The following is a 261,558-nucleotide window of genomic DNA, read 5'->3' on the forward strand; positions in this document are numbered from 1 at the left end:
AGAAAAATACATGCAAGATGCTTCAAAGCAGCCAGAGTTAGCGACTATTATAAAATGTTTAATTCCATATCCTAATGAAGAGGTAGAAAACTAAGGCCTGCAATCACTGGACCTTTTATCTAGGAGCAGGAAAGAGCAATGATAGTTGCATATAATAGCAGTATGGGAAAGATGGCCAACAGTTCTATTAGAACTAAAACCTCTGCAAGGTTTAAAATTTTTTTTTTGATATGGTGCCTCTGGTACAATTCCCTTTACTGTCCCCAGATACTACTTGACCATTCCTATACCATGGATGCTGATGATGTCTTGCTCTTAAGTATTTTGGAGACAATGTTTGGCTTTGAAGTTAAACCTCAAAGCCCAAAAGGATTTATCCCAATACCTCTAAACACTATTCCAGTTTGAACACTGTATAATCTCTCCCCACAGAGGTCCTGGGCATCCTTGGATATCTTACTTAATGTTAGTAAAAGTTTACTGCAAAAATAGAAACTGACAGGCAGTATTTCTAAGTGGAAGAAACTGTCTGCTGCATCTGCACATGCAGGATTGCTGCTGATCTTCAGCCTATCTACAGGGAACTGACTGGCCACTACAACAGTAGGTAAAACTTTTAGAACACTGTCTCCACTATGTTCTGTGACCTAGTGGCTTTTTCACTTATGGTGTTAGTATGTGGCAAAGCAGCATGGCTGTGTAAGTTAACATTAAAGCATGCAAAGTTAAGAGGACTATTTCTGCTGGCATACCACAGAACTTTATCTGAGCCATAAAATATTCATGAGATAGTATAGCTTCAGATTTGCATGCCTTTGGAAAGAAGGCCAGCAACCGTCTTGATGGTTGTGCAATCTTTTATTTAAGCTATTAGATGTACGCGAATCACTTTTCTCAGGCAATATATGGATCCCAAATTGTTCTCATGACTTTATTTAAAGAATAATTTCTTGTTGAGCCACTTGTGGATCCTTTGTCATGCTGAAAATGTATTTGCAAATGTACTGTGACTGGCATGTAAATCCAAATAAATATGGTTTGGACTTCTATCAAGTAGCAATTTTTGTAAATAACTAAGATAAAGCAGCCTAGAAACAGTGAAAGGCATGAAAAAGCTATACAATATTTAACTGAAAGCCCTAATTAAAAATATTGTTTGTAATGACTTGAACTCTACAGTGAACATCCTCCTAAAAATGTAACAAACCAGTATTTCCTTTTTTCTCAGAAAACCTGTCCCCAATGAATCTAAATTACTTGAAAGAGCATATTCATGCTAATTTTTTCCTCACAGCAGAAGGAGTGTTTAATTTAATGATTATGCAGCATTAAAAAACAAAACTCCTTAGTGACTCCACTTAAGTTTTATTCCCAAACTACTTTTCAGAAGGCTAAACTTCTTAGAATGGTGGAGGGAGAAATGAGAAATTGACATTAGCTGACAGAACTGTACCTATATGAAAACACGGATTAAACTAATACAATGCAGGGAGATTCTGAAAGTTTTAGAAGCATTTGTGGCATGTGTACAAGTTTTAACAATACAAAGCATAACATGTTAACTAAAAGTAGGTACAAAAATTCTAGTTTGTCTCAGCAACCAAAAAAATGTATCTTGGATTTTTAAAAAAATCCAATCTAAAGACTGTTCTCATAGTTCATAGTTTCTATAACTTATCTTCTGAATTAGAAACCTCTTAGATAAAAATGGAATGATTACTTTTACAATCATACAGCATTTTGACACTGCTTGTAAACCATGTTAAGCATCAAAGCTACAGCCAAGAAGATGCAGCTATTTCTGGAGATGGAACATATTACTTTGATTTTTAAAGGGAAGCTGAGGGAGACTGGGGAATGTTATACAGGTGAGCCTAGATTTCATTCTGTGGAGCATACCAATATAAATCTAGGCCAGGATAGCACTTTGTATAATCAGTTTATTTATAGTAGGAAATGGATGCTGACCGTCAGCAATGGGTCCCTTTTGCACTGATGATGGAATATAGTGCAATCGGTAAATATTTTGGGATGATATTTTCACCTCTGTAGGCATCCACCTACACAAAGTTTCTAATTTGTTGCTTTATCCTTTCATGTCAGACTCACAGGGCATACTTCAGTTCTATGGAGGCCAAGGCTGGAAAGATTGGGCCTTGTTTTGAAAACCTGGCCACTACTCCCAAAGGGGTGTGTGCGTGCGTGCGTGCGCGCGCAATCAGTAACTGCATGCAAGTCTTATTAAATGTGTTGAAATAAAGTGGGGTCTGCAGGCTACCCTAATTACAACCTCAATTGTTGGAAAACAAATGAAAAACCACAAGTCATAATAACTCCTAATGCATGTTGAGGGAAGGGGTATAAAAAAGAGACAGACTGAATTAGTCCAAACAAAAGAGACATTGATGCCCCTAAAGGACTGCTAGGATTGTGATTAAGAAGTGGGAGATGGAATCAAATCAATGGACCAAGACTGGTGCATTGGAAATCACTCCCGATGGGTGGAGGAACTAATGTAGGGATGGTCTGTTCCACCTCAAACCCCCTTCGGGTGCTTTTAAAAAAGAACTGGGGGGGCCAAAACTGTGGACTGGATCCCCTGGAATTCTTTGTGGAAAAACCCACAGGCCTTTGCTTCGCTCAGCAGACTTTCTGTTAAGTCTGGATCACTGGGACATCCTGACCATCACCTGACCGCCACTGGCCCAGCCAGGGCCCCCGCCTGCTCGCGGTAAGAGCTGCCGTCTCCCCTCCCTGCCGTGGGCCTGTCTCACCGTCTGCCCTCTGCGTGGGGCCGGATCCCGAGACCAAGTGCACGGCATGGCGCAGCACGGAGCGGAGTCGGCCCGCCGAGCCCGTCCCCGCCGGCGCAGGGCGGCTGGACAAGTCCCGAGCAGCCCGCCTGGCAGCTGAGCTACGCAGAAGTGAGCCGGGCTCCACACACCCGCTCTGGGGCTCGCCAGCGGGCCCGTCTCCCGGGAGCCCACGACAGCCGCATTCCCCCGTTACTGCCCGCGCCTCCTGCCGCTCTGCGCGCCCAGCCCAGCCCCGCTCCGCCCACAGCGGCCAGCCGCGCGAGCGGGACCCCACGGAGCAGCGCCTCAGCGCCTCCCCGGCCGGCCTGGGCCCGAGCCTCGGCCCCAGCGCGCTCCCCGCCTCATGGCCGCCGCCGGCCGGCCGGGCCCTGCCTCCGCTCGCTCCGGGCAGGCGGCAGCGCCCCCCCGGGGCCGGGCCGGGGTAGGGCGGACACCGCGAGGCCCCGCCTGAGGGTAAAGCTGTGCAGGCGCGAGGCAGAGGCAGAGGCAGGCCCAGACCGAAACCGGCCCGCGGCAGCCGCCGCCGCTCGCGTTAAATACCTGGCGGGCCGGGCCCGGCTACAGCGCTGCCTGCGCCGGCGGGACTCAGCGCCGCGGCCTGCGCGCCCCCCCCCCCGGTCACCGTCTGCGGCTCGGCCTCGCTGCGCGCGCGCCGTCAACGCAGACGAACGGCCCCGCCCCCACAGGGGCTCTCGGCCTCTGAAGCGCCTCCCATTGGCCACCACGCCTGGCGGCAGGGCGGGGCCAGCCTGGGCGCTGCGCTGGGGGGGCGGGGCCAGCGCTCAGGCCTGGGGCGGGACGCGACGCCTGATTGGTTCCACAGCCCGCGGGACTGGCGCCTGCTGGCGCGAGGGGAGTCTCTCTCTTTCTCTCTCTCACACACACACACACACACACACGGGGGGAGCGGAGCGCGCAGCGCAGGGGGCGACGACGATGGTGCTAGCGGCTGTGGTTGCCTCGCCCGGGGCCCCCGCCCGCCGCGAAGGTGAGCTGTGCACGCCCGACAGCCGTCACGGCGGGGGCAGCGAGCGGCAGAGACAACGCGTCGGTCGGCGTTCGTCTGCCGCTGTCTGCGCCCCCTCCTCGGCGCTCGAGCGCGTGCGGTGGCTCCGAGCGTGACGGTTGCGCTGAGGGGGGCCCGCGCGCTAGCCAGACCGAGGCAGTCGAGTGCCCTGTTCCCGATCAGGGCTTGCGTTCTCTACCGCACCGTGCTCGGCAGGCTGCTGTCTCCATGGTAACGCTCAGGCCGGGAGGGAGCGCTGCGGAGGGTGAGGCTGGGCTGGGCGCTAAGAAGGCGGCGTAGTGGTGCGGGGCTGGGGCTGAAGGTCAGCCGGGCCTGGGCTCCTGAGAGGAGGGGAGAGTGAGACGAGATGGAAGGTGCAGCGGGGGCAGGGCCGGCGCGGGGGGAGGAGGACAGGGGCCGGCGCGGGGGGGCAGCAGTGAGGGGGCAGGGCCGGCGCGGGGGGCAGCAGAGGGGGCAGGGCCGGCGCGGGGGGGGGCAGCAGTGAGGGGGCAGGGCCGGCGCGGGGGGCGCGGGCCGGCGCGGGGGGCAGCAGAGGGGGCAGGGCCGGCGCGGGGGGCAGCAGTGAGGGGGCAGGGCCGGCGCGGGGGGCAGCAGTGAGGGAGCAGGGCCGCTCCCTCCTGGAAAGGCGGTTGTGCGCCGCGGGCGGCTCCGGGCTGGGCTCTGCTCTGCCCCCTCGGGCATGGCTCCGGCGCCAGGTGCCGCCGCCTCGCTGCCCAGCCCGTTCCCCGCGCGGGCAGGTCGCCGCGCACGCTCTCACTGCCTTGTTCGCTTGCAGATCACGGCTCGGTGGGTGGCGGAGGAAGCCGATGGCCTCGCGGGGCAGAGATGCCATATCCTGGTACCAGAAGAAGGTCAGTCTAGGGCCCGGCTCCGCGGGCAGCACTACGAGCCGCCTCTGCCCGCCCAGCGCAGCGCAGCCTAGGAGTCACTGCCTGGGCGAGGCACCTTCCTGAGCGCCGCTGGCCGCCGGAGCTGGGACACATCACTTCCCGCTCCCTGGGCTGCATGCACGCCGTGGGGATACCCTGCCTGCCTGCCTGCAGCCCTTCTGCATAGTAACGTTTGCATTTGCAATAGCACAAAGCATCGCTAGTTATTGGGGTCTGCCCCGTGGGAGTGTGTAAATATTTCCGTCCCCCCATTTTTCCAGCTTCCTCTTGGCTTCTTAGCTTTGACTGAATTGATCAAGTCATTAAAGTGAACTAAAAGAAGAAAATATTCTACCTACCCAAGAGGCTACTATTGCCAAAAACTGGTTTAGCACTTTTACAAGTTAGCCAGTGATTTTCAGCCGTTCAGTGGTTTGACTTTCTTTAAAATTTGGTAGTAAATATGTACCCTTTAATATTATTTTTAAATTAAAGTGATTTTAATAGATTAGGGTAACTTTAGATCTTAACATAGGCTGTTATTATTTACAATTAAATTTGAAATTATTTACCTGTATTAAAATAAATTACAAATCCAATTTTGTTTTGTTAAATCAGATTTTATCCACCCTGTTTATTTTTATTTGGTGCAAACTGAAGGATTTCATCATGTAAAGAAAATTTCTTTTTTCAGATTGGAGCCTATGACCAACAGATATGGGAAAAGTCTATAGAACAGACTGAGATGAAGGTAATAATCTTTTAATTTAAGTTTTCTTTTAATTTGCTGTTTGTCCCATGCCATGTATTGGCTCCCTGTGATGTGGCTGCACCAGTTCTGCTTAATGCAGATCCTGGAAGCCCACACAATGAAAGGCATTGCATGCCATAAATACACTTAATGTACAGTACAGTTTCTCTTAGGAGAAAAATCATGTCTGAACTTTACTATTTTGTACAGTGCCAAAAGTGCTAGATATTTAACAGAACAAATGGAAAGAGCTAGTCGCTGCTATGAAGAGCTGGCAATCTAGTTTCAGATATGACTCAATGAACTATTGGTAACTGATGTTGTTATTGATGCAGGGTATTATCACAACACTAATTTAACCATAAATTCCTTTATTAAATTCAAAGGCTGGATGATATTTATAGAATTTCTCTCAACATGCCTAAAAACCCTAAATAATAAGCAATTACTACAGCTAAACAGTAACAAAACATTTATAAGCATTTGATCAAGATACTTACAAACTGGCTAAACCTAGGCCTGCTTACTCCCATATTGGTTAGCTCCAACTTGGTCAAGCAGATATTAGCAATGAACACTTCAATAGTTTAGTTTTTATACCCTGTAACAAACAAGTGATGTCATTGCCAATTACTGCTAATCTACCCTCCTACAACAACCATCTTGCTTCTGGGCTTGGGTCTTCCTCTTTTTTCTAGAGGTCACTGCCCAAACCTTCTGCTTGTCAGCAGTTCCTAATTTTGGTCCATTCTCACCAGTAGGCCTGTTAGAGCCCCTTCTGAGTTCAGGCCTCTCCACTAGGTCTCCTGAAGCTCTCTCAAGCATCTCCTGCTAGTTGTTCCTTGCTGCTCTGTCCAAGCCTCAGGCAGTTCTTACCCATACCTTCTGTGTCTGGCTTGTCAGATCTCCCCAGAGCCCAGGTGTCCTCTTTTAAGATTAACTGAGGGGCAATTGACCAATCACAAGTGCACTGGCCTCTTTACTCCAGGAAATGGAATTAGTGGTTTTAACTGTGCTTCTTGCAGAGTGCAGCTCTTGTTTTAAAATAAATATTAAGTGAAAGCTAAAATAACCAAATATAAATAGGATCTTTGATTAATAAACTTGTCTCCAGAAGAGCATAAGAAATACTGAATGAGGTTCCTGTTAGAGGCTGGAGATTATCATGGTTTCTGGAGAGATCAGAGTAAAGGAAATGCAGATAGTCTCTTCTGTTCACACCAAAAACTAATAATCCTGTGTTTTTAAATACGTAGGGCTTCAAAACCAAACCCAAAAAAAAAGGCCACATACAGCCTGACCTGATAGATGTTGACTTAATCAGAGGTAGGTAGCCTTTGAATAATAAAGATTGTATCTCATGCTTCCAGTTAAATGTGACATACACTTCTGCTTTATGCAATGGTGAGAGGAGGAATATCTTACCTTGTATGTAGGTCTGATGTAATTTAATATTGCTGTCTGGTTTCTGAAAGATGAGCTATTTAGATAGTGTCAGACATACTAGAAGTTAGCATTAAAGGACACAGAAGACCCAGAATATGACACCTGCACAGGGACTAGAGGCCTGCTGGAACCACCGTATGATCAGCTAAGGGCTAAGGTTGTAGAGAATACCTGTGAGAGGAGGGGTGAAGGTGGTCATTGCTGGCCTGTGTTGTGGGTGACAGTTAAGATACAAAGTAGTTGGAAATGGATCATTGGGCTGAGAGGAGAAGAAGGGTTCCTTAGATCTTTACACTTCTGGTGAGTGTTTGAAGTTTGGGTTCTTTCCCATTTCCAGTCACCTTACATTTTAGAGGGAGCGCGGCCTTGGCTAGGGAAGAAGTTACAAGTAGAGCATTAGCTATAACTCCCATTTGAACTATCGATACATTTTTTTGTATTTTCAAGGCTCCACATTTGCCAAAGCCAAGCCTGAAATCCCGTGGACGTCACTAACTAGGAAGGGGATTGTGCGGGTTGTGTTTTTTCCATTATTCAGCCATTGGTGGATACAGGTTACATCCCAACGTATTTTTATGTGGCTTCTGGTACTTTACCTCATGCAAGGTAAGCACTGAAGGATGCTGTGCCATAATTTTTCATATATAGTTACTGGAAATGAAAAACATGATATTCTTACCATTGCAAATGGCATTAGAGAACAATGTAAGGATGCGAATGCTGAAGTATGTATGTTTGAGCATTATCTGCAGACAGGGCATCGTGTTCTGTGAAGCATGCTTCTTGGGTTCCAACTTCTCATCTACGTAAGGATGCTTAAATTACTTCCTGTGCTACATTTGATTCAGCAAAAGGGAGGAAGGACGTCTTGTGATTGAAGCAGTGGACCAGGGCTCATTTAATTGAGAGAGATTTGGGTTAAATTCTTGACCATTGAATACTTGTTGTATAATCTTGGAGAAGTCATTTAATCAATCCATGCTTCAGTTCACATGTATTAATGAGTTTAACCCCATTTTACAGATGAGGAAGTGCTTATACTAGTGGGGGTCAGCACTGTATAAGCATCTAGCTAAGAAGGGATTAGAGTCTCTAGTACATTTTATTGAAACTGCTGCAGGCACCATAGTTCAGGCAACTTCATTTGTTTATACTAAAATATATGTTGTAGCTCAACCCCAAGGTATAGGATTGATGGAGGAATCGCTGGGTGAAATTCTCTAGCCTGTGTTACCAGGAGGTCAGATTAGATGATGATGATGGTCCCATCTCACCTTAAAATCTATTAATTTAAGCAGCCTTTTACTGTCATCTTGATCATCATGGATTTTTCCATGCACTTCCAGTACTATTTTAGATCTGGTTCTTTATACTGTGATTGCATTCCCTTCTCCTTTTGAGGTGATTTTCTAGGCTAGAAATGAGGCCACAGGGTGGGGGAAACATTTTGCTACGACCCCTGCGCTATACCTGTTCTGTGGAAAAGTTGCCTACCCCACCCCATATAGGCAGCAGAACCTAGTTAGTGAAAGTACTGTCCATCCTGACATGCAGCTCCTCTTTGTATCAGTCCAGCTTCTGTAATAGTCATTCCCTGAAGTAAACAATGTGAATCCTCTGAAGGTTGTGAGTGACTTTCAGAGAGCACATTCTGGAATAGCAAAGTATTTTTTTATCGCTTTTGTGCTTGTTTTCTATTGTTTTAATATACTTACAAATCACATGGCAAACGAAAAAAATTTCAGAGATGGGCCACATACCAAGATGAGAGTGGAGTTAGTATCTGCAAGAGGGTTTAAAGTGAATGAAATAAACCAGTGGGACAAATAAAAACTGAGACATGCCCCTTTCACACTTATGTGGAGAATTCCCATTGTAGCTTTGGCATTTGAAACAACTTCTCCTTTTCAGTTATAGCAGTTGTGTTGTATTTCATGATACCTGTTGTGAGTGCAAGTGAAATCATTGGACCAATGTGCCTTATGCTTCTGATGGGAACTGTTCACTGTCAGATAGTGTCCACCCAGATCAACAAACCCTCAGGAACCAATGGAAGCAGGAGGAGGAGGTGAGATAAACATTAGAGCACTAATTATGTGTTTGTTGGAATCACAGTGATATGGTACAGTGTTTTAAGTTACTAGATAATAGTCCCATTTGTTGCTGTTTTAAGTAAATATATCGTGTCACTGAAAAATGCAGGGGTATGATATGTACCATATGCTTAATCATGGATCGTCCACCTTCTTTCCCCCTTTCACAGGTTTTTCAAGTGCTCTCAACTCTTAGGAAGTCTGTCCATGATACATCCCCTTTTGTCTATAGTTTGCAGTTGCACTGTTCTTCTAATGGAACTTTGATAGTTCAGTTTCTTTCTGTGGCCAGTGGAATGCAAGCCACAAACCATGTCATACTTATGCCCTTGGGAACTTAACCAGTGTCTTTGTCGCAGAGTTGGTACACCCTGTCCCCCTTGAGATGGGGAAGGGGTGTTATAGTCTTGCCGCTGATTCCAATTGTCCACCCCAAGTCTTTGCAGGACTGTGTAGCCTAATGGCCAAGGTCAATAAGGCAGCCCTTCCTTGCGGGGCTGTGTGGCCTGGTGGCCAGAGTCAATAAGGCAGCCCTTCATTATAGACCGCGCAGTCCTGGTGGCGAGAGTCAACAAGGCGGCTGTTCACAGGGCTGCGTGGACTAGTGGCCAGAAAGGGGGAGATTGTGCACCACCCCAAGGTGGTGGCAACCGGGGTAAGAGAACCTGGGCTTTCCCTGCTCACTGGGTCCCAACCCAGGGCCCTGGCAGTGACAAATATGTTTGCACTAGGTCAACAAATACGCTGCCTTTGTCCCGATTCCACAAACGGATCAATGTCTAATTCTCCTGGGTTACTTCCTACCCTGCTCTCCGGCCTCGTTGTCTGTAGATCTCCTGGGCTCTGGGGTCATCAGCTTATGAGGCTCTGGCAACTCCTTCCCTCTTGAGCTTCTGTGGGTAGCTGGGCGTCTGTCTGGGTTTTGGCGCCGTCGGCCTCTGCGATCTGGGGCTCCAGCAGCTCCTGGATGGGAGCCTATAAGATGCATCCTCTCTCCTCGGTGGTCTGCTGTGACTGAGCTGGGCTGTTCCCTTTTGTACTGTGGCTCCAGTTGGAGCATGTACAGCAGAGCAAAGTGGGGCCTGGCCTCCTCAACCTACAGTCGGATTAACCCCTGCCAATCTCAGTCTTACATTTGCATTAACTGAGGTTTCTCCTACACCTTCAGAGGGGCAAAAGGTGACATGTGACTAATGGATGAGTTCCTTGTTTACTTTTTTTTTGGTGTGGGAGGTATTGCAGCTCTTTTATTAAATTTAAATGTGCCAAATGTCAGTCTCAGTGCAGCCTTCCTGCTGAGAGGGGCTGTAACTGCTACCTTTACTACATTTCCACACACAAGACGATCGGTCCATACGTTTATGTTGTATAATTTTCCACTCACATCCTTGGTGGTGCTAGTGTGTTTTCTTCCCTTAGACATATGCATAACTCGTACTGATGCTAGTAAAAATTACCTTTGCATATTGAGAGGGAATGAGCCCAGTATCTGCATCACTCATTTGACATGGCAGCTAGAGTGGTATTTGGCTCTAGTGCATGGTTTTTAGGATGTAAAGATGCTTTGTTGTTAAAACTTAATTCTCTCCTTACTCAATTTTTCTAAACAGAAAATTACGCAAACCTGGGGGTAGTGATGGGAGCAGAGATGCCGGCAGCTGGTCTTCATCTGACAAAGCCAATAAAGGAGACAAGCAATTGGAATCTACATCCATTCTCAACAGTTTCTTTGGGATGTTCTTCCGGAGGAGGTGTGTATGCTGCTCTGGGGGAGGAGGGGGTAAGAAAGAGGGTTAGAGTGTTTGTAATGCTAGTGTGTGAAAAGCTGAGCATTCAGAAAACTTAATGCTCAAGAAACGTGTGATGCGCTGTACCCCATGTACACCCTTATGGTGTGATTTGTGTGTCATTCATGTTCACCTTTATAGTGTAACTGTATTGTTTAATGTAAAGTATGTCATGTAAGGTGTTTTTTGAATGCTCATGACATAGTGAACATTCATGTTATGATGGTATGCTTCTTGCAATGTCACATGCGTAGTTATGAAGCTCTGCTATGTAATATTCCCAAATGTGTGTCTCACATGGCTTGACTAGATCCAGGCAAACACAAAGCAGAGTGAGAGTTCATGCCTCGCTGAGGCATGCACACAGGAACAATGGACTAGCCTGAGCATCTAATAAAGTGATTCACATTTGATTCAAGTGGAGGAAGTCATGCTGGACGTTGCTGGTCACCTGATCCCAGGAGGTGGCAGGGGAATCTGTTAAAATGAGAGGCATTTAGTCTCTGGAGCTCTCCCTTGTAATCCATCTCCAAAGCAACATCAAGCCACTGAAAGACTGACCCCAGGGAGGGAAACTTGGCTGAAGTCAGCCAGCCAGCCAGCCTGTGGTAGGAGAACATCAAAGACTGTAAGGCTACTGAAGAGTTAAGTTTAGTTTAGAATGTGATTTACCTTTTTTTTCCTTTCCTGATCAAATCTGACTTATAATATCCTGGTTTACAATCACTTAAAATCTTTTTGTACTTAATAAACTTGTTTGTTTTATGTAAAGCAGTGCATGTGGTTTGGATGTGTGTAGAGACCTAATTTAGAGTGACAGCTGGTGCATATCAATTTCTTTGATAAATTGACTAATCAGTGAGCTTGCAGAGTCCAGTGGGCAGCACTGAACTCTGTAAAACGGCAGTTCCTAGGGTTGCATCTGGAACTGGGGATAGTGGCTGGGGGTCATTCTATTGGAAAATCCCATGAGTGGCTGGCCAAAAGCATTCACTCACTAAGGTAAGAGCCGCTTGCTTGCAGGAGGCTGAGAGTAAGCTGACCCAGGAGTGGGTAGTTCACACAGCAAAGTAAGTGCAAGACGGGCTCTAGGAGTGAGGGATTGGGGTGACATAGCGATATACCAGTCCAGATTGCAGGGGGGAGCACCACAAAGTGTCAGTCACACATCCCCAAACTGCATGGCTTACAGCTGCTCTTAAGCTAAATCCAAGGAGCACTGGCATTGGAGGATGTCTGTCTTATCAGGAGTCCTTGTATTTGTCCTCATTCTGGATATAGGACAATTTTTGGTAGCCTATTTTAGACACACACAATTGCAGAGAGTACAGAGAGGGTCTCTCTGGTCTCTGTGTTGTGAGTGACCCTCCTAAGCATATGTGCTCAGCTCCCCCTTTGGTCCCATATTTAGTTATGTTGCTTTGCTCAGTTCAAAGAAAATTTACCTTTTGTTTATCTGACCAGATCATTTAAAAAAATATTTTCTAAGACCTAATGAAAACCAGGGGAAAGGAGGATGCATTATTTGCATTAGTTCCTTCTATCTCCTCTCCCAGCTGAGTGTTTTTTAGCTGGATGCTCTTCTGATTGTTAACCTCTCATCATCTAAGCTGTTATTTTTAGGTACATTTTTAAATAGTTTCTCCTTTATTTATAACTACTTTACTTAATTTCTCCTGAATCCTGCCTTCCCCCTGGATTTCAAGTCTGTAGGATAATTGGGCTGGGTAACACAAGAGCTGGCACTGACAATGGAGGAGGTTTATGTTTCCTCTGTAAGACAGGGCAGCGAAGTGCCTGAAATCAAGAGATAATGCTGTAGCTTCTCAGCCATTGCTTAATGCTCCACCAGGCAGGCAAGTGACTGAGTAAATTGACATTATCCTGTCAAGAGCTTTGCTCTGAAGTCAGAACTGTTCTGGTGTATTCCCTAGGTTAAGGACGGTGAAATTGGTAGCTGATAAAGGGACTGAAACAGAAAGTGGTGTGACTTCTGTGAATAGTGCCATTAAGCACAGACTTTCCAGATCTGAATATAGGCTGCTGCATTTCAAAGAGAGAAAGAGACTTTCAGATGGGGAGAAGAGCCATCGGGTAAGATTTGGGGTCATTATTGGAAAATTCTGTATTGATTCTTCAGTCATAGAATCATAGAATATTAGAGTTGGAAGGGACCTCAGGAGGTCATCTAGTCCAACCCCCTGCTCAAAGCAGGACTAACCTCAGCTATATCATCCCAGCCAGCGCTTTGTCAAGCCTCAGCTTAAAAACCTCTAAGGATGGAGATTCCACCATGACTAATTTCATGCTGGCACCTCAATGTCAGATGTAAATATAAACTCCATTCTAATTTACAAGAGAACACAAATATGCTAAACATGGAAACCTGTGGGAAGAATAAAGCAGGCCCCTTTATACTGAAAAGCTTGTTTATTTGGATGATCTTCAGTTCAAGGGTTGGTTGATTATGGAAAGCCATTACTGATTTAAAGACAAATGGAATTCAAAATTCTACCCTGTAAAAACATCTGCCCTGCAAACAAGTCAGTGCATTGTCCTTCTGTTGGGAGATAATTCAAGTTCACATGGAATTTTTGGATGTGATCTTAAAAATCAAAGTAGTTTAATCTGTGCAAGCATTACAATGAAAACTTTGGGATCTGTGAGAGAACTTGTGAAGCAAGCAGCATTGCCCCCAAAGTGTCTAATACGTGAAGGAGGCCTTCAGAGAGGGAATAGACTTGGTTGATAGGGGCACTGCTTTCATGACAACCCAGTCTTATCCTACGTCTGGGGTTATGCAAAGACTTGTGGATATTGCTAGCCTCTGAGGCCTTAGGCTGCTGAAAGTAGGGGGATCAGGAATTGAATTATCTCCCTTTCTGTTTTAGCTGCTGGAGGGGTTGATGTCCTCTCCGCCCACCCCTTTCCATAGCTGCAATGAGACAGGGCTGGCCCATAAATTGCAGAGCTTGTGTGATTCTTGACTCCTTGTTTTGTAGAAGTAATTTCCCTCTTATTGGGTTCTGTATAGCCTAGAATTCACATGGTTGGTAACCACAATATTGCAAAGGGTAGTACTGGCCAAGTACTCATGCTTGATGCAGGTCTGCGCTTGGTTTTATTAGCCCATTTTCTAGTTTGTTTAGATGGTTGCTTTTCTTCCAGGATGGTGGCACACACATGGGTGGCATTTCTGATGAGCTGTCAAGTGAGGAGGACGCTGAAGCCATGGCACAGAGGATTTTATTACGCAGAAGTGTAGAAGGGGCCTCCAGTGACAATAGCTATGAAGAGAAGAATAGGAAACCTCTTATTTCTTCAAACCAGTCAGCTTCACAGGTAGTTCTGTTGGATTACCTTAGGATTCCACAAAGTTTAATGTTACTGCAACTCAACTTACTTTTCTTTTTTGTTTATAGCAGGTCAATCAAGCCATTAAAGATACCAGAGACTCCGATAGCGAGGTAGAATCTGAACTAGACTCAACAGCCTTTAGTCAGGTAGGGGTTCTAAAATACCAGAGACCTTTGCATCATCGGTTAGGGTGGGCAAAGTGGCATGTCTCTTCTATTCAGGTTTTCATACAATGCTCATTACCACAATATCTGACTGCTTCCAGTAGTGCATTGTGTCTAACTACATGTGTCACGTTTTATTCTCTCATCGCTCCCCAGAAGGATAAGCATGTGCAGTAGAATGCCTTGTTTTGGTAGAGTTTTTTGGTTTTATTAAATAAATATGCCTGTTGCTGTTTGTTACATGCGGAGTGCAAAGTGGTGAGGTTTGTGATGGTCCTTAGCTCCTTGAGGAATTAATTTCACACCAGCTTCTGAGAAGGTTGTGTCCCAGACAGACTTACTTTACTTTTATTGTTCACAGTGCCAGTGGAGCAAAGTTGTTGATCAGTCTTTTAGGAATCCTGGGCTGTCACTCTCAATGCTTTCTTGGTTCCCCACTGGTCATTCCCCTCTTGATACTTTTATACAGTCCTGTCGGGTCAAAGATGCAAAAAAACAACTAAGTTCTGTGAGCATTCATGTATGACATGGTTCTCCCTGCTTGTAGTTCGTAATAGACTATAGCACAAACGATGTGTATGAGATTTGTTTCCAGTGCAGAGTGCTTTCATTTGACCTCATTGTCTACTGCACGCATAGTCTGAAAGGCATAGTGGTTTCTGTAGTACCAAGGGAGACAGACTATACACACATTTCTTAGACAACTGGCCAATAACAATTTAGAGTTACCAACAGGCAAGAGACTCCACGGTCCTCAACTGTGTATTTAGGATTATAGTGTTTCCAGGTTGTAAAGCAGGGAAGAATTTAGATGAAGATTCTTTGTCCTCCAGGTAAGACTTGATTTTTTTAGACCTTTAACGGATACCATAAAAAAACTCTCCGTAAATTTCTCTTTTGAGTGCTTTGAATTTTGAACCTATTGACATTCAATTTATTAAATCATTTTACTGACAGCAGCAATGTGCTCGGAGAGGCCTCTAATTAGAATCTACATGAGGCATCATTCTAAAAATCAATTCTATTTTTCATAGAGATCAAGAAACAAGTCTCCTCCTCCAGCTGTATAAAATTCTCACTAAACTCTGTCCCACAATGAAGACGAAGCTATTAAAATGTATTATAAATTCGGGTTCCATTTTCTTGGCCTTCAGAGTTTTCATGAATTTAGTGTAAGTTATTCTGAAGGTGGGAAAACACATTAATAGCTTGTTGCTGTGGGTTCACGTTGCAAAAACATCCCTGTGTAGAAATGCCCTTTCTGTTCTAGCTTGGCGTGATCTTGTGGTTGTGAACATATTACTTTAAGATTGAAATCTGATTTCTGTGAACTGTGTTGAAGGCTTAGTATGGAGAAGTTAATTGCATAAACTTCTTCTTTCTTTAAAGGAATCAAGGTCTTGTTTTAGTGGTGGGTCCCGGAGCTGCAGTGTGTCTCGGAGGGACTCTGAAAGCACCCGCCATGACTCTGAGACAGAAGACATGCTTTGGGATGACCTGCTTCATGGGCCAGAGTGCAGGTCTTCCTACACCAGTGACAGCGAAGAAGGGAATGTAAAAGGAAGTAAACGGGACCTGAAAGAGGATGTTTTCCAACAGGTTTGTTCAACCACTTGGAAGAAATGAGCCTATGAAATATTTTTCTTTTGATGGAACTTGTACCCTCTAAGCCAACACAACACAATGTAGCTGTAACTTTTGCAGACACATTGCTAGAAGTTATCTTGGCCTGGCGAAATTGAATAAAAAAGTCATGGCTTAAATTCTGTTTCCCTGTATCTGGCTGTATGAGGATGGGCATAGTTTAGCAGATGGACATGTCTATAAAATTCAATTTCTGTGCTATGTTAGTTACTTAATAAACATAGATAATTATTTTGCTTAGGATTTATCAAACTATTTGTTACCATCAATCCCTAGACTGGGATTGGCTGTCTTTTAAATATGAATGTAAAAACAAATGAGGGGAGAAGTAAAGTGCAGAAATGATCTGGCAAATAGACTCAAGAAACTCTGTGATTCTATTTAGCAAAAGTATCCTAAGGTAAATAGTGCAGAAGTGCAGGATCCCAGCCACAGCAATTCTTGCTATGAAAGCATCACAATAGCCTCTAAAACTTAGGTGGGAAGATATTATTTATATCGTCTTAGTTCAGGGGAGTATGTATGCACTAATCATAGCTTCTCACTCTTTGGATACAGCATTTCAGTCTTCACTGTTACAGTAAAAAGCCTGTATTATTATATTATATTAGTAGTAGTAGCTGCCAGAGCCACAATCAGGATCACGACCTTATGCTAGATGCTGTTGGATATATATGAAAACACATTGCCTTAAATAGCTTATAGTCTCAGTGTTGAAATAATTTAAAACTATATACAAACATTTTCAATAAAAATGCTGCCTATTTTGAAACCACACAGTTGGGAAATGTTTTCAGTATGTTGTATCAATGTTTGTTTCATTTTCTTCTTCAGAATCATTTGTTCTGGCTTCAGAATACGAGCCCTGCATCTGCAAAAGTAAGTGCTCTGATCTGGGAAGGGAATGAATGCAAGAAGGTGGACATGTCTGTGCTGGAGATCAGTGGGATTATCATGAGCAGAGTAAGAATGGATTTTTTTTCCCTTTCTAAATTGTAATGCATCTTCCAAACTTTGCAAGACAAATACCTTTATTAAAGATGGCAAATTCAGGATGGCCCTAAATACTTTTAACTAGCAGTTGGGAGTGATTTAAGAAAATACATTAATTCAAAGAATAACAGTAAAATAATACCTAGTTCTTACATAGTGCTTTTTGTCAGTAGATCTCAGCATGAAGTAGGCATCATTCCCTGTCCTGAGGGAGAGAGAGTTGGAAGCTTTGAGTGCAATTAAATTAGTGGCTGCTCTATTTTGTTCATAGAATCATAGAAGATTAAGGTTGGAAGGGACCTCAGAAGGTCATCTAGTCCAACCACCTCAAAGCAGGACCAACCCCAACTAAATCATCCCAGCCAGGCTTTGTCTACCTGGGTCTTAAAAACCTGTAAGGATGGAGATTCCACCACCTCCCTAGCGCTTCACCACCCTCCTAGTGAAAAAGTTTTTCCTAATATCCAACCTAGACCTCCCCCACTGCAAGCTGAGACAATTGCTCCTTGTTCTCATCTGCCACCACCAAGAACAGCCTAGCTCCATCTCCTTGAAACCTCCCTTCAGGTAGTTAAAGGCTGCTATCAAATCCCCCCCTCACTCTTCTCTGCAGACTAAATAAGCCCAGTTCCCTCAGCCTTTCATAAGTCATGTGCCCCAGCCCCCTAATCATTTCATTGCCCACCCCTGGATTCTCTCCAATTTGTCCACATCCCTCTCTGTGGTGGGGGGCCCAAAACTAGACAATACTCACCAATGCTGACTAGAGGGGAATAATCACTTCCCTTGATCTGCTGACAGTGCTTCTACTAATGCAGCCCAATATGCCATTAACCTTGGCAACAGGGACACACTGTTGACTCTCATCTAGCTTCTTTCCACTGTAACCTCCAGGTTCTTTTCTGCACAACTGCTGCTTAGCCAGTCGGTCCCCAGTCTGTAGCAGTGCATGGGATTCTTCCTTCTTAAGTGCAGGACTCTGCACTTGTCCCTGTTGAACCTCATCAGATTTCTTTTGGCCCAATCCTCCGATTTGTTTAGGTCAATCATAGCCTCTCTCTACACTCTAGTGTATCTACCATTCCCTCGAGGGCAGCTCAGTGTCATCCACAAACTTGCTGAGGGTGCAATCCACCCCATCATCCAGATCATTAATGAAGATGTTGAACAAACCTGGCCTCAGGACCGACCCCTGGGGCACGCCGCTAGATACTGGCTGCCAACTAGACATCAAGCCATTTATCACTACCCGTTGAGCCAGATGATCTAGCCAGCTTTCTGTCCACCTTATAGTCCATTCATCCAACCAATACTACTTTAACTTGCTGGCAAGAATATTGCTATGCTAATCAAAAGCTCTGCTAAAGTCAAGGTATATCATGTCCACCGCTTTCCCCACATCCACTGAACCCGTCATCTCATCATAGAAGGCAATCAGGCTGATCAGACATGACTAGTCCTTGGAGAATCCATGCTGATGGTTCCTCATCATGTTCCTCTCCAAGTGCTTCAAAAGGGATGTCTTGAAGACCTGCTCTATGATTTTTCCAGGGACTGAGGTAAGGCTGACCAGTCTGTAATTCCCCAGATCATCCTCCTCCCATTTTTTTGGAAGATGGGCATTATATTGGCCGTTTTTCCAATGGTCTGAGACCTCCCCCGATTGCCATGAGTTTTCAAAGATAATGGCTCTGCAATCACATTAGCCAACTCCCTCAGTACCTTCGGATGCATTGCAGCCACCCCATGGACTTGTGCATGTCCAGCTTTTCTAAATAGTCCTGAACCTGTTCTTTCAGCACTGAGGGCTGCTCACCTCCTCCCCATTCTGTGCTGCCCAGTGCAGTAGTCTGGGAGCTGACCTTGTCCGTGAAGACAGAGGCAAAAAAAGCATTGAGTACTTCAGCTTTTTCCACATCATCTGTCCCATTCAGTAAAGGGACCCACACTTTTCCAGACCTTCTTGTTGCTAACATATCTATAGAAACCCTTGATACCCTTCACATCTGTTGCTACCTGCAATTCCAATTGTGCTTTGGCCTTCCTGATTTCACCTCTGCATGCTTGAGCAATATTTCATATGCCTCCCTAGTCATCTGTCCAAGTTTCCACTTCTTGTAAGCTTCCTTTTTTGTGTTTAAACTCACCACAGAGTTCTCTGTTCAGTCTTGCACCTTTCTCAGAAGTGAGATTCTTACTCAGGGTAGGTGAGATGGCCATGGCCCTGGAGTAGGGGAGATGGACTGGTCATTATAAAGGGTGAGGAAGCAATGTCAATCATTTTATGCCACACTTTGGCTTTTCATTTTTCAGTTTCTTTCTTCAGTTGTAGCTTCTTTTTAGTATATTTTCTGCTTAATCTTGCCGATTTGAAGTATAGCGAGTTCAGTGACTGGAGATGAAGTATGAAACATCTGCACTTGAACTTTATCTTCCAGCCACTCCAGAATACTGTTTCTTTTAAATGTGTATCTTGAAGCTGGAGGTTATCTGTGTACTTACACATACAGGTTTCCTAATGGAGTTTTAGAATGAGAGCTTTTTCCCTGTTGGTATTTAACATTGTACTTACAATAATAATTTTTAAAAAATGAGCTGTAGTCCATATAGTGCTAATGATGTTTGCTTATTCTCCAGGTTAATGCCTATCAACAGGGAGTAGGCTATCAGATGCTGGGAAACATGGTCACCATTGGGTTAGCATTTCTTCCTTTCCTTTACCGACTTTTCCATGCAAAGAATCTTGAACAGCTGCGATCCATTTCAGTGAAGGAGCTTTTGACTATCTTTTGTGGTGCTCCTACCATCACCCCCGTCATTGTCTTGGCTGTGATTAACTTCCTTGAGCGTTTCTGCCTGACCTGGATGTTTTTCTTCATGATGTGTGTTGCTGAGAGAACGTACAAACAGGTATGTCTAAATGTGCTGAGTTACCTTCCATGAACATATACATCTCTATTGCAACATTCAAACTGCTCGTCTGCGGAGACAGGTGTTCAGGCGAAGTAAAACTCTAGGTGTAGAGAATGCTGGGATATCTTTCTACCTGAGGTGCTGTGGCAGGTGGCTTCCCTAAGAGAGATGCAGTGACATTAACTTCCACCAAGTTAATGTCATTGTAAGTCTTTAAAGCTTGCTGTTTTTTTCTCTGTACTGCTGAAAGACATTAACTTTTAAGTACTTGATATCTGACAAGTGTGAGGCAAATTGGAGCAATCTAGGAAGAAAAGTTATTTGTCCTAGCTGTACAGTGAAGCCTACGGTTATAAGATTTATTTTAGAGTGAGAAATGTGTCCACCAGGAAATAATGTGACCCCAGGGTGGAAGACTACAGCAGCCTGGCTGGACTTGATGAGCCTAAAGACAAATCCTCTGATGGGTGCAGGTTATAAGGGTGTGTATTTGTATCTAATCTCATTCATCCACAGGGGAATGTGGTCAGCAGTTTTGCCAGATTGCTACTGTTCTGATATAGATGTGGTATACTAGGATGGTTGGTATCCTTTAATAATTGAGAGAGATACTACAGCTGTCATGGTTTTCTCTTTCACCTTGTACCGTCATGTCATTCCTACCAATGGCAAGCACAAATAACTTGTTTAGCAGCTAAGCTACATATTATGTGGTGTAGATATTACTAATGTTAAGCGCCAACCTAATTTCCTTGTAAGTTATAGCTCCAGGAATGGAGTATTGATGCTAACATTGGAAGATATCATGTGTGCATTTTCTTTAGACACTAATTTTTCTTTGCAGCGGTTTTTGTTTGCCAAACTTTTTAGTCACATAACATCTGCCCGGAAAGCCAGGAAGTTTGAAATCCCCCACTTCAGACTCAAGAAGGTGGAGAATATTAAGATTTGGTTATCACTGCGCTCCTATCTAAAGGTGAGTCCTGCTCCGAAGAGTGCAAGCATACGTTTAAATATTAATAGGCTAAAGCAAATGGTGTAAACAAAGTTGGTTGAAGGTGGATCCCAGAAGCTGGAGTTCAGGATATTATACTTTTTTCCTGGGCAGCTGAAAATGATTGCTATCTATGGCTCTCGTTCACTGACATTCAAAAGGTTTCCCAGATCTGATTAAACAGATTTTTGTTTCCACAGAGGAGAGGCCCCCAGCGATCTGTGGATGTAGTTGTGTCTTCAGTCTTTTTACTGGCTCTTTCAATTGCTTTCATATGCTGTGCACAGGTGAGACTCATCTATTTTCTGAGTAAAAAAAAAGCCAGTGGAAGAATTCTTGTTGAGTATAACTGGTAACTGCTTTGCAAATGGATTTTAGTCCTTAGGTATATTTCAGAGGCTTTTTTTTGCTTTTATAAATAAGTACAGTTATTAGCAACAGTTTACAGAATGGTTTCTTTGGGCTGCAGAAGAACGGTCTTGCTTTTGCTAGGTAACTGCCCGTCAACTTTGGCTTTGCAATGAGTAATAATGTTGGGATCCAATTTCATATGTGCTGAGGGGAAAAAAAAACCTCATCCAGCTAGTTCCTCTAACCATCAAAGTGCATTTATAATGTGCAGCACCCATTAAAGTATCTAGCTATCAGGTGGGAGGGATAAAGAGAATGAATATCCTTTTGCACTCTATTTACAGTGATGCCTGGATAAGCCAGCTGCTGTGGCGTACTTTCATTGCTGATCTAGTACCATCTGGCAGCTAGATCTGACGGCACAGTAGCTGTTGAACAGAGCGCTGCTGTGGTCGCTGTTCCTGTTTGTCATGGAGGATGACTTGTGGTATTAATCAGGCTGGTGGCTGACATACTGGTCTCACCTCACTTTAATGGCTGTCCTACCTTAATGCATGTATTTGGGGGTTGTGAATTGCTTTGGCTGACAGAAGGTGTTATGGTGGTCATATAGGCTAGAGCTGCTGCTTTGTTTGTGTTGAATGGAAGAGTTTGTGGTAGGTGAATAGGAACATTTCAGTCTATTTGCCAATTTCATCATTTTGTTTACAACAGGTTTTAAAAGGGCACAAAACATTCCTTAATGCAGCTTACAACTGGGAATTTCTCATCTGGGAAACAGTCCTCCTCCTTTTTCTACTGCGCCTGGCATCACTGGGCTCTGAAACCAACAAGAAATATAGTAATATTTCAATTCTGCTCACTGAACAGGTATCTCAGCTGCAGCTCATCTTCCCTCTCGGTTACTATTTTCCAGTGTGAAAATGATCTTTGCAGTTCAAATGAACTCCTCCCTCATTTCAGCTTCAGTGCCTCTTTTGGTTTTTATTTGTGTGTAATAGAGGAGCAGCTCCTATAGCAGGTTCACAGGGAAAAAAGCCATTTGTTATCCTGGCCCAAATTCTAAGTGTTTTCATTTTTGGTTGATGGTTGTGGGGTGGGGAGAACCCTGTCACTTTGGGGAAAACAGTGCTGCTGCACTTGAAGACAGAAAGTGAGCACCGTTCACTGGGCATAGTAGTGATTTTTGCATAGATCTTCACAACTGCCTGTGGTCCCTGTGCTATAAACATAGCTGTGATGGGGGTGAAGTGCTTGGAAGTAAAATCTGCTCTAAAATACCCATTTCTGTCACAGATAAACTTGTACCTAAAAATGGAAAAGAAGCCAAACAAGAAAGAACAGCTCTCTTTAGTAAACAATGTTTTAAAACTGTCCACAAAGCTACTGAAGGTGAGTTTCTATCCTTAACTCTTTTATGATGCCTATCAAAAAAGACAGTTAGGCCACCGGTGTGCTCTGACCACTGCTTGTCTCATTACTTCCTTGTATTCTCCTCTCTATATGTTGTCTTTGTCTGGGGTAGGGGTGGCTGTCTTTGTACAAGACCTAGCACAATGGGGTTGTTCATGATTAAGGCACTAAGGTGATACAAATAGTACGACAGATAAGAGTAGGAACCAGAGAGGTGGAGAGCTGGCTAGCTGTGACATTCTGGCTGTGATGTTGTTTCCTCATTCTCCTGCAGCAGAATTTTAGATTCCACTGATTTATTTCTAGAAGATAAAAAGGAAAGAGAATGAGCTGGTGTGAGGCAGCTACATGAGGCACCCCAGATTTAAAGTTCTAAACAGTTCAAAGTGTTGCCACAGGGAAGACTCAACCTTTATTGGGGGGTGTGTGGTGTATGTGTGTCGGTCAGTAAAATGCTTCGGCCTGGAGGCAGAGATGCCGATCTAATGTACCCAATGGTTTTTGCAATATAGAGTTGGCGGAAGTCTGTCTGGGGTATAGCAGGCTATCCTCCGTCATTGAAAATGCTGGTGACTACAGCTGGGTCTAGGTGTAACTTCCATCTTCTCATTACAGGAGTTAGATACACCATTTAGACTCTATGGGCTGACTATGAACCCTTTAATCTACAACATCACACGGGTTGTGATCCTGTCTGCTATCTCAGGTGTTATAAGTGATCTTCTTGGATTCAATATCAGAGTAAGTGAAAGTGCAGCTGCCATTTGAGATGGCGAGGAGCGTCTTCTAGTAGATAGGGTCCCAGACAAACTTATGGAGGATCTGGCTCTAATTCTGGTTTTGCCACGAATTTGCTGTGTCGTTAGCCCATTCACTGCATCTCTGTGTTTCTCCCTCTTACCTTTTATCTGTGCATTGGGCTAACCCCACTCATTAAGTTAGGACAGTACAAGTGTAGAACACTGAGGGAATCAACTCAGGTATGGACATGAGCAGGTTTTGAGGCTGTAGTAGACAGTCATATACATTGCAAGCTTTTAGCTGACTCAGAGTTGCAGTGACTGTTTAATAGTGTACTTACAATATTAATTTTACACAAATAATGGTTTCTCAGAGCTTTCAAAGACTACCAGCTGCATTTTTTTAAAATAGCTGTAATTTACTTGAGATATCTTGATTTGCTACTTTCTCAGCTAGATACTAACTCTTAATATGTTTTTTCAGTTATGGAAAATCAAACCATGAACTGGCCAGCCATCATGGCTCAGCCCTCTCAATGCTGTGAGGATTATCAGACCATCAGAAGGGCACACTGGATAGAAGCAAGATATGGCTTGATGCAGAAGTCAGAGATGGTCCTACATTTTGGTATATTTGTTACACACACATTTTGTGTATCAAAAATGTTCTCACATGGCTTAGTTTCAAAGCCTACAGAATAAACTAATTAAACTTGTGAGGGCAGCCTAGGACTTACACACTAAGTAAACAAAACTTGATTTGTCTGTCAGCAGAGTGACACTCTAAGGGCACTTCATTATTAAGCAGGAGCCAAAGAATGCAGCAGCCACGCACATACTTTGGAGGGGCCTCAAAACAGTAGAAAAACAATGCTATAAGGATGTTGTATAAAACAGGCTTTAACAGGACCATAGCCACACAAGCTATTTGCATATGGAGAGATCAGTTACTGCAGCAGGTTGGCTGTTTGCGTTACACAAGTAATTTGCTGGGGGCAGCTTCTCCATTTCCACTCAGTTAACATGAGACCTAATATAACCGCAGTGACTCCCAATTACTGCTTTAAGGCATAAATAAGCTCTTCATTGGTTGAAATAGGAAAGTGAGTCCTCACTGTCAAGTACTTAACATCCTAATAGTCCAGGCTAAATGCATTACAGCTGAGCAGAATGCTTCAGGTTCTGTATGGTTGGGGGTAGATTTTGAGATTCTGCTAGATCAGTGCCTTTTTAGTTCATGTATTAGAGCTGATCCCTGTTCCTCTTTCAGTCAGCCATATCCTCCTCCAGTGCCCTGCTTGATAAACTGCATGTGTGCAGTGGCTTCAAATAAAGAAATACTCAGAAAGTGCCTTTAGAAAATGGCAAAGTCTGCTTTGGACTTTGTCCCTTTTATCCGGTGCTGCTGCAGCCTTTCACTGAAGTCAGTCCACCCAAGCTAAATATTGTCTCCAAAGGCACTTGGCAGTTAAGCCTTCAGTTGCATAGGGACATTAAAGCCACTCTGCAGCACACACCAGGAGAGATGATAGTGTTCAGATAATTGGTATTCTTCAAACAACTCCTCATTCTTGAACAATAAGCTTTAATAGAACAAGCAGAGGGAAAAAGGTAATATTTATTCTCTACAACTGCCCAATGGGTAAAGCACCATCAGCGTGTAAACAACTTTCACCACAGTGGTGGCAGCTAGAAAATTGACGGAAAGGCTAACATTGACATCTTTGGTCATGGCTGGGTTTGAGAGGTGGCTCAATAGGGCTGCTGTTAAAGTGTTATGGAAAATATGAATGCTTTCTCCTCTATTGCCGTACCTTTTAACACCGGTAAGTATTCAGCGAGATCTGGCAAAGGAGGCAGACTCTTAAATATATAGCAACACTGATCCTCTTACCATAGAGGAGCATTTACTCCTTTGGCCAAAGCAGTAAATGCCCATCGGTGGTAAGGACTGATTGTGAAAACCAGGTGAGAGGAAGGGATGTGACACAGACCCCATACTGAAGGGCAGGTTAACACAGACAGCGTTTACAAATGGCACAAGGAAAGAATCTAAAGAAGCCTCCCTCGGAGAAATTGTTCTGATGTAAGTGCAGCTTATTTTCCTAAGGCTGGTGACTTTGCTAGTTTCTACTAAATTAAGAAGAAATAGTAAGTCTTCATAAGATTAATAATATTGTCTGAGAAAAAGAGACCTTTAACGCCATTCTTCTAGCTCACACCATAAAGGGACAAGATGACATAGGTCATTTTTTTATAGTAAATTGTTTATGCAAAGCTATTTTCTGTACAATGAAAAGTAGTAAAAATGTAAAAAGTGACATATTTAAAGTACAAATAAACCCACAGAAGAAAACTCTCATCATAAGCAGCTAGTACTATGATATTTGCAGGACTGCAGCTGAGCATTTTACTTAAAGGGAGGCAAGGTAACTGTCAGATGAGAAATGCAATTTTTCATTGGAAAATATGAATGTTTATGGCTAACGTAGGCTGTATAATTAGCTACAAGATGGTTTTATTGCAGACCACATCCAGGTCAAATGAAAGTCTACGGCTCATGTATTTTACAGGGCAAGAATGAGCAGGCTGTGAATGGGAGTTTCTTTTTAATATATCTATATAAAAAATAATGAGCGATTTACAGGTCTCTCTAGTCAGAACCTCGAAGTATATATAAAGGTGCTGTACAATATACAAACATTTACAGCCAGTACATCCATAGGTTGTTCAGCATTCCAAGGCCACATTGCTAAGTCATCTCACACAGTCAGTACAGATACAAGGTCTCTGGGAAGGAAACTCACAAAGGACACCCAACCATGTCACAATGTTAACAATTAGAGAAAACAGCTTTTGATGGATGGGTACTTGCTGATAGTTAACCATTTCAATGATGCTCATTCATCTTCGTATTAAGTTTCTGAATTTGGTACTGTACTCAATGGTGAAAACAGGATCCAATAGGTTTATCAGTCAAGAATACAGGATTAATATCTACATAGGCTAACTCAGAAATATTTAATATTTTCAGTCATACTCTACAATATTGAGGATTTGTACACTTTATGCTACAGCAAATTGATGGATTCATAAAACGTGAAGCAGCACAGGACAGTTCAGATGTGCTTTAAAATATAATTATTTTAGAACTGTTCATTTATTTAAGCCTGCTGCTGAATAGTTGTCTATTTCTAAAGAGTTTCTAACTCCAAGAAAGAACTGGTTTTTTTAAACTTAGTGAGGCTAATTAACTCAGCAGATGTTCACCTGTTTTTAATGAATAAGTCATATTAGTTTAACACCATAGTCCAGCAACTGATCTTGATTTTGCTTACCTTTTTTCCTGTTTCTGTGAACTAGCCCAATCAGCTCCTTTTACTATTTTTGCAGTCATTTAAAACCTAGCACAGGGCAGGAAATCAAATCTATTAAGAATGCTATTGAGTAAATCAATCCCTGAAATGTCTGCAGACTGCTATTCCTACAGTTAATTACATAACTGATATACAAATATGTTCTGCTGTTAACATTCCTCAACATCATTTAAATACATATTAAAGCCCAAATAATAGACATTAAGTCTCTCGTACCCTGTATGTCATCTATTTCTCACTCAAACAAAATAAATCACACATATATTAAAAATAAAACACAGGAAACTTCTAATAGTAGGCACAGGTAAGGGACTTTTTTAAGAAGCTGATGGTGGGTTCTGTCTTAGTTTGCAAGAGCAGGGTTTGCTGTTGTCAAATATTGCTTTTACGTATCAGTTTTTAGTTTTACAGGCAAAGACAGACATTTCCAGGTGTTTTAAAAACAAACAGCATGTGGCGTTCTGACACACAGCACCAGAGGGAGGCTGGAAGCATAGCAATGAGTACATTGCTTATTTCCAAAGAACTGAAAAAGTAAAAATACTGGCCCGACTGAAAAAAATGAGTGTTTTGCCAGTAACCTAAACAGGGCCAGGATTTCACCACTTCGTTTGCAAAATGACGTTTGCAAAATGTGTTTTATAGATAGTTACTATAAGCACCTTAAATGAATTTAGCAAATTGAAACATGTTTTGTTAATAGAAAGCAAAACTATAACACCCCAGAGGTCTCACCGAAATGCAATTCTCTTTTTAAATAATTTCACATTAGATATTAGGAACCTTAAGAAAATAATCAATTGGGGCAGCGTCAATGGCTCATTTACTGCCCTAGAGTGATAGAACCAGCACACTCAACTTCTTATGGAAGTTGTGAGAACTCAGAAGTATTTCCCTATATAAACATGCAACATGCCTTTGAGAAAATACTTATTTTCTTAAAAAAAAAAAATCTTGGCTTTGCTGTGTCTGTGGAAAACATGAGGATTAAAATTGATTGGTTACAGTAGATAACTTGGCACAAGAACAAGAAGTGAGTCATGATCACATTGGCAATACAAACATTAAGAAATTTTGTTCAGAAACTCACAATACTATCTGAGAAAGCCTTAGCAGTGCAATGTTGAGAGAGCAGCAGGATACCGCCTTCAGAAGGACGAGGAGACAGCAGCTTATGGAAAAGTGTTGCTTATAAGCAATCCAAAAGGTCCTTCATGCAGCTTAGTTAATTTAAGAACAAATAAATGTACTTTCCATCCTCTGTAGTCATAGTTTCTGAAAAATGACAGCTTTGTGGAAAAAAGATGCTTTTATTTGACCATATTAGAAGCCAGATTAAAACATGTTCTAAAAATGTTTCGTCAGTCAAACCTGTTTGTCAATGACACCTGTTGCTTTTGTGACTTTACTTGCACTTGGTACCTTCCAAGGTCCAGGAGTTATTGGTGCTTTCTTGACTGGAGAACTACTTTCAGGTTTTGAAATTCCATCATCTTTGGTTTCATCAACTGGCTCCAAGTCTTTTTCTTTATGGTCTTTGTTCAGAATAACTGGATCTTGTGTTTCAAACCTACTTTTTTTCTCCATGGAAAGCTGTGAAATATCAGTTTTGAAATTGCTAGAACTTGGTTCTCCAGCATTGGCTTTCTTTACTTTTTCCCTAGGCTCAATGGCCTTATTTAATGGAAGAGTCTTTTCATCTGGTCTTGGATGTTTTCTCTCTCGAGACCACTTCTCATTCTTTCCAGAAACATTCTGCTTTTTGTCTTGCTTTGTGACTCCTGATGTTTCATTTCCATCTTTGAACTGCTTAGTAGTCTCAGTATCACCACCACCAGCTATTTTATCTTGATACGCTGGTAACTTGCCTGATTTGTCCCCACTTCCTTCTTTTTTGGGATGCTTTTGGGGACTGGCAGATCTACCTTGGTTTCCTCTGGAAGGCTCTTTTACATAAACCATGTTCACATTGATTTCTGAGTGTATATTCTCACCTCTCCTGGCACTCTCAGACAGGTCTGAGAGACTGCTGTGTTTTTTTTTAGTCTCACCTTTTCTAGGACTGCAGAGCCCTGCTTGCTGTGGTTCCCCAGATGCGTCCATTTTTTTTGGACTCTCAGATCTGCCTCTCCCCATGATGTCATCCGTTACTAATTCTAAATTATTTTTTGTCAGCCTATACCCTAAACTGGTAGGCTGGTCCCATCTCTTCATATCCTTCTGGGTAGAAGTTAGATGCTTCAGCTCAGACTGATTTTCAGTTAAAGTGCTTTTCTTTTCAGGCACAGTTTTCTTTGCTTCTTCCAGTTTCTCACATAGGTGAACATTTGTTAAAGCTTCTTCCAATTCTGGTAAATCACATACCTCAGATATGGGTAATGGTGACTGCTCATCATATATTATATTTGAGGATGATGGAGTAAAACTATCTCGATCACCTGGAAGCAAAGAAGAATGGTTGGACTAAAAATCATTTAACAAAATATTCACCCAAGCATTTATCTACAATGTTTAATAGTAACGAACTGCCAAAATGTGTTCTAAAATAACTTGTTTTTAAAAAAAATGTTAATTATCTAACAAAACATACTACTCTGAACAAAACTGATTTCCTCAATTTTCTGTGAGCTGAAAATTTAAGTTCACAGCTAACAAAAGAACATTTTTTGAAAAATACAGGCTTAGAATGTTGGCATGGTTGTTGCTGAGGCTGGTAAGGGCTTGTGGATTTGCATTCACTGAACATGGAGGTTCAGCAGAGCTTTACGCCTCCTGCTGCAGAATCATGAATTAAAAATCCCTAACCTGCACTTGCAATTGATGCCAAAAGAAAACTGAGAACAGGGAGAAGGTGAGGTGATTATTTATAGCATTGTACTTAAAAAAAAAAAAAAAAAAAAAAAAAAAAAGAGAGAGAGAGAGAGGTGAAACACAACACATGCAGATTTACCAAGTCTTTATGGAAAAACCAAGAAAAGCACTGAAAGCCTTAATGTTGCTCAGGTTTCATGTAGGAGCACAAACTGGAAGGAGCCAGACCTGAATGAGGAAGAGAAAAAGCCCAGGACTACATACCAAATCACAGAGCACAGTAAGCAAAAGATTCACTACAAGTGTGTATGGTTCAAATGCAGAACACACGAGACAACAGTGATAGTATAGAAGAGCTGCCCCCCACCTTCCCCATACAATTGCTGCACTGAGGCCTAGCCGAGCTCTGAGTGAGAAGTGTATTACCACCAATGGTGGCCACTGTTACAAAGGGCAGCACAGAGAATGACCAGATGTCCCAATTTTAGAGAGACGGTCCCAATATTTGGGGCTCTGTCTCATATTGGTGCCTATTACCTCCCACCCCCGTACCAATTTTTCACGCTTGCTATCTGGTCACCCTAGCAGCACACTTCCCTGTGCCAAATATTTATGGCTACATGAAAAAGCAAAACAGCTCTCTTAGGTTTGTTATTGTAGGGTTAAAATACCTACTGTGAATAGAGGGAGCTGGGATTCACGTATAGGTTGGCTCTTTTCTTTTTTGGTTACAGGCACAGATTTGTTTGTTTATTTTTAGCGGAGACCCAAAAGGCATACAAAGGTTTACAACCACACTCTTAGAGAACCTCACCTAAAAATTAATCGGTACTTTAAGAGATCTGTTTTAATTTTTCAAAATATTAATTAATCAAGCCTTATATGCATCAGGACATGTGATCTCCATGTAAACCGACAGGATTGAACACAAAGGGTAAACAAGACAGAACAGGTCTTCCTTTAGTTCAGAGATGGACTTTGCTTTCATTCTTTGTACTACGCTCTGATACAACTGGCAGTGGATTTTAGGACTATGATGTGTTGAAGAGTTGTTATTTTCTAGCTCCTTGGGAGGAGGGTAAATATAGTAAGACATTTTTGAACAAATTTCACCTCTCGTAAGTGGAGGTCAATTCCTGCCTGCATAGAACAGAGTGCTACAGACAAACTTGCATAGGCGACTCTATGCTTGGAAGTTCAAGTTGTCTGATTTTTATTTACTTACAAAAGTCATGGCCTTTTACAGAGGGACAAGGGCTCTGTATCTAATCATTCTAATTTTACTACAGAGCTGTTACGTCAGATCCTTACACGTTCAAATACTTTCCTGTCAAAAGCCTTACAGCAGCTGCAAAGGGTTAAAAGGATATAAGTGGCATTTGGAGGAATCAGTTCTTTTGCTCTCAAAGTGTTCTGCTATGAAATACCCTGAACTCAAACTCAAATTTTATCAGTTCTACACACTGTCTTGCAGTTGAACTCAGTCAAAGCTCTTGCAGGCATTTCTGCCCAAGCAATTTACATATGGGATTTGTGCTTTGCTCTCTTATGCACAAAAAACAACAGTCAATTAAATAAAGTCTTCTATTCTGAGAGCAAAACCTTTACTCGTTTCAGAAGTTTTGTTTTTAAACTATAAAACAATTTTTTCAAAAAAGTCGTAAGAGACAAACAAACTAAGGCCACTGTAGAAATAACTGGCTGTGAATTTTGACAGAAGCCCGATATATGACATTTTTATTCACATTTAAAAGCAAATAGTATCTTTAGTATATGTGTAGAAGAGCACAGAAATCAAGTTGGAGATGGATGGGCAACATCAGAACAAAACATGGCCTGAAGAATACTTGCAAGAACATTGTATTTTGTGTTGTCTTCCCGAGTGTTGCCATGTAATATTTTACTGAAAATATTTGGGTTTTTTCTGGTCACATTCTGTGTGCTTGTATGGACACAGGCTGTCAAAAGTCGGCAGAAATGAAAGGATATTGCTAACTGGTTTTAGTGTACCAGCACAACAGCATCCAATCTCTTTAGATACTAGTTAACAGGCATTTCTTTTACCACCTTCACCTGTTCCCTCCAGACAAACTGTAACTTACCATGATCTGGAATCAAGCCAGTCCCTGGTCTCAGAAGGAGAAGAACTTTATTCCCTCCTGCTTGAATCAGCTCAATGGCTCGTGTATGAGTGATACCCTGGGTGGGCTCACCATTGATTTCAACAATCTGGTCACCAACCTGAGAAGGCAACAGCAGCCCAGTTAAACGTCACGAAGCACTGCTACTGTAACTGGATTCTCATTCGTATAGGAAAAGCCAGAGCTAGAGCCAGGCTTCACCCTGCTACAGCCACTAACACATGTAATTCAACCAGCCGGCTGTTCAGCAGCTTCCTCAGCTAGCTATTCTACTAGGCTGGCTTCCTTGAAAGGTCTCTGGTTATTTGAAATGAATTTTCCATTTGATAAAGATTGAATAGATACGCCCATGTTCCAGAGTACACCTTCACTCTCTAAAAGTAATCAATGCTCTTATAAAGACTTGCAACATGAAGCCACTTAAAGTCGTGTTGAGTGGGTGCTTAAATAAATTATGTTATAAGGGATGTTGTAATTACTCTAAAATTAACCAACAGCCAAACACCAACTTTAATACAGCTGAGTGGGTTGCCCATAGGTTTCCCAGAAGGGAAAAGATTTATTACTCTGAGTGAGAGAAATCACTGTATGACTAGTGAGATATCAGCTTTTTTATGCAAAGTAACGTATCAGATAATGGATATCAGAGTATCAGAAACCATTTGGGTTCTAACCCATGAAAAATCATGAGATCCATCTTGCAATTTAATTGTTTTGCCATTAGGTGTCACTGCTGCATAAACCTTACCATTTAAAGAGCATGCATCTTAGATAAGTTACATAAAATGTTAGTCAGGAAGGTGATTAGTTACTATGACAGGAATGAAAGTCTAACCCACAGAACCCTATCATCATGGGAACTAATACAATAATAAATGAACTAGGTGGTCAAAACCATTTGGAAAAATGTGGGACCAAGGTGCTGTTTTACCATTGAATGGTCAAACCGTCTATAAACTGGGTTATCCTCTCACTAGTCAGGAATAAGCAAATATTGTCATTTTTACTAGCGTCAGTCAGTAAAAAGTCATTTTATGGACAGTAATTACTATGGTGACATTGCCTTCACCCTTCGCATACATGGTTTGCCTAGGGAGACAATATTTTACAATGGGATCCTTAGACATGACACGCAAGAATTAACATTAGGATACCGTGTGGCAGGGAAGGAGCTTGGTTTGGAAATATTTTAAAATGCTACGCTGACCACCGAGAGCTCTGCACACACACACACAAAGGTTTGGGCACTCTCACACATCCACATTTACCTGGACTCTGGGAACCCTCCAATAGACTTGCATTTCATTGTGCTATTTCCAAAAATCATTCATTCTGGCAAACTATGGTTTATACAGAAGAACTGATTGTCAGAAACATCTATCTATTAGTATGTTCTTAGAGTAGACGACATCTGGCTTTCTGGGGGAGGGGCAGTGCCGCACAGAGCAGTTTTCTTTCCCCCTAACCTCCTGCTGGGATTTTTATTTACTGAAACAGCAAAATTAACACCACCATTTGCTACAGCTCGGCAACTACAAGTCTTAGATTGGCAGCAGTGTAAATAACTGCAGTGTGTGCAGTCAGACACTCAGCTCTTACAGGGAAGCAAATTCTTTGACTGTGGGTAATTAACACCCTGAGGAGGCCAACGTCTTTGAATTCATCAGTGATCTGACACTCACGTGAATTCTTCCATCTTTGATGGCAGGCCCATCCTCAGCAAGTCGAAGGATGAATAAGCCCATGTTGTACTCCTTTCCTCCCCGAAGACTGAATCCAAAACCTCGAGGGCCTCTTTCCAGTTCTACTGGATAACAGCCAAGACTCTGCATATGAAATGAGATGAACAAGATGAATTGTGGACTGAGGAATTTTAACTTTTGTTAGTTTCCTACATTTTCAGGAATTTTATTTTATAAAACTAGAGAAATCATTTCAGTTTCACACACCAGCCAGGTTTGAATACAGAGCTATAAAGGGATGTGGTTTTAATTAAGGGCAACATGCAATTTAATCTGACTCATCACAAACTCACATCATATGATTAGGTATGAGGTGGAGTCATATACCAAGCCAAAATCTGCAGAGCCGATTCAGTCTCAGATATGTATGAACTGTTTTTCCATATAGAATGGTCCCAAGGGTTTACAGTAGTTCAGTTTCAAAGGTTTGTTGTTTCTTTTATAACTATAATAATCAGTAATATTAAACTAGACCAAGTCTATAACAACATTAAAATATTAAGTATTAGCAAAATGAACAGTATGGAGGGTGACAAACGCCTACCTGGAACAGTCATAACAAGGAATAAGGCCTCAACATCCTGTCTCCTAGGAGAAGTTTATCCTATAGTATTAGCATACAAATGTCAATGACAGTTGAATTTTAGAGTCTCAGCACGCCAGGATTTTGCAGACTCTTGGCTCCGCAGGATCAGTGCCTACCTGAGAATGATGGCTGCCTGCTGCCGAGGGAACACTGGCGTCCAACTGGGGCAAGTGCTTGTGTTCAGGCCAGGGAAGCCTGTAGCTGCTGGCAAGTTCTCTCCCAGCTTCACCACCTGTGACTCCCCTGCAAACGGATGCAGGAAGTGAAGTTACTCAGCTCATAGCCACATGGACACTGAATGAATCTGCAGCAGCGACTTGCTAATAGTTACTATCGGATGGGCCAGCAAGAAACGTATTTCAGTTGTGCAACATTTAAGAAAGTATTTAAGAATTATTTCTTCATCATCTGTAATTTATAACCTTAACCTACAGCAGCACATCAACAGCAGACCATCAATTATCAGACTTTTGGTTGGCACAGGGAGCTGCATCAACTATTTCATTCACAAGTTAGGGACATCTGACGCTACAGTCTTCTGTGAACCTAAGGATTATAAACAGCCCTGTGTGGACACAAAAATCTGTATCTGCATCCGAGATGCAAAAATGGTCCATGGATTTGTGCAGGGCTCTAATTATAAAGGGTACAAAAACAGTTCAGTCTTACCCTCTGTATTCCAAGCTCAGTCCTCACTTGGGGAGAACCCATCTCTCTTCCCCCACCTCCCTCACAGGTGACACAGTTTCAACATTAAATAATTCTTAGTTTATCCTGAGCATAAAGTGTCCCCAATTCATACACGGGCAGAAAGTGATCAGGTACTTCTGAGTAACGTAACAAACATACAAAATCCAGGAAATGACTCACTGGTCAGGATTTAATTCCAGTCACTGCCACCATCACAATGATAAAAAAATCACTGTGCATCATCCAGAAAAAGGCCACACAACTGCTACAAATGGGTTTAAACTGTGCAGTGACAGCATCAAGACAGCTTTTTAGTTTTACATGTTCCTTTTAATTGATGCGGGTAAGAAAAGATCATCCAGACAGCTACCTGCAGTAGTGCGCAGGGCACCTGCTGAGAGGCAAAAAGAGTATTGCGGAATTATGATGTAATAAAGGCAATGCTAGTATGGGAAAAACTGGTGGAAAAGCCAGCACGTACATCTATTAATTGCTACATAACTGAGAAACTATTTCCATGTTTCACAGCCAAAGCATCCCTAAACATTTTCCCCATTGCCAGCATCTCTCAGGATCTTATGAACCATTTCTTGACTGGGGCTTTATTGGGTGATTTCCACTCCTAAGTAATCACCCCCTGGTCTGAAAACAATATGGAAGGGATGGAATATCATCTCTGATCAGAGAGCTGGTCTTGGATATCTGCCTCCAGATTTATTATGTCACTGAACAATCTAGCCGTACAAGAATGACATTTCCAATTTCTCCTCAACCCCTTCACCAGACATCCTCCTCTTCTGTAACAGATCAGGGATAGTCTTTAGCTATGAGTGAGCATAATCTGTGTATTGATTACAGTTCCCAACAGAATATGGCAAAGACCGTACATAGCGGGAATACTAATATTTACATGAGATTATAAGGGCCAGGCTGATAAAGGTATTACTGAGGCAACCATTCCTCACAATTTAAAGTCTTTGTTAGGTACTCATAATGGAGCATTCGTGCCCTTTTCAGATGCAGTCAAAGGCAATGCCCTGGATAATGCTCCCCTGCACCCAGAGGACGGCTTTCTGTAGGATATGGGGAATGTGACGCTGCCTCTCCTTCCCCTCACTTCTGCAAATTGATTCACCCCCTCATGACTCAGCCTGGAGCTATCACACCAGGCACGCTTGTTCTTTGTTCATTTTTGGTTCCCATTTGTCTGAAAACAAAGGTATCATACCTGTCTGCAGTTGCAGGGTTGGCTTGTGTTGTTCCCATAGGTCTGTGCTGTGGGGCTGGACTTTGTCTGGCAGAGTTTGTTCCTGATGGGGGACCACGGTGTTCTAATACAGTCAAACAAAACTGAGAATTACAGACAGACCCTCTAAAAACACAGTGTGGCATCAGGGGAGTAAACAGCACAAAAGAATTAATTGATGTTCTGAGCATTTCTGACTCTTTTAGGTAAACAGCAGCTCTTGCTGTCAGCTGCCTAGGGTGAGAACACAGGGTTTTTAAGTTAAAATTTCAGGAGAAACAGAATTTCTATTTTCCTTAAGATACGCTATTGGGCAGGCCTATGCTATCCAGGAAAGCACAAACACACTTCTGTGCTGGATGACCGCGTGCAAGGTGTGTGCTGCACTGCAGAGGTTCAAAGAGGAGGAGAGGAGGTTCCAGAAGTCAAAGTATTTGGTGAAGTTCATCCTCCCCGTGGAGGGGCTTTTTGCTAAAATAAACTACTTTCTAGGAATAACAGCACAGATTAAGTTGGTGACTAAAACAAGCGTTTAGATTGTCTGTAACCTAGGTAAAGGCAGGAGCGGTGTCTGAGCTAGCCAGATCCAGAGGGCTGACCATCTGAAGTATTCAATCATTGAATTAACAAATAATCAGAGATATCAGCATGGTGCCTACCCCACCTCTGCTCCAGCTCCACTGTGAACAGGGTTTGAGCCCAACTCAGCAGGATCCATGGAAATGCTACTGACTGCAGAGTGTCTAATGATCACATCTGTTAATCCCTAGTAGAGAAGATCTGTAACGGGCAAATTCTCTGGGAAAGGTTACAAATGGTTCCTGAAACTGCATTACAGGGACTAATCTATTCAATATTTTATCAGAACTGGAACATCAGAATGTTCTCCCTCACCCAAAAGAGCCTTAACTGGCAATGAACCTGTAATGATATTTTAACAAAATCCTTCTTTGTAGCCTTCACAAAGTGATCCTGTCTCCAGCACAGAAAACACATTTACTGAACGTGTCTGATTAAATGACTTACAAAACACCCTACCATGTTTTGAAATACAAGGTGACTGCCACTCAACAGGAGCAAACCATATTCCACCAAAAAGCAAGTTTGAGCCTGGAATGAACTGTTATAGTTCAGTTGCAAACCCGGGGAGGAAGGGCTTATAACGGAAAGCATTCTAGCCCAGTGTTGCTAGCAGTGTGCTAGACTCATGCATTTTTGGGTAATAATTCAAAAAACCCACAAAAGTAACTATACACCTTGACGTAAAGGGGAGCATATTACAGCTTCCCAACAGAGACTATTAAACTAGATGACGTTTCTCAACTATGCCAGACTGTGCAGAGTTCATCCCAGGGCTGCTTGGCTTTAATTCTATGACATGCCTTGAAGGGGTTTCTTCCCCCCAGAGACAGATGTCAACATTGACTCCTGGCTTACACTCAAAGTTTTAATTAAGCATAGGTAAGAACAAGGCCATCTGTCTGTGCATTCTCTCTCTTCTGCTCTCCCATGTTTTGGCTAGTACATGACTACGGCTGACGGACGCCTGATTTGGTGAAACGTGTTCAGTACCTTTTGGAGCATGAAGCGGAATTAACTTATTCTAGAATTGGAGAGACTGTTGGAGCGAAGGATGAAAGTAAAGAATATACGTTTGTGGAAGCTGGAGTAGTAGCAGGGTTACATTATCGCATTTTCACTGCCAATCTGAAAGGCTGGCAGGGCAGATGCGCTTGAGGAACAGCAAAGTCAGTCCAGGTTTGAGCATTATGGTGCTGAATAGCTTCTGGAGAAACCGGGGTCTCTCCCTCTCTGGGATTGTATCACAGTCGCATCCACAATGCAAATATCTGGCGGCAGAAGCAGACGGACAACCAACCCCTATACAGCCCAACCCGCTCCCCAGAGTGTGAAACTGAGAAGTCTGAATGATCTAGTGTCTACACTGACTTTCCCCAGCGTTAGCCTGTTTTAAGGAGGATTGTGTGCGCCTGCTATTTTGTGACCGGGAAACTCGGTGTGCAGCTGTGCCACTAGCTGAACTGCATTCTAAACTAATCACTGGTTTAAGTGTGGGAAACCAGTACTTTACTCTCATTTATGAGCAACATGGATTTCTGTATTTCCCCCAAACATTGCATACAGCTCCTCCAAACCACACGGTTTCTCCAGTTTGTCACTTGGACCTGGTTTTATCATCTGTTATTGACATTTTTTCCCTCCCATCAGTGATGCTCACCCAGCTCCATGTTTTATCTCTGAATTTTATCTGCAAATCCCCTATGACAGGAATGGAGAAAAGCTAAGACCAGTGTTTCTAGAGTCTGAGAGAAGGGGTGTTACATTCAGATATTAACGGCAAAGTCAATTTATCCCAGAGACACAGCTGATTAAAAACCAGATAGAAATGGAGTTCGGTGCAACCCCAACTCAAACTTCAACTGCCTTAAGAGCTGGGTGGGTGCTATGAGGCGTGTCCCTTTGGCCTGAAATGAATTAGATTTGATAAAAATAAAAGCTTCGTTGAAATATAATGGATTTTATCAATATAAAGAGCCTCTCCGTGCAGTACTGAACAGGCAAGTGAAGTCTTTGATATTCTATATTACAGGCCAAGATAGCATGTTAAATTTTTGCAATGAAGGTGAAATAAGAGGGAATAATCTGTTGGCTTTATCCACATGCTGGCTGTAGGTATTTATTATTTAAGAGTGGAGAAAGCCATCTTACTTGCAAAATGATGATAGCAACTTTAATTAAACCTACAAGCAGCAATCCAGAAAAATGCAATGGTAAAGCAGGGCTGGGAAGAAGCTTTTTCTCCTCAAATGATTGGATTTTACATATTTATAGTGAGCTGTTTGCGTCAGGAACAATATAGTATTGAGCTATTGCATGGGCGCTTTCATTAGAAAGTCTGGGCTATGAAGGTTGGACTTCGGTGTCACAAATATTAATTTTGCTGCTTAGAGAATTGGACTGTTTCGTGTGCTGAATTTGCTAGCAGCCTGAGAAGCTTTTCAGAAAAATCTGAATAGGAATTGTATGGTGGGAAGGGAGTTTTCTCCAAATGTATATTTAGAAGAACTAAGAGTCACAAAATGTTTTCATTTTGTCCCAGAAATGCAGCATCAGGCAAATGTGTGCATTTTCACCGAGTAAGAGGAAAACACTGATAATGCCCAGCTGGGGAGGAGGTCTAAGAACTGGATATTCACTAGGCTTTAGGGTGCTTGACTTCTGTCCAACAGGGCCCCCGAGGCACAGCTGCCCCACACTATTGGCAACGCCTCTCTTGGCTTGATTGCACAGGCAATATCATGGTAGGAACTTACCTTTTAGTTCTGGGACAGGCGCTCTCCTGATGTGAACTGCTGCAGAGTAGCAGAACTCTACGATGCCAGGCAAGGTCAGAAAATTCAACCCAGTTTTTCACTGGCATCCTCCACAAAGTGCAGTAATTTCTTCCCCATTCTAAGACGTGAAGGATCAGATCTCTTCAGGCTAATGAGTGTCAGAGCTGGATGGGGAGTGCTTCCTTTCACTCTCTCTCTTTGAGCTCTATGGAGGTGTCTTCACACCACAGCACAGGTTCTCATAATGCCCAAAACTTGTCTTTTCAATAAAACCATCCCTGCAGCTGTCTCGTACCCTCCTCCCCGCCAACACACGTGCCCAACTTGCATCCAGCAAATAAAATGAGCTTCACGTTCTGTCATTCACTAGGTGGATTATTTTCCTAAAACCTCTGACATCATAACACCTCCTTTTAAGTTTGTTAACTTAGACGACATAAAACCAGACTCTGGGGCTTCACAGCTCTTAGTACAGAAATACCTGGTGATCATCTAGCAGGACACTCCGCACTGGGGAGGTGTAGGCAAGCATTCTCCTTACCTTCCTCAGCAACGACAGTCAAGGTGACCTCACGGCCTGCATCTTTAATCAGCTGCACTATGCTGTCATGGGAGAGCTCTGTGATCGACTGTCCGTTCACAGCTGAGATACGGTCTCCCACTTTCAGCTTCCCACATTGATCAGCTGGGCTCCCTTCAATAACACGCCCAATCTTGTGAGGAATCACTGGCGAACCAAGAAAAGGCATGTCAGCTTTTTCAGCATACATTTTACTGTTTAACAGGCAGCCAGTGTTACTGTTCACTTATCTGAGCACCAAAATATACACAATTGCTGCAATTGTCTCAAATAAGTCAGAGTGGCTCTACCATGGAGGGTTTAGAATCTGAGAGGAACTAGCTATTGAGTGTCACTATGATCTGCAGGTTTGAATCTGGCTAACAACAGACAGTCGGTGGGACTGGTATAGAGAATACCGCCTATCACAGCTACTATGCATGTTGAGTATTAAGAACAGGTGGATTTTTTGGTGGCGTTTCATTTTGTTGGCAGTCAAAGTTCATTATCCTTAAATCAGAAAGCAACTTAAAACCAGCACCACAGCTTACCAAAAGAGGGGATCTTGTAACTTCACAAAGCCTGAGAGTTCCCTCTCCACTGCAAACAGTGGAAGGAGGCATTATCAGAGCTAATGACAATACCTCAACCTGTGACATTGATTTACAAGAAGAGAGGAATGCATGCAAGCAGGGAAACGTTTGGAGGAATGGGGGAAAAAAAGACTTCCTCTGATTTGCTCTGTGTGGCTAAACCCGTAACTAGATAAAATGGAGAGAAAGGTGTAAAACACATTGGTTCCACTTCCAAAGCAGTTCCTTGGTGCATCGATCTGGCAGATTATTGAAAACACAGCTCTACTTATGCATATCCTTTTAATATCAATGTTAAAAATTAGATAGACGATTCCCAAGTATCCATGAAAGAGCCACACTCAGGCAGCTGGTGTCTCGCAGACATCGCCATGAAAGCAGGTATTTTAGAAGGTGGCGAGTGAGGAGAAGGCAGTGGCCCTGCAGAACATCTCAGTAAAGGTGGCCCATGCATGAATATTAATCAGACATCAATCATTATCTCTCTAATATACAATAAAATTAATATGGCTACTATTTTATAGCAAAGAAGGGGAAGTTAAACTGTGAAAGGAGCCTGCATTCCTGTGGAGCACCAAGTGTGTACAACATGGAATGATGATACCCAGCTCTTACAGAACGCCTTTTATTAGTAGCTCTGAATGTCCTTCACAAAGGGGCAGGCATCAAGAAGGCATGGGTTAGTAGGTAGCTAAAACCAGCATCCCTGCTGGAGTGGGGAAGAGGGTCATGATGAAAACAGAAAAGAGCAGATGAGTGGGAAGGGACAGCGCTTTACAGGATCCTGAGGGTGACTATGGGAAGCCTACCAATCCACTGGTCTCGAGAAGCATTTGTACCGTTCAGACACCGCTGGAGTCTTGGCCTGAGTGATCTGCTTCTTGGCCATGACCATTCCTAAAACACACTGACCCCGAATGTGCCTCTTTCAGGAGTGACACCATGGTGCCAGGCAGTCCAGCCTGGGATACATGCGGATAAGTGTGTTCCAGTTCTAATTCCCTGGTCTCTCTCGCTTTTGTTGTACTACGTGTATAAACAATCAATCAAAGGTTTACACTGCACACTCTCCTAAGAAATCTCTGTTAAACCAGGCATTTACATTCTGCAAACTTCTATCTACATGGTCATTTTCTCTTCATTACAGCTTACCAGACAACTTTATACATGCACAAGCCAACTAGGACAGATCCACTGGAACAGAAACAAAACAAAACAACGAAAAAACCACACACACAGCATGCATAACAAGCAGAGTGAAAGAAAAATATTAGCCAGGCAAAGCCACTAAGAGCCTTACTGAGGGCACATGAGAACTATTATTATGCCTAAACGAAAACCTCGAAAGGAAGCAGATCACATCTGTACAGAAATGAATAAAATCTTATGCATCAGGTTCTCTGAGACAGTTTGTTCTGCCATATGCAAGATGCTGGTTTCTTTCTTGTTTGCTTAGAAGTACTGAAGCATCGTTTGGAGGGAGGAAGAGATATAAAGCACCAGCTTGATGCAGCAATGGTAAATCTAGGCACAGGGATTGCTTTTTTCCCCTGTGACATGTACAGTACAAATGACTGACAATACTTAAGTACACTAGGGAAGAAAAATAAAACATGCATACTGCATGTTAGCTTTATTATGGGCTCATGACGGTGGTGTGGGCATATTCAGACAGAGAGCAAAGGTAAGCCAGAGAAGTCAAGTTCTTAGACAAAGATTTTTCCTCCCTCTGCATTTCTGGGCTTCAAGATGGATCTGCAGCCATAACCAGCTGGGGTTTTCCTCCAGGTCAGCTGGTCCAAGCTGCTCACCTAACTGCCACTCACTCCTAAAGGGGCCAGAGCAGCAGCGTTGGGAAAGAGATGGGGAAGCAGAAATTAAGGGAATGGGAGAGTTTTTTTAAGGGCCTCATTCATATCAGCCACTTTCCCAGCACCGGACCAGGCAATGGGTGGACAGGGGAAGGAGAAGAACTAAAGAGCCTCCTCTGGGCTGAGAAAGTTCACTGAAAACAAAGCATGAGCATCCTTGTCTATAAATGCAATACTTTTCTTCGGGCTTCTCTTTGGCAGAGATCAGTCAGTGTCTCTACTCCTCCAGCAGCTCCCACTGGCTCCACCAACTAGCAAGACCTGGAGTGATGCTAATGGAAAAACTGTAGGTTGGTGGTTGATCTGTAAGTCAATAGAGCAAATTGCACTCAACAGCTTACGTGAGGCCAGTGACACAGAAGGGAACCTACAGAGACCTCAGCTCATTGTGCTGCCTGAGCTACAATGGTGCCAGAGGAGCTTCCCATTAAATCAAAGCCCATCTGTCAATGTGCTTTCCCCATGCAACCATAGCTGCCTTTAATTCACCTGGATCCCTGAAGGTGTAGCAAAAATGGTTCCCTTCTGCATGGATCCTTACAGCCTCTCCCCATGGCTCTTGGAGCAGCTGCCCATAAAACACTGTACATACAGCCCATCATTTGCAGTGCTTGCATTTCTAACTTAGATTGTCACCAAAGATCTCGACTGGTTACAGCCATCCTTTTCACTGATGCTCTTCCTGTCACACCTGAAATTTCACCTGAAATCCCATATGTGCACCCCAAAGCCCAATGGAGGGAGAATGTCTCTCTGTCCTCCTCCTAACTTCTTTATTGCTATTGCTCTCCCAAGCATGCTTCACTGAAAGGGAACAGATGGTGAATGGAGAAAGAGCTGTGCAGAATTATGTATTTAACTAGATTATCATTTGGCATTCAAACTACGACAACAAATCTCAAACACTTTCTGAAAGTCATCAGCAACCTGTGATTAATTTACCATTCAGGCTTGTAATTAATGAGCTAGCAAACACTTGTTACCTGCTATAAAAGAGCAGACACTGAGGCCTCTCAATATTTACCTCCATTTAAAGATTTTCTTTTCTTTAATTTCCTCTCTCATTTTTAAGCTCTACATGTTTAATTATCTGTGAAGAGGATTGTAGAGTTACAACTACTGCTGAATTATATTGTGTGAAATATCCCAGTTTTACATCAACACAATGGGTTCATTTTAAGACATTCATAAATGATTTGAAAAGGGGGTGAGCAGTGAGATGGCAAAATTTGCAGATGATACAAAATTACTCAAGATAGTTAAGTCCAAAGCAGACAGTGAAGAGTTACAAAGGGATCTCACGAAAGTGGGTAACAAAATGGCAGATGAAATTCAGTGTTGATAATGCAAAGTAATGCGCATTGAAAAACATAATCCCAACTACATATACAAAATGATGGGGCCTAAATTAGCTGTTAGCACTCAAGAAAGATCTTGGAATCATCGTGGATAGTTTTCTGCAAACATCTGCTCAGTGTGCAGAGGCTGTCAAACAGCTAATAATGTTGGGAACCATTAGGAAAAGAATAGTATCTGACCAAAACATATCACTTCACTATGTAAAGTCATAGTACACTCTCACCTTGAATACTGGGGGCAGTTCTGATTGCTCCATCTCAAAAAAGGCACATTGGAATTGGAAGGAGTACAGAGAAGAGCAACAAAAATTATTAGGGGTATGGAACAGCTTCCATCTGAGAACAAATTAAAAAGACTGGGACTGTTCACTTTAGAAAAAAGATGACTAAGGGGGGATAAGATTGTATAGACCTCTATCATTAATTGTGTGGACAAAGTAAATAAGGAAGAATTATTAACTCCTCCAAAAAATAGAAGAATCAGGAGTCACCCAATGAAATTAAGAGGCAGCATGTTTAAAACAAACAAGTATTTCTTCACCCAGTGCACAGTCAGTCTGTCGAACTCGTTGCCAGGGAATGTTGTGAAGGCCAAAACTATAACTGGGTTCAGAAAAGAATTAGCTAAGTTCATAGAGGATACGTCCATCAATGGCTACTAGCTAAAATGGTCAAGGACTCAGCCCCACACTCCATGCTCTAAACCACTGACTGCCAGAAGCTGAGACTGGATGACAGAGGAGGTATCACTTGATAATTGCCCTGTTCTGAAGTACCTGGCACTGGCCACTGTCAGAAGACAGGATACTGGGACAGATGGACGATTGGTCTGACCCAATATCGCCATTCTTATGTCAGATGTGACAAAGAGGTTCCAACATAACGCAGCACACTGACGTATCAATGTTTCGTATTTACAAGCATTAAGAACAGCCTGGGACTGCTACCTTATCACTTCCATGCTGAAATAGGGATTCAATTATCTCCTGTCATTTCCCATAAAAAAACCCTACTTTCATTGCACATCAACAAGATGGGAGAATTTCCAGATGGAGTTCTAACAAGAATGTTCTATACGATACAGTATCAGGATTACACAGTAGACGTCAGCTTATTTATTAATAATTATTTTTCTGTCATCATCCAACTTTGACTAGACAACAGAAAATCAACCTAAAGACGTGCTTTTTCATATTTTTAACACAGGGTACATAGTCACAGGAGCCTCAGAGGGTGACAGCCCCAGTCCCAAGTGTTACTATAGCAAATAATTTTGTAAAACAGAAGTCAGCATCTGAGTACTCATCTCGTACTGTAGCAATATTCAACTCCACAGCTGCTCACCCTTCCACAACCTTCACTGATGCTTTGCACTTTTTTAAAAACTTCATTAAACATGTAATTTTAGCCAAGACTTCAAATAATTCTAAGTCAAAATATGTAAACTCAACAAAATAATCAGACAATGATTTTTTCCCAGAGGCATTGCTTTTGTCTGTATTTCTGCTTTTTTCAATAGCTTAATAAACTTAGAGAAAAAAGGCAGAACTAAATGTCAATGTAAATTGTCTAGGTTGGATTAAAGGATGTCCCTTTACTCACACACAAATGTTCAAGATATGGTGATAGTAAGTGGCTTGGGATCATTAGGGCAGTTACTGGGAAAGTGATCCACAGCAAGAGACATAAAAGATTTAAGTAAGGCGTTTCAGATCCAGGGGGTGCAGACACCTGTCTCTCCACATCTCAGGGAGAAAAAACAAGAAAGTAACTTGCTGTGTCCTGGATAAACCCATTAAGCTGGCTAGCATCCCTTTTGCATTACAAGGCTCATGCCAGGTGTAAGCTCTTCGTTCAATGAACGGAAGGAACCAACAACCATCCCTCCAATTCTCACAAAGGAAAACAATGCCAACCAACTGTGCCAGTCACACACTGACCATCCCTTTTCATTTTAAAGCCGAACTACTCACACTTTAGCCAAAATTATCTGAGAAGAGTGGAAGCCATCCCATAAAGGTCAAGCACAGTTTGTGAAAGGTGGGCGCATCTGAGAAGGTGTTAATAACTGCTACTTGGCAAGGCCTTGGCAATCTGGGAGCCATGATCACACTCAATACAAAAGGTATTTGATTACAAAGAATGAGAATGAGCACGTCTTTTAAATTATTCTAGTGCTAGGGTCAGAGATCTTTCTGTTAAGTAGAGCTGATTTCAGATGCCTCCCCCAACAGCTTGTCTCTTATTGCTGTTTACAATGTACCTTTTATTTTCACTCGGTTCACTCTGCTCTTTATCTTAGCAACTGACCCTTCTGCCAAATCCATAAGTCAGAACCTTAAGAAACATCATGTTCCTTAGGAGAATACCTCTGGTTTGTAACACGTCACATTCTCCTGACAGTAACACTCCTCCATTGCCTTTTTCACAGTACTGAGATCTGAGAAAGCCAGAGGCCTGAGTAATAAGCAACACACCCTAAATGGATGTCACAGAACTAAGTTTGAACCTATACTTCTATTAGAAAGAGATTTATCCATGCACTAATTATCCAATAGCTGATTTTATCTACTGGGCACTGCTGTACAGAGAGTGTAAAATCTCCACACATATACATATATATTCTCTCCATTCCATGGTGTAATGGTAAAAAAGAAGTGGGTAAACTAAACTCCATATTCCCCAAATGAGAAGTGGTTAAACTCAATTTACCTGCATTTAACCTTGACTACCCTGGTGTATCTGTCCCACACTCATCACAGTATGAGCACTTTCACACATTCTGAAAGTTAACAAATCACAAGGATACATTTCTCGCCCCCATACTGGTAAGGAGTAATTTCCCTCCCCGCCTTAAGTTCTTGCACATGCAAAGCTCTCTACAATATCATACAAAGGAGAGAAAGCACATTCCCTTTTGTGAGCAAGACAGACTTAGCCGTTAGCTATCGAAGTTGTGAACAGCACCATGGGTGAAACAAAAGCCTGCACCAACCTAGGTAGTGGGCAAGAAAATAAACACCATCCTACGAAATCAGCCCTTACCGCCAGGAGGAGGTTTGTTTTTTGAGGTGAGGATGACAAAACCAAACCCTTCATTCTCTTTCCGCTGCAGAAGGACATCATAGGCCTCTGGGGACTGTCTGCTTGTGACCTCTCCCCGGTTCAGCCGTGGTGATCCATTTTGCGTGGAAATGGGTGGCTGCGACTCCTCCTCTTCTGGCTGTTTCTCAACTATAAACACCACAAAAATAAAGTGTAAGGATGACTCAGTAAGAGTGCTGTAGAACTGGATAACTACAAGATAACATGATCAAATCAGTAACAGAATGGAGAAGCACCTCCCCTTCCCAGGAAGCTTATTAATAATGTAACTGAAACCAGATGGAATCAGAATATGGAGGAGAACCATTTACATTTTGGGCCCAGGTTGCTACAAAGGTTTAAGAATGTGTAATAGGAGAATTTAATGTTTGCCGACTCTACCCTGCAATACACACTTATAACTCAGACAGGAATGTGCTGGTTGTAGAGCAGCCCAGAGGTAGCAGTTAGCTCAGTTGCTGATGCCCTTAATAATGCTAACCTCATCTTGGCTGTCTCTTCAGTCTTTTTCGGCAATACTATTTTCCTGTATGGTGTAAGCACAAGATCTATAGCAGAGAGCCAACCTAAAACTGGGACTACTGCTGTTTTCATTGCAGAGAACCAACTGTCTATTTCAAAAGGTATACAAATATTTTTAAAGGTTATTCAAATGTTGAAGCCCTGTTTCTTGGATGGAAAACTTATAAAATCCCAGTCCCAAAGCACTGCCTGTGAGGATGGGCCACATTAGGAAATTCAGAGGACAATAAAGCTCTGCAATGAAGAGATTTTTCTTTCTTTCTTTTTTAAAATTAAATAAAGGGAAGTACACAGAGAAGATCAGCACTATGGAACAAGAGCATATCACTACCCCGTGCTTCCTAGAGCAATGGGTGTCCCTTTTTTATCATCCATTTTCTTCCCTCCAAGAACATCTGCTTGTTACAATTTTGTTTTACCCCACTTGTTCAGCAGTGGAGCGGACACCCTGAGTTTAGGAAGTTGCTCATTTCTGTTGTACAAATAGTTCTGTTACTGTACAGCTTTATATCATCTGATTATGGCTACAGAAACATTCCTTTACATTAAGTCCAGGAACAAGGGCTCCAATGGCCTCGCTACCAAACTCTGGCAAACAGAGCAGGACTGGCTTTCGTCTGGGCACCCTGCACATACCGCCAAAGAAGATCTTCCTCCGGACAGTCAGCAGCACCTGGCCATTCCGTGCGGCACTGGTCATTAAGTCCAGGACCTGTTTGTGTGATTTCCCTTTGACAGGGATTCCATCGATGCACATCAGCTCATCAGCAGCTCGGAGTCTGCCATCTTTCTCCGCTGCTCCCAATGGGATGATGGCCCCAATATATATCTGTCAACAGAGCATAATCCATGGTTTTGGGGTGTGGAGAACACAGAATATGCAATGTCTGCATCCCCAGATAAAGAGGGACTTTTTGCAGACTTTCCTTAAAAAAGACTGTTACTTACCTTGTAACTGTTGTTCTTCGAGATGTGTTGCTCACGTCCATTCCATTGTAGGTGTGTGCGTGTCCCATGCATGGTTACCAGAACTATTTTCCCCTTAGCAGATCCCGTAGGGCCGGCTTCGGAGCCCCCTGGAGCTCCGTGCACATGCCGCGGTATATGAGGCACTGCCGGCCCTACACCCCCTCAGTTCCTTCTTTCTGCCAACTTCGGCAGCGGGGACGGAAGGGATGGGTCATAGAATGGACATGAGCAACACATCTCGAAGAACAACAGTTACAAGATAAGTAACTGACTTTTCTTCTTCGAGTGCTTGCTCACGTCCATTCCATTGTAGGTGACTCACAAGCAATACCTTGGATGTGGGCTGGAGTTACGGATGAGCTGCCTGCAGTGCTGCTCTGCCGAAGCCCTCATCTTCCCACGCCTGCTGGATGATGGCATACTGGGACGTGACGGTGTGTACAGACGACCAGGTGGCAGCCCTGCAGATGTCTTGCACAGGCACTCTCGCTAGGAAGGCTGTAGACGAAGCTTGAGCTCTGGTTGAGTGGGCTGTAATTATCCCTGGAAGTGGCACCTTCGCCTGCTTATGGCAGCACTTAATGCAGGAAGTTATGCACGATGAGATTTGCTGGGCAGAAACAGGTGAGCCTGTCATCTGATCAGCCACCGCGACAAAGAGTTGTGTAGATCTCCGGAACAATCTTGTGCGCGCGATGTAGAATGTTAACGCACTTCTAACGTCTAGCATGTGCCACTTCCTCTCCTCCTCCGAACCACGCGGTTTGGGAAAAAAACACAGGGAGAAAAATGTCTTGGTTATAATGAAATTGGGAAACTGCCTTAGGCAGGAAGGCCGAGTGTAGCCGCAACTGAACTTTGTCTTTACAGAACACAATATAAAGAGGCTCCGAGGTCAGCACCCTAATCTTGGAGGCTCTCCTGGCCGAGGTAATGACCACCAGGAAGGCCACCTTCCATGACAGCAGCAATAAAGGGCATGTAGCCATGGGCTCAAAGGGGGGGCCCCCATGAGCCATAAGACCACCAGGTTGAGATCCTAGGGAGGCACCGGGTCACGGACCTGCAGATAGACCCTCTCCACCCCTTTCAGGAACCTAATTGTCAAAGGGTGGGAGAAAACTGATTTCCGCTCCAAGGCTGGTGGAACACTGATATAGCCACTAGGTGGACCTTCAGGAAGGCCATGGCTAGCCCCTGGAGTTTTAGTTGCAACAAGTACTCCAGGATCGCCTGTATTGGCAGCAAGCACTGATATCATCCAGGTCTAGTATAGGTCTTAGACTCCTTTTCGCTTTGGGGATGAGGAAATACCTTGAGTAAAACCCTTTTCCCCTCATGTCCGGTGGAACCCCTTCTACAGCCCCCAATCTGAGAAGGGTCTCTACCTCTTGCATGAAGAGTTGCTTGTGAGAGGGGTCCCTGAAGAGGGACGGGGAGGGAGGGGTAGAAGCAAACTGGAGGGCACAGTCTGCCTTAAGTATGCCAAGGACCCGGCAATCTGAAGTGACCTTGGCCCATTCAGACAGGAAGGGAGCTAGGCGGTTCAAGAAGGGCCAGGAGGGATCCAGAGAACAGACTGGAACGCCGCCCTCAGGCGCACCTTTAAAATGACCTCCTTTGATTACGGGATTGCCTAGGCGACCCTTGCTGGGCAGCTAAGGAGGACCCTGGCATTGGGCGATATCTCCTAGACCCCCTATTTCCGTCCCTCTGTCTGTTGGGAGTGAACCGCTGTGGCTGGTACCTCTGCTGTTGCTGGCCCTGAGGACAGAACTGGCGTCTAGAGTTCTGGGGCATATAAAGACCCAAGGAATGGAGCATGGTCCTCGAGTCTTTCAGGCCATGCAACTTCGTATCCATCTGGTCCGAAAACAAGTCCAACCTGTCGAAGGGGAGGTCCTGGATGGACTGTTGGACCTCCTGGGACAGCCCCGAGATTGCAGCCATGAGCACCTGTGTATGCAGATGGCAGAGGTCAGGGCTCTGTCTGCCAAGTCTGCTGCATCTGAAGACACCTGCAGTGCTGCTCTGGCCACCGTGATACTCTCCTCCAGGATGGTCCTAAAGTCCAGCGCCTGTCCTGGGGCAAAGTGTCCGCAAAGCGCTTTAGCAAGTCCCAGAGATTGAATTTGTACCTGCCCAGGAGAGCCTGCTGATTGGCAATTCGAAACTGCAGGCTTGCCGTTCAATAAACCTCTCTCCCAAACAGATCCCATTTCTTGTTATCTTTATTTTTTGGCGTGGAACCAGGCGGTCCCTGCCTACCCCGCTGGTTGGCCGCATCTACCGCCAGGTTACCAAGAGAGGGGTGGGTGAAAAGATATTTGACTCCTTTGGCCAGGACATAATATAACTTCTCGGCCCCCCTAGAGGTTGGGGCCACTGATGAAGGGGTCTGCCACAGGGCCTTCACTATATTCAATAACCCCTCATGCACAGAGAGCGCAACCGGGGCTTGGGCGGCCGCTGCCAGGACATTAAAGAGACTGTCTGACGCCTCCTTCAGCTCCGCTGCCTCTAACCCCAAGTTGGAAGCCACCTTCTTGAGAAGCTCTTGATGCGCCCTGACATCATCCAGGGGTGCCGAGTATCCCTAGGTGACCACATCGTCTGGGGAAAAGGAGGAGCATCCCTTCACGCTGACAAGCAGCCCCAACAGAGATCTCTTTCTGGGGGGTCCGAATCGTCATCGGAGGCCCAATGATTGCCCTTCTCTGGCACTGGTAGTGCAGACTGTATCCCAGACGACCTGAACGACTGCAGACCTGGCCCGACCGGAAACCCCCAGGGTCCCCAATATGGCCATTGGGGGGGGGGGGGGGGGGCCCTGCTCTTAAAGCCATCCCCGGGCTGCCTGAGCTGAAGGATGCTCTGGCATCTTTTGCCGGTAGCACCGACTCACTGTCAGACGACCATGGTGGCGCTGCCTCAGAGGCTCCCGCTGTACGGTACCAAGTGGCGGGGGAGCGATGACCCCATCTGGGGACGCTCTGGCGAACGGCCTCTCGGCATCGTCGACTGTGATGACGACGAGACCCAGTGCCACGACTGGTGCCTGTGCAGGGAACCATGCTCCAACTGCAAACTGGAGTGACATCTGGGCACCGATGACTTACTGCTTCCCGCTTGGTGCCGAGTCAGCCTCTGGCGACTGGGTTCTGCGCCACATGGGCAAGGCCGCCTGAAACACCTCCAATGCTGGCAATGCCGGCAGGTGCAGAGATGCCCTCCCACGCCCAGGAGTCAGGGTGGCTCTGGCAGTGGCGAGTGAGTCTCCACTGTCTGGCTTTGGTGCGGCCCCATGCTCAACCCCACTTTCTTCGATGATGCAGGGGAGTGTCCCCCCGCTGTATGTACTGCTTTTGCTGCTTCTTCATGGACGGAGAGGAAGAAGTCTGGTACTGGGGCGGGGCCAGTGCCGATGGCGTGCTCTGCACCGATGCCACGCTTGGTACCGAAGTAGAATGGGTTGGTTCGGAGGCCGGTCTGAGTAAGGCTTTCAAGCGGATGTCTCTGTCTTTTTGGGTTCGAGGGCTGAAAGCCTTACAAATTTTGCACTTGTCCTTACGATGAGCTTCTCCTCTAGGCACTTTAGGCAACTATCATGGGGTCGCTCAGCAGAAAGGCCTTCCCCCAGGAGGCACACAGTTTGAAGCCCGGTGACTGGGGCATGCCCCGCTCCCGGCAAAGTCCCAACTGGAACTCTCCTAAGTGACTAATTACAACTATTAACAACACTTAAGGTCTAATCTACCTAAGACAACAAACGATTAAGGAGAACAAAAGGGACTGAGCACTTGCGATGCAAGCCGAAGCAGTTCCAGCAACCATCACAGGCGGAAAGAAGGAACTGAGGGTGCGTAGGGCTGTCAGCGCCTCATATACCATGGCATGTGCTTGGGGCTCCCGGGGGCGCTGGAGCCAGCCCTACGGGTACTGCTAAAGGGAAAAAAGTTCCAATAATTGTGTTCAAGGGCGTGCACACACTTACAATGGAATGTACATGAGCAAGCACTCGAAGAAGAAAAAAGGATTGCCCCATCTAAAATCGAGCAGAAACTCACAGCACAGAAGGCATACATGACCAACCCCATTTGCACATGTAGACATGAGCACACTGTAAGAGTCCCAACTCCCTCATGTTCAAACAATGCTTATCTTAAGGTTTGACTTTATTACTTCCATGTATTATTCATGTATTCCTATCAACCGAAGTGTCACCACCTCATAAATAGGTTAAGCTCTGTATTTGTACACTTATCTGTTTGTCTTGCTGTTTTACTGAATTCACGTGTTATTTATGTATTTGTTCTGTGCCTCAAAAATTACTCAAAATTATTGAAAAGAAATACCTGTGTCATTCAATCAACACAACAAAGACACGAACATCTGAGAGACTGAAAACCTGCTGGGTGACTCCAGTGTAGAATTTAAAGTTCAGCAAAGAGCCTAAGAGAGCTTTGGAAAGCTGCTCAGAAACTGCCAAACTCAAAATCTGCAATGTGCAAGTATTGGTGATCAGAGCATGAATTCAAACAGCTGCAGCCCTCACACCCTTTAGCCTGCACCTTTCTTCCGAAGCAAACACCAGATAAATGATAGGCAGGAGCAAGAAACACGTAATAGTTTTATACGCTAGGAAAAAAATCAGTTTAAGTGAAAGATTAAAAATAATTATGTCCAGGGTTAAGTAGTAGAGAGCATATTCATTCCAAAAACCCATCTTCACATTGCACTCAGGGCATTGCTTTGACTAGTACCAGCACAGCTATAGTTGCTATAGCAACAAAGCAGTAGAATGCAATAAAAAGCACTAAAATTGCTTATTATTTCCTCTAGAAAAAGCTCTCTGTCCTTCCTTTCCTTTAAATGCAAGCAAGAAAACAAACTGGCACCGGATCACAGATGTGAATGGAGTCTGTCATTACAATGCAATCTATTAGTGAATGTCTCTATTCCACAAGCTTTCGCACCTCTGAAGGTTGGCAGGAGAGGGAGCAGTCAGCGCCATATGGTCAGGGACAGAGTTGTACTTTTCTGGGTGAATCTGTGTTTTGGAAAGTGAGAAAGAGCAGAATTTCCTAAACCAGGCATAGCATGAACAGGGGCTCTGGGAATTTCCATTCATGTCTTTGCCAATCTGCCTCCATCCTCACCTTTGCATTCCTTGGCACAATGGCCCTCCGTCAAGCAGAGTCACACTGTATGACCGCTCTCTAGAGTGAAGCAAAGAAACTTTACTAATTGGTGACCTAAAATCATATCTGAACCCCAATCTCCAGAAGCAAAAGGCTTACAAAACTATTTTTAAATATTTATAATAATTTTTTCCTTGCTTCCTTTCCCTTCTGCAGCATAATAATGAAACAAGAGGGTAACAAGGAAAGCTAATTTTTCTGGGGTAGCCGGAAAGCCCTCTCCACGTATTTATTTCCCAGTTATATTGACGTGCATGTTGTACTGAGCTTTACAAGTGTGCATTGATGCCAACTCCATTAATAGGATTAGATGCTATAATGTGCAAAGGTTTGGTGTCAACACCATGTTTTAAAGCATTCTCAGGACAGAACAATTAAAGAAAATGGGGCCTGGTGTATAGGCTCGATGGAAAATTGTTGATGCCAAGAAAGATTCTAGACCAACAGAAAGGGACTGGGAGCCTGGGGGGACTGAAATCAACCATGAAGAGGAAAGGAAAGAAAAGTAACCAACCATTTTATCTCCTTCCATTGCATTTTAATGGGACTGGAGTTAAATCTGTGTGTTTAGACAGAACTGTATCTTTTTTAATCTGGCTTGCACAACATGCACCAAAAAGCTGCACACCCAAATCATTTAATTAACTCTACATGTGTAGATCTCCTCACTGAGGTGACTCATCAGCTTTCTATTGACAACCAGGCCACCTTCAGAGATCTCTGGACAGACAGTGCATGTTTGCTCCATCAGGATGAACATGGGGAAGGTAAGTGCTAAACATGCAGATAAGGGTTTTTTCCTCCAGATCTAATCTAAACCATAACTTTTTAATGTGACTGGCTCTCAGGCCCTTTTCTCGCCATCAAGACACAAGTTTTGCTATGGAGGAGTATCCCAGTGATGCTTCTAGAAATCAAACAATTGTTAACTTGGGCAAAGGAATCAGCTAATCTCTGAATAAATATAAAAGATAGTTAAGCCAGCCTGGCCAATCTGTTTACTCTTTTTACACTGTTGAAGCTTTAGCTCAATGTCTGACTGCTGAACTATTTCTGTTCACTTTCTTTTACTGGTAGAACAGGGGGCTATCTCCCTTTGTCAGTATTTGGAGTACTGTACTTCTCTCTTTCCATATAAAAAGTTAACCTGATTAGCCACCTCAATTTGTGGAAGGCAGCTCCCAAGCTGATGAACTCCCCACTAAATTGAAATAATTTGTATTTGAATACTGAGTGACAGAAGTCCTTCACAGCTTTCATGGTCAGTAAGCAAATGGGATTTTGCCCCAAATTTCCCCTGCCAACTAAATGTCATGAAGGCTTAGCTGAATAAGTCATGTTTGTAGATCCACCCATAACACCAAGCCCCATTTTCGCAGTCTGTCAGTTGCTGTGAACTTGCACTGTGAACATTATTTCTCTAAAGCTTAAAGACAGAGCCAAATGTTTTTGCTTTCCACTCTCAATTATCTACTGCCCACTTGCAGCAATTTAGCTCTGAAGGCATTTTGAGAAAGACAACCCGAATCAGGAATGAAGCAGTGTAAAAAACACACTGCATCTGTTTCAGGTGAATATGGTATCAACATGCAGTACAGCTGTTTATGGCGAAGATGGAAATAAAGCTTATCCACTTAACTGCAGATGGGAAAACAATTAAAATGATGATGTGAAGGAGACTTTACAAGAGCTACAGCATAAGCCCCCAAAGTCCAGGTAAACTGGTAACTTAATTCACTTACTGACTGGTCTGGTCCATCCCCTCCGAGCACCCGGAAGCCAAACCCAGACTCCTGTTTTCGCAGGAAAACATCCAAATCCTTTGTGTTTGGAGCTAATTAAGATAAATTAATATGAAAAGTGCATAAGTTACATTTGATGATTGGAAAGAAGATTTAAATGGGTTTATATTTTTGTTTAATCAGCTCAGTTGTACAACCAGTTCTAAGCTTGTGGTTTTCCATTGACAGAACAGAGTGGTCAGATTGTTTTAGTAAGAAAAATCATCAAGTCCTCAGTGAAGTTATCCTCCTAGCATGTAGAATGAAGAGTATGTCCAGAAACAGCTGCAGATGTCACTCACTCCAACACCATTTCACAGGGACCAAAACACCTTCTACATTGTGTTTATAAGTTGGGTTGCAATTAAGGCGCAGTCTACAATTGCTACAAATAGGGCCAATTTCACAAAGCCGAAAACATTTATGAGCCAAATCAGCAGGGAGGAAGAATTTAATCAGGAAAGTGTGAATAGTAATTGGGAATCAGTTAAGAACGTTTTACTAGAGGCTTCAAGAGCCACAATTCCACAACTCAGGAAGAAAGCAGTGCTGGTTAAAAAACTTGCAGAAGGACCACAAGGATCTATGGCCAGCAGAGCAAAGGACAATAACGAGTGGTCAGAGGAGCACCCAGCAGAGCAGGGTGGCTGGCGGAGCAGACGGAAGGTGCCTTCTTCCCCTCACTGTTCTGTATTTCCTTATGTATGTGACTCCCACCCCTTGTGCTACAGACCATTCCAATAAGAGGTCTGTGTACTTACGCTTGTCTTCAAATATCGTCTTAGACTTCAGATAGACTTCTGAAGGGTCTAGTTTTGGAGAGCCTGACCTCACAGCAGCAGGTGGGAAAGGCATAGGCTGTGGAATGGAATCACTGATAGCCTCTAAGCTTCCTGAATTCTCCTGCTTATCTGCTTTCTGAAACAAAAAAAGCAGAGTAAGAAAAGCATGTTAAGTTCAAAACCGTAAATAAACTGACTTAAATAGGTGAGGAAAAGACAGTAAAATAGTGACCTTGTAATGCATGGCATGTCACTGCATGATTTACTCCAGTTCAATCCAGCATTTTCAGTAATATAAGGGCTTCCTATATAGCACACTTCTGCTCAGCCTGTTCAAGCCTTGAAAAAACTAACACTCTTCTACTGGAGAATGGACCTGGAAGCAATGTGTTTGAAGTGGCTTAGGTCCAGAGTATGAGTAAGTGTATGTCATTTTCCATGTTCACTGCCTCTTCCATAACTCTTCTTGTATGCAAGTGTTAATTGCCACAAACAACCGAATGCAATAAAAAGGACTCAACATATGCAGAGTATAAGTCTTTTATTTTTCTCCCTGTAACTGGTGATAAGGTTGTGGACCTCAGAGATCATCTTTTAGGCTAACATTTCCCAAGCTCTGGTCAAATGAACACTGCAGGTGGGCTGCACAGAGCTGGCTGGTCACATGGCAGTGGTTCCCTCCAATTCCAAGCTGCCAAATTGCACCAGAAAGCCAAAAATACATTGAGTTCTACACTTGTGTCGGTTTTCCATGTAAGCATTTACTGCATTTGTCACAGAAATATTATGCAAGCATGAATTGTAGAAGAGGTCACGCTATGCAATTGTGAATGGGAAAGGAGGTGTCCAAAAGACACTATAAAAATGTGTTCCATGCTATGAAAAAGTTTGAGTCCATGGCCTAAGCTGTCCCATACAGTCGGGTCATATTACTTTTACTATAAACTTTGATAAGTGGGCCTTGAAAATAACTGCTGATTGATTGCTTTCAGAATAAAATGCAGGGAGATAGGGTTATAACACCATGAACTATGTTGATTTCATTTGAAGGTGAAAAACATCAAGTACTCTTTCCCACGTTAATTTGGCAGTTACAGTGAATAATTTGAGCGTCTATCCTGAAATCTTGCACCCTGTCAAGCAGGTGCTGATCTTTGATCAGTGTGCAGATGTACAGCACAGAGATAAGAAGGAATTCTACAGCTATTTCTGATTTTACCTTCCTCAAGATAATGGCAACTGAGCACTTTCTACACTAACTTCGTCACACTAGAAAGTAAGGGCTTAGTGCACATGAAAAAGCATGAATCCTCTCAAAGCTGCTCTCACATTTTCTCTGATGATCTGTGTCAGATTTTCAGAAAGAGGTGGATTTGTTTAACATTTCTAATTTTTGTAATGAATTGGAATCAACCAAACTGCAGCAGTCAAACAAACCCACAGAGTGATAGTTTGAGGCATGTCTTCTGAAATATCTGAGCTATGAAGCACCAGTGCGGAAAACAAATATTTACATATTTTCTAGAATCTGAATCCTGAAAGGACCCTGAGATATAGCAGGAAACCAAGGGATAAGTTCAAAGTTGCAGTATTGATTTTCTGATGTCTTGTCACTAATGGTCTCTGCTCAATTAGTGCTCACCGTTTCATCCATTTGCTGCACCCTAAATCTAGAGTCCTATTCTGGTTTCTAAGCAGAAGCTCAGCATTGGTTAAAGCAGGACTGAGGCTGTGTTTTTGCATGCAAGCCTTGTTCTTCTAGTTTGCTTCTCTAAAAAGTCCTGTAAACAAAACACCTCATCCTCAGAAGGAAATCTCCCTGAATAAGAGGGAAAATATTCAGCAGGAATGAAACAAAGTTAAAAAAACTGAAGCACTTAGGAATTCCTCTCTTACATACTATAGCAAAAAGGACTCCTCAAATCATTACAGGTACAAGGGACACGACAGGCACCTCTGTGGTTTCAAATCCTCATTTCCAAAGGTTGATATAACAAGATGATTTTAAATGTTTGCTCTGGGCTGAAACCCAAGTTGAAAAGTCTCAGCGTGGCAGTGCATGTGTGTGTGTAATATAAACAATATTGGAATAGATTCAGGTCTGCCCTTTTGAGAGCAGAAGAAAATCCCCCGAGGGTTCACTAAGTTTGACACTTTTTACATGTTTATAGACATAAGATCTTGGCCTTTTTAAACTGAATTAGCTCACAATGTGTATTAATGCCACTGAGCATCGGGTTTCGTTTAGGGAAATTGCTACTGCACATGCGCTGTAATGTTATTTTCTAAATATTTTTAGCATGTGCGTACATAGTGCATTGACACATCAGCCACAATGACATGACTGGTAAGTGTTTTTAAACTGCAAAGTTTTATTCATGGAATGGCTTTTTAGCAGCTTTTCTGCTTAGGAAATAATTTTTTTGTAGTATATGCCCTATTTTAAATGTGGAGAGCTGACATACTCACGTTATCTTTACTGTTATCTGTCAGCAAGAGCCTTGGCTTCAGGTTAGAAATAAATTAATATATTTGCACAGTGTGACCATGATTGAGAAAGAATTTATTTCTATACCTTGGAAATGGAGATTTTGTGAAAATGCAGTGAACTGTGATGCACAAGAATTTTTCTATCACAAATGACTCAATTCCTGGAGACTATTCCCCACCGTAGAAAGGCTCTAATGAACCCAGTTTGAAAAGCAATCTCTTCAACATAAAAACACGGATCCCTATTAACAATCTTTATTCTGTAACCTCCAGTGTATTTCATTAAGCCAAAGGATGTAGAATTTTCTTTCCACCAGATCTAATTTAAATCAAAGATATTCTTAGTGGACCATTCTTTTCCAAGAACAATGAGTATCAGAAATACAGACACCCTGAAAACATAGGTTGCCCATTCAAACACAACACGAAAGGGTGGCAAACTAGGCACTTAACAGGGGAACACCGAGAAGTTCATTTCTGGAGGTGTCTCATAAAACAAAACATGATATTCTCCCAGCAAAGTAAAATGCAAGCTTCTAAAGGAAAAACTTTGAATACATCGTGCAGGCAATTACTAAGAGAAAAGTGAAACATTATGTCTTGTTTTTCCTTCAAAAGCCATCCTGATAGCCTTTACATAGGGAAATTAATTTGCGTCAAGCTACAGACAAAGCTTTGATAAAGAATAATCACTGCAGACTCCTACAAAGAGGACCAGATGAGGGGTGTGAAAATGGGATAAAGTAAATGCATGGGAAGATGTTAAACTATGGGTTTACTTTTTAAAAAAAGAAAAATACAGGTTCTCAGGTGTGGTGCAAATGTCAGAGAGTCTGGGAACATGAAGAAAATGGCGTTACAATGCGGTGTTTACTACGGACCACCAATGCTACATGCAGCCTCTCAATCAAGCTCTTTGCACCTTTATTGTTCTTCCCTGCAACACCAATTCTGGAAATTATTCCTACTCTGATACAGCTGGGAGGAATCTCAACAGAATGACCAGCAGAGGTCACGAGAGAGAAGGTGTCAGAGGAGCACCCAGTAGAGCAGGGCAACTGGACAGCAGAGTGAACAAGATGCCTTCTTCCCCTCTCCCCCAATCAGGGTGGGGGTGAACTCTGCAGCTGCATCTTTGAACTCTGGGTCTGCCCTGACTAAGGTCAACACCTGTGAATGAGCGGGGTGCTGTGAAGGGATGGGTGTTTTGCTCATGGTTTTATGCTCATGAATCCTGCTTGTGGCATTTTCCCAAGTTAATGCCAGGTTACTTTTCCCCCTTTGATTAAAAGTCTCTTTTCTACACTCAGTCTCTGTGCTTGCGAGAGGGGAAGTATTGCTCTAGAGGCACCCAAGGGTGGAGTGTAATTGTCCCAAGTGGGGGCTCGAGCCGGTTTTGTGTTGCACTGGTGAAAGGAACCCCTAGATATTGAAGCCAGTTCTTGTTGCTGCTGACTCCAACTGGCAGAAAGGTTACAAAGCGATGTAGGTTCTTTAGAGGAAGCTCACAAATGTGCTCAAGGCTGCTTTGTTTCCTATGTTGTCAATAAGTATAAAAAACTACATATTCTAGGAAAGAAAGCAGAGACCACAATAATCAAATTATCTGAGTTCCTAGACAGGACACAAAGGCAGCATCCCTTTCTGTCCTCACAAACAGTCACCCACCACCAATGAAGTGAGGAGCCGTTCCATGCATCTGATGTGATGTGCATAATAAATTGTGATCCTTAAAAATTGATATCACTTGTTCCCAGGAGGTAGAGGGCAAATACTGAGAATTTCACCAGATACACTGGAGATCTGTTTATGGCTAAATAGCATTTTGAAAAATATCCTTACAGAGAAACAAAACCTCCATCCAAACAAGCAGAAAAATCAACATTCTGTAACTGGATGACTAAAACCCACAGACAGCCTGGCATAGACTATAGCTGCCTCCTGCATCTTGTTTAGATGGTCCAGAGGTCACAGATGTGTGTATTGTAGCATACTCCATGCTTGTTTGGCAGTCAGAGGACACCTGTGCCTGAACATTGTAGAACTCAGGGATCACTAACTTAGTTAACAGACTTCCATGGAGACCTACGAATCTGTCTTGTGACTGAAAATCAAATCTGTCCATCAGCACTGAATGCAATAAATACAATAATGTAGACAACATCACTACTCACCACTTTGGCAGTTTTAGTAGGTGAAGGGGGACCTAAAGAAAACAGAGGAAAATATCTGAATATAAGAAGCAACTTTAATTACTCAAAAACCCACCCTTTTACACTGAACATATCCAATATGCTCAGCTCTTATTCTTGGTTTGAAACAGATCACTGTCCATTCACTCCCCTTGTGAAGGTGTAAGGTTTCCTATATGTTCTATGATTCTTTTAAAATTCTAAGTGAATATTTAGTTGGCCAACAATACTGACTGGCAAAGGTCCCTTAAACTGCTACTAACAGCACTAAAATGAAACAACACACATTTCTCACGTTGCCGGGGCCTGTGCTTTGATGATATACACTCTGATTAATGTGCTGAGTCAAGTTAATGAGTATGGCAGGTGGAACACTATTTACTACCAAGGAAAACGGATTTATTCCTGCATTCCTAGTTCAATTGGAAATGGTGACACTTATATAGTCAAGACTTTGGTGTCTTTGCACGTGCTAGGCATGTATTTCGAGGTGGTTTTCCTGAGGCTGGACAAAGAGCCTGAAAGGGGTTCTGAGGGTCAGATCTCACCTTGCAAACAAGTTTCTATATTGCAGGTGGTCATAAGCAAGGCTCAGTTGTGCTTCCCATGGGGCCAACAACGCTGAACTCCTAATAACTTTCTAAATGGATATACATTAACAAAGGAGATGGCAATATGACAGTCGGCTTTTTCTTACAGGCTCTGACCCAAAAAGTATTGATGTCAACAGGAATCCATCTATTTGTTCAGTGGCCTTTGGATCAGGCCCTTGTCTATTCACCTTTCCCAAGCACATTAATATGAGTGAGGCAACTGTGTTCGTATTTGTCTCCCTACTTTTAGTGATATGTTTGGGAAGTTGGCAGATATGGTTATAATCAATAGCATTCATTGTTTATTCAGGGTGTTGAGAGCAGAGCAGGGCTTCCAGGATTGGTGACTAAAATGACGGCACTGGCACAGTCCACCCTCTTGAAAACCCTCTTGCCCTTTATAAATATGCCATGAGCACTAGTCAACATGGAAGAAGCTACAGCTAAATTGAATTCTGCCCTCCCAGCATGCAAAAATGAACATTTCACTAGATTTCTGCCTCTCAGCAGAAAAGATGTAACTTTACACTGGTCTCCAGCACAATATTCACAGAGTATTAACAGGTGGTCAGTGTACATTTTACAGCAGGTCACTGACAGGAAGTGAATGCTGTATTTGTTGAGTCAGGAAAATCAAATTAAATCAATCAGCACTGAAATCTCTACAACACAGCAAGATGAGCAGAGGCAATGGCATGGGAATATTTTACTATGGTTTATCTGCACTAGACAGCACCACTGAAAGATGCTGTAAGGGTGTCCAGAAAAACAAAAAATATAGCATGAACAAGATAAAAGTCTCTGACAGAAAAGATGCTCCATTTGCATAGAATTTGGGGAATGCTCACATGAAGAACATTCTAGAGTTAATTCCAATAAAATATCAGCTGCTCAGAAACAGAGAATGGAGACATCCATTAGGAGCATGATCCAGAGTTTGGAGAAGAGAACTGGGATGGGGAAATTCTTAGTTCTTTTGCTGACTATGCCAAATTACTATGTGACCCTGGATAAACTGCTAACTTCCAGGTCTCAGTTTGTTCAGAGGCACAAGGGGGCAGAAGGATTAATTTGTTAGTCTGCGTAAACATCATTATTATGAATAATGAAGTGTTCTGAGGTGCTTGGACAAGCTAAATTATATAAATGCAAAGTATTATTATGTTTACTGCATCACATGTCCCCAAAGGGGACAATTATTTTGTGGGCTGAGATTATATAGCGCTCATCAGTGGCAACTCTGTGTGATAAAACAGACTGTGCCCATTTCCTTTTTCTCAGTTGGCAATATAAAGGGTGAGATGATGTCAGCAAGATATCTTATTCCAGTGAAATGCAATATACTACTATGTCATTATCAGTAATACCAATATGAATATTCTCAAGCCTCAAACAACAAATTAGATATAAAAATAGAAGAAAAACAATTTGTAGAGGGCACCAACGAACTCATTAATAATCAGGAAACTGAGGGAAAGATCCTGTCTGGCAGCGATCAGACTGAGCCTTCTGGCAAATGCACACTAATTACAGTTAGTCTATGGGGGGAGGAGATATTCCAATCTGCAACAAAGGGCAATTAAGAGCGATAAATTCATGCAAAAAAGGAGAACTTTCCAGAGTTCCAGGTGGCAAGGCCCATGTTATCTTAAAGACGCTTCCCTCCATGACACTTATGATTAATTTCGTAGTACAAGCTAAAGCCTCTGGAAGACCCTCAAAAGGAAAAAGAAAAAGCCCTATTCCCTGCTATCTTCAGGTCATACTGTAGGATGTGCACCTTTGTCATAACATTCCACAAAGAGCCAGAACGGACCGTGCATTCAGCAACAGCCTACAGTCAAACCTGCAGTAAAACACAGAACTAACAACATATTCAATCTCAGGTGCATGGTTTACACCTAGAGCAGGGTAGAGAACTGAGCTGATAGCCCGTTTTCTACTTTTTAAAGCTTTGTACAAGTGCTTAGATATCACTTTCTGAACACCTCCACATTAACAGGATACATTATAGTAACAATGCATTCCTACCCACCTCCCCTTAAGATAAGCAGTGGGACCTCTGCTCCCACTGGAAACTGCTTCAGCACCTCCACCACCTGCAGATGCGTCAAATTCTGTACGTTCTGATGGTAAATCTCTTTGATTACATCCCCCTTCTGAAGGCCGTGGCACCACTGGCTATCTAAAATCATCTTCACTTTCTGCCCTGTAGGGCTGTCTGCGATTGCAAATCCAAATCCTTTAGGGCCCTTGACCAGAGGAAGAGTGATTAGTTCTGGCTGTGCGCCTGCTGGAGGGGAGGCTGAGATCCTCTCTTCATTTGGGTCCATGGAAGGCCCGTTCAGGCGGCCATTGACCAAAATGTGACCCTGTTTCCCATTTTGGTCTAAAATGACTGTTCCAGGTATTAAATCTTGGCTGGTTATGCAGATCTCCCCTTTGGTCACTGGCTGGCCATTGATAATGGGTGTAGCTGTCACGATGTCTACAGCAGGATCTTCATTGTCATCAGGAAGGGGGTAACCACGACACAAAGTCATATTCACATACTGGTTTACAGGAACTAGCTGAAACATCTGGACAACATCTGCATGGGTATTGCCAAGGACACAGCTGCCATTTATATCTACAATGACGTCACCTGTTATAAAAATGAGTTCAACATCATTAAAGTCAGAAACTGAACCATACCTATTTTTCACATATTTTAAGACTCAGAATGAAACACTGACCATCCCCTTAGTAACTACAAAGTGAAGTTATGGGCAATTATTTAAAGTATTAATGAACAGGGGTTGTGTCATTCCCTTTAGCCATATGCTGCCAGAAGGATAGGATTTTCTCTTAGTAGTCTATATTTCAGCTCAGTTAAAATGTACTGTTCTAAATATATAAAATTTAATCTGCCACAGATTTAGAGAATGACGCTTCAGAAAAGGAAACACTGCACACATTAATACAAGCAGCTGTTTTATACTTTAATGCATGTTATACAACAGTCTAAACTCAATCCACAATGAATCAGATTTTTTTTCTGGTTTCTATTGGACTGGATGAACTGAAACTAAGATTTTAGATACACACATACATTCTTCCCTGAGTGTGCCTCTGCATTTTGTATTTTTCTATTGCTTCTACTGAAAATACATTCTCAACTGTGCATACTAAAACAGCAGCACGTGTTATATCTTGGAAGTCTATTTCACCATGTGGATGTGTACCTTTGAGCATGCAAATACTTCCACTGAGCAAACTGGCCAATCACTTGGGCTTCTCTCTCACTAAAATAACCCACATGTAAGAGTAATTATAGTGTGCATGGACATAGCATTTTTCCTATGAAGTTCTCAAAGCACTATACAATAATGCGAAGGGACTATTCTCATTTTTACATATGGGGAAACGAAACAGACAAGAAAAGGAGCTAGCCAAGGTCAAATCACAAGTCAGCAGCAGAGTTAGGAATTAGTTACTAAAAGTTTTTTTGTTTTTTATTATTTTAATTAGCATTACAGTTATTTTCTTACCAGAACAGTAAGAACCCCAATACACAAGGATATGAGAACACATCTTAGCGAAGGCAGTATAAATTATAGGTTCCTGAGACAATTTAATTGAACCAATGTAACTAATATCCACAGTGTACTTAATTCCTCACACTGCAGGGTTTTCCTCACCTCTCTTGCCTCTTCACTTGCTCATTTTGTGTAACAGTTTGTTTATTCCTGTTATTATTATTATAGTGTTGTTCTGTTGTCAGTTTTAACATTTGGCATTTTGCTTTTGGCAGCAACCACTCACAACACAGACCTGGATCCAAATTCGCTCCCAGGCAGAGAAAATGCACTGTTTTCACTTAGCATGTATACAGGGAGCAGAAACCATTCAACAAATGAGACTGAACAAGTCCTCAATCTTTTGAAGCAGTTAGCGTCAGATGTTTATACAGAAGAGTATATATTTATGTATAGCTTAAAAAACAGAAGTAGAGCTGCAATAAATTATTACTTTCCAGGGAGAAGGCCATATATTCATAAGTGTTAATGGAACAATTAATAATACCTAGCTGTTATAGAGCACTTTTCTTCAGCAGATCTCAAAGTGCTTTACATATGAGATCAGTATAAATTATCCTCATTTTACAGATGGGGAATATGGAGCAGAAAGAGCAAAAGTGATATTCTCAAGGTCACCCAGCAGGCAGTGGCAGAGCCAGGAACAGAATTCAGATCTCCCAAGTCCTAGACCACTGCTCTTATTAAATGAGAGAGACAGAACTTGATAAAAACAGAGCAACAAGCAACATAGCCAAGCTAAGATTTTTTTTAAGTCAAATGTTTCCATAGCTTCAAGGTAAGCAATTCATATATACAAAAATAATATGCTATGCCACATAAGCCTGCTGTTATGTCATGCATGGTTAAGATAAACCAGAATCTAAAATTAGAAAATCCTGCAAGAATGAGGAGCTGCTGTGACTCATCCCAGCCCAAAACTGGAAAAGGAGGGAAAAAATAAAGAACTGAAACAGCAAATGTTATTAGTCTTGAAGTTATTCCCCTCCTTTTAAATGGTGATTAGTGTAGGTGCCTTTGAAAGGGAAATGCTGTTCCTGAATAATTTTTGTGTTGATTTTAAAGGCCACTCGGGGAATTATTTACCGTTTATGACTGTATTATTAATTGTTAAACATGCCTTACACAAGCTGAATGTCAAAACTCACTTGTGATATTTTTCCTTCATTGGGGGGCCTTTGTGGCCAAGGGCTAAGCTGCATGTGCATACATACGTTATTGTAGGGTCATTTGAGAATGCCAAGTTGCTACAACAAATTATGTTTTTCCTAACAGAAAAGTTGAGCATTAAGCATTTATGTGGGAACCAGCCCTCTTCCACCCAATTATTTTTTTATAGATATATATATATATATAGAGAGAGAGAGAGAGAGAGAGAGCACGTCTATAAAATTATGTGAAAATTTGCTAACAGAGACAAAAAGAAGCAGGTCAAAGACTTGGCCTTTGCACTCTGAGATGTCCACTTAAAATCTTAAATATTTATTGCAAAGAAAAAGGAAAGTATAAATCATGAAGTGCTGTCAAAATACCTGACTTTGTGGAGCAAACTAAAAAAGATGTAAATAGGGCGTGTGGCCCCCAGTACAATGTCTGCCTGGCAATGGACCGAAGAGACAAAGTGGACGAGGTAATATCTTTTATTGGACCAGCTTCTGTTGGTGCAAAACAAGCTTCTGACCTACACAGAGCTTTTTCAGTCCTGGCAAAAATACTCAGTGTCGTAAATAAATACAAGGTGGAAAAGGTTGTTTAGCATCAGTCGTTAACACATAGTCTAGGAGACCATTCAAGGTGAAGGGGCCTGTCAACACCCCTCCAGTCAAAGGACAAAAAAAGCGCAGTTATCGGGTTACAGTTTGTTGTAAAAGTCATAAATCCAGTATCTTTATTAAGATTGATTTTTAGTGTCTAGCAAAAATTAAGCTCCCAGGTTTCTCTTTTGAAGACGTTGTACAGGTTTCCTTTGAGGATGAGGACTGAGAGGTCAGATATAGAGTGATTGTTTTGTGAGAAAAGTGATATGGTGTTTTCGGTCTTTTATCATTTTTCTGTGTGAACTCATTGGAGAGCATAGCGACTGTCTGGTTTCACCCCACATAGTAGTTATTGGGGGCAATTAGTGCACTGGATGAGGTACACCACATGCTTTGATAAGCACACGTGGGACTCGTGGATCTTGGAAGGCGTGTTGTGGGGAGGAGATATGTCTGCTGGTTTTTCATCTATCATGGCAGGGTCTGGTGCTGCTTTGAGTTGGTTGTTTCTTCAGTTTTTCTGAAGTCCTTCTGCAGCTTCTGCAGAGCTGCTCAGTATATTTGGAGTTGTGTGTAATGGTCAGTGGGTTATAGATAGTGAGCCCTTGGGGATGAGGTTTTGTTTGTTGCATTTGCTCAGGAAGCAGATGTCAATGTTAAGTTAGCTTCCTTTTTCTTCATGTTGAGGAGCTACCATTTCATGGCAATGAACAAATAATTTTATGATGGCATCAGTATTGCATCATCATAAAGGGGAAAATGTACTTGAAAAACAGAAAAAGAGTAAGCTATTCAAATTCTGTTCCTTTATTAAGCTGGAGAGAGAGTGACAACCTACAGCTGTCTGTTCAAGAAAACTCATAGCACAGTGATGTGTGCATTATAGACAAGTAGGCACAGACATTCCTTACAAACGCCTCCAGCTGATGAGAACAGGTGCTGTCCACAAATGCAGGAAATAGTTGCTAAGTCACTTCACATACAGCAGAGCACAGTGTGTGATTAGCTAGAACCATCAACCTTTATCTTTACCACACATACTGCGCAGGAACCACTCATCACAAGTGTCATCTATTTATGCTGTGAGTGCGCTCTCTACTGGACGCCTTGCCTTACAAGTAAGTGCCTGCTAGGAAAAACTGACAGGTAACACATACTGCAGGTGGATTAGCAGCAATGCATGGAACCATTAGAAGTGTAAAAACTATGAAGTGACATGGATTTTTGAAGAAGCTTTGCTAAAACATAGGCATCACTTCCAAATACCAGCAAAAACCCTCTTTCCCTGATCTTAAAAATGTCGCTCACTGACAGTGTGCGCAATGGAAAAGAAATGTAATGCTGCACTAGATCTTACTTTACGGGCGGCAGCAGCAACAGCGTACAGGAAGTACAGCCCTCTTTTTTTTTTTTTTTTTTATTAAAGGAAAGTTTATTGCCTTTATGGCATCAAAGTAGAGCTGCAAATGATACACGGACTGAAAAATTCCTACTCATTACACATAAGGAATAGCTAGTAGCATCCAATCCCTGCTGGGCTTGCTTCTCCTATGTTCTCCATACAGAAAAATAAGATGTATAGTTCAGACACCTCAAAAACCCAAATGGCTCAGGAGGACAAAAAAATCTCACTAAGTTTCTAACACTTTCTTCATAAGTATATTTTTTATATTTCCTTTTGCCTTGCCTTATTTCATCCTCCCTTCCACACCAATGAGGAGTCAGAGAAGAGAGTGCCCGCTGTTCTGTGCATGAGTATGCTCCCCAAGCTCTGCTCCCTCTGCAAGATAACCTCCACATTCTTAACATACTTTCCAACTATTTTATGTTTTTAAGAGGTTCAATTGTTAGAACAGAAGACTGAATCTATCCTGTCTCTGCCACTGACTCACCTCTGTGCCCCACATGTAAGATGAGGACAAAACTATCTAACAAGGGATTATAAAGCACACAGAGATCCTTGCAAAAATGGTTTTGTAGGAGTGCAAGGAGTTATTATAAAGTTCAATTTTTATATTTTAATTTTAGGAACCATTTTGCATGGCTCTGATTCTCTGGCACACTAACATAGCTGCTAGCAGTGGAGCATCAGCAACTTCTGAAACAAGCCCTTAAATGATCAGTTAGGACAGATGTTGGCTGAATGAGCGGGATGGGTGTAGCAAAATGGCCCACTGCTCCCAAATCGGAGGCATCAAACTACAAGGCCCTTCCATCGGTGGCAGATAAGGGAACCCTGTACATGGTGTGGGCTACTCTGAATATATTGAATAAAGAACATGGACCTGCGATTGTGAGTCAGGCTAATTGCCTGTCCACGTAAAAAAATTACAGTTATAGAAACAATGCAGATACAAGACAACACATTCCATCAGAGATGCTTGCAGAGAAGACTTGGTGTCTGTGGTGGGATCAAATCACTGAAGCTGAGGAGTTGCAAAGGCCTGGCCAACAGGATCATAGAGATAATGATTCAAGGAAGAAGGGTGAAGTGGGTTGGGCATGTTGTGCAGATGTCAAAAACTGCAGTCCTAGACAAGCCCTTGCCTGGACACCATGTGATGGGAGACAGAAAAGAGGCGACCACAGATAACACGTAAGAAAACCATTGAGAAAGATGTTGGTGTCATGGAAGCAAACCACAATGGTGCAAGAAACATGGTGCTAGATGGACAGAGGTGGAAACACTGGGTTGCCTCATCTGTCACAAGGCACTGGAGAAACTAAATTAATGTAAACACACTGCTCCAAGGGAAGGCCAGTTACTCAGTGGCTGGAGTTCCTCGAGTCTCTGTTAGCAAATGTGTTTGAAGCTAAATTATTAAGAAATTTAATCGAGGTTAGAAAATAAAATTACATACTGATACCAACTGAATATTTCACACAAATTATTCCCCTGTAGCAATAATCATTCATTGAAAAGAATAAAAAACCTCAAGAAATTCCAAGAATCCTGAAGAAGAGTGTGGTGGTCTATAAAAATCAACATGCATAATGCAATCTGTACATAGCCTCCATTAACAGAAATCTAACTGATACCAAATACTAAAGCAGTGATACTCAGAATTCTGGTTCAGGAGCCAAATTAGCGATCAACATTACCCAAAAGAGCCACCATAGCGTGAATTATTGTTTCATTTACTATAGTACTATATATAAACATTTAAACAATATGATGGGAAATAATTGGATAGTCACATAGTAGAAGCACCCTGATTGGTTAATAATTTAATCACACAGTGTTTTAATGTCATGTGCTGCAAAGAGTCGCAGAAGACGCATTAAAAAGCCACTTGCAGCTCATGAGCCTCAGTCTGAGTATCACTGTACTAGAGGTAGAATCACAATGGTCTAGCTGTGACTAGGTAACATCCCCACTAGACTGAGAACTATACAAAGCAGGCCAAATCATCAGTAGAAGCCAGCCCCATATCATGTTGCAACTATTTGAGAAAATCACTTTAACACACTTCTCTAGATTCAGTAACTATTTTAACAAAACTAAAGGACAAGTGTGTCTTGGGAATATTATTACATTGCATGCAGCTTCAGCATCAAAACCCTGGAAGCTAATAAGTCTCAAAAGAAATGTTACAGAACAGTATAATTTCATCCTTTTAAATTCTAAGCCAAACAGCTCCAATTTTATTAGTAACAATTAACCAACCAGGCAGAGAAAACGAAGTTCAGGAAACAAACCGTGTAAAAATAACTCATATTACAGCATCACAGTTTATACCCTGACCATAATGTGAGGTTTAACATTCCTACTGCCATCACCTTGAGCTAGCTCACTGAGGAGGACTACAATGTAATAAACATTTATTATCCAAGTATCCCTCCACCACTCTGTTATACTCATTTGTAGAGTCTTGTCTTAAATTAGATCATAAGCTTTTTGAGGGAATGGACTCTGCATATTTGAGAAGTGCCCAGCACAATGTAGCTCCAAACAGGAAGTAAACAAACAAACAAACAAACAATACAATGAACACATGGTAGTTCACGGGCTCCTTCAATCAGTCCATTGGTTGAGCTCAACAATAATCTTTTGTAACATGCAGCAAAGGATTTGCAATAGACAACCAATGAACTCTCAGACATTTTAATGCAAATCCATGTTAAGGAAATATTTGCTTCTTTTCTATTTGAGGGGTCTGAACTCTGCATAATATTTTCCCCACTCTGATGAGGAAGAGCTTTAGGCAAGGGGTGCTTTTGAAATGAATGACTGCAGGTGGAACATCTAATTCTCCACAGCCCATCACTGCTTCCCTCTTTTTTGGCCAAGGAACATCATTTGTAATGGAGAAACACTACATCACCTGGTGCCATTTTCCCATCCTGCGCAGCAGGTCCATCTTTCAGCACATTCTTCACCTGCAGGAACTCATCAGGTCTGTCTCCACCAATAATTGTGAAGCCAAAACCCATAGTGCTTTTCTTCAACGATGTCCGTATTAGGGCTCCTGTAAGCTGGGCTGGATCTCTGGTGAAGAGAGACTTCTCTGGCTCTGAATGTAAAAAGAATTCAACACATTCTATCAGCAACAGCAGTGCTGCAAGGAAATGACCCACAGGTAAACTGAGATAGTTTAATAAGGTAAGAAAAAAGATATGAAGTGCATACGCAACTTGCAATAGTCAGATATTAGTTGAGCTTTGACGAACTAGAGCCTGTTAAGGCTGTAGGTGCATAGTTTACTAATGATGTTGACAGACACAGGCAGACCTATGCTGACTGCTGTCTGCTACAGAACCAGTGATTTGTCCTGAAAGAGCTAGAAAATTAAATACAACGTACTAAATTGGAGAAACATTCAGGTTTCATAGTAAACATTCAAAATCCCAGAAATGTGAAAATGCTAATTAAAACTGATTTTTTCAACTTAACTTCTGGACTCCCCACACTCCGTACAATAAAGCATATTAATTTAGTCCAAGTTTTCATCTCAATAGAAGTCGGAGAAAAACTTATTTAGGATCACAAAAGGCTACAATGAATATTTAAACTCATGGCAAACAGATAAAATGAAGATTTACTTGAACTACGACACTCAGAAAACGTCACTGTTGAGACTGCTCTTCATTCCTAAAGATACTGCAGCTAATAGTGAAGAACAGTCACTTAAAAATGCACCTGCTTTTGAAGGGCCAACATCAGTCTGTCCTCGCTGTTTTTTTCTCTTGGCTTCCACTACTGGATTTTCAAACTGGGTTTTCTGGTTAATGTGACTGCAAAATGTACGAACAGTAGGTTAGCATTTCAGGGTAAAAAGCTTTATTCCAATTTCCAGTTTCACAGGGAAATTAATTACCAGTGGTTTTAGTACAAATACCATTTTGCTTTATCTTAGATAAACACTAAGGAGCCATGAACGCTAAGATGTTATATTACAACAAATACGAATAGCCGTTACTGTTTTTTACACAGACACTTTGATTTACTTTTCAAAGCCATTGCTGCTTTTAGTGCCTGTAAGATGCTTGTAGAAGCAAAGTAAATCATGTTCCGGCACTACAGGAGCCTTAATAATAATTAATTTCAGCCAAGAGACATGCTGTTCAGTAAAGTCCATTCTCTTTTACAAAATTTGTAACTTGGCTCCATTTTAAAATGACGGGCAATGTTATCAGTGAAGAGCTCCAAACATCAAATCGTGGTAAGTGGCTAAGCCAGTGCTAAGGCTTCTCTAAAGCAGAGGGATTTTTTGTCTTAGATAGGCTGAACCCCTGCTCAAACTTGCACATAAAGACCCAAGCAACTTTGGCATCCATTTTGTTCCCCATTGACTATGTGAACATTAAGAGCACCACAGAGTTAAAAAGAGGAAATGTGTATGCAGTCTCAGCATTGCATACCTGTTCTCCCCTTGTGTCAGTTGTGGATTGCAATTCTTGAAAAAATGAAATAAGCTTCAGAGCTCAGATTTTGAGGAGTGTGGTTATGCAGGATATAATTTCATTAACAGTGATTGATTGTTATATTTCCTGCAATTTTTCGTGATGGAACACCCCCTTCCCTTATTTCTCCATTAATTTTACTCTTGAAAAGAATCAAAATGTTTTTCCCAATTAAGATCTGTAATCATAAGTTACGTGTTGCAAAATTATTAATGTAACAATAAGTAAAGTAAATTGTAAAATTAGATGTAAAAATCGGGCAGTTTTATTAAATAACTAAATTTTACGACACAGGAAAATGTCTTAGTTACACTGAAAAAAATGAATATATTTTAAAATGCCACTTTCCCCCCTGTAGTATTGGAACCCCAAGCACTCCAGCTTCATACTAATGCAGAAGCCTAGAAAGTGAGACTACTCTAATCTGTTCAAAGATGAAAGAAATGCAGAAAATAAACAGCATAAATTGAAAAACAAATGAGATTTTTTTTGGATTTTCAAAGGATTTGCAAATTCAATGGGATTTGGGCACCTAACTCCCTTATACTCCTTTGAAAATCCTAGGCTTTATGTACTTTCAGTTTTTATAAATGAGGGCCCACGTTGTCTTTGGTTATGCACAAACTGTTCCCATATGCATTCATCAGTGGACAGAATATGCCCTTTAGGTCTTACTAAAAAAGTACGTACTTTAAAATAAATCTATTTAACAGATTTTTTATTTAAATACTAATATATGTTGGCAAACATCTAAGCTAAATATGGGCTCTTCTTCATCTAGACTAATTGCTATACTGTGGTTTTGGTTTATGTATGTCAGAAAACAGTAAACTAATCCAACATGTTTTGACATCACAGTTTTTATGAGCAGGACATACATTTTACCTTCAAGTCTTCCACTTCATTAGGTAGTCATTATTAATTGCATTACATATGCTCGTCATATATTTCTGCAGAAGGAGTCTCTAATTCCAAATACTCACCTTTTTTCTTGGTTCTGTTATAAGTGATTACATCTTTATACAAGCTATAGCATAAAAAAATAAGGTCTACAGTAATTCAGTAAAAAAAAGCCATCAAAGATGTTATCCCTGAAGTCTCAACTCCCCCTGATGTATGGGTCAATATTATTAAACAATTTTTAAAATGGTTTGTCACATTCAAGGGCGACTGCACCTGTATTCCCCCTTTATGGCCAAATTGTAAGGGCACCAGCTCCCTAGCTGTTGCCTCTCTTGAGCAGAGACATGTGTCTCTCCCCCTCCTGACCTAGGTACTTCAAGGCTGCAGACCTCCATGGCTACATTGTGAATTCCTCTGCAAAGTCATACTGTCTAAGCTGACCTGCTTTACTTTTCTCCTTCGAGAGGATAAACAGCAGAATTGCCGCACGGCTCCTTCTGAGCACAGTGACGTTGCCACTCTGCTCTTTCTAAGGAAGCACATTTATTCTGAAGGTAAAAGCATTACAGAGAAAACATATTAAAAACAATACAAAACCTACATGGCATGCTTATTGCTTACAGAGATCACCCCGACTCCCACAAGCGCTCTGGCCAATGAACAGTCCACAAGTTCATAACTCCTTTTGCTCAGAGCAAGAACACCATGAATGTGAGAGTTAATCCTTTACATTATTTTGGCTTTTTGATCCCAGGAACAGGTAATTTGTAGACAAAAAACACCTCCCAGGGACGTGCTTCAAAAAATCAGGTGTGGAGGTGGGCACTTGCATTCCCTACTCCCCTAGAAAACCGACTCAACTAACAGCTCCTTCTGGTCCTAGCATTGTTAAAAAGAATCCTTTTCAACTCCTTAACACTCATGTTAGCTCATAACACTTTTTCAGGTTTACATTAGTTATATCTCCTAGACAAATGACATACAATTCCACAATAACACAAATATTGGCATTTTTAATATAATGAGCTTTTAGGATACTTAAACTTAATTCAGTAAAGCTTGACCAGGATACTGCAGAAAACTACCATAACTATTACAGTTACAATCTGGAAAAAGTTCTCTGGATATACTGAGACAGGAAGATTATATGACTTGATTGAAGTCACCCAGTCAGGCAGTGGCAGAGTTAGAACACAAGAGTAATCAGTCAGTTCCACTGCAGTGTATTTCCAATGCTAAACACACTGTGTATCCAGTCTCAGACAATGTCTATGTATTTTGTAAACAGGGCTTGAGAGATGAAATAACTGCTATATTCTTGTTCCAATGAAGCAAGGGAGAGGGAAATTCTCTCTTTTGGTCCAATCTTATATTGGTACCTGAAGATCTTATCCTTTGGTAGGTCCCAGCTCCATTCTCCCACACATTATACAAAAGGAGAACAAATACTCCCTCTGTTTTTTCAACTTTTTAAAAGATCTAAAGCCCTTCTGGTTGCAGCTCATGAATAGATAGGTGGATTACCTCTGTGCTAAATGGAGTAATCCAAGTGCTTCTTCTGGCTAATGATTTAAATAAGCTGGAGTTCTTCCAGCAATAAGCCACTGGGAGATTAACCATACAATCGACTTAGCTTCAGTTTTAAAGGGGGAACCAAAAGGCACGCCAATTTCCCATTTCCACTCCAAACACAATAGAAGTAATAAGCAGCGCTTGGGAGCTAAGGAATGTTGGTGGTTGAGTGAGTTGTATTAAGATGAAAGAAAATGGATTTCAGTAGCAGTACAGACATCACAGGTAACTTTACTTCAGAGGACCTCATTAGGATGGTGTACTTTTAAGCAACAGTGGTTTTCCAATTATGCTATAAAGGTTTTAGAGAACCCTTCCATATACATGTTTCTTAAACTATAGATTCTTGAGCAATTATTAAAAGGTTACTTACAGAACCTAGTGCAACGAAGACGCGTTATTTTGGCTGCTTGCTTTGTACATTGTTCAGAATGGACTTTTTTTTTTTTTTTTTTTTTAATTTTCCATCTACATGGAACTCCTCCTATGCAATGCATTTTCTGAAGAAAATCAGAAGCTAGTAAGGAAATTTTTTTCAACTGCTAAGATGCATGTTCAGCCATCTTCAAATAATTTCAAAACAGCATCTGAAGAACAGCATTGGCACTGCAAGATTATTTGTGATTTCATAACTGAAGGGTTACCTGAAAAATACCTTGAGCAGTGCCTGCCTTTAAAAAATATAATAAATTACTCTACCATAAAGCATTCCTGCTTAGGAAATTTCTTATATCATCACAGTTCGTTCCTGCTAACGATCACAGAGCAGTTTCGTGACTTTTCCGCTGGAGGTAGAGCACTGTGGGTACTGTTGCAAGTTGCTCTAGCATGTTTTACTTTGGTTGGGACTGCATATCCCAGGGATTTGCAATAGGGAACAGACCCTTCCCCCTCTGATTCAGTGGTTTGAATACAGACCAAATTACAGTGACTGAAAGCCATTGCCATGCAACGCAGCTTGCTGCTGCTGCGGTGGTGGTATAGACACACTTTTTGTTCAGCTCCAATTTGGTAGATGTCCCCATCACATGTGGCAATAATTGGCAGCCATGTTGGTAATCTCATAAGAGAGCCTAATATGGAGTTCTTCCAACCTGGGGGACATAGGATGGCATGGAGCAGAGGAGAGGATCAAGGCAGGTGGGGCAAGCTGCAGGACCTCAGATCTACCTCTCCACTGTGCTGCTGCATATGCAAAGAATATCACTCACCCCCTCCTTTACCTGCTCCTGTTGTGACTGCTAATATTGCTGGTTGTAGGAGCAGCTCACGTTAGCAATCCAACAGAGCAAGTTTCTCTTCCTGTTCCCTTGACATCCAAATCAACATTGTTTGACACCGATAGATGCCTCCAATCCACTCATTGCAAGCTACAACCTTGTGATGGTGGTGGGGTGAGAAGGAGAATGGTGAGGGGGACTGGGGAGCAAAGAAGAGTCAGTGAAGAACAAACAAACAGACATGAGTAAAATGGAATGAAGAAAGATGGAATCAACAAAGCAAGAGAGAGAAAATACACAGGAGACGGCCTTGACTTTTGAGGCTGCTTTTGGAGTGATAGAATGAACTCTGAGATTAATAAGCATATTATCGATCTCAATACCACTTTGCAAGTTTCAAAAGAGCTGCAGTAGACCAAAATATTTGGCAATAAGAAAACTGCATAGCAAAGCAAACTTTTTTTTCTTCTCCTGACATCAAATGGATGCTGGCTCTATATATCCATGATATTTGTTGCCTTTGTTGCTAAACATTGAAGTATGAAAGCTGAGCTGAAGTATCAAAATGTTTATTAGCTTAGACAATATTAAAATAACAGTGTCAGCTCTGCAGAGATCTCACTAACATTTTTCCAACCAATGTTAATATTTTCAATTCTCAGCTACTTTTTCTCTTCATGACTGAAGATGGTTTTCATTCAGCCTGAGTTGAAGAATGAGCAAGCCAGTAACAGTAGTTGAGGGGTTTCTGCTGCATGATGCTGATTTGGAGACCAATGATGAGGAGAAAGCAATTTCTTGCTGGTTTGTAAATAGCAAATGCTACTGTTTTAATCTAGAGGCTCCGTTTTAAAGGTATTTCAGAACAGAGACATATGGTTTGATCTCTTTAAACATACAGCATTCACTATCTTCATTTATTACTGAAGAATATTAAGAAAGAGATCCAACCACTTGGGCAAAGTCATTAATTCCAGATAAAATTACTGTTGTAATAAACTATCATATTTCTTAGATATAAAAGTATAGTCACATGGACATTTATGGGGAAGAGAAGCAAAGTGAATCCTACTGCTTCACTTGCTGCTCTCTGGCTTCCAGCCCATGGCTGGCTATTAACAACCACCACAGCTGCTACTCACATCCATCTATCTTCAAGAGGGGAGGAAGCATCTCAATTAGTGTGAAGGGAAGCTAGCAGCATTATCATCCTACATATTAATTCCTAGGAATAGTGCACAATTTAGTTACAGCAACCAGAACTGGCCCTCAATTTGCACTGGATACATATAGTCCTTAAATGAGTTGCATTACAATTCCCATTTATTACATATCAACTATTTCATTGTTCTCTACCAAATCTGATGACTATACGAAGTGAGTAATTGGTGTACACACTTACTCGACATAGTACGTTCCATATTGAGGGTCTTCTATTTTCTCCCAGCCATAAGGAAGTTCTGTAATTAGAACAGAAGAATGAACAAAATTCTGCACTATAATGGAAAAAATATTTGAAAGTGTCAAAGTTCATGTGAAAAAATGAGTGGAGACATTATGGACTGACCACTGGAAATATGAAAGCAATTTATATATTCCTGATCTCTTTAAATGTTTGGGGATGGCCTGTCCCATTAATTGAGTGCTGGCATTTCCCAGAGGGAAAGTGGGCCCCCCTGTACTAACTGGTTCATTGAAGGGGGAAACTAATTTTAAACAAAAAATTTAAATTTTAACAAGCTTCAGAGCAAAGCACAGAAATATCTAAAGTAACAATCGGAGGAAGAGAAACAAAGGTCTCATTTTATTAGACTAAGCCAAATATAAATAACTAGTTTAATTTGTGTAGTTTTGCTTTTATTTTAACTCTGCAATATGTAACTATATGATAGCATTGTCTATGGCTGACGCATAGTGTGGAAAGGAGCTATGCAACCTTCCCCCAAAGTAGCACTTTTAATCCACCTCAGTCCTGAATTGTAGGACCATGCTATTCCAGTCATGCTGTCCTTCCAGAAAGCTCTGCCAAGAGGCTTAAATTCTGGCCTGAAACGCCCCTTGCTATTCCAATTCTACACACACATCCCCTTCAATCCAGACCTGCAACATTCCAGTCAGACTCCCATATAGCTCTCCCAAAGCACTGCAACCTGACATGCAGCATCCCTTGCTACTCTACACCTACGCTCCTGAATCAGAATCAAACTGGTGGTAGAGTGGTGACAAGGGCACAAGAGAACTAAGACAACATCATCCTCAAACTCGTATTTCGTGATTGTTATGATTTGAATCCAAGTCTCCAAAGTAACACTTTGCACTATGTCCACCCAAGAGGTAATATCTCTAAATTACAAATCTAGAGGTAAATTTATGATCCCATATTTTGAAAATTGTGTGCGAAGTGAAATGAAATCTTTACAAAATAAACATTCACACTGAAACAGCATAAAAATCAGAAAGCTCCCTCACTTCTGAATTAAATTCTAGAAGCAGAGCTGGTTGCATGCAACAGGCAGTCACCACAGAGGCCTGATTGCTATAGTTTTCCTACTCTAATTTGACCATACAAATATAAATATGGAAAGGCTGTTTGAAAGGAGCTCGATGTGAAAGTTAAGACAAAGTGGAAATATTGTTCCATTTGGAACACAAATTGCCTTTTATTTTTCTTTCAGATGTCTGGATTGTTTTGAAGGGTAGATTTCTGTGTAATTATTTTGTCTGTTGTTTGCGGCTGCCCCAGCTTGAAGGTAACAGGAATTTTCCTAGCACGTGGCAGCATGTTACCCATTATTCATATCAGCACAGCTGAGCAGAACTAGACAAATACCCAGTGGGACTACTCCGTTAAGTATTGTTCATTAGGATGTCCTGCATCTCTCGCTTTAAAATGCCTTTTTTAATCCCATCCTCTCCTAGCCGTGGGCTTCACACATGTTTAATAAAACAGCACTGTGAGGCAGTGGCTCAAGCTGGCTTCATTAAGAACAGATTTAGGAGAATGAGAGGCCGTTTTCAGTCTCGCCTCAGCTCTTATCGACTCTTGTAACACAGGAGATGTTCGTTGTAGAGACTGCTTTCTCTGTACATTTTTATTTTATTGATGGGATAAACTGCACCACTCCCTTGCAAGTGTCTGCAGGATTTGCCTGTAGAACAATTACTACAACATTCGCACAGATCAGATTCACAGTATGAAGTCCTGATTCAAGTGGTGAACAGAAACAAATATATGTTCTTATACTCTCCCCAAACAGTCAAATTATGACAGAGGGCCACTCTCAGTTATCTACTGCCAGGCAGCCCGTTAGTTCCCTGCATTGTTCCATATTAGAGAAGATAGTGAATATGCTTTATTTTTAAAAAGTGTCAAGAGAACTGAAAAGTAAGACTAGAAGTCTCTTGGATTTAGTATGGAAAATATTGTATTGGAGGAATTAAGGGTTCCATATTAAAATGTCCTATCTCCAACAGTGGCCAGTACCAGAAGCTTCAGAAAATGGTACTGAAGCCTTTTACTGAAATTTCTTCCTAAACCTAGTTAGAGGTTGCTTATGCTTTAAAGCATGAGTATTTATATACCTTCTAAAAATAAATTCTATCTAATGTAACTAGAGGTTCTCATTCACACAAACGTCCAAATCCTTATAAAAATTTTAATAAGACCTTGGCCCCAATAAACTCTAGAGGCAGTGAGTTTTTACAGGTTAATTATGTATTATATTTTGTATTTCCCTTTATCAGTTTTAAATCTGACACATTCAATTTAATTGTCCTGGTATTATGGCAGTGGGTAAAAAAGAACACCTGATTTACCTTTTGTTTATCGCTCATTATTCTATACACTTGTTTCCCTAATTTATTCACAGTGTCCTCAAAATTTTTTCCATTATTCTAATAATGTTTCACTTCTCTCTCTCAATGAGAAACTGAACAGAGTATTTCAAGTCAGAGCCTATCACGGATATATAAAGTGACAAGGCGGTACTTTCACTATTATATTTGTAGTCCATCATCAATGCATTCTAGTATTTGGGGGCTTTTCCCTCACCACACTTGCACATTTGAACAAGAGTGTTCATTGAGCTGTCCACAAAGATGGCCAGGTCTTTCCCTTCAATGGTTACAGTGAATTTAGAAGCATGTGTCATTCTGGCTCTCCAGAATTTGTGTGGATCCATAATTCACTTAAACGCCATTGTTCCAATGAAAATATACTGAAAACACTTTCAAGCCTGGTCACCCTACCGTTGCTGCCAAGCCATAGCCACCTAATGGTTTCAAAATAATTTAGAAAGTTATAAACTTCAGGCAGAAACTTCTGCCTTGGCTGTGATGGATCTTCTCAAATTGTGAAGAACCCTGGAAGTGACTCTATAAGGGACATGTCAGTCACAAACAGCATCATGCAAAGACCCCTGACTGGCTTAAGTCTCCCATCAGGGCAGAGGACATTCTTAGGAATGACTCAGACCTCCATGAAGATGAACTTTATATAAAAATATATAATACGGATAAGGAAAAACTCTCCAAAGTGCTTAAGGATTCATTACTGGCAAACCCCACAGAAAGTCCCTTCATGAACTAAGTCAAAGTGACTAGATAGCCAGTTCTGTACCTCAGGACTAGCTTTGGTTGGTAAACAAGTAAATACATCTAATTTATTAGGAATTCTACTATTTATTTGGTTTCAGATGAACTTGACCTTGGAACATGAGCCTAAGTAAACCCCTATTATACGCTGTCTGTGGAGGTACAATTTATCTGTCTGGTTAGTCCCAAATAGCAAAGAAGAAATGAAGTCTTTGAAAGAAAACTCCTATCCAGAGCCATACTTTGTGCCTTCATAAGCTCTACTGATAACATGCTAACTGGACACCATTTTAGTCTGGTTTTCAAGTAGGTAAAATAACATCTAAACATGCAAAACATACAGCAGATAGACAGAATTCTGAACATCTCACCTCCATCCTCACAGTCTTCAGGAGCTTTGGCTTTCTTACAGAGCCGAGGATCAAGCCAAGTGGTTGTCTTGGTGTTGTGACTGAGGAATATAGGACAACCCAATCAGGAGCAGAAAAACAGCAGGAGATAAAGGGAGAGAGATGAAAATATTTCCAAAGAAGGAATTTAACTTATTATACTTAGCACTTCTCTTCAAAAGTTTCCTTCCACATGCAAATCTTTGCTTCTAGGTCAGTGTACCTGCTGTTCTCACCTCTGTCACATCAAAAATGCCACCAAGGAAATATACCACTTAAATGTAATAACTACTAACATAGTAGCTCTTCTGTACTGCTATGACATGGGAGGCTACAGAGGTGCAAACATTAGTTAGCAGTCAAAAATATTTCAAAGGTACATGTTCACAGCCACAGTCTATGCAGTTTTTAAAAGGAGAAACTAAAAGTAGCAGGTCTGTTGGGAGTGAGGTAAGTGTAGGTTACACCTGTCAAAAATAATGGATCTCTCAATGTTCAATGCAACTTGTGTACGGAGCTGAATTCAGTCTCTCTGCGGAACTGTGAGGATGTATATATAAATTCAGTGTAGAACAAACAGAACCGATGAAATAAGAACACATTGAATACAAATGTCCCTTTCGGTTCTCATCAAAACAGATCCAAAACACAACTTACCTAGTTTTAAAAATTTAATTATGGGGAATAGACAGCAAAAGTGATCTTTAATAAGGTGCTAGCCACACCCTCTGAATAGGCTGGTTATGAAAAGAGCCATGGAAAAAGTAATGGAGAAAAACTGATTTAAGACCTAAAAAGCAGCTTATAGCTGTTAAAAAGTTAATACAATCTAAGTAGTCCAGAAAAAAGATACTTATGTCACAATATGAATGTAGATATAAAGGCTGCTATAACTCTGAACCAAAGAACATAAGGAATTGCCAGTGAGTTTGCAAGTTTAGTGATTTTGCTCTTCCATGACAAGAACTTATCAGTGCACTGCAGGAACATATGGTACCTGTTAACTCTTAAGATAACTCTGCTCACTGATGTTACTGTGTTATCCAGAAACAGTGCTTTATCTCATGTCTACTGACGCTCTGATTATAAACCCATTCACGCAGGGATTGATAACTTTGCCCTATACATTTGCATCAGGCAGCATGGTCTCAGCACAAAGTTCTTCTCCAGCCAATGTATTTTTTCTGTATACAAAGTATGACAAAGCCTTTCAGCCATTTACCATTGAAGCTATGATAAATAATTTTGGGGATATCAGATACTTTTCATCTTGAGGGGGAAAAATCCCTTAATTTCTCCCTTTGTTAGCCTTCAGTGTAGTGTGATGCTTTAAAATTAATTAAACAAGCTACTATACATTCTACTAGCTGCTTTTCACATTCCATTTCATACCAGAGATCACAGGCAGAGTAGCGAGAATACGCAAAATCCCACAGATTAAAATGAAACTTGGCATAGTAAAAATACACACAAAATTAAAACCTTATCTAACTAGCAACACAAAACCTCAATTTTTTATTCTGTGTGATACAGTGTGCACATCATAAATAAGGTAGCTGACTTTGTAGAGGGAACTTTCATGCTTTCCTATCTAATTTTATTCAGACACAAAAAACAGTATCACACTAATAGCATTTGCATGGATTGTTTCCCCATCTGCATTATGCAGCCTATGAAAATAAACAGAGAAACACTACTCTGAAATCCCCATATATATCTGTGCAAGTATCCATCTATGAAGACCAACAGAAAGGAAAAGCTACTTGGATGAAAATGCTGGTGACACCAAATAGGGATACTGTGACATATCTTTCATTCCTGCAGCTTATTGCTCAAATCAACTTCATTATCCTCTCCAAATGACATCATTATAACCTTCACAGAAGCCACTATGAACTCAAATACACAAAACTGGCAACATTCAGTGAGGAATACGGAGTGGGAACAGAATGAGACTTCAAAGCCAGAAGATAGTTTTCAGCAAAGATATCAACAATAAAAAGTGGAGAGAGAGAAAGATATATAAAAATCAACAGAAATCTCTCTACAGACACTCAGAGCTTGTGAATCTCAAGAAAGTAAGTTAGTCTATAATGATATAAACTTCTACTCACTCTATGAAGTAGACCATGCCTGTATCTGTGTAGGCCATCTCCCAGTTCTTGGGTAGAGGCTCTAGGCTCTCATCCCTTGACAAGTAATTTCTGAAATCCATGGAGCTGCTTGTCTGGTTATAACTAGGAACAGGCTTCATCCAGTCAGAAGAATCCAAATGTCTCTCTTTGTTTTCTGAAGTTGTTTAAAGCAAAGAGTTACAGCTTGTTAGATTTTTCATGCCGCTTTGCTCACAAAGAACCACCCCTTTTGCTCTGGCTATGAGAGAATGCCAAACATCACTGTATTTTATCTATATTCTTCTACTACATTTTTTTCTGCTGTGAAATTTAAAAAACTGAAGTGAACACACTGAGTTCTGTTCTTCCCTTGCCAAATAGCATTAAATTCATACTTGTCTGAGCCTAGGCTGAAAACACAACACTGGAACAGATCCAGGTAGACTACTTATTGCACTTCCAATCAAAGAGGATAGGATTTGTACTACCCATTAGAGAATCCACACCTTCACCCCTCTCAGGTGTATGAAGACACAACTGTGGTATAAGAACCATGACTGATACAAGGAAACAACAGTGCAGCAGGCTTTAAGTAGTGTGAATTTAAGCACTTTAGTTTAGACATCATTGTCAATAACCTCAGTTTTAGGATTCTGTATTTGTGAAAAAATAACATGGACTGCAGGCAGATCACCTGCGCTGTGATTCTTTCAGCTCTGAAACGAAACAGGACTGGATACTTGAATGGGTGACTTCCAAGGAACACCTAGATGCAGTATTATTTGCAAATTTAATGTGTTGGTTGTCCCCCTTTCGTGATAATAAAGATGTTAAAAAGAACAGGATCTCAGACTAATCTTTGCAACAGCCCACTGGACACCTTGTTCCAGTCTCAATGCATTATTCTTCATTATCTCCTGGTGTGCACATTCCTTCACCTAGTTTTCAGATCATGTGACAGTGCACTTATTCAAGTTAATCTGAAAATTTCAGAGTAAGAATCTGAGGAACCCTGAATCAGACGCTTGATTAAAATCTTGACTGCGATCAGGAATTCCTTCCTTTGTTACTGACCTGCACCACTACTGCCATTAACTGCTTCCTTCTCTTCCTCCTCCTCTTCCTCAGGCAGAGAGCTATCCATTCTTTGCATCTTGCTGACCGACGTGGTTCTTTTCCTTTGGGATTCTGCGTCAAAATCATTGTCAAAAAGAACTTGATCCACTGGGTCTGGCTGAAAGGGACTGGGCTCTGCTGGAGGTTTTGGGGTACCATAGAAATTACCTGGCATTAAGAAACAGATAGCAAAGATTAGAAGCAGTGATATCTGGTGAAGATCTCTACAATCATGGGAATGGCTCAAGTCACAGTACATATTCTGTTACCACAGTAGCATAGTTCTTTGTGAAATACTTGACTGAAAAAGTAATTTACTACACTTCTTAAGACATTAGCATTACCAGTAACTGATGAATGCTCAAAAAAGAATGGTTACTTGTGTTGTAACTGCTGTTCTTCGAGACATGTTGCTCATGTCCATTCCCAATTTAGGTGTGTGTGCCGGAAAACCTTTTTCCTTAGTGGTACCCTTACAAGACAGCTCTAGCACCCTCTGCAGCAGCACACACATGCACCCGCATTTATGCGCTGCCAGCTGATGATGATGATGAGGAGGAGGAGGAAGAATCTGGTAGCTGAGGTGGGGGAGGGGCTGCTCCACATGGGGTGATCCTCCTTGGACTCGAGGCCTGTGAACCTTCATGGTCCGATTCTGAGTTCAGGTGCAGTGCCGAGCTCTGAGGGATAGAAGAGTTCGGTACCCAAGTACCTCTCATGAACCGGATCTTTTGTAGATTTTGCGCTTCTCATGGACGTGGGCTTCCCCCAGACACTTTCAGCAACTTTGATGAGCGTTGCTCCTCAGCACAGGCTTCTTATACAAAGCGCAGGGTTTAAATACCAGGGAACGGGGCATGCCTCGACCCTGGGACTCTCACAACTATAACTTACTATTGAACAACGATTAACTATATACACTAGAACAATAGGAAAAACCACTTGATTCAGCGAGAACTTGTGAAGGCAAGAGATGTTCCAGCACCATCACTGGTGGCAGGAAGGAACTGAGAGGGAGGGGAAGTCGGCAGCGCATATATGTAAGTGCATGTGCACACGGCTGCAGGGGGCACAAGAGCTGGCTTGTATGGGTAACATTAAGAGAAAAGTTTTCCAGCACCGGTGCACATGGCACGCACACACCCCTAAATTGGGAAAGAACATGAGCAAGCACTGGAAGAAGAACTGTAATTTACAGCTACCCCATATTTTCACTAATGCTGTTATTGTGCATCTGGGTATAATGCATTTAATTCCAAAGTGGCTGCTCTACACAGGTTTACAAATGAAGAGACTGATTTTTACCTTGGATTCACTAATGCTCCAGAATGAGATTAATAGCAGAGCTTGGTAGGAGTAAAGTGGACAATTATAATGAAAATTAAAATAATTTCTATTCTAATGTACAGCATATAATAAATAACTAATCTGGAGTAACTTGCAGCCTGTAGGCATGTTGAAGCCAAAAAGCAAATTAATTTTGTGCTGAAACATGAAGTATCTATTTACACAAAAGCAATTTAAAAAAACTGATCTCAGAGCTGTAATCCTATGTTTCCAGATGATAATTTGCTTGCCAAATAAAGTTCTTAATAAATCAATTCAATACTGAATTATCCTAAGAAAACTGAAAACATTTTGATTCTAATATATTGTCTAAATCCAAAGGATCAGCATTTTTTTCAATAAAATACTGTAACAAAATTTAAATAACTGGTTTTAATCACATGTTTTAATTAGGGAGCTGAGCAAAGAGTTTAGGAGGACTCCTGCTGGGTTAACATCTGGTAGACAGATTTTGTTTTGACTGAATAAAATATTCAATACTTCTCCCCATATTAATATACCATTAAGCTTCAATTGAAAATGGGAGTTAAGGTAAAAGCTTCAGGTTAGCCTGGCTTGTTAAGGTCTAGTTGCTGAGGGGATCTCCAGATGCTGGGCAATTGTGCATATTGTACATGCTGTAATACCATGGCGCAATCAAAGGGGCTTGGCTTAGAGAGAGACTCAAAGAATTACATCCTTTTGGTTATTTTAACTGTAATATACATTTTCATTTATTTTGTTTTCTCATGTTAGTAAAGAATTAAATCTCATGAAAATGTCCAATAAATCATAATAGTTCTTTAGAAGTTTCAACTTTTACACAGAGGTTTCATGCAATTCCTGAAATGTTTTTGCTCTTAAAGCTTCAGTCATCAAAGCAATCACTTTAAATTTACAAATCTATATTAACATGGATATTTCCTGTTTAAAATTGCTATGCGTAAAAACAGCCTTTTTACTTTTAAAATAATTTTTATATATACATGTCAAATTTTTTCTTGAAAAAAAAAAATTTATTTATTTGAGTTACAGATACCTGAACAAGGATGATTTTACTATATTGTAAGAACAAGTTTTACAACTGTGAAAAATATTTTTTTAAATAAAAACACACTGTTCCTGATTAGAAACCTTCAACACCAGGACCAGAAAAAAAAACTTAAGAGGAGCCAGGTTATGATGTTCTATAAAAAAGGGTTTACATTTGAGACAATGTTTTAGCTACCATAGCCAATATCTTGAAGCACAGAACTCATGCATGCCTGGTTATTGACGAAAAGGATATTAACCATACCACTTCTATACTTCGGTTAGTTCTATGCCTAGTTAAATACTTTAGGAAGGTGGAACTTTAACATGTTTGCAACCTAAACACTGCAGCACTAGGATACAATGAAAGAAATCTGAAAGATAAATTGAATTGAAAAACTTTACTATTAAAAACAAACAAACTGATTATCTTTTTTTCATTATCCTAGATGAAAAAAATGCAACAAATAAAATTAATTGTGTAAACAGTGAAAAGTAAATTAGTTGCAGTAGATTCCACTTGTTAGCAACCTCATTTGCCATCAAAAAGTTGCTAGTAAGTGGAAATCGGGTTTGCGAGGCAGGAACCAGGAAAGGAAGTGTTGGGACATGCCTTCCTTGGCTGCAACCATGCAAACGTGGGGGTGTGTGTGTGTGTGGAAGATGGGATAAAGAGGGGGGCTGTGCAGCCTGGATGCCAAGGCTTTCTACAGAGAGCAGGGGCACTCAGTGCCCATGAGGCTGCACCATACTTTTTCCTGTGCTCTGGTGGAGGGCGGGGGAGAGGGGGAAGGAAGAGGGCGTTGCTCAGTGCTTCCCAGGACTTCCTTTCCAGCGTGCAGTCCCCTGGCAGGGATTGGCCTGGAGACAGCAGGGAGAGGTACTGTATAGCTCCAGCATGTGGGCTGCAGCCCCCTCCCTGTCTGCCCTGCCCACAGCCTCACCTCCCAGCCTGCAGACCCTTATGTCCAGTGTTTTCCCTGTGTGCAGGCAGGTTTGCTTAGCTGCAGCCCCAGAAGGAAACAAATGGGCTAAGTACTGTAGGGAGGTTTGCAGGGCTGAAGCCAAAATAAGCAGGCCCAGCACTTCCTTTCCTGGCTGGAGCCTTGCAAGCTAACCTGCAGGTGTGGCCCTTCATTAAAAAAAAAAAGAAAAGAAAAAAGAAAAAAAAGTTGCTACTAAGCAACATGCTGTTGCAATGTTCAAATACCATTAACAGGGATGTTAATAGGATGAGATTAGTGCAAGGCAACATGTTGCCATTAACTGGAAGTTGATAATATCAGGATTGCTATTAACCGGAATCTACTGTATTTAAATTTACTAAACACCCAAAAATGTTTTAATGAAAGTTAAAAAATCATTTATTTCGAGAAGTGTCCTTATCTTAGAGACTTCCATTAAAAATTACCAACAGCCAAAACAACGACAACAGTAACAATAATAAAACCAGCAACTAACTAAGACAGCTTCTAGCAAATATTATTGTTATTCTAAAACACTAAAAGCCTCGAAAAGACAAAAGTGAACTATTAAGTAGAAAACTCTGGAATAATTTAGAATATATTTCATAACTCTTAAGCAAGAAATTAAAGCTACAGAAAACTTTTCACACAAAACCCAGAACTACGACCATAAATGTATTTAAAGCAAAAGTCAACCAAGCACACCCATAAGTTTCTAGAATGGAAAGGCAACAGGTGTTAAAATGAACAGAACACAGGCCAGGACACATGGATTCTCATGTGTCACTACCTCGCAGTGTGAGCTGGGACAAGACAACCACTTTGTTCCACTGTTATCCCATCTATACAATGAGGGTAATACTGCTTCCCTACCCTTGCAAAGCACTATCTACTCCTTGTGAGTATAAGGATCCAAACTCAGGGCTTGTCTACACTTAAAATGGTGCAGCGGCGCAGCTGCACCTCCCCTGAGAGGTGGTAAGTATGTCGATAGGAGAAGCCCTCCCATCAACACAGTGCTGTCAACACCGGGAGTTACATAATTATATCAACACAAGTTGCTAGTGTAGACCAAGCCTGAGACAAAGAGACTGGACACCAACACCATTAAATTCTTCCAGGTCTTCATTCCCATGTTTACACGTTTGTAGGTATGTGTGTTCATATTTTGTAACATACCATCATATGTTCCACTTTCTAGCAAGGCTCCACTTTCTTCCAATGCTTTAAACTGTTCAACAGGAATGAAATTATAGTCCACCCCTGGGACTTCTCCATCCCTGGGGGCTCTTGTAGTGCCTGGAAAGACAGAGAAAACGTGTTGTATGGTTCTCTAATGCTGTTAGTTTACAAAATACTATGCTGCAGAATTCGACATAAAAAGAAACAATGGATATTTGAAGCTTTACACAGCTACAGTGCCATTCTGGCAAGATAAGGATCAGAACATTCTCATGAAAGTGAACATTACAGTATGTGAAACTAGGTCAATAAATTATGTAGGAATAAGAAAAGATATTTTAACAAGAAACAGAAACCCTCATGAATTTATTAAATCTACTGTTACGAAGGGCATACAAAAAGAAATGAGGATACCAAGCAGAGTTTAAACTTCCTAAGAACAAATGCTCAAATCTCAACATAGCAGGACCTTGATTTTATGAATGCCAATCTTAAAAATATCCAGTTATATGAATCCTTTCCCCCCGATTTTATTTTTTTCCCCAATCAACCACATAACAAAAGTGACATCCATGAAAAACCACTCAATATCCCTTCACATTCCAATGCCTTCCCAGTGCTTTGAATTGCTTTGCAGTGGTTTGAAGGACAAGAAAGCGATGAGGTGCATCATGCTGCAACTCACCTCCTGTAATTCTGATACGTTCAATCTTAAAAACTTTAGTGTTATGAATTCCTCAGTCCCCACTTTCATTAACATGGCAACAAATCTGAACACTTTATATCTTATGGTTTGCAATGAACAAAGACTCATCAATATATACAATTATAATACAATAATGGTCAAAATTCAACATAAACAAACCAAAGAAGTTCACAATACCACTACTTCTATTATTCTGGTTATAACTGCACCTTGCCCATTTTAAGATTTCATTATTAAAATATAAACAACTGCTTGGTTCTCTGAGTTATTTTGGGAATGTAATTTTTATATATTCCTAACATTTTTATGATCATGGCTATTTTTTCTGGACAAGTCATACAAATCCATAAAGGAAATACTCCCTCACTATCTGATGTTTTTTGCTTCCTATAAAACTTAAACAGCATGGAATAGTTTGTTGGTTTTTTGTTTTTTAATTGCGTGTCAAAACACACAAACAGGGCAAATTTCATCCTGCCGAGATGGTCCTTTGAAGGGCTTCTGTAGCATTTAATGGGCCTGTGCAGCAGAACGTGCAAGCATAGAGGCCACAGAGAAGGAGCTCTTCACTTCCAGCTACTGTGAATGGGGTATCCACGCCAGCCTCCCATAGGCCTATACAGAGAACAGCAAAAGGTGGCCCCATCTTCATGGCCAGCAGCTCTCTCTCTCCACACAAATGGTGCAGAGGAACTAAGAGTACAGTTCCAGTACACAGGCTAAGCAGAAGCTATTTTAGAAAGTAGAGTGGGTTGCGCTGCAATCTGGTGGCCTGAACCTAGGTGGATGGAAGATTTTTCTCTCTCATCTCAAGTTCATTTCACCTACATATAATCTGATTGCAAAGAGTTTTTTATGAAGGTGAAGCAACCCTATGAATGTAACTAACTTTCCCTTGGGAGGGTATGCTAATGAATGATTAATTTACCTCCTAAGTCAATATTAGAATCCCGTTAGTTACATAAGAAGTTAAAACTTCCTACCAGTGGAGTACGGGGGTGGGGGAGACAGGCCTGTGGGGAGTGGCCGGGCCGGCCTTTCACCATGTGCAGGAGGCTCTGAGGGACATCACTCAGCGCCTTCTTTCCCCATCTCCCCTGGTGTATCTTGCAGAGCCAGGCCAGTGCTTGCTCCCCCACCACCCGCTGGGGAGATGAGGCCGCCCCATCCAAGCCAGCACCAGGCTGCAGGGCTGGAGCAGAGGGCAAGCGTCAGGCCGGCCCTTCATGACGGGCGGGGGCACAGGCAGAGGAGGCTCTGAGAGGCACCCCTCAGCCCCCCCCCCCCCGGTGTGTCATGAAGGGCAGCCCTGGCCCAACCGCACTCCCCAAGCCAGGGAGTGTGTCCACCCATCTGAGCCGGCACCGGGCGGTGGGTAAGTGCAGGGGGTACGGAGCCAAGCTTGTATTTGCGCCCCCCCCCAAAGCCTCATGGGATACCTGACAAACTTCATTTCTAATGAACCTAGAACAATTTTTAAATATTAGTCATAATGAAAACTTTTGACTTTCATTTTCTGTTTTGACATGTATCTTACCTGCATCTATTAAATGAAAAAGGCTTTTGATCTTATACTGAGTGCAGAACTAAGGTGGAAATATCTTAAGAATAAAGGCACATGGACTTTTTTCCAATTCAATAACTAATCCAAAACATGAAAGGGTTTGAAGTTAGCATGTTTCAATATGCAATTGACAATAGCTACTGTCCTTCAATGTTTGATCACTTTGTCAAGAATTCCATTAGATTTAAATTTTCTAATGTGGCTAAGATGAAATAAAATAATCACTTTGCTTTTGTACCCAGATGACAAATATTGATATGAAATATTCATAAACCTCTGATCCTCACCCCCAATAAACTACCTCTGTAGATGAGAACAGTTCACATCTCAATCTAATCTTCTGAAAATTTAAATTTACAATACAATGGCATTCTCATCTCACACATAATTGTGTCTAGATTGATTGCTGCTTCATTCACATAAAATTAATATTTAACTTTTGCCAGTAGACATCTCATAGAATTTACAATACAAGTTCTGATAAGAATGTAGGTGTTATACTATTAATTAAAACAGTTCTTTGATACCATGCAAAATGTGCCCCGTCATTGTATACAGACTGAAAATACAAACAGGATGTTATCCTGTGTGATAGTAACGCTAGATGTAGGAACGCGTGTTGAAACAATAGTTTAAATATCAGCTTAACTCATTTGAACTCCTCGAATTACATCAACTGAAGATTTTTATTCAAATGTTAAGTCCAGAGCACAAGATAAATTAAGTGTTTAAAAAACACCCACACACTAGAAAGACACCAACTCAGAACAGAAGAAATTAATATAGGTGAATACTGCAGTCAAGAATAGCATGGGGTTTCAATGAGACCTAGTCCCCAAAAACAAATGAGGTTCATTAGTTAACCTGAATTTTTATTGTCATTTCTACTTATCCAAAATGAAATGGCAAATATTTCCTCTCTTTCACCTTTCCGTATGTCTCACATCATGCATATCATTCTTTTAAATAAAAGTCACATGACGACTTGGTCAGTTTGGTCCCTCATGTCTAATATGCCAGTGGGCTTCCCATAAATCCCAGTGAAGAATTTAGATAACAGGAAGTCATACAGACTAAAAAGGTCTTGATATGCAAATCACTTCCTGGACGTATTTAGAGGTCATTTCCTTTTGGTGATGCTCAGCACCCAGCCTATTCCACTGAAATCAGTGGGACCTGCTCGGTGATCAGTAGTTTTGAAAATCAGGTCACTTCTTTGGCAGCTAAATACTGAGTTAGGAGCTTAAGTTTAGGACCTCATTTTTTAAAATATTGAATTATTTTTCTTGGAGATGTAAGAGTGATCTACTGGAGTATGGTTTTGCTGCTGCTAGAGAACTGCAGTGGTACACCCCTAGAATCACATACCGTATAAATAACACCTCCAAGCTTGTAGAAAAGTTGACTTCATCACTAGGGTTTGTTCTCCGTATTTCACACGGAAAGGAGAGGTATATTTTACTCATACTATTCACAACATACCACTCAATTACTTTTTTGTCCTTTTTAACAGAGTTTCCCAATCAATTTTTTTTTCTTTCCTCAAACAAATTATTCACTTGTTAGATCAGCGATTCCCATTCTGTAATGTTGGTATGCATACATGTGAGTGTTCCTAACTTCACAATATGCAGCATTAACTGAAAGCAAAGTTATTGCTGGCAGGAGTTACCTAATGAGAAACGGTTAAAGATAAGGCAAAACCATTATTATAATTAAAATGACTTATATATAACTTTCTGTGAAGCAATATTATTTAAGGAATGAGACAGTGTTCTAGAGCGCTGGGCCACATTAGTACACAGGCAAACACTGTTGAAAAAATGGGAAAACTGGAAGTAATGAGGGAGCATCAATCATCTTGCTATGATTTTAGGAGGAAGAGAAGTTTAGAAATTATGATGAGAGAAAGACACAGACAATAAAAGTTGGAGGATGAGGTGATATGAGAAAAATACATTCCCACATGCTGTGAGCCTGACTGATTTACTCTACAAAAGCTGGTGAAGACCTGGGCCAAGCAGTATTAAGTGAGGTTTTTGGGGGGTTGTGGAATAGCTGTATGTAGTCTGCCACCATTATGATGTATCATTTCCTTAACGTCTCGAATGCTCTTGGGAATAATTAATGAAGTCACTAACAAAGCAAATTTGATTACAAAATTGGGTTGGATCAAATTTATTTCAGCCTAATCAATTATTTGTATGACTGTACTCAAGTGTGACCCAAGTGCGTAAATCATCATGAAACCAGGAAAGTGATGTTGTCACTGTGTGAGTTTTCCTCTGAGTAAACAATGTTGGATGGCAAAAACGAAATTTTCAAAACAATCTAGTAAATCGATCATGTTAATTCAGAAATGTTCAAAATGTACAAGTCTAGCAAACAAGCAAGCACTAGTTAACATAGCATGATTAACACTCTCCTGAAACAAGGATTATAATGAATCATTATTGCATACCATCATGTTTATCCTTAACAATCTTTTAAAATCTTGTCAGTTTTACTCAAATGAACAGCATGAACAGTTCAGTCAGTAAGTGAACTTCATTTCCATTACACTGATTTTTTCTCCCCAAATCCTCATTCTTTTATTCATAAGATTAAGTGGATATTTTATTTTCCCTGGTGCAATCCTCGGCATGCTGACTGTTAGAATCACTCATCGTCAATGTGCAAAGACTCAAGCCATTCATTTCCCTAGTCATAAGGCAAGAAAAGACTGTTCTGGATCATCAAGTCTGACCTCCTGTATAATAGAGACCATAGAACTGCCCCACAAAAATTCCTAGAAAAACATCCTTTTAGAAAAACATCTGATCTTGGTTTCAAATTATCAGCGAAGGAGAATCTACCGTGATATATGGTAAATCATTCCAACAGTTTATTTCTTTCACTGTTAAAAATGTACGCTTTATTTCTACTCTGAATTTGTCTAGCCACAATTTCGAGCTATTGGATCATTGTTATACCTTTCTCTGATAAATTTAAGAGCCTATTATTAAATATTTGTTCCCCATGTGTTATAGGCTATAATCAAGTCACCCCTCAACCTTTCCTTTGGTAAGCCAAATCAGACTCTCAGCGCTCAATCTGTCACTATAAAGCATATTTTATAATACCTTAATCATTTCAATGGCTTTTCCCTGAATTTTCTCCAGTTTACTAAATCTTTCATGTACCGTGGGCACTAGAACTGGTCACATTATTCTAGCAGCTGTGGTATCAGTGCCAAATATGGAGGTAAAGTAACTTCTCTTTGAGATTCCCCTCTTCTTTATGATCCCATTAGATCTTTCAGCCAGAGTCAAACTGGGAGCTCATATTCAGCTGATTATCTACTACAACCCCCAAATCTTTTTCAGTCATTGCTTCCCCAGATACTCCTCCTCCTGTAAGTATGGTCCACATTCTTTTTACCTAAATGTACACAATCACATTTATCCATATTAAAATACACAGTGTTTGTGCCCAGTTTACCAAATGATCCAGATTGCTCTGAAACAATGACCTGTCCTCTTAATTATTTACCACTCCCCCAAGTTGTGTATCCTCTGCAAACTTTATCAGTGCTCATTTTGTGTTTTCTTCCAGGTCATTGATAAAAATGTGAAATAGCATAGGGCCAAGAATCGATCCCCACCAGATCACACTGGAAACATCCGCTTAATGACAATTCCCTGTTTACAATTATACTGAGACCTATCAGCCAGTTTTCAATTTATTTAACATGTGCCTTGTTAATTTTAGTTCATTCTAGTTTTTTAATAAAAATACTTCAAATAAAGCTTGTGAACAGTTGTTCTAATAAGTAAATATCTCATATGGAAAGTACAGCATGGCTATTGGATAACTGAGAAATGGAATGGCATGATAACATGAAAAGCACCACACAGACAGGAAGTTTGGTAATTGCAGGGATGTCCTTTACACTGAGATACCCTTCCAGTAAGCTGGAAAAGTACACCTTTTTATCCAAGCCATCAGTTTGTGGTGGTTTTAATGACTGATTAAATGATTAATCAATTGAGTCCTCACAACTCCCTAAAAAATTCAGATTGCATTTTAGAATTGCAAAATGGTGTCCAATATCCATTGACATTCATATTAGTGAATAAAAATGAGGTGCTTTACACCTTATGTTTGGTCAGAATAGTCCTAGAGCAGTCATTTACTAAATGCCACACGCATATCACACAGTATGTCGCCACCAGAAAGCCATTCACATCAGTAAAGCTTTGCCTTAGCTTCTTTATTAATTAAATAGTAAATATTCTTGAATCAAAAGTACACTGAATACTTTATGTCGTTTAGTAATTAAGTAAGACAATGAGCTTAAAATGCACTACTCCAATGAACAATTTTAGCTTGGGTAAAGTCTAAGAACCCAATAATAAACAAACAGGCAATCAGCATGAAGGGTTTTAACCACATTTATAAAACCCTTTGAAGTTGATCAGTGATGGATGACTGAAATTAAAGAAATTGAGAAAATAATGCCTTTTCACTCAGGCTGCAGGAGCAGCAATCTCTTAATGATTCCTGGCTGAAAACATGTTAACAACTGGGCTGTAAGGATGGGGAAATGCTACAAGACACAAGCCATTCTAGCCTGCAGTGGATTAAGAAGTGTGGCTCATGCCATGGTGCCCTGACATTAATGCTTGCTCTGTAACAATACTGCGCCTATTCTAGGCTCCTCCTCTCCCCAACCATTGGGCCATGCTGCAGGTCCCTCCTCCCCCACTAATTCCAGGCTTAGGCATGTTACAAGTATACCCATAATTTCCCCTGTGCACCCCACTTGGTCATGTTCCAGCAGGGTCTCCTTCCTCACAAGTAGCTCTCCTACAATTATACTGTCTTTCCTCTTTCTCTAACACCTAACCTAACTACAGGTGGCCACCTGGAGGTCTTCATCTCCCCTTTGCGCAAAACCATAAAACTGGCTAGGCAGGTGTGCATGTGCAAAAGGGGGGAGGAGGAGGGAGAGAGAGAGAGAGAGACTGGCACAGAATCAATGGTCTGAATTGTATTATACTAGTTATAGTAATGATGTCTGACTCCCCCTATGATTACTTACTCTGCCATTAAATCTTTATCTATTGCATTCTTTAATGGTTTTCAGAGGCAGTATCAATGAGTTTAAAAAATGTAGACACTCTTGAAATCCTCTGAACTTGGAATTTTGAAGTTTTTGCTGGTTTGTCAATCTTATAATATATATAAATATGGTTATGAATAGACTAATTTTCCATTGTGTCCCAAGTTAATTTACAAAACTTCTTAATATGCATTCTAACAAAGAGCCTAACTAAAAAGAGCCTTTATGCAAAGAAATTCCAATTAAAAGGGTAGAAATGTGAAATAACACAGGATCAGTGGAAAAAAGCTTACAGGGTCCTTGAGTTACGTGGAGTTTAACTAAAATAGATTAATTTATGCTGGCACTCTACATACTTACATGGGATGGTTCTCAGGTAAAGATTGTCTCTGATCACCTGTTGGAGTTTATGATCTATTGAGCCTTTCTGGAACTGCAGGCTCAGATAATGACGCAAATCTTTGTTGATCACTTTTCCTTTAAAACATAAGAAAATAATACAATAAAAATCTTGCAAAAATATTTAAGATGATGCTTATACCAACTACAATTGCATTTCACTGCAGTAAACATATCTGCAAAATCTAAAATAGAAAGGAAACTACAAATTAGTTTATTTAGAAGCACTTGGATTGGATAGAAAAACTACTTGCATACTGCTGGGGCCAAATCCTCAGCTGATGTGAATCAGTGTAGCTCCACTGACTTCAACTGATGTCAATAGAGCTATGCTGTTTTATACCAGCTGATGATCTGGCTTCTGGATTATTGCATTTCCACCTGTCCTGCAAGATGATTTACATTGACTCAGAGTTCCTTTGCCAAGACTCCACCTTTTATGCAGGACAGGTGAAATGTGTAGACTTCAAAACTTCACTTAAAGCTAAAAGCAGAATACTTTTAGCCAACCCCATATTCATGATTCAAAGAACATGTAGAACCAGGAAGAAACCTAAATGCAACATCAGTCTTCAGTGTTGTCTGCTGTCTATGATAAGGTAACTATAGGCAAAGTACTAACGTGTTAATGGTTACTGGCCACAACAGATGTGGTATTGGCTAAGGATTACTTAATTTCCAAACTCATTTTATAGGAATGGATGGTATGGGACACAATGGAATAGAACAGCCCAGGAACTAAATGATAGCATACAGTCTACAGTTTAATGAGAGGCTGCTACAGGACAGCACACAAAATATACTGATAAACTGGGCTTAAAAAATTAAAATAAAATCACGTTTACAGTGCTTGCAATTGCTTGACATGCAGGTAGTGAAGAGAAACTACAATCCAGGGATGTGACTCAATAATCAACTCAAAACTCAGCTGGAGATTAAATGTTGCCTGGGTCACCAATGTGTTCATCATTAATCAGAAAATAATCATGTAAGGTTATTAATCCACATTTTAATAAAGCCAGACATTTTATTTCAAATTTGTAAACTGTGTCAGAAAGTCTTAAGATCGTGGTTTTGATTTGCTAGCCTTTATCTTGCACTCTTAGATTTAGCTTCTTTATTTAGAAAATATTTGATTTACTGATTTATAAGAAAATGGATTTACAAATCCTGATGAAAGTTTACAATTCCCACTTTGAATTTATAAATCCTATTACAGATTTGCAAATTAAAAGAAAATAAATCCAAAATACACATTTTTGGTTTACAAATTCTCACAGAATTCTAATGACTGTTCTGTAAAGCCTGTCCTTATCAGGTTTAAAAACTAACATTTGAACTAAGTCCCTACAATGAAAAACTTCCTGTGTGTTTCAGCAGCAGTTTCTTATTTTATACTGGGAGATGCCAAGTGCACACAACCAACCAGTGACTCTCAAAGCTCATATTTCAAGTACTACCCATTATTACAGTACAGTGTTCAGCTCAAACAGTCAAAAGTAGAACTGCTCCACCAAAGTTGGAAGCACAATAAAAATGTGAACTGTTATCATAGTGATCCCATTTCAAAATTTCTTATTGAATGTTTGTCCCAATCATGACAAGGGGAGTGTGTGAAAGCTGAACACAGAGTTATACAGATCACCTGAAATTTAATAAATCGTTTGCAAGTAGAGACTGTTAGCTATGTGCTTTGCATAGCTGTTTCCGGTATCTAATGGGATAACTAGCATATAGACTTAGGATCTGAATATTGTACCCTTTATGCTTCCAGCAGATTACAGTGTTTTGGTGCAATAAAACCCTCTGCAAATGAATTTTTCTGTAGCGCCTTCTACTGATTCATCTATGTTGATGGACTTTTGCAGTTTAAAACACAAATGATTTCTAAACACAGTTTTATGATCTTAACTGTTTTTAACTCAATAATGCTATCTCTGCAAAGCTCTCTTTATAGAATAGTGTCGCTGTATTTGGCTGCTGCAGTTGAGAGAATCAGATCTGAATAACCAGAGTAACAAAATACATAATAATCAAGAAAATCAGCTAGTCAAGCTAATCAGGAGGGACAGCTGTAGCTGTAACAGAATAAGCAAAGGGCAAGGAGTAAGAACTGGTATGTTCCATCCCTAATTCTCATCATCACCGACTTGATGTGTAAACTTGAGCCACAACCACTATGCCTGTGTTATACCACTTGTAAAAAGACAGTAATATCCCTGAAAAGTGCTTTGAAATCTATAGATAGGATAAGGAAGTGCTGTTAAAGTGCAAAGTATTTTATTACAATTAAATAAATATCTGTTGATAGAACCATGCCACAAACCCCATGATATCAGGCAAATGATGATAACTTCCTACTGGAGTAAGCAAATAGGTTACGCATCTAAACTAGATTAGTTGTCAAATAGGATTCTGCATTCTTGGTGTTTAAAAAAAAATCTTTTCTTGAAAGTATTGTGTTACAGGAAGGTTCTTTACAATTATTCCTTTGTGATATTCCTGTCAGGTACCATTACCAAACCTGTCATATCGCCAGATAACCACTGCCCCTCTAGCACACAAATAACTGAGCCCTTGTTTTACTGCTTCATCCCTCTGACAGAAAGTTACAAAGCAATCTATTGTATGCTGTCATCTTCACAGAGAGCACACTCACTTGGGTTCAGTGAGCTTTGCAAATTAAAGTTACGTACTTCATCAGAATGTCCAAATCTTAAAGTAGAAAAATTTTAATGATCATTTGTTTTCAAAGCCTATAGAAAGGATGGCTGATAAGATGTGTGCACACATATATGGCAGGAATCACAACAATAACGGCATTAAAAAAAACACACTCCGCTTTCTTTGCGACTTACAGTACAGAATACGTACCGCTGGGCCTAGTAATGTCACCAGCGTTTTTAACAAACCAAACAATAAATTAGATGATGATAAAAATAGATCTTTACGCTGTCAGCTCATAAGGGAGTGAATGTCTTATGTGTTGTACAGTGCATGCACAATGGGAATCTGATCCTGATTTGGGGCCATAAGGCTCTTCTGGAATATAAATAAACAACAGCCATAACAGTACTACTATTACTACAAGACCACCACCACCACGTAGCATGGAGCACAGGATTTCCACTGATATTTTTCCAAAACTAGTACTTTTGAATCGTTAGTTATCTATAGCTAATAGATAATAGGCTCAAAATTTTGAAATTATTTTTAACTACCTGTAAAATAAGATCAGGACAGGCTACTGCAGAGACAAGAGGATTTTCTATTTGTGGTGAGTTAACACTTCACTGACTGAACAGTAATAAATGGGTAATTCTAGTGTGTTGTCATGTGCTGTCAGTATTAAAAAGGACACACTCAAGGTTACCTGGAAAAAAGGGTGACAGATTAGATATAAAAAATGGAGCATCGGCACAGGAACGGCTGCAGTCCGCCTTCCAGAAGAGAGCCAGGGGAGGAATTATGGCTATGATTGCAGCACAAGATGGCTGACCACCACAAAAGTGCGGGTCACTATCACATCTATAAACCATATTTTACTTGGATGTTTGATGCTAAGAAACAAGAAGTCCAAATAGAATGAGGTAGAGAGGAAATCATGTTAATGTTAGAGTGAAGTTATTTTTACATCATAGCAATCAGCTCAACCAAGAGAGTGAGGAAGAGGAAAAAAGAACAGCACTGCAAAATTCCTTTCCAGAATGCAACATTAATCAAGAATTTATATGAGAAGTTTCAAAATGTCACAGAGTTTTCAAGATGACAAAATATATGCTGGCAGAGTATAAAACACGGTAATTTTTTTTGTTAAGCATTCAGTCCACTCTATATAATGAGCAGCAGTGTTCTCAATATTCTATGTTAAAACTTTAGTTTTTTAATTTTTCTCCACATCTTTTATTTTAGGTAAGAATTAACACAAAGAGCCCTCACTATGCAGAGCTATGTTAATGCAAAAGTGCTCTCTAGATTCTATTTTAAGGCTAGATATTACTCTGGTCTCAAAATGACCCACATTTGACCCAAAGGGACATTCCTCACCTTATATTTAGTAAAACAGAACATAGTAAAAGATTCTTTTTCTACCCCTAGAGTGCATCAACTGGAGACCTGGATTGTTTCTTAAATGTTAAGAAATACACACTGTACATTTGTTTGTTTGGTGTTAGTAAACTAGTGACAGTTCTTTGATCATTTTCCTACTTCAGAAACAGTGAGATTTAAATTAACTGCATTTGTGAATTAATTAGCCATAAAGGTCCCCTAGCATCAGTCCTAGGCTACGGCTACACTGATGGCGGCAGTCAGATCGATTGCTCTGGATCAACTGAGCAGTCAATGAAGACCCACTCAATCGATCCAGAAATCGATGTATTAAGACCACCTTCACAAGTGGCATAGCGCTGCGTTGACGGGAACGGCGTAGTGCAGTGAAGACGGCATGCAGAAGAGGAGCCCAGAAGTCGACGGGAGTTATGCAAGTTTTTTGCGTAGCTTGGGTAACTCCCGTCGATTGCCGCCAAGTCCCGGAGGTAAGTGTAGACAGGGTCCTAGTATAGAAGTGGCAAGGCAAGGCCACCCTCAGATCCAAAAGAAGTGTTTGATCAGAGAACAGCTGTCTAAATACCCGTCTTGTTAACATGCAAAAGTGACAGCATCATTTCATGTATGCAGTGTTGTTGTAGCTGTGTCAGTGTCAGGGTATTAAAGAGACAAGGTGGGTGAGGTAATATCTTTTATTGGGCCAACTTCTGTTGGTGAAAGAGACAAGCTTTTGAGCATTAACAGAGCTCTTCTTCACGTCTGGCAAACTTGAGCTCTGTGTAAGCTCAAAAACTTGTCAAGCTCTGTTAATGCTCAAAAACTTGTCTCTCTCACCAACATAAATTAGTCCAATAAAAGAGATTACCTCAGCCACCTTGTCTCTCCAGCAACATTCAGTCTCTCTCAAAGGAGGGAGAAACCATTCTTTCCCCTCTGAGTGGCACTAGGACAGCCACAAACTGAAAAAGGTAAGTGATTTGCATATTCTTCATATTCAAGAGAAAGCTGACTGAACAAACAAAGGAAGAGGAGACAACTTAAAGTTAAAACGCGGACACAGTTTGGTGGGATAAAAGCATATCCCAATTCAGTTATTCCTCAAAAATAAACTGAAGAGGAGTTTTTGTCGGCACGGACAGTTGATTTCCCAGGCTAACTACTGCATGGGCTAAAAAGGCAGTAAGCACATTTTCATACCTTAGCAGGTGAGCCTATTTTGGTGATTTGTTACAATTTAATGAATAGTTGTGGGACCTTCAAGAGACACTGAAGAAGAGAGTCGCTATTAAATAATTACACCTTCTTGAATGTAATATAAAAGTCCAGGTACTACTTATTACACACTATATGGCCCATGTTGATGTAAACATTAATGCTCAGTTTAACTAAGATTTCCCATATATTTATAGATCAGAACTCTCGATGTGAAGAGAAGACCGATAATACCGCAAGGACAGAGAGTCATTATAATTAAAGGAAAAAAAATCCAGATGATCACTGAAATGGACTTGTCGTAACCACACAAACATAGACATTATTTTATAAATAACTTACTCTATATAAATCCATGGTATGCTCACACTTAGAATACTGTGTGCTGCTCTGGTTGCCATCTCAAAAAAGATGTATTAGAAATGGAAAAGGTACGTAGAAGGGCAACAAAAATGATTAACGGTATGGAGCAGCTTCCATATGAGGAAAGATTAAAAAGGTTAGGACTATTCAGCTTGGAAAAGAGACAACTAAGGGGAGGATATAATAGAGGTCTATAAAATCATGAATGGCGTGGAGAAAGTGACTAGAGAAGTATTATTTGCCCCGTCACATAACACAAGAACCGCAGTCACCCAATGAAAAAATTAAGAGGCAGCAAGTTTAAAAAAAAAGATAAGGACATATGTCTTCACAGAACATACAGTCAATCTGTTGAATTCATTGCCAGGGGATGCTGTGAAGGCCAAAACTAACTGGATTAAAAAAAAAATTAGATAAATTCATGGATGATAGGTCTATCAGTGGCTATTACCCAATATGGTCAGGGATGCAACCCCATGCTCTGGATGTCCCTTAGCCTATGACTGACAGATGCTGGGACTGGATGACAGGGGATGGATCACTTGATGATTGCCCTGTTCTGTTCATTGCATTAGAAGCATCTGGCACTGGCCACTGTCAGAAGACAGGATACTGGGCTCAACGAACCATTGGTCTGACCCAATATAGCCATTCTTATGTTCTTACTTCTGATAAATAAGGATTTTCAAGGCACTGTGAAGATTAAGAAATGACAGCATTTTATACTAGCTAGATGACAAACTTAGATTTGGGAACTTTTTCCACTTTTCAGGATCTCAAGCTAACAGAGGCTGAATATGCAGCAGAGGTCTATGGACACACTGCTCTTGCATAAACCTGCTGATGATTTCAAGTCCTGTCATGGATACTGTCTCCATTCAGATTGCTCTTGTTTGGATTCATATTTGTTCTGTTTTCTCTACCTGGGAAGAATGGAGGAGGATGGATTGGGTAATATTTGGAGTATCAAGTTAGCTGAGTATTAAAAAGTTCAGGAAAAAGTGTATATTGCATCAGAACACATACTCTTTTCTATATTCTTTAATCTTTGTGCCACAATTTTCCAGTCATAAAATAGATCAACAATGCTTACCTACTGTCTTGACAGGGAAACTGCAGCTTAATATTTAGTATTATTTTTATTCCAGTTCACTTCACAATATAATATACTCAAACTATGGGAGCTGGCTCCCAAGTGCAGTCATCTGGTGAAATTCAGAACTGGCAAAATCAAATGCATCATGGGCTTAATGCATCTAAAAACCTGTTCTGAGAAATGCCTTGTCTGAAGTGCAGAAAACTAATTTTCAATTGCAGAATATCTTTGGGCTGGTCACAATTCTTAATATTTCCCCTCTCTAATTTAAATGTTGCATAGTTTTATAAATGTAGGTGCTAGGAAAGCTCATAAGCAAACAGAATAGGATCAAAATTCCTACTGCATCAATATTTGGGAGACAGTGCCCCTTAATTCCATTATAATCTGGGTTAAAAGAGGCTGTAGAACTCCACTGGATGCTATTTTTTGCTACGTTGAATGTAAAGATCCACTTTGAACCAGGGTCAAACACACAGCTTTACGCTGACAATAATGATACAAGTCTAATTATGTACTTTAGGTGTATAACACCTGGCTTTAATTAGTTTCTTTCCAGTAAAATAATGGAGAAAGGGAAAAGTTCCAGATTTAACTCTATATCTACAGAGAAAGCTGCTGCGTGGATTTTAATCATCCTAACATTTCCACTTTCCTCCTGAAATAAGAACTAGCAAAAGAACACTACCATATAGCAGCAACATGCAGTGCTTAGTATCAGCCGCCTAGCAATTTGTGTTTCTCAGCTTCATTTAATAATGTCCACTATTTAAAGAATTATTTTTAGAAGCATAGCAATAATATTAAGATGCCATGGTGCCACCCTCTCAGGTTTTAAACAAGTGTTCAACAATAGATAACGTATTTATCACAAAGAGGGTGAATATTTTACAAGAACAGTGGCAGATTTTCCAACCCGAAATTCAAACAACTCACCACCACTCTCCTTGGTTAAGCATTCTTTGTTGTTATGGTAGTGTGACTGTTATGAAACTCAAACCTTGAACTGAATTCCCTCTTTCGCTGTCATGAACTGTTCCGCATAAAGCTTTTGATTTGCTTCCTGCAGCATAATGAGCAAGACATGCCATGGAAAATGAAAACAAATAGTGTAATCTCTAGCACAAAAGTATTTTTCATTTGTTACTACACATTGGTTTACTGCTTGTAGACAAGCTGATTTCTCAATATTAAAAAAATGTTTTACAACTCAAATGGCCCATCTATCTCCATCATAGCAAGATCTGTTGCATTTCACTTTAACAATATAAGCATATTTCAGCTGGAGAGATGAATGAGATGAATCTGGTTGTTAACTAGTTCACACTGCACTGAGAAACTTTAGGTACCAGGTAAAAATCTGTAAAGATAGTCAGTCCCCCTATAGCAAATGCAACATTTCTCAATAAATATCAACATGCATAATACAGACAAAGTATTAATGAAACTATTAAAGATTAACTATTTCATGTCAGTCTGTCTTAAAATCCAAAAACCTACAATGCAAGGATTTTGTTATATTCTCAGAATATAAATTCACACCTAAATTACTATACAGAGCTTGAAATGATTTTTATTGGGAAGAAAGGCAAACAAAATATTGGGAGAAACAAAACACCAGAAACCCAACTAGAAAATAGTAACATGAATTAAAAAGCACAAAATAAAGGGATAGCAAAGATGCTTTAGGCAAGCTCTACATAAGAAGAGTTACTGCACTTCCCAGAGAGCCCATAATTCCTCTTAAAAACATCCTATCAGCCCCTGTGACACTACCTCAGATATTTAGAATTTTTATTCATTGTGCCACAAAATTATCCCATGGGGAAAACAAATTAAACATAGGGACCAGTCAAAGAAAGTAATGTATTTTAAACACACTTTATGATCTCCAGGCTGTGTGCACGCAAGTTTCTTCTGTTCTCTCTCCACTTAATTTATTTTACACACTTCCCCTTGAAGTCACCCTATCTGAAAGGATTGATTTCCATCTTTGGGAGAAAACTATAGGCTGGAAATAATAATACTCTTAAAATTTGAGTGATTTGGTACCTATTTCACCCAGTTTAGCTGTAACCCTACCACGGTATGAATAAGCTATAACGTCAGAGAGGGCAGCAATGTGGTCTGGGCACAGAACGGAAAACCAGGAACTCGAGCTCAGACAATAAATTACCCTGAAGCTTTAGGTGAGCCACTGAACTTCTCCAGGTCAAATTCCAACCTGCTATACGTGGGTACAACACAACTATTACTGTTATAATTTATTTCAATTACTGCAGAAAATTGAAATTGTGTGAATTTGGTTCTCTATGTCCTATTTTGCCACATCTGATATGGAGAGAATTCCCACCAACTCCCTTGCACAACATGAAGATGTAAAGTCCTATACAAATGCAAAGTCATAATAGGAGCTTAAATTCATTACTCTTAGACACTAAAAATCATGGACTGAACAGGGACACTGGATTTATGGCTTATTACAACAACCCATAAACCTACTAGCCCCCTCTTTTGTCCTATGACTGCAGAAATGTTAATGGGCCACTTTACCTTGAATGGCCCTTTACAATATGTGCTAGCTACTTATGCTAAACAATCTTGCATTTGTGTGTGATACTGGGATACCTTTCCCAGACCTGAAGAGCACTGTGCTGCTCAAATGCTTGTCTCTCACGTTCAATCCCTGCTGTAAGGGACATAGCCTTACCTACGTGCAGCTGCATGAAGTTCCCACAGCTTTTGGTCAAGGCATTCTAAAGGGCTCTACTCCCCTATTATTATAGGTTGTCATTGAGTGGGAGTCACAATTTTCTCTTCACCAACTTCATAGTGTGAGATATGCTCCCTGCTCTCCACATGCTTACTTCTTGTCCTACTGATTTGTCACTACGCCTCACTTTTACTCAGCCTCCAGCTGTAAATTCCCAGAACCTATTCCAATCATCAAGCACAGGGATTATACTCTGATCTCCTCACCACCACATATTAGCAAATGCACAGCGTTATGCAATGAGTAGTCCCATATTCTCCATTGAGAAACAGTCAGAGCAGATCCTCACTCCTGAAGAACTGCACCTGCAGGGTGCTCCAAAGCCCAGGAGCCTCTGAAAAGATCACGAGAGGTGTGTGGGCAACACAGCACATTATTAAACATTTTGGCTGAGATTATGTTACAGGCCCCCAGAACCCTTACTTTCTCCCAGCAATAAAACTGGAACTCCCCTCGCCAACCGCCTACATTAGATTTTATTTTTTTAAAACTTGTGTTGATTTAGCAGATTTGATCCTTACAAATGCGATATTAGGGAAAGGTCTGTGAAAAAGGCCTTTTACATGCTTGAAAAGCTGCACTGCTGCTGGATTCTTTGCTAAATTTATTTATTGTCATGAACCATTTTATTTATTTATTTATATTCAAATTTCAGTCACAATGAAAGTAACTCCTGCCCCACCTCTACACCCCCCTTTGTGGGTGTGCATTAAAAGCAACCAATTATGGCAATAACAGAGAACCCTCTTCTGAATCAGTCAGCTGCACCCTAAATATCAGTGAATTGGCAGATCTTGGGTAGAGGGTAAGAGGAATGAAAGAATAAAAACAGCATTCACAGCCTACAGGCCACTGGGCCTATTCAATTATGTATTATTTGCCTGTACATGAAGATTTTGTGATGACATGCTAGATGCAACTAAGAAGAGGTCACAGTGTGAGAAGTGGGTGAAGCTGAGCATTATAGTTATGAGAGCTGACGTCTGGTAAGTGCATGCAGAGGACCCCCTTCCTTCAGGGTCTCTGATCATAATAAATTATGAATAGCTTACTGATATGAGTTTCACCTATTATAAGAACTACTACATAGGGTGGTGGTTCAGTCATCAAGAAATACAGTAAAAAAACTGAAATGTGCTAGATTCCTTCAGCTTCTTGTGTTACTCTGAAGATAGAATAGAATCTCTCCTTTCTGTCACTAAGTTGACATATCCCAAAGAGAGCAAACACATAGATTGAATTTGTTTTAAAGATTTCTACATGGCTCATCTTCATGCCAGTGTTTTCATTCCAGATTCTACACTGGGCCAGAGTGGTATCATCATCATTGGAGGTTGTTAATCAAAAAAGATGTATCTTTTGCCACTCAAAATGAGAATATTTCCAGGGCAGGACAGGATGCTGCATTCAGAGGCCAAATCAGACGTTAGGAGCAATAGTGTAATTATACTGAATTTACTCATAACAGCACAAAACGCAGCCTTACAAATGTCAGGTTGAGGCTGGCATTTTCACTGTTGACAACAGAATTAGGAATGTCAGTTTAATAATGTGTGAAAAATAAACTGCCTAAAACAAAGATATTATCATTAGTATCTGTATTTCTGTAACATCCACAGCAATCATGATCAAGGCTCCACTGGATGAGGCACTGCACACTAAGACATGGCCTGTGCCCTGAAGAACTTGCAATCGAAATACATAAAACAGACACACAATAATATACAGACTCGTACAAGATTTTTGTTTTAAATATAGTTTCCCCAAACTGTCCCCACTCCCCCTTTTCCCACTGAGTAAGCCCCAGCCAGTCTATACTACCATGGATCACCCAGTGTGCACTCCAGTTCACGAAAACTGATTCAGAGATAGAGGGCGTAGTTACAAAAAATATATATATATATTTGTTTAAGTGTAAGGAAGTAGCTTGACCTCTACAGCCCCACTGCAGTCCTTGCTAGCAGCTCCAAGTGCTCTCCCCACCCATACCATGGCATCATGCCAGCCGTTTAAGTTCAATGTTTCATCCCCTCAAGGTAAAGTTACAATATAAACTTTATTTCATTCCTGCCTAATGAAAGCTCATTCCATTTCCTCTCCTGTCATTGGCAATGACATCAGAGCATCTCACAGAAATGCCTCATGTTGGATCCCATTTGCCAGAAAGATTTCAGGTCATAAATATTTCCAGTGGTGAATCAGACCTCTACGTGCTGACTGCAACCAAATCACAGTGACTAATTAAGTCTTTAACTGTACGCCTACAATTTATGAGTAAATATAAATAAACTTCATTTTTATAAATAAAACTTCATTTAACATGTCAAAATTAGTGTTGAATATGATGCCCTTCAGGATTTATATACAAGACAAGTGACTTTGAAATACACATCTGATACGTTCTCGAAGGGATCCATCATCTGTCAGTTCCATAAATACTTTAAGGAGCAAATCTTATTTTGTTGCATTAAAAAACTCAACTCTCTCAATTCTTTTTGCTTGTCAGTCACATTTTAAACTTCTCCCTCACACCTTAAAGACCTTCATCCATATTATTCTCACAGAAATATATTCCAATCACAATTCAACACATTGCTTGTTCACAATGCATCATTCCCTAAGGGCAACTAACTCAGTGAGAGAGAATATCAAGATCACCTGTACAAACTTTGTGTGGACTTCCCTCTGCAAGCTACACTTACACAAAGTGGTGCTCTGTCCACTCGAGTGACAGGATCACACAGGGTAGGTCTTCACTGCAGCTGGGAACGAGCCTGAGCCCAGACAGACGACAGACCCACGCTAGCAGGGCTGGAGATAGTGCACTAAAAATAGCAGGGTGGATGCTGCAGTTCTGGCTCTCAAGCCCAAACAGACACAAAGCTATTTTTAACACACTAGCATGCGTCTGTCTACCTGGGCTGGGAGGCTCACTTATAGATACACTGCAGACATTCCCAAAGAGGTTTGAGAGTCTGCTGCTAGCTTTGAGCCTGCAAGCAGAAGGGGTTCTTCTTTGTAGAGCCAAGCTCCTGATAGTGTCATTTATACTTCCAAACAACCTGTTAACCTAATGCAGTTTGCACCTGCTATTTGCTGCCATCTCCTGGTGGAGTTGTAGGATCCCCCACCCTCCCTATCAGCTGTAATTATTAGGGATTTGTTTGGACTGGTTTCAAAGGTCAGGAGAAAAATCCTTGAATTTTATGTGACAGCTCTGATTCACTGCCTGATATAGTGAATCTCTAACAAGAGAGATCAATGCTTTCTCTCTCAAGACTATTTCCAGGTCTCAAATATTTTAATGAATTTTATTCAAAACAGCCAATCATATTTAAGCATTTACACCCTGTCTAATTTAAGATGTTAAAATCTCAGAATTTACACTAACCCCTCTTAACTTTACAACTGGAGTATCAATAACGAAGATGCAAAGTAATAAAGATTGTTTACTAATCCATATTATGGTCCATCAGAACTATTAACTTCGACCTTGATGTGTTCATGTAGTACAGCACCCATGAATCCTATACCTCAAAGTCAGCTGAATTTACTTCTCCCAAAGTTTACATAGGCTAGGCTATTTTTATGTTAACAGTAGATCATGAAAACTATAATCAATAAACTGTAATTAGCTTTTGGAAGAGGAGAAAACACCTGCCATTTCATGAAACAGAATTTTGGAAACTAATCAATCACTTAGACATGAAAATTGAAGACAAACTACATACATCTGCATAATGAATACTGGGAGTCAGTCAAGTTAATTTGAAACTGATACCATATGTAATACCCACTACTACCCAGGAAAAGTATACATTATTGATCACTAGCAGAAAACTCAAAGCTTCTTTGTTTTCTAAAGCTAATGTAAGGTATTTGGTTGCAAGGAAGAAGAGATTCAAAAGCAGAAGTGAGACTTACTTATTGTTGTTAGCACTGTGAAAACAAAATTGATACACAAAAATGAGGACTCCCTTCTCCCCCCCACAAATCCACACAACTAGTAGGTTAATTTTTTCAATAAAGCTATGCAAGTATGTTACATCAGCAAGATGTGCATGTGACCCAAAAATGACTGGAACATATGAAAATTCCATGTCAGAGGTATAGTGGGGCTAATATAATAGCCATATGGTTTATCTTCAGAACAGCTGACCAGCTAAAGTAGTAATTATTATCTAACCTGATCAAGTGGAAAACCTTTAAAATTTTAATTAAAATCTGGAAGTTAGTACAAAAATAAATCGAAAATAAGATAAAAAGAAAATAATTGCTGTGATTTGATTCAATTCTAAGCATATGCCATTTAGAGCAACAAACTCAATTACACAAGCTAGACCAACTGTATTAGGAAACCCATGTTTAATTAGTGTGTAAGACGATTCATCAACGGTGACTTAAAACCAGGATGCTTTAAAATCAGCCATATTGTCACAATACACCATCTTTCCTAAGATCAGCAAGAGAATCATACTATTAATGCCTTGAAGCAAAGGGAAAGAGGAAACTTATCTATTTGCTGTCCTCTTGCTTACATATTTAATCTCTGTTGCTGAAATTTAGGGCTTTTGGTACAATATGTTGAATAAATATTGACTAAATCCTGTCTGTTCTGTGCAAGACATTAAAGAACCCCAGATAGATATTCCTCTTAAGGGTAAGGGTTTGCCTTAGGTCCTTGGCCAAAATTTCCTTTTGACCCACACACTTGCCTTGGTCTCCCTCCCCCTCCCCCCCCCCACCTTCAGACCCATTTTTGAGATATATATTAAATGTCTGTCTTCCTGTTGCCCCCCACCGCAAAAATAGCTGCATTTCATTGGGTGACCCCATCCATCCATTGTAGTTGGGGCAGTGTTTTGCAATTCTCTCAGATGAAAACCCTTATGCAAAGGTAAAATACGATTTGTCAAAAAATGTAAAGTTTTCATTTCCAGAACATAAAGAAGAAGAGCATCACAGACATCTCAAATTAAGAAAAAAGAATACCAAGTAGTGATGTTACAGGAGAAAAACAGCAAATTCAATTGCTACAGATCCCTTTACATGCCTTGAAATAAGAGCTCCACTTATCTGTACGTGACTCACAAGGGGGAAAAACAGTAAAGGAAAATCCAAATGTTATTTGAGTGAAATACTTTTGCCACAGCAAAAAAGGTCTAATATAAATGTACTGATAAATTGTGAAAAGTGTAATGGTAAAAATCTGATGTTATTCCATCCTCCTTTCCCAAGGAGTACAGGAAATGCCATACTGAATCGGATCAGTGGCATGTCTAGTCCAGCATCTTGTCTCTGAAAGCGGCCAGTACCAGATGCTTTAGCGTAAGCTGCAAAAAAAACAGCAGCAGGCAACTGCAGAACAACTCGCCCTTCTGATATATTTAAATAATATCTCTCTCTGGCTATTTGTCCTTCAAATTCCCTCTAATCCTTCTTAATTTCCACTTTACATTTTACCTGCCATAATCCATACACCTCTACTGGCTTCACTAAGGTTGGATTTACATTTTCTGCAAGACATTTGGTTGGCTTGAAAAGCCTCTTGAAACTTGCCATTCAATCTCATTGGTTTTTTCCCGTCTTCCTACCTCCTTTATTTCATATAGCATAAGACTAAATTAATATGTTTAAACAGCCTCCAGTGTGAAGCTAAGAAACTTTGTGACTAGCGTTCTCCTTGTAATGTCCCAGGCAGCCCCACCAAAAGCAACTCCGGGCCCAGGGCAGAACAGTCACCCAGCAGAACAGTCAATGGCCCCCCTAGAAAGGGACAGCTGAGGTCTAAATGGGCTTCCGCCAGAAGTTTTTACTTATTTATTATGTGCCATGCAGGTTCCCAGGCAGCTGAGGAAGCGGTACCTGCTTCTCAGCTTCCTGGATCCCTTGGACTCCCCAGGGAGATCACTGATGAACCTGGGAAGCTGAGTAGCAGATACCACCGCCTCAGCCACCCGGGAACCTGCATGGCACATAATAAGCTCAGCTCAGGGGAGGAGTAGAGAGTGTGAGCGGCAGGGGCCTCGGGGGAAGGGGGGCGTGGCAGAGAGGAGGATACAAATCCTTCCTTCCATCCACCTAAACCCTTTTAAATCACCAGGCCCCTGGCCAATTCTCTCTCCCCCCTCCCCCCCGGCAAGACCTAGTCCCAGGCCTTAAACTCAGGCCTGGGAGGCCCCAGACAGCCACGGCATCCTGGCCTCCACCCAACATCTGCTGAAACCTCATAGATCAAGAAGCTAGTAGGAATATAGCCTCAGCCAAGGCACCACCCATGGGAGCCTGATTGGAGGATTGCCCAGCTCCACCGATTGGTCCAACCATGCTATTTAAGCAAGAAGGAGGCACAGGAAGTTTGTCTCGGCAACATGGTAATTTTCTGTTGTGGTTGTATTGGACGCTGCTCGTACCTGCCTCCTACACCCAGCCTTGTTCCCAATTCCTGCTCTGCTCCTGCCTCACTGCTGCCTATGTTCCTGCTTGATCCTTGCCTCTCCTCCAGTTCCTGCTCTTACACTTCACTTTCAATCATCAGTTACCAATGCTGGCTCTGATCCCCAACTTCGACTTCTGACCCTGACTCTGGCTTGACCCTGGGTTCTGGCATTTGGTATCTAACCTCAGCTCCAAGCCTCAGCTTCGATTCCTGGTTCTAACTCTGGCTTGGCCCCCGTCTCTGGTAACTAGCAGTTGATGCTAGTGCAGACCCTTGGCTTTGTTCCCCAACCTGGACACCTGCTCCACCCTTGAGACCCGACTTCCTACATCCCAGTCCACAACACTCCTGTTTTTGAAATCACATTTTCTGAACTTTATTGTTACAGTGCTCGTTTATAAAACAATTCTTTGCTCATGGGATGTAGAACATAACTATACTATTACTTAGTGACTCAATGCTAGTTACTTCTTTAACTAGAAATTACTGGAATGATCAGAACTAACACTAACAAAAGACAAATCAGCAACATAAATGTAATCCCAGTTTCAGTTTGTGTTCAAATTTTGTGTTTGCAAATTCACCTGAAGGATGTAATTTGGCAATGTTTAACATATGAGTTCCCATACACTCTCTCACTGAAACCATACACTTTGTTTAATCAGCCACATGCACTGATTTTGCCTTTTTCAGTTTCCAAACTCTAATCTTAAACTTGCGTTTAATATTTGTACTGTTATGAGGAATGTGACACAGGTGGTGCTGGTGTCTCTGTATAAAAGGAGACGGGACTAAGTAGTACCGTTATCAAGACACGAGGTCTCCCAAGATCCAGACCAAGACAGTGACCGTCTCCTTCTCTTTTTTGATAGTCTGGGTGGTTATGAGATCTCCCCAGGGTTTTTGTTTACCACAGCAGCTCTCTTAGCAACTGAATCCAAAGTGCAAGGGGCATGACTCGATCTCAGGAAACGTGCATTACTTTGCATATATAAACCCAACTATACATATAAGATGATGGGGTCTAAATTAGCTGTTACCACTCAAGAAAGAGATCTTGGAGTCTTTGTGGATGGTTCTCTGAAAATATCCACTCAGTGTGCAGCGGCAGTCAAAAAAGGTAACAGAACATCAGGAATCATTAGGAAAGTGATAGATAAAACAGAAAATATATTATTGCCTCTTTATAAATCCATGGTACGCTCACATCTTGAATACTGCGTGCAGATCTGTTATATTGGATTTGGAAAATGTACAGAAAAGGGCAACTAAAATTATTAGGGGTATGGAAAAGCTTCCACACGAGGAGAGACTTTTCAGCTTGGAAAAGAGATGACTAAAGGGAATATGATAGATGTCTATAAAATCATGACTAGTGTGGAGAAAGTAAATATAGAAGTGTTATTTATTCCTTCTCATAACACAAAAACTAGGGGTCACCAAATGAAATTAATAGGCACCACATTTAAAACGAACAAAAGGAAGTATTTCTTCACACAATGCATAGTCAACCCTGTGGAACTCCTTGCCAGAGGATGTTGTGAAGGCAAAGACTACAACGGGGTTCAAAAAAGAACTAGATAAGTTCATGGAGGATAGGTCCATCAATGGCTATCAGCCAGGACAGGCAGGGATTGATGTTTGTCAGAGGCTGGGAATGACTGACAAGACAGATCACTTGATGATTACCCGTTCTATTCATTCTCTCCAAAGCACTTGGTACTGGCCACTGTCGGCAGTCAGGATACTGGGCTAGGCAGACCATTGGTCTGACCCAGTATGGCCCTTCTTATATTCTAGTAGCATACCCAACTTCACATTCTATGGTAGCACATACAATCCAATAAGATATTAATATTCAGCAGATCAAGGCTTTTAAAATGATACCCCACAAGGCATATTTTGTACAGAGCATATCATAATTACATGGCAGTGGTGAATATGGAGTTCTGAGATTTTTTTTCAGACACAACGTCACACAAAGTCCCATGCATCTTGTTAGTTACAAGTATATCCTATCCGATCTTATAATATGACTAGATTATATAACATAACATAGCAGAAAGGTGGATCAATATTTTTGTATGATGCATTTTATACATATACATTATACCTAAAGTGAATGAGATATGCAGATATCATTTATGTGCGCGCATACACTGTGGGATGCATTAGAAGATATTTGACACCAGTCACATATTAATACAACTGGTTCTCAGTAGCCTCTAAAGAGGAACTTCAATTCTTTTATATGGAAGATTCTAAATTAAGCTTTCATTGCCAGTATAAGATTTCAGTAAGGAGTTTGTAGCATTCCCCATTGTTAAAAGTGTCTTCCCTATATTACTTGATATATTATCATCTTTGCACTGCAGAAAGCTGCCTGCAGCCAAACAATAGCCAAAAATGTGAACTTAAAGTGTCAGCTTCACAGCCCATTTGCTATAATTTAAATAGTGGCATTTTTAAGCAATACTGTCTAGGATAAAACACTCAAATGGATTTATTTTTTGCCACATCTTTTTCAAAGCAAGACTTTTGGGACAAACTGCAAAAAGACTGCAATCTCATTGTCTCTTCCTTTGTGAATTTTATTTTCTTTTTAATTTTTTATGAACTCCTCTCTCTCTCCTCCCCAGTGACTAGACAGATTATACACAAACATGATTTCCAGAATCCCTGTTACAAATTGGAGCAATGGGCTGAATCTCTAGGCCTTAGAGAACAATGTTTGTTGAAATGATTAATGTTTTAAAAACAGAAGCCTGAGCAAATTCAATAGTTCGCTATTAGAGAATAAATAAAACTGCTTGAGATATGGAACTATTAAAGTTATTTATCAACCTGAAGAACCTCAGTACCTCCTACAGGAAACATCATATTTTTTCATCCTTCACAACTCTCCCCTCATTTTATGAAGGAAATCTTTTCCACTGATTCCCTTTGTAGAGAATGCCCTCTTTTAGCCTTATTTCCTATTAACCACCAAGACGGGCTCAAGTCACCTTTGCAAGACTAAGGCATTGTTCACTGCCTTGCCCATTTCTTTCCCTTCTGGAAAGGGTTCAGATACGTATTAGAAGAACACAAATTTGTCAACTTCTACACAGTCCTCCAGGAAATTATCGTCTACCACTGGGCTTCAATGGAAGCCAACATTTAAGGCATGATGAACAACTCATCCCATGTGTGTCTAAGTGGCAATTTTCTGTAATATTTTTATGAATCCTAGACATGCCTCAGTTTCCTTCTGTGCACTGCATTGCTACCCAGCGTTAACACTGCTCCTGGAACAGTGCAAGAGACAAAAGGGCTGTGTGTGCGCGTGTCAATGTCACCTCACTGTCTGGGGGGAATGAATACAATCACTAATGAACTGACTTAAACTGACTCAAATCAACGGAGGGTCCAGCAAGACAAAGATGCCCTGCTGACTGCACAACCAACATCTAGCAGCAGGAAAACCCAACATGTGGGACTTGTAAACTGAACTGGAGAACAAGATATCAGGTGACTTGAAAAAGAGGCCTTTCTGAATGGACTCAGGAGCTTGGACCAAAGGAGACAAAAGACCAGGGAAGAGAGCCAGAAATAGAGTTCACCACAGCTTGGCTACCTCTTCAGCTACTGGTTTGATCAGGATAGACTATAGCTTAACATCTGCTTCTCCGTGCTAACTTTAGGACTTTCAGATGTGGTATGGTAGGGGACTAATAAATGGTTACCTTCTTTTGAACTTTACCTGTGCTGCTGTAAACACTCCCTGGGAGCACTGTGCTCTGATGGGGAACAGTACAAGCCTCCTGCAGGAGTCTGACTTGGCTGGATTCATTGCAGGCAACCACAGAGAAAAAGTGGGATCACTGGTGCTCAAAGGCCCAGTCTCATCTTGGGAGACCACAGGACTGGCCCTGTGGAACTGTGTGGGTCCTTGGGCCTGGCACATTAAAGGCGTCACTACCAGGGGACTGGTTACAGCCTGACGCACAGACCAGACCCTGTGACACCATATACCATCTCTGGACCGTCCACCTACATGGTGCACCAGTGCACACTAGAGAGGTGTGATTTCTAAAGCACACCAGTGTGTTGTGCACTAACTGGCCTATTGGAGTGCACTAAAAGTTCCCTAATGCACATGAATACAGTGCTGTTTCCCTCTAATGCACACTGCTGTGCCACGTAGACAAGCTCTTAATCTTTTCCTCCATTCTGCAGCTACTCCAAACTACTCTAGAGCGGCATTGTACTCATTCAGGCACAGCATCAGCCAGGAGTTTCTGAAGCTTTTATTATGACCTACAGATCAACGTCTTCCCTATAGTACTGCTGTCGTCTATTACCTTCTCCTCTCTGATCCAAATCTTAGGTTTTGATAGTAACTTCTCCTGACTAAACCCCATGTGTGAAAGGTAACAAGCATTTCCAATTTCTATGTCTCACCCTTTACCAAGTATCTCACAACGAAGGACGGAAAAATGAAAAGGAATCTAATTGCAGCTTTTACTTAAGAATGATGGTATCCAAATGCTTCTAGAGTTATAATTTTGTAAACACAAATAATGCATGCTAAATTCAGAAATAATTTCCTCTGATACATTTTCAATTAATACAGACATTTTGGGGAATCTGAATAGATAAGATGGATGAAGAAGTGAGCAAACTGGAAATGAAGAAGGAAGGTAGCATACCAGGTAGAAAACTTAAGATATTCAAATGGAAGTGAAAACTGAAAATTTAAAACACAGTGTTAATTCAGGTTTTTCTGTATTGCACAGTGTATTGTATTTTTCTGTATTGCACAGTGATTTTCAACCTTTTTTCATTTGCAGACCCCTAAATATTTTCAAATGGAGGTGCGGACCCCTTTGGAAATCTTAGATATAGTCTGCAGACAAGAAGTTGAAAATCACTGGTCTAGCAGACTGTTCTGTAACATAGCAATGAAATTATACAGCGGGACAAAATCTGTTGAGAATTACTGGCAGAAGCAATGTAACCGACAGTGAAAACTGAGGTGATGAAAATTTGCCAAACATCAGACTACAGTCCAGCCCCAAAAATGAAATGAACAACATTCCTACTTCTAATAGTACACCATATAATTTAATATACAGTAAAGGTTGGAACGGCAATGGTACAGTTACAGTGGGAGACTTGCTATGGCTGTATAATAGTAGAGACATAAGATCTGAAAAGCTTATATCAAAGATATACAAATCATAGCTACTAATTTTAAGACCACTTTTAATAAAGTGAAAAATAAAAGTCAACAGCAAGAGATCCAGGGAATTGGACAAATACCAGCTTCTTTGGATACAAATTTGTTTAGCGTTGAAAGTAAAATGACTGAAAAGTTGACTGGTTCAGAAGATTTATTTTATCTGTCCTACAGACAATAGGTAACTTTTGAAATAATTAAACACAAAACGAAACAAAAAAAAACCCCTTACTATACCTATAGGTTTAATCTGTTTGTTCATTTGCTTTTCTTCATTATCAGTAGAAATTAGTCAACCAAGCAGTGATTTGATTGGCTGAGACTTATCTCCTCTGGTGGTATTACTATAATTTAATATTTGTATTAGAGTAGTGCGTGGAAAACCCAGTCATTGGGATCCAGGTCCCATTGCCCTAGGAACTGTACATTTAAGAAACAACCAATCCCTGATACTGCTCTTCTATACACACTTTCCTGGTACTGAAGCAGATTTAAAGGTAAATTTTACAGCTATTCTCTACTGTAGTCATTTTACAACTGCAGAGGACTCTCTAATTTAACAGATGTAAACATAACAAGAACCAATACCTGTAAACTGAAGTTGGCATAGTTCAAACTGAAAATAGGCAAGTTTTTCATAATCAGGAACTATTTCCCAACTTTTTTTCAAAAGATTCTCCATCACTTGACATTTAGATCAAGACTGGATGCAGTAATGACAATTCAGATATTTATGGGGGTGGGGAGTGGAGGGGAAATTGTGTCACAGCTCCCCCTCATCCCCCCCAAGCAAGGACTCCATTACAGCCCTGCTTCCCCACCTCCGCCTGCAGGAACTTCAGGCCTCCCTCGGCTGGAGAGTCTCCATTCTTTTACCCACACAATGCATGAGCTAGTGCTGCCAGGAACCAAGATTTCATCAGACTCCCTTGCGTTCCATCAGACAGAAAGACTCCCTGTGCACTCAGTCGCAGCAGCATTTGGCCTAGCCGCCCCCTCATCTGACTGGGTCAAATTGCAATGCCAATGAGACCACACAGCTAAAGCAATTCCGGATCACTCTGGCAGCACTGTAGTGAATTCATATGGGACCACGGCTTAAAAGTGGTCGGCCCATTGCCCTTGTCAACTCCACAACTTAGGAACTTTGAACAAGTGCACAAACCTTAGTGGGGAGGTGGGCTTTACCTCCCCCTGGTCTCCTCTCATTGGTGCCACTGACTGGATGTCTTTCAAAAGGGATATGGTCTAGATCAGTTTACAGCTATCAGGTGCTTCATGAAAGAATCACTTAGTACAATTGTGTGTCTGCATTATGAAGGAAGTCAGACTAGATCATAATGGTCCCTTCTGGACTTAAAATCTCTGAAGTCATACATCTAACAAAGATCAGATTGACTTAAAAAAAAAATCTTACTGCTGATATCTGGTCTCCTCTCAAAACAGGTTTTTTTAAACCGAGTCCTTTACAAGAATTGAATTTTGCAGATGAGTTATGGAAAATGCTCTGAACTGTAATAGATCTGTATTTTATTCCAGTAGCAATCTGTAAATAGGTATATAAATATTTTCCTACCTTAACTGGTAAGAAAAAAAGTGTAAATGCATCCAATCTGTTTAATGGTATTGCTGAATGATATTAGTAGAGAGTCTAAATACAACTACAAGTTTAACTACTCCTTTGTGTTTAGGCCTCATTACTTGTAAAGGAGCAGAATAATCAGGATAGTCGACGAAAGCAGTTTTTCAGAAAAAATAGTTGTGCTGGCAAAGTAAGTGCAGAGTGAGAACCATTTCTGAGCCTCTTTAATCTCTAAATTGGTGTGGGCTCAAGCATTTAAGGTCAGAAAGAAAAAGGAGCTTAATACACAACTACTCAACAAAACAAACTAAGATTAAACAAACATGCTAAGAGAAAAGTTAAGGAAGGAAGTTCACTTTTCAACTGAAACCAGAAAGCCTGAAAACAAAGTTAGTAATATGACAAAGCTGGATGAAATTCCTAGATGTGTTGCCAATCCCCCAGCTCCTCCAGCAAATTCCAGAGCATTTAGACTAGCATTTTGATGAAAAATTACGTAAGTCACGATTGCAATTGTGGTTAAAGGGGAATTTTTTGGTAAAGATGATAGTGCAGCTTTGTCATATAAATTAGACTAATCAAAATAAACTGAAGTTTCTAAACAGGGCTGGGAGAAGTACAGAAGGCCATTAAAACATTACCTGAAGGGAAAATTCTTCACTACAGATGCTACTAAAATGGAGTTTTATTAGAAGAGATCAAAATCCACTTGTAATTCTTTTCTCTTCATACTCAAGAATCTTCCTTATGTTATTTTTAAATCCCTTCCTTTTTATATGTTCTTATGGTAAAGACAGATATACTAATTACATAATTTATGTAGGTTTTCCATTTAAATAGATGCACAAAATCTATTAAATTAATTTCAACTTTAAAGTCAACCTCTGTTAATGATGTTTTCCAAAAGGAACATATTTTGCAAGTGCTAAAAAGCTTTTAAATATAAAACCTGATCCTGCAAACACTCATGAGCGTATCTTTACTCAAGTGCATAAGTACTTGCACGATCAGGCCATTGTTTGCACCCATAGTACTGCTAATAAATATTAAAATAATGCACAACTAAGTAAACTTAGTAAAGAGGGCTCTACTCTATCTTCACAAACACGACATGTGGTAAATGCTTTGAATGGTGACTTGAGGGAAGAGTAATGATGAGAAGTTGGTGAGCAAGGCATTTGGGGGCATATTGTAAAGACAATGCAAAATACAGTAAAATCAAACAGCATAAAATGATCTATTCACCATGACCATCTTAGTCTGAATCAAATAAAGAGATTTCATATTAACATTTGTGGTTCATAAAAATTTTATATTGCTAGTTTTTGCAATGGTTTCTCAAAAACACTGGATGGAGCTATAAATAAAATAGCCTGTCCATGTGGAAACTAAACTACAGATCTTGAGGAAATAATAAGAAAAGAATACTATTTCATTCTACCTGAAGGGACAATAGGGACGGAAGTAAATTAAACCCACTGGCTTATATTTTGGATTATGGGTACAGATGTTAGGTGTGAACTCTTCTGCCTGTACAATCCATTCAAGAGTTGGGAAGTTTGTGAAACACTGAAAAAAAAATCACATAAGAGTCAAGATTTTGGGGACAGTTTCTATCCTCCATTCTGGCATCTCTCTGCCAGCCCAGCAGCACACAAGAGCCATAGAGGAGATGCAGCTGGCCAGGGGAGAATTCCCCCAGTGCAGGCACAGAAAAGGTAAGCTCTATGAGATAGCGTTCTCATCCCGTGACAGGGTCCAAGGGAACTTGATGATAAACCATAAGACCTTTCTATTGAAGGAGATATTGAAAATAAGGAAATTCTATATTAACTCCTTCAATAAAAGTAACTAATTTGTAAATGTATATTCATAAGAAGTCATTTCCTAACACTGGAAAACAATAATGGCCTTCTATTGATGGACAGCTTCTGCTGATTGCTACGTTGTATAATAAAGGCTGTAACTTGGCTAAATGTTTCTTATGTCAATCCCCCTTTAAGAAAAACTAATTAACAATCTTATGTAGTTGAACTATACAAAGATATTCTGCAAATTCAAGGAAAGTGAAGGGTCAGTATGTCAGAATGGTCTAATTACATCCACATGATAAATGCAGAACAATTGCCAGCAGAAGTTAGTCTTTTGTTGAGAAAGATCTCAAGGTACTTTATAACCATTATATCTCATTAACCAGATTCATACAGCAATCGAAAATTTTAAAATGTTAGAAAGGTTTACTTTGAAAGCACTTGTTTAAATTTTGTTCATTATATGCTGCACAATAAAACCTTGATAATGTATTCATGTTTAAAATGAGCAGACAGTAACGCCAGACTTACTGTATCAAAATTCTGGAACAGATAAAGGACTTACAGTCTCATTAATTACCTAGAACCAAAGAAAAACTGAAATCTTCTTAAATGCATTATAGTGTTTATAATGAAATTAAAGTATCTTTTTACAGTTTTAAGAAACAAAACATCCAGATTTTCATCATGTTTTATCATCCAGCTTTGAGCATTTCACTCTACCCTGGGGTTCCTCCAATTCTTTGCAACCGGATTACTAATTACCCCTTCCACTTTATCCTGAATGGTCATTAGTTTCGATAAATGAGGACCAAAACTAAACGTTTACTCAGAACTCAAACTGAGACCAAACAACCTTTACTAAGAATAATTTTTCCTTCAGTATTTTTCACCTATGCTATCTTTGCACTTCTTGGGCACTTCTTAGTTACAAGCAGCATAATGAGTGGCACTGTCATACTTCATGAGAAAGGCTACAGCTCCACCAGAAACAGGAAGTACCAACAAATTTAAGACTGTTTTTAAAATTCTCCAGATTTAGAACGTTAAGATTATCATCAAAATTTTGGACACTTATCTAGACAAACCTTTTGAGAATCAAGTATCATAAAAGTTTACACTAGCCACCAGCCTAGCTGAAGACAACACAAAGATACACTTGTTCTGAAGTGACCCTTTTGTTTCAGTCTAACGGTAGAGACTTTCCATACACCATGTCACATTGCCAGCCCCTGGTAGCTGGGCAGCAATGCAAAACACTGGCACCAAACCAACCCTGTATGGGCATACTTTAACCTTTTGTAAATTCCTGCGGTAAGAAGAAATTAAACTGATGTGATTAACTGAAGTTGGTGATCAAAAGAAATGAAAGTTTTGAAGAAAAAGGCTATGCCTTCCACAACACTCATTTTAGTCACCTTTACTTAGACAAAAGGTTTTTTTCACATCTAACTGTAAAGAACACAGTGGAGGGAATAAAGTATTACTTCTTCTGAAAGACACTTTGGGGCTGAGCTGGAAAAACAATCAAATACAAGCAGCAGGAGCTTATATTCAGCCCTTTAGCAAACTAACAGCCAGTGCATACAGAAACAGCAGAGTCAGCTGTGAAGGGCCCTTAGATTTTTGAGGCTCCACAGCTGAATTCCCCATCTGCCATAAAAGTGCTTGTTTCCTCCAGGAATAAGAGGGAGAACCAGAAAAATACTGGCAGAATGTAGACAGCATTACATGGATTCATTCCTGGAGTGCCATTTGGCTGGTGTATGAAAACAGCACTTGTTACCCAACTAACGCAACAGCTGCCTCAGTCTTCAAACCAGACATGTAAAATAAAACTGCATAAAGCTTGGGAACAAATAATACTAGGTCTGGCTTTGCTCAACTGAAAGGGATTTAAATGCTGTTAGGAATATCTACTATTACTCTCCCCTCATACCCACCTTCTTTAGTATGGAACCATTTGCCAACATCAACATTTTCTGGCCGATGAGCTTCCACTTACAACATAAAACCACTAATTAAAAAGGTGTGCAGCAACTGGAATGGAAGGAAAAAGATCCACCTCCTATTATAAACCATTGCTATTCTGCATGAAACTGATAGTGTGCACAAGTGTGGAAACATTCTGTTTAAAGGCATAAATACCATTAACCCTTTTTAGTGCACAGATGCAACCAACAGAGGGTTCTACATTGTTAAAACTTTATCAAACTTTGAAAACCAGAACGATATATCACGTGAGATAGATTTTGGAACCTAAGTAAACTCCTTTCTACCTTTCTGGGAATTGTATGCCTAGTTTCCAGATGCCATGCATCTTATAGATCTCAGGTAGCCATAAGAATAACCTCTTTTTAGATGTACAAAATACAGAATTTAATGTCAGTGTTTGGAATGTAACAAAATTCCTAGTTAACAAGGAATTATTAAAATTCAAAGCCTAAAATAAAGGGAGAGTCTCTGGACTCAGATGTCAGAAGCAGATTTCCATAGTATTGAGTCAAACATAATGCAAGCGATTCCAATTTTAGAGTTTAATAATTCAAAAATATTATCTATTTAGATTATAAGAATTGCTTTTTAAGGAGCTTGCCAAAACATTTTTAAAATATTCTCTTTATTCCAATATATAGCAGGTCAATTAATAGGTGCTTTTCCCACGTTCTGGGAACCCTTAACATTTTTACAACTCCTATCCTACACAGACACCATGAACTGCAGCACCCTTCCTTGTAACCATAGTTCACCATAATCATGACAGATGAAAGTATGAAGGTGCTTTAAAAATCTTTCCACACTAAACTTGAATCTATCCCGAATTACCAAAGTGGTGAAGCATAACTGGAAGGTTAACAAGTCTGATCTGAAGTGGACCAAGGAGGAAGCAATTTTAGAGTCTTGAGGGCTTCATGGAGAGCACCTTGCTAGTAGCTCTGCCACTCAGCCAGCACCTCTGTAGACCTTATCTGCAGCAGTATGGCACAATGAGAGAGGTTGGCCTACTCTAATGCCATTCTAAACCATTCTAGACTTTGTAAATTAAAACCAAAACCATGAAATGCACCTCGAAATTCACAGACATGAAGAACAAAATCAGCAGTTCCTTGATGCCGAGAATGAACGAAGCCACTGAAGGTACAGCTACGCTGCACAACACATGTATCAATGAAAAACAAGGTGTGTCCACACTGCGACATGCAGCTGCATCCGTCAGTGAAAGGCTCCGGAGGGAGGAAGCCACCAGGAAAGGCTCCATCGGGGGGCCAGGCTAAACCTGAGCAGCACTGTGACCCTGTGCACCAGGGGCCAGGTTGCAATGCCAGGAGCAAGCGGCAGAGCCCAGCCAGCCCTGCAGGAGAGGAGCCGCAGGAGTCACTGCTGTGGGTTTGCGGTGTAACTCTCCCTCCCACTTCCCCAGGTATTCCCTCCCCACTAGGGCAGTAACCCTCACTTCCACCCCACAGGCCCAAACAGGGTCACAAGATGAGAAAGCTTGGGAACCACAGTATTAGACTTGAAAAAAAGGTTAACCCCCGCCCCCCCCAGGACTGTTAAAATGGTTACAATTTAAGCCAGTTTTATGAAGAAGGGAATTTGGCTGTTTATGTAAACAGTGAGGCTAACATGCAGTGTTAATGACCTGCCTGTTTTTGCATCTGTGCTCTATTATGCAAGAGCTGACTAGACTGCTCACAATTTCTACAAATACTGGGAGCTGGAGGGGCATTGCAAGGCACTGAATCACATTCACAATTTCAGAGGGACAGAACAGATGTGACAGTGGGTTGGTGTAACGGAGTTAGAAAATTTAACAAAAGCTGAGAATCCCAGAAGACACTGACTATATTGAAAAAAATTAAAATTCTCTAGAGCTTCCTTGAACTGGGCTCAATCAGTGAAGCTTTGATAATACTGTTTTTCCTGGTAATGGAACATTCAGAGAAGCCAGCATAAGACAATTTGTAAGTGATCTAAAAAGATCGGACTATTGACTGAGGCATTTCAGAGTGATCTGGCCTACTTAAAAGTTAATTAATCAAGGATGTGTCCGGTCTGCTAAATTTTTGCATATTTGGGGCCACTCTGTATACCATACTACTACAGTTAAGATCAGCAGAAATGCTTCAGATAAGCTTTGTTAGTGTAAATGAGAAGGGGCTGCTGCCTGGGCATTTTCTCCGAGGGTCCCTCATGTATTAGAACTCAGATATCTTGGTTTAATTACCATCAAGACATACTACAAAATGCACCTTTTTCCTAGGCTTCTGAAAACGGGAGAACTGTGAATAGCATGAGTTCCTGGAGAGGGATGGTGGTTTTATCTTTTTATTTGCCTGGTTTACTAGTTATGGGTCATATTGGATGACACTGTTGCGCTTTAGTTAGGTGGAATGTAATCTTGATATGGATATTAAATTATGTCAAGGGACTTAGTGCTTAGAGATAAAATTACTTTATTAGAGGGACTGTAAATTCATACAAAAATAAATCAAAATGTTGGCTGTTATTACTCAAATTAGAGATTTAGTTAAAGGATTTGAAGGGTCAACACTACATTACCATTACTTTGAGGACAAAAAATTTAATTAACAAAAAATGAAAAGCGAGAATATGAGTGAGAATCTGAATTAAATCAAGACCTACAGATCTGTAGACGCTGATTTCTGTGAAACTACACTAAGTCATTCTAAAGTTTACTTTACATCTTGCATTCCCAGGAAGATAGGCATGGATAGCCTAATGCATCTTTTTCCATCTCCAATCTCAAGGTTTCTTAAAATGAAGAACCCTACAGTGAGACAGTATAAGGCTCTGGATACCAATTTCTCAAAACATACCAGTCAGATATGAGTGTAATTATACATTGCATGCACTCAAAAACCCATCAATCATGGAGATGCAGTCAGCAGAATTACCAGTAAGTAGGATTTTGTCTAGTAATGCCAAGTATTCTAGTGTAGCCATTTTAAACTGGAGAATGGCAAGGCACAAAGACGACTGTACAGCTGTTTCTGATATAAGATCAGACACAGGAGCAGATATGAGGAAAACTCAATCATTAAAATAATGAATGTGTTTCAAATAAAATACCAACGTAACTGTCTTTCAACTTACCAGTGGGAAGGAAAAATGCAACAGAGCTTTTCACAAGAGAATAGCTTGACCTTCTGTACTATACAGGGAGATATTTCCTTTCATCGTTTGACTTAATATTGTCTCAAAAAGAGAACATGGCACTAAACAGACAGTGTTCAACTGCAAGTGCCTGTTTTTCAGTTCTCCTTAAATAATTTAATTCTAGATTTCTCTGAGGATGCCTGTAAGATGGCAAGCAAAACATCAAAAGTCAACTTCCCAGCAGATTGTGGGTGAACTGCATAGGCAAGTATGCTTAACCGATGGAATGGGTCACATCTCCCTACCGCAGTGTGGCAAAGTAAACTGTGTGGAAAGAGCTTAACTTCATTTTTAAATTATTGCTTGTGGGTCACGATACAAATTTAGGATGATACACTACCCACAATCCCCAGAGGAATGCTCACCCATTGACACCACTACGAGGTTTGGACAGATATCCATGGTAGAACCTCACCTATGTGCAGTTGTCACACTGTCTGGAATGGCTCACGACCATGAGTACCAGCTATGATTCTGTCTGGAATGTAAATGATCATTTATAATGTTGATATCATTACTGCAAAATTACGACGACTCTTACAAAATATGCAGCATCAGATACCATTGGAAAGGTTATAATTTGCTAAGTATAATGATATTGTTTATATGTATGTATCAGTTTTGTATTGCAAGTTCTAAATACATATACTATATTTATATTTCAAACTTGTGCTGTGTTTTTGGGTGACACCCCCAGATGGAGGGCAGCAGCGCTAAACCTGCTTAACGGCCCATCAAGGGAACTCAAATGTACAATGAATCCAGTGAAAGATTCACGAATCCAGGGACTACACCTTATTAGTCACCAGAGCATGTAATGACATGCCTATGGACAGGGGACTCTGAGCCTTTTCCATGCCATGTGCTGTGGGGCTGTGTTTGGGACAAAGGAAGTACAAGCCACACGGCGGAAACTATAAAATGCAGCTGCACCATCTGTCTTGCTTCATTCCTGCTTCCTGGATCAATTCATCAACAACAGAAACTGTGAAACTAAGGACTGAGACCCATCCAGGGTACTGGATGTACACCAGAGGGACTGTACAAGCCTGCCAACGTCACAATTCTGTGAGAATCTGATATATATGGACTCTATAGTCATTTGCATGTATCTGATTGCTCCCCTCCCTCTGGATCCAGCAGGAACCCACTGCCGAAGCTTTGCTCTCTGCTGGAGCCAGAGGGAGGGGAGGGGAGGGGAGGAAAGGGGAGCGCTGATCTCCCGTCCCCTTGGGTGCAGCAAGGAGCCTACATCAATCTTGTAGCGTGGCAACATGCATCCTTAGGCAGCGGCTTCCTTCTGCAGCCAGCGGGAGGGGAGCGAAGGGCTACTTTGAAAGACCCCATGGACCGCCAGGTCATGGGTTGGGAACCACTGCTACAGAGACATAACCAGGGCTCAAACAGGTTGCAACATAAAAGTGCATACTAACATAATTGTGAGGTTGAAGAATGTAATGTGAAAACATTATCCAAAAGCTACAAATCAAGTTACAAGGATATTTTAAAACAAACTTGCCAATATTTTTTTAAAGCTTCATAGTTATGCACTCAATCTACTACAGAGTTTTGCTGTATCATTTTTACCAACTGCATCTGAGGAAGTGAGCTGAGGCTCATGAAAGCTTATGCCTACTGAAATTAAATATGTTAGTCTTTAAAGTGCTACAGAACTCACGTTGTTTTTACAGAGTTTCAGTCAATATATAATTGTCTTTATGGATAGTGGGGGTTTCTGAAATGAACTGTATTTTCTGGATTACATTTATATATAAACAAAGTATTGTGAAATGTAGATCCTGAAAGAATGAACTCATGGAACAGATGTGTAGCTATTATGTTTTATCATAATACATCTATCTTAGAAACACTTTAGTTTGCTGTTCAGTGGCTAGATGGAAGGAACTGCTGTGTTCTAAGCCACTAGTGGGTTCATCATATTAGTTCTGCTTAATGATATAAAATGACTTAAAAGTCTAGTGTCTTAAAGCAAAGGAAGTTTGTGCAAAAACTATTGTGAAAATGTCAGTGAAAAATAGTGCTCAGCAAATAAAACAGCTGTCATTTTACTTTAAAAATATTGTAAGTAAGAGCAATCCGCTTGCATGTGTACACAATAAAGCTACTGATTATCGCACAACATCCTGATCAGCTACAGGCTAAATGCATTTACCATGTAAAATGTACATGAGTCATCTCACCTAGTGCTAAAAATTTCACGTAACAGGAAGGTTATTTTGGTAACATTAACCATAATAGAGATCTTTGCTCATTCTTTCTTTTTGCCTCTTTAACCACAGAAGAGTTATTTGGCCATTTCAGTGGATAATGTGTACAGCTGGTTTTCCATGAATTAAAAAGGACCTTATTCCAGCAATGGATAGTTCATCCATATTTATAAATAGTCCCAGATGGGTAGCCGTGTTAGTCTGTATACAGCAAAAACAACGAGAGTTCTGTGGCACTTTAAAGACTAACACATTTAATATTTGCAGTCATAAGCTTTCAAGAGACTTCAGCTCTCTTCTTCAGATGCAGAAGAAGAAGAGAGCTGAAGTCTCTCGAAAGCTTATGTCTGCAAATATTAAATTTGTTAGTCTTTAAAGTGCCACAGAACTCTCGTTATATTTATAAACATATCACATATCCCCTTTCCCTTGAAGATTTCAAAAAGCCTTTTAAAAGGTGGGTATCCAAATCCTCACTTTATAGAAGAGAATAAACAGACATAAATTAACTTGTTTTACATCACTTAATTAGTCTATCGTTGAACTGAGAACATAATGTCATTTGATTCACAATCTTCTCACCTAGCCACTAGATATTAATGTTCTGTTCTGGAACGAGGTCTTCCAAGAACTGCGTATTTTCAGGATCTACTTTCTGGGGTGATTATAATTATCCCTGCTTTTGACAGAGTTATGCTGCATTCCATCTGCTCAGTTATGGATAACTTAGCATGTCTCATTGTTTAGTGAGTGTGAAGGTTTATCAGCAACTGAAGCACTTCAGTCATACCTGCAAGTCAAAAAATGCCCTAGCAGCTGCTGTCCACATCAACTAAATCGCTCTTTTCTTCAGAGCCTTGGCATTATGTTCAGAGAGAAACAGAATTGCTTTTGTGGGTGAACATGTAACTTTACGAAAGGCAATATCTCTGCAAATTCCATTGTGTGTGTGTGTGCGCACATACGCGCGTGCATGCACATACATTTCTGAACTGTGTTTCAGTTTACTTCTCCCCTACTCCTCCCCTCCCCTCTCCCTCAGGCTGCCTTTCTTTTCTCTGACTCAAGACTCCATGCCTTTTTTACACTATCCGCTAGTCTAGATACAGAACAGCATCCCTCCATCAATCAACAAGCAGACTCCTTTCTTCAAAATTCCCTCACTGTTCTTTCCTTTCCTGCAGCGCTTGCATTATTTGTGCCACCTGATCATTACTCAGTATGCTTTATCTAGTTTAGATTGCAAGCTCCTCTAGCCAGCGATCTCCCCTATATCTGTGAAATGCTGAGAATATATAAATGGGGCTACATAAACAAAAGAAAATACCACCATTATGAGAGCTTCCCAACAAATAGTCCACATATAAAACTAAAATGCATCACTCTGTTTTTAAAGGCATAGAAGTCTATTTAACACTGACAGAAAAATTACTCTGTCAATGTTATGTTGACCAGATGTCCTAACTTTATAGGGACAGTTCTGCTGTAAGGGGCTTTTTCTTATATAGGCACCCACTACCCCCTCCTGTCTCAATTTTTCACACTTGCCATCTGGTCACCCTTGTCAATCTTAAGTAGACTATGCCTTTAAAACAGAATGATGTTTAAGAGAAATTTGCTTCCACTTCCTCACTATATTGATTGGTGAAACAAAAAGGCCTAGTGGCCTGGAAGGGATCATCACCTGACATGTACTGCTTAAGTTACCCACATTCAAATTACTGAGATGATTAAATATTTTCCCATTTTCCTATGGTTTAATTTCCAGGTTTAATAAGTTGATGTGCATTTTATAATATCAGATGTAGCTGTAGAGAGGTGCAAGATGCCCTTCTGCAACTTTTATCATACAAGTTAGACACTGCAGAAAAATGTCTGCAGAAAGATCTCTCGTTTCCTTCCATTTTTTTGTTTTAAACTAAAAATAACATTTTACACACATGGGTGTATATGTGCATTTTCCCCATCTCTTATAAAATGCTACCACTTTGCAGATATTCACACCAAAATTAAACTTTAAACTTGCCATTCCCTTCAAAGCAGACCCTTCAAAATAAAGAGGTTAAAGGTCTTAATTTCTGAGATATTCCCGGAAAGTCAAATAAAATAATCTACTCTCCAGGTAAGTCCCATTCTACTTTGTGTCACCTGAATTAGGGGATACAAAAGTTGAAGGCAGTGAAAAAGGTTAGGATTGCAGCCTTCTTAAAATGGGACTTGTCACGGATGGGACGTTTCAGCACTTGAAGTACTGACTGTATCTTAATGGTGCTGGCTCATTAAGAATCCTTCCCACTTGCTTTAACTCTGAAAGTTCCACACACTTAGTATAATGCAAAAATATTGTATTTCAATTTCATTTCTACTATCAGTCCTCACTCAACAGCTGCTTAAAGGAGTCAAAGCATGATCCTTGAGAGTAAAAGAATCATGTCTATTAATCCCTCCCCTTCCTTCCTCCATGAGCGTATTCAACTCCAAAATAATGACATTTCTAGAACAACTGACTGTTTGAATTAAAATCCAGAGGACCCGCTATGAACTCCTGTCTTTTGGAGAGCTTTGAATGGAACTTACAAGGCTCTAGGAGTTTCATAGTACTGAAGAGTTTAACAGATTTATTTGAAATGGTGAAAGAAGAATGTCTTTAAATCCAGTTATAATTTTATTAGAAAAAGTGAAAGCCACTCAACTACAATAGTTGATATCCACAGTTTTTCTAAGCACTGAATTTCATGGCTTCTTTCCTTTGTAAGAGTTTAATCTGTCCTAAATTTCTAAATTTCGTCCTTGCTGTGATCACATCCACCCAAAATTATATCTGTTTGATTAGATCAGGACAGGAACTATAAAGTAAACATTACAAGCAGTGGCAACTTCCCAAACAACTCTTTTTAGTATTAAAGAATACACTCTTGGTCTGGCTTTCTATCAAATCCCATATTCACATGTTAAAAGTATTCTCATTGTGAAGTATAGGTTAATTTGCACTAGTAAAAAGGGGGAAAAAAAAAAGAATCCAACCCAGTATGTCATCTGATGTGGATAGCTAATGCGATCCAAGATGCTGCCATCTTAAGCTGTGTAAGTATTACTTACACAATGCTTCCTAGTTCACTGTAGGTCTAAGCTTGAAGAAGGGTTAAAAAGTAACCCAAGAGGCTAATGGAGTCATAGCTCCACACAGAAAATACATGGCCTTGGCAACGTAATAATCAAATGTAATTGAACTGCAAGTCAAATATTTTATAATCAACTACTGTATACGGTTTAATAATCATATATTGGTATTCATAAAATATTTCAAATCTGGACATGCACAACTCTCAAGTTACCCATCAAAATACTTTGATAAGAAAAGAAAGATACACACACAAAAACTACATTACAATTCTAATTGATTGGCATTCCCTAAAGAAATGTATTGTTTGTTTTTTTTAAAATTTGCTCAAAGTAAGAAAAATCCCTAATACAGAATACTGATAAATCAATTCTTATAAAACAGAGTATGTTCTATTTTGGCAAAGCATTTTCTACTGTTGTGAATTCCTATAATCTTTGTATAAGGAGTATGCTATGAAGATGCACTGTTCTTTGGGAGAACTTAGAAGACAGCACTACATTGGTTACACTCAGTCATATTTGGAAGATTATCTTCAGACATAAGGGCTGGATTTTTTTTTTTTTAAATGAAAGCTCCAGAGAGCTAACAGCCATGAGATAAAAAAGGGTAAATGTCACAGACTCTGTGATGAACCACAATAACGTGATTAATGATCAGCATTAGTTATGAATAAAAATATATTTACCCATTAATTCAATACAGTTAAATTTGACTCTCTACAGAAAATAATGAGGTTATGTGTACACTGCCCTAGATTTGTATAAGCTACAGGATCACTTAACAAAAGGTATCTATAATTGTTCACTGAAGTGGAAAGTTGTTCTTAATATTTACAAACACTAAAACTGCATCAATATTCCTACAAATCTACGGGTTGGATAAAGAGACTAATTAACAAATTATGTTTTGTAGCAGATACTCTTATCCCATTAAATATAATTTAGTTTAGGGCCTGTAACAAAATTCAGTGAATATTTGTGGTTTTTTTCTTTATAGTAAGGTAGCATAGTTAGTGAATATAACTTTGAAGAGAAAGCATGGAAGTTTAGGTTCTCACACAAATCAACTCAATATTTGTATATTTAATCTAAGGGATACATAACGATACTTGCTCAAATACCTCAAGTGTTAGGGTTTTCATTACAGTCCACACTTCCAAATTATACATCTCCAATGCCAAGATTACTTCTGGGTTTAGAATCTATTTTTTCATGACCTTTATGTTCACAGAAATGTCAGTTTCTTTAACCAGCAAGACATTTAAATTACCCTTGAACTGTAAAACATTTGTGACAGCTGACATGTTGACAAACAGAGCTTGGTAAATCAAAATCTATGTTCACAGCAGCCTTCAAAGACAACTACATGTTTAACAAGTGAAGTATCGCTTATAAGCAACTAAATAAATCGCATCATGAATCTACTCTCAACAAGCTTTGTGAAAAGCCTAAAGCAGAAAGTAAAGCTATATTTTAACATAAGTGGCAAATTCAGTAGGCTGTATGGAACCACAATGAATCTTCACTTTCCTAGAGCAAGTACAATTTTTACAAGGAAAAAAGTTTACTTTTTAATCAAGATGACAACCAGAAATACAGCAGGTAGAGAAATTTAAAAGACATGTCAGCAAGTCCTGTACGAATCAGGATTGGAATTTGCTCCACTTTAGCAATGGAGACAGCAATGGAGCAGCAAGCTGTTGCACATGGCATTTTATGTTCGGGTAACCAGGGACAGCAAAGCATAAACAGAGATCCCTGGACCTCATTACCCATACAAGATTTGATGTGACAAAACCAGAAGCTGTCAAAATCAAAATATTGTATTTGATTTTGCAGAGACATGCAAAATGTCTATATTCACTGTTTAAGGGTAAATTAAAACACAGAACAGACTTTTGAAAGAGCAGGTAGGTGATAGAATGACATCTTTTTCTTCTTGCTTCCAGAAACTGAAAGAATCAGAGGTCTGAGCAGGTAGCTAGCTGATAAGGTGGACTGAAACAACCACCAATGATGACTGGGTTCAAAAATACTTACATCAGAATTTAAATGAATTTAGTCATCTCCATCATGCACCTCCAGGCATTTCCCTACAACTCAACATAACTGGCGGTCTCAACCTGGAACTCACTGCCAGGGAACGCTGCGAAGACTCAGATTTTGAGGTCAGAAGGGACCATTATGATCATCTAGTCTGACCTCCTGCACAGCGTAGGCCATAGACCCTCCCCCACCCACTCCTGTAATAGACCCCAAACTCTGACTGAGTTATTGAAATCCTCATATCATGGTTTAAAGACTTCAAGGTACAGAGAATCCATCAGCAAGTGAACCATGTCCCATGCCACAGAAGAAGGTGAACACCACCCCCCAGGACTTATGTCAATCTGCCCTTGGGGAAAATTCCTTCCTGATCCCAAATATGGCCATCAGCTAAACCCTGAGTATGTGGGCAAGACTCACCATCCAGACACCTGGAAAAAATTTTCTGTAGTAACTCTGAACCCACCCCATCTAATATCCCATCACAGACCATTGGGCTATTTACCACTAGTAGTCAAAAATCAGTTAATTGCCCAATTAGGCTGTCCACTCATACCAAAAGTATAACTGGGTTCAAAAAAGAATTAGATCAGTTCGTGGAGAATAGGTCTTTCAATGGCTATTAGCAAAGATAGTCAGAGACCCAACCCATGCTCTGATTGTCCCTAAGCCTCCGACTGCCAGAAGCTGGGACTGAACAGCAAGGGATGGATCATTCAATAATTGCCCTCTTCTGTTAATTCTCTCTGAAGCATCTGGCACTGCCCATTGTCGGAAGACAGAATACAGAGCTAGATGGTCTGACCCAGTATATCCTCTGATCTAAAGAAGCAGAGAATTAAAATACCAGGTCAGGAGGGATGTCCAGAGAGGTACTAAATGAGGAAGCTTGTATAGAGCCCTTCCATAATGCTGTATGCCTGGCATTAGGTTATGCTATCACACTTGCCTTCACAAGCCCTAGAAGATGTCTACATGAAAACCCAGTTTACAACAGTTTTAAAAAATTGTTACATCAATAAACCATTTGACACAGAAAAACGATTAAAAATCTACTGTCAGTAAATATTAAGGGCACTGTTCAAAGGGTTCTGGGATAATTGCCATGGTATCACCTTGAGAGCTAATTTAAAAATGGAGGTTCATGTATGAAGGCTGATGAGCTCTCTTCAACATCTAAGTTTACTGAGACCTTTATAAACAAAAAGGTTGTGAGGGGAGGTAGTGAAAGAGTATTATTAAGCAGAAGACAAAAAAAGGGAGGACATTTTCATATCCTACCTGAGCACAGAAAACTTCTATCCCATTGACAAAAAAAGGCACTTCAACTCTGTGAGAGGTACACAGTACAGATGGCAAAATGCAGAAGGGCGCATTTACCTTCTGTCACTGACTCCACAACACCTTTCTTAAATGACATGGTTATCCAAATAAGACCTCAGTAATTCAACACCACAGTGTGAATAAAAACAGACCCTGGTTCAGGCTCATATCCTGTGATGATGGAAGTAGCTGGCATAGGCACCTAGATAAAGAAGCGTTCTTGGGTCATTTACAGGAAGAGAAATAGCAGCTCAACTTTCACCAAGTTCAACTTTCCATCATTAATTGTGTATTTTATCTATTGGACTTGCCTGAGCTGAAATGCCTCACTCTCGTTATACTCATGGCTTTAATGGTATGCAGAAGTCTTTGGTAACCATGTGGCATAAATTCAGTTTATGAGGTGTCCTATTTTAGAATATGTTTCAAATGGAAATTTTGTGAGAAGCTCAATGTCAAAGTAAGGCTCACAACTATTGAGCCACCTTGGCAGTTTTTTTGTTTTTGTTTTAAATGTGATTCACATTAAAATATTTTGCAAAGATGAAAAGTGTTATGAGCTAGCAAAGCCTACTATGATAGTGGGGGGAAAAAATCTCTGGTTTACATTTTTTTTTTTTTTTTTAAAAACCCTGATTACTAGCCATCACTTTCAAAATAAAATAAACTCACCAAAGGTATACAACACCCTCAGTGTGTTATGTGAATATCTAGTGGCTAGTCCACAGAGACAATAAAAGCCTATTACTAATACAGTACCAGAGTCTCTATTTTAGTTGTAGTAGTAGAGGCCTGGGGTTCATGACCAGAGGTGAGACTAGTAAGTTAGGGCGTCCTATTCCTTTGGGAGCAGTGAACCTGTGAATACTAGGCGTGTCCAGTAGAACAAGGGCTGGACACACCAAGGGGATGGCATAAATGCGCAGCGGGACAGCAGAGCCTGCAAAGGCTGAGAGGTAGGGCCTGTGTTGCCTGTGGCTAGTGGAGTATGGGATCTGACCCATGGTAGGCACAGGCAAGCCTTCCTCATGCTAAGGACAGTGTAACAGGATTCACCCACCACTGGGGTGCTTCTTTGTGGCTAGGTCTAAGGATTAGCACCTTTCAGGTCAGACCTCTTCCCACCCACACACCCACCCTCCCACCAAGTGTCCCCCTCCTCTCTTTCCAGAACTTGAGGGGCTCCCTCTCCGTGACTCAGCCCCCAGTCACGTCACAAAAACCCTCCCCTTTCAGGGTATCAAAGTCCCACTGGGTCAGCTGTCCATCTACCATTCCACACAGTCTTCCAGTCCAAGGCCAGCTTCTATGCTGCTTCCCCACAGGCTAGTAGGGAAACCTAGGCCCACCCATTACTTTGGGTTCCAGCCCAGGGACCATATATCTAGCAACTAAGAGTCTGCTTGCTCCCAGACCCTAATGCTACTTCCCTGGACTCCTTCCTACTTTCCTTCTCTATCCTTTGCCCCCTGGATTTACTTGCCCAAACAATGATCCCTTCTCTCAGGAAGTGACTGTAGACTACTTCCCCTCCAGGCCTCCTCTATTCTCAGCTTAATGGCATTACACAAGCTCAGCCTGTCCCTGCCCAGCTGGACTTTGTTATCAGTTAGCCTTTCATTCCCTGGCTCTCCCACACGTGCAGCTTATCAGGTTACTTGTCCTAACAACCTGATCCGCCTTATGTAGGATGGACACCCCATCACAGGCAGGTGATATGCGGTGCCTCAACCCTGAATACCACATAATTACTGATGACTTCTGAATAGCATTAAAACCATCAGTTCTCAAAGAGAGGGAGTAACTTTAACTCACGCAAGTCCAAAAGATTCCATCATTTATTGTAAGTTGAAGTTGGGTGAAAGCTCAGCTGCTATTTTGTCTTCTTAAACATCACCCAAGGACACCATTTATTTAGGCCCCTATGCCGGCCACTTACATCACTACAGTATATGAGCCCAAACCAGTCATGGTGGTAATCATTAAAGATACAATAACTATCTTTGTCTTCAGAACGGCTGATCTATTCCAAACAGCCTGGCATCGTACTGTATATTTTTAGAGTTCTTCTGACCACAGTAATACATGGCATGGTTTCAAGCACCACCTCCTGCTGAACAAAGATCCGCAGTCAACAGGCTCTTTCAGACAAAAGTTTCCTTCCATTTAATCTTCCACAAAATGTTCCCACCCAACCAAGAAAAAACATTGTGCAGTTCAATTTTGCAAGCTGGAATTAGATTGGCTGTAAAATGATAGGACTTTCTACCAGACAGAGTAACCCCAAATAGGCACCATCCCATCCTTTCAGCTTTCTCTTCCCATTATTTCCATTAGCTGCTTCTCACCACTACTAACCACAGTGGAACAGAGTCATCTATATGACTCCATTATGAATGCCACTGATCAGAGCAGTCTGTATTGACCTATACCACCAGACTCATCTCCTTCCTTCTATTTCAAAACTTCCCCCTCCCCTTTTTTATTGCCCAAAATCCTTCTATCCAAAACCATATCAGTTGACACCAATTGTGCCATTGTGATTCTTAAGTCCTTAAGTGCAGAGCTATGCATATATTAATTTTATTGTCTTAGTCCCCAGAGGCCCTAAATCAGGACTGGTGACTCCACTGTTATAAGCACTGTATAAACACATACAAAGATACAATCCTTGCCCCAGACAGCATGAAGCAAATTAAAATTGCTCTTTCATGAAGCAAATTAAAAATGTGTCTCATGCTGATTAGACGGGGAAATTCAGAAAATTTCAACTTTTCAAAACCACAAAATTGTGGCATTCCTCATTTGGTCACTTAAGCCATACACCAGGGCAGATTAATGATGAATTCAAGTTTCAAGAAACATACCTGTGCATCACTTTGCTCCCATAGGCTCCCACAGAAGTTGATGAATTTGCTAAACCCACAGGTTTCTCTCCCTCTTAAAATACCAAGTCAGCATTTCCCATGGATCAAAATCAACAAACATGTCATATGTAAATGAGTATTGGTCACAGCTGTATTGATTAAGTAAAGGCCTGTCTGAAGGATTTAATTCCAAAGAAAATCACATACTCCGTGTAATATTTGAAATCAGCAAAATCCTTTCTACCTCCAGATGTGCAGTGTCCACAACTAATGTTAATGCATAATTCATACAGCTATACGTGTCATCTTCACATTAGAAAAGCATTATTTAGTCTTGTAACAATATATTAGTGTTATGTATTAGTGTAAAAAATCCCACCTCAGAACTGCACTGGAAATAGCCTGGGAATCCGATTATGGAACTGTCACTAGATTTAGAAATCAAAGAATAGCAAAAAAGTATATAAATTAACAACCTGCAAAGAGAACTTGGAAATGCCTGTGAAAGCAAACATGCCCCCATTTCCTATAGGCGTTTTTGTAGTTAATGTTTCTTTCTCCCTCTGGGAAGTCCATGACACAGCTAGCTGTAGAATCCACTTGACATTAAGTATCTAAAATAAGAACTCAAAATTAATGTAAATATGAAGTATATATTCAATTTAACTACCTACTCCAGAAAACAATGCCAATTTAGTTAATACTCCTGTCCTTTGTATTCTACTTACAATAAAAGGCAACTTACTTATTATTTAACAATTACACACTGTGTTCTTGCTACTAATGCTGTAAACTACTTTTGGAGTGTGGAATGGTAACTCGGAAGAGCTTTTCATTTAATTTATTTTGCAACTGATGATTTCCTTTAAACTCCATAAATCCTCCACACTACCATTTTCTTGTGTTATCCACAGTGAACAGAAGAGAAGTCTCCAAGTTAGCATTTCTGCTTTATCAATGCATCTTCTACTGAAGAAAGGACCATATATTCTACTCCAAATGGGGCACCAGACTCGGAACCAGCAGATCCAAATTGTATCTCCATATCCGCTACTACTGTGTGTAACTTTGGGTAAGTCACCTAATTTCTCTGTCCCTCAGTTTACACATATCTAAAATGGGTATATCGACACCAACCTTTATAAAACCCTTTAAGAACCCCAGATGGAAAATCCTAGGTGTTCAATATGATAATTATTCAATGTGCACCTAAAGCTGTAAATGGAAGGCATATAAATTCAGTGAAATTAATTAAATTCTGAACTTTTCTACTACCAAGAGGCAACTGTCTATCCTAAAACAACTATACAAGTGTCCTCATCCATCCCTGTGTTATCAAGACTAAACCTGAGGCATAACATTACCATGTGGTCTCAATTAAAACAAAATCAGCTGGTTTAAAACTTACTCATCACAATCAAATGGCTTAATTTTAATTCTTATGGAAGTTAGCAAACCAAAACTCAACATATAGCAGTGATCTGGGGATTGTAAAACTGACTGGATGTAATGGAAGATCTGAGTAGTAGTGTTAGTATTCTAGCTGGTAGAAGTTTGGTAGTAAATTTTACAGGCCTCATGCAACCATTCAACAGACCCATGGAAGTTCCTGTCATAAGAAAACAACATGAAAAATCTATCATCTTGGTAACTACAATATTAATCAAACTGAGTTCTAGTAAAATTACTACCTCAAAGTTCAACCCATGCGCCTGACGGAAAAATGGTGTTCCTGTCCACAAATCTGTCAAAACTGTCTCTAGAGAAAGAATCTAGTCTTTGTTGTAACAGAAAATACAGGAGAAGTAAAAAAAATCCACTTTCCGAAGCACTGTCTTGTAAAGCAGCACTTAATACAGCATGCAGTAAGTATTCTAAAACTTAAACAACCTCACATGGTTTAAATTCCCTTTGAATGCCTCTTGAGAATGTATTTAACACCCACTATACTGAATTTTAAATATTTTACTTTGAGTACTTGAGTCACATCAGAATGTTAGTATATAGTGAGTTACCCTTTAGAATGAGGAATTCAAGGCCTGTTGACAGTTCTCAGAAAACTTTTAATATCTTCCCATTTAGAAACCAATCATAATTTCTTTATTCCTCTTCATGAATAAGGATACTTGCATGAAGGCAGGATTTAGTCAAGAGCCTCATCTGCTCCTAACGTTCATTCCCCACCTGAAAACGAACCTTTATGATGTGATATCACAAGCATGACAACAGGAGTTTGTAAAGTACTCAGTAAGGCTCATAAAGGGCTACATGTTATTTCCACAACTGTCATGTGACATACAAAAGGCATCTAACCTCAGGTAGCAAATGAAGTGCAGGTGAGACTCTTAAAAGCGTGTTTTTATGCATATATCCCTATTAATTAAAAGGGAAGGCAAGCATATACAAAACTGTTTTTAAACCAAATGTTTGCATCCCCTGAGGCATTAGTAGGTCTTTAAGAACAAAACCAGGTCGTGTGCTTCACCTACAGCTTTACTACAGTATTTAATCCCTGCATTGCAAAAGCAAATAGAATTCATTCACAAAATTAAATACAGGCACAGGATAACAATTAAGATTCTATGTTATCAATGACAATCTCATGGGAAGTGAAACTACAGAAGCTCAAATAACCTGGCAAATGCAGTGAACATTACATTCAAACATTCAACAAAAACCAGAAATGTAACTTCATAGCATGCAGCATCAAAACTAAAGGTGTCATATAAGAAAAGGAATACAGCAGAACATGTAGTAGCACAGAAAATTGATTGTCTGACTCTACACTAACATGGGAAGTTTGGGTTAAAAAGTAATTAAATCCATGAGCAAAAAAACCCCAGAATTAAAGCAATCTCTGCATTAGAGCAGCTGTTAGGGGCTTACTAAAAGGTCACACACTTCAACACTTATGTAGGCCGAGCTGTACGCCCAACAAAAGCCTGCTGCACATTAAGCTACTGTGTGAGATGTATAGGCAGCAGCAGAGAGGGGGCCAGAGAGATTTCTCTGCAGCACCAAACGGTGCCAGATTTTCTTCTCACACCAGTAGAAATCACATACACAAGTCCTTGGGGCTGGATGCAATGCACCCGAGGGTGCTGAGGGAGTTGGCTGAGGTGATTTCAGAGCCATTGGCTATCATCTTTGAAAGCTTGTGGCAACAGGGGGAGGTCCCTGAGGACTGGAAAAAAGCAAATATAGTGCCCATCTTCTGAAAAGGCAGGAAAGAGGATCCAGGGAACTACAGACCGGTCAGCCTCACTTCAATCCCTGGAAAAATCATGGAGCAGGTCCTTAAGGAATCCATTTTAAGGCACTTGGAAGAGAGGAAGGTGATCAGGAACAGTCAACACGGATTCACCAAGGGAAAGTCATGCCTGACCAACCTGATTGCTTTCTATGACGAGGTGACTGGCTCTGTGGATGTAGTGAAGGCGGTGGATGTGATATACCTTGACTTTAGCAAAGCTTTTGATACTGTCTCTCACAGTATTCTTATCAGCAAGTTAAAGAAGTATGGGTTGGATGAATGGACTATAAAATGGATAGAGAACTGGCTAGAGCATAGGGCTCAACGAGTAGTGATCAATGGCTCCATGTCTAGCTGGAAACCGGTCACAAGCAGAGTGCCCCAGGGGTTGGTCCTGGGGCCGGTTTTGTTCAACATCTTCATTAATGATCTAGAAGATGGGGTAGATTGCACCCTCAGCAAGTTTGCGGATGACACTAGGCTGGGGGGGGAGCGGTAGATACCCTGGAAGGTAGGGATCGGATACAGAAGGACCTAAACAAACTGGAGGATTGGGCCAAAAGAAATCTAATGAGGTTCAGCAAAGAAAAGTGCAGAGTCCTCCACTTAGGAAGGAAGAATCCCATGCACAGCTATAGACTGGGGACCGACGAGCTAGGCAGCAGTTCTGCAGAAAAGGACCTGGGTGTAACTGTGGATAAAAATCTGGATATGAGTCAGCAGTGTGCCCTGGTTGCCAAGAAGGCTAATGGCATATTGGGCTGCATTAGGAGAAGCATTGCCAGCAGGTCACGGGAAGTGATTATTCCCCTCTATTCGGCATTGGTAAGGCCACATTTAGAGTATTGTATCCAGTTTTGGGCCCCCCACTACAAAAAGGATGTGGACAAGTTGGAGAGAGTACAGCGGAGGGCAACAAAAATTATTAGGGGGCTGGAGCACAGGACTTATGAGGAGAGGCTAAGGAAACTGGGCTTGTTTAGTCTGCAAAAGAGAAGAATGAGGGGGGATTTGATAGCAGCCTTTAACTACCTGAAAGGGGGTTCCAGGGAGGATGGGGCTAGGCTGTTCTCGGTGGTGGCAGATGACAGAACGAGGAGCAACGGTCTCAAGTTGCAGTTGGGGAGGTCTAGGTTGGATATTAAGAAAAAGTTTTTCACTAGGAGGGTGGTGAGGCACTGGAATGGGTTACCTAGGGAGGTGGTGGAATCTCCATCTTTAGAGGTTTTTAAGCTGAGGCTTGACAAAGCCCTGGTTGGGATGATATAGTTGAGGTTAGTCCTGCTTTGAGCAGGGGGTTGGACTAGATGGCCTCCTGAGGTCCCTTCCAACTCTATGATTCTAAATCAAGGTTTTCTGGTTTTCCCATTTTCACCAAAATCAGTAAGATTTTGCAGTTTCCACTGTGACAAGTCAGCTGTCTCCATAGTGCTAGCCATAATCTGGATGCTAGAATTAACTTTCTACAGAGCATCCAAAGTTTGTTTTCTTTTCCTGATCCTGTTTTTGAACAGAACAGGGGTCTCCTTCTCCCTCTATTCCACTCCCTATACACAAAAGACATACCTGTGTTACATTCAAATTGCCAGTTAGTTCTGCTACAGCTTGAAATATTTACCAGACACCTTCAAGTTGAAAGGCAAAACCTACCAGCCAAAGGCACATACTGGGGCAGAGCAAGTATAGGGAAGGAAGCTCCAGCAACAGGGCCCAAGGACAATATCCTGCTGAGAATTTGAGTCCCCATGTGACCCACACAGCTGCTAAGAAGTGGAGAGAGTGCTGTGATTTTCATATGGTTCCTGTCCCTGAAACCTATTAGAAGGTTCCATCTTTTATATTAGTCTCTGGATAGACTAGAATCTCCAGAGGCCTTCCCCGTCTGCCGGAAGCGAGGAGAGGAAGGATGATGTTGTGGTTAAGGCATGGATTCAGAAGATCTGGGTTCATAATTCCTAGCTCTGCCACAGACTCCTTCCTTTTGTGACATTAGGCAACTTAATCAGCCCATGGCTATGTTTGCACAGCTGCCTCTCCCCACAATACTTCTTGCCTACTCCTGGCAGATATGCATCTAGCAGCTCTCTATGCACATGGAGCCGGGATTGTCGATTGAGCAGTTGGATACAGACAACAAACGTGAAAAGCTAGGTGTGCTAGCCAAGCTAGGCAATCAGCAAAAGGCATTAAAAAACAAACAAACCCAGAGGTTTTAAAGAGAAGGAAGATTTCCAGTCTCTGCTACTCATAGGCAATGGACTTCAAAATTGTAACCAGAGAGATCACTGTTGCAGAGACAGGGGAACTATGGAATAGATATTGAAGGACTAGAGGTGGGAGGGTCCCAGAGCTCGGTGAGCCCGGAAGTCTACACAGCAGTGAAACAGCCCCACAAGCTTGAGTCTTTGGGGGTTTGAATTTGCAACGTTTATTTTCCTTTAATGTATCCCCTTCCCCCGGTGTGTAATTTCCTAGGTTTTTAAAAAAAACAAACCTGAAAAAAACAGAAATTCCATCATGTGGCAACATGGTTCATTAGCAGGCTAGAATCTTTCAACTACTGCACAGACCTCTGTCACTTCAGCAACGGAGTCACTGAGCGATGATGATAACTTACTACTACTGCTAAGTGGGCCAGAATTAGAAGGGCATGGGTCACACTGCAATGGGTTTCAGAGGTATTTGCTCAAAGCAGAGGAATGGTGAGACTCCGGCCTCTTGGGTTCCACTCCAGGCTCTGGAGAGGAGTGTGCTCTAGTGCCCTTTCAGTTCCTCACAGTCCCGTTACAACCCTGGCTGAACACCTCCATTTTATGGCAGCTAAATACAAGTAGAATTCAGGATGCTGTATTTTCCTTTGATCACATTTTATGTTCAAATAGGTTTATTTTGTCACTTAACTCATTCAAATTACCACAGTCTGACAGCAAGTTAAGGGAATAGGAACATTACATTTTGCTAAAAAAGGGTTAAGGATTTTTAAGTCAGTTCAACTGACCTTGGTATGACTTACCCACAACACAATCAACTCTTCTGTAACACAGATGGTTGACTTGATGCTGCCAATGTTTTAAGTTGAGAAAATACTGGATTTTTTTGTTTTTTGTTTTTAATTTCCCCATGCTGTGTTTACTGCTTTACATATGCCTCTGACTGCCAAGGAATTGTTAAGTAATCGGCATGAGATTCATTTTGTTAGTACACAGCTGGGTACTTTAGTCATACAACATCTGCTTCTCAACATTACTTCTTCCTTTTCTTTATCAGTAGTTTGTAAGAAAGTGGTCTCAGCAGAACATGTGAACTCAATACTTAGAAGCAGAAATTGATAAATAAATTATTTACTGACTATGACCTTTTAATGCTCAAGTGCTGAGGATAATGAGTCTTCATTTAACCCTATGATTCAAGAAGCACATCACCCAAGTACTGCGTGATATAATCTAAATTTGCATACATCTTTTATTTACTTTCCCCAAATTATACATCCTCATCACTTTTTTCCTTTTGAGACAGGGGAGCCAATACACTCAACTGAAACGATGTAAATGAACAGCAAACCAAACTAGGTCAAAACTTGAGCCAAGGAGTTGGGTGCTTCCCTAGGATGGTGACTATCAACATCCTACTCAAGCCCCACCAGCTGAACTATTCTGTGTTCTCACTTGGCATCCTCTCTACAAGACATTTATATGGAAAGCCAATTTCAATGCCTTCGGATCTTCATTATGATTAGAAATCTGGCAGTTATGCCCTTTTAGAGAGCAGATCTCACACACTGGTTTCAGCAAACCTGTGGAATAAACAGCCTTTTAATCAAATTCTTTCATTAACTATAAGGTTCCTTGGAATTCAATATATCATTCCATAACAGTGAATTTATAAACCAGTAAGTATGGTGCTTCCAGAATCTTATCCTCATAACAATTTTATTGCAGAGTATAAAAAACACAGGTCGAAAGCTCAAATATATTTGCAATATAAAACACTCATAAGATAATATTTCATTGATGTAATCAAAACTGAATGACAAGTGATTCTCAAACAAGTACCAGTACTAGAAACAGATTTAGAGACCTTTCAGTAAGAGTGAAAAATTCAAACAAGATAAGAGCTTTTTATAACTGCACAAATGTTAATTTAACACCCCTCCCCCATTTTAAAGACCTTAATTTTTAAAACAATTTTTCATGCTTTTCTTTTTAAACAGGCTGAAGAGATGCATAAAACAATGGGTAAAATGCATGTAATTATTTGATCAGAATTCTAGCCTCAGATTTTCCATGCGTGTCCACCTCTAAAACGTTTTAAGTATGCCATTTATGTATAATCCATAAATATAAAATATTCTGAACACTTCTGAATACTGAAAGCAAATCTACTTCAGCTCAAGTTTAGATGCTAATTTCTGTTTTGCTTGATGAGATTTTGATGACAAAATCAGAAGCATACATAAATTTTGAATATTTGACATTGCTGAAACTTGAGAAAGTTCTTCTGTGCCTGAATTTCCTTTGATCAATTTTTCATTTATTGCCTTTCAATTTCATTGTTGTCTCCTTGTTCACATATTATCAGAGTGTAAATAGGAATCCAATTTATTTTATAACATTCATTATTTTGTATATATCTGTCATGTTCCGTTCTCTAAAAAAATCTAATCTTTTTAATTTCTCCTCAGACCGGGAATGAATACTAAGTTTCTAAACACTGTTATTTGTCTCTGGACACCTATTTCTGTGGTACTTTTTTCAAAGTACAGTTGATCAGAAGTGAACAGTTTTCCACTGCCAGCCACAGATATTTAACTGATTAGGTATTGAGTCTGCTCCTGTTCTAAAGAAGTAAACAGATTTAAGTGGCAGTAAATTTGGGCCCATTATGAATAATATTACAGTCAGCACAATGGTCCCATTTCAGGAAAGCACTTAAGCACATAAGCAAGACATGCAAATATTAAATTTGTTAGTCTTTAAAGTGCCACAGAACTCTCGTTGTTTTTGTTGATTTTGAGTGCTTTGCTGAAATCAGGGTCAATATTCTTACTATTCAATTTGACATTCTTTAAGAATACTATACACTTCACACAGGTTCCGAAACATTATTTGAATAGCATTTATTGCATATTATAGACATATTATAGATATTTGGACAATGGCTCCATATCAGCTATGGACAGAGATGATTTAAAAAAAAAAAAAATCTTAATCAGCCTAATTCACATTAGGTAACAGTGTCTTTCCTAGTTTTCTTTTTAATGCCATATTCAATTTCATGAATGAAAAATGAGGGGGTCTATTTCTTGACTTGCAGGTGTGTTTTCCCAAGATAAAAGGGACAAACTGAAAAATTCCAGTATTCAGAGTAGCATAAAATATAATGAAGAATTTAACTGGAGTACAAAATACTGTCATACAAGAGAGACCTCAATGGGAAAGAATACTTTGAATGAATACATCTTTTTGACATCTATAACCTATTACACATCATAGCAATCAGAAAGAATCAGAGATTAAATCCCAGAAATATCAGAAGAAAGGAACTTCAAAATCTGGAAGACAGTATCAACAGGTAGTTCTACATATTCAGAACAGACCCTGAACAAGCAAGAACAACTAACCACGTTATCCAGTAAAGTGCTTCTGCAATGCAGACTAGCTGATAGCAGTGAGTGCTGACTGGAAATCACAAAGCTTATTTACCCCTCTGTGTGTTTTTAGAAAACAAGCGCAGAACTTCAATTTTCTTATCAGCTTCCACAATTGATACCAATCTCTAGTCTCCTTTGGTTTAAAACTTCATTTTACATTTTAAAAAAGCTTTTAATCTAATCTAATCTAAAGTACGAACTCAGGTTCCTGATGTTAGATATCCAAATTAGAACATTTTGTCTTTGAAATCTTTCACTTCCAAGGTTGTCGTCTTCCTTTTCAGGTAAGTTAACTGACCAGCACCACAAAATAAACAAGTCAACAATGAACTGCATTAAATGAACTGCATCAAAAAGTACAGAGAATAACTGCCCTCTAGGACAGAGTCCATCAGAGTTAGTCAGACCCTGTCTTGGACTCAGTGACTAACATTTCAGGAAGTTTTTTTCAGATCAATTTTCTCTCCAGCAATTCCCCCTGGCAGAAGTCCCCAGTAAAATAATTATATTTGTGTAGTCCCTGGGAAAGAAAGAGCCATTTCCAATCATAAGAAGTTCACATTTGGAGTGCTTAGTTAGCTTTTCTGTTCTGATGAATTTCAAAAAGCAAATGGTCCCAATCTTCCAACTTTATGCAGCTGTCTGCAAAGACTGGGTTTATTTATGTTTGCTTTAAAAAAGAGCACTTAAGGTCAACACAGAAAACAATTCTCCTAAGAGAAAACTTCAAACAAAATGATGTCTTTTAAGGCCAAGCCAATCTAATTTCCACTCTCAATTTTCAATCTATCACAAGGTAACTATGTACATCCCAAAAGGAAAACCAGAACTGACAACAGAGTAGCCGTTTGCTGTATTTACTGAGCAGAATAGTAATAAAATATTATTTTCTTTGCAGTCACTCTCTTCAGACCATAGGTTGGTGGTTTAGAACACAATAGTTTTTTAAAAGCTTTGGTATCTCCAGAGCATAGTACTTCACAAAGCAGAAACTGTATTGCTAACCACAAGTGATGCTGTTATTAAAAAACAACACAATTTACTTATTCAAGAGCCTTCACTCAAAGCTTCAGTTTATAATGTTATCTTCACAGGGATGGACTCAAGCTTAAAACACAAAAACAAAAAAATCACCAAAGATCCAGGTTTCTGAAGTAACTTGGTTCTAATTCATTACGTGATTTGAATGTTAGGGCTAGGATTCTGAATTTGTCCCTGAAGCAAATAGGAAGCCAATGGAGTTCACAGAGCACAAGTGTAAGTTCACAGCAGAGATGCTGAGCAGATTCGTTGACCTACGACATGTAACTCTCTTCTTGCTTCATGTGGCAAAATTTAGAGGACTACAACAGATCTGTGGAGGAACAGGGTGACCAGACGTACTGACAAAATCGGGACTGCCCCAATTTTTAACCCTTTGTCCCACGTCCTGATCGATGTATGTTTGGGGCGCCATTTGTCCTGATATTCAGGTTTAAAAAAAAGCCAGGGAGGGCTGGGAGCTCCAGGTCCCTGCCGCCTCTGGGACTTTGAGCTGGAGGGAGCCCCAGAGAGGGTCGGAGTTCCAGGGTGGGTCCCCACGCTGAACATGACAGCTAGGAACTCCAGGTCTCCACTGCCAGCAGCAGCAGTAGGGAGCTTCAGTTTCCCCTGCCACTCTTGAGAGCTTGAGCCCTTCTGCCCAGGGCTGAAGCAGTAAATTTCACGAAGGTCTCGGGAACAGGGTGGATAAAAATCCATTTAAAAATAAAAATAAATAAATCAGATTTTTTTTTATTTAAACAATTTTTTTAAAAAAAATCATCAATAAAATAAAATACTAAATTTCTCTCGTTTAAAAAATAACAGTTACAATTAAATCTCATCACAAACATGCTAAACCTACACTTAGTCTTATAAAAATGAATTAATGGCTATACTCCGTCCAGCCTAATTACCAGCTCTTGCTTTTTGAAAGTTCTGGGCTTTTAGTTTCTGTTTCAGTTTCTGTTTCTCAGCAGACTAAAAAGTCGCATCTGCAAAGACAGACACAGGCTGGACCTGATTGTTGTTGTTCTGGGATTATGTGGTGGTGGAGCTGGGCCAAGCAAGATAGAAGAGTTAGTTAAGACACTGTCTTAAAGACAGAGAGACAAAGGACAGAGGCAGAGTAGAAAGGAACAGTGGAGTGGACTGGAAAGAAAAAGGGAAGACACTATTCACTACACACACAGTTTCCCATATTCCCCCCACACTTTTGCCAAAGAAAAAGTGTCATGGCTCCTGGGCGTAAGAGAGACCCTATCTGGGAATAGTTTAAAGAAATTCCTAGGGTAAAAAAGGAAAACGTGTCAAGTGTAAACAATGCAAGAAGGAGATGCGGGGCCTAGTTGCACAAATGAAACATCATAATGAAAACTGCTTCTTGGGAGAAAATGTTGTGGATGAAGATGTGGATATGTCTGAAGGACAATGTGGATCAACTGGTTAGTAACTTAAATAATTCACTTTGCAATGCCTCATTCTTCAAGACTGTCTCTATGCCTTTTAGTATAAGTGTGATTTAACAAGTAAATTCCAAAGCTGTTTGCTATGTTGGATGTTGCTAGAAAAAAAAGTTTAGCAAACTAAACAAACAAGCCATAAGGATTAGCTAACTAGGTTTAGAATCTATCACCCAAGTATACGGTACAGAAAGCTGCAGTAAGAGAAATCTAGAGTTGCCAGTTGTCACTGGGTGTCATTTTCTTGTGGTTATTTCTTGTGGTTATTCACAAATTCTGCTCAACTGTTTAGATGATTGCCTCCCTTTTTCACCGTTGGAGCTCTAGTCCAGGGAAGCCATAGGACACTAACTGAAAATGATAAGAGGAACAGCATATCTGAACAGTCACCAATTTCTTTGAAAAGTAAAAACTGAGACCATACAAATAAGAAAGGATTAAGCTCACTGGTTTTCCCTTCCTTCTCCTCCCACAACATGCTTTTGGATTTTAAGTCTAAAGTAACATTTTCTCAAATGGGACAACTCCATTATGCTAGAAGGGAGCTTTAGGTTTTCATTAAGATTTTTCCATGGAGAAAAAAACCTGTTTTCCTAGCAGCAGACATCTAACATTTTACTTAACACACAATGGTAAATGTAATTTAACCCAACATCTCCTTCACCACAATAAGGAGAAAGTCATAAATGAAATTGTGCATGCAAAGTGGGCAGTCTATGGCCCTAAACACCCTTTGTATTTGATTTCCTCGTAGTTTCCCATAAGGTAAATATAAACTTGTAAGATTTATACCTTTAAATTCTGCCTTTTTGGTTTTAATCCATATAACATCATATACAGAATTAACTATCAATCCTTTCACATAGAACGTTTACAGAAACCAAGCTATTGATAATTGCAATTTTGATGCTTCAGAATAGTTTGGCACTTCAGAGACACACTCTAGGTATCCTGAAAAGTGAGCCTGTGTAAAATACCAGTGCAACTGAGATAAGTGGAAAGGGACAAACAGAAAAATAAAATATACTGATGTAAACAGCATATATAGTACTAAAAGCCAATTTTAATCCACAACAGTTTGAAATCTCAGTCCAAAATTTAATTTAAAATAATACTTTATTCTGTCTTGTAAACTTCCACTGGTTTTAAGTCAATATTTGAAAACAACATCAAGGGACTATAAAGAAAAAGCTCTACTCTGACTGCTTTGATTTTAAAAGGGACATGGCCAGAGTGTATTTCAGAAATACAAATTAACCAGATTTGCTCTGAATTTTGGGAGTGGCGTGTGTATGACATCATCTTTGTCAGCAATCACTTCTGGAGGAAAGATACAGTATTAATGTAAGCTATTATCATGATGTATTCACTAGCAGGGACAACGCAGTGAGCCTCACTATTTCCATCTGGTAATGGGCCAATACCATTGTCAGGATTCTTCCTCCCTCGAATTTACTTAAAGACACTAAGGAGTTTTCAACCTCTGCTGGCCATAGATTTCTCTGTGTCTCCCTTTGCTTCTCTTATCAATTTTCTATAATTCCTAACTTCCAATTTATTTTCATTACCCTCAAGGGGGCCTGGATCTCACTATGCAGAAGAAATTGGGAGAGGAGACTCACAGTTAGGGCTTGGGGTGTTTAAATGTTGTGTTATAGCAAACATTCACTTGTTATATTGTGGTTTTAAATTACTGTCATAATGGCCATGTGAAATTAATGCAATACTTGTAATTAAAAATTCTTTGGTATAAATTATGCCAGTGTGTCCTGTGACCATTCAGTGCCTCTTGCATTGGACCCTAAGGTGGATTTAAATTCTCTCTGAAGAACCCACACTCTATATAAAGGAAGAGGTTTCATAATTTGTTTACTACAAAAAAAATCTATGGCCACAGTGAGACTAAACAAAATCCTGGATTTTGAAAAACAAATAGATTTATTGTCTTAAAAATCCCTTGCTGATAAATTCATTCTGCAGTGTTTACCTAAGTTTGATGTGATCAGTTTGTCATATTAGAAAAACAATACACTGCAGCATCAAACCTCATCTCTGCATATTTATTCATTTTTAAACCATTCATATGATTTTTATTCAGAATAGGCACGGGCAGGTGATAATAGACAGGAAACATTCTCAGCCAGCTAAAAGTAACCTAAAGAGGCCCCAATTCCAAGTTTATTATACCACATTCAACTCTGCTATAGGCAAAATGTATTTCATTTTCAATCCTATTTTAGAAGTAATACAAACAGCAAAGAAGCTATCTACAGTTATAAAACTTTGTGCAACCACTTCTCTTCTATTTCCTATCCACAGCATAAAGAAGGTATCAAAGAACTAACACAGCCAATTAAATTTCTATATTTAGTTTTACCTCCTTTTTATTTATTTATTTATTTAAAATCTCTTTAAAATGCCAGCCCCAGTATTGGGTCATGTTTTACTAATGTTTAATTTCCAAGCTATTCAGTTATTCAAATTCATATATTCCCCAGCCTTGCTCATTTGAATCCGATTTTCCCACTCTCATTACTGTCAGGACTGAATCACCTTGAAAATAACTTTTTATTTTAAATATGGAAACAAAGAACAAGAGAAAAAATGATTTACAAAATGGGAGCCATTGAATTTTCTTTTTAAAAAAACCTAATTATCTGTAAACAAAAGAAAACAATATATGTAAGGAAATAGCATCCATGAACAAACAGGTGTAGCTTTTCTTTACATTCTCACTAAAATCCATGTTGAGTTTTGGAATCCCTGCAGATCAGGAACGATAATGGACCTTTAAATGAGCTTACTGAGCTTCTTTCTAAAAAAAACAGGATATCAGAGTTTGTTTCTGAGATGGAGCAAATTCACAGTATTTCAGGAGTGACCTGGTTATAGTTTTGGCTGTGAATCAACAACTGTGTGCCCCCCAAGGTGATTCAACAAAGCAGAAATTGATTTTTGTCTTTTTTGTTGTGCTGAATTACCTTCATAAAAAAGAGGGGAGGAAATGGTCAACAGAATGAACTCTCTCAAGTAGAAACTGATGTACTCCACAATATGCCACTTGGCATTACACATCAGACTTGGATGACTGAATGGAAGGCCATTCCATTTTTAGTAGTCTTTTGAATTAAAGAGCATAAAGAACAATTGGTGGTTTCTGAATACTTTAAAGCCTCCCAGCGGATATACTACATGCATTTATCATGCATAGACAGATAAAGATTAATGAAACTCCACTGACCTTGTAGCCCAAGGCCCCTACCTTCTCCCACAGGGACTATTATATTTTAGTCTTTTTATGTTTAGTGACAAGAGACCTTCCACTTCTTTCTGGCTCTCTTATTTCTCATTGGCTTAGCAGCAACCTGCTAGCTGCAACATCCAGCTCTTCATCTCACCTCTCTTACTCTACAAAATAAGCACCCCACCTGTCCACCATGATTTGATTTACAGTGTCTGTGAGAAAGTTCTTCATAGTGAGGTGTCCTATTCTCCACTCTTGAGGAGTCTGCTGTTTACCTCACATCTTTTTAAAGGACCAGATCAGCATTGTGATACTTCTGAACCATTCCTGCCATTTTTCATTTGTCTTCCTGAGCCTATATATCTATCCTTAACTTCATTGGATGGTAGATAATAAGAGTAAGATTTTAACTAGTGTTCATGCCCATATTCTATTTTGAATAGCAGTCATCAGCAATTTTATAAATTCTCTTACTCCTTTCTGAGCATATCCATATTCAACCTTCCTAAAAAGATGAAATTAACATTTTCCACTGCTGCATTATCAGACATATGCCTGCAGTCATTTGAACCTTGCTTAATGTTTAGAAACTTGTTTTCTTCAACATAAAAATACCAGGGAAACTTCAAAACTTATAAAAATCAGTTTTTAAAAAGCTAAGGAACAGAACAGTAAGTATCACGTATGCCATGAAATAGTGCCACAGAAAAATGAAACTGAGAATGTGAATTTGCACTTACTGATCAAAGACGATCTAGAGTATGGAACAGCTTCCATATGGGTTGAAACTAAAAAGATTAGGGCTGTTCATCTTAGAAAAGAGACAACTAAGAGGGGATATAATAGAGGTCTATAAAATCATTATTGTTGGGGGAAAGTGAATAGAGAAGTGTCATTCACCTTTTCCCACAATATAAAAACCATGGAACATCCAATGAAATTAACAGGCAGAAGGTTTAACACAATCTAGAGGAAGTATTTTTTCACACAATGCATAATTAACCTGTGGAACTCATTCCCAGGGGATGTTGTGATGGCCAAGAATGTAAATGGGTTCAAAAAAGAGCTAGATGATTTCATGGAGGGCTAAGGAAAAAGAGCTCTAAGTAAGCTCAAAAGCTTGTCTCTTTCACTAACAGAAGTTGGTTCAATAAAATATTACCTCACCCACCTTGTTCTTTTAATATCCTGTGACCAACATGGCCACAACACCACTGCATACATGGAGCGTAGGTCCATCAGTCACCGCTAGCCAAGATGGTCAGGGATGCAACCCCGTATTCGGGGCAACCCTAAACATCTAACTGCCAGAAGCTAGGAGGGGAAGACAAGAGCGGATCACTGCAACTGCCCTGAAGCTCTGGTATACACCAGTGTTGGAGACAAGATACCTGGGCTAGCTGGACCATTGGTCTGACTCAGCAGAGAAGTTCTTAAGTTATGTTACACATATGCAGGCCAAAGAACACAAAAGGGCAAGATTCTAATACAAAACTGTAGGTGAAAATATATCAAAAACCTATGTCCCCAGAGCTAAAATGTCAAACAACAACTGAAGATTAATCAGCATGGGGGCCAGCAGATTTAATTAAGACTTTTAAAGTTAGTAAAAGAATCATTGTGTACCTATTTAATCATGCTTGTTTATGTCTAATATATTATACTGAATATACATAGTGTATTTAACAGAAAAAGACAGTAGATTAAACTTGTGGTCTATAATGAATAACATTTACAAACCAATGCTGCCATCTGGCACTGGGGTCCATTATCATGCACATTTATGCCAGCACAGAACACCCTGAAACCAATCGGGGTACACACGAGTAGATCCCAATATGGATTAAGGGTCTACCAAAAGCCCTTCATCTACAGCCAGGGTCCAAAATAAATCATGATAATGGTGCGTCCTAATTAGCCTTTTGCGCTACCTCAGAAACATTTTATTCATAACCAAAGGCCTAAAAGACCTATTTAAAAGTAAAAATAGTAATACAAAGAATTCATCCATTGTAAATGCCAATCATCGTATGGCATGGGATGCTCATCTGCCCAAGTTTTCTTAATGCTCTCAAGGATCTAAAAAAACAAAATAATCATCTCAGGAAGAGAACTGACAGATAGAAAATCTCTTCTAAAAAGGTATAGTAGCGCTAAAAATATTTCACTCTATTTGGGCAGTAACCAATATAGGACAGAAAAATAACCAGCATAGTGTTTTAGAAAGATCTGTGATAAGAAAACAAATGCTGATACATTATCCCTGAAAAATATGAAAATCAAATTAATACAGAAATCTAATTAAATTAGTCAGCATGACATTCTGAAACAAGTGATATATGTACTGTAAGTGGCATACAAGGGATAAGGCACATGATATTTTAAAACCATGTTTTATGGAGCATTTGTCAGATGTTCAGAATAAATCATGATTTGCACACTAATCAATCAATACACCTGTGCAACAATTAGTATGAAGCATTACAGCCAAACCAGTCTAGAAACTACTGTTTGCTTACGCAAGTCCCCTTAAAACTCAGAATGTTAAGCTCTACAATTTACTTTGTAAATCACCAGAAAATAATTAGAAAGAACATTCCATGAAAAAAGATGTATAAGTATTGTCGAATTATTCATGTTAAGTCTCCAGCAGTTTTTAAAAATATCTATTATAGCCCTTTCATAACTGGTTGGCATGTACCAGGATCAAAAAGACCTGCTCATAAAGGTCCGATCATTCAGTTACCATGTGCGCTTATGAATGGGTGTCGCTATTCCGTATGCTTCAGTACAAACTGACTGCTGATATACATATGCTTATGTTCATACAGCACTTAGGCCCTTTAAGTCCCAAGTAAGCTGGTTAAGTGACTGGCCACATTAATATCAGCTTTAGTGGGATGATTACTTTCTAATACAGAGAACTTAATATCCAGCTGGGGATTCAGACTTAGAATAAGGATGTACAGTTCCCAGAGTTCAGTTATTTGGAAGCATAGGACCTAAAGAGGGAAATATTTCTGTATCAGGAAATGCACCATTAGCACTTTAATGATGACTCAAGGCTCTGGTGACAAAGTGGTGCAAGATCTAAGAGAGGATTACAATCTAAATTCACAGCCTACTATCTATTTGTTTAAAGCCACATCCTTTACATGTAGTTGGCTGAAGAAGGCCGTGAGAAATTTTTTTAAATTTTGCAGATAAGCACAAAACAGTGCAGAACCTCAGGTTATAATGTGCACTGCAGCAAATACAACACATGGAAATCAATTACAGTCACTGCTATTTTGATGAACATTAAATGAATTCATTAGAGCTGGGCACTTAAAATTAAGTATTAGCAATATCTCCTAATGGGCACTAATTAAACTTTTTTCCAAACATCATCATCTTCGCTAGAGAAAAGTAATTACTCCATCACTGTCCTACAGCGAGACAAATGAAATCCATGGGATTAGGTATTTTTATATTGAGTAAGTAGGGCACATACAGAAGCCTCAAATTCAGACAGCTCAGTTAATATAGTTTTTATTTCCACTACACACCAGCAATATTTAATGTGTTGTGGGGAGGCATGAAGGGAGCAGCAGTTTTTATGTTGTCCTCAAATAAACTACAACTAAATTGTATTAATTGTTCAAAGCTCTGTGCAGCAGGCCCTGCCTACTGTTGTTTTCAAGATTCAGGGATGAACTATTAACTCAAGACCTAACATGAAAATGCTCGTTGTATGAGCCACCTCACTTATTCCATGTAATTTAGACACCACTTATTTATACCTAGAATTTCATACTTTACACCCTTCAGTGAGCTATAGCAAATAGATAAAAATGGAAAGAAATAAAACATGTTTGTAAAAATTAATTATTATTTCTAGCTGCAGTATGTGTGACAGATCTTTTCAAATAAAGATATACATGTGTATGTGGGGGTTTAATGAACAAAAATCATTGCTATTTGCCAAGATCACACCTGGACTGGTCCCAAATGAAATAGGATTCGTGATCTCAATCTAGTCACAAATGCACAACTGACAGTTTTGTGCACAAGAGGGCCTAGTCTTCAATTCTGGGAGTATCATAAATCAGAAGTGAGGGGAAGCAGGATCTTACAGAGCTCAGAGTGCCCCAGAATACAGCATAAAAGTATCCAGTCTGACTGAAAATAAAACAGTGAGCATACGTTGTAAAGGCCAACTGAAGAATACTGGTAACTGCTTTTTTTAAAAACCAAAGTTGGTAGTCGATGACACCTAAACGGGTACACTGGATTTACATATTAATTACAGTGCTCCCTTCTCTATACAGTTGCTCTGGGAAGCCATGCGTTACAAGGGTTTAAGGCACAGGAAGGTCTGAAAGAGTACTACGTAAAGACAGCATTGCTATTAAAACAGTAGTTACGTTCAAACATTTCTTCATAACTAAATGATGGCAATTCTTAGTAGTCTATCCAATAAGGTCAATGAAAGCCAAGCTCCTCTATCATATTCAAAAGCTATAATAGAGTCCGGTTTGTAAAATGCTCTGTTTGTTTTGCAAAGAAACAATGTGGAAAAACAAAGCAATGCCCAGCTAATGCAAATATGCCAAAATACTATTCAGAAATAAGATACCACATAACAAACAACTAAAACTTTTTGTATCTGTGTCATGGTAGTGTCCACACTTTGCTGGGCACTATTCATACATACACAGAGGAAGGTAACTTCCAGCATCGAAGTGTTAATTTAATCTCACTGGAAATATTAGTGAAATTACTGAGTGATAGCGATTTCAGCAACAGAGGTTAAAAAAAAAAAACCAAAAAACTCTCACTAGTAGGTCTGGTCATCTGATTCCTGAAGAATTATTTAGACCAATAAGAGATGAAACAGGCCATTAAGCATCATTCCACTGGATTAAAATGGGACTCTGCTTCTTTTGTACATAAGAGGATTTTAAAATTCCTCTGAAGTACATGCATTAGGAGGAAATCAGTTTTGCAAACCTAAAAACTTTAGGGTTAGTTATTTCCTACTAGTTCTGTGGTTTTAGAGGAAATAAACTGAATGCTAATCCTCTTGGATTTAATGAGTTGTACCAGCAAACTGCTTCAGAGGTCACTTTAGGCCTGTACATAGGTGCTTATATTTGCACAAGCACTTCAAGAGGGGAACGCTTATATAGTTGGGAATGATCCATAATCTACTATCTATTTGTTTAAATCCACATCTCCTTACATGCTTAAGAAAAACAAAGGTCAATTACAATTTTTAATATCAACTTTTGAATCCTCTTACATTTTTATAATACATTTGTACTTTACATCCATAAATCTTCAAGTGCTTTAAAAGAGCAAGGATGCATTCAACAGGTGAGTTAAAACGAGAGAGAGGTTAAAATGACCTGCCAAAGGTTTTGCAGAAAAGTCAGTGAGAACTGGGATTACAATCTAGGTCTCCTGACTCAGCCCCCTACTAAAACCACTAGGCCACAGCTGTGCAAACACATAAACACTGCCAAATAAGATGAAATAGCAAGGTAATTCTACTTCAGTCATATTTGTATTGTAGTCCTTAAAACAATTCTGGTCCAGAAAGGCACTTAGTTCTGTCAGTTATTCAAGGCAGGAGGAGTGATTTTGCTTAGACCCATAAAAATGTTAGTTTTTCTTGGCACTGTTCAGCTGCTATGTATCTGGACAACGAAGTTCTAATTTTTGCATTTTATTATGGCTGTACTCTGAAAAATGAATGTGCAAGACACCACACAAATACTCCTAGTATTACGGAATGAGTATATCTAGTTCTGTTAGCTACTGGATAATCAGTTACTGTCAGGAAACAGTGCCTGCAGCAGATCTAGTCTCCAGGCAGCCTCATCGATACAGCTGGTCTGCAGCAGGCTACCTGATTAGCTTCACAAGTGGATTGGCTGCAGAGGCCAGCTCTTAACCTGAAGCAGCAGCTCGCTGGCTTCCCAACCCCCACACCCACCACTTTCCTGCATTACCTTTTCCTGCTGTTCTTGCTTTTCACCCAGACTTGCTTCTGCCCTGCCACTGCCATGGACCTCTCTTAGCCTGTTACACTGCTTGCTCGAGTTCCTGACCTCCAGCTTGACCCTTGGCTCAGCCTCCTGACTACAGACTCCAGCTCGACCCCTGGCTCTGGTACCCAGTTTCTGCCTTCTGGTTTTACCCTTGGCTTTGGCTCCCAATGACTGACTGCAGCTCTGACCCCGACCACTAGGCCTCCTGCCTGCTCCGGCCGCTAGACTAGACTGCTCTCATCCCAGTCAGCTGATAGTTACACCTTTTACATAGAAAGTGCCATACTGAATCAGATCATAGAAATGGAGGATTGGAAGGGACTGCAATGGGACCTACTGGTCCATCCAATCTGGTAAACTTCTCTAACTTCGGTCAACATCTCTAGTTTTAGAGGAAAACAAATTCACCCACAGTACGTATACATAACCAATTCTGCAATACCATGTAACAGGAACAGACCTTTTTCTGACTCAGGAGCCATTATTTAATGCCCTGGAGCGCATCCATTTCTCTTGGATCTAGTCATTTCAGCTCACACCGTTTCAAATATTATTTATGCTCACCAGTTATTTCATTTTATGTGTTTATAGACAGAATGTAGGAAAAAACAGATTCAAACTAGATTTGAGTATTATCTGCTCTACCTGATGGTTTCTGTGCTTAGCATTCTCCTTAACTCAGCAACCACGGAAAGTTTACTTGCAACACTCACGTCACGTATTGTTATATTTACACACACACACACACACAACCAGTTTAACACTTAGTTGAGCCAAATCATTTAGTTTTGCAAACTAAAAAAAATAAAATGGTTGCACTATTTGGTCTCATCTGCCAGCATCGGTGTTCCCTTTAATGTCAGTAACGTGATACAAATTGAAATGTCCTGGTATAGTCACTGTACTTATGTGGATGCTAATGAACCAATATATAAAAATACTAAATTCTTATGAGTAAGATTATACCCAAAATGAAATTATTACATAAAATGCTAAATCCCATTTTTATACCACAGGGAACATTACTTATAATCAGATAAATATGGGATTTAGTGTAAAAAACTCACCTTTTAAAAATCAATAGAAGATAACAGCTAGAGTCTCCAACACTTAAGTTTTAGTGAGTTTATGTTAATGGTATTTCACATTCTGCATTATAAACCTCTCATAGGTAAGCATGCATCTATGTTGCTATCACTTAAATTTATCATGATGATTAATCATTTTGAGGGCAATATCAACTTCATATCTTTTTCCAGTCCATGATTCAAAGCTTTCCACAGAGAAGACAACAGTTCTGCTAAGTTTATGGCACTAGCCTAGAGCTTAGGAGACCTGGGTTCAGCTTCCTGATTTGACGCAGATTTCTTGTGTGGCCTGGGAATTTTGTCATCACTGTAAGTGGAAGAAAGGCCCAGCGGTTAAAGGGCTAGCCTACAACTCAATAGCTCTGGATTCAATTGCCTTCTCTGCAACAAACTTCGTGTGACCTTGGGCAAGTCACTTAGCCTCTCTGTGCCTCAGTTTCTCCTCTGCAAAATGGGGATAACTGTACTTCCCTATCTCACAGGCGATAAACACACAGACAATGGTGAGACTCTCCGATACTAGAGAAGAGGGCCATAAAAAAGTACTTAAGACAGACAGACAACATCAACATGGCTTTGCCTTTCAAAAGCCATATGCATATTATAAAACATGCTATGTATAGCAAAAAGCTCCCCTTCCCTAAGGCATGAATGGTTTAGTTATATTCCCATCACTTTACCATTTAAGTCCATAAAAAGGAATTTGACGCAAAAATTTGAAGGAATACCTGTCCCTCTGCTTTTTTAATTACTTTACTGCTACTTATGGAGAACAGAATTACTTTTCAGCAATTCTTAATTTCCCGCATCCCTTTTCTAAAGCAGTTGAAGATTCTATCAGTAAAAGCAAAGCCTTTCACAGTATTATTCAATAAGATACATTTACATTATATATTTGAGTGATAAGGTAGGATGGTCACTAGACATGGCATCTGTTTACTGCAGACTTATTTATAGACCAAATACTCAGGATATATTGTGGTGAATTCCCTTAAATGAGTTTCCTTTGGGGAATGCAAGAGAGTTATGAATCAAGTGAAGGAAGAAACTGCTTCTAGACTGGCAAGTATGACAACAGCATACAGCTGAGCCAGGGGATTTTGCTTGCAACACTTTCTTGAGCATTTGACAACCTTCACCAGACAAACTTTTTAAACAAGGAAAAGGGGTTTGTTTTGAAAGTAGACATTCTAAAAGGATCTTTCCAAATTTGATAACCTACCCTACAAAACGTAAGCATGGATTTAAAAGAAAACCACACAACAACAACACAAGCACAGTTCAAGATAGAAAGCTGGCCTCAAACAATTTGTGGCCAACTTCTACTCTCGCAGTCCCCTACCATAACTTTGCTTCAGGAAGTTAAGGTAAATTTTTCTTTTCAGAAACATCACCACTAAAGAAGTTCCATTGGCCCCATAGTAGTTAAATGAAGTACAATGTAAAGTATTAGATCTCATGTTTAAAACATTTAATCTGAGGTAACAGCATTGGAACTGCACAGCACACAAACTGTTTTTTCACCAGACCATTATTTTGGGGATTAATCCATTACAGGAAACTTTTTAATACAAATTTTTGCATATTTGTAATACTAAACCATTGTATATGAAAACACTGCATATTTAGAAATTTTTACTTATGTAGTACCTTTCAGTTAAGGATCTAAAAGTACTTTAAAAAGGTAGATTGAAATTATTCCCATTTTATAGGCACAGAGAAATTGAAAAAAGGATATTTAAGTGACATATTTAAATGCACAGAAAGTTGGTGGCAAATCCAGGAAAAAAACCTGAGAGCCCAAATCTCTGTTGACAGATTCTCCCATTGAATTCTGCAGCCTCCCCCAGCAACTTTTAAAGGTGAGTGGAGAAAGCAAAGCTCTTGCCCCACTGAGGCTGGAGGGAAATAAGAGGTCGGAGTGTACCAGAGATCAGACAGGTGTGTAGGAAGGTAGGCCATGTAAATGCATAATTATCCTGGGAAACTTAATGGCACAAAACATGGAATCCAAGAGTTTAACCAGACTAGAAAAAATCATTAGACATTTCTGTGGATAATGAGAACATCCGTAGTTACATTACACATGATAAAAATATACAAGGGATTAAACCCTCAAATACTTCAGGGCATAAACTAACTAGCTGACTCATATTAAGAATTAACTTTCCCTATGGCAAAGTAAAATGTAGTGTCTGATAATCTCCACATTGAACCAGGGAGAAGGGCTTGCATCACACTACCTGCCAGGCTAATACTGGCTGGCAGGAAAGCAAGAGTAGGAAGTACACCTCTTAGTTAAGGTGTCCTTAAAGGGACTCCTAGGTGATGGGCTAAGTTCTCACACCTGTGAAGGAGGCTTGGACTGGACCTTATTGTTTGTTTGTTAACATAGTCAAACTGCAAAGGGAATGTATTTTGACCCTACAAAGAGCCCACGTACTGTATTTTAGAAATGATGAGACATCACCTGTCAAAGCAGGTTATCAACATGAGGTTTCTTACACCTTCCTTTGAAGCATCTGGTGCTGGTCATTATCAGACAAAAAACCCCAGACTAAATAGACCTAGTCTGATACAGTACAGTAGTTCTTGTGTGCTAATAATAGAAAGGTTAAAAAATGGCACCTAATGTAATACACGTATTAAATCCAAAAAAATGTGTTCATACATTAGGTGCAAGAAAAAAAGAGGAAAACAAATTCTGAACTACTCCCTGAACTAAACCACCACATTACTTGACACACGAACCTAGAGAGACAAACAGGCAGATGCTATAGAGAAACAGCTAGGGCTCAGTCTCGTCCTTAAATATGTGGTATGCAACACTGAAAATCTAAGAGTCAGCCTCTGTTCAAGTAGCTTAGTTTCTAGAACATGCTGCATATTATAATGCAGGACTAAAATCTAGAATGCTGGAAAATTTGATTCTACCTTACTACCATCCAGAAAAGCTTAGTTGAGACAGACTGCCTTCTCAGATTAGTCACACAGTAGGAATACATACATTACAGCTAAATAAGCTCTTTTTTTTTTTTTAATAGCTCAAAAAAAAAATCAATGCTATGCCTTCCAGTGAAAGATTAGCTAACTTAGTTGAATACTGGAGAACAGAGGAAAAAGATCTTCCTTCTAGAATTATTGATTTGTTTCTTCTGTCTGCAAGCCCCTACAGAGAAATAACTAAATCAGTTCTCTCCTTTATAGGACTCTGAAATCTATAATAAACCTTCAACTGAACAATTGGCTAACATTTTTTCCTTCATTTCAGGCCTGCTGCTTTTTTATATCTTCTTCTATCCCCTCCCCCTTTATTTTTACACAATCATTTGGATGTCACATTAGCCTGGACACAATCTTTTCCTGTTTAGAGGAAAGGGGAACAGATGGTAGCAATCCACATGTCACTATGTAGAACTACATACCCCCCTCAAAATGGGGAATGCTACCCAAAGAACTTGCTATGTAAATGGTAGACCCTGATTTCTCTGTCTTGTTAGAAAATGACTTTCAGTGAATGATATCAGTAGAAGTAAGGCTGCTGATAATTTCACCTCAATCTTATTCATGCTAAGAGGTATTTGTACCATCCCAGAAATGTTAAGAATGGTAGCCACTATCCTTTGTTCTTTTTAGAACTACTTTGTTATTTAGAACATATTAGGAAGATAGATAGATTTCCCAGACAGTTTATTCTTAAAATAGAATCCGCTAACTGTAAATGCACTTTTTTCTTTAAAAATATCTTTTAGCAAAAATCTGGCAAAAACCCAACAGATCTAGATTCTTCAAGTAGCAATAAAGCTAAGTAACTGTGAAACACTAAGACTCCCAACCCTTCTTCCTCGCTCCAAATAAAAGATGCATTTCAGACAGTTTCAGTATTTTAGCACATATAAACAGGGTTTAATGGAAATGGTCACCAGCTTTCAACTACAGCAACATTGGAAATCAAGTTTAATCCCTATGCTGTGAAAAAGTTACTTTTCATGCTTTGTTTCAATCAAGTCAGTTTACTGAGAGGTAAAAAATGATAGTCATATTGAATGGTATGCTGTCCATCACTTAACCCAGTTACCACATTTTCTACTGTCCTCAGCGATCATCCAACTTCTTTTCTAATACAATATTCACCCACTACTATTCAACTAATTTAATCTATGGCAGGCACCATCAGATCTGAGCAAAATGTTAAATTAAATATAAAAATTCAAGCTGCATGATGAGAATTCTTTAAAAAGGGCGAGGTTTCTTAGTCAAAATAAGTTTGGTATAATGGCTGATCAAATAGTGCAAGACTCACAACTTTCCAACCTTTCCTCCCCTCACACACTTACAAGACACAAATCTTTCACATTTAGGCTGTGAGTTTCCTCTAAACTAAAAGTTTCATATTGTAAATTGTACCAGGCACCTTCAAACCGTAATCCCACACTTGTGTATGACCTTGTAACAGAGCACAGCTCCAAATCAGCATATATACCACAGAAGAAGCCAGGCTATGGATCTGCATGGAATGCATATTTTCCTATAGCCCAGTTGCTGATGTAAAGTGAACCACCAACAGGTGGATTAATTTACTAATGGATGTTTAAAATATGGCCTAATGTGAAATTTACAAAAAAAAGATGTAATTTTCTAATATATCACACTACCAGGCAATATCTACTCCAATTCTCACTGGAGAGACTCTTCTTAATAATGAATAGAAGCATCTGGGCAACAGAAGAGGAGAAAAATAGTAAAACTGGGAAACAGAGTTAGAGTGAGAAATAAACGCCAAAAGTTAGAGTGCTCTTTGCCAGTTAAATATTCTTGCACATTCAGATCAATCTACCCCACTCCTCAACACAATCTCATTTGCAAAATCAGAGGCTCAATTCCAAGACAGAATTTTCATTTATTTCTCCAAGAAAGGTTCATATCAATGCAGACTGCTTATAACCAGTGAAGTTGTTGATTTGCTCAGTATACAAAGGGCCTACACCCTGTCTACTACTATTTCATATTATAAATTTTCAGGAAAGTTCTCTCCTTCAAAAAGGAAAGGGCAACATTCTGCAGTGTAGAATAAAACATTTTATACAGATTAAGAACAAAGTAAATTGCAATTAATGTGTCCTTTAAGAAGATCAATCAGGTCATGTGTTGGGGAACAAAAGTCTCAAAACTAACTCTTACCCCAACAGGTGTTTCTGTATCTGCACTTTGATGTTTACAGGAGCATGTCAAAGTACACTATGGAACTTTTAGTGTCTGGTAGCAGAGTCCACTCTTGCAAACTGTGTGCTGCAGGTTAGCACACGGGGTCTTGCTGCACATTAACTCACCATGAAGACAAGCCCTTATTTAATCTGGCTCCCATCCACACACAAAAACCTATGAGCCAAATTTAGTGCTGCTTTCAGTCTATGTCAGCTAGCCCATCCTGGGTTATCGGCTAAAGCCCAAGTGAGGGAAATGTGGGAGTTCAATCAGGCTGTTAACCCTCCAACTTTGCAGTGAAGACACAGGCTAAACCAATCAAATACTGGTAGCCTTCCCACAATTCCTTCCAGGGGCCCAGAACAGAAAAGCTCTCCAACAACACAGTGGGGGAAAAATCTTAGAGCAGTTCAGCTTACTACAGCATAAAGAACCATAAGATCTGCTCCCGGAAGTCCTAAAAATACACACAGGGGAGTGCAAAAGTAGTGAGAACACAGTAACTTGAATGAAATTTACAAAGAGGTTTTAAAAAAAACACACTACATTTTTCTAATGCAAGACACTCCCAGGCAATCTCTCCTCCAACTCTCACCACAGAGACTCTCTTAACAAAGAGCAGAAGCAGCTATGTCTTCATCCTAGCGTCTGCCCAGGTGTTCAGCACTAGGGCATCAGCACCGGGCTTAGCCTAGCCTGGATGCAAGCTGCCATGCTGCAAAGTCACACCTGCATTACTGTGTCTTCACAAGTGCTGCACTCGCCCACCTCAGTCACTAGGACTTCTGGGATCATATCCCATGATTCTTTGGCCTCCAGTAATCTGAGCCACTCTTGGGCCAGTCGAACCAGGGGGCCAGAGGGGGCTAGAATGCCTGCAATAGAAATATTGTGGGGACTCCACGCTATGGTAAATTCTGACCATTCCTAGTGGTTTTAATAGTTTTGCCAGTAAGTAGTTTTTTGGGGTTATAGAGTCAGTGTTCTGGATTTTTTAAGACACACCCTTTCAAATCTGTTAACTTCTTTAAAAGATTGCATCATATATTCACAAGTTCAAAAGGTTGTTTTAAATAAACATCCTTTAAGACCATTAGATTTTGATTCAGACAACACGATGAGCAGTTCTTCTCTCTCGTATGCAGATTCAGAGAACTCCTTATTCAATACCAAACAGGGGAAAAGGCAGCACATAGAATGGTAGATCCATGTTGATCTATTCTGTCATTTGCTGAAATCAGAACCAAAGTAGCTGATCTTCTGAATTACTAACTGCTATTTGAACTTGTGCTGAATTAATCTTTTCAGGCTCTCAGTGGGTCTCACTGGGAATGGAATCTGCTCCCGGATGACACACCAACAAATAAGTGAATGGGTTGGGGTGGTCTAACAGCTAATTGGCCTGGAAACAATTTATTCTTTGCTTAGAGAGAGAGAATTTGAGAAGCTATTTACTTATCCTGAGCCTTAAAGGAGATGCTTAACTGGCAGAAGAAAATCATCAACATAGATGTAAGTCCAAGAAAAATATAAGGGCAATGGCTGGTATCAAAATGACAAGTAGGTCTCAGTGTACAGCTGATGCTCTCACTCCCCACACAAAGCTGTTTGAGGCGTTTGTGTGGGAGAGTCCATGCAATTGTGCTCTCTCTGTCTAGTTCTGGTGTAACTGCCCGTAAGAGGGCACACTCCATCCCCATCTTTAGATGCTCCAGGAACCTCTCAAGTCTGTCTGTTCGGTGGCAACTTTATTTTTATTTGAATTCCAATCACCAACACCAGCACAGACCCATGCAGCAATATTACAGACAGTGCTTCTCTCTTCCTTAGCCCTTTCCCACAGGGCCGAAGAGGATCAGAGGTCTGATTAGTTACCCTGATTATTCCCTTTCTCCTCTTCCTGTCATCTTTTTATACCCCTCAACTGATGTAGTATGTGGCTTGTCCATCCTCTGAGCCTGATCTCAACCAAGTTAGCTTGCCAATCCCCAAATCAGCCTTCTACAGGGGAGACGGCACTTGGTCGGTCACACTGCTCCCTGAAATACACTGGTATGTAATATGATAAAAGGTGGGGTGTTTGTTTTAAATTACATATATTCAGGACGGAGCAGACCAGACAGATTGACTAAATACACCACCACCACCAGGTATATAACCTAACAATATCATGTAGCAAATAATGGGTACAGTAGTACTTGTCTGTACATGCAGTAACTAGGTAATGCAGTGCACTAGTTACGGAGGCAATTTAGCTTTAGCAGAATGATGGGCTAGTATAAAGGTGAATGAACTAAATATGATTTGTCATTTTTGTAGAAGACATTTCTACAGACTCTTGGACACCATCTATACAGCTCAATCTGACTTAGGTTTAGGAAAACACTGCCTCTTATCCTGCATCTATTCCACTAGGCCCCTTCTACCCAACATCAATACAACTGCATCACTGAACATTTTGAAACTAGTTAGAAAAGATTGGCACTATTAAAGAGCACTGGTGGCAAAATAATTTGCACAGTATTCATTGCAGGACAATATAAACAAAAATTAATGAGAGCATATTCTATGCACAAGACATACAATTTGTATGTAAAGATGAATATGGGAAACAAGATGACAAACCAAGAAAAGAAATCTATATTAACACTAACACTCCATTATCTTTAAAGCAAGGCTTGGTGGTCATCCTCCACCTTCCACCCCCTTAGAAAAATGAACTTTGTGGTAGCAACACCCCATGTGGGCAGCAATTCCCAGTAGTGACATCTACTGGCAGTTCAATAGAGGAGTGAAAGTCCTTCTTGCTCACTGGCTCTTTTTAAAGATTTATGGTTCATGTTTATTTGCGACTGGAACAAAGGACAGATTTACAATCTGGGAGGACTTACATACAAGTTTTGGAATGAATGGAACTTGCAAGTATCATGTTTTTAAACTGTTAAGCAATCTCCCGGTATACTTCCCATTTCCGGAGAGTTTTGAGATCAAAAGGAAATTCCTTCAAGATTTTCATTCTCCCATTCAAGTTCAAGAAAATTCCAGCAAAGGTAACATCTAGAAACCCATCACTTAATGCAAAGAACAAAATATTGATGTCAGGATATTAGATTCTGCTTCTGAGAAAGCCAACTATTAGACTAACAAATTTGCCTATTGAACCAATATACTGGCCTCCTGCCAGCTTTCAGAGAAATACAGAATCAGAATAATGCCTTTCCTTAGGGAGGCAACAATATCCCAGTGCATGCATGCTCTCAGCTGGGTTTTATAAAGGTGCATTAATTATTTTGCTCAATGCATGAACAGCTTCTGAACACTGCATGCATTGCCTCTATCTTTTTAATTGCAATCCCCTCAAATGTTTATCCCACATCGAGGCTTGGTACCCACACTAAATACAAAAAAAAAATGTAAACTGAGGTCTTATGTACTCGGCCAAGTATTACATTTCCAGTGTTCAGTCCTCCTCCTTTGGGGGTCCATGTCTCTGTCGCCTTTGTTACCATCCATCCATCCTTATTCAGGGGAAGGGGCTAAGTCAGATACCACAGAGTACAGTTTATGCTTTTTTTAAAACATTGTTCTGAATATCTTTTGGCAATGGGTACTTTTTTAATTGATTAAAAATTACGTACTCAATTTAAAAAAATAAAAATTAAGCAGGAAGATCTGGCAGTATACAAACTATTGCTTAGTATCATACCACTTATTTCCTTATAGCCTCAAATATAGTTGTTTTACTCTTATTTTCAAGTTTGGGAAATTTGGCAGGAAGACATTAAGTGACTTAACTCAAGGCCAAAGAATCAGTGGCAGAACTGATTTTAGAACTCAGGAGCTCCTGATTTCCAAGTATCAGTCCAGCAGATCACATTGTCTACACGAGCAATGAGACATCAGGCTAATGAAACTAAACGGACTTAAAACAACTTCAAGTGGCAAAGATTGCAGGCCACATGTTTTAGAGCCCATAAAAGTGGAATATCAGATACAATAAATAGCCATTAAGAGACATTCTAGACATAAATATTGTTTTTAATTATTGTATTTTTCAAGACACCATCCACTTTAGGAAACTTAAGCACAAACAAAGAAAAGAATGAAAGTACAAGTTTAAAATATGGTCCATTGATTGCAGTAATTCATTGAGTTTATCTTATAACCATGAGTACCTCATAATTCCTGAGGCTTTCATGAAATAAAATGAACCCTGCCACTACAATATATGGGGCAAGTATTTTATAAAATAGTTTTTCTGTTACTGCAATAGTTAAGCACAAGCTGATATTGGTTACTTTTTATTTTCTCCAGAGGTAGGTTATACTGCTTTCAGAACATAATAGTGTTAAAAGTAATGTAGGGAAGTGGGGTGGGGAGGATATCTGAGATGACAGCATAAAAGTATTTTAAAACTCTATTTAATAAACTAGACAAAATGAGCTATTTGCAACAATTTACTTGTTCTGACCTTGTAAGGTATTGGTGCTATAATCAGAATGTCACTGGATTTTAAAAAAATATTATTTGTTTGAGATACTCCCTTAAAAGCTTGATAATGGCTTTACCTCTATTAATTTCTCTGACTGGTTTTTCTGTATGTTTTAAGTCAACACAGCGGACTTGGGTTTATGAGCACGTTACAAACATTTCCGCAGAAAATAAATTTGTTAGTCTTTAAAGTGCTACAGAACTCTCGTGTTTGCTATAAACATTTGTGTCCCTTACCAAGAAGTATCAGAAAAAGAGAGATAAAAATGAGTTATAACTGTATATTGTCACGTTAAGAATCACAGACCCAAAACTGCCACCCTTAATTAGGAAAGCAAACCCAATTTAAAAGAATAGCTTGCATTATTAATAAGCATTTGTCGGACTGGGCTCTACACTTTTAATTTAAAATATGTGTTATATTTACAGCTGAAACCATTAAAACAAAAGAACTTAAGCAATCTAATTTATTTTTCACCGCTTATGCTGTCGTCCTCTTCCCAACACACACGTTTTAAACTTTTCACCTTAGACAATGAAAATGGACAGGTCATTTTCATTTTTGTTGGTAGACAGTTTCTAGTCCTTTGCAGTTGTTATTTCTTATGTATTACCACAACAACGCTACAATATTTTAGTTACAAAAATACTAAATTCTTGAGTTGTAAGAACCCCCTACTCTAAGAGAGCATATCAGTGCCTCCATGAGTTTAAAAGTGTCATTTTACGTTTATAAAAACAAAACTTTACAGGCAATTAGCGCAGAATAAAGACAAAGTGGGATCTCAGAATTTGTGAGTTAAGAGTAGACCTGGCCCTAAAGAGCTCTGCAATTCAAAGTGATGAAGCATTCTTCTTCCGTATCCACATGAAAGTGCTGGGTGCTGTTAGGACCTGAACCTGCTACATACCCTTAATTCCCACTGAAGAAAGGCCTCTACACATCAGCCATGTTCTATCCATGAGGATTGCATTTCATCGCTTTAGTCACATGGCCATGCTACATGGAGCGCATGGCCATTGCTGGTCTAAGCTTCTCTGCTGGCCAAATCACAGCGCAGTAGTAGAATTATTCTCAGATGGAAGATATATCAGCTTTCCTCTAGAGGAGAAACGGGTCCAAAATTGGCTGACATGTTCGGGATAAGCAAAATGCTATGCGGACAGGCCCAAATGTAATTACAGCCCTTTTTGATCATTGCTGTAACTTGCGTCAACAAACACTTTCAAGGCCTTAGATGGGGTAAAGTGACTTGTCAAAGTTCAAACAGGAAGAGAGTGGCAGAGACAAACAGAACTTAGGAGTTCCAAAACTCTTTCTAGCCCAGCCCTAGCCAACAGACCACACTCCCACAAAAATAGAGGTTAGTATGCTATTTTTTTCTTTTTGACTGAATTAAATAGCATAGGAAAAGTAACACCCCCACCCCACATCACAGTAACACCCCCCAAACACAGAAGAGGTTGTAAAGTATATCTAATGTACCATTCTAACAGGCCCATCTGTGTTCCCTGAAAGTTTGGACAATATTGAGATAAGTGGGCACAGATTTCTACAGAGAGAAATGCATTTCTGAAGTTGAAAAGCCAAGTTCTAGTTGTTCATTAGGTAAACTAATGAAAGAAAAAGCAATTGCATAAGATTAAAAAAATCCAAAAAAATTAAGTGGGGGTGTTGTTAACCCAGAAGAAATGAGCCAGGAAGCAGAAAATTACTTTTACTGAAGAATAACCAAACTGAAAGAGTTTTAGAACCAATGAACTCATGTGTAACAAAGGCAACATTATTAAGAATACCATTACTTATTTCCTCTGGAGACAAAAATCAGAGGGTGTTTCCTCAATCCTCATTAAATACAGTGCTAGCTCTTCATTTTAAAAAATATGCAGGAAGGTCTTTTAAACAACAGGATCAGTAATCATTAATCCTTAATGGCACTCTTCACACTTTTTCTTTAAGTAGTTTAACTGAAAACAAACACTTCAGAAGTGTAGTTTAGCTTTGTCCCAATTGTTGTTGCAACACTACTGGACAAATTTACCTTGGGAGCTATTATTTGTAAACCATTTAGTTGTAAGTCAAAACTTACTATTACAGTAGAAACTCAGTGTTATAAAAAAATACCTTAGACATTCTAAAGTTTAAATATCTGAAAGTCAGTCACTATCGCAAAAGGTCTGACCACCTGAGCCTCAATCAATCAATTGGGGGGGGGGGAAAAGGCTTCAGACAGACTCTTGATCATCGCCTTTAATTCCTGATAGGACACTCTTGTACAGTTTATTAGCTTTGTCATCACCCCGCAATTACAGGAAAAGGGCAGCTTCAAGAAATAGTTCTGGAACCCTGTACTGGTATTAACATTTGGACAGTTCTACTAAGTAACAAGTAGAGCTCTGGCTGCCAGTCAGGCATTTTCAGCAATACATATCAAAGCAGTACTGGATTGCAATTAACTTCATCCGCATCATAGTTGTCCATTTATTTCATAGCTAGATGAAACTGGAGAACTGGAAGCAAAAAGACTGGGCTCAAATATGGTCAAGAACAGCCCACTTTCTTCCATCTGTACTAAATGGGAGGATGCTCCAAAAATCTTTTTAACCATTTCTCACTAGCACTGAACTTTACCTGGGATTGAAAGTATAAGAAAAGAACACCCAATCTTTGACTCGTGATCTCCAAAACTGTAAAAGGTTTAAAACTAAAACCCCACTCCTGCATGGATTTACAGTAATGAAGTTAAACACAGTCCCATTGACTTTGATGAGACTACTCACAGTAGTAAAGTTAAGCACGTTTGCAGGATTGAGACCTAATCCATGCCAGGAAACCAAGACTGAGCAATTATGAAACAAATTCCAGATGCTGAGACTGTCAAAATCTAAACCACTCAATCAATATTCCTCTTATTTATCATGTTTTGTTAGGGTTTGGACCATGATGGTAGTTAGAATGAAGGTTGGATTCTGCAAGCGTTGCACTTTATCAGCATATCAGGTGATCCATACAATGACAAATTTCAGAGTTTTAGATAAAACATGGCAATTGTTCGCAAAAATAATTTCTATCACCCAATCAAAAAGAGAGATACATTTATCAGGGAAACTAGTCGGAGATCTTTTGTAGAAAACATGGTAAATCAAAATACAGTACTGCCTGATTTACTTAAACACAAAAATACCACCAACAAAACTAAAACAATTAAGATTAGCATTACCTCCCGCCACACACATGCAAAGCATTTAACAATCTAATGGCTATTTTTTTAAAATGTTAACTAACTAGAGAGAGGAGCATATCATGATCTTTATCCTATATCATATTAAGAAATCTTTGATAAAATTGGACGACAAAGTAAATCTAGTATGAATACACATTCTTCTAAGATAAATTGACTTGTGTCCTCAAAGAATTATTGGTGTAGTTTCCTGTATATTTACTATTGCATGTATCAAATAATTCATAGCACTTGAGTTCAGGAATGCATGGTGAATACCATTCATCCAATAACTGACTTCAGAAAGCTACAGGTACCTTTTAGTACCCCACCTATTTACTGGAAAGAAACCATTCTCTATCTGACTCATTTCAAAAGGGGCAAATACTGCCCTGCCCTAGCTTCCCATCCAGCAGAACCAATGTACATTCACTGCAGGAGGAGTGCATGGGGCAAGTCACACCCCCTGCACATTGCAGAACTGTACTCAATAGGAGTGTTTACTGTGCCCCCATGGGTGAGGGAAGCCAAGGAACAGAGATTGTATACAGCACTCATTTCTTCCAGGATGGGCATACTGTGGCCCCGAAGCTGCAATAGTGGCCACAGAGTAGCTTAACTGATGCTCTATCATCTGGAAGGGACAGAAGAAAGATTCCTTCCCCCCTCCCCTATCCTGCTATTTAGAGTTGAAGATTTTGCACATAATCAGCAATTCTTCCTACTTTAGAATCTTAGATGATAGTCTCAACCCACTCTTGATACACCACTGATTACTAAACTAATACCTTATGTTTCACTGAATCAATGTAGGCATTCACAGTATATGAGCTGTATTTTGGAAATAGGGCTTCATTACCTGCCTGAATATTTTAGAAACTAAAGATAGAGACTTACTGGGGCCAGAAAGCTCATTTTTAAGTAAACTCAGTGCTAAGATGTTGATTTAACTGCAGTGGAGGCTGAAATTCTCTATTTATTCCCTTATTAGCAACAGCACTGTCAGTAACAGTGCTAGTTTGATCCATACGCCATCCCACTGCTATGCCTCATATCTAACATGGAAGTGAGGGTGCACTTTTAGTTGATGATGGAATAGTTTGGTCTCCATGGCCCATATTGATCCTTGGGCCTAGTGTCAGTTACAACATCGACACTTGTATACGGGGGACCAGCCTGAAGCCACCATTTAGTAACCATATTTAGAATATAGTGCAAAGTTGATCTCAAGTCCATTATGTTTGACAAGGACAGTTTCAGTATTTATTCTTCATGGTAAGAGGAAGCTTTGTATATTTCTCTGTGCCACTATTGCTCCCACCTTTACCAAGAAGGACAGGTGTTATACAACTAAGTAGCAGGTCCTAAACTGGAACCCACACCAATTAAAAATGTAGACAGGTGCTCATGTTAGCAAGTAACAGAGGGCAGAGAGTGGAGTACACACATTTCTCCACCAGTGAATAAGTCCTTGCCTTGCAATGTATAGTTAACAACTGGCATTCTGAGTAACATTCGTATCTTTCAAGTATCTTATTAAATAAATGTAAACTAGTGCCTGAAATTTTCATTTTAGATTCATTACAAAGCTTGTTAGAAACATCAGATGCAGATTTCATTACTGTCATTCAGATAAAGAGATTGCTTTCCTTAACGAAGAGTTTTGTGTCACCACCTGGTACAAAGCAAGTCCAGCCTATTGATCCACTGCCAAAGGCTACTGAAACACCCGCATCAGACTTTAATGAAATGAGGTATGGATTAAAAGATGGAGGTAGCTAGTCAGCACTGAGGCTGTACAGACATTAAAAGATTTAGAAATGTACCGACAAACTCCTCACTGTCAAGAGAATGAGGGCAGGATATACTCAGCACAGAACCCTCAGCTTTGGAATTCCCTTGCACTCTTGTTGTGACAGGGCCGGAGTGTGGTGAGCTTCCAGTCGCACTAAAGCCTACTGACAGAGGCTCTCACTAAAGATGTAGGTTGAATTGCGAGGGTCCAGTTTTTATTTTACCTTAGTATGACTGGAAGAGGGGGGAATAATTTTTTTCCTGTCATTATGTTGCCCTGTATTAATTTAAATTCATCTGTGTCTGAGTGTTCACTTTGATTTGACTACAAACAAAATACCTATTCAAGGAAGAAGCACCCTGACAGATAATTAAAATCACAATCCATTCAAAAACAAACAGCAACAGCAGTTCAGAGGACAACCTCTTCACCACCAAGAAACAAAACAGCTATTTCCCATCTCAGAGCTTATAAAGCACTCAACATGGGAGACACTAAGAATACCACAGATCCTCAAACCCCCACGTTTCTCAGGCATCCCCAGATGCCTACACAAATAAATGTGATTTGCAGTGTTCTGCAGGTCAGCAAATCTGGACTATTTTGGACCACAATGGGTGGGAAGGAAGCAAATTTCATCATGTGAACTCTAGCTGAAATGTTTTCACGGATTGCAACTGTGCCAATAATATACAGGAAGAGATGGATGTTTCGAAATGTTGTGTTTAAATGTATTATTAAATCTAATAAACACAGTCGTCAAAAAAGCAATTGTCTGCTTAGTTTAACTTGCAATATGCCTTGGTATAAAAAAACATAATAAAGCTAAAGTCCTAGTTCAATTTGCTTCAAAAATTAATTCTAGAAAACCCAGATTAATTAGAACATCTAGTTCAGTTTAAATTGTCAGAGCAGTGAAAAGAGAAGTGGTTACCTTTCCTTGCTAGGAGGTTTTGCCATTGTCAAGCTATTGCCCTAACACAATACAAATGATAAAGCACAGAACATATGATTTTATCGGCTGTGCTGTTATACAACTAGGACAATGTTTCTCATGCCAGTGGTGAGAGAGAAACCGTCAAACTGACAGAATATTGTAATTAAACAAGAGTCACTGCCTTGGCCCACAGACTTAGCTTTTCTTTTGAAATGAACTATTCAACTTCACTGTAAACAAATAACCAAATAAAGAATTTTTTTAAAAATGCAAAGGTCCAATTCTGCTCCCAAATTTACTTATGGAAATTCAAGTAAGTGGAAGTTGTGGAAGAATAGCTGAGAGCAGAATTGGACCCTGAGTGCTGAGATTCTAATTATATGCTCCCTCTGTGGAGTAGAGATAGAAGGGGAAAGTGAAGTGATGAAAGCATGCTTAGCTGAAGGTTAACTGCTACGCCAGGTGTCTGGGTAATAGACACAGAGCAAGAGGTGGGTCCTAAATGTAATTCAAACACAGATGAGGGATTGCATAAATCAATCATGGCAGTACTGAATGTAACACAGTGAAGGAATCACAAAAATAACATGCATCCGATGAGCTGGGTTTCTGCCCACGAAAGCTTATGCCCAAATAAATTTGTTAGTCTTTAAGGTGCCACAGGACTCTCGCTGTTTTACAAAAATAATAAGTTCTAGAAAACAATCATAATTAACATTTGTTTAAACTTTGTAAAGTCCATACCTGTGTTGTGCAGAACTTGAGAAGCTGTAATGAGCTTTATATTTACAATGTAAAAATCATTAGTCTGTGATTGCAGGTAATACTATTTAGCATTCACTCAACATTTGAGATGCATGCCAGTAAAGAGGGTTTTACTGCAATGATCTGATATTCCTGGTTAATTATAATATATTCATATTAATGCCATTCTATGATGGGAAGCTGAGTTTTCTTTGGAAAGTGAAAACATTACCATGAAATTGAAATGTGGAATTCCAAGACTGTTCTCAGGAGAAACAGCATCATTGTAATTGGTTCTGAACTTAGACAAAGCTAAGATACCATTCAACAACAGAGATTTAACCCTTTTTAAGTTAGCACTGTACATTACTATGGAGATAGCTTGCAGAGATTCCATTTCCTGGCTTTGTGACACTGGGACTTAAACAGAGTATGAGTAACTCACACTGAAATCACAGTCCCCAACTATGGTCACATGTCATATTACACCCAAAACAGAAAGGTCTGGTAGGGTAAGGGACTCTAAAAGGTGATCAGAAATTAATCCAATCACTTATCCAAGAGTTCCTTTAAATTCTGCTTCACTGCAAGTGATTCTCTGTCATGAATTCCACCCAGATCGATACAGACATACCCTACATTCCTATATATTCATATATAATTATAAGCATGAGAATAAATCTCTACCTCAAAACCATCTTACCCCAAGGTTAAACTCTGCTATTATAACTTGCTGTGTAGTGCTCTAGAGCTGCTGTTCAATACAGACAAAAGGCAGGGTGCTTAGTACACCTGACAATAGTTTAATGAAAAACTGGCAAAAAAACCCCTCTCTCACTTCCCATGTAAATCTCAGATAAAAGGAAAATAAAAAAGTAGCACGCCCCTTAAATTCTGCATTCATATTACATACAAAGTCCAAAATTAATTAGAACAGTACATAATCTCCTGCTTGCCCTAACATCTGCTATTATATGCCTAGCCCTTTTCAATATTTTACAAATAGCCAATACATGTTCTTAATTTCAGATCTTTTTTGAGATTCTTCATTTAGCTTTACAAAAGGGGAGATGGAGAGAATTTAAATATATATCATTATTGCATTTTACAATTATACAGATGCTAATCCACTAAGAATGTGACCAGGCCAAACACAGATCATCAATGTATTTAAAAATACCCACTGGAAAGGAAGGCTATTCCTCTCAGATGCCACGCATAGCTGCAGCAGACACTTTTTGAAATTGAGAAGCAACATGATGTATAATTCACACACACGTCACATATTTGGGAGTGAAAAAAGTATTCTTTATGTCATACAAGTGTTCAGAAGAATTACAATAGTTGATCTTGCTTCATTCAAAACACGGCAGAATACTGATTCATCCGTGGACAGACAGAAGTGGAAATAATTTACACAGAACAAAAGAGCAAAATTACAATGCTGAAACTATAAAAGATCCCTGTTGGAAGGCCATTCTTTACCACAGGGCTGAAGTCTTCCATGAGGATTTAGTTTCAGTGGTAAGACAACAGGGCATTTTTTTAAGCAGGTATGTCAGGACTAGTATTCTGTAAAGGATAAATCTTACTTTATTTTCATAAAAGGGGAAGGCTACATACAGTAAATGTTGGAATTCCATGTGTTGTTTTATCCTCTCTCCCTCAATTTTGAAAGGAAGATCCTTTGCAACAAACACCTCCAGCTCTACCCGTTATAGACCCGCCTGACTCCTGCCACACAAAAGTGCTGATTTTCCACAACCAACCGATTTTATAATAAACCAACTACTGGTCTGAGTGATAGCCTTTACTGACACTAATTCCCCTACTTTCTCTCTAAGAGTGCCATGTGCTCTCAAAACACACATTTCCTATAAACTCCACTCACAAAACGTAAGTGTGCTTTGGAGAGGGAGCACTGTACCATGGATAAAACAGTGAATTTGGAACAGAAAGTCAAATACAAGTTACTCATTCCAACACTACATTAGAAAGACTTCTGTAGAACTAAAAACCAAACAAGCTGGAAGCTTAGTTTAACATGAATCTGTTCCACTGTTCTCCTAAGAAAGCTGCAGAGCCTATACCATGGATAGACAGACCATGTGAGAACATGTTTGCTCAACCACAAACTTCAGTTACAATAACAAAGATTTATCCCAGGGAGTTCTCCCAAGATAGAAACAGACAGATGCAAAAACTGCTCTCCTTCCCCAGCTTGAGATAGAATGGAAAAAATCCAGCAACAGTGTTCATGGAATTTTTGAGAAATAAATGCTTTAAAAGTCCAAGTAACAATGCAACACAACATACATCAGATTACAATGGACATAAAGATAACCGATCCCCTCTAGGAAATGCAATCACCTCAGAATCGCTGCGCAAAATAAACCTCATCTACTGATGATAAAATGATAAGCAGTGATGAAGCCAGTCAAATATTTTCAACTACAAAATTATTAGGGACTTGAATTGTACTGGTTATACCGAATACTTTGCTAATGACAACTATGCCAAACCATCTGCTGTAGACTGCAAAAAAAAAAAAAAAAAGAGGAAGAAACTCCGTGAAGGGCAGCACAGGCTGCAAGGAATGTGCACACCGAATAACTTGCTACAGAACTGCCTGGCTCTGCCGAAAGGATCCATCCCATGGGAGTGGAGATTATTCTGCCAGTGCGACTAGCCGGCAGCGGACAGGGACTAAACCAGGGTCTAGGAAAGCAGGCACTGCCCCGCTGCCGGGCTGGGAGCAGGGTCCAGCGGGGGACGGAGCCGGAGCAGTTACATAAGCTGTGAAGTGCTGCAGGTGGAGGAAAGGCCGGCGCCGGCCGACTCCAGCCAGCCCCACGAGTGGCGAAAGAGCAGCAGGATCCTGCAGCAGCCCGGGCAGGGGAGGAGGGGGAGAGACGGGGGCAAGCACGGCCCGAGGAAGACGGGGCTCAGTGTAGCCAACCCGCCGGAGCGGAGCGGAGCGGAGCGGAGCGGAGGGGATGTGGCGAGGCCAGCTGCGCCCCAGGACGGAGGGGCAGCGGGCCGGGGGCCAAGGCGGGCCGGGCCGGGGGCCAAGGCGGGCCCAGGCAGGTCCCAGAGACCGGGCCAGGCTCGAGCCAGGGCAGGAGCGCGGCGGGCACAGCGAGGGGGCCCCGTCCCGGCAGGTCCCCGGGGCGGGGCGGGTCCGGTCCGGTCGGGCTCACCTGGGCGCACCGTCTTGAGGCGCACGGGCTCCCTGAAGTGGCGGATGACGGCCAGCGTGTCGCGGTGGGTGAGGCCGCTGACGGGGGTGCCGTTCACTTCCAGCAGCACGTCCCCGGGGCCGGGGGGCTTCCCGGAGAGCAGCACGGGGCCGGACCCGCCGCCGCCGCCCAGCAGCAGGCGGCCCCCCAGGTAGGGGAACTCGCCGTGCTCGGCGCCGCCGCGCAGCAGGTCGGGGTCGGGCGCCCCGGCGGGCGGCGGCGGCCCCCAGGACACGGCGCACTCCTGCACCTTGCTCAGCCAGTGCCGCTTCTTCCGCAGCGTCTTCGACATGCCGCACCATGGGGGGCCGGGCCGGGCCGGGCCGCGCCGCGCCAAGCCGCGCCGCCGCGCCCGGCTGCGGGGTGGGTGCTCGCCTCACAGGGCCGCGCGCCCTCCCGCCCGCCGCCGCCCAGCCTCGCGCCGCGCCGCGCCTCGCCTCCGAATGCGGCTGCCGCCGCGCCGCTGCTCCCGACTGGCGCCCGGCCCCGCCCCTCACTCAGGCGGCGGCGGCGGCACGGCCCCGCCCCCTCCCGCCTGGGCCCCGCCCCCACGCCGCCCGAAAGCCCCGCCCCTGGGGGGAAAGGGGGGTGGAGTGCAGTCACGGTGACGTCACAGGCAGAACTGACTGGCTGGCTGGCGTTCCACAGCTGGCCGCGGTGTCAGGCTGTCTGTCCCACCCCCCACAGCTGTCTGTCTCAGCGGCTCTTCCTACCCGTCCCTGGCCCTGCCCCTCTCCCTGCTATGGACTGTCTGGCCCCCCACCCTGCTTCTCGGGGTGCAGCCGCTCTACCTCAGCCCTGCCTGTCCGTCCGTCCGTCCATCCAGCCACACTGCTCTCCCTCCTTCCCAACCGCTGTCTGTCTGTCCTCCTGACTGCAGCATTCACCACCCTGTCTGTCCAGCCACCGCCGCCCTACCTTTGTTCCTCCTGGTCGGTCGGTCGGTCTGTCTGTCTGTCTGTCTGTCCATCCCTCCCCACCGCTCCTGGGCACCTCTCTCTCCCACTGCCTCCTGCACTCCGGCCCTGCAGATGTAGATACCACCCCCCTCTCTTTCTCTTTTCCCCCCACCCATTTGTCCCCCCTGGTGTCTGTCTGTCTACCCCCCCTTCTGTCCCCCCTACCCAATGTCCTCAGCTAGCACCTGTGGCTGCCCTCTCCTTTCACACCTGAGGTGAGGACAAAGCCCTGTCTGAAACACAGATTACTGCTGCTGCTGCCGCCTAGGACAGACTTTCTAAATCCAGCCACCTCTACAGGGTTCTGCAGTTCTTTTCCTTGGACGTGTATATGACTATGTACAACTTAGGCATACGCAGCAGACTTGCAGTTAACTGTACCCGTTAGAATAGAAATGTAGGGCGAGAAGGGACTTCAAGAGATAACTTAGTTGAGACCCTGCATGAAGCAAGACCATGTGGATCAGCCCTGACCCATAGTTGTTGAACCTGTTCTTAAAAGCCTCCAGGGATGAAGATTCCACTCCTTTCTACAGGAGACTGCCAGGAGTTAGCTAACCTTTATAGTTAGAAACTTTTCCCTAATATCTAACCTAAATCACCCTTGCTGCAAAGTAAGCCACTTACTTGTTGTTCTAGGTCCACCAATGACTATTAACCAGGACAGGCAGGGATTGCTGTTTGTCAGAAGCTGAAAATGGGCGATGGGATGGATCACTTGATGACGACCTGTTCTATTCATTCCCTCTGAAGCACCTGGCATTGGCCACAATTGGAAGACAGGATGCTGGACTAGATAGACCTTTGGTCTGACCACTTATGGTTGTTCTTATGTTCTCCACATCAACTGAAGGTACAGAAGAACAATTGATCACAGTCCTCTTTGTAATATATTTAAAGACTCAAGAAAAGACTTAGCAGGTCTACCCGGAGTCTAAACACGCCCCTTTGTTTTGGGTTTTTTTGTTTGTTTGTTTGTTTTTTTAACTCTTTCCTCATAGGTTTTCTACACCTTTTATCATTTTTTGCTTTCCTCTAGATTCTGTCCAGTTTATCCACATCTTTCCTAAAGTGTGGTGCCCAAAATTGGATACAGTACTCCAGCAGTGACCTCACCAGTGCCAAGTACAACAGGATAATTATTAGCTCCTGTGTATTACATACTACACCTTTGAATGATAGTAGCCCTTTTCACAACTGCATCACATTGGTGGCTCATACTCAATTTGTAATCCCTACTACCACCATCTAGCCAGTTTTTCCCTCTTTTAGAATTAAAATCAAATGCACAATTACAAGTGTAGTAGTTTGCACTTCTCTTTATTGAATTTAATCTTGTCGATTTCAGACCAATTCTCTCATTTGTCAAAGTTGTTTTGAATTCTCATGCTGTCCTCCTCCAAAAGACTTGCAACCCCTCCCAGCTTGGGATCATCCACAAATTTTATAAGCCCACTCTCCTTTACATTATCCAAGTCATTACTGAAAATATTGACTAGTATTGGACCCAGGACAGACCCTTGGAGGACCCCAAGTGACTGACACACACACTTTGACAGTAGACCATTAACTACTCTTTGAAAAACGATATTCAATCAGTTGTGCACTCACCTTATAATTTAATCTAGATCACATTTCCCTAGTTTGCTTATGAGAATGTCATGTGAGCATGTGAAAAGCCTTACTAAAAATCAAGATAGATCACATTTACTGCTTCCCCCCATCCACGTGGTCCGCAAGCCTCTCAAAGAAGGAAATTAGGTCAGTGTGGCATGATTTGTTCTTACCAAGTTCATGTTGGCTATTACTTATAATCCTATTATTATTCAGGTGCTCACAAACTGATTGTTTATTAATTTGTTCCAGCATCTTTCTAGGTTTTCAAGTTAGGCTGACTGGTCTATAATTCCCCAGGTCCTCTTTGTTCCCTTTTGCAAAGCTAGGTGCTATGTTTGCCCTCCTCCAGTCCTTTGGGATCTCACCCATCCTCAGAAGTTCTCAAAGATAATCGCTAACCATTCCAAGATTGCTTCTACTAGTTCCCTAAAGACCCTAGGATGAATTTTATCTGGCCAATTGAATAAATCTAACTTCTCTAAATATTCTTGCATCCTTGCCCAATAGTAGAATTTCTTTAGTTCCTGGCCATTTAGTAGCTCACTCAGCTTGTTTAGATGCATTTATAAATATATAAATGCCCCCTCACCAAAAGCCATTCCCCTTTACAAGTCTGTAATATTTATCTTCTCTCTCTACCATTTAGGTCTCAATTTTATGGGCACTTATGGATATGCTAACTTCACTGTAACTAATCACATGCTTAAAGCTAAGAAAATACACAAGTATTTGCAGGACCAGGACCTTAAGACGGCAAGTTCTTAGAGTCAAAGTTTGGGAGCATTTGACTTTACAGCAATGACAAGGACTAGTAACAACCGCTGTTTGTGAGGCTAACTCAAAATACGTTTTATTATCCAGGGACTTGAAAGTCTGCTAGTTCACAATTTCACAATGGTGTTGCACACACACCTCCCCCCCTTTAATTTATTTGTTTTTTTTCTCTTCATTAGAAAGTATATTTTTCATTGTAAATCTCTCACTGTCTAAAACATTTTAAGAGCATTTGTTTCCTTACTTGAAAATAGTAGCTTTGCCTTTAGGCTGACTACATGAAAGTCCCCGTTCAACTCTGAGATGTAGGAATCTAACTATCTTTAAAAGTGATTGTGCTTAAGTGTACACACTGTAATTCAACTTTGACTACCATGAGGGTGTAGTAATACCATTGTTTGCAAACATAAAGGGGTGTGACCTTACATTCCTCAAACACTTACATTCCTTTGTATACAATGAAACAGGAAAAACAGGTAGCTAAAGATTCCAAAAGGTCCATGCACTGTACTATAAAACAATGTTGTTTTGTTTCACTGACCGACTCATGAACTATATGTCCTGATATTCACATCAGTTTGCACTAGAGAGACTATTAGCAGTAACAGCTTTGAACTCTTTTTCCATTTCAATAACGGAGTGGGTTTAGAAAATGGCTAATCTTTCAGAAGTGGCTATGAACTATGCTCACAACAAATGTATACATAGTACTTTTCTATTGTTTCCAGAGGCTTACAAACCTCTACACAGGCCCACATAGCCAGTTCACATGGTAACTATTACCAAAAACAGGGAATCTGCAGAAAAGTTAGTTGCACTCAGAAGAGCTGCTTGCAGTGGGGCAATAACGTAGTCTAAAATGTGCATGAGTAACTAGGGTAGGGGTTCTCAAACTGGGGGTCAGGACCCCTCAAGGTGTTGCGACGTCATTATGGGGGGGAGGTCGCAAGTTGTCAGCCTGCCACGCATGCCCTGGCTGTGGCTGTTAGACCTATGCATGGCTGACAGTCAGAGCCCTTCAGAGCTGCATGGCCAGACAGCAGCAGCTGCTGGCCGGGTGCTCTAAAGGCAGCACCACCCCCACATGTAGCGCAGAGGTAAGGGTAACATGGCATGGGAGGGGTCATCACTTTTTTGGGTGAGTCATCACAGCATGAAATATTTTCAAGGGAGGGGAGGGGCCAGAAAAAACTGAGAACCCCTGAACTAGGGAGACATTAATTGGTTACTGGCTGATCACATTAATCCAAATACATTTATGGTGTAACTCCTTTGAGGTTAATGAAGTTACACCAGGGATGGATTTAGCTCACTGCATTCAGTGTCATTTAAAGCGTATACGAGTTGTCCACAATGACACCTAAATCTTTTTCCTCTAAATTAAAATTGCTGTTAAATTATTCATTCCAGTGTGCATTATCTTGCAGTTATGGGCATTCAGTTTCACCTGGACACTGCTAATTAGCTATATCAGAGGGCTTTTCCCTTGGTGTCCTGCTTTCCTTTTTTGTTTAGGGGTATGCAAGCCATCTATGATTGCAGAACTGCCAACCCCAAATGTTTAACACACACACACACACACACACACACACACACACACACACACACACACACACACCACCCACCCCATCAGGCCTGCAAAAAATCATGGATTGACTTAAAAGTTATTAGATATAAAAATACGTTTAGAGTTTTTTAATATGACTTTTGGGTTTTGTGACTTTAGGGTTCACATTTTGAAGTTGAGCTACACAACCATGAAGCCTGGAAACTTACTTTAAAAAAACCCAAATCAAACAAACCAAAAACCCTAAAACTGAGATTCTGGTGAATTCCCAGGGCTTTAAGAAAAATTAACAAATGAACATCATGGGAGCTAGCAACATTTACTCTTATATGATATAAGTAGCTCCCATACTGACTTTAATCCATGCAGATTTTAATTCTCACTTTTGACTTGATCTTTTTGCCTAGTTTTTTCATTTTTGTGATTATAAGGACCAAGTAAAACTGTCTGGTCTAATTCCTTTGTCCAAGTTGAGAGAGAAAAAATATTATATAAACAAACCAAACAGCCTAACATTTAAAAAAAATTAGGGCATGATTTTGAGTTTTATTCAGTGGCTAAATTCTGGACATATTAGTGTAATCTGTGTCGGTTTCCGTAATCTGTGAAGAGATTTGCCACATAAGACTTTTGGTGTATAAATCCCTAACAGAGACTTATACCTAAATATATTCGGAAAGAATTCAGTGATTTCAGATTGTTGAATGAACAAAACTTTGTTCTACTTATATGTACCCATAAAGACAGGTCAACATTTCAGCCAAAAGCCTTTATTCTAGACCAATGTTCTCAACAAATCTGTCTCTGATACTATAATAGCTTTCCTGAAGTATGCATGAATTCAGCTTCACTGCTATAATGAAAACTTTTAAGCCTATTCAGAGAACTGGCTGACAACTTTAATTCTAATTTGTGCCATGCTGACAGTGAGTATATGCTCACTTTTCATTCCTCATCTTCTGATTTACTTATTTCAGCTTGCAAACATGCAAAGTATTTGAGCTTTCCTACAGATAACCAGAAGGGATGTGTTCTTTACAACCAACTAACAATGTACTGGGGTGTGAAGCATTATGTATTTACTGAGTTCTAATGTTTGAAATCTCAAAGCTCGATCAAAGCTGAGAAATGTATCCAGTTCTATGTGCATTACACACATTGGCTCCTGCAATCTTTCTTAAGCTATCACACAAAAATAAGATCTCAAGCCTTCACTAGTATCTAACTAAAGGAAGAACCAGGTTCACGTCAATGAAACTTTGGTAGGTGGGGAAACAAAGTTTGTTTATTGCACAATTAAGGTTCAAAGGCAATCCAAACATTAAAAAAGTGTATCATAAGAATAAATATCTAAATATTAAGGACAGGTTAATTTCAGAGAGAAGGAAGAGGGAATTTGGGTGTTCCATTAGGACAAGTGGAAAATTACTTTCCTGGTGTAGAACACTTCTAAAGAGAAGTTCTGGTATGCTTCTGAGAAAAATTAATGTGGCATGCCATAGCATAACAGCACATGGCAATAAGAACACAGACAGGGTCTATTCTGCTCCCAAAGTCAATGGGAAAGCTCCCATCAGCTCCAGTTGGCATAGTACAAGATCCTGAAACAGGTCCATGAAGATTACTTAGCTTGAAATCTCCCTTTAAAAGGCCCAGTCCTGCAAGGTGCTGGCATCCTCACAGCCCACTGAGGTATGGGTGCCCAACACCTTGCAGGATCAGGCTCAAATTACAGTTTTCTAAAAGGATTTAAAGGAATAATTCCTCCTCCATGCCCCCCCCCGACCCCTACCTCACAAAGAGTGGCGGGAGGAAAGGAGAGAGTGGCAATAATGGAGAAGTCCCTGGCTATGTGATTTGGCTGCAGAGGTCATACTGAGACAAAGAACACTGCTTAGGCAAGGGCCCGCGCACCAATAATCCCTTATTCTGGTGAATCCTCTCTGCCATTTGTCCCTCTTCTCCACAAGTTTCAGGTGGATCTGTAGGGATCCAGTGGGTTTAGAGAGTAAATCCCCTGGCTTCTTCTGCTGGGGGGGAGGGGGGTGTCAAATCTCACTCCCTGATGGAGGAAATTATGAGGAAACTCTGCAAGCTTTAGTCTGCTGCATTTGCACTTCTGTATCGCTGCACAAGCCATGCAGGGAAAAAAATGCAGCTTTAACTTCAAAGACATCCAGACTAATATGTTTCCTTCTTAGGTAAGAAGGAAGACTGGACCTCCAGAAAAGAAAACGAAGAAACCTTTAAAATTGCATGTTTCAATGGATTGCATGAAAACATGGGCATTAATTCTGGATACTTGTGGAGAATGGAATCTAATTAGAACAACAACAAAAAACACTACGCACAAAATGAAAAGAGGTTACACCAGGGTAGGACTGTTGTCTGTAGATTTATGACATCTTCTCTGCATGATCTACAGAGGTCAACGGGCCACCCACAACACAGTTAAAATGTCAGGAAGAATGGGGGGTATGGATAAATACTACGGGCAAGTCTACACTTAAGATGCTGCCGTGGCAGAACTGCACTGGTACTGCTGTAGCACTTCAGTAAAGACACTACTACCCCGACAAGAGAGCTTCTCCCATCGTGCAATTAATCCACCTCCATGAAACACATCAGCTATGTTGACAGGAGAAGCCCTGCCATTGACATAGCATTCTCTAGATGTGGGGGCCGGGGGGTTAGGTCGGTATAACTGATTTTTCACACGACTGCGTGATGTAGTTATACCGATTTAAGTTTATAGTGTAGACCTGGCCTATGACGCTAACTGATAACAGTCTAAAGAGATACCAGGATGTTAGAGACTTCAGGTCTGCCAATGGAGGGGGGGTGGCAAAGGGGGCAACTGCCCAGGGACCCAGTGATTTTAAAAGGGCCGAGGCCATGGGCAGGATGAAGCTTCCCCTCGGGGAGGCTAGCTCCCCATCCTCTCTTGCCCCCACGGCCCCGCCCACAATCCACTGCCACTCCACCCCAGGCCCCACCCCCTCCTTCATCCAGCCAGCTCACTGCCACATCCCTCTCCCCCTTTCACACTCTCTTCCCCGCTTGATCCCTGCCGCATCCCTCCTCCCCATTCTGACCCCCGCTGTTGCTTGCCACCTGGGGGAAGGAGATGTGTGGAAGAGAGGAGGGGGACGGAGCAGGGTGGTGGTGGGGAGGGATGTAACTTTGAGCAGGCTGTGTGCAGAAGAGGTGGGACGCCGGAGAAGCTTCATCTGCTGCCCATGGTCGTAAACCTCACCCCTCCCTTTCTAGCTCTGCCTGGGCCCGGAATAGCTGCCAGCAGGCCTGAGAGAGACTTAAGAAGGAAATGGCAGAAGAAATGCATTCTCAGTTTTTCACTTACTGAGGCATTATGTCTCATTATTCGGTAAGTGGAGTGCCCCTACGGAAGCCTGAACTAGTCACAGGTGGAGGAGGGTGGTTCAAAGAGAGGCACTTGCTATTCTGCTGACATACTTTTCTGGAATTATATGTTTCAACACTGAACAGGATACAGTTATTTGAAGGCAAACTTAAGTGCAACACAAAGTAGCTTACATTATATGATGTGCTGCCACAAGATCTTACCAGGGGATTTTAATCAAGTGTAAGAGAGCAGAGAAAATAAACCTAAGTCTTAATAAAGATCTGTGTCAACTTGGACTGACTAAGCTGTGGTGTCTAGAATCATCATACAGGAATTGAAAAGGCATCACACCCAACAGACTATATTAGCATCAACCCATACCTTGTAGTCGCAAAAGCTGCTGAGTAAATCTGTGTGTTTATTACACACGTCACCATGGCATGCGGACACCTAAAACAAGCAAGAACAGCGTCAATTCTGCCTCATAGAACCACGTCCTTCTTCCCACACTGTAAAACAAGCAAGTGCATAGCACACTTTTGGGCACCTTGTAAACAACAAACAACAACAACAGTTCATACATGTTCATAGGATGCGGTAAGTATCCAAAGTCTCTGAGGACCAGGAGTGTCCTCTAGTAGTAAGCGCACTGGATTGGGAGTCAGCGTGTCAAGGTGCTACTCTGGTTCTGTCACTGAATCGCTGCGAGTCCTTGGCAGAGTCACATCCCCTCTGTGTCTCAGTTTTCCCAACTGCATCTTATGCACACCCACTTGGAGGTGGCATAAATGACTGCACAAGGCACAGGGCGATGGAGATAATCATTCCCTTAAATCTCCTCAATTACCCTAAAGCCCATTGAGCACAGAGGTGCCTTACATTACAGTTCCTGAGCAATATATTTCAGCTGTCAAGCCCCTTGACTTCTTAGTGTTTTGTGAAAACAATTCCCTGCATGCACCCTTAATTATTTTAAGAACAAATTACTAGAAAGGTGCAGCGACTGGCACCATATGGGTGCTGTCTGACAATTTCAAATACAAGCTAAAAGACAATCTGTTTAGTAAACACACACAGCTATCACAGAATTATTTGTCTACTGCATTTAGGGCTTTACATTAACCCCTCCCCGTGGTATAGGAATGCTCTGGAATCAGAATAGCCATAACTAGAATGGGCCAGTAATGTGATTCTCCTCCCTTGCTCACCCGAGGCAAAATGAAAGTGTGTTTTTAGACAACTCTTAAGTTATATAGGTGAAAACAACCTTGTAAATCATCTGGTGCCTCACACGCTCTGTCGCACTCTCTCTGCAGAGGATTATACTAAATACTCATGAATACCTTCTCTAGCCTGCTTCTGAATATTTACAGGCAGGGTATAGGCACTTCCAAGGCTACCTTCAGGAGACCAGTGCATGTTCTTACTCTTAATAAAAAACTTTCCTGATCTCAGCTTGTTAATTTTCCCTTACGCAATTTCCTCTCAGTCCTGGTTCTCCTTGCCTGCACCATCCTGAGAAGGAGAATAGGTCCCTCAATGGCTACTAACCAAGATGGTCAGGGAACAAGGGAATCCCTTGTTCTGGGTGTCCCTAAACGTCTGATTGCCAGAGGTTGGGACTGGACAACAATGGATGGATCTCATGATGAATTGGCCTGTTCAGTTTAGTTCCCCTGAAGCATCTGGCACCAGCCACTGTTGGAAGACAGGATATTGGGCTGGGCTAGATGGACCATTGATCTGACCCAATAGGACCATTCCACAGATATTTGCCTCGCTCAACCCCGATACCTTTCAGACATCTTTAAGGTTTTCATCATATCACTTCTTATTCTCTTTTCCCATCAATACATGTGCAGTTCCTCTTATTCTATCCACATATGTCAAGCCGTTGTGAGAATGTATTTCTGGTATTTCAGGCTGCGTCAGCAATAGCAAGGAGGACAAGCTAGTGCACAGCACAGGTGAGGCGAGCTCTACCAGTTCATATATGGCGGGTCTCAGTACTCTCAAGTAGCGCTGGGCCCATGTTGGAAAGTTTCCATGCAGATCCAGAAGTTTTTATAGCGTGAGGGTTCTTTGGATGGGGGCTTATGTTACAGACCCATTTCTACCCCCCAAATGCTGTTGCCTCAGCCTCCTATGTTGTTCAGGCAACTACAACTCAAAGAGCACCCTCTGAGATCCATAATGAAATCCAGTGGTTGTGTGTTTTCAGATATTTGACAGACTTTCAACTGATACATAATAAGGATTTTAAACTCTATCATGTTACAATACAACATGATGGTTTCTGGAGTAAAAGTTGATGCAGGAGTGGAAGCTGAACATCCATCAATTCTGTGTATTTCATATGTAATAGAACATGCTGAAAAACTAACTGTTTTGCATTAAAATGAAATCTATATTTCTGAGGTTTTGGAGTTTATCCACTGTAAAATGGAGGTCGTGTTGCAGTGGGTTAGTCTTTCCTGATACAGGAAACACAACAGAGGCTATTGAAGTGGGATTTTTCCCCTCACTACACATTTTGGCAAAGCTTTTTATAAATTCTGTATCTGACACTGTTCATATTTCTTGACATTCTCTTGAGCTCTGTCTTAATTTGAAAATACTTAGAGACCAAGAGCTAAATCCAGCCCTGGAATAAAAGCAGGTAAGCTTCCATTAAGTTAATGGAGTAGCTCCTGCATACACCAGGAATGAATTTTGCCCTGGTTCTTTATTGCTGTTATAACGCATTAAATTATTAATATGTAGAGAGAAAGTACTTATCTTTTTATGGATTGAAAAATAGAGGATGACTGCACTTGGGATATGACGTTTACTGTCCTATTTCAGGTGGGTGACTATCAGTTGAGAAATTCTTAGTACAATCCATGAATAGAGGTTATGAGGTAGCAGAGAGAAACTATTATTGCTGTTCATGATACAGCTAGGTTGGAGTTGGACTCACTCTTAGAAACCCTTCTTTTATCTAGCAAGCAAATAAAAATCGTGATGAAGTTCCTATTACATATACTACCTCTAAAAACAGACCTGCAACAACTTAAATTAGTCAAACCAACAAGACTGAGGACAGCCGTAACTCTTGGCCTGGATGTAAAATGAGTTCTTTAGTACAATGTTAACATTGGTGTGCTCAGGGATTTATTAAATTTTCCGTTGTTAAATTCAATAGTTTGTGGGGTTTTTTAGTTTAGTCCCTCTAAATTAGCATTTAGAGGAGCAGATAAGATCACAAAGCAGAGCTACAAAAGTTATACTTCGGTATAGAATCAAGCTTCCTTATGAATACCAAAAGAAAAGTCTGTTCTGAGTCCAGACCCACCCACCCACTCTGATAATAGCTGCCTACCACTTCTGCAGGCTTTGGCTCCTGATGGAACCTTCAGGTAATTACTGGACTATCACAGGTGGTCTTCTCTTCAGAGAGAAACCATTTTCTGTCACTAGTGACCAGAGATGGATTTTAGCCAGTTGCACAGAGCTGAGCAGCTCAGCATCCAATCCCCTCCAGTTAGACAGATGGAACTGGAAGAGGAGACTGACAATGGAGAAAAAGGTTTGAGCTATAAATTATAATATGCCAATTGATTTACTTTATTTCTAGAAATCAATTTCTTGTCCTGCGAGGACAAGTAAACTAAAACAAGTCCAGTAAAACTACTGTAAATGAAACTAATGAGTGGGGAAAAAGTGCATTATTGCATTTTATCAGGAGAGGGAATTTGCTTTTGACAACCATAGGTAGAGTTTAACGTATCCTACTTTTTAATACTGTACAAGTGTTACGTTGCCCCACTACAGTAATTAACAGTATAGCATTTATAAGAAGTAGCTAGCCTGATTTAAAACATGGTCCAAAGACTGGGTAGAGTCAAACTCTTTCCGTGCCTGGGGGCTGGCTTTACTAATAAAGAAATTAACATTACATTCAGCGTGGTCTTCTCTTGCAGGCTTGGCTGCTTCTGGGGTCCCTTCCTTCCTTCTTGCTCAACTCGCACTCTATATCCACTCTCTCCAGTGTGCTGGTCTCTCCTCCTTCATATCTGAAAGAAGTTACAAGCCATCTTCCTTAGTGAGTCGGCAGAATGCATTTAATCCTTCCCCAACAGACTCAACCCCTGCTAACAAGCTAGGCTATTTCAGGCTAACATTCACAATAAAATCCAGATATACACACCACAGAAAGTAATAGTAACATAAAATACCTCATAAAACTTTTTAAGGAAAGTGTTTCACAGCCCCAGCAGTAATTACACCTCATATTTAAATAAGCTGCTTACACAGTCAGCTTAAATTAATTTGCATTTTAGTACAAGAAACTAAATAATGAACACAGATGGAATTGACTTCATCTTAAGGCAGGAACATCTGGATACTGCTATCATAACATAGGACTTGAGAAATTTGCTTAAGAAGGAAAAAGAGCTTTGTAGGAAGATTTAGTTTGTACTGTCTTGCTTCTCAACAAGTCATCAAAAAGGAAAAGAAGCACAAGAAGTAGGACACCAAGTCACTTTCCAGAATTACCTCTCTGAAAGTGCAAGCTCTTGCCTATTAATGGTGCTGCTCTAAATAAGCTCCAGGAGTAGGGTGGTTGTTCCATTAAAAAAGATTCATTAAACTGTATCTCAAGTTAATCACATGTTGCTCCATCACCTAACCTCAGCAACAGTGCCGAGCTATTGAAGGGCAGCAACAAAATGAGTCATTTTCTCATCTCTTGCTCCACTATACAAGGGATTTGCACCCAATGAGCCTTTTTTCAAGGGACCAATCTATGACATGAGTTAATCACAAAAGAACTGTAGTGTGATGCTGTCTGTCTAAGGGGTGACCGTTTATATTATTGAATACCAATATGACAAAATTGCAATGATTCTTACAAAATACGCCATGTCAGGTACCATTGGAAAGGTTATAATTTGCTAAGTATGATCATATTGTTTGATGTGTATCATCTTGGTACTATAAGTTATGGAAAAATAAGATAGGTCTGTATCCAAAAACTTGTGCTGTGCTCCTGGTTACATCGCCCAGGCAGATTGGTGTCAGCATTGATGACTCATTGAGGGTCATTACCTTTACAATGAGCCCAAGGAGAAAAGCCAAAACTGCACCAATGAGTCATCAGGATGTGTAGGGACATGCCTGTGGTCAGGGGGGCTGCAAGTGCTTTTCCCTGCCCCTGTGCTAGAAGTTTGTCTTTGAAACGAGCCACATGGCAGACCAGAGACTATAAAATGCAGTTGCACCATCTCTATCTTGTCCTCACTCCTGCTTCCTACCTCTGGATCACCAACTCTACATCTGAAGCTGTGTAACAAAGGACTGAGACCCCTCCAGGTACTGGATGGACACCAGAGGGACTGTACAAGCCTGCAAACTCCACAATTCTGCTGAGAATCTGATATATATGGACTTGACAGTCATTTGTATGTATCTGATTGCTTTGATCATTTAACATCTCATCTTGTTTGTTTCTTTCCTTTTATAATAAACCTTTAGTTTTAGTTACTAAAAGATTGGCTGGCAGCATGGTGTTTTGGGTAACATCTAAACCAATATTGATGTGGTAATGTGGCTGACCCTTCGAGGATCAGGAGAACATTTTGGTCAAGGGAATAGAGTTTAAATACCTTCTCTCTCTACTGGACCTAGTTGCTGACTGGGAGCCAGAAACTGAAATGTAGTAAAGGGGGCTGTGTCTTTCTTGTTGTAGCTTCTTGATAACCAGTGTGGGAAATCTAATTTCAGTGTTATCCACCAGTTCTGGGAGAATCTGCTCTCCTTTTGCAGCCCACCCTGACCTTGGCATTTTCAGATGGGCTACCCTAGGCATGGACAAGTCATATGTAGGAACAGCTGCTCCAGCATTGCTAAGTCCAAGCCACCCCTTTCAAAGCAATACCTCCTAAGGAGGCTGCTACCCACCAAAAAAGCATGTTGTAACCAACAGTGTATTGGACCATGCCAGATGTCACTGTAAGCTCTAGAAAAGTGTACTCTCTGCCATGCCAACCTCTAAAAGAGGCAGTACATTTAAAGATCGTTCTAACAGTTTCATCACATTATAAGCATGTAGGAACCATATTTTTAGCCTAGATTTCTACAAGTGCTAAAACACCATTCTCTAACATGTTTAAGTATGTTTTTCTGTCCACACAGGCAAATGCTGTAGAAACCACAGCATTTAAAATATGGTCAAAATGTGTTTAAGTAATTCATTTTTGTGATGTAGATGAGGCACCTTTTTCCAGGAAGGCAAGTCGGTCTAACAGACAGGGCACTGCACTTGGCCTCAGGAAGGCTGGGTTCAATTCCTCGCTCAATGGCATGCTTCCTATGTGACCGTTAGCTAATTAACATTTAACCTCTCTACATCAATTTTCCCAGCTACAAAATGGGGATAATACTTCCCTACTTCAGAGAGTGCATGAGTGCCATGCTAGCATACAAATCCACAGGAATGTTACCTGATCATGTAGGAAGGTAGATACCCATGCAATGCTCTGTTAGGACATGGGTCCATACTATGAGAATGTTTTAGAACCCCAATTAAACCAGTTTTTGAATACAGAGCTTCCAGCACTGCCCTCAAGAGACCTCCATATAGTCTAGCTGTTCTTATGCAGTTTAGAAAACCATGCTTCAGTTAAGAACAGAGGCAAGTGTGCTTACATTATTAATGTTTTCTTGCTGCAGCCCACTGGATAATTAGGAAATGAAAGCTTTGCACATTTTCAAGGATCTCACTGTGAAGCCCTAATGGCAGACAGCTGATCTGCAGGGTACGCAAATCAGAACCTTTCCATTGTCCCGCAATTGCTTTTCAGTCAAATATCACCAACTACCCTTCAAATTATTTGTTTAACAGTACAGATCAGATCGGGATGAAAGATGATCACGTGTTTAACAGATGGGACAGGGACTCAAGATCTGGATTGACTTGTGGATCTGCCACGGACTGCCTTCATGTTTGTGAAATGCTCCTATACAACAGTACTTGCTGCTTAGCTAATAAATAAAACAGAAGTCACAATTTTCAGTAGGTTTAAGAGGTTCTCAACTTCAGAGACTATTGCAAATGTCAGCTGTAGCATCAAAGAACAAGGTCAAAGCATCTCTTCCTAATTTAAAAAAAATCATTGTTTACAATAATTTTCTTTAAAATATAATCACTCTTTTCCTTTACAGCTTGCAGGGCAAAAATGTAGCTGGAAACCTAAGACGGCTAAACTGATGGAGGGTAGCTTCCATTAAAGGAAGATGGAGGAGGATAGATTTAAAATTAAGATGTAGGACATTTGAGCAGGTTCCACCACAGCGTTTGACTGATCAGTGAATCTTCTTTAAACATCAGATTTGCCCTAGTAATTAGGACCTGTTCAGCCCACAATCTCTTATCTTAGATTTGCATCCTTTCTCCAGATAAATTGCCCCATGTACTTTTTAGTTTAAAAATAATTATGCTTATGACAGACAGATTTTCTAGACGGCTAGAAAAAAGGTGTTAATGTTTGTAAAGCAACACATTGTTATATGTCAAAGCATTGTTACTACTTTTCTTCTTAGGACTCCTTTGGAACAAATGTGATATAATATGTAATTCCATAGGTTTTCCATTATAAAAAACATTACCGTTTAGAGCTGGTTTCTTTTACAGTCATTAATGAATAATGACAATATAATAATAATCTCCGAAGCTCACAATTCTAGCACCAACCTTTCCTCTGAGTTTATAATTAAAATGTCAGAATTAATTTCAGTCTCAGAAAGCTGAGATTTTTTTTCTGATTGATTCTAAACTCGATTTTATATATATCAATCTTCAGCTCTTCTACATTAGCTGCACAGCTAATCCTCACCATAAAGAACAAAGCATTGGAGTGGAAACAAGAATCTGTTTATTCTTTTGATTTATGTAGATGTCAATCAGAGTGTCAGACCTTTTAAAAAAAATCAGTCTTGTTAAAAGAAAAAATCTGCAATCTACAAGGACACCAAGAACCTCTACTTTCTTAGAAACAAATGATTTTGTTGCAGACTAAAAGAATACTGTCTTCTGAGCTTATTTTTTTATAGTGATTTCCACGTTCTACATTTATTGAGAGGCTCTCTCTCTCAGGAATTCATGAACAGCTATTCAGCATAGCATGTAGGCTCTGAACAACTAAACAGACACAAGACAGACAAAAGTGGGTTCTGCTCCCATCTTCCTAGGGTTTAGCTGCTTGCACTTGGATTTCGATGATTTCTGCACAGGCATTTTTATGAAATATTATTGGATCAGATCCTCAGATGGCATAAATTGCTCCATTGTATTTAGTAGTTAGATAACTAAATATGTTCTGAAACCATGAGAAATTTTAGGAAGTGTTGGAATTGCACATTTTGAGGTGGGAATATTCTTGTTTCACTTTTGCTGGTTTATTTGTTCACATATATATATTATAGCTGAGGAAACATGAGAAGGATAAATAGGGATTGAAAACTATGGTTCCATCAGTTAATGGAGATGAAAGTGATACACAGCAAGAGAAATAGCTTGGTTCAGCAGATATGGCTCCTGACTCTGTGTTTTACTTCTGGCTCTACCTGTGACCCGCAGCGACATCTTGGGCAAGTCACTTCTCTCTGCTGCCTGTTTCCCTCATCCTGTCATCTTGAAAATGCAGATGAAAATACCTGCCTTCCTTTGCAGAACTCTGAGGTCTGCAGATGGAAAGATCTATATAAGAGCTGACTATTGTCATTATCCCATGTTTTATGTTCAATTATATTCCTTGGCTCATCTATGAAATTGCACCCTTTGTAGTCTCCCTTTTATGGGCACTTGCATCCTAAACCACCCACATAATGGCCTTAACTATATTGCAGCTGTTAACCCTTTTCTTTGTAAATACTGCGCAATCAAATTCTCATATGCTTACACTTACTATAATCTCAGTCACTGGATTTCCCTGGATGATCCTGAAAGGATAATAGCTCTTTCTTACACATTTGCTAGGGAAACATTTGTTGTACAATGCTGGAAAAATAAACTCTCTTTATACAATAAAATCCTGACTGTATCAGGCTTATTTACAGAAAAACTCCATCCCTGATCCTTTTGCCATTCTGGATCAATTGTTCCTCAATGATTTTTTTCTCTAGAATTTGAGTTCATCTCAACATTCACTCCTTGCAACAGTGCAGGCTACTGAACTCAAACACTAACAAGCCTCTGTCCTTTTCAGGGAGAGGGAAGCTTTCATTCAGAGTTTCTTTATTCTGGCAAATATGAGGTCTCAAATGACAGTTAGCATCATATCACAGTTTATGTGCTTAATATCAGAGCTAAAGAAAATTCCCTGTGAGCAGTGTTAACCAAACAGCTGACTACTGTCATTTTCCTTTGTCCAAATAATTTTCTAACTAGACCTGAAAAGGCTCCATGAGCGAGACAAATTTTATTATAGCCATACAGGTAAAGGAAAGCACAGCGAGCTTTGGATCAGCAGCAGCCCCTGTGAAGTCAATGGGAGTCCAGGGCCACACAGGTAATCAGTGGCAGAACTGAGTTCCTGGCTCCCTTTCTATGCTCAGTACACTAAAAAGACAAAAAATAAGACACGAAGATGGAGAAAGCAACAGACCTTATTGATCTGATCTCCTGAGGGAGTCCATGCACACTGCTGAGAAAACAGAACAGCTGACATAAAAATCCACTTGCCCATCTAAAACCCATAGTCAAGGGTGTTTCTGCAGCGTTGTTGTAGCTGTGTTGGTCCCAGGATATTAGAAAGACAAGGTGTGTAAGCTCGAAAGCTGGTTTCTTCCACCAACAGAAGTTGGTCCTCACTCACCTTGTCTCTCTAAGGGTCTTTTTAAGCATTTGATTCTTGGATTTGTTCAGTGCATAGCTGCCTTTTAAGAGACCCAGCAATTTAATATTTCAAAATCCCTTCTTCCTGCTGCACGCAATGCTTGTTTTCAAAGTGATACAGAGATTCACAACATAAGCCCATAATTTTGCTAATGTCAGCAGGGTTGAGCCAGTGGTGATAAATCTGTAAGAAAAGTAAAGATCAGATATTGAACTAATGCTCTGCAAGCATTGGTTTGCTTTGATAATCTAATGCAGAGTGCAAGGGGAAGCAGTAATTCATGGACAGAGGAGCCTGAAGGCGGACTACTGTAACTGAGGGCACATCTCAAGAGCATGACTTTACTGACATAGAAGAGACCCACTATGTATATACACACATTCACCTCTTCTATCACAGTGAAAGTGTGAGGTGTGCTTCAAGGTGAGAGGCAGCCCTAAGACTACAGCGTAGCATATCTCCTCCATATACCTCAGTTCTCCGGTCAGTCTTGCTGGGGAGGAAAAGAAACAAGAGGCTATGTAAAGCCAAAGCATAGCCCAAATTGTACATAGGAACTGCTTTTGTGTGGCGATGTTCTTCCTTAGCTTGGATCAAGCACGCCCTTTATCTAACCTAACTTGGTTGGCTAGTCCCCGCCCCACTTCCAACACTCTCATGCTGCTGCTAACAGATCAGCCCTTGAGATCATCATCCAGGTTTCCACACTCTGTTGCAGAGGCAGCAGCAGCAGCCAATTCTTGCTGCTTCAGCCATTGATCCCTGCAGGACAATGCTTAGCCTCCAGTGACAGTTGCCATCCAGCCTCCCCCATCCTCTCCTCACTAATATCCCCTGCTGCATCCTTTACAGTCTTTCAGCTCAGGCTTCTTGCTCCCCATTTGTCCTCACTGGCTCTTGGCCCCCGTTAGACATTGCCCGATTAGCACCGCTTCCATGACTTTAGCAGGGCCTATGCAAGCCTGAGTGATTTGGGCTAAGCTCAGAACACTAGGGTTAGATATTGGTCATGGGGCCCGATGATTTTTAAGCCAGAATCCCTGGATGGAGCAGGATACGTAACTGTCAGTATGGGCTTTAATTATAGTTGACGAAGAGATACCGTGCCACTAAAGATGGAATTTATGACATGGCTGTCCAAACACCAAAATAACCTAGCTCCTTCAATCCACTTTCTGCTGGATCATCACATACCCTGTGGGAATGTGGCAAGACAGGACCTGTCTAGGCCAGCCTCGTTTTACCTAGGCACAGGCAGACCAGCTGCGAGCAGACACAGTGCCTCCGGAGCAATGCCCATTTACCCAAAGAGCTGTTGAAGTCAGCTCCCCAACCTCACCCCTCTCCTGTGAAAAGGAGCGCTACGCTGACTGGATGCATTCTGCACTGCAAGGTATTAGGAGGAGTTGTCAGCGTTTCACTGGATGACGAAGACATTGTAATCCTTTTGTGGAGATAAATGGCTTAATGAGAATGCTGGAGAGAGAGAAAGTACTGCATGTGGTGCAGACAGACAGACAGACATGTACATTATAAATAAGTAGCAAGCTGAACTAAACAAATGAAGGGTCCAAAGGGAAAAGCTGTGCCTAGATATGACAGAACCTCCCATCTCTGTAAACGAGATCGAGATAGAGCATTTCAGTTCGGGATGAAGCAGCGTTGCGATTTGCTACTTGCTCACTCACAGTATTTCTGATGGACAGTGGTAACTGCAAAGGGCAGGAAAGGAACCTGAAAACCCTGCAAGACTGTGAAGCAAAGAACTGAGTTGCTGAGCACTGTTCAGCAGGGCCTGAAGAACTCAGAAGGCGGACAGACTTGTGTTGGAAATAAAAAATTAACACCTTCTGGGAGGTTTTTTTGTTTGTTTTTTTTTTAAATGCCCAAATGAGGCAGTCTCCCAATATGCAGCCTCCTCTTGATGCACTATCACTGCTTTATGCTTCAAGGCAAACACAAGCAATGGTGGTGCAGTGTATCTTAAAGGACATCCTTAACTAATCAAATATTCATGCCATCTCACGTCTCTGTGTGTTTTTATTACCAACAGACTTTCAGCTGATAACATACCGCGTAATAAATTATTTAACTTAGCTTACTAACTTCTACTACTTAATTTTTCCATTACACTAACACGCTTCTGATGTTTATGAACAGAGTCCTTGAGCCTTCCTCTGTATTTGGGTTACTGCCTACTAAAAGGAAGCTATCTGTTGACTCTAGGATGCAGAGGTGGGACTAATCCAGCTAGGAGTGTGCAGCAATTGATCATCTGCCCTTTCAGATTCTTGGCTGGGATGAAAACCTCTCCCTCCTTCCAGAAGCTTCTTAGCCTCTAGTACAAATGGAAGCTAAACAATGAAGAAAAGTACAGACTAGTGATTAGAGTCAGGACTTCTAAGTTCTATTCCCAGCTCAGCCACTGACTTAGTTTATGAGTTTGCACAAGTAATTCCACGCACCCTTTATGTATATCTGGTCTGTTTACACTGTGAACTCCTGGGGCAGGGACCTCTTCGGGGTTTAAACTACCAAGCATGTTTCTGGCACTACATTAATAATGCCACCAGCACAAGAAATCCCTCTGTCTCCCCACATGTACCCTGAGTATAGCAATTATCTCTGTACCCCTCAGGGGGGTTGTGAGGCTTAATTAATGCATCTTTTTAAATGCTCCGTGCTCGCCAAGTGCAATGTGTTTAGTTTGGATGTTAGTGCATCCTTACTACATAGTGATCATTAGCATGATTTATTTGTACTGTGCAGTGCCTAGAGACCCAAAGGAGATCAGGGCTCCATTGTGTTGGTGCTACATGGACAGTGAGAAACAGCCCCTGCCCTGACGAGCTTTCAGTTTAAATAGACAAAACAGAAGCAGAGAGAGAGGAAGGGACTTGCCCAAGGTCACACACCAGGTCACTGGCGGAGCTGGGAACAGAATCCAGGTCTCATGAGACCTCAACCAATGCCCTGACCACTCAGACCAACTGCCTCCCTGCATATAGAATTCAGTTTATCCCTCACGCCAAGACAGCATAACCGGGAGTTCTAGGATGCTCAGGGAGAGAAAGGAATAGACTCCAAAACACGACCCATAGATACTACTCCAGCCGCCCCTGTCCCACCACGGCTCTGCTCTGCAGGAAGGAAATCCCAGGGGCTCCATGTAGCAATTTTTGTCCCCCTCCAACCTCGATTCTTATGCTGCTGGGAATGCATAGGCACCCCCCATGCAGAGCTCGGCTCAGTGACACACAGGGAATATGGACCACTGCCTTCCCATATAAGCGCTGCATCTTTTGCTTCACCCCTTCATGCAGCATTACTTCTGTGGTTTCATTGCATCTGGGGCTGTCTGTGACCACAGAGGAGCACGCAGGATTTGCCCTGTTAGCATGTGGAAGGGAAGGATGCCGGAGGTCAGCAATGAAAAGAAATAAACGTAAGCTAAAACTACTAGGTGTCCTGGGGCAGAGGGACTGGCCCATCGTGTCCTGTAGGCCCTGAGCTGATGCTCACCTGCTCTGCCAGAGAGAAGGGGGCTCCTGGAATGCACTAAAAACCACTTTGCTGACACAGGCAAACCTGGAGCAGAAGCAAGGCAGGCACCACTGAGGTGCGAGCGCATTCCTGCTGGTCTGGCTGCAACTCTGAGCTACTGTGTTTCCCCTCCCACCCGTCACCCATCTCATCTATTTAGACTTTCAACCCTGCAGAGCAGGGACTTCTTCGCTACGTGGTGCCAGCCTCCCACAGTAGCACAACTGGGCCCCATCTGATTGCAGCCTCTCACTGCTACAGGAAGACAAACCCCAATGAAAACTTGCTCGTGATCACACAAGAGAGGCATCCCTGAGCAGTGGAGCAGTGAGGCAGCAAAGCTGTCAGGCCAGTCACCTGTGGAATGCTAGGGCCTCCTGCAGACTGCGAACATCTAGTTCTCCTCTCGGTTTTGAAACACACAAAGCTTAAAGCTACAGTGGCCCTTGGAGATGGTGGTACATGCAGCTGATGCAGGGCCCCTGGGTTTTATCCTAGCCCAAGGAAAATCAGGGTCAACGGTGCATTTGCACTCTCCTGCTGGCCTGGTGGTAGCTCTTCCAAAGCAGTAGCTGGCAGGGAGAGATCATAGCTGCTCTTTACCGACAGAAAAGAGACCAGATGGAACCAGGGATCTAATTGCTTGCCTCAGGGGACTAGATCCCTGTCTCCTCAGTGAGGGTTTCTGGTAACAGAGCTCTTTACTACCCCAACGTGTGTTGTGAACATTCATCCACCCTCAGCCTGTCAAACAAGCAGGTTTCATCATCCCCATTTTGCAGACAGGCCAATTAAGGTACAGAGAGGTGCAGCGACTTGCCTGGGGTGGTCTCGTGAATCAGAGAACATGCCAGGATAGCAAGTACCAGTCCTGCTCTTAGACCGTCAGCTTCTGCTATCACTCATCGGCCAGGGACAACAAATTGGTGCACATGGAGATGGCAAAGCACATGCCTACCCTGCCAGCTACAGGAGATAGCCCTGAACATTAACTGAACCCTGAGGCCACAGAACGAGTCAGCTGTCCTTACTTCCCCACACACCCCTTGCTTTGTTACCATGGACCTAAGAGGTAAGAGGGTTCCAATCAGTCCCCTCTAGCTGTGGGAACAGCATCTTGGGCACCTCCTCCCACCTACCCCGCCTGGATTTTGCAGAAAGTTTGTAAACTCAGCAGTAATTCTGCAGAGTTATCAATAGCTATAACAAACATTTATGATCCCCAGCCATCTCCATGTGATCACAGCTCGGTGCCAACGTCCGCGTCAGACACCAACCTTCTGCAGGGACGGAACTGGAGAATCCAGTTAGTCACAACCCGCCTGGCCCTGCCTTGTTCTGAGTCCACGCAGCATTTCAGTTCATGCCACAGGAGCCCGCTCTCCATCCATGTCCCTGCCCCATCACAGTTTCCAGTGCCCACCCACTGTTGCCAGCCCCCCATTTTTCCATTCTTTTGCCTGAAAGAGGCACTTGCAACATTTTCCCCTCCCCTGGAAAGGAAACCTGTAGCTGTGAAGAGGATAGCTGTGCCATTCTAGTGATGTCAAACGGTGATGGGCACAAGCAACACTTCGAGTACCCTCATTTCACAGCTCTCAAATATGAGGACAACCTGTCTTTCCCCGCAGAGCAGAGTATGAATGGTTCTAGCCCTGCAGTCAACTGGCTTTTCTGTTGCATCAGCCAGTGGTCCAGAATGCATACCGGCTGGATCTAACTGGCAGCTTCCTCGGACCATCGTGCGGCTATGGGGCCAGTTGGACAGACAGGCAGTTCTGCATGAAGTCATTATACCAAGCACAGACTGCCACTGGAGGATTGCTCTCCTTTCCGACTGACACTGGAGAATCAAACCACAGCATTATGGTATAAAGGTGATAATGTGCTAGAGCTATTGCCTATAGCATAGCTGAGTGCTCCTAGAACCCTGGGTACTAACAATTGCTCGTGCTGTAGCCATTCTACAGAGCTCAGAGTGTCTCTGGACACTTTAAAACCCTGATTCAATCCCGTGCCATTTTCAGAAGCTTTGTAATGAAAAATAAACAGTGACTTACATTCCCGCACCACCTTTCACGCTGAAGGATCCCAGAAAGCTTCACAAACTGCCCAGAAAGATCGCTCATCTGCCACTGAATCGCAGCTTCCTCTGGGTTGGAACACGGCAGCCATTCTGGAATGTGACCACTCGGAAGTAACAGGTTGTTCATTCTGCAATATCAAAGCGAAAAGTTACTGAGTGTGACAAGAAGCTTTACTAGTTAAATGGCAGTGTCTCTTCTACTGTAACAAAGACGTCAGCCTTCATTGGGTCGCTGCATAGGTCTTGCAGGTGAATGACACTTCTTGCGCTTTCCCAAAATCGGAATTGTAGCGCATTGTTAACGCTATTCTAGGCAACATGGCTGCTGGACTGAACCTGTCACTTCAGATGACATGTGGAGTGGGGCCAAAACATGTCGGAAACTTGTTTCCAGAGGGGGTAAAAAAGGCATATTTTGCAACACAATCGTTTTGCAAAATGGTGTGGTTTCTGATGAATTGTTCATTTAAAAAACAAAAAAATGAAAATGTTTAATTTTGACATTTTCAAAACATTTTATTTTTCAGGCTGCAAATTACTTGGTTTCAAATTTTCCTTTCATTTAAAAAAACTCAAACACATTAAAAATGGTCAAAATAAAAAAAGTTTAGTTTTATCCAAAGTGACTTTTTGATTCACCAACATTTTTCATTTTTGGTCCAACCCAAAAAGATTCTCTAACCTTTAAAAGTTGCCAACTCACTGAAAAATCCACTATATGCACAGCTTTAGACGATGCCCACATGCAAGAGAAAGCTCACTCCCCTCCTCCCATGACACATACTTATCTGCTGGGGTGAAAGGGAAAACCTGCATCCGATCTTCAGCAAAAGAAAGATTTAAATAAAGAAATGTGCTAGGAGAAAAGAGGATGATGCATTTGGGAAACGTGGCAGAGATAATCCACACCACCAAACATGGCTGGCAATAACATGTCAGGTCCTCTTGTATCTGGGCCCAAATTACTGGTTGTGACCATGCTACGGAGATGTACTATTCTAGACATTACACAAACAGCCTCGAGCAAAAAATATAAGCAGTCCATTTATATTTTACACACTTTTCATACTTCTAGTGACACTGCAATCAGCACTGCTGAGAATACAACGCTAAAATCCCGCTCACAGCACTACATGAAAAGCCTGTGGGCCAGGCTGAAAGGAATTGCTTGGTTAAGGTGGGATGTCATAGCAGCTGTAAAAAAACAAAAACAAAACAAAAATAGCAGAGAGACTCCAGCTGCCCGATGGGAACCAGCTGGTTTTCTGGAGGGTCTGATCCAGCACAGAGCTGAACACCTTCCTGCAAGGTCCTAAGTACTTTCCACTCCCTTGAGCTTTAACACAAAGCACCTTGCAGGCCCGAGTGACAGCTGCCCTTTTAAAAGATGACACCTATACGTGAGAGAGATTAGCCAAACGGTACATGGAGGATGTGATGTCTGGAGATAATTCCAAACCAGTGCTTATCTGAAGACAGCTTTCATGCTTTGCTGCTTATTAAAGACCTATCAAGACAAAAGTTAAACAGGCCATTAAGCAGCACTCCAGTGGATTAATGTCAGGCTGTCTCTCTTATACTGTAGGATTTCAAAATTCCTTTGAAGTTTGCGAATTAGAAATCACTTTCCAAGCCACATAACTTTGAGCCTTAGATGTTTCCTAGCAGTGGTGGAGGAACAGCTGACTAATCCTTTAGGATTTAATGAGGTTAACTAACAGTTTTGTATGGGCACTGTTGCTGGCATTTTGGTGGCTAACATTAAAAAACCAACAGGGCACTACAGAGATTAGTCAGAGAAGGGACCAACTGTATAGTTTCTGCAGGAGATGTTCTTTTCCCACACAGGACCCTTGGAGGGGCTCTGGTCTCTTCCCCATTAAATAACTACATGTCTATGATTGGCCTTAGAAAGCAGTCCGCACTACCTTGTGGGGGCAGCCTAGGCAAGCTATCTGGCACTCACAGGTGGGAAGTCTCAGTGCCTTTCCCAGTCGTTTTTGGGACGTTTCTTTGACCTTCCAGCTGCTGACAGTGCTCCACCCCCAGCACAGCTCGACTGTTGCATCCTAACCTGCAGGTTGAGCGGAGCTGGAAGAGAAGGGACAGTCAGTGATTTGTCTGCGTTCTGATCTGTTCATTAAGGAGTCTTGCAAAGCAGGCAATGAAGTACCTGTGCGTCATGCACTGGAGACCGTACCATGCACTTCATTTGGTATTTACAGTGGAAGCTGAAGTCACACGAAAGGAGTTGACACAAATTCATTAGGATTGAATTACAGTGATCCAAACTTAGGCTGCCCAATTATTTTTTAGCAAGTATACATAATTAACGGCAAGTTCACGTCAACCACTGCCCGGTGCCTCAAATCAAGCTCAGAGGATCAGCTGACCAGTGCATTGGTTTATGGAAGCGCAAACTCCCCACTGGGAGAAGGAAGGCGGAACCAGGACCAAAGTAATAGCAGACCAGGACGTGGAGTTTTTGTTTTAGTGGAAAGTGTTTGTCTGGCCTGGAAGAAATGAGCCAGCAATACTTACAGCACCAGGTCTGCAGAACAGAACAACTGTCTTGACCACCTCCCTGATGACAGAGGGTTAGGGGGCACTCACCACTAGATTGCTCTCTTGTGCCAAGGCGTAACATTGTAGGTACCCTCAGCTCTTCAGCATCCTGCAGGCTGCCTGCCTCTGTCTGGGTCCTCCATGGCCAGGCCCTTCAGCCAAGTCACATACAAGTTTAAAGTTCAATCCCCTTCCAGAATACTTAAAAGTGTCCAACTATCGGTTCACCAGAAATACTCAGACTAATACTTCTTCCGCCCCTCCAGGGTTCAACTCACAGTTCTTCCTGGGCTTCTTTTCAGTTCCATAGTCCTTACAGGCCTTTGCTCAGGGTTCCCCCACAGAAGCAGCTCTCTCTGTTCCCCTTCTGAACCAACAGCCCCAGGACTGCCTCCCTGGATACCTGGCCCCATGATCCAGGATCTCACCACAAGAGATAGCTGAGCTCTACTCCTCTGGCTCAGCTTTTCAGCCACAGACAGCCCTAAGCGATGGGGTCTTCCTCTGCAGTCACCCTCCAACTGAGATCCCCCGGCTCCTTAGAGGGGCCCAGTGACTAATGGCTCATCACCTAGGGCCGCCCCGGCCAAAGGCAATCAATCAAAATCACCCCACAGGTGTGGAGCATGTCTCTAGTTGGGGTTTTCCTCTTCACTCGCAGATGATGGGGAAATAGCAGGGGGTGGTAGAGGAGAAGCGGCAGGAGTACCTGCAGAGCTGTGTTGGGAAGGGGAGTTTCTGTAAGGAGCAGAGCCCACACGGAATGGTGATACAGCCAGCCAGTAAGGAAGAATCAGCAATGACCTCTGTTGGAAGCTTAAAATCACCCACATGCATTCAGAAAAAGTAAACCCATGCGGCTAATATTCAAAAGGTACAACCTGGTACAGAAATGTACACTCCAAAAACAAACTCCCTCCACATGGCAAAGCCCAGACCCCAGCAGCTTCCCAGTTCTGGGCTGGCAGCCCAGGACCCCGAATCAGAGATTAATGAATTCTCTGAACTTCAGTGTCAACCTCTGATGCTCTAGAGTTTTAGTTTTCTTCAGTGTCAGCCGAGTGCAATGATCTGCTGAAATGTTCCTCCCCCCCTCACTGCCCGGCAGCTCAGGTGAGTCTCCACAGGGGCACTATGCCTCCTCACCTTCTGCTATAGGGCAGACACGATTATGATGATAGGAGAGGTGTTTACTAGCTCAGGCTGACACTGTCACAGGCCCATCGGAAGAAGCCCTGTGCTATGATGAGTCTACACAGGGGCTTTCCTTACCTAGGCATCAGACATTTAGGACATCGGGGTTGCCATTAGAGCTGCTCGGAGCTGGTCAGGGCACTCCCCCGGGGTGAGGGAGAGCCAGGTTCACACCCTACATCACACAGAGAGCCAACCTGAAAACGCACAAGCACCAAACCCAAGTGGGACCTGGCTGCAGGATCATGATAGCTGTCCCAGCTCTGCCTGGCTTCCAGGACCACTCATGGCCTAGTAGGCATCCCCACCAAACCCACAATCTCTCTGCTCTTTGTGCACTGGCCCCTTTTCATCCTGTGGGTGGTAAATTCAGCTTCTTCTGCTCAGAATCCTGGGATCTCTTGTAATGCAGGAGTTTGCAGCAGAGGATGCTCCTCAGCTGAGCCAGTGACTCCTATCCTCAGCCTTGTCTAGGGCTGTGATGCCCCTGCTGATGACTGCAGTGCCAGCCACGCCCCTCTCCTAACCCAGCTCACATTTATTCTTACTGTCTTGCACTCTCACTCCTGGCTTTTCCTCACGCCCATTCTCTAGGCAGCATGGAAGGACGAGGGGCACAGGGGTGAGGGAGCATGAGGGGCCTGTTCAGTGCCGGAAATAAGTAATGGCTCCTCCTGGCTACTCCTAGGAAGTATGCAGAGTGCATCGTAACGGGATTGAATCTCATTTCTTCTGCTCTAGTGCAGCTTCATGATTAAATGCCATAAATATTTATGATTTATTATAGCTGCTTTGGAAGAGATCTGCTTGTGACGGCTCATAGATCACAGTAGCACTAAAAGAAAATAAAACTATGTAAAACTGCTTCCCTGTTGCTTATTTATAACCCTCTCACACAGCTCGTGGAAGCCAAGAGACGGCGATGATGGCTGCTATGGGCAAGCCGAGTGGTAATGGCAACAACATCTTTTCCCCATTTACTTTAACTTTTCTTCTTCTAGGAAAAAGTTCTTTTTATAGGAGTTTAAGATGGCACAATCTTCAGACAAAGCAACAATATAAAACAAACTGGGAACACCACCATCAAAAAACAATGACACCCCTGGGACTAAGTCATTGTAAAAACACCGGATCTAAGAGATGTCCAAATCATGTGTGTCATGAGAAATGTCGATGACTGCTGGATTGACCATCCCATCGTGAGGTCAGTCATGTACATCAGGACTGCACCAAAACAGACATGCACATCTGGAAACGACAACACAAGCGTCAAAGACGACTGGGAAACCCTAAAACAGACCATTAATGAGGTTGTGAGGAATCCATCGGCCTTGCTATCCGGTGGCATCAGGACCGGTTTGATGAGAATACTGAGGTCACAGCCCTCTTGGGCTGGAGGGGGGGGGACGGACGGACGGACGGACACGGACGGACTTTCTGCAACTGGTAAAATCATCCACCCAGAAGCAGAGCTCTTTCCATCAGCTCAAAGCTGAGGTTCAAAGGAGGATCCAAGAAATCAAAACCAAATTGAAGTCATTTAACTTCTCTGGGCCTCAGTTCTCCATCTATGCAATGGGAACAATCATCTTTCCTTTCTGCCTCCTCTATTTGTCTTGTCTATTTAGACTGCCCGCTCCTCAGGGCTTAGGCTGTTACTTACAAACTGTTGTAGACCATCTAGCACAATGGCGTCCAGACATCTATTGGGCCCACTGGCTACTGTAACAAACAAAAACAGGGCACACAGCCTTTAGGCTAGAACATTCAAGTAGTTATGGAAACGCTGTGGTTTGTTAAACAACAGCTAAACTCCCATTTATGGAAGATCTGCTGAAGGTAGCTGTTCCTTAAACAAAATTTAAAACTCCGCGCTGGTAGCAGCCCTCCCTCCCCCCCCATGTAAGTAACTCTTCGTAAGCAAACATGCATGCGCTGCCTGGAGAAAAGTGTTTGGGCAAAGAACATTTGCAGGTTAAAACTTGCCTCTGCAAAGCTCTCTTTGCAGTGATGAAAGGAAAGAATTTTTAAAATATGTGGGGAAAAATATTCTGACAGCGTCCCATTAAAATTCATTCAGTTCTGGACTAACTTTTATCTTAGGTTGGAGAAAAGGTGAAACAACCAAGAGAAAAGGTGTAACAACCAAGGTAAAGTAGAGTGATGGGCATGCTACAGAGACAGACAGAGCCAGGCAACCTCCGCATTATTCAGTGCCACTGTGAGGCAAGTAGACAAGACTTATCCACGTTAAGTCCCAAGAGAACACAAGAGAGACATGCCCACAGACTTCAGACCAAGCAGCTCTTACTGGTGAGCTGGAAACAGGAGGAAGCGACCCAGCAATAAGTTTGTGTGCCAATGGCCAGCCAGCTTGATTCAGATCCATGAAGGCAAGAACACCCAAAGCTAAATTAGGGCTTTATGCAAGATACCTTTGGGCCGCCCAGCACTGAAGACTGAATACACCACTAACGGATGTATTTCACTGCTGCATAATTCATGCCTTTTTAGCAGAAGATAAAAACTTCTCAGTTGCTAATGTACGAGTGTTTATTAATGTGATACTGTCAGACAGACCTTGGAGTGCAGAGAGCTTTTGAGACAGAGCCAAAGTACGTCCTCAGTAAGAGGATTAGGAAGTCACTTTTCACTCCTCTGAGTGGATGCTGTTGCCATTAGGTAACAAGCTCCAAGTTACTCTCCAGAGGCAGCTACCTTTGTATCTTGCTGAAGCAGTGGAGGAATAGGGAGGGAAAATTACTGTGTTTCCTTCAGTGAAGTGAAGCCTCTGATGAGCCATCTTGTTCATATTTCTCTTGCCTATGGAGAAATAAATGAAATACAGCTGAGTGAGATAAAAGCAATCATTCCTGTATAGCCTGGCTGGAAGGAGAAGCAGGTTTAAAGTCACGCTCTCTGTACGGTTCTTTAGAATGCCTGTGACTATTTTTGAATCTGGAAAATAAAGGGCAGCTAATTCCCAGGAGACCTTGAGGGTGCATATATTCACAGACAGGCAAACAAGAACAGACATATGGCCTCCCGCATCCAACAGAAAGGAGCCTATGTCAGAGCCATCTCTCTCACCTTACCTTGAACATTTCCAGATCTGGGCTAGAATTTCCCTTCCAGGCAAACAAAATGTACGTGAATATTATCCGTTATGATGGAAAAGTTCTGAGTTTGATTTACCAAGATGGAAAATGACTGCTGCAGAGAAACTCCCTTCCCAAGGCACTGGCCAGGACAGAGAGCAGCTTCAGGAGATTTGGGGGTGTCTTGAAAGTTCATGCCCAGAAAACAGCTCTGCTCATTTTGCTAAGGCCCAGGAGTTCTGTGCAGTGTCTTCCTGGGTGCTATAACATCAGACAAGTGCTCCTCCAAGCACAGATTAAATAGGATGCAGCTCTACAGGAACTAGAGTTTGGGAGCAGTGTCCAGCCCATCAACACGCTGGGGCATGAGGACCAAGAGAAAGGCCACACTTGACCAACAGGCCAGCACTGATGGTGGCCTCTGAAATCCTCAGTCTGGTGCAAGAAAGAAAAGGGATGCCATTGGACAAGAGAACACAGCCACAAGGCTGTGAAGGAACCTAGTCATAAAACACAGGCACCAGAAGGAGCAAACCCAGCGACACTGAGGCAGGGGTGTGTGGCTGCTGCTGGCCCGGGCCAGACAAAGAAAGAGCATCTGTCTGCACAAGTACTGCTGGGGCAGCAGGAGCCCTTGCCCTGAAATGGACCAGTAAGAATAGACCAGCTATTTCCCCACAACTCTCCTCAATCCAGGAGCCTGGCCAAACGATCCACCACTGGTGGACAAAAGTGCCCCCTTTGGCCTTGCCTGCCCCACTGGAATACTTCCCTTCAACTCAGTGGGACTCTCCGTGGGCATATCAATCCACCCACATGGAGCAGCTTGCAAGGGGATTAGGGCCAGTGTAATGTCTGGTCCGAGACTATTGGGCCTGTGGTGCTGCAACACATAGCAATAACGATGGCGGAAAAGTTGCAAAGTTACTTGAAAAATGCTTTTTGCATGAAATGTGGTTTGCACAAAACAATGCAATTCCGAAAACTGTGTGTCTGTGGAGGCAAAACTGACCGTTTTATGGCACTTACACCATTTCAGGGCTGGGATGAAAGGAGGAAAACATTCTGCACAAAGCGTTCTGGTCACTTTGGCAGAGCTTTAGGTACTGGCCTAGCTGAGAGGAAGTACTGGCTACAAAGACATTTCTTTTGCCCTAGCGTCACCATAGGTTCGAGGCCCAGACACACGAGTCAGCAGCCTGGAAAGCAGATGTGTCCAACTCTGACCCTGGATACAGTGAGAAGTCAATCTCCAAAGCCAGAAATTTTATCTCCAGATTCTTGACTAGGTTGGAGGCTAGTTGTGCTCATGCGATAGGATATCCAGACGCTTGGACTGAGTTACAGCCCTGCAATGAATCTTCCCAGAGCCCTTATCAGAGCGACTCCAACAACTGAAAATTTAGCACTTCGCAATTGCACTGCTGCAGCAAAATGGCTCAGCTCTTCACAACTGCTCCCTTTTCCCGCTGTGGCCTGAGCACAGCGGTTTCATACAGGGGTCAGAACTCAGTCTGAGAACTTCAACAGATGGACCCTACCTGCCTTTAAATTATACAGCATCGTTTCCTCAAATTTTAAGCGTGATCACCAAATTGAAGGAATTAAAAATGCTATAAATTCCATAAATGTATTGGATCTATAAATACTTGGCTGGCAGTAGTAATGTGGTGTCAATATATATATAATGTTATTGATTAAATAACGTAACTTTGGTCTATAAATTAAAAAACTTATTGAGATGTAGGCTGATTACAAGGCAAATTTCTTTGTTCTAATTATCTTAATTACAGGCTTTTAATGGCAAGAAGCTGCAAAAATAAAAACATGTAAATGGCAGCTTATAATGATAGCTGCACCTGGTAGCACTTCTGTGCAGTTGATAGGGGTAATTAATGTCCTGATTTCTGTTGAAGGAGGGAGGGGATAATGCACGTGAACGGAGGAAGACTGAGTACAAGTAACGTGTGTACACATGCCTCTAATGTGAAGTCTGGAGGATAGGACCACAGGGAGATTCCACTGATGTGTCACCCAGTTACAAAAAAATTGCTATGCCAGCAGCAAGCAATGCTCAGAAATCCAGTGGGGGTCCAACAGAGAGAATGGTCAAAGGAAGAGTAACTGGTAAATGCATCTCTGCAGAGAAGATTTTCTCTTTAGATACTTAGATTGTAAGTTCCTTGGGGCAGGAACTTCCTTTTTGTTTCTGTGTCTATGCAGCACCTACTGCACTAGGGTGCAGGTCCATGTCTTGGACTCGTAGGCACTACCATCAGACAAATGATCAGTAGGTGAATGGCAGTGAGGGGTCCAACTCTGAATTCCCCCACCCATTCACCAAGGCTGTTGCTCTGAGACTTGGTTCATTTTCTCCCCAGCACACTCCATTCTTCCCTAGGACTCAGTCACCACTGAATGATTTTGCAGAAAATCTGGCGTCTTGGAAAGTTGTTTGTTTCTAAAAAGATTCCATTTTGCATACAGCATTCGCTTCACCAACAACAAACCTGGAGTGTTTGCTGCTAGGAAACAGCAGCAGCCACCTCAGACGGAGTGAACTGGGAAGCATTTAGCAGGCTGTTACATTAGTTTCTTCCTCCATGTTTTTCATCAGGCATCCTGGCGATGTTTTAACATCTTTATCCATCCTTACACTGCGCTTTGTATTGTGGGTGATTGTAGCAGCAGGGTGTGCAGAATAGCATGTGTCCCTCCCTACCCCATTTCCCAGCCTGCCCTCATGCTCGCAGGTTTCTGCAAAAGCAGGGAAGGTGCAGAAGAGGGAAAGGCTGAAAGGATATATGCTCTTGTGTTCCTTTCTTCTGTTAAACTCACACAACTTCTTCACATCAGTCATCGGGAGAGCTGGTCAGAAAATGGATTTTCCACCCTGTGAAAAATATGTTGATGTTTCAAAACAAAACAAAAAAACCGAATTGGGACAAAATCCTCCACATTTTGAAATTTTTCACACAATGAAGTTCCAGAACACTTATTGTTTTGGGTTGATCAATATGTTTTGATAAATTGGAAACATTTTTTTAAACAAAATTTCAAAACAAAAGTTGTTTCAAAACGAAAAATCAAAATGTTTAGTTCTGAAAATGCTGAAACGATATATTGACATTCTTTCCAATTTTCTCCTAAACAAAATGTTGTCAAGATCGATACCATTTTGCAAAAATATTTTGGTTTTTTTCGGTTTTCCTTTTTTCAGTGGAAAATTGTTTTGATGAAAAATTTCTGATCAGCTGTATGCTCTGACACATGAGCAGCCTGTGGCCACATCTACCTTCATACTCTGTCTGTCCAGGCACTGATGAACTCCTCACCACTTCAGTAGCTGAGCATGGATCCGGGTACTACAAATGGAGCTAAGTCATTAAGTTTGAACCAGGATTTGAACTCGGCACAATCCTAATGAGATCAAAGATTTTGAATCAGGCCCATTTCTAGGAGAGTGTAGCCTATAGGACTAGCCTGCTTTGTGCACATCTATACCTTTCCCTATAGATCGATGTATTGTTGTTTTATTCTACGAGACTCAGATTCATATTAACGTACGATAGCTGTAATGCGAGGCACCTTACAGGCCACATCCTGTGTAAAACCTTAGGCAGTTCGCACACAGATTTTCAGGACCTTTGACCCAAATAAGTAATGATGAGTTCAAGGATAAGACACAGATGGTTATACCCTTTATCCTAGATAAGTCAGGAGGCATCAACACAGGGGGGCTGCCCCAGTTTATGCCCCAAGTAAATTTCACAGGTACACCACAAAACCAACAGAAAGGGCCAGCAATAACAAAGGTGAGATGAGTGAACCATCTGGAAAGGATGCGGATGTGTCATTAATACGCACCAACCTGCCTGCCTACAGAGTAAGTGTACCCTAATAATTTGGGGGTGAAGCAGCCAAGTCTGGACTTCAAAGGAGGACCCGTATTGTTCAGGGTATGAGAAAGGGGCAAACCTTGTGATGTGAATGGCGATAGTCAGCTGCTACTTCTTTCAGGTTCTTTTAGTTAGTGTTTGTTAGAATCTTTTGTTCTTAGTTTATACTTCGTATTATTTGTAGTCTTAGCCTCACAGCTCCCAGCTCCCCACCCCTCCACTCAAAACTTGAGGAACCGGTCTTCTCTATCAACCAGGTCATCAGGGAAGGGTGAGAGTAAATTAACACAAAGCATACCATATAAATATAGATATCTATCTATATCAATCACCGTGTCTTTAGAATAAAACTAATCCTATCCATTATCCACTTGATTACTCATTTTCTTTGAATCAGTCATTTATCTATCATTTTATGTTATCTAAATAAAAGCTTGCACAATTACACAGATTCGGTTATCAGTGTGAGCATTTCTGTCGTGCACCCCGGGGGTCCCTGTAAAAACTCTTCTGGAGCCTGATTCCGGGACTAGAACCTCATTATCTTCTGATCAGATCACCTGGTGAGCCTATAACCCCATTCCAATTACTAAACACCCAGAAATCAGCCAACAGAGAGCATGGGCAGAGTTCTGCCTCTTCAAAAGAGGCTCAGACCCCTCGCTGAGGTCTTAAGGTGCTTAACATCTTGCAGGACAGCCTGGAACGTGCACCCCAGTCTGACGGACTGAGTTGTGGTGACAGTGATGAGAGGCGCACGCCTAGATGTGCTCTGGTGCAGCAGAAACAGTTGCAGTCACAACAAGCGATAGTGCAGTAGGGGACACACTGGTGGCTGCAGTCAGGCCAGGCAGTGCCAGGAGTAGCAGAGACTTCATGCCAGCATTTCTACCAGAAATCCCCTTTAAGACAGGATGTAATTAGGCTTTTGAAGCTCACTCAGGATTGAGACTCAGGCTAGAAAGACATTCAACCAACCAAATGCACTGATTTGCCGCCTCCTGCAGGAGCTGCAGATGGAAAACTCCTGCCAGGGGTGAGGGAATGGGACAGAGACCCTTGCTGCCACCCCCCCCAGTGCTGATTCCCTCCCACCTCCAGTGCTGCAGCCTGAAAACACCCACTCCAAACCCCTGTGCCATCAGCCATGTCAGAGAGCAGCAGAGCTCCCCCGCCTTCTCTCTAAGAGGGATGAGCTTTCACTTGCCCCTGTGACAAGATCAGCTGGGCTCAACATTTTACCATAATTAGTTAATTAATTCATCATCTCAATCTAGCTAGCTGGTGCCCTGGAGTGGACACTGCATCCTGCATGCTGGAAATGAGACCATGCGCCCTTTTGACAGCAGAGAGGAGAACTGTCATTTTGCTTGAGCCATAAGCATAAAGCGAATACCCTCTCTGCCCTATTGCTGCATGGGCTCTGTGGGGCCCGGAATAAAAAGTCACTTTTCCTGCCCCGATTTCCAGGCCTTGTTAAAGTCAGCTCTTCTAATTTGCCTCAGCTGGGTATTTGCCATACAAGTCCTTGAATGTAGAACTACTCCCCCCACCTCACATTTCAACTCGGTGGGCTGAGTCTGGGGTTTGGGACAGAGTAATAAGGAATTAAAGGTGCAGCAAGGCAGTCGGATCTGTCTGGACTATTAAGAACTTGAATTTAAATCTTAATAGCTTCCTGGAAATAAGTAAAACCTCACTGTGAATCAGCTCCAAGGCAGAGAGGTGAGCAAGTGATTCTCTTCCAGAAAACGCCACATGCCGGAATCTCCTTTGGGATGTTCCTGTTGTTCTTGGTGCTGTCGGGTACCCCCATCCCAGCGCCGCGTAGCATCCTGGGAAAAAGCCACCTCTCTGTCATTTCAGCCTGCATCCCAAATGGTGACAGCCCCTGCTGTACCAATGCCATTTCAGCTTGTCTGAGGGAGCCTAGCACATGGTGCATAGCTGTTTCTCAAAGATGAACGAGTGGATCAGGACAGCTCCATTTGCCCCTCCTCTACCTGCCCAAGCGGTGTATTCAGAGCTTTCCTGGACCTGCTGGTATCAGTCCCCAACCTGCATGGTCTCACCATCACCCTGGGAGCACAGGCAGATCATTCTGATACATACACTCTCAGTAAATGCTCCTCCAACTATCACACCTCCTGGGGATTTACCATCAGACAGTAGGAGCCTAGCAAGACAAAACCAATCCTTCAACATGCAATGAAGCATTCAACACCTTACTAGGGCCTCCTGGGGCACAGAAGCAGGACTCAGAAATAGAGTGGTCACAAAATGTTCTTCTGGCTTATTTGCCTCCTATAACCATCTGTCAGGGCTTGCCTAAAACATGCCAGCCTGTTTAGCAGGTGCTGATTGTGCTTAGAAAGGTTGGAGTGAGTTTTGCTGACTTATCAAGTGACACTGAAGTACCTGGAGGAGAGAGAGGATGTTGGGTTTGGGCTGAGCAGTGCTGAGAGGAACTTCAGGAGCAGTCAAACTTGGGAGAAGGTTTAAGTCTAACTATACGTTGTGGTGGTGTTGCAAGAAAGATTCAGATTCACAGGTATCATCAGACATTGGTGAGGGCACACATGGCTCCACCGTCCCAGTCTGCTCTTTGCACATCCTTTTTGCTGTTAAGTCCTGAAGGTTTTCCCTCTCTGAGCATTGTTTGATGGAGGAATTATTTTGGTGGTCTCTGCTTATGTTTTCCTCCAGCTACCCCATGGCATGCCTGCTATGGCACATGCACTGGCTTTATCCTTAACATCTCCCACATTGTTACTTCCTGGATTAAAAACTGAAAGAGCCTGGGAAGGGGAAGATTTTGAGCTCTGCGCAATGGCTGGAGTGCATTTAAGAAGAGGTTGGGAGTGAGATTTACTCACGCTCTTTACCAAGATTCCAAAAAGGAGCTGTCCGATCCTGGCGCCTTACACACCATCCCAGTGCAGCAGAAAGCTCCTATAACATTCATGTCCTCATTTGGAAGAAAGATGGATGTGTCCCCAAGGGTCCCTGGCCATCAGGTGGGTTTGGTTGTGAATCTAAATGCTGCAGCTTGGGTCACACTGTCTCTGTCACACACACACTCTTCCATTTGATGTGGCATGTCCTTTTTTTGTAACTAAATTATCCCCTGCAATCTCCTGGGGGCCTTTGACTTCTGCTTCCATCACCTGCGCCTGACATACCTGTTCCCTGATTATTTGGCTGTGCTGTGTGCAATTTTCATTTTATTCTCTGCGTTAGCTCCTTACCTTCCTTCACACTCTCTTAGCGTCAGCCTGCAAATGCCTTCGGCCTCCTCCGGAGCCAAGGTTATCTGCCTCTCACAGGCTTTATTCCTATCTTGGAATGAGCAGGTTCGAGAAGTACTCATTCACTGTAGCTATTGCTGTTCCCTTGGACAGGCAGGACGGGCCTCACTTTGGGATAATGCTTGGCTGATTGGTGGGTCGGGGTGTTTTTTAACTGCTGATGAAAGCGTAAGGCTGAGGACAGGCTAGAGCCAGGCATAATGCCTACCGACATCGCAACAGCTTCCCCTGCACAGCTCTGCCGCTGCTACCCCAGTCGTGGGCCCCACCCCAGCTCTCAATGCACCCCAGTCCTAATCCCTAGCAGCCCCTATTACTCCACTGCCCACTCCGCAAGTTCACCTCACGCCTGCGCCTGCTCCTGTCCTGCCTCCTTTCCTCAGATCTGACCCTGGAGAAACAAACCCCTGTTCTTCCAGACCCACGTCCCGGACGGCACGTGGGCAAGTGCAATAAACCCATGTTGGTTCTGAGAGTGCCGCAGCAGCACAGATTGAGAACAAGGAAGGGTGCAAGGCAGAGAGCCAGGGAGAGGCTCTCGTAAGTGAGATTTAAACAGCAGAATGCTTTGAATATTCCCTAAATGGCCCTGTGAGAGGCCTGAGGTGTTTTTTAAAGGGCCTAAGTGAGTTAGGAGCACAAGTCCCACTAGAAAAAGCACCCTTAAGTCCCAGGCCTACTTTTAAATGGATACTCATGGACCATTTTAACCTACTTCTCAGGTCCACTGAAGCAATCTGTGAGCCTCCTTGCCTGGATCCACAGAACAATTACACACAACTGTGGCTGGCACCATCCACCCTGAAGCCGGTGCCAAACAATCCAGGAAAAGAAGCAATGCTGCCGTCCATTCCACTAGATAAATGGGGCAGAGGAAGATCCTGCTAGCTTCCAAGTGGACAAGGTCCAAGCTGCCAGACTTCACAACTAAATAGTTTCTCTCTCTCTCTAATCTCTTTCAGTTCTAGTCACTTAAGGCATGTCTTAAATTCTCAGAGTATTTCCCAGAGCCCACAATCTCCATGGGGTGTCCCTGGGCTCAGGGCTTCAACTGCGGGACCCCACGGAACCCCTGAAACCAGCTTACGACCCCTTAGAGAGCCACCGACCCCCAGTTGAGAATTGCAGCAGCATCAAGCTGGAGTCAGTGTTTGAAAATATTGATAGCTCCACCCGAATTTAAGCCCTGACTAAGTAAAAATATTCCCCGACAGACGCATAACAAAAATGTACAGTGAGCCTTTAAAGTCTAACCCTTCCACAGGACCGTGTTAAAAACGTCTGAGCCCCTTCTACTCAAGAGCTCACCTGGGCAGAGCTGCCCCCATCCATTGCTGATGGTGAATTCTGGCTCCCATTACATACAGGACAAGAAAAAAGCCATGAGAAATAAATATCTAGGGTGACTAGGTGACCCCACACAACAGCCATGGGAACCAACTGAACCTCCCTTTATTTCAAACACAATTGCACACTCTGGAGATTGCTGGGGTAGGGCTAGGCGAGTAAAAGGGAGCTTTAGTTCCACCTGGGAATCTATTCTTGCTTTGCTGTCCTGACACTTGTTCTGCTCCTATATTTATGGGGCATCTCGGAGCCCTCAGTGCAGTGGTAAATGCACCTTCCTGCATCTCCAAAGCAAAAGTGTATCCTGTCTGAGAGGAAAATAGCAGCAGACATGAACAGCCCAGCTGGCTGCATGCTGAGGAGCCAGAAACCTGCCTGCCACTAAGCAGGACTTCATGACAACTTGACATGTATGGCCCAAACTGCCCGTTGTCACAGAGGCATTCAAGATCCCTGACTGGTGTCATGATGCGTAGCTCCATTGAAGCCACGCGGATCTGCACCATCCGAGGGTCTGGCTCCCCGGGAGTTAAACAGCAGTGTTTATCTTGCAGGTTTCAAGGATTCACATGCAAAATACTCAAGGCTGCCCTTGCTGATGGGGGCACTGTAAGAGGAATTTAACTGGAGATTAAAGCAAACCATCAGCCAGGGCTGCTGTCCCAATTACACGGTACTTAGGTAGGGGCAGGCCACATCAGTCAGGTAACCTGGCCACAGAACGCGTGTTAACTTGCCGGACAGGCACAGGCCTGGAGCAGCCGAATTCCCTGCAGGGGCTCTGGGCGGTTGGATTCTTTCTAACAAGTCGGTCAACAGCAGAGAGCTGCTGAGCACATCTAAAGAGTGTACAGGGATGGATCCTGTGGAGAACCCGTGTGCGCACGCACGCCCACATGCCCACACATGCGTGTGTAGGAAATATCAGCAGGAAAAGAGTGTTTCGGGCACTTGTGCAGAGATTGACGTCCCTCCAAATCACGTTATAACCACCCTGCCAGAGGGTGCCGGCAGCAGCGCAGGAAGGCTGGCTGTGGCTGCAATCAACGGCTCTGCCACCTGAACGTGCTGGAGCAGGACAGCCATAAACTACAAGGGCTTAGTGATGCTGTCTGCAGACAAACACGCCAGGCGCAGTGGCTGCAGGACCCAGGTGGGAGCTGGTTGGGATGACACGGAGCACGAAGAGGAACCAGCCAGTCTGGCCTCCTCACCAGCTCTGTGGGAGTGGATCCAAGCACTTTTGGCCAACACAGCCTTGCTGGGTTTCACTTTGGAGAACAGGCCTGGAGCTGAGCCTAAAGCCAGCTCTGCTAGCGCTGGGAAAACAAACCGGTCGCCAACAGCCAAACGGCTGAAGCTACACACGGCCCTCCCGCTTCCAGCTGGAAGCTCTGGCCAAAGAAGGGCAGCTTCCCATCCAAGAGCCTTGCTGCCTCTGGAAGGGCCTTCCTCCTACCCCAGCCTATCGCTCCACAGGGCACATTGGGCATGTGTTCTCCACACACACCACGAGCCGGGCCAGCTCCACCACTGACGCCTCCCCTATCCAACCCGAGCAAACAGCCCCACGCCCAGTCAGATCCCTCCCGGTACGTGCCCTGCACGAGACCAAATCCATGGTCATCCTGCAGCCAAGTGAGAGCCTGAGGTTGGTAGGAAAGGTTATTTGTGCTGAAGAAATTAACCCTAAAGCACTTAAAGTTCCCTGAACTGTTGTATCCCCATGTCCCTTCCCACACTTGGTCCCTGGCAAGTGAGGATACTGCTCAGCAATCGGCTCAGCACCTCATTTCCCTGGCCGGTAATGTGCCCACGCCTGGACGATAGGGCGCAGATAGCACAATGGGGACACATGCTCCTCTGTCCAATTCAAAGTGCTGCAACGTTTGGTAGGTTATTTACCACCGAGGGGGAAAAACACTAACCCCCACACAGCCCCTACTCCAAAAAAATCATAATCGTCACTAATAACTAAGCACGGCTTTCCACTGCCACTTCCCCTGATTGGGGAGAGACACAACACGCTGAGCTGTGCAGTACACTCCAGGTAAAGCAGAGCACGTGCTTTCATGGCTACAGCTGCCTATAGAAGGTTTATGGCCCTGCTCTACATTCAATCTGACAGATTTTCTGGCTGGTAACGGGATTGGCCTGAAACCTTTTGGGTGAAATCTCATTTTTCAGTTGAAATAATGATGTAGATATTTAACTTCGATTACATTCTACAGACATCAAGACAGATATTTTTGTGCTTTCCCCCCGTTATTCTGCATTAGTGAGACTAGAATAATGTACTTTTAGACTCAGGAAGGTAGCAAGATTCATTCCCAGTGAACCTGATGAAGACATTAATATTTCAGAGGCTTTCTTACAAATAAAACTGGAGCACAGATTTGTGAGGTCTAGCAGCTGGGACTTTCATTAAGTAGAAAGTCAGAATTTCTCAACAGCACAAGAAACATTAGCTGAAATAAAGACCCTGCATGGTCACAGCTCAGCCTTCTCTGACAGTAAGAGGCTGCAAAAGGAACCCCTTATGTTGCATGACACACAAGCGCTTTCAGCAAATTTCCCCCAGAACAGAGAGTTTAACGTCTGCAAATAGAGGCAGCCAAGCGGTCCTACAGGAAAGCTGTAGGAGACCAGGAAGACTGAAATACAAACACGGGATAAGCAGGGGGGAGACTGGAGCTCCTTGCAGAGGAGATGGGCAGTGAGGCCTCCGCAGGCCCCAATGTCTCCAGCTCAGAGTCAGCCAACAGCAAATGAGCTATTGCTAGTATTATTCTTCATTATTTGCATGCTGGATACTGGTTATTAGACTCACCACCGCTACCTCCTTCCCTGGAAAGCCAACTCAGCACCGCTCAGGATACCTCGATGCTGGGAGCTGGGTGTGTGACTCCCAGCTCGAGCGGGTGTAGTTGTGCTCCAGTCAAGCTAGTGTGCTAGAAATAGTGTCACCGTGGCAGTGAGAGGGGGGTAGCAGTCCTGAGCACACCTAATGTCGGGGTGGCTCACCCGGCCTCCTCGCCAGCCATGGCCAAAGTTCTATTTTTAGCACTGGCTCGATCAGAGGAAGCACAGGCATGTCCGCTCAAGCCAGGACTCACGCCCCCAGCTCCCAGTGTAGACATATCCAGGTGCTCAGATGACATTCCCAACAAGGGAGTGGCAGAAAGCGTGCGAGGAAGGGGATTTACCACTTTCCACGAAACCAAGCAACCATCCCAAGAGAAGCAGCAAAATGCACAGAGGGGCCCTATCTCCACTACGGTTGAAATTGTACTTTACAGAGCTACCCCTCGCCCCGGGCACCTAACGCATGGTTTTGCACTCTCCTAGGTCGCGGGGGAAGACATACTCCTATCCGCAGAGGTCAGGGAAACCCAAAGGGACCAAGAGCCTGGGGTGGCAGCCACTCTCGCTGTTTCAGCCATATATGTATGTGAAGAGACAGTGCGACTGGCTAAGCCTTCTTTCACATCTGGGCCTGAGTCTGCAAAGACGTACATACACACTTGACTTTAAGGCAATGGGATTGCTCACTGTGCGTAAGGTTAGACGTGTATCCTGTGCAGGCCTGGGGCACTGGCTAGCAAAATCTCTGCTGAACTGCAAAACAAAGATGCTCTTGCTCTGGCATCTCTCTTTCAAAGCAGGTCAGTTAGAGAAGGACGCACAGGCAGCCTGCCTATGAACATGTCTTCCTATGAACATGTCATCTCTCACCTTGACAGGTCTCATTTAGGTGCAGGTCTTCTTTACCACAGTTAACATGAAGGTGCTGGGAGCGTGCTGTACAGTCACTGGTAAAAGCGGTTTGCCTCACTGCTTATTGCCAGGCACTAACGGATACCTGCAGCACTCGCCTGGGCTAGAAATGCCTGCAAGAAGATTGAGTGCCAGTCCTATTCATCCTGCTTGCATAATATGTCCAACAGAAATCAATGGGGCTTGTTTACATGAGTACAGAGAGTCAGCTTGAATGGTCCCATTTGTTGCAACAAATGTTCTGACTGCTACCTCTTTCTGCTTAGCCTTGATTTATTAGAAGTTAAAACTTTTTTGCTAAGGAATCCGAGTGGTTCTTTCATTAACAGGGAAAAGCGTTCTCTCCTTGTTAGCAGCACAGATGTAGTTACTGCAGTGTATAAATAAAGCCTATGTTGGGGATTTGTTTTATTTCTCTTTCTGGAGTTATGCAGGCATGAAAATTCTTGCTCTCCAGCTATCCATTAACCTGGATGGACCGGAAACATGCAGCTGCAGTCAAGCATTTGAAATACTAAAAGAATCAATGGCAAAGTGCTTTAATGTAGATACTTCATAGCTGTCACATACATGCACTACTTGATACTCTTGTATTGTATTGTAAAGTCTATGTCCTAGCATCTCAGCCTTTTCTGATGGACAAAGGTCATCTGGCCCAACTCCCTTAGGCTCCACTAGGCTAGATAACTAGCTACCCTGGCCTAGCTTCACTTTATTTTCATGTTAAAAATGATTTATCATGGATTCAGAGAGCTATGCTGTGTATTTACAATTCTCAGCTCAACGCGGATTCAACAAACAATTCTTAAAGTTAAAGATGTAAAAATGTTAAGCCCATGCTTTTAAAAAATATCCTTGTTGAAATTCTTGCAGAACCAGCATTCATGGGTCTGGGAGCCACAATTTTTAGCTTCAAGATGAATACTACAGACCTTGTTAGATGGTCCTACAGGTCATTAATCAATGTCACGTTGGAGAAGGAAACTTCCTAGGCATCATCCTTCAAGCTGCTCAATCAATGATGTTTGCGGCAGAAGCCTGAGCATACACCAATGAAGCCTTGACTCAGAGCTGCCCAGAGACATTTAATACCCTATCTGCATTGGTCAGGGGCTGTACACATTGCAGCAAGACAACCAGGACTGGAGTCCACTGGGAAACTATCACATTTGATTTTGTTGACACATTAAGAAAAATGTAGTAGAAAAACTAAAAACAAGACACATTGGGCAATGGCTTCTTTTACAAAGGAAGTCTTTAAACCTTCCCATAAAAGTTACATTTTATGGACAAGATTTTCAAAAGTGACTAGAGATTTAGGTGTTCAAGTTGAGACACCTGAGAGGGACCCAACTTTAGCAGGGAAAAGTGCTCAGTGCTGTGTAAAAATCAGGATTAATTAAGGAGTCAAGAGGGGCCCCCCAAAAATGGCAGCGCCTTTTATCGTGTGCAAAAGTCTTGTCTTATGTGTATCTTTGTGCTTGAGCAGGGGGTAGGGTGAAGGGGCATTTAACAGTTAATTAAAATATTTGGAAAGCTACATGTGAATGCACATCCTGCATTAATTCTTCAGAGAAGTTATTTGGCAGGGAATTATGTTTATAGCAACCAAGCCCCAGCCCGAGAATTCTGACACGTTCTTGACAGTCTATTTTAAAAGGATTTTTAAAGTATTACGGCAAGTTTTAAAAATTCCTTTAAAAAAAGTGAATAAACTCAATCTCTTGTTAGTACAACAACAAAGCAACATTCTGGAAATGTACGAGTAACCGGCTCCAGCACTTCTGTTCAGCTGGATGGCAAATGATCACTCTGTTCCCCAAGAGCATAACAATGACAAAGTGTGAGAGTCTTCAGACACTCTGAGCCTAACAGAATTGAATGAAATTCCTCCGCTGTGCCTCAGGTCGCTAAAAACAACTCTGCCCATTGTACACGGCTTTGAAACGCATGTTGAAGATAATTGGTCTATGGTGAGAGCAGGGGGGCAGACATTTCTATAAATCTGCCTCAGATTTGAAGTTGTTTTTCTTTTCTATCTCAACATATGGATACAGGAAATCTTCTGAGACCTTGAAAAAGGAAGCTGACTTGCTTTGAATTCCTAAACTAACTGGGCTTCTAAGAATAGTCTGCAAAGGGAAACTCAAGACAAGCGACATATAATACAAATCAGCACATTGACATGCTGTGCAATACTCTTCCAATTTTAGAAGTAAAATATTATACAGCGTGAACAATAATAAAGCATGTGAAGGACATTTGGAAGAGCCGTGCTATTATGTAAAGATAAAATAAGATGTGTGTCAGATAAGGTTAGTAAATACCATTCCTTCCCCTGGGAGTTTTCCTTCTTGGGGAGTGAAGGAGTCATTATTGTACCGGAAGGATAACAGCTCCCATTCTCTAATACTCTAGGACATAAGCAAATTAAGACGGGAAAGCTGATTCACCATTAATCTGCATTAGGCATGGCTGACCAGTTCACCCATTTGATATTCACTCCTGTTATGCATAAATGGAAGGGTTTTAGGAGGTTAGGACTTGGAATGTAAAACCCTTGTCATCCTTACCCAGAAAAAAATTCTCTTTTGATCTGGCTGGCGAAAAAGGGAAAAAGGAAAGTTTCTAAGGGCTTGTTTGCATAGAGAAGTCTACTGTTATAATCACGGTGCTACGTTATACTGGTATAATGCACTGTGTGGACACTCTTGTTCCAGAAAAGAAGAGTGGCTTGCTTGAGAATAAGAGTCCACATGGGGAATTACACTGGTATAGCTAGAGTGCTGTAATTACACCAGTATAGTGATGCTAGTAAATTTTACTGTGTAGATGAGCAAGAAGCATGTTTGAGACCATCCCGGGGGGGGGGGGGGGGAGAGGAGGAGGGGGAGCTGACCTGTGAACAGAAAAACAAGGAGGCCACTCTGAACTGCAGATGGCACAACCTGGTCTAGGCCTAGCACCCTATCAGTTAGCTGGGAAGTCTCTTAATTCAGCCTTTAGGTCCTTATTCAGGAAGACATTTAAACATGTGCCCGACTTTATGCACATGAGCTGACCCAGTGACTTCACTGGGGCTACTCACGAGCTTAAGCTCCCTCCTAAATAAGGGCCATAAGGAGTTCAACTCCCCCACCACAGCTGGAGGTCAAACTGTAGCGCGCTTGTCCTCTCAAACAAAGAGGGAGCTGCTTTGCCACAGTCGGTGGATAGGAATGGGGGATGAGGATGCACTGATGCCTACCCTGGGGCTTCAGAGGCCAACCACCTGGTAAAGATACTTGGGTCAACGGAAGGTATTTACACAGCGAGAAGCACAATGCAAAGCCATTTAAACAGCGGGATGTTTCAGGCAACAGGGAAATGGGAGCAGTAGTAATGGCCTGAACGCTGCTACCTACTAAAATAAAGAAAAGGCGGCCCATGAATATTGTGTTACGTTATTTAGAGGCACTCAGTGCCTTGGGGTTTTAGAGACGTTCATTAGTGGGCTCAGAGAATCCCAAATTCATGGGCAACATACCAAAGGAGGCTGCAAATGAAGCTGAGTTGGAGGCTTTCAAAAACGGCATGTCAAGTGTGCAAGGTGGTGTGCGTGCAAAGGTTTAGAATGTTAAGTGCAGTTTACACTTGCAATTCCCTGTTCACATGCATCCAGCCTCAGCTGCCTTTCCAGCCCAGCAAGGTTCTCTCCACAGACAACTCTCCTAACTCAGGCTTCTTGCATCACCTCTTTACAGACCAGCTGCGTGAAGTGTGTAGACACTTATCCACTCCTGCAATGACTACCCATGCACAGAGTGGATTGCAGGACAGGGGCCTTTCCCATAACACCCATTCCAACTGCAGGCTGCACTGACTGAGAAGAAGCCATTGCCGAAGGGTCCTTATTGGCAGCCATTATTAGTCAGACAGGGAGCGCCACATACAACACCAGCTGGCCCGTGGAAAATCTATTCCTGGTTAGATTGCAATTGTGGTGCCAGCAACACATTCAGCAGTTCTGGCTCCCGTCAAGGATCTCTATCCACAGGAAGGTAAAGGAGACATTCTCACAGGCTAACATGGAGTCATCCTGGCAGACCGTTAGCAGGGGAAATCAGGATTTAAACCTGTTTTTCCTCTGCTGGAAACAGCTCGTACTCCCTAAGCCTTCCGGTTTTACAGGGCTATGAAAGTCACCGTCCACATGATCCGGAGGAACACTCGGAGCCTGGGCAGGAACGAAGGAGCTTTTTTAAAATCAGGCCAGCCCCCTCCCAGCGTGGGTGTTGAGCACATTTAATAACCAACATAAACTGCTCAATGGGATTAAGACAACCCACTCACTGGCCAGGATTAAAAACAGACTGGGATGCTGCTCTTTCTCGCACAGATTCACTGCTGCAGCTGGAGAGGATTCAGGACATGAGAACACCTAATGAAGAAAGATTTGTCAGGACTGAAAGGCAAAATGCCTGCGTTGGTTGGGCTCAGAGGTGCTGCAGGAGTGCTCTGTATGAGGGAGGTCTGAACATATGGAAACAGTTATTAGCTAAAGTGCCAGTAGGTAGCACCCAGGAATACACAGCACAGATCCTGGGTTTGTAGGACCAACCAAACCTGTTGCTGTTGGGCACTGTGAATGGCTTCCTCCGTGAAGCTTGTAGCAAAGCACCTCTCTCCTTTCGGTGATGTTCCTTCTTGCAGAAGGTGAGGGGTGACCAGACACAAACACTGCTGACCCAAGGGCCACGTCACGGCTAACTTGCATCAAATGGAGTCGCCTGCTCCTCTACCCCAGCGGCACGGAGCTATGCAGATGGAAGATGGCAGCGTGCTGCGCTCCCAAGGCCTGGTGCTGGATCAAGGTGGGACATTTCATGAAGGGAACCAACAGCTCCAAGGGCCACCTCTTGCCGAAAAGGAAGGTGTACTTGGGCCCCTGCACGGAGTCTTGCCGGCCACACTTCGGCCTCTCCTGGTCACAGCTCCCCTGCAGGAGGAGAGAAACTGAGCAGAGCTGCTGCTCAGCGGGAGGCTGGGCTCTGAGACAACCACCCCAGAAGTGCCAGCTGGCTCAAAATGGAGCAGGGAACAGAAAAACAAACCGCATCCGTCTGGCTCACCAGCAGCATGTGAGCCTAGCCCCCATGGCCCATGTCTGCATGGCCCACACCGGGGTCTTCGGTCCGGTCCAGTAGGGCCGTACACGATCAGAGCCAACCACCGCTGCCAACAAAAGGTGCCGCTGCCTTGGCTCAGGCAGAAGAGTCACTACTGAGATCTTCAAAGCCAGACAAACTGCGATTCAAATGACGGAGTCATCACCTGTTGAGATTTAGAAGAGTGAAGCGGCCACTAGAGGCAAGAGTAAATTTGACTAGCCAACCATTTGTGAATATCGATTCCACCCATGAGGAAGAAGAGCTTCTCTGGCTAGGCAAGGGATGGTTTACACTCGTGTCTCTTTGCTGAGCAGACAGGTTTAGGTGGCTTGCAGACCAGTTTCTCATTAGAGGAGAAACCGATGATGCAGAGTCAGGTATTTTCTTAGTAAGATTAGTTTATGCCCCAAATGTACATATCTTTCGCTTCCTGGTACGGGGTGATAGCAAACAGCGCAAAGGCAGAAACCTCATACCATGCCCTGCCTCTGTCTCAGTCACTCTGTTCTTCCAGCCCCAGCCCCTGCACAGATCATCTAGAAAACACTCCTCGCCTGAAGAGCTTTGCTGAGGCCACCTAGCCTTCAGAGGGGAAGGTGGGCATCCGCCAACACCCTCCCTTTTGGCAGCTACTTGCCATTCAAATAAATCTCCTCAACCAAGTGCGTATGCTCAGAGATCAACAATCCTAGCACCTTTCTCCATCACAACAATGGGAGCGTTCCCACCTAGGTCACTTGGCTAAAACAAGGCCTGTAGCCTCCAGGTTATTTGATGGTTACCTCCTCCCTCTTCCTTACTGCGACAGCAAAATGAAGGAATGGCCATTCTTTTCCTATCCTCACTTTCAAGTAGCTCCCGAAGTCCAGGCTCAGCATGTTAAATGGCACTTTGCCCGAACGAGCGCTAGGTGAGTTTTGCTCTGATTACATAAAGTGAAAAACAACATATGGTTCAGCGCACAGGCATTCCCTGCACAAATGAACTGGATCCTAGCATGACTACAAGCAACTTTACTCATTTGCAAACCTTCCTTTAATGTCACAGTCACTCCCAGATTAATGGTAACCGGTTGCTCCCTTTACGAATAATTAATTAATAATAATATTATTTAACTCTTATACAGTGCTTTTCATGAGCAGCTCTCAGTGCTTTACAAAGGAGGACAGGATCATTATCCCCATTTTACAGGGGGAACTGAACAGAGGCACCTCCTCCAAAGCAAGGTTGCCAGGCTGCAGCATTCATTCCCTTTGCCTCAAACGTGAAGTTGGATAAACGCTGAGTTACCAACCAAGGCCTGAGTGAACCTCTGAGGAACCAGGCCAGGAGCAACTGGCTGAGGAAGGGCCATTGCAGACAGCTTTAAAACATCCCTATTTCACAAGTGGTGAGACGTCTGTGGAGCTGAGCAAGAGAAGGACAGAAGGAGCTTTCCCACAATACCCAAAGCCAAGGAATCTGGCAGAGAGAACAATCCCAACACTTGCACCTCTAGGCCACGATGCCTTTCAGAGGCTTAAAGCACATTACAAATATGAACCAATCCCCATTTCCTGGGAAGTGTAATATCACCCTTATTTTAGACAGGACAGAAAGATTAAATGACTCGTGCAAAGACCCACAACAAGTCAGCAACAGAGCTGGGAATACAGGAGTGCTCATTTCCCAATCTCCTGGTTAGCCACTAGATCATGCTCCCTCCCTACATCCTTGGTCCCAGTCACCTCCTCCAACCGCTAAGTGCCACTCCCTTCTCAGAAAGGGACTTCGATAGATTTACAATAACTAACACTTGGAGAAATCTAAAAGCTGCTGCTTTGGTTTCTTTTCAAGGAGACACAGCTGGAGCTTACCAAAGCCTTCATTTTCGTTTGCCATCACAGATGAAGCAGCTGCTCTCAGTAACTAGATTTCGAAGATCTCTCCAGAGAAACATGTTTCTGTGAGCAGTCCCAAAGGCCTGTGAAAAAGTGGATCAGTTTAGGTAAATGAGGAATGAGAATTCTCCAGCATCACCTGTGCACCTGAGTTTAATTGGGCTGCAGCTGCTGACTGCACTGATTTATTTATTTATTTAAACACTGTCTCTTTCCTGGTTCTATTGGCAAAGAGTAGGGACTTAACTGCTAATTAGGCATTTCCTCCACTGAGTTCCCACACTGTCCTTCATTTGCACTTTTCCCCCCTCTCAGATTTGTAAGGAGCGCCACAGATCCTTTGCTTTTCAAGAATCCGAGAGACAAACTCACTTTTATTAAAGTCCTGGTGCTACGCATTTTGTGGTATGAAAGGCACTAAACAAGCTTCAAGTTTCAGAACGCATCACACAAGCGGAGTCATGTTTTCTTTGTTCCCTGCCACTAGGCGAGGTGGGGCTGGGACCCTTTGGCTCCACTCAGCACCAGCAGGAAGCTGTGCTCAAAGAGATTTGCAGAAAAGCACTTCCTGGGTGTGGGAGCTAGGCTTTTGTAATAGCGATACATCAGGTGCTGAACAGACAGGTTCCCTGCCCCACAGAGCTTCACAGCTCAACACTGAGCAGTGACAGCAGCAGAAAGAGGAGGAAGAGGGGGGATATTGTGGAGAGGGGTCCTTTAGTTCTTATGCACATGACCTGCTACAAAAACATTTCTAATCTCACCCCACAAAGTGTCCTTTCAGGGCAAGACGCCACGCCACACCACTCCACACACCCCATCCCCCACCATCCAGCCAATCTCCAGCCTCATCCCACGGTCACTCCACACACCCCATCCCCCCACCATCCAGCCAATCTCCAGCCTCATCCCCACGGTCACTCCAAGCCAGTCATCTGCAGCCTCCACAGCAGCCAGCCCCTGCCCTGAGCTCAATTCCTCCATCCCACACGTTGCTCCTGATGTTGGAGGCTCTGATGACTTCCAAGGTCGCTCCCCTCTACCCCCAGTGCCCAGCCAAGCTGCCTGCATGACAGACTTGTTCGCCGCATCTCTTGGGCTGAGCCATCTCTCAGGATGCTGGGACAGTCTGACCCTTCACCCCATGAAAGGGTTGTTCCATGGTCTAAAAGAGCAAATGCTGGGTTCCAGAGATTTCTTCCCCCCTCGACTCCAGGGGGCAGGGGATGCTGGCTGGCCTGAGCTAAGAGCTGGCAAAGGCACCAGCAACATTGGAGAATGGGCTCTGTCAGTATTTTCAGACCTTGGTTAATGACAATACCAGCTTTCTCTCTCCACTCTGCACTGCTGCTGCGCCGCGAGCGGACTGCCACTTAGAGCAGAACAATGCAGCTGGCCAGGAACCAGACATCACATTCGGATTTAAAATATTTTCCCCTTCCAAAACAACGAAAACAACAAAAAACTGAAATTTCCTGCCCACAACAAAATTCTGAAAACATTTTGTTTCAAGTCACTGGAAATGTTTCATTGAGGAAAACCAAAAGATTTTGTTCCAATTTCATTGGGTTTTATATATATTTAAAACAAAATATTTTGTTCCCAAAAGTAGTTTTCAAGTGAAAAATCTAAATGTTTTATTCCAGGAACGTTGAAATGGGATGTTTCAGCATCATCAAAACACTTCATTTAGTTTTTTCTCTAAAGGAATTTTCATTGAAATTGTCCTCTTTTAAAAATGTTTTGAATCTCAGAAAATGGGTTGTTTTGTTGTTTGTTTGTTTTTTTTTAAAGCACCTGTTCAGATGAAAAATGCCTGAGCAGCTGTACAGGAGTGAGCCCGTTCGTGCCAGCTATGCTGGTGAAGTGAACACCTGTCCACTGGGAACTGGACTGTGTCAGTCAGCAATGCTCTTCTGGCCATTAGCTAGCCTGGATCCCAGCTGACCTGGCCACCTAGGAGTGAATGGCAGGGATACAGAGACTGGCCATTTAGCCTGCTGTAGCCCGGGCAACAGTGTTGTACCCAGGATTTCCATCCCTATGGTTCGGGACTTGGAGTTTTTGTTTCCATGTGTCCCGTTCAGTCACAATGCATCCTGAAGAGCAATGCCACGTGGATTTCCACAGGAACACAGCAGCCCTGTTACTTGAGCACAAGCACAACCAGCTGACAAGGAGTCTTGCAAATTCATTTTAACCTGCATGAAAGCTGGAGCATAATCCTCCCTGCTTTTAGCCCGTCTCTGAGATTTAGCTAATGCTGCGTGTGGCAGTGTGCAATGGGCTTTGCATTGCGAACAGCCTCATTACCATGCAGACAAAGCTCAGGAACAGCCTAAACATGAAATAGGAAATGTTTTTGTTGGTGCAAGGCAAGAGACCCTGGACAGCAAGGCAGACGGGGTAGCCCCAATACACATTTCTGTCTGGTCTGGTCCCTAATTAGATATTACTGTAGTAGCCTAAATGGATAGGCATTAACTAACTCCTGAACCAAGGTGCAATTAGTTGGGCATAAAAGAACACTGAAGGGATACTAATTACATTCTAAGAGATGAATAGAATTGAGTCAGAGAAGCAGAAAATTACCTTTGTGGGAAATCAGCTTAATAGTTTAAACTGAAGCAGCAGCAGCACCACAAACACCACTGAGATTCAGCACTCTCTCCCCACCGCCTTATGTTCATGGCTACAAAAGTCACAAGCATATGTCCAGGCACAGCCAGGGCAACAGCCAAGGCTGCGGCAGATGCTGCATCTTGCTGGGGTGCCACCCTGCAGTTTACTGTAGGGCACGCTTTGTTAGTGGGCATGTCATTCTGGAATCTTATCAGCACAGCTCACAGGAAATCAGGTTCTAGCCACCCTACGCGCTCTTTGTTAGAGCAGGAATTTCCCAGCCATGGGAATGGAGACCCATGCCACATCCCTACTCAAGTGTCCAGGATACAAGGAGACATACAACACCCCTCAGAGCACAGAGGGGAAAAGAGCCCTGAAAATGCATATCTGCACCTGTTTGAGAGAGACTACTCTGCCCTGACCTTGAATTGATGGAAATAAATGTTGGTTTTTCTGCACCAACTCTGTAGAAGAGTGGACCAGTGGTGCGTCCCACATAGCTAGGCATGAAATAGCAGGCTCTTTCCCCATTTAGCACTTCCTGCCAACAGCTGGTTCAGCCCTGCTGTGGCCTCTGCTTCCCTAACTTGGCCCTCTGGCAGTGCCAGGATTGGTTTCCACCCCTTCCAGGATCACAAAGTCCTTTACCAAGCCCAATGGAAATATCAAGTCTACAGAATCCTCAATCCCAATTGGGCCCAGCTGGCTGCCCCTTTGGCTCACAGGTGAGCCTCACCTATTATGCAGTGTCCTCACATCTGTCCAGCTCCAGTGCCTCACTCCACCCCATAGTCTAGGGCCGGCAGCAAGCGCAACCTTCCCAAGGTTTCATGTTATCCCTCAGCAGCTTCTGACTTTCCCGCAGCCTTCAGGCTCAGCTTAGGAGCAGACCATCTGCACCTCTGCCCTTCCTACCTTCTATCTAGGGTTTTGCTGGAAAAAACAGTTAAAATCTGCAAAAATACTGGCTTGTGTCTCTATGGAAAGTTATAAGGAGAAAGCAGGAAGTTTTAAAAAAAGCTACCACGGAAACAAAAGCCTGAAGAAGAGGCCACTCCCTAAGCTCATGTGGTAACAACCACTTCTTCCGATGTCTACTGGATAGACGTGTTCATGGCTTGTACTGACCTCATCTATGACTTTGCATTGGCGTCTGGAGGCTTTGCAGCCATCCTTTTGCTAGGAGCAAAACCTAAAGCACACGAAAGACTCAAATCTTGCTCTTCTGCAGCAGGAACAAAACCGCAACGGACCTGATGGAGCAGATGAGCCAGCAAGAGAACCTGCGATAGCTGCAGGTGTGCTGGAGCCCTCCTTGGCTCTAGAGAGCAAATGATGAATCCTGCTCCAGCTTGCCCCCCCCCCCCCAACCCACCCCCAATGGCACAGGGGCTCCGGGAGAAGGGTTAGAAGAGTGGGGGTGGGCCCTGGGCGGGGAAGTTTTCCCATTTACTCCATTTCTTGGTACAAACATGGGGCCAGATCTTAGATTTGTGTAAATTCGCTTGATTTCAGCGGAGCCAAGTCAAATCTGGCCTGTTATTCCTTAAAGGATGGGACAGACCAGCTGCGCCTGCTTTTCCTGTTTGGGCCATTCCCCTTCCAACAGATGGCAGTCCATTCACAGATATTTTAATACCTAAAGTCTCTAATACAGCTAACTGCACTGTCTATCCCTCCCCCAGGAAGGGACTGCAATTCATACCTGCATTTGGAGAATGATTCTTTACCACCCTCTGTCATTAAGATATGTTGTTCTTTGCAGCGCTTGCTGCAGTTCAGTGTCAGAAGCACTGGATAGCTTTAATCACACCGGGTACCAACACTTTCTTGAAAGAGACTCATTGCTCATTTGGGTTTCTCGTAAAAATGGAGTAATTCCGCCAAAGCCCCAGGCATGAAACCAGAGCCACCATCTCGGTCTCTTGACACTCACCAGTACTTCAGCAAGCCAGATCCTGAGCAGGCTCTCTTCCTTCTCTGGATGACCAGTATCAGCCACTTGCTTCAGCTGGGCTCTTGCAGAACTAGCCCTTTGCCAAAGACTAAATGGCTTTGTTGGCTACAGAGCAAAACCAATGTTATTTTTTAAAACATGGAACATAAGGAAAGTGAGCTGGCTCCAGCAGGTAAAAGACAGCTGGCAGCAGGGTTCAGAGGGGAAGACCACCAGGAATTGTGCCATGGTTTACATGACCTTGGGCAAGACACAATCTATCCGTGCCTCTGCCCCCCAGTCTGTAGGGGATCTGCTATGGATACAGGCAGCGATACTTCCTTCTCACATCTAGAAAGCACTGAGATTTGAAAGAATGGTGGCGAGTGCTAGATAATTACTATTGCACAGTCTTAGCCATGGTTGTGTGTTCTTATTTCCATGCACTCAAGGCAGATACAGAGTACCCATCGCCCCAGGGTCTCAGCTTATGGGTCCAAATTCAGGTGGATCAGAAGACTCCCGTGCTATCGCATCTCTATATCCTGGACTAGCAGTACCAAAAAAGGCACCAGCAAAGGCTTTGTCTGCTATCAGTATTGTGGAACTGCATTTTAACTGTAGCATCCACAGAGGCTAGGCTGTCCTCATTGCAGTTATTTACAGAAGCCCTTTTAATTAGCTGTGCGCTAATGAGCATGTGCTTGTAATGCAATGCCTTAGGCATTAGTCGCACAAGTGCTGTTAACACCACAGGAATTACATTGCTAGCGCTTGATCAAACTGACATTCCATCCTTATCTGTACTGTGGATTTAAATCCATAGATCTTTGCACGGTAGGTCACTGCTGTCTAAAAGCCAGCCAGGGCCAGGCAAGTGGATGGAGACAGGGATATGAAATCTTATCTTTAGGTCACTGGTTTTAATTTGATCCAGGATGATCTCTGCAAGTATCTAGGTTCTTATACCATATTCATCTCCCTGGAATCTGCATGCTCAGCTCTGTAATGCCATCTCCAGTGGGCCCTTAGGCCAGACCGACAGTCACATGCCAAGAACTGACTCCACTGATGGCACCCTTCTTGGGCCCTGGGGATACAGAGCGGGCTTCGCACTCCTGGGATGGAAGTTGGACACCCGCTCAGCACTCGTTTGGATTTACAGACATACGCCAATGTGAAAAATCAACGAGAATGACAGAGTCAGCTCAGGACAATGTGCACAGAAACTCCCCAGAGCACAGCGCCAGGCCAGCCCTTCAGCAGGAGAGACTATAGGAAACCTGCATCGTGCTCTGAAAGTCCAACACATGCAAGCGCGGTCAGACCAACGGGGCATGCGTGGTGGCCACAGTAAGTGCTGGGAGCACTACAAACAGCTGCGACCAGGGATTGTTATCACAAAACACCACAGCTGACCGCGGCTCCCCGGATGAAGCAGAGGGAGTGAGATGCTCTGAGTCCGCCACAACTGAAAGCATGGAAGGAGTCACTGATCAAAGTCAGCACTTTGAACCACACCCAGAATTAACTGGAAACCAGGACAACCTCTAGAACACAAGTGTCACCTATCCCTATTTACTTAGTGTAACAGCATCCCCGGCTGGGACACCACAGGGATTCGGAAGCAGGAGGTTCTGCTGTTTGAGTAAAGGAGGTCGCAGGAGACTCAAACCTCTACATGTGGACTAGCCAACACAGGGAGATAGACAATGACCCTACACCATGATAGCCTGGTTTACAGCTACTGCAGGAGGTGAAGCCTGAGTGACCTCCAAGGGGAGCCCCACATGGTGGGCACTGCACAGACCCAATTTGGAGGGGACAAAAAGCAAAGAGGAGAGAGGGAAGTGAGCAGGAACATCCCTGCCAAGTGCAGATGAAGAAAACTCTTAGCAGCTGCTAGTAATTGCAGATCCAGGAGCAGCCCACATGAGGGCTGCAACCCCCATTAAATGCAAGGCACCACTCTGTCAACATTTCTTTATCATGCCTGCTGTCTCCATGCTCCATCATAGTCCTATTTGCATAACCCTTCTTGTATTAACAACGGCAGAAAAGTTGGCCATGAAAAACCCACTTAGGAAGCAGCAAAGCCAACAGAGGAACAAGGTTTCTGACCCTCCCTGAGCGAACGTTACTTTTCTACATTGTGTTCACAGTGATGGGAGCATTATAAATTCTTAACGTAAATAGCCAGACTAAGTTTTAGTCAAACAAGCTCTCACCTAGGCACAGGAAGAGCGTAGAGACCCCCCTGCCTAAATTTGCTGAACAAGGGACAGACAGGATTGTCAGCCTTGTGATAGTTCTCAGCTATGTCGGAGGTAGAAGTAGGTAGGCTTGGGTTTAAGATTTATTGTGATGATGGTCTGTGAGCAACAGCCCAGCATACAGCCATCTCCTCTCACGCTGGGGCACACATGCAGGGCTTTAGGACATCTGTAGAATTAGTTTCTATTTTTTCATTTAAGATTGGAATCAGCTTTTACAGAGAGGCCTATCTCCTGAAATGGAATTGAATTCTATATAGTACCCTTTTTCACAGGCGGCATGAGGGTCATTACTTAGTCCTCCAGGAAAAATACAGATATTTCAGGCCAAGCAGAAACTATATACTGCATAAAATTAATAAAGAAGATCCTGGGAGGTGAGGAGGGAGGGAAAAAGGAAAGGAATTTTAAAGCTAATTTAAGAAGGAAATCCTACAAGCACCCCTAAAGGCAGCTGTGTCTATCTGAGTGTGTGTTTTCTAGAATTATTCATCTCAACCCCACAAGCACAAACCTTAAGTCTTTCTTTTAAGAACAGTTTGCAAATACCTTAACTATCCCCTTTTGATCATTTCTGGAATCCTTCCAGAATTCTAATTAGCCCTTAAGTATTCTCTAACCATTTTGCAATATTCAAGAAGACTAACATGCTGTGTTTGCACTTTCCCAGCAAACTTCCTGACATTAGCTTATAGCACCTTCCTGACTGATAATTGCTTGTAGTAATGGCAGCTAATTCTTCACACACGAACATTTCTTGAATAAGACCCTTTCAGAGACCACTGGCCCGAAAAGATTCAGTGTCATCAGATTTCCTTCAAAGGGCGCATTCTGCCAAACGAACCCAAATCTCAACGCTCTGCCACCGCCTCACCGTGCTGCCACTTCACAGCCACCCGATCTACCTGATCATCCAGCCATTCACCCCTCCCCCCCCAGCACTGCACATGCATGAAATATTTGGATAGCAGAAGAATCCCCAAAGCGCCAGCTCACAAAGGGTGTGTTGTGGGGACAGGAATGCCAAAGCAAATGCAATCGCTACTGGGCACAGTCACCTCTCAGTACAGAGTGCACCAACTACAGATCTTATCTGTGTGGTTTATCATCTGTGTGTTTGTGCTTTGCATCTGTACCTCTGTAAATAGTTAGCTAAGGGGTCACTGGATGGCTCAAGAATATAGACCAGAGCTCCGGGATTTTGTAGGAGCAGTAAAATGCGCGGCTGATGCGCACTGCAAATTGCTTCCTCTGATTGCTATTTACATCAGCCCTAAACGTGGTTTTCAAGTCAGCCTTGGCTGTGCGGCAGTCACATTACCTTTGGCTTGTGGCAGAGGGAGGCACCGTAAACTCCAGACACTTCCTTTTACCATCCTGTTGGGTTGGTCACAGCTGGTGCTATTAGGACCATTCACTTATCTCACACTGCAGCAGAGCAAGCTATGTTGCCTGCCTTATCAGGCACAACTCTACTCAGACACTACAGATAAAATCTTGGCCCTACTGAATCAATGGGAGTTTCACCACTGATGTCAGTGGAGTCAGGATTTCACCCCATAACTGCTGGGGGGGGGGTGTGTGTGTGTGTGTGTGTTGGTTGTGTCTACCCTGCATCCCAATCAACACAGCAGCCTTTTCCTTCATGGCCATTCCAACCCTCAACCCTGGGTTCCTGTTCTCCAGGTCGTCCTTGGAGGAAGGGGCAAAGCAGCAATGGAACAGGTCTGCTCTCTCTTGGACCGGTCACATACAGGACTACATTTCCCAGTGCAGAACAGCAGTGGGACGCAGAAGCTGTGCAGTCCAACCTGCCTGCCTCGCTGTGCCATAAGGAAACAATGCTGCTTTAAGGCATGCTGTTTCATGGAACTGATCACAGGAGTCAGCAGCACTTGTGCCCAGGAAGGCAGTACGCTGCCCAATACGGTTTTCTGGGGCTTATGATGGTAATTAATCTGCTTTGCTTGAATCAGCCTCTAAGAGGCTACTAGGGTCAGACAGATGGGGTTTGGAGCAAAGCTTGTGCCCAGGGACTTTCAATACCTAGTCAGAAATGCTTCCTAGGGAAGACATTTATGAGGCTGGCCTCTCTCTTTTTCATACAGCGACTGCACTCCTGTGCAGAGCTTTCATTCCAGTTCTCCAGCCTGGGAGAGAGGTCTCTGTTTCTAGGTTGCTGGCAGTTAGGAATTAAATTTAAAGCCCAGTAACCAGAGATGGGAATTTCTCAGGGCTGCGGAAGAGAATTCAAGACTTTGCACTCTTCTCCTCTGCCTTCATACAGATACAGTCTAAGTTCATATCAAAACCACGAGCTGATTTGTGTTTATGGGAGAAGCTCATAGAATTTGTTGTGCAAACAAATAATTTATAAAGCAATCCAGGAGGTGGTGATCTCCTCCAGTACTGCTGCCACTTGTTACCGAGCTGCAGCTCTGATGTTTGTGCCAGACCTGATTCACACGGTGCTTTTATTTATGGGAAGCATTATTTACTGTTTTGACATGCAGCTAATTTAAAAATAAGATTGATCAGCAAAGTACACTGCTCCCTTGCCATGCCAGGTAGCAACATGTTCAGCAGAATGTTTCCAGATCATGAATGCTGAATAGGCAGATTCTAGCCGTCTGTCACTATTTGGGGTTGAAGTCAGACTAAATATAGATTGTATCTGAGTCAGAATAGGCGAGGCTGCACTGGTACAAAATCAGGCATGCCAACTGGCTAGAACGGGACCCACACTGCTCATCCCATCTGCTTCTACACTGTGTTTGAAGGAAGCTCCTGTTAAAAAGATTGTCTGACTTTTGGAGAAAAGTTACCTGTCTGCTCAGTCAGACCCTCTCTGCCCTGATCCGAATCATTAACAACTTGGACGGCTATGTACCTGGGGCTAGCGCCTCCTGCCACTCATGCCAAAGCTCCATCTTTAGAACAGACATGTCTCCTTGAACTGGGAATTGCACCTCCAGCTCACGCTGCAGACATGCCCAGTCAGTGGGAGCTTTGCCACCAACCGTGGCAGGGGAAGGATTGATCACGAGCTCCCACATTCTCCTGTCCTTTGCTGCTGCCTGCAAGCCCAGAAGAATGTACCATCATTGCAGTAGTGCTCACCCCAGGTAGGGAGAAACAGGATTTTAATACTCTGGGCAGCTCCTCAGTGGCTTTACATGATGTGGACACTTTTTGGCAAGAAATCCGAGGCCAAGGACAGAATGTGAAGCTGAACTCCCTTCTCAGCGCCAGCTGTGGCAGGGTGGGATGGTGGGGCATAATGGGGCTCCCCTGCACATGGACTGCCATGCCCAGCACCTACTTTTGCCGCACGGGTAGCATCTAGGGAGCGCAGCCCAACACAGTCATCAGCACCCACTGCACTGCTCTGGCCCCTAGAAGACACGCGTGCTATTTAATCCCTTTCTCGCCCAGTCAGGAAATGAAAAGGGAATGAGGGAGAACTCTGAAATGTCAGAGGGGAAAACTCCTACGCCGAGACTCCAAGAGAATAGGACACTCCAGCAGGTTCAGTTACCTTCCTCTCACCTGAGGCTCTCTGGCACTACAGTGATGAGAGAGTCAGAGGAATGCTACCTGGGCTTGGGTTCTGCTGCTACTGGAATGGAAGATTCAGGACACAGGACACAGCGCTACACCAATGAGAGGGTTCTATTGAACTGGACGAGCATCTCAGAGAAGTGTCACACTCAGGCTGTGGTAACAGGCTGCAGCTTCTGAGGATATGAAGCCTCATTTCTAAGAGGAGTCCCAGTAAAGACAGCAGGAAGGCTTAGATGTGTGGTGTTCATCACTTAGAAGGAATTTCCTTAACATAGGAACCAGCTCCACATTGACACACAGTATAAGCCTTGGATATTCAGGCACGAGCATGCTGCAAAAGCCTCCACAGATGTTCTAGCATGTCAGTGCATGGACAGTAGAGAACACTGACTGAGCCCTCCTGCTCTTGTTTGAATTGCGGTAGTGCCTGTGGCCCCACGAGATCAGGGACCCATGGTGCTGGCAATGTACACACATGGACTACGAGAGAAGCCTTGCCCCTAAGAGCTTATAGCATCAACAGACAGACCGGACAGAGGGCAGGAGGGAAAAAACAGAGGCACAGAGAGGGGACTGTGGCAGAACTAGAACAGAACCCAGGTCTCCTGAGTCCTACCTCCAGTGCCCCTTCCACTAGAACACACCACTTCCCGCATGCCCTAAAGGAAACCAAATGACCTGTCTATATAGTTTGGGAAGGCTGAAGTTCGTTATGAGGAGAGGATTGCAGCTATGTTAACGTGCTGGACGTAGATCCGCCTACATTACAAAGAATAGCTCGTCACCAGGCCCCCTTTGGCTGGGCGCAGAATGCAACAAATCTCCCCAACATATACTTGAGAGTGGGGTGGGCAAAAGCTAATATTGCCCCACTGTGACACAAACTGTCCCCATGCCCCCAGTGGCTGTGCTGACAGGACCCGTACACAGAGTTTCTAGGCACAGCTGCCATCAACTCTGAGGGAGGACAGGAAGGAGCCGTGGAAAGCTGAGCTGCCCATTAACCAATCGTCTGCCTATTAAGAGAGGAAAGTCAAACATTGACGATGCACTTGGAGGACCGAAAGTTGTGCAGAAGGTTGTAGCAGGGAATTAGTCATTTTACATCCATGCCACATAGGATTCCCTGATCTTCAAAATTCATCTGTATCGGTTCCCATCTTCTTGATCCATCCCCCCAACACACAGGACCAGCCTATGGCCTGACATTCCCATTTAACAGAGTCCCTCCCACATGACAACAGGCCAGCAAAACACCCTTCAGAAACTGCTAATGTGTTTCCTGTACTTAATGCGTCATCAGTAGACAACATCCTTCATATGATCAGCCCTGGCGCTATTGTACTAGTGCCAAGAGGGTTTTAGCATGCAGCAGGGAGTATCACCCATTTCACAGAAGGGGCACTCCACAGAAAAAGTTGAACGCAATCAGAGCTCATCAAGAGACACCCAAATCTATCTAGCATCCGGGGTGCCATCTCCCCACTTCTCTCCCCCATCTGCTCTCCCTCCCCCAGCCCAATTCTTTTCTCACTCATACATGAATCCTTTTCACCATGCATTTTCATGGCTTAAGAATATAAGCAGCATTATCAGACAGGAGCAGGAGCCATTCTTGCTGTGGTCCCCTTCTCTTCCCCAAAGATTTGCCGATTGCCTCCTTTCGTGCTGCCATCTGGTGCGTATCAGGAAGATGCATTCCAACACCAATAAAAGATGAAAGAGAAACAAACAAACCAGACAAACAAACAGCTGCTGGCGCACAAACCTGCCTGCAATCTCCACTGAAGCTGAATGCTGGCGATGGGCATTGGCTGGAAAATTGGAAGAGGAAGGAAAGCGGTGCATCGTTAGTAGCACAGCCCCGCCCAGCTCTGGGGAGAGCTAAAGGAAATGTCACCTACAGGGCAGGCGGAGAGGAGCGGAACACAAGGCTGAGAACTCGCCTCCCAAAGGGGCAAAATTGTAGCAACACATCACGCACGGTGCCCAGCTGGAGTAACTGATCCCATTTTCCTCTGCCGGACCAGCCAGTTAACTGCAGCTGCTCCAGCCTGTGCCAGGGCTCCTGCAAAATCCAGAGCTGCTCTGCCCTGGTTAGACTGCATGCACTAATATTGCCCCACTTGGGACAGGAATAAAACTCTTCCCAACAAGCCCCACTGAGCCAGCCGGCATGGCAGCTCCAGTCCATGCTGTCAATAAAACAGCCCCAAATGAGGCACAACGGAGCTAGTGCTCCCTTCCAAGTCCTGCCTCTTTCAAAGGGGTTTCATTCAAGGCTCTCTGACCGTCATCAGAGCAAGGCAATCAATGCCTCAGCAAGATGCTCAGCTCTGACTGCTAGTCACACCCACCATCCAGTCTGTGTTAGCCTGAAAGGACCTGAATGAAACCCAGACAACGGAGTCCAGAGCTGTGCTAGCCTGAACATTTTAAAATCTCTCTGCCAGGAGAGAGCGAGTTTGAAATGAGTTCAGGAGAGGAGGTGAGATTGTGACACTATTACTCCATTCAGCCAGATGTCCCACGTGGAAGGGGAGTCTACACAGCATGACTGTGGGGCTTCTTTTTTTACATTTCAAAGAACACATCCAGGCGAGAGCAGTCATTGGAGAGTGCTAGACGAATTGTAAAGGGTGTGCAAGTTAGCTGCCTTGGGAATGAGAGGAGACAACCACTGGACAGACAAACCAGAGGGCGAGCCCTGGAGAAGTGCAGTTATTTTAATTCCCACTCTCTTTTTTCCCCGTACTAGCCACAAAGCAGAGGATACTGTCTAGTGGGAATGTTCAAGTGCACTCTGGACTCAAGAGACGGGCTGAGGACATTACTTCCACAGCTCCAAAGCCCTGGGGCATGATGGGCAGGTCCAGCTACATAGACTCCAGTAAGGGCTTGGCCCAGAGGACTCACATGACACTGAGCCTTAAGAGGGGTGGAGGAAGATAACAGGCTCCAGCTGTCCCCATGTTGCTGGAGGGAACAACTCCCCCAGATTACAGGCACACTGGGTGAAGCCGTGGAATCCGGCAGGAGGGACAGCTGAGGAACATGGCTTTGCTTTAAATCTCTCTAGGCTTTTTGTTCTGGGTTGGTTTTTGTTTGTTTTTTAAAAAGACACTTGGGCCCCGATTTCCAGGCATGCCGAGCACTTGCAGCTCCCATTGACTGCACCTGCATCCCAGATGGGCAGGGGCTCAGGCTGCTATTATTACACGTTGGCTCCAGGACATCCAGCACCATGGCTGGGCTCCAGACCTGGGCATTATTTTGCCTGGGATCACACAGGTCATATTCAAAAGGAACCCAGGGTCACTGCCAATGCCCTTACAGAAGGATGGGGAGCACGACACTGCCCTGTACCCACAAAAAAGCCAAGCAGCCATGTGTCCCCAGCACCTCGGCCAAGGGACGCAGCAGTAGCCAACCTTCAGTGATCAGTAGCCCAGGTCCTGCTCATCACGTGCCTGATCATTGCAGCTGGAAAGATTCCTTCTACTATCCATGCCACCTCACTGATCTTCTGTTGGCCTGAGATTTTTTTGACCTGTTCTCACATTGGGTGGGTGAAACCTGGGTTTACCCCAGTGGCCTTTTCCAAACAATTGATTATGGTTACTTACAGGCTGAGGCAAGCCTGTGTCATCACATCAAGGCAGTCTCCTGCAGAGAGGCTGCATTATTCATATCCTCAAGGTCACACGGCTGCATCTAATTGCACTGAATCAAACCGAAAAAACTGAAGTGCCAAGTGCAATTTAAACTATTAATGCGAGTTCCTCTTGGCTAATTCACCTTCTGCAGCACTGATGAAGAAAAATAAGTCAGCATCATTGTTCCATCCTAAGTAGAATCTAGTGCATTGTCCAGAGGCAGGAGAAGCAACGGGGGGGTTTAAGTGAACAACCCCAGCAGTAACTGTCAGACGTACACAAGGTGCAGCTCCCACCCTTCCTCCCCACGTAGCAATGGGATACTCTCCATCCTCACCGCAGCACCACTCAGACTCAGGAGTGGACAATACATTGCTGTGCACCAATTCCTTGCAACACACCCCCTGCGCCAGGCACTTCCAAAGAGACAGAGGTCAGGGCATGGAACACCACAAGGGGATTTACTCTACAAGCCAGCAAGACTCACTCCAGGTAGCAAGTCAGAAGTGGGTCAGTAGCATGAAGGGGCCTTGTGGCAAGCTAAGGAGGCTGTGCCAGGCGGTGCCCCACCTCACGAGTCATGGCTTGCATTGTAGCAGTGCCTAAAACTCCGATTCAGGACCCCACAATGTGACAGGCCCTGCCCTAGAGATCGTCCGTCTTTTCTAAACACCTGGAATGGCATCTCTGCCTCTGGTCAAGCCAGACAGCACCCCCACTCAGGGCTGACAGAAACCTGTGAGGAGGAGCCAACACACGACAGGCTCCTATTTACACTACGACTTGGCAGTGAAGTGGCTTTGCGTCTTCCCCTTTTGGCATTTGCAGTCCCGGGTAATTTGTGGGTTGGTTTTGTTCCCAACTCACTAGGGACACCTGGCTCCTTCTGTTGGTTTTCATAGATCAATAGGCCAGAAGGGACCATTGTGATCTCCTGGGCTGAGGAACTCCCCCAGTGGGAGTGTCAGTGAAACCCTTGGTTAAAAATGACAATAAAGATTCTATCATTATAAAAAGGAAACTCTACCAGCCAGCCCAATTTGCTGGCAGAGATGGGAAAGCAGCTCCCTATCTATCCTACTGCTTTGCTGTAAAATACCATGCTGAGAACACTGTGAAACTGGGCACTGGCAGTGGAAGGTTTAAACTAACTGAGTTAATGAGAAGAGGAGATAGAGGGGGAGGGATTTTTTCCCTCCTATTCCTTCTCCCAGCCCACCCCTTTTCTCCACTGTCTGAGCCTCTTCACTGCGTGCGTAACAGGAAAGAGATTTTAAGGTATTTCCTTGGTATTCTAGGGCCTATATTGATTTCTTTATAATTGCATAAAGTTTGAATTGTATGATTCATGATCCCATAGTCTCTTCTGCACCAGATGGGAATTTCTTAGAACTCCTGTCACAGCTTTTTAAAAAAATGGGTATAAAATGAATTGTTTAACGCATTAAGTGTCTAGAACATAAAAGAGGTCAAGGGCAGAACATGCAAAGGCTGGGGTGGAATGGATCCACACACCGGTCTCAGTGTATGAAACCATTCCTAAGCTTAGTACCATCATTCACAGAACCCCGTTTTACAGCCATGTCATTCCATTGCCAGTGCAAGAGACGGTCCAGCTCAGCTGGATAATGTTTCCCCAGCTCTTCAGTTTACAAAAGAGAGCTGGAGCTGAGAATTCCCTCAAGAGGTTTCCACTCCCTCTACTTCAGCAAAAAAAGGACACACAACGGGCTCTCTCCGAGCACACCAGCCCTTCCGCTGCTGCTTGAAGCCAGAGCATGCTGTGAATATAGATATTTAACTTTCAGAGAATGGTTCCTCTCTCATTTTAGCTTATCTGTTTGCATTGTTTGTCCCTAGCCACCACACTGGGACCAACAGATTGCCAGGGCAGAAATGTGGTCACACACATATAAATGACCTTAATGGACTACAGCAACAACCCAAATCCTTCTGAATATATAAATTAAAAAAACAGAGCCCCTCTTCTGGCTGACCCACTCTGACTTGTACGGTGCTAGTCACTGTGCTTTGTGGGTGCCACTTCACAGTCTGGATTGGGAACAAGGAACCACATAGCAATAAATAAACCTGGGGGGCAAATTCATCATGACCCCATCCTCTCGCACTGGAAACCAAAGGGCAGATACGCAGAAATATTGGCAATTTCAGAGTGCTTAGCACTGAATCTGGGCAGGGTGGAGAGGCTTCCAATGTGTTCTTGACGTGGCGAGGCTGGGTTAAGCCAGGTTTCCAGTGGGAACTAATTCCAGAAGGAAAGGCCTCCTGCCGCGAACGCCCTAGTCTGCCGCTCTCATTTCATTCTGTACAATGTCATGCCTGTCACAACCCACTTCAACACCAGCAGCATGGTAACTGCGTTCAGTATCATGTAAATGCATCAGCTCAGATGGCAAATATTTCATTCTGCTGCACCCTTCGCTGCCTGTGGCTGGCTACACAGTTGCTGTCACCCCACCACCACTGAGCTGGTCATGGCTTGGTCATCTCTCGGAGCAGTTGTCCTTCTGAGCCAAATTCCCCAGCTGTGGGGAGGCTCTCAGACTGTACGGAATCAGCAAGCTCAGAGTCTCCAGCTTATCTGCCCCACCTCTTCCATGCAGAACTCCAGGCTGAGGGATGGGCTCACACTCGCCCTGTGCACACCCAGCCTGGTGTTTGGGGGGACCTGCACCGCAGTCAGAGCTGCTGCAACGCTGGGAGCCCACGGCCAGAAGAGAGGTTCTCCAGCTCTTGACCTGGATAAGCAGCAGAGTCGCGTTCTCCCTGAGCAGCATTTTCTTATCAATAGCAAAAGGCAGTTTCCCCAGACTGCGGCTGGAGATATGTAGCCTTTCACTCTCTTCATCTGCTGCTGACAGGATGGGAAGGAGCTTTAATAAGATGCGATTTGACAGTAACACAAAAACAACAACAACATTAAGGAAAGAATAATGGCAAAGGCAGCTGCCAAAAACTTCATGTTCTGTAACAGTGAGAGTGAAATCGGAGCTGTCAGGCTTAAGTAGTGGAGTGAAGGGCAGCCGAAAGGAAAGGAAAGATCATGCAGGAAAGGCCAGGTACAACCAACTGCAAGGAAGAGGAGAGCACTTAGGATTGCTGTTCTCTCTAGCATGGCAGCATTAGCCGCATGAGACGCTGCAGAGTAATGCCACCGTGCTGTGTGGAAATTTCTCCCTGATGAATAATAAATCTAACCTGAAAGCTTACCATAAACATCCTGCACATCTCTAGTGCCTTCTGCCTCCAAGGATCCAAAAGGATGTTCCCAGTGACATACATGCAGTGCCACTGAAATGCAGCCAGCTCTGGGTTAGATGAGCAGCAGTCAAACAGCACAAGCATCACTCTGTGCAGGGAGGAGGTGCTATGTTGCTCGGCCTTCTAAGCAAGTGTCATTACCTGGTGAGATAACAGCAAACAGAAGAGCAGTGAATCCACAGCAGTGGAGCATGAAGCTAAGAGCTCTGTTCAAAGAGGGATTGGACATTTATACAGAGGATACTGATATCCAGAGTTATCACAGTTCATATTTTTAGAAGTTTTGGAAAAGCTATATACCCTCCTGTTTCATGGAGTAAGCTAATCTCTGGCTGCTAAAGGTTAGACGGATACCTTCATTCCACATCTACCCATTCTACAGTTCTTGCTCCTTCATCTGAAGCATCTGGTGCTTGCATTGTCTGAAACAGGCTGCCGGGCTTGGTCTGACCCTGTCTTGGCAACCCCCATGTTCCTCTCACCTATTCCAAATTCCTAGAGCAGAACAGCCCTAAATTCGGTGGCTCTGGCCCATTGTTAGTGTCAGCCAAGTTAACACTGCATCCTGAGCAAAGCATTTGGGAGGAGGCAGCTTTGGCTGGTGTGTGTTTGAAGCACCACAGATATTGGGGCCCCATTAGTCATTGCTTGGTACGCTGAGGCTCTTCCTTCAGTGGATGGCGTCAAGCCATGCCCCACGAAGTCCAGGGCTCAGGCACCTGACTACTCTGCATCCCACATGCACCTTGTTACCTGCCAAAACTTAAGGGACAGAAGGAAGCAGTTTGAGTTAAGAGAGCTTTAGCAGCAGTAGCATTTGCTACTAGATCAGTTTAATGAGTCACTGCTTCCCACCTGCTTCGCTGGACACTGAAAGGAGGGAGTGAGCGAGCAAGCAAGCAGGGGATGGAAGAGGAGGTCAGAGCCTTGAAACTGGGGTATCATCATGGCTGGTGATTACACATGGAACATGCTTTTCCTCCCACAGAATCTCCCAGAGATCAGATCGTTGCTAAGTAAAATCCACTGAGTCACATCTGAATATTGGTGACATCACAGCAGAATTTTTGGAAGCCTTCTTGACCCAATCGGTAGCTTCAAGCATTCAGCAGCTGCCCTCCCAGTGATCTGCCACGCACCATCCACACATCTCCCTCATGGATCGTCCCCTACTACAAAGACCCGCCACTGTTCTTTCCACGATAACTTGCTCAAGCAAGTTATTTCCACACCTTATGGGACTCAAGTATGTAAGTTTCTGCCTGTTGATTACTGACAGCAGGGTCTGCGCCTCTCCAATACTATTTCTAACAAACATTTGTTCTTTTCCATTCAGGTGGTAAGCTAGTCTTCACCAGAACCACATCTCCAACGCTTCAGTTCCTTTTCAGCAGCATTCATTTCCAATGAGTCACATCCATGAATTGCTATGGAAAAAATTAAGCTTTTTACCATTTGAACCTTTGTGCATTTTGAGAAGTCCTGGTTTTTCCAGATTTTCACAAGGGCAGCCATGCTCGAGCCTAGTCTTCTTCCAATTTCTTTGGAACTGCCTTGGTTGGATATGTAGGATTCCAAAACAACTGAATTCATCTATTGCCTCTCCGCCTTGACCATTAATAGTGATGACCACTTGCATCTTGATTTTTAGTTCTATCAACATGCATGCATTTAGTTTTTGCCTCACTCAGGGATAACCTATAGTCCTCACGGACTGTTTTTATAGTCTCCAACACTGCAGTGGTTGTAGCAAAGAACTTTGAGCCATCAGTATCAATACTGAAGTGGGTTAAGAGGTGTCCACCAATGGAAATCCCAGATCCTTCCCACTTCATCACAGCCTTCCAGGGCTTGCCTCAAATTGTGCAAATACATTGAGAGAATACACCCTTATCTCACACCTTGTCCAATGGAAGACCACTTGCTGCTGCCTGCTGTTCTCACCGTGATCGGTCATTGACAGTAGAGACTTGTGATGAGTTTAATGAGGTGCTTTGGAATCCCCCAGTCTGTCAGTTCCCTCCAAAGACAGTTGTATCAGACGCCAAATGACTACTCAAAAGCAATGAAGAACATGATCAATGGGTGACTGAAAAAAATGCTGAGTACAATGATGTAACACGTTTGTGATTTCAGGGAGATAATACGATTGTAACTAGACTCTTACGTCTCCTTTCTTCGGTAAAGGCATAAAGACTCCCTTCGTCCAGCCAATCTTGAATCATCCATACCCCATTGCAAGTTTCCCACATGGGATCAATGGTCACCAACTGCTTTTCACTATTCTGCTGGTCGGTTATCTATCCTTCGGGCGTTTCCAGGCTTCATTTTCATAACAGCACAAAGCACTTCCTCTTACAGGATTGATGGCTTCAGCTCCACGCTCTTCTTGCTGTCACCCTGTATTGTAAGCAACTCTGATGAAGCATGCAGAGTGGAACAATAAACTCTCCACCGGTGCTGATTATCATCATCTGCAGTGAGGACTCTGCCATTGTGTTTTTATGATGTTTGATCATGGGGGAAGCTTTTTGGTAAGACGTCTGACCACTGTGAATGTATCTTTTTATTATTACTCTTTGTGATTCTCAAGTTCAGCACTTTTTTGTCCTTATGCATTCACTTGTCTCCTCTACTTTGCCTTTGGCTCTGTCTGTTCAGTTCCTTATACCCTCTCCTACGTTCTTCAGTTTGCAAGCCACTCTTTCACTCTCATTTTTTGGTCAGCTTAAATGTTTGCTCTAAGGTGCTGTCTCACACTGGCTTTTTGGATGTGTGCTTAGGCAGCTATGTGCGTGATGGTTTTCATTTAAATCCACAGTTCATTGGGGCTGCTCTCCTTTCACCTGTGACAGTGACTCAAACCTGTTCTGGACAGAGGTCATGTCATTTTCATGGATTCTGAACAAGAAAGACACCATGGACCTGCCAAACAGCTTTTTAATTTTATGTTTCAGGTGAATATTGGATGGTCTAACCTGTAATCTGGGCTCTGGAAAGTCTTTGCCCACTGGATGCTTGATCTCCAGCATTGCTGTATCATTATACAACTGACTGGATTCTTTGGCATGCCATCTGGTGACCTCCATGTGTAGAAATGTCTAGAAGGTTGGGTGAAAATGGAATTTATAAATGACCAGGTGATTAGAGCAGCTGAATTCAACTAAATGCCTTCCTCTCACATTTTGTAAACACAGACCATTATTTCCATTAATTCTTTAGGAGACATTACACTTCCACCTTTCACATTCAGGTCCCCAGTTATATGGCTGATATCTTTGCTTGGTATTTTAAGGACTGTCTCTTCAAACAATTCATAGAACTCATCGATTGAGTCATCATCAGCTGCTGTCATAGGAGCATAAACATATTGACTGGCTTTACTCAAAGGCAACTTGTGATGCTTCGATCACGGAGTTGTATCAGGCACGCACTTTGAGGTCTCCTTGGAGAAGATAAATGCAACCCCATTTTTCTTGAATTTGAGTAGTACACTGCATACCCATCCATCATCATGAAGTGACCCCTACCATTCATTCCCTCAGCTCTGAGATCCCACTTAAATCAATCCAATTCTTCAGTCATAATGGTGAGCTTCCCTTCATGCATGCTCCCCATATTCTAGCCATCCTCAGAGAGCAAGAACATTCAGGCACGGCCAGCCTGGTGACCAGGCAGCAAAAGGCTCCATCTCTGAGCCATCCAGTCCTGCCCTGGGAATGCCGTCTTGCCTCCCAGCACTTTGCTGTGGAGAGTTGGAGGCCCTGGATGCAGACACTGAAGGGAACGTGCAGAGTTAGCACCATTTGGGAAGTCAATGTGACAGCCTGCCAATGGCTAAAGAATGCAGATCCCTTGGCCTGGCCATGAGAGCAGAGCAGGAGCCTTGGATCATTACTGACCGCTGGGAAACAGCATTCTGAACGTGACCTTTCCACTCGGCCGGCAGTCTGAGCAAATGGTCACTATCAACAACCAGGCTCACTACAACCAGGCTCGAGCCAATTCGACCCAACACGAGTCGGCAGGTCAGTCTCCTTTTAAAAAGGTCACTGGATGTATAGATATCTGCATATTCCCCACCTTCATTTGATCTCGTGTCAATGATTCAGTTGTGCTCACAAAAACCGTTGTGTTAATCACACTTTGGAGAAATTGATTGCACACAATCAAAGCACCGAGCTCTCATCATCGGAGAGCAACAAAATGGGCACTACCCACTTTCCTGGAACACCGATTAGCAGGCCACAGCCACACAAAGCACTCCAAGGATCTGGAGAGACGAGACCTCATTAAGAGTCTATTGTCTCTCCACATTTATAAATTACAAACTGAGAGCAAGTGAAGCGGAGGCTGCCACAGTGACTAGATTTTAATACTATCAGCTGCATTTTATGAACCACTTCAATACATAAACTCCAGTGAAACAGGATTCTGAGCCCTTAAGTATCCTACCATGAAGAGATGCTGGAGCATTTCTACATGCCATTGGCTCCTTTAAAATCTCTAATAGGCTATTGTGGTAAAAATGTTTCCATCATTGAACTTAACCAAATCCCCTTGCTTCCCACATGAGGCCCTTTCTCCACTACAGTGAGGATAAAGGAGAAACCTAGCACCAAAGAGAGAGACTCGGTTCTCCACCAGCCAGGATTAGCGTTTGAGCTGCAGCAGGATTGTGAGGTAGGCGATGGCACCATACACAGTATGCACTGAGTGGGCTAAGGGGAGGTCAGAAGCTAACCTGGGTCATTGTAGTTCTAATGGCATTAAAGCTTGTGGATATGGAGGGAGACCACACTGCTTCCCCACATCACCAGCTCCAGCACTTCAGGAACACAGGTAGGTTTCCAGGCGGAGCGGATGGGCAGTGGCGGTCCCGCCGGCGGCCCAAAATTGAGCTTTGCAGGGGGCTTCACATACAGTACATGCAAGGTCACACTGTGCGGAAGGTGCCCTTTTGAGGACCGAGCAGCAGACGCCCGGCAGGCTGAATCTGGCTTTTATTGCATGGGCTGCAGGTGCCTAGTGCCGCCACTGGGGTGGGCACGTGCTACTCAAGCTGGAGAGACACTGGTTGTTAACACTGCAGGTGTCACTCTGCTCCTTTCACTCCAATTGCAACGGACAGGTACTGTGTGCACAGCGTACAGGGAGAACACCAGCACAAGTATTTCGAAGCAGGGGGCCCCTTAGCAGTCAGGTTCTAGAAGGACTCAGACTCTGGATTGTAACATGACGTAAGTAACCTTTGCACCCCTGGTGAGACGCACTGAGCTGCTTTATAGAGATAATGAAGTGTCCTGAAGGAGGCCCATCAGCCCAGGTACAACAGCCCCAAAACACAGAGGAGGGCAAGTGAAAGTGGGGGGGAGGGAGGGGTGGAGAAGAAACTATCATGGATAAAGGCACCCAGACAGGACAGATCAATCCTTAGAAACCGGCCTTAGGAGCTCTGACAGCTTCTTCAGGCAGAGACCTGTGCCTTTACTTGGGCAGATATTGAGCTCTACCTCTCCCAGAGACACGTTTACACTGCAGTGGTTGGCAGAGAGCTAGACAAGAGAATCAGTTTCCATGCCCAGCTTGTCAGATATTGGCCCCCAATGGGATAGGTGTTCCTTCATAGACTGGGTACACGTTTCACTTGAGTGTTTGCTATTGTGTCAGGTTACACCACAGCTTGTCACCTTCAGTTACTTTGCACCATGTTGAGTTTACCCTGAGTTGCTCCAGCACCATGGCATCAGTTCGGTAAGAGAACACGAATTACAGGTTCAGGTAGCGAGACCTGCTCAGGAAGCAATGCAGCCCCAGGGACTGGAGAAAGCAGATGCCAGAGGCCCACTTCTGCTCCCTCCCTTCCAGGGGATCAGTCTGTCAGCCAACCCAAGCTACTCAAGGGTTCCAGCTGGAGATCTCTTCCCTGATCCGCCGCCAGAGGAACATCTTGGATGGAGGAGCAGCCTTGTCCTTTGGCTACTCACCTCATTGCTCATTCTGTAACTTCGTTTCTCCTTCATTCAGTTTGCTCCCTTTTCAGAGTAGTGCGATTATTCCTTTAGTAGTTATTGCACAAAGTGGATTTTTCCTCCAACTGCTTTATGATGTCAACAGCCACTGGTTGGACTCTGATACACAGCATGGCGCAGGACCGCGCAGACATGGGACCCATGTGTCTTCCACTCAACTGGCGTGCAAAGCTCTGTGGCATTGCATACTCACTGCCACTGTATATTAGGTGTGTGAGGCAGAACTTGCTAGTTCGTGTCATTTTTTAACTCTCCAGTGAACTAAAAGCTGCAGCGAGACTATATGCACCTGATGGCAAAGAGTGCAGTGAGGAGCCGATGTCTGAGGCATGGAACATGCGGAGAACGAGGGACTGCCCACACAAAGGCTCCGTGCTCTGTAAGAGACGCTGTGCTAGATGTTCAGGAAAGCCTCTTTGTAAATGGTAGGGAATGCAAAGCAGTTTGTTCAGATGTCTGAGCACAGGAGGAGGAAGAGGAAAAACACTTCCCTAAAATGTCATTTGTGTTTTCCTGTATTTTATGACAAGGGTGAAGAACCAGGCGGAAGACAAGTTCCATTTACAAGGACATCACAAGCCTGGCGCTTATGGGCAAAATCAGGGGCTCATCAAGAGTCAAACATCCCAAGGATTAACACTGATGAGGAAGCCATGCTTCTAATTAGCACAGAGATCATTACATTGCCTGGCAGCAGAGACTAGAAGGGAAATTTACTACAGAATTTGCACAGGAGGGGCTGGGTCAATCTAGCTAGGGTTCCTGTCTGGCTCCCATTGTCATAGTATCTCTGCATCTCACTCTAATGCATGTATCCTCACACACCACTGGGAGGCTGGGAAGCACTATTATCTCCATTTCACAGGGGAGGGACAGAGGTTAAGTGATTTACCCAAGGTCACACAGGAGGGTCTGTGGTGGAGCAGGGAATTGAACCTGGGTTGCAGGCTAGAGCCCTAACCAGGAGAATGCCCTTCTCCTCTGCCATAAGGTGGCTCAGTGGCAAACAAAGCTGGTCCCCAACTCCGAACCAAGTCACATCAGAAAATAAAGAGATTCTGCTTCAGAGTGTGAGGCTGGAAGAGACCGCTCCAGTCATCCTGTCCAACCCGCTGTGTAACAGGCCAGAAAATTTCATCCCGAGAGTGCTGCAGCAAAACAGTTATTAGTTTAATAAGCAAGTGAACAGTGGAGCCCAGTAACGGTTAGATGGTAACTAACAGTTGAGGAAACAAGGGGAGTTTAGATTCAAGTTCTGTTTATGAATCTCTCTCAGGTGCTTCTCTTGCCCCCATCACTGCACCTGCTGAATGTCTCAATCTAACATTTATCTGCCCAAAAGCCCTGGGAGGGAGGGCAGTTCTGTTATCCCCACTACACAGGGGAAGGAATGAAGTACTGAGAGGCTAAGAAACTTGCCCAATACTGATAAAATGACTGCTGTGGGTTTGGACCTGGGTTGGATGCAACTCCAGAAAGGATTTTTCCTGGGTGTGACTGAAGTCTTGCAGGGTACAAGCTAACACCTCACTCCTGAGAACAGTTCGTGTAGTTCAAGTACTGCGGAGCCTGAACCCAGCTCCTGAGCCTGATTTGGCCGTCCCTGGACCCAACCCTAAACTAGTGCAGATTTTCACTAGCCCCAGTGGATTTCTGCAGGCCAGCCATGGCAGCAGAAAGATCTCCCCTACCAGGAAGAGAGTTAGGCAAGCCCAGGGTTGTTTAAGATGTCAACACCAATCCAAAATGCAGTAACGAGTTAAAGAGCTTCCATGTCTCGCAAGATAAGCAAACAGGGTTTAATGAAACCTTTATTTGTAAAATATATTTTCTAATTTAAATGCAAATGGGGTGCTGGGTTGTGTGCAGGTCACTCCAGCGACACGCTGCGCAATTAGCAATGCTACATCTCAGGAAGCAAAGACTGCTAATGGGCCGGCACTTCCTGTGCATTTGTTTTTGGTTAATTACATTTTTTCAAAAAGGGATGAGTCTTGCTTTGCAAAAGGCGCCCGACTCCATTCAGCAAAACCTCCCCCCCCACCCTCCCCACCAAATACAGGCCAAGGGACACACACAGCCGCCTATTAGATATCAAGCAGGGGACAGTTATTTCTGTATCCTGGAAAGCCCTTTAGCACGCCACAAATCACAGCCCAGTGGTCAATACAGGCTCCCATCCCGGCTCCTGCAACAGTCCGTGCCAGACGAAATGTTAGGGACAGAAATATGAGCAGGGCTCTGGGAGACATTTCTGAACACTAGGATGAATTACACACCAGCCTTCTAACGAGACACTGAACATAATGTGAAACTGCACCTTACAAGTGATGAACAGGCCCGTTTAACAGAGCAGTTATTCCTAGTGTTGCACATAAGTTATAGGCAAGTTAATAAAAACCCTTTTGTAGAGCATCTCATTTGGAGACAATCTCCCTGTACCAAGAAAGATGAGCTGGAATTGGGTCATTATGATCCATGCCCTTCAGGGATGTACTAGAAACTACAAAGTCTCAGGTGGTGTTTAGCTCTTTTTCTTGCTGGTCCAGCTCTGCTTAGCTGCTGCCATTGTCTGCTGAAGGCACCTGGACCTTCCAGGAACATGGGAAGCAGTGTGGAGGTCATCAGTATGGGCCAAAAGGCCACATGAGCACTCTGCTCCCAGCACGTCAAGCATGTGCCAAGAAGCAGCTGCTGAATTTACAGCAAAGCAACTGAGGCAATGTACACATTTACAGGAATGATCCGAGTCCTCCACTGGCAAAGGGAGGCAAGAGACGGACTCCCTGAACCGAGAAGAATTGTGTTTATGGCTGTTGGAATTCACACAGCAGCTCAGATAGCACTACCAGGACGGCCTCAGCGCCAGGATTGTAACATTACTGTATAAGCAAAATACCTCTATGGCCGCCCCTCTGCTGCTTCTCCTAGGCCAGTTTGCTTGGCAAATTAACCTTGCCCTGGGGAAGAGTGAGGAGGGAAGTTGTGCCAGGAGTCTGTACGCTGCCTTCCCCGTGCTGCCGGGACCTTAGGGGACGAGGGAAGCATATTTGGGTCTCATTTATAAATCTGACCGTGATGATGGATGAGGCCTTGAAAGGCTTCTGAGCATCTCACATTAGAAAGACTCATCCACCTGCTCCTTTTCCTGCCCCAAGAGCCAGCCTCTCCTCTCCCCACCTCAGACATTTGCACTTACTAGGGGATTCACTGGGCTGCCATTTCTTGGCTCATCTTTCTCCATTCGCTCTCACTTGCGCAGGATAAAGCAATGAGCTCCGCTGAGCACGAACGTACTGCACTACCCTCATAATGGGGAGCTGCTCGTCATATGCTGCCAGTACCCCAGAAACCTCAGTGGCACATCAGGTACATCCTGGGTTACAGGACCGAGTGGCTTAGGCGACTGGGTACCAAGCCTTCCCACTGCTCCAGGACGCCTGTTCCAGCCCAGCCCGGGGTAGGGACCGGGTGCTGTTAGCACCTCCTGGCTGGCTCATGGCCTACGTGGAGAAAGCTGGTGGCCTCTCGCACCTGTCCACCTGATCATCCTTCAATGGGAGTCGCTGAGCTCAAGCGCCTCCTGCTGCTGCGTGTGGGATGGCAGCACTTGGCCCACTCCTGGTGCCCCCCGCAGCTTGGCAGCCTCGCTTGGCGGCTCTGCAGGGACTCAGCCCTCCGGCCGGGTCACCCAGTCAAAATGAACTCCTGCCAGGGTAGCAAAAGATGTAACAAAACTGTCTTGCCCTCATCAGAATCTTCAGCCCCCACTCTGCACCCCTAAATCCAGCCCTTCCAGGAGGGTTTCGCCCCCTTCTCAGGGCTTGGATTAGGCGTGTGCCCCCTCTCCTGGCTTTACCCCACTGTGCGGGCGGCTGGGGGGGCATGGGACTGGCCCAGTACTCCGGTTCCAACCCAGGAACTCTATAAACAGTCACCACCTGCTGCTTCTTCACTGGGCCTCTTCCACTTAGCCCTTCATCTTCACCCTTAGCTCAGGGCTGCAGTTCTCAGGGCCTTTTCCACCTTAAGCAAACAGACGGAACCAAACTCTGCTTGTCTCGAGTGCCTGTGGCCCGATAGGCGAGGTGTGGCGAGGCACGGCCTCCCAGGCCCTTTCCTTCTAGTCCCAGCCCAGGGCTGACCTGCTACGACCCTGCGGCTCCTTTTTACATGAGCCTACAGGACTCCCATGGGCTGCTTCCATGAGGCCTGGCAAACTTGAAAGACCCACCTCCGCTGCTCCTTTCCTGGGGCGGGTGTAGTAGGACCATGGGGCTCCCACCAGGGGACACCCTTTCACAGGCTTCCCGTTGTATTTCACAGCTGCTGCCCCCCCACAGGCAGCCTCGGCGGGGAGCACGACAGCCTAGCTCCTGGAGGCAGAACCCCCACTCCAAGGCAGGATACAGCACACTGATGGGGCAGCGTAGGCGAAAGCTGCGCTTGTTCTGTAGTTAAAAACAGAGGGCTTTGCTCTCAAGCCAACCAATCCTGCAAGCTCTGAACTAACTGCCAAAGGCACATACTCAGACCTGGGAGATTTACCTGCCCCACGCAGATTTTTACACTCCGATTAAAAATCGAGTATGCCATAACTGTTTTGTGCAGCATTGACAGTCAGCAGCGAGCTCCACCAGAGACCAGCCAAGCCCATCTCCAAGCTGTGATGAAAGATGAGTCTCCACACCAGGATGTTCCCTCATTTATAAGGACACTTTCCATGGCTTAATCTACAAACGCACTTACTGTTTAAGGAGCTGCTTTAACGGGAATTATATGGAGGCTGTTATTGCTTTGCAACAGGCACTTGCCAAATGGTAGCAGTCTTGTTCCAGAAGGGAACTTAATTGGGAATTTAGTGGGAGAAGAATATAGGCATCACAGCTCCTCAAAGGGCAAGAATTCAACTGTTTGGTCACTTCTACTTCATGCTCCAGCAGCAACTAAGGGAGTGAGATGGTCACTCGGACTGTCAAAGAAACAGATTCAAGAGATTCTCAGTAACTCTGGGTGAGCGAACCAGTTACACACACAGCAGCTTCTCCACATGGAAGAGACGCAGGAGCAGCAGGCAAAGAATAGCACGGTGGTTCTCTGCAGGGTGTTGATACTTAGCTTTTAGACTGTAGGCAAGGAAGCACATGAACAAGCAGGAGACTTGTACACATGTACCACGTAGAAAGAAAAAGACCTGGTGTAACTCACACCCTATCAAACAAGAGATGCGAAGGGCTCAGACCTGACAGAGGATCAGGCTGGTGAAGGAACAAAGCCACAATGTTATACAGGGGGCCACAAAGAATCCTAGCTGTTAGTGCATTTCAAGTCACGAGGTACTGCAATTTGTCACATCAGTTTTTCCCATATCAAACACTTCTTCAAAGACAAAATATCAGAGAAGCTGGTGAAGAGAAGATGTACCCCCCCGAGACTGGAAGCCAGAGACAGGGGCTAACTCACCATCCTTCTGCTCGGCGGTTGTCTTCCCCTGCCATGGCAAGCATGCAGACAGGTTCACCGTGGGGGTTACCACGGCCGTGATCCTGATGTAGGGTCAGTCTGGAGCCATGAAAACCCTGGTGCTCTGAAGGGACATTCCAAGTCCGATGCACGCTGTGGACAGGAGACACGATACGTCGCCACCTCCCTAATGCAAACTCCGGGAGTATTGCTAATTACAGAAAAGCGAGAGCTAGCTCAAATCTCCTGCTGCAGGTTACCAGCTCCGCTAGGCTTTGTAATTAAGCACAGAGACGCAGCATACATCATCTATTCCCGATAACAACCCAGGAATCTGCTTGCTAACAGACACTGTGGGCTGAGAACAGGCTTTCTAGACGTAGGTGCCATCACTCACCTAGACATGGGTTGCATCCTGCCTGCTGCCAACACCCATTAGCGTCTGTGCTGGTAGATGAGCACAGGCTGCTTTGACAAGTCCTTGAACAAGGAAAAACAAAGCAACAAGCCGCCATGGGGCCACTGGGATAGTCACACTCCACTCCCATGGCGTGACTGTCTGGTTATAGCCACATTATAACACAGCAGCCAGGTACATGCATGCAGACATCTCATCGGCCAGAGACGGGGAAGTCTGTATCGAATGTGACAAACTCTTTATTCTGGGCCCCCCCAATCCATCACTGGGCTCCCCTAATGCTACACAGCTGCCATTGGCACCACTCCCGGTGGTGGAATCCTAACCTGGAAAGATTTCAGTGAATGCATTTCAGTGCCTGCTGCTAAGAGCGGAAGATGGCTGTTTTCAGCTCTGACCTCTCCTAGCCAGCTCCTTATTCTCTACATGGAAATCCCAGTGCTTGTATCCTGCTGTTCCACCTAGCAACAGCTACACCTTTTGCAAAAGGGTTGCAATGATTCCACAGGCTGCTGCTTACCCTGGACCCAAGGGGTTCCACAGAAATAACCCCTTCAGATAAATGCACTGATGCTTTAGCATTGCATGGTGAATGTGCTGGATGCTGTTTGAGCAGCTCATCTCCCTGCCTGCATTCACAACACGTGAATCTGGAGGGCCTCTCGCCTCAGGGGATCCTGAAGCAGCACAGCAACCGCTGGGGTGGAGGAGAGCAGCCAACAGAAGAAAGGATAAGTATTAGCCACTGGCACCAGAGCTAATCCAGATACTGACAAGTCATGTCATGGGATCTTTACTATCCAGGAAGTTTAGAAAGGGCCTTGTGCAGCAAACTGCATAGAGCTCAGATTTTCAGCCCCACACACACTGCTGGGATCCAGGGCTGCGCATAGCTAGACAGATGCTGTGCCACTAAACCATCCCAGCCAGCTAAGTAATTCCCCACGCTGATGGCCTGAGTCTCCACAGCAAAAATTGCTAGCTGCTGCACATCTAGTGACTCAGCCATCTGGACTCTTGCTCACTCAGGGACAAATAACTTGCCCAGCACCCAGCTCAAAGAGCGGGGCAAGGTGCCATGCAGATGTGCGTGGGTGGGAGTGAAATACTACAGAGATTACTTTAGCCCAACAGCTGTGGAACTGCTCCATGTGTGGAGCACAGAAAGACGCACATGGGAATAGAGCTCAGGAGAGAAGGGCATGCATCCTGCCCTGACTGTGCAAAACAATTGCACCAGTTCTGGTGCAAAGGCAGGGGGAATCTGCTCCTATTGGCATGGCCAGGTCGATCCAAATCCCTGCAATCCAGCTACGGGGAATACAGCAATGAGGTCTGCACATCAGGGCACAAGGAAGCTGCTGCCCACCCTGGCCTGCGTTTGGGATTCTGCAGTATTTATTGCTGGAGGGATTGCTTTTTTCCTTTCTGCAGGACAAAGCAGCTGTCACAGGCTGTGAGATAAACCCTGATACGTTATTGGCTAGAAGGGAAACTGGCAGCATCAGACTCCGACCCCTGCAGTAGTGACAGCTCTGTGCAGAATGAAGATGAGGCTAAGAAGAAAGGGCTCTTCTCCAGCATGCACACTCACTGTCCTTTTAGCACTCGTCAATAAACATTGACCGTTTAATCAGCATACATCTCTATGGAGCAAATCAATAGTTGCTCATTGGGAAGAAAATGAGATAAACAGTAGCCTCGGAGCACTTCTGTTCCCTGCGGGTAAGAATACCAGGTCTGGTCCAACCCTGTGCTGCTGGATGAAATGGGACTCCAAAATGAAGCCACTGACTGAGCAGTTTTCCTGTACGCTCTCCCATTTCCTGGGACTGTTTTGATTCTGCGCAGCTACTGAGAGGAAGAAGCATTACGGCTCCAACAAAGCGCTTTGTTTCAGCCACAGAATGAAAGGAGCAGCTGTGGTCTATGGACTGAATATACCTGCAGGGCTCAAGATTCCTGGGTTCTAATCCTGACTTTGCCACACCCTAGTTGTGATCCTGAGCAAGTAAAATGGGTTAATGAAGCTCCCCCACCAGTGTACGGCATGTTGGGGCTACAGATGAAAAGTGCAAAGATACAGGATTGATTCTGGTACCCTGCCTAGCTCTGTGACAGCAGGGCACGACTATACCCTCTGGGCCAGCTACCCACAGCTCCTTGCTGCCTCCTCTTGAGATGCAGTGTAATGGCAGCACAGACACTGACCAGCTGCCAACTCTTGCACATATATTTTCTGCCATCCCATTGACGCAGACTCCTGCACACCCACTCAGACATTTATGTACATGATGGATAAAGTCAATCAGAAAGCTTTCATGATGCTGACATCTGGATTCAAACAGCTGCATGCTTTCCAGGGTGAGTAATCTGGTTTCACATATTTTGCAGCTCTTGCTTCAAGGTAAATGCCATAAAAATTAGGACTTGAATTCAATTTGTTCAGTACACTTTGTCTAAGAACAGTAGTTTCATTCTGAAAAAGGATCATATCTCCCTCCTAGCTTCCCCTGTGCACACCCATACTATACTATACTCAGCCATAGGGTTTCAGTGCTAGGACTACCTCCACAGACCAGCAAGGTATGTGGAATCTCACAAAGATGCAAGAATCAATTTCCCCCCACCCAGGACTCAGAATTAAGTCTCTTCTCATCTCACATGTCTGCTTCCCTTTTTTATAGGGAAGAGGGCCTGAAGGACTTGGAAACCTGGACTGGTTTGGGTACAAAGCCAAAGCTATCAAAAAAGAAATTTCTCCTCTTTTAATAAGACTCATTGACTAGCAAGGTTTCCACAGTCAGCAACTCCCGCCCACCCTCCAGCGACTGCTGGTGAAGATGGGACAAAACT

At 42.4% G+C, this 261,558-nt stretch overlaps 2 protein-coding genes across 8 annotated transcripts; one reads left to right on the plus strand and one right to left on the minus strand.

Moving 5' to 3' along the window:
* Window positions 1-3,718: 3,718 nt before the first annotated feature.
* Window positions 3,719-25,800, plus strand: PHTF1 (putative homeodomain transcription factor 1). 6 transcript variants are annotated; one of them, XM_067558776.1, is made up of 19 exons: window positions 3,719-3,804; window positions 4,619-4,694; window positions 5,407-5,463; window positions 6,720-6,789; window positions 7,357-7,515; window positions 8,821-8,977; window positions 10,613-10,753; window positions 12,724-12,883; window positions 13,958-14,131; window positions 14,212-14,292; window positions 15,700-15,909; window positions 16,789-16,917; window positions 19,585-19,857; window positions 20,705-20,836; window positions 21,055-21,141; window positions 21,920-22,075; window positions 22,502-22,597; window positions 23,234-23,359; window positions 23,843-25,800. In XM_067558776.1, exons 2-19 carry the CDS (start codon window positions 4,650-4,652, stop codon window positions 23,861-23,863), a joined length of 2,274 nt encoding a protein of 757 aa, XP_067414877.1. In that variant the 5' UTR covers window positions 3,719-3,804; window positions 4,619-4,649; the 3' UTR covers window positions 23,864-25,800. The 6 variants fall into 6 exon arrangements, with proteins under 6 accessions (XP_067414877.1, XP_067414881.1, XP_067414878.1 ...); XM_067558777.1 differs by lacking the exon at window positions 3,719-3,804 and adding an exon at window positions 3,837-4,053; XM_067558778.1 differs by lacking the exon at window positions 3,719-3,804 and adding an exon at window positions 4,105-4,196.
* Window positions 25,801-25,950: 150 nt separating this feature from the next.
* On the minus strand, window positions 25,951-179,779 carry MAGI3 (membrane associated guanylate kinase, WW and PDZ domain containing 3). 2 transcript variants are annotated; one of them, XM_067558775.1, is made up of 22 exons: window positions 179,409-179,779; window positions 96,709-96,825; window positions 88,972-89,091; window positions 84,428-84,637; window positions 83,354-83,528; window positions 81,222-81,301; window positions 77,660-77,717; window positions 71,799-71,893; window positions 70,984-71,172; window positions 63,359-63,967; window positions 60,713-60,744; window positions 56,028-56,184; window positions 55,228-55,319; window positions 47,952-48,144; window positions 46,734-46,922; window positions 39,849-40,034; window positions 35,934-36,036; window positions 34,132-34,258; window positions 33,370-33,513; window positions 31,649-31,787; window positions 29,686-29,774; window positions 29,039-29,173 (listed from the first exon to the last, which is right to left on the minus strand). In XM_067558775.1, exons 1-21 carry the CDS (start codon window positions 179,737-179,739, stop codon window positions 29,725-29,727), a joined length of 3,396 nt encoding a protein of 1,131 aa, XP_067414876.1. In that variant the 5' UTR covers window positions 179,740-179,779; the 3' UTR covers window positions 29,039-29,173; window positions 29,686-29,724. The 2 variants fall into 2 exon arrangements, with proteins under 2 accessions (XP_067414875.1, XP_067414876.1); XM_067558774.1 differs by lacking the exon at window positions 29,686-29,774 and having other exon boundaries at window positions 25,951-29,173.
* Window positions 179,780-261,558: the final 81,779 nt, after the last annotated feature.

This window comes from Emydura macquarii, unplaced genomic scaffold (assembly GCF_026122565.2).
Source record: "Emydura macquarii macquarii isolate MOO-44397 ecotype Brisbane River unplaced genomic scaffold, CSIRO-AGI_Emac_v2 contig_2184, whole genome shotgun sequence".
Classification (NCBI taxonomy): domain Eukaryota; kingdom Metazoa; phylum Chordata; order Testudines; family Chelidae; genus Emydura; species Emydura macquarii.

Bases quoted from the DNA above. Each gene is read 5' to 3' on its own strand.
- PHTF1 (XM_067558776.1), top strand. From the start codon at position 4,650: ATGGCCTCGCGGGGCAGAGATGCCATATCCTGGTACCAGAAGAAG. The intron at 16,918-19,584 runs GTAAGAATGGAT...CTTATTCTCCAG, and splicing joins GTGGGATTATCATGAGCAGA to GTTAATGCCTATCAACAGGG. The intron at 23,360-23,842 runs GTAAGTGAAAGT...ATGTTTTTTCAG, and splicing joins TTCTTGGATTCAATATCAGA to TTATGGAAAATCAAACCATG.
- MAGI3 (XM_067558774.1), bottom strand. From the start codon at position 179,739: ATGTCGAAGACGCTGCGGAAGAAGCGGCACTGGCTGAGCAAGGTGCAG. The intron at 81,302-83,353 runs GTGAGTAGAAGT...TATATTCCTCAG, and splicing joins GGCATGGTCTACTTCATAGA to TCACAACACCAAGACAACCA. The intron at 71,173-71,798 runs GTGCATTTTTAA...TTTTACATTCAG, and splicing joins TGTTGGCCCTTCAAAAGCAG to AGCCAGAGAAGTCTCTCTTC.